Consider the following 288,358-nt stretch of genomic DNA (forward strand, 5'->3'; position numbering starts at 1 on the left):
CTACAGAAGCTTCTGACAAGTTAAACAAATACAAGAGGATGTTAATTAAAAGAATAATAATAATTGGGCAGTTGTTTTCTTTCTGCCTTTCCTCTAATGCATCTGGAAGAATGAAAAAATAAAGAATGCCTGTAATACATTCACTATCTAATTTTGCATAACTTTTTCTTTCTATCCTAAAAAAAAAAAAAAAAGAAGAAAAAGAAGAAGAAGAATAGATGTTACAGCCCAGCAGAGCATGGTTTTGTTTCAGCAATTTGTTTGATTGTGAGCAATATTTTTCAAGCTCCATTTTTCTCTGACTTCATAAAAGAAGACTGTCCCAGCTCACTTATATTAATGAGCCTTTACACAACCACCTTGCTTGTAAGGGGTGTAGCACTGGCTGAATGTGTTTCCATTATAATGGCCAGGTATAATGGGTAGTTAATCATGAAGAAAATTCATTAGCTGAATGTCACCAGAAACCTATGTCGTGTGGCAAATGAACAGGGGACAACCAGTTTGAGTTTTAATTTCTGCAATGAGCGCTTGTTGTAAAACTCCTTTCCTCCGTATGAAATTGGGCAGAGAATTAACGGCATGACAAATGGCTGGTGAAACCTGGTGAGAGGCCTTGATTACAAGAGAGTTTGTTTTTTCTGTAGAAGTTTCCACAAGTTTCTCATTAGAAGAAGAAGTTATGTTCTTACATTCCCTGAATTTTACTGTTTATGCCATGGAATAGTAAGGAAACTGAGTCAGGTATAGTCTTTGAGCAAAGGTATACCTTAGGTCTGTATCAAAAGAGTCAGAATTCTTTTGGTGACTTAAGTAAGTTCTGCTCTAAATTATTGAAAGGATATTGGATATCTCACATATTCATTCAATATTTATTCAGCAAATAGTTCTTGAGACCGTTCTCTATATAAGATACTTCTCCAGGTGCTAAGGATTCAGCAGTGGACAAATAACCTGCTCTCACGGAGTTTATCTTCAATCTATTACAGGGGAGAGTGTGGAGGATATAGATGAGGACAGAAAAAAATAAACAATGTAGCAATAAATAATTGTGTTCACATTCTGTAAAAAATGAAACATGCTAGTAGGATAGTAAATAACTCAAAAGTGATGGGAGGACGTCTTTAGGTATAGTACACAGAGAAGACCTCTCTGAGGAAGTGGCATTTGAGTTGAGACTAAATTATGGGAAGAAGCCAACCTTGATATGTTTCAAGCATCCAAAAGAGAAACATAAAGACTTCAACATTACAAACTTTACTTCCTGTCTTAAGAGAGTGGTTGACTCACTATCTCATTGCCAATGTGAAAATTCTCAGTAAGGAATATTGGCCCAGTTACTTTAAAGCAGTCAGCTCTGCCTAAGAAAACATGAGTAATGTAGACAAAGGACTTCGAATAGAGCCACATAGTTGGTGTAGGGTCTGAGGAGTTTCCATAGAAATGGAGGAACTAGAGGGCAGAGGAAACAGTAAGGGTCTACTTATCGCAAGATATAATGTGAATTTTACTACACATGCCTCACTGGTGATAGGGTGAACCTGTGCAAATCTATTTGAAAGCAATTTGAAAAGTCATTTCAAAAAGCAAAGGATGTCCACACCTTTGACCCATCAGTGTATCCAATAATGCATATTGTAAATGTTTTTAACAAAATATGTATTCATGAAGATGTTCATTAAAATGTCATTTTAATAGTGGAAACTAGGAAACTACCTGAGCACTCAACAATATTAGAGAAGTTGTAAAAGTATGGTACATTAGCATGATGAAATAATGAGTACTCATCACAGTAATAATTAAGAGGGTTATGAAACAAAAAGGACAGGAAAATATTATGTTAAAACAAAAGCCTGGTTTAAAGTTATATATGTGGTTTTATTATTTTACATTAAAGATATGCATTTTTTGCGTTAAAAAAAGCAGAATGAAACACAGATAAAAAAGTTTAGTTTATTTCATATATTTAATAACATCTTTGAAGACCTACAGTATTTTGCCAGGTTTAAGGCACAAATTTGAATAAGTTTTCCTTATTCATAATAAGGACCCCTTTGGTCCTCCTATCAAGCTCAGGTGGTCAGTATGTGCATATGAAACAGAAGGAGTTACTTTTGTGTTGTAGAAAGCTCATGGATTTCAGGGAGGAGGAGTGAAGGAAGAGAGCTATTATTTCTTGAGTATCTATTGTGTGTTCGTCTCCTTATGGAGAATTTCACCTCTATATTTTTAACCTATAATTTACATTTTATTATGCTTGATTTTATAATATATGTGCATAAACTGAAGTTCTGATAGTTAAATAATGTAATTATGTTCACTGTTGGAATAAACAGTAAGTACATCCGTAATTTAAATGTTTAGCTTTGGGTCCCCCAACTACATGCTCTACCTTCTCCTTGGAAATATTGATTCAAAATGTGGCAAGGAAAATTAGAGAAATGAGGAGGATTTCCTCACAAAGCATGGCAGAGGAGATGGCTTTTCATTGGGTGTTAAATAAAGAGTGGAAGCTTTATAGGGGTATTGTTCCAAGTATTGGAAACTGATACACAAAGAAAGGCACTGAGACCTGAAGCTGCACAACGTGTTCTATGCATTGAATATTTAAAGTGACTAGAGAGGGTCCTCCGTATGAGGGAAGAAGCAGGACAAGAGGCCAGGAAATTTGGTTGAGGTCAGAGCGGGTGAAATGTAAATGATCTACAGGCCATGGTAAGAAGCTCGAACTTAACACTTGAATGGTGAAAAGCTTATGACTCTTCATATTTGTAATGGGGGGATACTTGTTCTTTTTGTCTAGCTGTACCTTGTCCAGTTTCAGAGGCTGGAGACAGACACCAAAATGAAAAAGTGTCCACTGACACCTCAAGTGTAGTTCTACCACACAGCGTTGTAATTGCTGCTGACAGAATCACAGAAATTAATGTCAGAGCAATTTGAAATCAGTTCTTTGTGTCTCTCCGTGCAGTGTTTCTCTCTGTTCAATCCTGCCTTTAGGGTGAACGAGATTTGCTTACCTGTGTTGCTGTTTTTTATTATCATTGTGGCTTTCCTGCCCTTTTCCGATCTCTATCATCAAAGGCATTGGTGTGAAAATAGGATCTTTGCTTAGAATTTCGTAGCTATTTTGATAAACAAAATATTCTCTCATTTCTGATATTTTAAACTCAAGCCTATGAGCGTTTGGATTTCTAAAGAACTCTAATTTTGACTATGCAATGACATTCAATCAGAAGATATATATGTGTATATGTGTGTGTGTATATACACACACATGTATATATACATAAATACATATACATACAACAGTAGATTTTATATAAATTAAAGGTATAAATATATACACATATATGAATCATTAGACTTTATATACAAATTGTAGAGTGATAATGGATATACTTACATATTCATAAATAGTATATTTTTAAAAAGAAAATGTAGACTGTGCTTAAAGATACTAGAATTCCAGATCCATATAATTATACAGCACCAGAGTCTAGATCTATATAGCTTCATTCTAGATTCAATAGTGATTAAAATTAAGGTCTAGCCCAAAATAGATTTATCAGTCTCTAGCTAATATTTCTACCTTCAGTTTTTTTTTTCATTTATTGAAAGACGTATTTTCAATTCTGTGGCTATCACTGTTTGCCTTATAGTGAAACATAAGCTGCATTCCCAATATGATATAGAAAACATGCAAGAAAAAATCCAAAACAAACAAACATTTGTAACATGAACAGAACTCTGCTTTAAAGCAATATTTTTCTAGGTTGTCTATGAGCTATCACATTTCCTGAAAGGTTTATGTAGAGATATATTACAATAACAAATAACAGTGTTTCTAGCCTCAATATAACACCACAATTGCAAATCGAAATAAAATAAAATAAAGGCTATTGTCTAAAAAAAATTAAAAAAGAATGAATAGCCTTAAAGACTGATAATGGTTGAATTATATTTGTTGAAAAATTTATAACTAACGAAGTAAGAACCATGAAACATTGATGCTTCTTTTCATTTTTAAAAATAATGTAAAAACACTAAATGTTTCAATAGAAGGTCAATGGGTATATCAATGATAGATACCTAAACAGATACAACATATATAACCAGCATTTGTTAAAAGAATTTTTTAATAAATGTAGATTAGAGAAAATAGAACTCAAATAATAATTTTCATTATTCTATTATAGAATGTACATATCTGCATAAATAAGGCAAGAAGATAAGTATAAAGTTTCTATTTACTAGAGTGACTAATTTACTACATGTTTTTAATGTTATGCCTTTTTAGTTAAAAAAATGAAGTAGCTACAGCTTTGTATGGTGTTCTTTTATACCCAGGAATTTCTCCTGTGTCACTATCTCAATAGGGAGAACAAACTTATTTTATAGAGGTAAAGGTATAAAGTAAAGAAATTGGGGTAAATAGGTAGGTAAGCAGTGCATTTTTATAGAAAATATTGGATTTTTGCACTTTCTATTTTGTATCTTTAAGAGGTAATTATATTCACTGGACTACAGTGCCTTGAAACATTCTTTACAATCATTCAGACCTGAGTTCAAGTTCAGTATCTTCCATTTATGCGCTGTGTCATCTTGGGCACGTTAGTATCTCTGACCCTCAGAATGCTCATCTACAAAATGTAAATCTAATAGCATTATGTGTATTCAGCAACTCATTGTATTTCTCTACCAGCTTCAGTTTCTTTTATTAAACCACAAAAATAAAGTTCAAATTTTATGGTTTTAGAACTTTGGCAGATCAAATCTAGAATCTAACAGCTTATCTATTCTGGCAATATCAGTCAGTGTCTCTGAGCTATTTGGAGCCAGGAAGTTTATCCTGTTCATTTCAGTTTCTCTAAACTCCACAAAATGCCAAAAATATAAATGATACTAACAAAGAGAAATGTTTGTAAAATTAAATTCCATTTCCTTAGTTTATCCATATTAGGATAGGATAGGCTCTGCGGCAGTAACATACTCTTAAATCTCAACAGTTTAAATGTAAAAAGATTTATTTATTGCTCATGCAAAATTGAATGCAGATTGGGTAGCTCTCAGTAGAGGCTCTTCTGTAAACAGTTATTCAGGGTTTCTAGTCCCTTCAACATTTCAAAACTATATGTGGCTATTGTAGGGGAAATGGAATGGAGAAAGGCTTGAACGGTATTTTAATAATCTGCCCAGATTTCATTGATCAGATCTCAGTCATGTGTTTGCAAAGTTGAGAAACGTAGTATGTCTGTTTAATCCAGAAGAAGAAATAATATAGTGAATACATAGCATAATCTCTACCACAGTGTACATAAATCATAAACTTTTCTGTAAAGCATTTTCCTACCAACTGATTGAATTTATTATTTGATTCTCTCTGTCAAGAATAGCACAGAACTTTTTAGATTAAAGTAAACAATTGTTTTATATAAATAATTAAGAACTGTTTTTATATAAGTAATTAAGAACTGTTTTTTCTTTATCTATGTGATGACATACGGGGTACAAGTCTCCAAAAATAGTAAATGTTTAATTACCCTTTTCTTTATACCTGTTATTCATACAAGAATTTTGACATGAGATGTAGCTTTAGATATTTGATAGAACATCACATGGAAAAAAATGAGTGATTCCTTATGATATCAGATGGCAGAAGTATTGGTTGAGTAGATGTTGGAGCAAGGTAAATTTCTCTTCAATCTACAGAAAGACCTCCCAAGAGAGTAGGTTAATTTTGTTAATTTTGTCATAGTGACTTCTCAATCTCTAGATATGATAATAGTTTAATCATGCCTAACAGCAGGATATATTGGATATATTGGAAAGAGATAATCTTTGGAGTTAGACTTTTCTGGGATCAAATCACAGGTCTACCAGCTCCTAACAGCTATGTAATGGTAGTGTAGTCTTGGCAAGTTAATTAAATTCACTGATCTTTCAGTTTTCCATATATGTAATGGACATTTATCTGTCAGGTTTCTTACTTGCAAGCAATAGAAATCAACTCTGGTTGATTCAAGTTGAAAAGGAATTTATGGAGGATATTATGTAATTCACAGAATTAACAAAAACCTTAGGAAAAGAGCCCAACAAACAAACAAAGAGACCAGGTGAAAACCAGGGTTGCATAGGCATTAGAACCACAGCCAAAACGGCGCCATGGAAGCCATCTGGTGCTGACCCTGCTGGACACTCCCTGTCCCAGCTTGTGCTGCCACTGCTGCTGATCTTCCTATTCTGAAGACTGACGTAGCAGTTGCCACTGAAAAGAATTATTTTTCTGCTGGACTTTTTGTGCCATTCCGGCCAGATTCAAGTTCCTAGGCCAGAGCTTCTGATTGTTTGAGTGTCAGCTACATGCCCGTTTGTGCTGCCAGAGGGTGGCGAAAAGTGAGTGTCTGGCCTTATTGTTTCTGCAGAAGGAGGCAGGCTTACCTCTCCCTGAAATTCATACAGTGGGGAAATTTCCCATATGGAAGAAACTAATTATTAGACACTCAAAAGCCAGAGGCAGGCTATAACAATGCAACATCTTAGGCTTAATGTAGGCATTACTTATGATGTTTCTAAAATGGTGTAATATAATATTTCACAAGTGCTGTCTTGTTCCAGTCTGAAGTCATGGCTGAAAACCCTCAATTCCCCTTCAGGGGCAGTTTGTTAAACTCCACCCCAACTACTTCTATTAAGAGGCTCTAATACTCCTGGGTTCTAATGCACACATGCCCATGCCAGAGGCCTCCAGATACCTAACACCAAGGGAAGGTCCTTCTTCTTTTTGTGGTGTAATATTAAAAATGCCTAAGCCCCTCAAAGTCCATAAACCCCAACTAACTCCAACCCATTTGCTATGCACAAGCCATGTTCCACAATTGCATATTGCTGTTACATTGTCCTGGGGTGCAACTGGCTGAGTGGCCCTGCATGATAGCCTTTTCTTGTTTGGCAATGCCAGTAATAAAGAATTCTGTCTTTTATCTCTCCAAGTCTTTGTGTTGTGTCCCTCCATCCATAGAACTATAATTATACCTGATATCATATAATTATGAAACAAATGGTCAGTACTATCCCCAGAATATATCAACTCAATACATTTTTTGGATAAATAGCTATTGGGAATAGTTTAGAGATCATTGTTGTACTGGGTTAAGTTTTAAATATTTTATTCAACTCCATGATTCTCTGAGAAGCCACAGAATATAAATATTACAGAACATATCTATTATGGCTTTATTTTTGTAGCAACTTTACACTATCGTGGCTATTTTGACATAGAAAGCTGGCTGTGTTCTGGCCCACCTGTTAAGATTTTAAAACATTAGAAACCTGGTCTGAACTTCAAGACTACTACATAATTAACTCGCAAAGTCAGATTTAAGCACGCACATTTTTCAAAATCTCCAAGGGTGATTTTGATATATTGATAGGATTGAGAACCACTGGCTTACAGGATAAACCTTAAATGCCATTGTGTTGCACACCATGATTTTCACAGTCCAGGCCAATCTGTGTTTCTCACTTCCTTTCCCTGTCTCCTGCATCTGTTCTCTTATGCTTTGTAGCAGTATTGTAGGACTTGCCATTTTCCAGACACCAATTTTCTTTCTTTTCTTGGAAGATTCACATGCTTTTTAATTTTTATTTTATTTTTTCATTTATCAGAGTCTGACATGTTATGTCACTTCTTTTGGAACATGGCATAAAACTTGGCCCAGTAGTCTTCTCCCCTGTTTCTCTTCAGAAGGTCAACCCGGGAGATAATGTTATGTAGATTTTTTTTTAATGCAGCATCCTTCATATTTGCATCATTTCTAATGTTGCGCCTTTAGAATAAGCTGTGATTTTACAAAAATCCCTAACCTATTGCTAGCATCTCAAGTCCATTTTACAACTCATAAAGTGATTTTTGTTTATTAATTTTAAAGGTATGAAGCATACTTTGCATCCTTATTAATTGTTAGGTATTTTGCTCTGTGTTGAAGAAATAGTTTTGTATAAGAAAGGCTCTACCTAGTCTTTGGCTTTGGCTAAGATGCAGTATCAGGCACCAGATTTATCTTCCACTGAGACTTATTTCTTTCCTTCTGAAATCATGAATAAAAGAAAGATGTTTGTTCTCAACATTTCTATTTCTTGATGTACTGGAGGTTTTAGTCAGTGCAATATGGCAAGAAAAAGAAATAAAAGACATCCAGTGGGAGAAGTAAAATCATTTTTATGTGTAGGCAACATAATTGCCTATATGAAAACCCAGTGAAATCTAAAAAAATAACTTCTAGAACTAATAGGTAGATTTAAAAGTTGCAGACCACATGATCTATATAAAAAAAGTAAATGTATTTCTGTATACTAGCAATGAACAATCAAAATTTAAATTTAAAAAGAAATACTATATATAATAGTGTCAAACATATAAAGATCTTAGAAATATGACAAAAAATTTGAAAGCCCTGTACCCTAATAACTATAGTATACCACTGAGAGTAATTTAAGCAGACTTAAGTAAATGGAAAGACCCACTCAGAAGACTAAACATTTTCATTCATTTGCTCATTGATTGGAAGACTAATTTTTGTAATGCTAATTCCCCCCAGATGGCTCTATAGATTTAACACAATCCTAATTAAAATTTCAATTGAATTTTCGGTAGGAATTACAAACTTAATATGAATTCAAGGAGCCAACAATAGCCAAGTCAAAATTGAAAAAGAACAAAGTTAGAGAATTAATACTACCAGATTTCAAGACTCTTTAAAAAGTGACAGTAAATAAGACAGTTTGTATTGGCACTAAGATAGAAAAATAGATCAATGGAACAGAATAGATTTATACATACATGAGCAACTGAGATGTACACATATTTGAGCAATGGTTTTTTTTACCATGGGATATCCATTTGCAAAACAAAAATAAAAATGAAAACACTTCATTCTACACCTCATACCACATACATAAATAACTTATAGGAAGCATAGACCTAAATGTGGAACACAAAACTATTACACTTATGGAATAAAACACAGAAGAAATTCTTTGTGACCTTGTCTAATTGACTCGATGAACAAACAAAATGAGCCCCTGCCATATATGTTTTCTCTATAGCTTTCTTATGCTTTGGATTCCCAGACCAGCAGGGTTGGACTACCAGAACATTATAATTTTTCTGTTTAGCTAACCCTTTCACCTTTTGTTTCCTAGAAATGACAGACTCTTTGCAGAATAACAATGCCAAGACTCACCATCCATCACTAACTTGTCACCTCCTGCACACGTTGCTTTCAACACCACCTGCCCCAATACACATAGCCACCTTCCTGAACCCCTTGTAAAAACCTCTATCCTCAGTTGGTTGGGAAGACGGATTTGAGGCAGTTCTCCCTTCTCCCAGGTGACATCATCTATAATAAATCCCCTTTCTGCCGTGACAATCCTTGTCTCAGTAATTGGCTTTCTGTGTGGTGAGAAAATGGACCTAGGTCAGAATCCCCTTGCAGGTTTGATAACACATGGGTTAGGCAAAGTTTTCTTAGATACAAAAACAAAAGCATGATTGATAAAATGCATATCCTAAAAATTGAAAACTTATGTAAAAATAAAATAAAACATTGTTAAGAGAATAAAAAGACCAGCAACAAGACTGGTAGAAAAAATTTGCAAATCATATGTCTGATAAAAGAGTTATACCAAAATATGTTAAAAACCTTCAAAATACAGTAATAAAGCAAATAACCCAATATAAAATAAACAAAATATTTGGACACTTCACCAAAGAAAAAAGTGAAAAGCAAATAATCCCATAAAGAAATGCTTAATATAGTCATTAAGGAAAGGAAATTTTGTACTGCATTCTTATTAGAATGAATAAAATTTATATGATCGATAAGTACAAATAGATAATATAATGTGGAAAAATATCTTTAGAGAATAATTTTTAAAAAGTTAAACACACAACTACCATATGATCTAGCAATTCTACTTCTTGGTATTTTTCCAAGAGAAATGAGAACATATGTCAATATAAATATTTATATATGAATGTTCATAGCTTCTCTATCTTTAAGCCAAAAATCAAACTAACCCTAATGTCCATCAATAAGTTAATGGGTAAACAAACTAACTGCAGCACATCCATACAATGGAATACTGCTCAACAACAAAAATGAAAATAACTATTGTTCCATGCTACATAATGGAGTGAGTCTCAAAATTATTATGCTGAGTAGGATAAATCAGACCTAAAAATGTTAGGCAATTATAATTTCATTTATATAAAATTTTAGAAAATGCAAAACTCATGACAGAAAGCATATAAGTGGCTGACTAGGGATGGAAGGAGCTGACTTAGTAGGGGGTGGTATTACAAATTGGCATGAGGAAACTTTGAATATAATCTTCATTGTCTTGACTATGATGTTTCCATAGGTACATATGTGTCAAAACTTATCAAATTGTACACTTTAAATTGTACAGTTTATTATATGTCAATTACATATCACTAAACCTGTCAAAATTTTTAAAAAAAGAAAGGGAAGGAAGGAAGGAAGGAAGGAAGGAAGGAAAATTCTCTAATCATGAGCAAGTCAGTTAATGACCATAAAGAAAAAGTTATATGCTTGGTTCACAGGAAGCCCAGAATATTAGCACTTAGTTCAGCAACAGGCGTAAAGGATGGACAAAGAGAATCAAGCGGGCTTTGCTGAACTGAATCTTAAAGGACAAAATGCAGGTGAATTCATGACAGAAGTGTTCCAAGAAAAGAGTCTTCAAGTACAGAGGCATGAGAAATGAGAGAGCGTGGTCTTCTGCAAAACTGCAAGTTAGGTCCGTCCTCAGTCACTAAATGTTGTTTTTGATCCCCAGTCCAATTTTCCTGATTTCTATTAATACTACATTGGTTTTAAAACTGCACATTTTTCATTGCTTTGCTTCTTTTCTCCGTAATACCGTAGAGGTCTTTCCCTTCCATAAGTGCTATCCAATTCTAACAATTTTAAAGTCATCCCTGTGAAGACTTCCCTGATTCCTGTAGCTTGAAATGTTTCTGCCTCATATGAACCCACAATGCTTTACTGAGAAGCATTATGATGCCAGTTACGTATCATAGAGTGCTATTGGCACTTTCAGATTATTCATTTGATCTCACAACATTGCTGGGAGGCAGGCAATATCATCTCTGCTATAGGGATGAAAAGTTACAGGCTCAGAGAGCTTATATGACTTTCCAAAATCACACAGCTGGCAAAAGTCAGGACAAGGGAGATAATCCAGGGTGTTTGCCTCCAATTCTTACTTTAATTTTATTATGGCACTATCGCTACACCTCAATTTTATTGAGGTGTCCTGGCCAGCAATGTTTGTTTATAACATTGCATACGCACATTTGCTGTTCTTTCCAACAAGATCACACATTTCATTAGGGAAAGCAATATCTTTTTATCAATTTAAGTGGGGGATGTGCATATGAGGTGGTAAATACATATTTGAGAAAGAAAGTTGGGAGAGAAGAGAAAGAAAATGAAAGAAGGATGAATGAAGGACAAAAAGAACAGAAATAGAAAAGAAGGGAGGGGGCAAATGAACAGTGTAATAGTAAGAAATGCTTACTGTTAGGAGAAGGAGGGCAATACATGCCATTTTCACTCTGGATGCTAGATTTTGAGACTCCAATCAAGCTATATTTAAAGCTAGAACTGCCTGTGAAATGTTAATTATGTAAATTAACAATAATTTATTTTTGGCTTTAAATTTGTTAAGCTTGGATCTTTTTTTGTGGTTATTTTCAATCACAGTGTTCCTAATACAAAAAAAAAAAAATAGTGGCTTGTGAATATATAAAGATTTCCAAATGAATATGTTGGTACAGTGACTTGGCTTCTCTTAATAACCCAGGGATAAATTGAACCACATGGGGAGGTCTCTCTCACTTCATGAGGAGACTCTATCTGCCATTGGTGGTGCAAAACTACTAGTTATGTTGTGCTTATCATGGACCAGGTAGTCTGCTAGGCACTTTATGTATATTGTTCATTTAATCCTCATAATTAGCCTATAAGGGTAGTATTATTTTCATTTTAAACATGAAATAACTGGGGCCTGGAAAAATAAATATCTTACATTGATTACCAAACTAGATTTTCAACATCTGCCTGACTTCAAGAATTGTTCTTTCTATACTGATAAATTATAGTAGTCCCCCCTTATCCATAGAAGATGTGTTCTAAGACTCCCAGTGAATGCCTGAAACTACAAATAATACTAAACCCTATATATACTATATTATGATTTTTTCCTGTACATACATACCAATGATAGAGTTTACTATAGAAATTAGGCACAGTAAAAATATAACAACAATAAGTCATAATAAAATAGAACAAATATAACACTATGTCAGCATTACTACTCTTGAGCTTATCACCATTGTGAATTAAAACGAGGGTTACTTGAACACAAGCACTGTGATATGGCAACAATTGATTTGATCACTGAAGCAGCTACTAAGTGACTCATTGGTGGGTAGCATATGGGGTGGATATACAAGACAAATGGGGGATTCAGATCCCCAGTGGGATGGATCAGGACAGAATGAGATTTCTTCACACTACTCTGAATGGAGTACAACTTAAAACTTATGATTATTTTTATTTTTGGAATTTTTCATTTAACATTTTCAGACCTTGGTTGACCTCAGATAACTGAAACCATGGAAAGTGAAATTGTGGATAAAGGGAGACTACTGTATTCTGCTGTTTAAACAATTCCTGAAAACAATTTTCCTTTAATTTCTAAAAATATTTTCACAGCAAAGAGGGAATATTGACATTGGGAGAGAGTTTTGTTTGTTCACAATTTTAGAGAGGCTAAAGTAGATCTCTAAAAGCTCATATATTATCTTTCCCCCTGATTTTCTGTGGGCAAAAAATATTATTGGCACCTTTGCATTGCATCCTGAACACAAAAAGATATTTTGGTTGAAATAACATGACACTGTCAACCTTGAAGTAGGCATTTAAAAGCCTTTTCATTTCATAAAGCTTTCAGTGTAGCATGTGGATTTATAGTTATACTAGTCTACAACAATTAAAATCCACATAAATAACATTCTCCATGTTTAGCATTTTAACCACTCTTTGTTGGTAGTATGTGTTCAGCATAGTTCACTGAATGCAGCATAAATAAATCGTAAATTCAATAAAATGTATATAATACTATTTATACTTAATACAGGGCCAGTCTTAAAAATATTTCTTTGTGAATATATCTACATGAAGAGAAATGTTTACAAATTTAAGTTATGTGTATATTATATGCTAATTAACTCAGAATTTTATGTAGATTTGTATGGACAAAAAAGAACAGAAATAAAGTCCATTAAAATCTTGTATTTATTTTGAATGTTGAGAATGTGAATTTTTACCTTTCTGTTACATATATTATATTATTTTTAATGACATTTTTAGAAATAATGCAATAAATTTTACTTTAAAATTTTATAGAAACTTCAATAGTACAAAATCCTAAATACTATTTCCAAATATTACCCTGAAATTTGAGGCAATAACTATTGCTTGTTTAAAACTATCCATTTATTTATTAATTCAATGATTATTTTTAATTCACTACATATTTATGAATGCCTAACATATATCTGACATTGTTACAGTGATTGAGGATATAATAATGAAAAGACAGGAAAAAGCCTTGCCCTCAATAAGCAAGCATTTTAGTCAAAGAAGAAAGTGGATACACATGCAAATACATGCAGATTTTCATGCACATACATACACAAAACATGCACCAGGAACTTAAATTTCATGTGAGATAAACACTATGAAGTACAATAAGATAAGGTGGTAGATAAAAATTGAGATGTGTAGGGTCTTTCAAAAAGATATCTGTCTGAATATTTCCAAAAATAAGGAAGAAATATGTGGGCATAAAAATGATCACTGAGTCAGTCTTTACTGTCATGACAAATGAATAGGAAAAAAAATCTCTAAAAAGTGAATGGTTGGCCGGGCGCGGTGGCTCACGCCTGTAATCCTAGCACTCTGGGAGGCCGAGGTGGGCGGATCGTTTGAGCTCAGGAGTTCGAGACCAGCCTGAGCAAGAGCGAGACCCCATCTCTACTAAAAATAGAAAGAAATTATATGGACAGCTAAAAATATATATAGAAAAAATTAGCCGGGCATGGTGGCACATGCCTGTAGTCCCAGCTACTCGGGAGGCTGAGACAGGAGGATCGCTTGAGCTCAGGAGTTTGAGGTTGCTGTGAGCTAGGCTAACGCCATGGCACTCACTCTAGCCTGGGCAACAGAGTGAGACTCTGTCTCAAAAAAAAAAAAAAAAAAAAGTGAATGGTTGATTCATTAACTATAAATTGAAAAGAAAATTAAATAACATTATATGTATAATTAATCCAAATATAAGTAAATTCTTCCGATGTGAGATTAAGAATGCACAAAGCAAATTAATATATAAAGTCAAATTATAATTTGGCTATAGCATTTATATTTTGTACAAAATATAAATAACTGTCATTACATCTAAAGGAAGATGTTTGAATAGTTATGTTAGGATTAAGATATAGCATTAAGAGTGGTGCTTTAACGTTGCTTATGTTATTTATTAAATAATTAAAATTTATGTATTAAATGTCGTAGTGGTAAGTTGATTTTAATATTTAAAAAATTAAAAATCTGAAGAATTAATTATTTCTAAATACATAAATGTTTCATTATAATTTCAAAACATAAGAGTAGGATTATAGGAATCAGATTGAAATGAACACTATTTTTTATAATAATAGAATTCTTGTTTTTTAAAGAGAAGTTAAAAAAAGACTTTCTCACATGGAGTTGTGTAGTGAATTTGCTTCTTGTTTTCCGTATCGAGGAAGTGAATTTTCACTCAGTTCCCTTCTGAATGCTATGGCTCTCCTTCACTAGGACGTTTGTTTACCCTAAGCTGGGGTGTGCTCTGGTCTAGTAGCTTACCACTCCCCTCAACAGTTCAAGACACACCCACCTGCAAGGATGTTTATGATCAAAGAGTGCAGGTCAAGACAAGGGAACTTCTTAGAGTTTGATGTCAACAGGGTGACTATAGTTTACAATAATCTATTGTGTATTTCAAAATAGCTATAAGAGAATAATGAAAATTTTTCTATTAATAGCATAATGACAAATGTTTGAGATGCCATCATGGTCTACAGGTCCATCTTAAAGAATGCTACTAGTTCTGGGAAAAACCCAGTTTCCAAAGGGATCTGATTCCTTTTGTTTTGTCAAACTTCTCACTTGTTTAAGGCTGCTCTTCCCATCACCTGCTAAATGTTGGTGACTGATATGCATGAAATGGTCCACTAGTATTCTGATTTACACAGTATTAAGTGAAAACATTACTTTCTAACTGTGATTAGCCCAGTGGAATAGTAGGAAGTAAATAGGCTTTGGAGTGTCAAAGATTTAGGACTTCAACTACCAGCAACATTTTGATAAAATTAGTTAATCTGAGTGAACCTCAGTTTCATCATCTGCAAAATGGACATGATGATCCACATTGGCAGGGGTGCTGTGGAGATTGCATGTGGTAGCAGAAGCTTAATAGTGGTAGCAGTTATGTCTGTTCCTCAATGGCCTTGCCTTTTGGGCCGATGTTCCTTTCAATATGTATACATTTTAAATTTACAACTATATTTAAATAAGTTTAGGCAAATAACCGCATTTTACTTTCCTTTGAAGTTAACATCTATAACATATAAACTGATGTTTTTCTGAGCTCTAGTAAATTTTTGAGTTTTGAGTGTTAGATAGTTTAATCACTCAGTTAAAATGAATGACGTATTCTCCTCGGAAAAAGACAACCAATAATAATAATAAACCCTGGGCCAAATGTCTATGTCCAAGGGTAGAATATCCTACCCTTGGGTTATAGGGAAAGTGCATAGGATTTGGAGTTAGGCAAACCTTTTTCAAAAGTGATTAGTTATTATGTAATTACAAGTTACAAAGCCTTGTAAAGGTACCTTTCCTCTCTGAGTCTCAGTATCCTTATCCACAAAATGAGAATGATATTGTATGTAACTTATGGGTTGTATGGATTATAAGATATACACAGGAAAATAGCAGGAGCTCCATAATTGATAAAAACTATTTTGTTGTTATAATTGACACTAATAATAGTACAAAACAATTGTAATGTCTGCTTACTTCCTGCGCAGAGTCATTGCCTTCCTGGGTGGTCAGAGGATATTTTGGTTTTAGTTTGTGCCTCTCCCTCAATCCAACTAGTTTGCTCATCTGTAATAATTGTTCCACAGGCAAAAGAATTAATAAACTTATAGGTCCTTCTCAGATTTGCATTTCTCGGATATAGTGTTTTACCCACTTACCTGTTAATCATCCCCATCGAGCCTTCTGACTGCTGCCCTCCCAACCCCCGACTACCTACTTGAGACCCTGCTTCCACACATTTTGTAGTAGACAGAGACAAGAAGGCAACTTCCCTGAATAGAGACCTCCATCCATAACTACTTGCTACTGCTGTTGATTTATTCTGACTTTATCATGTTGAAATGTGAGTTATCCCAGAGAAACTGATATAAGCCACTATGAACTTTATTTGATCCTTTAGAAAACCGTGGTGTTTGGTGAAGAAAGCCACCATAGAGATTCAAACCCATCTGGCAGGCGCAGAGAAAATGAAAGTGATTTGTAAATGCTGAAACATCCTTTTGGGGAAAAAGTATCAAGGGATTCAACAAAGGTCATTTGGGGGAGCATCTCTGTTTGTCTTCATGAACATTTCAGAGAAGGACATAAATTGGGTATTTATCACGCATCCGGAACAAACTACATTGGAATGGACAACAAATAGGAGACGGTGGGGAAGGGGAACCATGAACAGTGTCATCAGGGAAAAGAAAAGACATATTAAGTTTAATTTAACTGAGAGCTCAGGGATGTTGAATATCATTACTCAGAAGCACAAGGTACAAAACATAATTTTCCCCACTGTTTTCTGTTCCTTAGTTACTTTATCTTCATTTCCTTAAAGTTATTTTCATCAAGGTATTGTCCAGGTTAGGTCAAAAGCTCCTGGTGATGAATTACTTCCTTTGGAATGTTTTGTTTTATGATTATACCCACTCAGCTTCCAACTTCCCTAGTTGGGGATAGTAATAGGCAGGTGAGTATAGTCCCTGTGCAAATATCTTTTCTTATGCTATTCCCTCTGCTCCAGATGACATTCCTTTTCCCTGTATTGCTCCAGTTCACAAAATCCATCAAAAGTAAATTCCCTCAAAAATAAATAAAACACCAGTTCTCAAGGATCTCAATGTCTAATGTCAGAGATTAAAATGAATGCTTATCTTTCAGAATGTTAGTTATTAAAATACATCTGTTCACGCTAACCCTGAGTTGGTTGGGAAAGGAGGTACAGAAGAAAACAATGATTAAAAATTTGCATATGCCTCTGAGCTCAGCTCCTCTCTGTCTATTTCATAAAGCCTTTCTTTAGATCACTTATGTTCACATTGCCTTCTTTTTCTGAATTATTTTTTCTCCTTAGATTATTTTTATCTTCCTCCATCTGATAAATTCCTTTTCTTTCCCCAACAGATCATAAACTCTTTAGAATTGATTAAAATATCTCTTTATATAAATATCAACTACCATCCCCAATTGGTTAGAGTTCTCAGAGCAATATATAAATCATAAATTTGGAGCTTCCTGTTTCTCTGACAGTTAGCTAGAAAAATGGTAATAATCCCCATTTATATATGAGAAACAGCTTTTCCAAGTGCTGTGGCTTGTATATGCAGCCCAGACAGAAACATGGCTCTTTTATGGTCTCTGCTGCACTGCCCCGCCTCCTGCTGTGCTGTGCCACTCATGTGTGTATGAGCCTCACTCTTGATGGAAACAAAACTTTTCTGTTTTTCTAAGTCTTAACATAGCTCTAAGGCCAATGCAAGTGATGTTTACTCAAAAGATCCTTTGTCAGCTTTTAGCCCATGGTTTGCTTCTATAGAGTTCTTAACCTTTAAAAAGCATAATAACTGCCTACAGAGATTACAAACAGAGTTTCCTGGGTCCCATGCCTAGAGCTTCTGATTCAGTAGGTCAGGGCAGAGCTCCTGAATTTGCATTTCTAACAATCTCCTAGGTGATGCCAATGCTTCTGGTCTGAGAACCACACATTGAGGCCCATGAGCACTTTTGAGGAGTGATATGCAGCTGTTTCAATTGTCTCTAAACACAAAAGAAACAGTCTACTCTAGAACCTTGTTACTCAAAGTGTGGTAGTGTACCAGCAGTAACATCATGAGCATTTCAGAATACAGAGTAGCAGGCCCCACCCCAGACCTGAATTCAAATCTACATCTTAACAAAATCCCTAAGTGACCCATATATACATTAAAGTTTGAGACACAGTGCTCTAGCAGAGAGTAACCTAATCATTTGGTGAGTCGCAATTATTTGGCTTCTCAGATACTTCCACATCTTCCAACCTCATCACTGTGGAGGACCTGAAACTCTTCCCTTAGTTCCAGATCAAAGAATCCTGAAATAGGATTTTGATTGGTCTGACTTGAATCTTATTTCCACTGCTGGACCCATCAACCCTGGGACAGGCCACTGTGGTCATCAGCCTTCATAGAATCATATAGATGGAAATTCAAAAAGGTGACAGGAGAAGCATGTTGAGAAAGAAGATCTATGTATATTAACATGTGCTACACAAAAACATCTCTGTGGCCTAACAGAAACTTACTTCTCCTTAACTTCACAGTCCTATTGGGTATTTGGTAAGCAGTCTTCTGTGCAGTGGAACTTTGGAGGCATCCACTTAATTCTCTGAATGAGAGAAAGCATGGAAGTTCTCTTGGAATTTTTTAGAAGCTAAGCCTAGAAATGGTAAACACTTTCAACCACATTCTGCTATCCAGTACTACACCTAAATGTAGCCTGTGGGCCCAGACAGATAAAGAAAGCAGACTGGTGGACTGATAGCATTTTCTATGTAATTTATACAAATGAGAATACAAATCGATATGAATACTGTAATTCTAATTTTAAATACAAACCGACTTGATGTTTGCTTGATTTTACCAAGTCCCCTCACATAGGTACAACTGTATTCAAACAGCTATCCAGGAAGCCATTTAATTTATCACTTACTTTCTCATTGGTTTTCCTTGATTGTCCTCCTCTACTTGGAAGATGCTTTTGAATTCCATTACTTTTGTCTTGTCCTTTCTCACCCAGGTTGGTGACCTTGAGAAGACAATAAGTTCTGCTTTTCCCGACTTCCTAACTCTGCTATTCTTACCTAAAAAATGTTAAATGTCCTCTTAGGTAGCATTTGGATGTTCAGTATTTTAAAAGTAGTTTACTATTAATAAAAACCACCACACTTTGCAATAATTTACGTTTAAATTAATTTATCATTCAATAAAGTACAAAGCGTGTACTGTGAGCCAGATTGTATTTTAGATACTACCAGGTAAGATCAGTGGGCAGGGGCTTTATGTCATGGATCCTACCATTATAGTGGTAGAATAGACAAACACTAAATACTAACTAAACAATGAATAAAAACAGAAAAACAATAATCAGACTACGATTAATACCATGGAGATAGTTAAAATAAGGTGACATGTAAAATAATGGTGTATAAGGTGATTACTTTAGATTAGGTACTTAAATAATAAACTGAAATCTAAATGACAAAATGTATCCAGATATGATAAGAGCAGGGGAAGAACATTCCAGAAAGGAACTCTCTAGCCCAAAGTTCCAAGATGAACACATTCTTCTACTCCTTTCTCTTTGTAAATGCCCCTCCCATGGTTCTCTTTCTCTTCCTATTACACTAAATTTGCAGAGGTAGCCTATAAAATTGATTAGCCCTATTCCTCTTGTTTACTCAGCTGAAGAATCAGGGTTCACATGAGTTGCAGTGTGACCCCAAATTTTCAACAATTATTTATCAATCCTTTAATAATAGCAATCAATTAATAAGACATTACTATATACCAAGGATCATGCTTGGGGCTGTAGATACAAAGATATATAAGACAGAGTTTCCTATCTTTAAAAAATTCAGTCTGTTGGGAATGAAAACATGCCACAACTATGTTACATTCCATGTGATAAGTACACAAGTGGAAGTATGTGCTCAATATATGTTTTCACTCTCCATAGACTGTGAATTCTTTGAAGACAAGGAACTCTACCTTATATATCGTATCTCTAGCACCAACCATGATCCTTAGTATATTGTAATTTCTTTGTATATACACACATATAAAGAAGGGATGTATACTCCAAGGATGATGGTGGTGCTTCAGGTTTCTAAATGAACCTGGGTTTGGTTTGGCATGGCAGAGAGATGAAGGCGATACAAGAGACGTTCCAGGGGAATGGGAATTTCTCAACTTAAAGACAGTGGCTCAGTCTCCTGTTTAATGATTAATTAGGTTTAATCCTCCATATTAAAAGTTAGAGTGCATTTTTATACATAGCAGAGACATATAAGATATGCAAGACCCTTCCTTGGCCATCAGAGTCAGAAAGTGCTGCTCACGTTCCCTAGAACATCTCAAGACTGGAGGAAGACAGAGATTGCTTGCATCAGGTTGTATACTGCATGTTCACATATGTGCAGAATTCTCAATGCACCCCAGCAGGCATTATTAAAGACCTGTTTTACATTGGCAGAGACTTACTGGCTAAAATAAAATTACACAATTATGTTCTCTTTCTTAAGAAATCCACACTTGTTTCCAGTTTATTTGCACCTCAATTTTGCTATTTTAAGGTACTGTTCAATGAAATACAAAACACCTATCTTCAAGGAGAAAGGAGGAAAAAAACAATTTATCTGTCTTGTCCCTTTTACAGACTCATTTAGTCAGTAATGTATGGCTAAAGTTTGCTTCACTCAAAATAAAAATAAAGCAACTGGTAAAGAGCAGTCTTAAAAATTCTGTGAAAGTTTGAGGCATTCACTTGAAATGTCAGAGACACCAAACACTTGCCCGTACATTTAAGAACTCAGAAGGCTCATGTTTACTCAAAGTAATTACCTGGAAACTCGGTAAAGTTCAACATTTTAGTGGAAAGCTACCAAGACTCAGAACCTCATTATGTGACAACTTATCCAAAGAATGATATTTGGTCAAAAAGACCTCATTTGAAGATATTCACTGCTATCCTTTGTGGCAGTATTGATCATATTTAAATATGATGGAAAAATTGTATTTACCTTGATATTTAGACTACTGTTATGAAAAAGTAATACTATTTTTTGCCTTCATTTATCAACTGAGAATGTAATGTTTTAAGTAATTTTTGTACATATTAATTTATCTTCAAATTTAGTGCATTTTCAGGAGCTCCAGGACACTCCTAAAGACATAGTCTCTATTCTCAGGGTGCTAACTAGCTATAAAGAAGGAAGAAATGTGTGAAAGCAAATAATACAGGTACAGTTTAAAATGAATGTAAGAGCCTTCTGTAGTTAAAATAAAACACAATCATTTATCAATTACTGCATAGACAACATTATCTTTGGGATCATTGATATTTAAATGCAGGTCTAGGTTATTCACATGTCTCAGAAATATAGTAAATGCAGCAAATTTTCTAGTAAAAACAAAGCCAATTCATGTGGAGATAGATAATTGGGAACAAAGAGTCCATGAGCTATTAACAGTTTATAATGTTTAACCGCATCTCTGCATTAAGAATTAACAGAATATAAATGTTGGTAATTAAAATGACAGATGTTACATACTTGGCATTGTTTTTATATCTTTAAACAACTTGTTTAAAATAGTGTGGAACACCTTTATTTTTGTTCTTCTTTGACCTTGTGCCTCTGAAGGAATCTAATGGATTTTAATAAAACATTTGGTGATAAAATTACTGAATTTATGGGTTCAGCTGTTGTGTCTTTCTTCTCTTTGTAGGGCATATTAACCTGTAAGTATATATTCTGCCCATTTGTTATGAGAGATACTAAATGAGTCAATATTGCATCAATAATTCAAGAGATAATTTAGCTACATAATTGTATTTTATTGCATTAATGCTTTCAGCTACTTTGTTCTAAAGCATATCTATTGCAGTGTAACAATGTGATAGGGTCAGTCTTCATACAAAGATTTATAATTATTAAATATTTCAGAATCATCAGAAATATAACAAATATGTGGACAAAAAGAGCACCATGCAGAGAATTTCCGGACCACACTGTGGATTAAAAAAAATGAGTGCTTTTCTCCCCTTTTCTATGTAACATAAATACCTTTCTGCTTTAAATACTTGGATTTCCCTTTGCCAGCCTATATTTAATTCTGAGCCTCAGCCAACAAAGTTGTAACCTCACCAGTCCAGAGAAAATTTAAAATCACTGCCATAATAATAATTAGAAATATAGTTGGGAGATTTGAGGTTTTCAAAGCACTTTTGGCATCCATTGTCTCCTTGCCTATTTGCGATAATCCTACACCTCTGATGGTATAGTTCATTCCATTTTAGAGATGAGAAATGTGAGGCTCTCAGAGATGCTGTTCTTCTTGTCCCAAATTATAAACTAGCAAATAGGAAAACCACAGTTTAACATCTTCTGGCCTCATATCTTTGGATTCTTATGTTTGTACCTTGTCCAAGTTGGTATTCTGTGTTTAAGCTGGTTGAATTTGTAGCCCATATAAGGGAGAATATCTTTCCCCAAACCTCTCTGCTAGACTGGGGTATCTGTTTGATGAAGGTGGATATGAATATTATAGAGCTTGATATTGATTTTTTTTCCATTACCTTTTACCTTTTAATTCTATGCTCTTATCTTAATTTTTCTTATTTAACTAAAGAAATCATTCAAAACACATTAATTCAATGTGAGGCACATACCAAAGGCATAGCATTTTGGTCAGTCTGACAAGTGGTGTGCCTCAACTGATTTGTTTATTGTATTTTGAAAAAATTCATAAGTATTCAAGAAGCCTTTCTCAGAGTTTAAGACATGAATATCTTATTTTTCCCTTACTATGGGTTTGCAGTAATGTTAATATTCACTCTAGAACTGTGGTCTTCAATCCCCAGCCTGCTGACTAGTACTGGTTAGGAACCAGGCCACACAGCAGGAGGTGAGCAACGGATCCAGCAAAGCTTCATCTGAATTTATAGCTGCTCACCATGGCTTGCTCACAATGGCTTGCTCACATCACCGCATAACCCCCGATAACCCCCGCATAACCCCCGCATAACCCCCGCCTCTTGTCAGATCAGTGGTGGCATTAGATTCTCACAGGAGTCTAAACCCTACTGTAAACTGTGTATGTGAGGGATCTAAGTTGCGTGCTCTTTGTGAGAATCTAATGCCTGATGATCTGAGGTGGAGCTGAGGCAGTGATGCTAGTGCTGGGGAGAGGCTGCAAATACAGATTATCAGTAGCAGAGAGGTTTGACTGCACAATAAATGTAATGTTCTTGAATCATTCCAAAACCACCCAGTGCCCCTGGTCTGTGGAAAAATTGTCTTCCATGAAACTGGTCCCTGATGCCAAAAAGGCTGAGGACTGCTGCTCTACAAGGTAACGCTGGACATGCCATATATTATATGAGGCAGGCTTGGGAGGATACAAAGGGTTAACAAAACTAGAATTTATATTAGAACATAAACTGCATGGTTCTTTTTGATTTTGATGACCATAAATCCTTTAATCATTGAAAGTATGGAGGATGCCCATTATGTGACAGTTACTATGTCTGAGTCACAGTGGTGAATAAGACAGGTTGATCCCTGCCATAATGAACTTACAGTCTAGTAGGGAATGAGTGAATGAGCACATTGGTCACTAATCAAATAGAGACCTCATGCATAAAATATAGTTACTCTACTACTTACTCTAACACCTTAAAGAATTTGATCAACAAGGAGAGTTTATACACATCATTACCATCGTGGCACAACTATACTATTGTCTACTTCTCAAGAGCTCTTCTTTGCCTTATCTTTCTAATCTTTGCAATAAACCTAGGACATGTAAGAAATAACTCATTTACACTTTATCCTATTGTTTCATTTTAATATTTCTGAGTTTAAAAAGGCACTGATTTTCTAAATTACAAATTTATTTTCTTATTTATCGAAAACAAATGGTGAGGAAATTTTGTTTTCTGAAAGAATATATTTACATTGATATACATTTACCACAGCTAACATAAGTCTTTAAGATTCAGAATAAGAATGTGATTTTTTACCGATAGCATATGGTTAATGAGGTTAGTTATATGGAAATACGTATGAAACTATAAACTCTTTCACAAAAAAGTTCAAGTCTTGGTCACCTTCATCATCCTGATCTAACAGAATGCCCAGTAGATGCTCATCATACATTGAATAAATACATTTAGAAGAACTTAGTTACAGTACAAATAAAAGGAACAAAAATGAAGTTATTTTTAATGTTTTTCTCTCCTCACTTTGGTAATCATGTTTAAAAATGTTAATTTCTTGGTGAAAATTGTTTCAACGTGTTTGTGTACCTAAAATCTAAGATTTTTCGATCATATCACATAACTTAATTTCTATCACATTGTTTCAGTTGATGCTGTAATACGCTGCCTAGATCTCCCCTTACAAATTGAGGTATTTATGATGCATTAGCTCATCTTCATTTTATCACTGTGGGCTCCAGTGGTGCTGACTGCTAAATTCTTGCACCTGAGTCCTTCTCCGGGTATTGTCATCAGCTGAAGTGAGTTGTCTCAACTGAGGTTGTCTCCTCCTTGGGGAAGCCCATATCCACTGACTAGTTGATGTGAGAAGTGCAAAGGTCTGATTTACTTGCCTTCATTCAGCATAACTTTGAAGGACTATTCCAGCTCAAGTGCTCCCTATAGGATAAGCTGAGGCCTTTGTGGCAACTACATCACAGTTGAACTTCTCCCTTTGCCCAAACCTGTTTCTGTGACTCCCATTCAGGTATTATTCTCCCAAACACTCCCCAATAAACCTTCTGCATACACATATCGTCTTAAGAATATGTTTCCTGGGAAATGAACCTTAGAATGATTAGTACTTGAAATAGTCCTAGGAATCAGAATTTAAAATGAGATTTTAGAGTTGGTCACCCTCCTGTTGACTGAAGGGATAGATGGAGTATGTATAGACCCTGGCATTGTTAAAACTTTTTAGTGATGAACTGGGATGAGATACCATGTGAGGAAATGCACTGACTGGTACCACTAGCTCAGGCATTTGGGAGGTTTGAGGGAGTAGTAATTATAAGGTCTGTGCAATTGAATAGCTTTTTCTGGGTGCTATTGATAAATTGGAAAAGATAATGAAAGACCAGAGATTTTTAATCACCAATTAAAGCAAACTGTGAAAGTCAGAGGGCCTGCTTAACAGCATGTACGGAGACTTTCATATCCTGTACCTGGAGGGCAGAGAAAATTGAGGCTCAAGTCCAGGACTTAATTATAGGGGATAGGGAGCTCCAAAAATGATTAATTTCTCAAACTCGAAGGTCTGTTTTGTGAAGGTCAGGACCTTGACTAGGAAGAAGTGAGATTCTGAAAGTTGGAATGAGAACATCTGGGTTGATACACTTGTAAACTTTGAATTTCCACATTTCACTGAAACTGCTGGGCCTGCGAGAGTGCCTCACTCCTCTCTGTTAAAGGCTGGTGCTCTTCATTGCTTCAAGATCATAGTAGAGATCTTTATCTTGCAGGACATGAAACACCCACTTCAGGATCTATTTTATCTTCCCACACCCTTACTACCAATCTAATAACTAGGATCAAATCACAATATAATCTAACTAGAGAGGTGCTGTATCTTTAGGAAGAAAGTGATTATACACCTAAGGAGCCAAAAGTCTAGACAACATATACTAGCACGAGCAAGTAGACTGTATGCATTCTGAGGATGCCATACCCAGGGAGAGGATGAAATGTTAATTTAGCTTAAAAAAAAAAAAATAAAAGCTTATATATCAATATTTATGTAGGAGCCTTTCCATGATACAAGATTTAACACTTTGACATGGACTCTGGGAGATAGTCATAGGTCTAAGAAGCTGTGAATGCCTTTGGAGACTTAGAGAAAAGCTAAATAAAGTAGAAAGGCCATACTGGCACAGAAGATGGCGTCAAAAAATAAAAATGGTCAAATGGCTTAGAGCCATGGGCAGGCTAAAGTGAATAGGGTACATGACACCAAAAGACAGCAAAGGAAGGCCTAAAGGACAATCCTTTTGCCAAAGCAATGAGGAATGTCTTAGGTAAAAGAGAACCAGCATTACTAAGAAGTTCTTTGGTGGCTTTATTCTGTAAGCCAAGGCTAATGGTAGATAATTCCATCACTGATTTGGGCTTGCTGATAGTAATGGGGATAACAGGATCTCCAAATAATAGAGGCCAGGTGATGACTCTTAATAGTCAATAGCAAGTGGGTGCATTTATCTCAGGTTACACCTATGGCTGCATGCTGGGTAGAGGGTTATCTCTTAAGATCAGCTCAGAGAGAAGCAAAATGTCTAAGTCGTTTCACAGGGCATCTCAGTTTGTGAGCACATAGCTGAAATGGACTGCTGCTTTGCACTACAGCCTCAGACAAGGGTGGCCCTGAAACATAGCAATGAGAGTCCCTGTAAGAAGAGCTGCTGGTGGTGTCCCTGGTCATTCACTTTGTTTGAAAAGACTAGTGGTCCAAGATAAGAACATGTATTGAATATTGAGAAGTAGGAAATTACTTTATTGTTTGTTCAGGATGAAAGATTAGAGGATAAAAAAAGAGAGTTCTAAGAAAAGATACCAGTAAGAATACTGGAGAAATTATTCCCAGACGGTATGAACTTACTATTAATATATAAAGAAAGTTGACCCGAGCAGAGTTGACACTGTGACCCACCACCCCCATCTCCCTTCAAGACTAAAACACTTACTTCTTAATCTTCCTGATTTGTTGGTTGCTGATGGCCAGCTATCTAGAGATTTCTCTGTGCTGAGGGGAGATGCCTTGCTCAAATTCATGCTCCCTCCAGGGGAGCAGCCTGCATCCCATGGCTGGTCAATGTGGGGTATATGAAGATCCAGCCTCCTTTCTTTGTTTCAAATTCCATATGAAGGGCCAACCCAGTTTCCAAGCTCCTGTAGGGTCAGCTGAAGCCTTTATTGCAACAGCTTCCCCGTTTAACTTCTCCCTCTGTTCAGTCCTGCTCTACCCTCTCACAAATATTATTTTCAAGAATACTGTTCAATAATCCTCAAGCACAGAAATCTCAGAGCCTCAGAGTCTGTTTCTTGGGGAATCTGACCTAAGACTGGCAATGAAGATGGAGCTATTTAAAGATTATTTCAAATCAAGTTTTATTTATAGAATATATAGTTTAGCACAGAGGAAAAATAGCAAGTCTTAGAGTCTGGTAGACATGGCAACTGGCATTACTGTTATCAAAAGACTTAATACTTACCTGAACAGAGACAAACGATTGCGCAGCACAAACAACTCTAACTCCAGGTGGCTTGTGCATGGCTTCCTTCCCATGACCATCTCCTTTGTTGGATGACAGGCCTTGCCCAGTTCTCACCATTATAAATTCTGATGCTTCTGGCTTAGGCCTCCAGATAAATCATGAAGTTACCATCCAAGAAATAAAATTCAAGAGAAATGAAGTTTTCTTGGGGGGTAGGGTTGTCTGTTTTGTTGTCATTTTGTGGTAGGGTGGATTTTTAGGAGAAATTCATGACCCGTGTTTAATGTTGGATAGTATCTCATACAGAACCTGTGATTGGTTTACAGTAGGCTCATAATTAAACTTATTTTGTGGATGACTATAAACATAGTGGGATAATGAACATTTCAATGCTTACAAAGATTCCTTAAATGTATGCATTTATATAAAGGCTAAATTTACTTCTTTCATTAGGTTAAAATAGAGGTCAAAATAGACACAAAACCAAAAGCATGATTTTAAGGAAAGACTTTATGATGTCTGTGCCCCTACTTTTATAACTGCTACTGAAACCAATTGGGGATTTCTATTCGGAGAAGTAAGCTATGGTCACGTTTCAGACCAGCCTGGCATAATATGCTAATTTTCTACTCTCTTCTATGAGTTGTAACATCATGTCCCTAGCCTGGATATTCCAGAATGGCTGTGAATTTGAGGAGGTTATTGTATTCATATGTGTCTGATCTTGTGCCTTGGCTTTGTAATAGAAAATATGATACCCACACAATCAGAAACCAAATGGGATCTCGGAAATTCTAGTTCACTTTCCTTATTGAATCAAATTGAGTTAAAAAAAATGACTTGTAATGCCTAATATCACATAGTGAATTAATGAGTTTAACCAGAAATTAATTTTCAAAAATTCATTAAAGAATATGTGAATCTTAGTAGGGGACTATAAAATAAGAACACTACATAGTCCTGGCCAAAAGGGACTCCTGTTAAATCTTACCACAGTAAAAAAAAAAATTGGTTGGTAAGACCAAACATATGCTAAGAAACAAAAGAAAGATTAAACAAATCGATGGAAGTTTGTAGAGTTTGGAAGACTGGAAAAGTTGATTGAAACTGGACTATAAATGATCTTGCATGTCAGTTAGACCAGTTCTCTAACTTTAATGTGCATTTGAATCACCTGGGGATTTTATTCAAATTGCAGCTTCTAATTCCATAGGTCTGGGATAAGGCAAGAGATTCTGCATTTCTAACATGCTTCAAGATTTTGCTGATGCTGCCAGTCTGTGGACACACTTTGAGTGGCAAAGAGTTAGATGACTTAATCTTATGAGTAATGGATATTTGTCTTATACTTTTTTGGTATGGGTTGCTCAGTGGAAAATTTGATTCCTCTTTTGGACAACATTTAAATTATCCTCATTTCATAGACTGAGAAGCTATGTTAAGAAAGTCATATACAGTGGAATTTAAAGCAGAGTGCCCACTATTCTTGACTTTCTTGTGTTTTAGCCACAAGATGAAATTACTTCTCAATTTCATGCTGTGTGAATAATAATCCAAAGCCATAAATTTTCTTCAAGTCTTTAGTTATATTTAGTTTAAAATTCCATTGTCATAGTTCATATCTTTATCTTTGTACCTTGCTCATATTCCAGCTCTTTGATATACATAAGTACATAATTATTTCTGCAAGCTCCATTTAATATTAATTAATAAGGCAACAATTAATGTTAATTTTATATGCCAGAAATTATGATGAATGTTGAGGAAGATATACTAATATTACCTATATAATTTGTCTACAAGACATTTAAAATCCAATTTAAAGAAACAGATGAAAAGGTATGAAGCAAATGATAAATAATTAAATTATATAATATAGCATAAAAAGAGCATTGGATATGGAGTTAAAATATGTAGTAAGAAAAATTCTAACCCTGGACAGTTGATAGATGTTAGATTTGAGGGTAAGTTACCTAATTTCTTTGAGTCTCGAGTTGCTTATTGATTAAAAGGAGATAGTACTAACAATATTATAAAGTTATCATAAGGATTGATTAGGAAACATATTCATAAATACCTACTCCACAAAGAGGCAATATAGAGTAATGATTAAGGGCATAGACTTTGAAAATATTATAGTGTACCTAGTTTATAATCTTGGTTCTACCAATTTACTACATGTGATCTCATGTGAGTTCCTTAACCTCTATGTCCCTCAGTCTTCTCATTTAAAAAATGGGAATAGTAATAATATTCACTCATAGGTACTGAGAGATTATGTGTTTGTATACAACATACACACACACACACCACACACACACACACACACACACACACAGATAGATGATAGTAGATTAAGGTTCTCCAGAGAAATGGAACCAATAGGATATGTATAGGTATATATAAGATGGGATTTATAGGAATTGCCTCATGAAATTCTAGAGTTCAAGAAGTCTTACAACACGCCATCTGCAAGCTGGAGAACCAGGAAGTTTAGTGGTATAATTCAGTCCAAGTCCAAAGGCTTGAGAACCAGGGTAGAGGATAGTGTGAGTCCCAGTGTGAGTTCGAAGGCTTGGGACCAGAGAACCAATGTCTGAGGACAAGAGAAGATGGATATCTCAGCTCAAAGAGAGACAGTGTGTTCACTGCTTCTCCACCTTTTTATTCTATCCAGGCCTCCTTCTGTGAATTGGATGATGCCCACTTACGTTGGTGAGGGTGATCTTCTTCACTCAGTCTACTGATTGAAATGATACTCTCTTCTGGAGACACCCTCACAGACACACCCACAAATAATGTTTTACCAGCTATCTGGGCATCCCTTAGCCAAGTCAAATTGACACATAAAATTAATCATGATATATATATATACACACACACACGTATATCTACACATACGTACATACACATATACATACATACACACATATATATGTATAGATAGATAAAAACAGTATCTGGCACATAATAAGCACCATGTGAGTGTTTGCTTTCATTTTTATCATGCTAGGAATTCAACACATATTTGTTACTAGCTACTCTTGAGTAAAAGCAGGAAAACTTTTGAGAAGAATGAGATCAAAATGGGCTCTAGCAAAAGCAAAGACTTTCAGAAATAGAAGGACTTGTTTTAATTATCGAAAATCACAATCCACAAGAATATATTTACTTAAAGCCATAAGCCATATAGAGTTCTAGGCATTGGAGGTACAAAGATAAATTAAATGCGATCTCACAGTCTAATAGTATTGAACAACCAATCTAGTTGTTCAATACTATCAATTCTGTAACAGAGGTAAATTTAAAATACAGCATGTGCCACAGAGGAGTTGTCACCCTGAGAAATCAGGAATTGCTTCACATTAATGTATTTAACAAATATTTACAAAGTGTCCAGTATGATTTAGGTCCTATGTTAAATAGGCCCCAAACAATTCAGAAATGGACAAGAAAGCTCTTTTCACATAGAAGGTATGTTAATAAAGAACATAACATTAAAGTTGAGTCTTAAAAAATGAGTAGAGTCCAGGCAACATACAGAAACTGATAGTTGCTTTATATTATCTTATCTTATATTATATTATATTATATTATAAGACTCCCGAGGGCTCCTAGTGAAGAAATATCAGGCCTGGTTCTGGATACAAGATTCACCAATAAATAGTTATATGAATTTTCTCACAACATTTCAGTGTGGTCAGAGACCACAAAGAGGAGGGAATTGAGCTATAGTTCACCTGATCACAGAGCATTTTGACATATTTACCATTTGAAATAATTTCTGCATACCATTAGAGGGAGAAAGGAGTTTTAGTGTCATCTCTTGCCTTTTGCTACACCTTTTTTACAGAAAAAAAGTTCTTCACAATGAAAATAATGTTTATTCAGCATGCAAATATTGAACATGTATTTTTAACTGAATTTGTATTGGTGTTCTGGAAATGCAAAGTAACAGAAAAAGTTAGGGAAGTTTGATCTGATCCTAGCTAGAATTTGGTTACTATCAAGGACTAAGCAGGACTAATCTTGTGCCCTCCTACAAACTTCTTTCTTCTGAAATAATGCTTGGAACTGGCTACAGCCCAGGCTTCCTGCTGGATGTTGAAGATGTTCCTGCTGTTCCTTCCCACTGAGTCATCAAGAGAGATTTTGATTGATATTACATATGCATCAAGGAAATGTGCTGCAGCAGTGAACTTAATTTATCCTCTGATTTCTGACCAAACAATGTGATTTGCCATTCTTTCTAGTGGGAAGTGATTAAAATGTTCTTTAGCTCTAGAAAGTTACTACGAGGTCTACCTGCTTTTTGGAAAAGTAAGTAGATACAGAATTTTTAAAAGAATGCTACAGAAAATATTCATCCTTGCATGGGAATCCTATCTCTGTAGTAACTGAAATTGGAGAGAAAAATGAAATTTGAAAACAGAAAATATGGTTTTAAATCCTGGTTCTACCACTTATCAGTTGTATAAAAGTCCTGTTCACTTCTCTGAGCCTCAGTTGTGTCGTAGCTAAAATGGTGCCAACTTCCTTTCAGAAAGTGAGGCTCATATGGAAAAAAATATTTAAAGGTGTAAATGTAGAGACTGGGCTAGAGTGAATAGCTGTTACATAGCACCTCCCTTCCCCTTTTCTTTGAAATGTACTATGCTTGATTTAGTTGCTTATACTTTTCTCTCCAATAAGATATATAATGTATTGAGATCCATGCATCAGGAAATGTATACATTGAAACTCTTCTCTCTCTCTCTCTTTTTTTATTCAACATAAATTTGTTGAGCACCCATTATTTTCTAGGTACTTTATAAGCCACCAGGAATAGAGAGAGGTATATCACTGCTTTCAAATTTTCCAGGATGTAGTTCTTTCTGGAATATAGTACATGAGAACAGTACAGCCTTCGAAGTGCTTTGCAAAACTCTGCGGGTTAGGAAAGGTGAGGCAGAGCCCCACATTACTGATGTGGTAAACCAAATATTAAAATGTCTTGCTCAAAATGGCCATGAAAAACTAAGAAATTTCTATATGAATTCAAGCACAGTTTCTTATATCATGAACCTAGTACACAGAATTTGCTTAGTCAATCATTTCTCTAATAATTATTGAGCCTTTACTATGTATCAGGCACTGTTCTAATTGTTAAGGGTAGAATACAGACTTAGCTTCTTTTCTTGGAGAGCCCAGTAGTCAACAAACAGATGAGTAGACATACAATAGAGTAAATAAAGTTGTTTACATACTAATTAAGGGAAATACACAATAATGAGCACCTCGGAGGAATAACTGACCAGATTTGGCGTGGTCAAGAAAGTTTTTTTGAGAGATGGATGACTCAGCTAAGACTTGAGGTATGCGAGAAAGGAAGAATTTGTTCAGGCAATGGGAAAAGCATCTAAGAAGGCATGGAAGAAAGAAAGCTCCAGGGGGAAGTCAAAAATCCAAAAGAAATTTAGTATAGTGTGAATCACTCTGAAGGTGGATGATGAGGGTAGGAAGTCTTAGTCAGATAATGCAGAATTATATTAAAGACATTAGACTTTATTTTGAGGTAAATTGGAAGGCATTGATGGGTTATAAATAGAAAAGTGGCACAATTAAAGTGTACTTAATAGGGATACTGTGTCTCCTCGCTCTGTATCTGAGCTCCTTGGAATGGATAAGAAGCTACTTTGAAAGCATCTGCAATAATTCAATCAAGAAGAAATAACATTAATGGGGTGTCAGGCAGATTGAGGCGGGAGGGGATAGGTGTATACATACATAATGAGTGCGATGCACACTGTTTAGGGGATGGACATGCTTGGAGCTCTGACTCTGGGGGGTGGGGCAAGGGCAATATACATAACCTAAACTTTTGTACCCCCATAATATGCTGAAATAAAAAAAATAAAAATAAAATAAAGCAAATGAGCTTGTACCATTAAAAAAAAAAAGTAATAATGTCCTGGTCAAGGTGAGTGGTAGTGGAGATTTCAGAGAGTGGATGGAAGAATATTCAACAAAACAGAATAATGGCAGGATATGCAGAAAAGGAGGGAGAATGCTCAGAGATGTGTCCATATTTCTGGTGTGGGCATCCATGGAGCTAGAGTTGCCACTCACCCTTGTGAAAAACCATGAGAGGAGGAGCAGGTTTGTAGGGAGGGTGATGAAGAGGAAGTAAGTAAGTTCAGTTATACAATCGTCCTTAACAATATGGTAGATCCATTCTGGGTAAAATTGAGCAAGAGCATTCACATGGCATAGTCAGCTCCTTCCCCTCTGCAGAAAATTGTCTGTCAGAGACTAGGCTGATCTTTCTCTGAGTTTTCTCTATCACCTCAGAACAATTTTCAGAAAACAACTATTCTCATTCTGCCATCTCTTCCCACCTTTCTTTCCTTCCAATTCCCAGTTTCTTTTGATAATCATTACTAACACATCTCAGCCAGATTTTCTTTCATTTTCTGACTCCACTGTAACCTTTCTTGAAATAATTCTGCTTTCTCTAGACAAGAACAAAAATATTTCTAGAAATAAAGTTTACGTGATATACCTTCAAGGACTTTTAGGGCTCTAGTGATGGTGTAGGACTCACTGTCAGTGTGATATTAGGAAAATGCCAATTAGCTACTACTGAATGAAAGTCTAAAATAGTAGATTAGCAATGTTATTAAAGGACCCAGCTCCTCTTTTTTTTAAAGTAAAGTGGTTCTATACAGAATTGATCACAGACGCATTATAATAAACAAGTTCAGGCTAAAGGATTTGAACCACTAGGATTGAAACAAAACCATTAGCACTGGGACAAAACCAAATTAAACAGATATGCCATGCCAAATGCATTGAGGGATTGGGAGATATTTAACAAGGCTTTAGAAGACCATAATTCCACTGCTATCTCTAGGTCAGAAAGAAGGTTATCTCATAGCTAAGCAGAGCACATATTTGCTCTCCTGTTTAGAACCTGGTAAAGCAAATTTGTTAGTCAGTGGGTAGTTTGGGAACGTTGTTATTGACTGAACTGAGACTTCCAAAGTTTATTTTGCTCCTGAAATACAAATCCTATTATAACTATATTGCTCAGGCATATACATAAAGAGCCTTAGCACTTTGTTTCTCAAAATTATTGTTTTATAAAAGCTATTATTTGAGCTAGGAAAAGCTTTGAGTGTTTGAATTATTCTCTAGAAGTCAGGGCCTTTAATTTGAGATCAAATATCAGCACAGTCTAATTACTTGAACTTTCTCTGAACTTTGTGGCAATTTTGCTTTCCAGTTGCTGTTTATATTTTAGAAAATATATGAATGTAGAGAGATAGAAAGGGAAATTAGAGCAATGAAGGAAGTAAAGAGAGAGAAGGTAGCATTTTGATCCTTTACATGTGCTTAAGAAGAGTGTTAGGCATTTTCTCTACATTGTCTTATTCATTCTCTTAAAAAAATGGATGTGCGGTATAAGTCCCACTTTGCTGATAAAGAACTGAGAGTCAAAGAGATTTAGTCTCTTTCATCATCACACAACTGTTGAGGAGAAGCCCTGGGATTTGTAAACAGTTCTATCTGCCTTCAGATAAAATATTATTTCTCTTGTTAATAAATATGGGAATGTTATGCCAATCAAGAACATTTTATAAAAATGTTCTAGCACCAAAAAGCAATGCTTATTTATATATTAATATTAAGATGAAAATAAACAGTGTGTTTTCTTTTTCCAATTTAAATTGATATGCCATTATGTTATACTAAAATGGAGAAAAGAGTGATATCTATAATCTTATACCTAGGTATTCTTTATTTAAGCCAACACTATTCCGCTACTGCTACTCCTCACCCTGGGATTTTTTTTTTTTTTTTTGAGACAGGCTCTAGTGCTCTGTCAACAGGGCTTGAGTGCAGTGGCGTCATCATAGCTCACTGCAACTTCAAGTTCCTGGGCTCAAGCCATCCTCCTGCCTTAGCCTCTTACATAGCTGGGACTACAGGTGCATGCCACAACACCCAGCTAACTCATCCCAGGATTTTTAGTCTACAGAAACAATTTATTGAGTAGATAGGGTGTTTTTTTTTTTTTAATAATGATGCTTAACACTTCATTTACCTAATTTTATGTAAATTTGTGAAAACTAGTTTTCATACTTGGAAAGTATTTTTATCGATAAACATCAGCGACCCTGCTGGTGTCCCACATACTCAAGGTGTCCATCAGACACAGGTGTCCCTAATATAAATGCTTCCATCTTTGTCTAATATTTCTGCTCACAAAACAAAATCTTTCAGCATGATTTCATGTGGACACTTTCATTCATTTATACAACCAATATTCAGTAAATATTTATGTGCTGTGTAAGAATAATGGCATGAAAGCATAGCCATTTTATAAAACATTCAAATTAGAGGCATTTTATATAGTAGTGGCCACGGATGTGTTTATATAATGTTGTCAACAAATGTCCACTAGATTAGATACATAAACTCTTCTTAAAAAGACACTAGTAAGAGTTTGTGCCCAAAATGGCTCTGTGGATGTCTTCATTCATTCACCTTTTTGTTCGTAGTTCAAATCTATTAAAAAACACCCCTTAATTTACCTTTGTGCTTCAATCTATTTCAGAACTCACCAAGCTCATTTTATCTTTACCATGGCGCTAAAGTGATTTTTCTAAAGCATACTATGATCATCTCTTCTCATTTTAAAGCTTCTAATATTATGACTAAAGAAGAAAAAAAAAAAAAAAAAAGGCCAGATTCCTTTGCATGTCATTCACAGTCTTTATAACCCAGATACTACTTACTTACTTTTCATTCTTAAACTGTAAGCAGCAAATTCTTCAGCTATATTCTGCCACTTTTATAAGAGATTTGTCTAGCATACCAAAAATATGTATGCCTCATTGCTTTTGCTCATGTTCTAGTCTTTGCCTAGAAAATCTGCCCCTCGTTCCCCATTATCCATTGGGGAAACTTTTTCTCAATCTTGAAGACCAAGTGCAAATGCTATTGCTTTTTTAAAGTTCTTTTTTCTCCTCAGATTCCCCCAGATAGATTAAACTGTTCTCTCCTCCGTTTCCAAAGCACTGAACGTATATTTCTATTATGACACTTATCGCATTGTTCACAAAAAGCTATAATACATGTCATTCCACCCCAGTAAACCATGAGCTCATTTGTCTTTGTCCCATTCATCTTTGTATTTTTACAGCCTAACACAATTCTCGGTCCAGAGTAAATATATAATAAATGTTTGGTAAATTGCTAAATTAAATTTTGATCCATTGCATTTTTCTTAAGGCTTCCATATGACTATGGTCTTTTATCCAGAGCATATAATATGTCTATAAAACAGCGAGATGTAGTGATTCCCACAGTAAATATTTCCATGTGTAGTTATTACTATAATCTTTTGCTGACTCTTACGACCTGACTTTCTTGTTTATTCTTCCTTATGGTATCTAAACTGTCCTGTTTTTTGTTATAATCCTTAATCTATCTGTACCCTTTTATGTGATTAGCATATTCCTGCAACATTTTGCCTTTACCACCATTGTTGCAATTCTTTGGGTAATGATTTTATGTCTTTTCTCCTTAAGCCATTTTTTCAGTGCTGATTTTTTTTCCTGCTCAAATCTCTTTTACACAACCCTTGTAGTAAGTAAGTGGAAGACTTACCCTTTTAGAAAACTATGGTTTGTAGAGAGAAGAGTTATCTTCTTCATGTTTTAACTAATTAACCAAGTATATATTCTCTTAGAGTTACTAAGGACATGACACTAAATGAGGTACCAAGGGAGATCAAAATGTGTTAATTGCAGTCCAAACCTCAAGGTCTTTATTGTTTTACTGAGGAATTAACATTTGTTTATAAATAACTCCAATAAACACTTAAGCATTAGGCCATTGATAAGAATCATTGTTTTCCGTCAATTTTCTAGTGATTCTAAGAAGTGTTTTCATAAGGCAACCTGTTCTACCAGGGCTATAACCACAAGTCGAGTGGCAGATTTGTGGTAGGGACCACGCTGTAGCTAATAGTCAACACTTCAGGCTGTAATCTGAGATGCTGAAAAAATAAAAGGACCTAAGGACTTTTGCTGAATGTTCCTCATAACTAAGTTCTATTCATTAGGTTACCAGGATTAAGTAGGAGATCCAAGGAGCATAAAAATGATGTCTTCATTTGAACAACAGCCATGGTTGTTGGGATTCTCTAAGATTTAGTGAGTACCTTCTCATGTTTACTCCTTTGTTCAAGCATGTGGGCCATGACCTCTTCCCACGATGTTGTCTAGGCTACTACTCTTCATATTGTAGGACTTATCCAAGACAAAATATCTTTATGGAAGTGTTCCATGAATCCCTAGACTGATACAAATGCCTTTTCCTTTTTCTGTATTATTTATCTTGCGCTTATCCATGGTAGAGCTGACCTCACTGAGCTTTACATATTTTATCTATTTTTCTTTTCTACTAGAATGTTCCAGATGTAATTACCCCCTTCATTCTATACTTTCTTACCTGCTGACTCCCTCCTTTTCTTGTTTTATCCTTCTTGTTTTCTTCTCTTTATTCACTACTCATTCCGTGAGCACTAATGAGGTACTCAAAGCCAGGAAGTATGGAGGTAGGAGGTGAATAGTTTTGTGCAAGACCCCAGTATAGTTATGTCAGGGTATAGTCAGGATGAGTCTACAGAAAAGGTTTTATGAGAATAAAAATAAAAGAATGCATGAAAAAACATTCAAAATGTTTGTTGACACATATTTTCTGATCAATGAATGTTGGCTGTTATTGGATTTCTAAGACTTAATTTATTCACTTGCAATATGAAGATTATCTGGACACAGAATTGTTGGAAAGATTACATAAGATATATTTAAATCATTTAGGAAGTTCCTGTTATATAATAACTGCATAACACATTATAGCACTTGATATTCTAAGTTGGTCTTTGAAAAATAGTAGAATTGAGACACAGAAATCAGAGTGCAACTTCTTGACTGATATTCTCTGGTCATTGGCCCTATTCAATGAAGCAGGAATCGTTTATTTTAGTGTCTCATCTCTGAAGTTGAGTTGAGGAGTCCCACGAAGAAGAGACTTGCTAAGAGTCAATATTAGATTCCGACTGAGCTTGAAAATCTCACTGTGTGGCAAGACTTCCTGGCAACAGTCTTAACTATTTGGTGCCAAAATGTCTGCACCTGTAGCACCTGTTTCATAGAAAATCAAACTCTTTTAGCACAAAGGGTGATAATGGCAGGAAAGTAGGAAAGTCTTAATACTGAATTCTTGATTGCAAGAAAGGTGTTAGACAGTAAGCTTGGCAGCATATAATTTTGGTATTTTATACAATCAGTTTCTTGACTATATCGTTTTTGTTTGTTTGGTTTGGTTTGTAGTTTTTGCGCTGGCTTAATTTCCCCCTCCCTTAGGATATCTGCCCTGCCATTTCTGTCCAAATCCATTTATTTTCCTTTTTTCCCTCCTTTCTACTTGCCTTTGTTTTACCATCTACTTATCTGAGCAGGCATAAAGATGCTTCCTGCACTTCATTCCTTCTACAGATTCAAGGAGAAGCTGCAGAAGAAACACTTACTTGTGATGCTATTAATAGCCTGGATGCCAGGCCCACCTTAGCAGGTCATGCAAGAGCTTCTGCAATCTGACTAACCTCATTGCTGTTGTTCTGCCCTATAACTTCTGCTGTCCTTACGCAGTCTAATCATTCTTACCTCACAACAGCCCTTATTATATTCATGACTTGGCGCTTTTTTTCTCATTTGTAATGCTTTATCCTTCACCCGTTCCTAGCTTGTTTTCTTATAGAATTTCTGATACTTAATTGTTCAGAGCATTAACCTTGAAGTCAAAGCCAATTTGTTTTAACGTTTAGTAGTATATGACCCAGTGAAATTAATATAACATATATTAATTGTAAAAGATAAATTAACAAGAAATGCTACTTAGTGGGTGCTTATTATTTTCCAAGCTCATAACTAAGAGTTTTACATTCATATATTCATTCAATATGTATTTATTGAGTTCTTAATACTCAGCTTGCATTATTACAGATGCTGAAGATACAGATCTTGTTCCTCCTCACACAAATCTCTTAACACATTCTCTTGTAATGTATGGAAAAAGCTTAGCCTAATGCCTGCTTCCTAGAAAGCACTCATTAAGTAGAAACTTCTATTATATTTTTAGTATTATTTAAGATTATTACAAAATCCAAAGTATTATTTATTTAGTAAGGCCTTTCTGTATTCTCTTAAGGTAGAATTAATTGATATCTCCATTTTACTTCTACAGAACCCTGTACCTACTACTTAAGATAGAACATTGTTCACATTTCTTCTGCCTCTCTCATGAGACCTGGAGACTGGCAAGATGATACCTCATTCCTGTCCAAGAACAGGAGTCTCAAACTCAGAACAATTGTCATTTGGGGATGGGTAATTACTTATTGTGAGGGCCTATCCTGGACATTATGTTTATCAACACTCCTAATTCTACCCATCAGATGCCCTTAGCATCTTTTCAGTTGTGACAAAATTGTTTCTATACATTGCTAAATGTCCTCTGAAGATGAAAAGTATCCTCAGCTGAGAACCACTGTGTTTCTTGACCTGTAACTGTGGCAGTCACAGATTAGTCAATGATGAAATAAGAAACAAAGAGATAAAATAATAAAAATAGGAAATAAGGGAGAAAAAAGTCAAGGGAAAGTGAAAGGAAGAAGGTAAAAAGAAAGGGAGGGAGGGTAGGAACGAGGGAAAGAAAGGAAGCTGATATTCACTAAGCTGCTAAAATGCACTGGGCTAAGTGCTTCACACACACCACTTTCTGTGATCCTCACCACACCCAAATACGATGGGAGCTCTTATTATCCAGGCCTTACAGGTGAGGAACTTGCCGTACAGAGACGCCAATAGTAACCCAAGGCCATGTGAATAGTAAGTGAGGCAACCAGTGTTTAAACTCAGGCTGTCTGATTCCAGAGGCTATGCTTGCAGCAGGGATAGTGGAACATAGAATACAGAGGCTACAATGAGAACTAGCTCTGGATCCTTGATATTTGAGGGCAAAACACAGAACCAACTTTGGACTTGGACAAGAGGAGGCCCTCATCTGGGCACCTGGCCTTCTTCCCAGAACATACCTTTTTATGTGGTGAAGCTCTCAAGGGGTCAAGGAGATATGCCTACTCAGAACTCATGAATGCCCTTTGGAGATATGTGCTCTGGGTACTTGGGACTTTAGAATCTACTATCTAAATATCTCTGAGATTTTCCCCATGGTCCCACCCAAATGTGGAGTAGCTTTGTTGGGCATGTCTTTGGTCCAAGTGGCCCTAGGATAACTTTGTATGTGAATATGGATGGATCTTGGTGTGTGGGCAGGGGATCCCCAAGGCCCTTGTCAGTTTGTGATGATCAAAAGTAGGAGAAAAGGAGTGGGTCCGCGTATTTAGAACTAGACTTTGATGATTTGGAGCAGGATTTCCTCTCAGTACCATATTTAGCTTAGAATTCTGAGAAGTGCAATAGTTCTATATTCAAGTTTGGCTCTTTCAGGTTAGCAGATAGAATACCTTTCCATGTCATAGTTTGATTTATAACTTTCACATATTTAGACATATGGTATGTGGGCTTCCATCTGTAGCTTTTCCTGGGCCCCACCCAAGGACTGAGTAAATGTTAAGGAAGAGGGGAGAGAAGACCAACACATAAAACCAATATATTTGAACATTTTTCCAGAAGCTTTAAAAAATCAATGTCCAAGTCCAGTAGGAGCTTTCACTTTTCCTAAAATGATCAGATTCTCCCTTCAACATAGGATAATGTTAGATATGACAGGCAAATATGATTCCTTACAAAACATGCTGGCCTTATGGGTTTATTTACTTTTTTCTAATTATATGTCTTCAATCAGGTGATTTCTTTCTCTGACCCTTAATTTTCTCATCTCTGAATTTTATATATATTAGCACTTGCCTTAATAGGAGCTGTGAAACTTAGAGATCATTTCCACAGAGTGTTCATCAGAGAGAATGCCACCTTGTAGGTGTTCAGGAAATGGCAGCTGGTGCCACTAGTTTCCATCCCTCTTTGCAATTAACTACAGTCACTTTGATCGTATAAGATGCCTTTTCCAAAAGCACTCAGAACACAGAGAAGACTCTGAGTTTACTATGAATATCAGTTAAGATGTATATAATTGTAGCAGATCATTTTCTGTTCAGAATCAGAAGAGGATTATACGTCAGGAAAATGTCAGCTATGTCTGAAGAGGAAGAGGACATCAGAAATGAAGACTTGTAGTATAGAAATTGTTTTACAGTTGTGACAGAGACTTCCCTTTTGGAGCATCTTAGTCTGTTTAGGCTGCTATAAGAAAAATACCATAGACAGCGTAGCTGATAAAAAGCAAAAATTAATTTCTCACAGTTCTAGAGGCTGGAAAATCCAGGATCAACATGCTGGCAGATCCGTTGTCTGGTGAGGGCACTTTTCCTGGTATGTACATGGCCATCTTATCATTGTATTCTCACATGGAAGAAAGCAGAGAGAGAGAATAAATTCTTTCTTGATTTTTCATAAGAGCACTAATCCTATTTGAGAGTTCGCCACCTTCATGACCTAATTACCTGCCAAAAGCCTTACCTCCTAATATTGGGGGTTAGGATTTCCACATATGAATTTGGGGTAAAATAAACATTCAGTCCATAGCAGTATTCATCATCTCATTTTATTCTCACAACCACCCAATAAGTAGCAAATTTAAAAAACCCAGTTGTTACATGGTAGCAAAGATCTTTATTTTAGGGCTGCTGACTTCAAAGCACATGCTTTTTTTATAATGTTATAATATTATGTTTTAGTAATAGTCACTGCATATATCTTTACAACATTTTGTTTTTGAAATTCTTGCATAAGCTGAGAAAGGGGGAAAGGGTGAGGGATAGGGAGGAAGACAAAGGAGGAGAGAGGAGAAAGGGGGGAAGATGGAGGGAGGGAGGATTGGTATAATTTATATGAATCTATAAAATAAAGTACAATTAATTCAAATCAAATAGAATTTGAACTCAAGTCCCTCTCATGGTCCTGCTACTATAAGACAGTGGTCATTCATGCAAAACTTATATTTCCCTGCAAAAGTGAATGCTGTATACTTAATTAGCATAGATTTTTACTTTATATCTTTGGCCTTTCTTCATTAAAAGCATTAGAGGAAATATTGGTCTTTACCATCCCTGATAGCTGGAGAACAAGCAAGTTAAGATAAATACCTTTGAGTTTGCATTAATAAAGTTAAAATTATACTAAGCATGAAGAAAAGACATGCAGAGCAGCTTTCTGTATTTAAATGAATTGTTTTGTGATGCAAATTAGCCCACTCCGCACTAATGAAGTGAATTCTTTAACTGCTTGAGTCATTTCTGGTTATCATTAAACCATAGAAACCCCATGAAAAGAATTTACAACTAAAGATGGTGAATAAAACAAGGTGATGAATAAAACAAACCCATTATAAGTTCACCAAATTGATTCAATTCAGCTATTGAAAAGTAAACTTGTTGTTAGGTTTTGGGAGTCCATATTGTGAAATGGAAATAAAAGAAATAGTTTTGGCCTCTGAAGAAATGACTAACAATGCTCTCAATTACACTGTAGACAATTACTAGCAAAATCCCTTTAAATTTGTATTATTCATTTAATAATTCAGTGAATGCCATTGGTGTGTAATGCATTAGGACACACACTTCAAATGCAACTTAGAAACCATGGAGATTCTACCTTCAAGAAGAACAAAGTCTAAAAGGGAATAAATATAGAAGCCAATCATTATAGTTTTTGACAATTGCTGTAGTGAAGGTGGAATCCTTTTAAGGAGTGGGTCCATGGGAGAAGGTATATCTTTTTCTACCTGGGAGTGAAGAAGGTTTCACGTTCTGGGTATCTTTTTCTATCAACCATGAAGTAAAAGCCTACCTTTTGTTGTGCTTTGCTTTATTGCATTTTTTACAAATCAAAGATTTGTGGCAACCCTGCATTGAGCAAATCTATCAGCACCATTTTTACAACAGCACATGGTCACTTTGTGTCACTTTCAGCTGGAGTAAGAGGAAGAGGACCATTTTGAAATATATGTATTAAAGAAGAAGAAAAATCTAAAATCAATAATCTAAGTTTCCACCCTTAGAAAACTTAAAAAAGAAGAGCAAATTAAATACAAAGTAAATGGAGGAAAAGAAATAATAAAAATTAGAGCAAAAATCAATTAAAATTGAAAATAAAAAATCAATAGAGAAAATCAATGAAACCAAAAGCAGTTCTTTGAAAAGATCAATAAAATTGACAAAATTCTAGCCAGAATAAGCAGGAAAAAAAGAAATAGGATACACATTAATATCTGATGGACATTAAATGGATAAAATTGATAACCCTGATGAAATGGATCAATACCTGGAGAGACACAATCTGCCAAATTTTGTACAGGAAGAAATAGATAGTCTGAGTAGACTTATATCTACTAAAGAAACTGAACCAATAATTAACAATTTTCCAAAACAATGCATTAGCCTGAGATGGGTTCGCTGGTAAATTCTACCAAATATTTAAGAAAGAAATTATTCCAATTCTCTACAATATCTTTCAGAGGATAGAAACAGAGAAAATACTTCCCAATTCAGTCTATGAGACCAGAATTACCCTGAGGGCAAAACTAGAAAAAGACATTACAAGAAAAGAAAGCTACAAACCAATATCTCTCATGCATATAGATGCAAATATTGACTATAAAATATTAGCAGCTCAAATCCTACAATATATAAAAAGAATTATATGCCATTACTAAGTGAGATTGGTCTTTCCAGGTATGCAAAGTTTATTTAACATTTGACAATCAATTTATCTAATCCATCATGTTAACAGACTAAAAAGAAAATTTACATGATCATATCAAGAGATGAAGAAAAAGCATTTGGCAAAATCCAACACCTATTCGTGATAAAAACTCAGTAAACTAGGAATAGAGGGGAACTTCTTCAACTTGTTTAAGAATTCCCAAAATAACCTACAGCTAACATCATACTTAATGGTGAGAAATTAGTGGCTTTCCCACTCAGAAACAAGAAAATGATGTCCCCTCTCACCACTCTTTTCCAACATTGTATTGGAAGTCCTAGCTAATGCAATATGATAAGTGTTAGGCTTGTTCCAGGTGGGAACCTGAAAGAAAAGTACGTATAGGACAACAGAATGCGGTTAATGGCAAACTTAGGCTTGTGAAACAATAGCACCCCCCTGATAAGGATGAAGCCAATACCCCCCTCCCCTATCTCTGCAGGTGTGGCTCACTCCCCTTGAAAAAACCCTCTCTAAAACCCAAGGCTTTCCCCTCCCTTGTGGTGGACTCTCTTTTGGCCTCCACCCCTCTGTACCCAGGTGCTCAAAATAAACAGCATTTTGCTACCCTGGGGGCTTCGTGTGTCTTTCTGTTGGCTCCAGACCTAACAATAAGTAAAGAAAATAAAAGGTATAGATTGAGAAAGAAGAAATAAAACTGGGTTTCTTCCCAGATGACATGATTCTGTAGAAAAGCCAAAAGAATTATCAAAAAAAATTCCTGGAACTAGTAAGTGATTATAGCAAGGTTTCAGGATACAAGGTTAATATACAAAAGTTAATGGCCTGGGCAACAGAGTGAGATTCTGTCTCAAACAAACAAACAAAAAAATAATAAATAAAATAGTCATTTTTTTTTAGGAGACAGTCTCACTTTGTCACCCAGGCTAGAGGGCTGTGGCATCCGCCTAGCTCACAGCAACCTCACAACCTCAAACTCCTGGGCTCAAGTGATCCTCCTGCCTCAGCCTCCCAAGTGGCTGGGACTATGGCCACACACCATGACACCCAGCCAATTTTTCTATTTTTAGTAGAGACAGGGTCTCGCTCTTGCTCAGGCTAGCCTCAAGCGATTCCCCCTCCTAAGCCTCCCAGAGTGTTAGGAGAGACACCATGCTTGGCCCTAAAATAGTCTTTAATTACAAAAAAAGGTGCCTTTCAGAAATGAAAGAAAGAATATTTCAGAAGTCACCTAAAACACATATGTTAATGGCAACCATAAGTTATCACTAGGTAAAATTGATAGACTCTTAGGTCAATAGGCTGTTAGAGCCTGTACTGTCCCTATTACTTGCATTAGTGAGGTTCTCCAGAGCAACAGATCTAATATGATAGATCATATAGATGATAGATAGATAGATAGATAGATAGGATTTTAAGAAATTGGCTCACATGATTGTGGTGGCTGGTAAGTCTGTAGGGCAAGCTGGCAGGCTGGGGATTCAGATAAGAGTTGTTGCAGTCTTGAGTGTGAAGGCAGAAAAATCAGGCAGAATTTGTATTTGTTGTCTCAAGGCAGAAGTCCTTCTTTTGCTCTTAAGGCTTTCAAATGTTTGGCTGAAGCCCACCTACATGATGGAAGGTAGTCTGCTTTACTTAAATTCAACTACTTGTACATGTTAATCACATCTTAAACATGTCTAGGCGTGTGTTTGACCAAACAACTGGTCACTACAACAGACACATAATCATCACATTATCTTTAGAACTGCAGCTTTGATTTGAAGTTTACAAAAATTTATGTGCCCTTGTGTACAAGTTTATTGTACTAAAACATTAAAATTTTATTTCACATTCACTTTTTATCACAGTTACTATAAACCAGGTAGTCTTAGTTTCATTCTGTTATTCAAAATCATCTCAGTTTCCTACATATCTAATCAAGCTTTCTTTTAAAATTACATTATTCTTCTAAAACTTTTTTTAGTTTTTCACTCATTCTCTTTTAAAATTATGTAGCTAAGAATTTCTTTCTTTTCTTTAGGCTTATTAAGCCTCACTAAATTTGTCAGATTTTTAAACTTGGCACTTACATGTACTTCAAGGTACTTACATGTACTTCAAGAAGAGTTAGTGCAAACTTACTGAATTTTGTTGAATGCCATGCATTATGCTAGGTTTGGAGAAACTGAGAAAAGACACTGCCCCTGCTCTTAAGAGGCTCTCTCCCCCTCTCTTGCTGTTAGAGAACAGTACAGTACAATGTTTCAACAACAACAACAAAAACAGAGCATTCAGGGTGTGGAAGGATTTATGATCTAGGGAAAGTCACTGTGTTCTAAACAGAATGTGGTGACCTTACTATCTTTAGAACAAAACAAAAACAGCAGTAAAAACATACAGGTTGGCTTGCCATGCTACCAAGTCAGAAATCGGAGATTACTGATTCCTTTCAATTTTCAACTTATTGCAGAAGGTAGAAAGATTATCTTTCTTCTATTTCATTTAAAAGCGAGGCTTGTTTCAAAGATTCTGATGCATGCAGACTGAAGGACAGCAAAGAATAAAAGCACCAGTCACTGAAGTTCAACGGCACCGGCAGTAATTTTAGAGGTACCTTTTGTACAGGAAAATAATGTCTTTTGGTTATATGATTACTTTCAGCACATGAGAGTTGGAACTAGCCCAGCTATGTTTTGGTGCTTCTAGAAGTTGCTATTGAATAATAATTTCTACTCATGAATCATTTATAATTGAGGGTAGAGGATGATGACAACTGTCATGTTGACTGCTCTTCAAATTCTAAGAAATTATGGTGCCTGAAAAAGACAAAAGTATCTTTTTGTTCTCAATCTTCTCCTCTCATAATAAAGATATAAATTGTTCTTGAATTTGAGAAGCTCATTTTCTCAGGTTTAAATAATAAATTGACAATGAGAACAGGGAGCTTGTGTCATGATGAAAAGTTAAAACATAGTTATCTGACTCTATATTTTTAATGGTATAGCTCTCTCACACCTGTGCACCATTGTTCACACAGAAGACATATCAATTTTATCCTAATTTGATTAGAACCTGGAAACTCCCAAGTAGCTAAATGATTTCCTCCCATTATAACAACTAATTTGACATTTATCCTTGTAAGAGTCAAGTAAAGACTCATACTATTCCTTTGGAAAGAAAATATCTTATGAAATTCTGACATGTTTGAAAATGTGTTCTTATAAGTAAAATGAATTGTTCTCATAGATTTATGGAATTACAAAGCAGAAAGGGAACTTAGTTTAATCTTGTGGTTTTGCATCAAATAAAATGCAAGCTTAGAGAAGTCCATGGTTTTGGCAAGGGTGGTCAGAGTGACAGTACAGAGCAAGACAATCACTATCATGTCCTCTCTCAGTCTCAATAACTGTACTTTTCTTGCTGCCACCCCTATTCGTTCCTTTGATGGCCTCTGCACAAAATCTTTGGTGATACTCAGTGCTACGATCCATGGGTCAGTTAAAAGTAAAACTCGGTGGTCTTGTCACTATGCTTTAGACTATCATAGCACTTAGCATGTTATATAAGTTATCTATTTATACATCTGACTCACTGTGACAGTCATGATTTAATTCAGGGAAAAAAATTCTAGATATTTTAAGCAGAAAGAGGTTTGATATAGAGAAAAAAGGTACTTACCAAATCATTGGACAAGCTGGGGCAGGAGTCAGGGAACTACCACTGGACCATGGAGCTTAAGGACATGGCATACCAGCTGTTATTCAGAGGGCAAAAAGCTATTGCAGCCCCCACCAGCTGCTTTCACAGCTGCCTCTCATGTATGCAAGCTGCTAGCTCGGTATAGGAAATCAGAGGATGGCTGCTATCACCGGCAACTTCTAAATACCCAGGTCTCATGACCTTGCTTGCTGGCAGCAATAGCAGCAGCAAAAGTTTCGGGTGCAGTTCTACTTTCTAAATCTCTTGCAAGTGCCACTAAGTGGTGAAATCTAATTTGTATCTGAAACCCAAGCTGCAAAGGAGTCTGGGGTATGTAATTGTTAGCTTTGCAACTCTCCAACTTGAGGAAGGGTGGAAGGCATCTATTACACTCACCTACTCAACTATGATCCAAGGATATAGAACACCTTGCATTTATCTTTACATCGGCAAATTAATCTAGCATAGTGTCTGGGATAGCAATCCCTCAATTCATAACATACTGAACCAAATTGAACCAATTTATCACACTTCTTCCCTTCCCATGCTCAAGTAGTCACCACACTATGATGAATCTACATATAAACATCTTTTATTTATTCATTCCTCTTCATTCCCACTGATGCTGCCCTAGTATAGTTGCCATTTCTTTCCAAGCAGCTGTCCTTATTCCTTCTATTCTAGGCAGTTTATTACCCCTCTTTACTGCAGTTATTTTTCCAAAGCACTCAGATATAAATATATCAGTCTATTCCCTGTGAAAGTTTTTACTTTCAAATTGCCTTCAACATGACTCAAACTTCATTCCATTTAAGATTTTCTATGATTGGACCTGTCTTTGTATTCTAATATGTTTTATTGTAATACATATTATTCTTTTATAGTCCACTTTGTGCCATATACTTTCCTTTTCACTTGTTTAGTTACTTTCTTTTATCTTCACAAAAAATAAGTAATATATTATTCCTATTTTATTTTTTCTCCACCGTATCTTTCTAATCCAAGTAAGTACCATCTATTCCCTGAGTTTCTGCTGGAGTCCCCTAGATGCTTTCTACTCTACTTCTGTCCACTTTAATGCATATAGAGGTCTTTTAAAAATGTAAATATGTTCACATTGCACTCATTTATCAAAACTCTTCCATGTCTTACTTTCTGTAGTCTACCCATACTGCCCCCAAAATTGTTTTGTTTCCTACTCTTCTTTTCTCACTTTCATCTAACCAACTCCTACTTAGTCTTTAGACTATAGCTAAAGTGAAATTCCATATGGAAATCTTCGTCAGCCCTCTAAGCTAGATCATCTTACAAATCTATGTATTTTATTTATATTCATAAAAGTTTATGCTGCTCTAATACAGATTTGTGTGATTATTTTAATAAATTATGTCTCTTCCATCAGACTCTTAGCTTCATATAAGTATGGATTGTATCTATTTTGCTCACAAGTATATCTCTAATACCTAGTGCTTTGTCTGGTATATAACAAGCATTCAAATGAATGTTTGTTGAAATAACGAATAAAGGAATACACACATGCCTAATTAAATTGGGAAAATTTAACTTCATATAGGTTGTGTAAAATATCCAAGACCGTATGACTATGACTTCAACTTATTCTATTGGATTCTAAACCCTGACAACCTCTCAAAATGCTTGTGCCTTTTCCATACTCATTTCTTATTGCTGTATTTGTACACACATCATATGCTATAGACAGCAGTCCCCAACCTTCTTGGCACCAGGGACTAGTTTCATGGAAGACAATTTTTCCATGGATGGCAGGGGGAGGGCAGGACAGGGGGGCAGAGGAGGAGCTCTGTGGCTGGCCTGGTCCCTAACAGGTGGCAGACCAGTACTGATCTGTGGCCTGGGGGTGGGGACCACAGCTATAAGGTACCAAATTCACACCTCATAATGATTCCTTTGTACATGATTCCCTTCTTTCTCCACCTAGAAAAATCTTGAGTGTCCTTTAAAACTGTGGTCCCCAACCCCCGGGCCACAGACTGGTACCGGTCTGTGGCCTGTTAGGAATGGGGTGCACAGCAGAAGGTGAGCAGCAGGTGAGTGAAAGAAGCTTCATCTGTATTTACATCTGCTCTCCTTTGCTCACATCACTGCCTGAGCTCTGCCTCCTGTCAGATCAGCAACAGCTTTAAATTCTGCATTATGGTGAGTTGTATAATTATTCCATTATATATTACAATATAATAATATAAATAAATTAAACAATAAATGCAGTGCCCTGAAGTCATCCTGAAACCATCCCACCCCTCCCCGGTCAGTGGAAAAATTGTCTTTCAGGAAACCAGTCCCTGGTATCAAAAAGGTTGGGGACCACTGCTTTAATGAACAGTTAAATTGCTGCCTTCTGGAAAGTCTTTCCAACGTTGCCCAAACTGTCTGCTCTATTGTAGCATAGGATTTTGAAGTATATGAAGTCATTAAGGAATCTGATAAACCTGAGGTTGAATAAATCCTGGTACTTCCATCTGATACAACAAGTCCTTAAATAAGTTAGGTTGCACTTTTATACTTTACTTTCTTCCTATTAAACACACACACACACACACACACAATGAAAATCACCTAATAGGTCATTATATTTCTGTAGAAAATTATGCATGAGTGTTGGCAAGTGATAAATGCTCACTAAATAACAACTTTCCATTAAATAGTTTTCCTTCTTTTCTTTCTCTTCTTCTCCTTCTTAATATTTTTAAGAAGAATATGACCTCCTTTAACCTTCTCTTTCCAATCTTTATTCTTATTCCATGACCTCTCTTTTCATGCCCTCTTCTGTTTTGTCAATGTCATAAATCTCTTGGCTGCCAAAAATTGCCTCATTTTTACAACTTGCAGATATTCTGTCCTTCACCATTTTATGTTCCAGAATATACTGGTGTCTGAAAATTGCTTGATATATTTCCTTTATATTTAATATTTAACAGAGAATAAGCTCCTCGTTGGTTTTAGTATCAAAGGGATATTCCCATGAAGTGAATAATTGATGTTACCATGTAAAGAGTTTTGGGCCAGATTTTTGGTAGCTGAGAATGCTCTTCCTGCCATAAGTAGCTGTCAGTATAAGAGAGTTGCCTATATTCTTGACACAGCCATAGAACCTCTAAATAATCACTGGATTTTGAAGATTTCAGGCATATTTTCCAAACTTTGCCATAGACGATGACACAGGCTTCTGTGTGTTAAGGAAGACTTGATAATTTCAAGTTATATTCATGAAGATTAGATGCATATTTAGGACACAAGTATACATTGAGCTGAAAGCTATAGTTTTTTAATAAACTCAGAGTGTCTGATTTCATGGTGGTTTATCAGAGAGAATACAGATAATGCACTTGGTTGGCCAGCCTGCTGATATTTGCAGACAACAGCAAAGATTCTAAGCATATGTTTCAGGACAGTCAATCAAGTCCAATTTTAATCTAAATTAACTCATTGTGGTTGTCTTAAAACATGGCCACACATTCTTTGTTATTCTTCCCATTAAAAGTTGGAGTCTATCCGCCCACCCCTTGGATCTGAGCAGACTGCTACAACCAAGAGTATAGTGAAACTGACACCAAGTGATTTCCAGTGCTAGGTAGCTTCTGACTTGTTCACTGAACACTTGCTTAGAGAATACCTTGTAAAAAGTCCAGTTACTCTGAGGCCACCATTATGGAGAATCTGCCATGCTGGAGTGGTCACCTGGAAGCACTACTGTGGACAGTCACTACTGAGCCCAGCCTTCCTGCCATTCCTACCCAGGAACCAGAAATGTAAATAAGTCTGTCTTGGACCATCTAGATCAGCTCAACTGCCAGTTTTGTATTACCTAAAGGTACAAGTAACAAGGAAGCTTTATGTTATAATGTGACCAAACAATTTTTTTTTATCCACTTTTGTGGATTTTTAAATATATGGAACTTACTAACTTACAAAAGGTATATGAGTTTATTATGGAAACCAAAAGAAAAAGATAAGGCAATTAAAATAATAATTTTAAAGATAAGAATAAATCAAGGGAGAGAGAGAAAACTAGGGTAAGGTTGTTACTACAATTGAGTTTTAAATTTAATTTTAAATTCCCTGGTAGGTACCTGCCTGCTGCTCGAATCTCGTTGTGTAATATAACATTCTCTCCTAGTCCAACACACTCCTGCCTCACAGGACTTTCTATTTCTCCAAATCACAAGGTACAACATGATGGTATAACTCAGTGATTAAGAGCTTAGCTTTAAAAACAGAATTCTTGTGATTTTGAGCAAGATACTTAACCTCTTTGTGGTTTCAATTTCTTTATCCATAAAATTATAGTTCCGATATTATAGGATTTATTGTGAGGATTAAATGAGTTCAAGGTAACAGTCACAGAGTAATTGTTCAATACATGCTATCTATAATTATTACTATTATTTTTTACTGTTATCATTATTATAAACCCAGGGTAAAGACCTTTTTCATTGCCTCCTAGCCTTGCCTGTGGTACACAATATCCATATCTTTATATAGCTGGCTTTGTGATGCTAAGTACAGATTAAACACCATTAAAGAGAACTTTGACTACACAACATTGGGAAGTTCCATGGGCACTCTATCATATCACATTTTTATTTTCATTTAGCACTTATTATTATTGGACATTTTTTGTTTATTTCATTAAACTGTCTAGAAAAATGTCTTAGTTCATGCCTGACATATAATAGACACTCAAGAAATGTTTGTGGCATGAGTATGCGAATGAAACTTTTCTCAACAAATTCCTAACAAGAATAATATTACTGTAAAATGGCAATAATGATAATAAACAGTACATAAATATAAGTATTCCTAGTGAAAGCTAACATGTACTGACCACTCATTGTGTACTAGGCATAGTTATATGCACTACACAATTTAATATTCACAACAGCTCTGAGAAATATGAGTTCCATTATTATAGGTATTCTAAAGAGGTAAGGACTCAGATTCAGAGATATTAAATAATTTACCTCAGATCACTAATAAGTAGTAGAGACTAGGTTGGAATTTAGATTTTCTTTGTCAAAAGCCATTTTCTCAATTGTCATGTTACTAAAAAATACAAAACAAATAAACAAAGTACACTTCACCAATGTAAAAATTAGTGCAGAGGACCAAGAACTAGAGTAAGAAATCAATGAATGGATGAAATTTAAATAGAAAAGAAAATGTACATGTATGCTTAAAACACATCAAAACCATCAAAAATAGTATACATTAGCTCAACTGATTATGTGCAGGCATTCTGATATATAAATCCTAAACATGCACTTACAAACTTTTTTGTAAATACAATGTCTAGCTGAAAGAGTAAAATAAATAAACTTTATGTCTCATTTAGACCTAAATTTTCTTGTGCTGATACGACCATATCCTGCCATGGAGTAGCTCTCTCTTCTTTTTTTCTGTTGTCATTCATCTGTAAAAAGCACATTTATACATTATTTATATTACTGCCATTTTTTTAAGGCAGATTTACTCATTTAAATTTCAGTGTGCTTCCTTATCTGCCCTGCTCTTACAGGAGAGTCTTTTTCGAGCTGTGTGTTCTATCCTCATGAAGCATTTGCTAAGCAAGCATGTATTGCTGCACAAATGTTCCCATATTTTTGAGGGATTCTTTTTTTTCACAAATATACAGAACGGTGCAGGGGATCTTTATTAAGACTGTCAGCTACTTCTAAGGGTATAAATTTCATGAGATTGTGTAGCATCATTTACAACTTAATTTACAATATTGAAAATTAGCATGCAATTAATACAGGGATACATCTGGAATTAATGTTCCTTCCCAGGTGTTAGTATCACTGGAATTACATCTTCGAACTAAAATGGTAAAATGTGCTCACTTTACCTCATTTTACTTTTGCTTCAAAGTTTTCTGAAAGCATTCAGTGATATCACATAGCAGAATGAACACTAGACTAGGATTAAAAAGACACAAACTCTAGTCTAGATCCCACCACTTACTAGGAATGCAATCTTAATTTTATCACTGAAAATTTTAGTAGCTTGGTATCCTCACATATAAATGAATATGATGCTATCCTTATCTATTCCTAAGAGGTCTCCTGTGTCTTATTAGAATTACTACAAATGAAAGAAATGTTAAAAGTATAAAAATAGGACATCAATTCTATGTGGTAGTAGCAGTAGTATTGTTAATATTTTTATAAATAGATATTTTCATTTTTCCCTTATTAGGTAAATACTGCCAGTGACCCCAAAACAAACAAAAATCCACCATAAATCTCTATTTAGTTTAGTCTTCTATTTATTTTAAAATATTTAATTGACAAAAATTGCTTATATTCAGGAGATACATCATGATTTGATATATGTATTCATTGTATAATGATTACCACACTCAAATTAATTAACACATTCATCACCACCCATAGTTATCATGTATGCATGTGTATGTGGTAAAAACACTTAAAATCTGCTCTCTTACCAAATTTTGCCAGGACCTGGGGGATGGGGAAAATGGAGAGATGTTAGCCTACTATTTTGGAAAGAAAATAAAACGAAAGCTTTGAAAAGATCTTACCTTTTCTACTCCTCACTAGATAGAAATAAAACTTGTTACAGTGATAGCACAAGTTAGATTTTTTTAAATTTCAAAATATTAAGGGAGTACAAATGTTTTTGTTACATGGATAGCTTTTATGATGCTTAAGTCAGAGCTATTGACCCGAATAGTGTTCACTGTACCCAATAGGTAGGTTTTTAGTCCTCCCCTCCCATCCTCCTTTCTTGATTTCCAATAAACTTTATATCTCTTTGTGCCCATGTGTGCCCATCCATCACTCCCCAATTATTAGAGAGTATATGTGGTGTTTGTTTTTCCATTCCTAAGTTACTTCACTTAGGATAATGGTCTCCAGTTCCATCCAAATTGCTGCAAAAGACATTATTTCATTCCTTTCTATGTCTCACTAGTGCTCCATGGTATATACTATTATTAATATATACCACATTTTGTTAATCCACATATATTTTTAATTAACAGAATCACTTTCAATGATTTATTAATATTGTGAACTACATTAAAATCCTAGGCCCCCTCACACCCTCCTGAGTGAACAGATCCCCTTTTTGCCAAAAGGAACCCTAGAAAAGCCTTAAAACTAAGTTCCTGGCCACAAAAGGAAGGGAGGTTGAGCACATCTTGGACAATAAGATACTAAATCATTAACAGGACCAAAGTCCAAGTAAGACAAAGGTTAAACAACACCTGCAGGCCATCAATTTACTTAAAATTTGTGTCTGATATATGTCTGATAGCTTGTCTCTAACAGATTTCCTTATCTTAACTTAAAATAATCCAAGCCTTTAGACAAAGCTTTATTTCTTTAACCAATTACAAATCAAAGAATCTCTGAACCCACCTATAACCTGTAAGCCGCTGCTTTGAGATGTCCTGTCTTTTAAAGCCAAACCAATATACAACTTCCATGTATTGATTTATGATTTTACTTGTAATTCCTGTCTCCATGAATGTATAAAACCAAGTTATAACCCAACTGCCTTGAGCATATTTTCTCAGGACCTTTTGAGACCATGTGCTCCTGCCTAGTAGTCACACACATTTGGCTCAGTATACAGAGTTTGGATTTTTTTCCATTAACAATACAGAAAAACTACTCCATACCTCCATTAGAGTATGTGTTTAAAAAGAAGAAAAGTAACATTCCCTCACTCATATATATATATATATATATATACACATATATACACAAATATATATATATATATATATATATATATTTTAAAGAAAGCTCTGTATATTGGCTAAGGCCCCAGCTTTAGAGCTAAAATCTTAGGTTTGGAGACTAATTCTGGCCCTTAGCCCCACTTCCCTTTACCACTAGAAGACAGCAAACAAGAATTCCTCCATTTTTGTGTAGATAGGGAGAGAGGGGAGGAGAGACAGAGGACACAAATTTGATAAAGAATTATGGACTTGGCTTGGTAGATGTCTTGGGTCAATGGTGGATTCTTGTATGATGACACTAAGGATGATCAAAAGCTCTGTTCTTCTGGAAGTTGCAGTGAAGAATATCTGGGAATGTGACCTGCTGAAAAAGGTTTAATTCATGGGCTCCAGGCACAGAACTTCAGAGAGTAGAGTTTTCCCTACAGTTTTGGCAATGAGAATGGGATATCATTGGCTGGGGTACACTGTTCACTCCAGAGACTACAGCTGAGATCTGAGGGACACCTGACAAAGCCAACAAAAGGAGTGAGCCAAGATGGCTGGCTAGAGACATAGGTTGTCAGATTATTCTGGCCAAAGGGTGGAAAGTTGAACTGAGGAGAACCGAGAACAACTGTGGCTCAGGTGTGGATTACAGGAAGAGACAGCAGAGGCAGCAGGTATCTTACTGAAAAGGGCTGCAAAGCTGAGAAAGAGGAAAATAGAGAAGAGAGTATAGCGGCGTGGACCATATCCAGAGAGGCCTGGAGCTCAGTGAAAGGGTAAGGCCTCCCCTGCCCCATGTGGTTGACTCTGGTGAGCTGTGGGATGCAAAAGTCTCACCCCCTGGGAGTCTTACCAACAAGAGACCAGAGAGCTGTCATTCATAGATGCCTGCTCCTCTACACCTCCTCCATTCTTGGCATCACAGAAAGTAATTTTGGCTCAAAGTGGCTTGTAGTTGTAGCCCCTCCCCCCTATAGCAACCACAGGAGTGCTTGGTGCTGAGAAGCCTGTTTCTCTGCAGCAGGGGGTGTGTTCCTGGCAGAGTCCACCACTGAGAGCAGAGCCACCTGGGATCGCCTGCTGGTGGCCTGGATAGGGGGGCAGGACCTGGTGCCCCCAGGACATGAGAGCAGGGCAGGGAGACCACAGCCCCTTCCCCTCTTCTCTCACATAGCAACTGTAAGAGTGCTTGGTTCTGAGAAGCCTGTTTCTTTGCAGTGGGGCCATATTCCTGGCTGAACCCAACACTGAGAGCAGAGTGTGGCAGTGGTGTAACCCAAGAGGTCCATCAAACCTGCTAAAGCACCCCAAAGGCAACTCAGGTACAGCACTCCTCTCCCTGGCCTAGTCAGGGACGAATCCTCGGGGACTAAGAGACAGGTCCATAAACCAAGCCTAGCACCCTCAGCTCTCAATGGAGAGGCCTGATGAGAAGAAACCAGCAAAATTACTCTGGAAATATGAAAAATCAGAGAAGGGACATCCCCCAAAGAAAATAATAACTCCTTACTAATAGATAAACACCTAAATGAAAACATTAAAATGATAGATGAAGAATTTTGAATACGGATTGTAAGGAAGCTCAATGAAATACAAGAGAAAATAGAAACTCAATAAAAAGAAGTCACAAAAATAATGCAAGAAATGAAGGAAAATTTCTCTAAAGAAATTGAATTATTAAAGCAAAAAACATACAGAATTTCTGGAGTGAAAAATTCATTCAAGGGTTTATAAAACACAGTGGAAAGCCTTAAGAATAGGCTACATCAGACAGAAGAAAAAAATCTCAGAGCTTGAAGGTAACACCTTTGAGCTAAACAAGTCTGCCAAAGAGAAAGAACAGACAAATAAGATAAATGAACAAAACCTACAAGAAATGTGGGATTGTGTAAAGAGGCCAAACAAGCATCATAGGCATTCCTGAGGGCAAAGAAGAAAATACACAAGGGCTAGAAAAACTATTTGAAGGGGTAATTGAGGAAAGTTTCCCTGGCCTTGCTAAAAATCTAGATATCCAGATACAAGAAGCTCAAAGGACTTTTGGGAGATTCATCTCAAAGAGGTGATCACTATGACACATAGTTGTTAGACTCACCAAAGTAAACACGAAAGAGACACCTTTACAAGCAGCAAGGTGAGAAAATCAGGTACTTACAAAGGAAAACCTGTCAAACTAACTGCAGACTTCTGACCTTACAAGCCAGAAGAGATTGGGGTTCTAACTTTTGTCTTCTCAAACAGAATTAAGAACACACATTCATTTTGTGGAAGATTGAAAAGGAATACTATAAGCTTACAAAAAGATATTAAAAAAGATAACTTTTTCATTGGCAGTGAGTATATCATTTAGTCTCAAAAAGAAGGCTAATGGTGGGGAGACAAAAATAATGCTGAATGGAAGATTTGAACTACAGTTTAGATGACTTAGCTTATATGGTAAAACTAATGGTAACAACACACATAGACATAAAGCAAATTACTAGGTTCACTAGTAATAAAATCTGAAGAGGGAAGGAGAGGACCTAAACAATGTAGAAGACTAAGAGATACTGATTTTGAAAATTTAGTTTATCTCAAGAAACATTTGTGGATGAGCTATCATGCATCAGGTATGGACAATACAGATGTTTGAAAGATGTGCAACCAAGCCTTTCCTTTCCGCTGCTGGTCACTTCCCTAGCACCTAGTTCTCCCTTTCTAAGATACATTACCCTCAAAATTATTTATTCAATGTCTGTATTTCTTGTAGAATGAAAGACCCATGTGTATCTGGGGAAAGTTATAGCGTTTTATATACTTAAAAATATGTGTGTGTGTATATATATATATATGTATGTATCAATACACCATGTTTTATATTTCTCACTTTGTTTCTTTCTTACTTTTCTGGTTGAAAGTTATGCTTTTGAACTCGTCTTGTTTCTATACTTCTGTCTAGGTCATTCTTTCTCATAAATCCCTTAAATTCATTATTTATATCATCCTGGTGAAGGCACTTAAGTTGTCTCCAAAATTTACTCCTATAGGGGTAAATTATTTACTCCTATAAACAATATGGTGAGCATTTTCACTTCTGTTTCCATGGGCTCCTTTGCTAGGGTGTCTTTAGTGGATATACCCAGAAATAGAATGGCTCAGGTAGAAGGTTCACATTTAAATTTCTTCAGTTTTTCCTGATTGTTCTTTGAATGGTTACACTACTTTTCACCTACATTAGCAAATACTTGGTTCTACTAAAGGCATTTTAATTTTTATCAACACCATGCACATAAGGAAATATTTCATTTAAAAAACATTCCTACTTACTAATGAGGTAGAAAATTTCTTAATATTCTTATTAGGCATATAGGGTTTCTCTTTAATAAATCACCTACTTGTAATCCTTTGACTATTTTTGTAATAGTTTATTGGTCTTTCCTTGCTGACTTGAAGGTATTCTTTATTCTAGATATTAATATTTTTGATTACAGAAAATAAAAGCATCAATTCCCAATAAGTAATCCATCTGTATACTTTGTATATTGCACTACATTTATTATTGTTAGATTTATATTTCATATGTAGGTTTTTAAACCATCTAGAGTTTGTGTTTATAGCAAGAGATTTAATTAGTTTTTCCCCTGGAAAAGCAACTAAGTATAATAGATAAGAAAAAAGATTCTGTTGCCAAACTTTTGGGTTTATATCCAGACTCTGCTACTTGCCTGTCACATTGTACAATTTACTTCACTCTCTATGCCTCAGTTTGCTCATCTGTAAAGTACAGATAATAGTACCTACCTTATAAAATTGTTGTGTTGAAAGGTTATTAAATTTAAAGTAGTTAGGCCATTGTCTGGCACATTTTGATCATCATATACATACTACCATTGGTAACTATTATTATGATTGTCTTTAATAAAAATTGGACCAATATTCCCAATGCTTTTTATAAAATATTAATAACTCATCATTTCTACATTGATACAATGATTTTTGAAATCACTTCCATTATAAAATAGATTTTCAAATATACATAGGTCACTTACCTGATCTAAATTCCAACCGCTTGGTATTTTTCTCTTTTGCTCTAATTGTATGGCATAGTTTAATTTACTGTGACTCTATATGTCTTAATAGCTGGTAAATGAAACCTTCCCTCAACATTGTTATTATTATTTCAAGTTGCCTTAGCTATTAGAACACAATTATTCTTTTATATATATTTTATAATTAATTTATTAATTTTTAAAATATATTAATGGTATTTGATTAAAATTGTTTTGAAATTATTGACTAATTTAGAGAGAGTTAAAATATTTATAAAATTAAGTCACAATATTGATTATGGTATAATTTTCCATATATTTGTTTTTTTCTATTATGCCCTTCTTAGTATTTCATAAATTTATCTACAAAGGTCTTGTTATATTAATTTGTGGACACATTATAGTTTTGTTGCTAGAGAAAATGATCTTATTTGATCTTATATTTTTAACTTGTCTTTTCTGTGCAAAGGAACAGTATCAATTCTTTTGAACATTAGCCTATATCCAGTAACCTTTCTGAAATTTTACATGATTTCTCTTATTGTTCTATTGTAGATAAAAATGTATCTTCAGATAATTATTGTTTTTTTTGCCTGGTTACAGTAGCCAGGACTGTTTGAACAACAGCAATGATAGCAGACGTTTTAATCTTGTCTCTGACCTTTAAGGAAACAAATACTTTACACTCTAGATTTGGGGAACATTTCTTGCATTACTGTTATAATCAGAAATAACAAATATTAATATAAAAATAATAAAAATAATTCAACAAGCCCATGTTAAAGAAAAACTGTATTTTATACTAACAGCTTCATTATTGGTATAATTTGTTATCAAAAATTAACTTTGGGGAAAGATAATTAAAATGTTAAGTAAAAAAAAAATGCCGTTTTACAAGAGCCTCTCAAAACGAGAAAAGTATTACTCCGTATGTCACTGAGAGTAGTCCTGAAGTCTTTGCCTCTCTGTCTTCGAATAGTTTATTTTTGAATTAAGTTCTATAGTATTTTTATTAAAACACTTCAGGTAATGAGTTCTTTGGATGAAAGGCCTTTGAATTTGGAATAGAAAATCTTTTCACAAACTTGACCTGGGGCATGCCATTTAACTTCTAATCTACATTTTTTTCAGTTAGGATTATTATTAACAATTAAATAAGATAATGAAAGTAAGGAACATAATGCCTAGCTTTCTTCCTTCTCTTTTCTCTCATTAATAAAACATCTACAACCTCTTATATTTACTTACACCTGTGATCATTAAGATGAATGAATATAAAACCATTACATCAATAAAAACCTGATGTAAGAAAGAATATATTTTCTTGTGTTTATTTGTTGGTTTTAAGAACATTTCATAATTTCAGCCATTAAGTCCGTAACAGCAATTTCTGAAAATTACAGGTAACATCTCTATGTTTTTATTTTTATTTCTTTGAATAAATTGAAGAAAAGCCCTTGAAATGTAACTTGTGTATGATAGTTCATTAACCCTTCTTTCCTAAACTTTTGCTTTTCCAGACCAGAAATAAACTAAAACTTAATTTACTACAAAAGGTTTCTCAATGCCAGAGCAAAGAGATGTATAAAATAGTGACAAATGGAAATCCGGAAAATAATTCCTAACAATTTTTGTTTATGTGTGTGTTATATGTATTTGTGTGGGTGCATATCTATTTGTTTCTTATCAAATTTGTGTAATTGATGACTACTTCGGTAGATATATTTTCTAATAATCTCAATTATCTAGTGCCTCACATTCCAGGAAATAGCATTTGACACATTTCAGAGGAAAAAAAGACTGAATAGATTGTGCAGCTTGATTATAACCTTTTTATTCTATCTCCTATTGTGCTTTGACATGTAACACCAACATTTTTCTGTTGCCTACAATTTGCATCCATGTAAGTCATAATAAGAAGAAGGCATCTGTGCCCCTATGCTGTGCAAAGCTGCTGAGGCATAGCTTCAGATCAAGCATATAACATAGAATCAGAATTGAATGTGCTGTGTTGCTCTACTTATTATTTTGTTAAAAGCATTACTGTTAAGCAAAGTGCTTTGCATCCATAATCTCTCTTAATGCTCACAGCAAGCCCAGATGTAGGCAAGGCAAACATCATGAGCTTCATTTGACATTGAGAAAGGCCAGATTTGCCAAAGCTACCTGTCCTGCTTGAGGTGACAGACTAAAAGTATCAGGTCTGTGATCTAAAACCAGATCTTCTGAGTTCTATTTTAATTCCCTTTCCCAAGGCCATGAAAGTAAGGCATAGACTTTGTTTCACTCTTCTTCAGTATGGCACCATTGTCTTTAGAAAAGAAACAAATTATGACACATCAAAATATATATTTTTAAACTATTCTGAAAAAAATATTTCAGTATTTATTTTAACTCACTTTTTTCCAAAATATCTCACTGATATCTACATATCCCTCGTATCAGGCATAAATTTGAATATTTGAATCATTCAGAGTTCGACAAGAGAAGACTCGGTAAGAAAATATATTAGGAGATATATTGCAAGGAATTGGCATGTGTAATTTGAGAGGCCACTAGGCAAATCTGAATTCCACAGAACCCGCTATCAGGGAGGATGAGCTGGAATTCTGGAGCATGAACTGGAACAGGTGTGCATGGGTGGAATATCTTTCTCTTCAAGGCCTGCTATACTTTTAAGCCATTTTAATTAAATCAAAACCACTCACATTATCTAGGATAATCTCCCTTATTTAAAGTCAACTGATTATGGGCTTTAATCACATATGTAGATATCCTAACAGCAACATCTACCTTAGCTTTTTTGATTGAATGCCTGGAAACTTTAGCCAGGATGGTACACCAAAAAGACTATCACAATGTTAACATGGAATCAGCACAGACTTTAGAAGCAAACTAGACTTGGGGGACAGGGAGGATCTTAGATTGGTTATGAGTTATTACAGTGACTTGCTAGTTATACTTTCTCCAGCTTTTCTCATCCACCTTCCCTTATATGAAAAATAGGCATGATACTAAACTATTTGACAACATTATTAAAATGAGATAACTTCACCTGAAAAGACTTCACCAAAATTCCAATCTATGTTAGATTTTCATGTTATATTCTCACCTAGCACATGGTATTTTTCTTTAGCTCATTTAATTCAGTGTATAACTATATATATGAGTGTGTATGTATATGTATGCACACACATAAACATTGTGTGTGTATATATGTATATATAAAATTGTTTCAGTTTTTTTAATTTGGTTCTCTTTCTAGATTATGATAATGAGAACAAATTTCTAATTTCTCACTATTGCATCTCTGTGAATTTTCTTCCAGCTATATCATTTCCTAAGAAGTCTAATAACTAGATCTCAAGATTTGAGTCAGAAAGATACATAAACAGGCCTTGAGCTTCGTTAAGTGATATGGGACTTAAGCTACCAATAAAGCAACAGATTCCTCTGACCTGAAGTTAATTTGCATGGGTGTAATCTAGTAAACATTGCAAAATACATTAAAATCTCTGCTTTAAGATTTAGTAGTGTAGAATATGCCAGTTTATCCAATTGGTACAAATGATAAATAAATGTAGAATAATTGAGCTCTGTTTCCATCTTCTTTGAACCATGAAATGGAATTTAGAATTTGCTCCTTCAAATTACACTCAGAAAATAAATAAATAAAATTAAACTAGAGGCAAACAAGGAATGGAGAAGCTGTTCTTCAGCCCTGTCATCTAAACTATGGGGCCTCACTGAGCACTCTGACAGCTGTCATTGCAAATCAAAGGCCCTGATGAGCAGAACCCTCTTCATCTTAGCAGTGCTGACATGGTTCAGAGAAGATTTTGTCTGATAATAGAAATTCAAAATAATGACAACTTTGTTGCCTCCTGTTCATCACTTCGGCTGAGTGCCAAAGGAACTGGTCCTGTCCTGGAGGAGGGATTTAGTGTGGGAACATCAATCAGAAAAATGCTTCCTGATTCAAGGTTATTTATATCAACACCTCAACTTTCTTCAGCTCTGGAAGGTTAAGAAAACCACCTTCAAAGAGGCACAAAACATGATTGAATTTGCTCAAGGTCATGTCACTAGTCAACATGAGCAATAGACATGACAACCCCACTCCCCACCAGTCTGCACTAATCAGGACTGCATTCTCCCTCTTATACTGGAGCAAAAGATCAAACTCAGGGGTGGACAGCACCTTTTCAAATTATCAAAGTTTTTTTTCTGGAAAAGAAGTAGAATTCAAAAAATATATTAGTCATGGAATAAGCATTATGTGGTTTCTGAGATGTAGAAATTTAGGAAAAGACAAAAAGTAAGAGAACATGAAAGTACAAGTGAGAGGGCAATAAAATAAGAGAAATAAAATAATCTTCTCCTGAATGGTAGCGAAAACAGCATGGAAATAACATAAATTAAAGATGCTTCTGCGTTTTAGAATGTATAAGTGACAAAGATCCTGTATTATTAAATTAAATAAGGAGTTTTTTAAAAATTTTATGATTACATTGCAGAAAGTTGTATTTTAGGTTATCTTTTAATTGTAAGATATCTCAGTAAATTTATAGTATGATTTACAAAAATTATGATTTCTGCAGAACTGTTGAGAAACATTTCTCTTGTCTAAAGTAAGATGTACCAGTGTTTTACACTGAGACATGGGATAAACGTGTCTCAGCAAAATGATTGGATTCTAAGGTCAGGGCCTCTTCTGGATAAATTTCTCATGTTTAATCTACTCAAGCTGCATTTACAGATGGTTGATTTCATAGTGGTCTACTAGTGAGCACACTCTCCTAGGACCTAGATGATTTGCACTGAATTGTAACACTAGCTGTATGATATTAGCAAATCAGTCCCTTTTTCCCAACCTGTTAAATGAAGATAATAATACAAGTTAATCTTCTGTTAACTATGTATGTCTGAAATGGTGAATATAAACATGTGTTGAGACCTATATATACTATATGATACTTTATGATATTTATAATAATAATTAATTTTGGTAAACCTTGGATTACTATTTTATATCCTCCATTGATAAAACACCCATTATTTTATTCTCTTGTTTATTAATATATGCTGCACTGCTCCTTTTCTTCATGTCAACTCACCAGTGCAGGTGTGAGTCCTTGTGGTTCCTTGCCAACCCAACTTGTTCATTTGCCTAGCAGGTTCAATTTTTCTTTTCTGTATCCTCATGATTATGCAGTTGACAATGCTCTAAATTGAATGTCGTTTGCCAAACACATTTTGCCAGAATTTGCATGGAGAAAACTGATATTATCTGCCTCTTCAAACTTAGTGTAAATTGCTTTTGTCTTTTTGATACCATGCCATGTTGTAAAGTTGCATCCCAGTTTGTTGTGTTTAGAATGCCAATGGATCTGGGGTTGGGGTTTAGAGTTCTGGATTCTAGTCCTGACTGTCACAAACTCCCTTGTGACATTGTGACTTGGGAAATTTAACTTAGTAATTAATTCATTAATTTAGACAAATGTATATTAAGTATCTACTCAGAGAATGCAAAAATGAATAAAACATAGTTCATATTCTCATTGAATTCAGTCTAATGATAAAAACCAGTGCAAATATATAAGCAAAGTATTCAATGGTGACTGAAATCTGTGCAAAACATATGTGACTACTAGATAGACTATGGTGAGTTCTACCTACCTGTATTTCAGGGTGGAAGGTATTTTTTTAAATGGATCTTAGAGGCCAGACTGTATTTCCAGGAAGAGAAAAGGGAAATAGATTTTAAGTAGGAGTGTATGGATATTTTGTGGAGCAAGAAGAAGAAAGAATGAAGGTGAGGCTGGAGAGGAGGAGGGGATCAGAGTGCAAGGGAGTAACTAAATATGAGGTTGAGGCTCATAGCTTATGACTTCATAGGCACCATCACCTGTGCTGTGGACCCATCCCTTTCATCTGAATGACTATCTCTTCAGTAAACTCTTCTCTCTCCTGTACCAACCGCTTTAGAAGCCCCTATTTTTCTTATTATCACTAACACAATTTATAATTATATATGAATTTTATGGTATTTTGTTATTTTCCTACAGTATATGTCTCTCACCAGATATACCAGGAGGTCAGAGACCATCTGTATTTTCCTCATTAATGTATAACAAGAATTTTGCACATACATTATATTTTGAAAGAATGGATAAGTGAATACATATGGAACAGAAACATACTAATACTCCATGCAGGAAATTTGCCTGATCCTACATCTGCTATTTCTGCTTTAGAATGATCACAGCAATAGCCGTATGGAATGTAAAGTGAAGGGGGAAGACCAAAGGCGTGAATAGCAAAAACAGGATAGTTATTTCACTGATGCATGAAATTAATAAACAATTATTTTAAAAATGGCTAATATAAATGCATACTGGAAACAATAACAAATATCAGACAACCAGGAGTTTTGTTCTATCTTCCTGTATAGGTGCCATGTCACTATGAACACCTTAATCTTTCTGAAAGTCACATTCCTCAGCTATTAAGTAATTAAAACTTAATAATTCCTAAATCCCTGTGTAGTTCTTCTATTCTATGTGACAAAATAGTTAACCAAGTCACAGAAAGAGTATATAAATGGAAATATTAAATAGAAATGGAAAAAGTTTCAGAAGGAATACATAGCCTTATATATAGGATGATGTATTTCTCAAATGCACAATTTATATCTATTGGTCAAGCTTAGATTGGCCAATCTTGGATCACCTTTTTTCTTCATCAGAGGTAAGGGTGAAAATGTCTTATGATTTCTCACAGGCACATCTGTAATGTCTGAGTGTCCAGGTTGTACACTATATGTAGAAGGTCCACCTAAGGGGATGCCGTTCACATTTTCGACATGGAGATTCTGGGCTTACAGGCCCAATTGTGGGGCAGCAAGAGAGAATCCCCACATAAACCTATCTTGCAGCTATTCCTGTTCAGCTGTGCCCTTGTCCCACTGTGCTCCGATGTACCCTGAGGCTGCTTTCTCTTACCTACACACTGGCCTCTGAGGCCTGACTCTTCGTCCTCATTCAGTTCTAAATCTGTCATAGCCACCTCAACTGAGTGAGAGGGCAGGAGGCACAAAGTATGTTCTGTGCTAATGGCACATGTGTCCTGGCAGTATCCAGATATGTGTGGGAGGGATAAATTTTGGGCATATGTGTTCAGATTACAGCCAGTGTGCGGCCTGATGGACACTGAAAAGTTTTCTCACCAGAACTATTAAGAAAATAGAAAAATATAGTTTCTTAAAATATGTCTTTTTCTTTTTTTTAACTAACAATTATAGTATTTATTTATTTATTTATTATTTCAGAATATTACAGGGGTATAATATAAGTGCTTTGGTTACATGTATTGCCTTTGTACCACCTGAGTGCAAAGCATTCCCAACCCCCAGACAGTGCATACCACACCCATTAGGTGTGAATTTATCCATCCCCTTCACCCTCTCCCATGTGCTCAACTTCTGATGAATGTTACTTCCATATGTACACATAAGTGTTGGTCAGTTAGTGCCAATTTAATGGTGAGAACATGTGGTGCTTGTTTTTCCATTCTTATGATACTTCACTTAGAAGAATGGACTCCAGCTCCATCCGGGATAATACAAGATATACTAGTTTACCCTTTTATGGCTGAGTAGTACTTCATGGTATACATATACCACATTTTATTAATCCACTCATGGATTGATGGGCACTTGGGTTGTTTTCACATCTTTGCAATTATGAGTTGTGCAGCTAAGATGTCTTTTTCTAATTTGCACAAAAGTATCTTTTGTCTCAGTGGCAACCCTTATATAGGATTGTCTTTCTTTAAGTAACTATTTTTAGTGTAACCACAGGCATTCAGCCCTTGTTCTCATCTGAGCTACTCTGTTTGTCTGTGACTCTGTTTTTGACCAGTTGTGTGTGATCATCACCACTAATTTTTCACAATTTTTCTAGTATAATAAAAATATGAATGGTTCAATTCTTCCCTGTCCCACTCTATACTCGTGGTAAAGTTACATGCTATTTAGTAGCATGTATTGAGAACAGCATTGGGAATAGGCAAGCAGTATTTTAACTATAGTATACCAACATTTTACAGTGATTTAAGGAAAATTGAATCTTCCAAAATAGGCATTTGGAAAAACCTGTTTCAGGCATATTTTTATTGGTAGTTAGTTAAGTCAAATCACCTTCTCTACTGATCTATGACCACACAGTCAGCGGATGGTTTGTAAAGAGAGTGAGGGAACCTCACTCATTCAGCATTAGGCACCACCCCTGCATGGCAAGCAACACTTTCAAATAGAAATTTAAACTATATATACTAGATCTAACTGTCCGACGACTCTTTCTACTCCTTAGGGCTTGCAGTTCAATTAAAGAACAAAAATGCATTTATTCATTCCCTCATGCAATTCTTGAAGGATTATACATTTAGTATTTTCAAATAGGAACAAGCTATGGTATCCTTGCTCATAAAGCTCATCATCAATAAGAGAAACATTAGTGTAAATATACCTTTCTTTTTGTATTTTCTAGGTGTGTGTCTGAATATGCAGCCAAATGTTATTGATGGTTTTTCAAAGGTTCCTAAGGGCTTGGTTTTCATTTGTTTACTATATGAATAAACACAGATGAATATAGGGATTTCTTGAAAATCACAAAATATTCTCAGGGAAACTATCCTGAATCAGTTTTTATACAGAACAAAAAGATAATATTTATCATTTGTTGAACACTAACACTATGCCAGGCATGAGCTAAATGGGTTACATACATGCATGGATTTTGTCTTTACAAAATCCCTATGAAGTCAGAAATAATAATACCCTTATATCAAAAGTGAGGCAATGGAGCATCTCAGGAGTTGAATCACTTACCTAAGGTAAATTATTGGTGAAGGTGTAGTTTACCTAAGGTAAACTATTGGTGAAGGTGTAGACTATCATGCAAGATGGACAGCTCCAAAGTTTTCATTCCATGTGTTGCATTTGACAAATATTTGGAGGCAGGAGAGTATAGTTTTTTTCGAAAATATAGTATCCCAGAGACCTCTGATCATGGGTAAGACTGTGTATCCTGTTAGAAGTTTGGGGAGGACCAGGGAGAGAAAGATGGGCAGCCTATTAACCATGCTGTATTCTGGGAAGATGGACAGTCCATGCCAGGTCAGACCACTGCCAACACCCTACCTGTGTGGCACCTGAGTTTGAAGAGAGGAGCTAGGTTGTGGTGGGAACTTAGATGCCATCTTTTTAAAAGGCAGAGTCCATAAAACCAGAGGGATGCTTCTGGCATCAGGGAACCCCAAATCTTTCAAGGAACCAGAAATCCCTCTACCCCAACCTCTGCTTCTATCCTGCCATAGAAACTTTTGGATCATTTTATCCAGGTCTGGGTGTAGAAGACATTCAAAGACACTCTGCCTACCCAGACTAACCATTCCAGATACAGTGATGACCTCAAGTGATAAAATCAATCACTTGGTATGAACAACAGTTACAATGAGCTGATCAGAACAGGGACACTGAAAGAGATAAAAAGCATAAATCAACTGCTTGGGACATACGGGTAGCTCCAGAATTCCTATTTCAAGCATATCCTTTGATCCAGGCACACTATCTATGGTAGTCCTATCTCTTCCACTAGGTTGACAGTCTAGGACCTATTTTATTCCTTGAACACAGTCACCAGCTTCAACATACCAGGAATCCCTGTCTACCCAGCCTCAATCATCTAGAAAGGGAAGGGGGTTTGACTTGCATCATATGATCATCTTCCATCTTTCCAATTTAATTACTTTTTAAAGAGTTATTCCCCTCAAGATAATGGTGAGCATAGATTTCATATGAATGAACATCCCTTTAGCCAATTAGTAAGCAAGTATGTGGTATTTGTCAAAAATAAATAAATGCTCTGTTTAACAAGAGGATATTTGATTTAATTTTCAGGAAGTAGTTAGGCTGCATGGTAGTCTGATTGGAAGGAGGAAGGAGGTTTGAAACAGTATTAGTGTAGCACTTTACAGAAGGAAGAGAAAATGTTAAGTGTCTCCAATGGAACAATAGAAAGAGATGGGGTATTGATGTTGGTAGGGGCAAGGAGGAGGGTGATCAAACACCTCCTAATGAATCATGCCAAGCTCAAAGTTTTGAGCTTAATTTATAAATGTTAAATATTTTAACTTTAAATAGCAGTTAAGCTATTTATTATAAAAGTGCATGCAGTTCTGCATATATTACATGTTCAGGATTTAACAAAAACTATTCATTTCTTTACAAAGTTTTGCTAAGTCATAGTTATATGTTACTTTGATAAATTTTTCATTTGTTGCTAAATACATAATACAATCAATAGCTCTTTTTTACCAAGACATATAGAATAAGTTTGAAATCCCATATCCACTCCAGCAACAACTCTTATTATCTCCACCTACAAAACATTTGCCAAATCAGAGCATTTGTCACCATTTTATAGTCCCAGTCCAAGCCACAATTCCATCTGCCCTGGATAATAGCAATGTTGATGCATGACTGACCTTCTTCTTCCCTTTTCTTTTCCAAAGAAGAGCCAAAGGGATCTTTTAAAATTATAAATCAAATCATGCCCCTCACTACTCAAAATGCTCCAAAATGTTATGGATGCCCATAACATTAAGATAACTGTCCCAACCTCTAAGTTTGAACCTGTCTTCTGACTTTCGTCTCTTTCTTTCTTCTCTCTAGCTCATTACCTTTGGGTCACCCAGACTTCTATGTCTGTTCTTCTCTCTGCCTGTTGTAGTCATTTCCCAGACTTAGGATTGGCCCACCTTTGCCTTTGGTTAAGTCTTTTCTCAACAGTCCCTTCAGAAGAGCAACCCTCAAGTGCTCTATCTAGAACATCTACTTTTCCTTCTTTTATTTTATTTTTTCTGCACAGCATTTGTGATTACTTGAAAGTTTTTGTTTGGTTTATTTTAATTATTTGTTATATGTGTACTTTATGAGAGAAAAAACCGTTAGAGCTGTAACTCAAGCTATTCATTTATTGTTGAATGAGTTAACAAACTAAAAAGAGAAATATTATTTTTTAAATGAAATATGTGTTAATATTTTAATAATGATTTTAAAGAATTAATTGAGTGCTACATTTTATGCTTGTTACAAATATTTAAGTTGAGTGTGATAAATGCTGCAATAATAAGTTTCACCACATAAAGAGAGTCAATCTACCTGGAGAAAGACTGGGGAGCTTCATAGAAACCACAGTGCTGATAACAGAGTTGACATTAATGTCAGTGGTTGTCATGTAGGGGACACCTTCTAAGTGCAAGGCACTGTGTTGGGTACCTTACCTACATTGTTTGACCTTAACAACAACCCTGTGTAATAAGTAATATTATAACCATTTCACATATGAGGAAACTAAAGTTTAAATGGTTATATAATTTCCCAATGAAGATTTGTAGTTATCCAGCTTGAACACTAAATTTAGGTCTATCTGGGTCCAAAGTCTGTGCTTTTTACCTTTCAACTTTATTATTTTATTTTAGAAACAGTGTCTCGCGATGTTTCCCAGGCTGGTCTCAAATTCCTGGGCTCAAATGATCCTCCCTAGTAGATGGATCTACAGACATTTGCCACCCTGCTCAGCTCAGCTATATTTTAAAGTTATATCCTTCACTGGGATGATCCTATCATAAATATAAACAGAGCAGTGTCCTGAGAATAGAGTCTTTTAAATTTAAACAAGCATAGCTTTTAAGTTTAACTCTCCAACTTTCTACTAAGTAGGCAACAGAGGCAAAACTTATTTTGTGTGAGTCTCAATTTTCTCATGCACAAAGCAGAGTAACTTGTCAATGTCTTGTGAATATTAAATTAAATAATCCATGTAAATCACTTAGCACAATGCATATAACATAACGATCACTCCCTACAGGCTCTTTCACTCCCCTCAACCCAGCCTGAAACTATGTATCCAATTATGACAAATTACTCATTGGACAATTACTACACATTTGTCAATGAAGGTAGTTTTCTTCTCAAATTCCATGCACCTGTCAACAAGAACAGTTCCTCGGTAATTCAAATATAGATAAACAAATATTTTTTAAAATATCTTAGTAAATTCAAGATCACACAAAATAAGAATATGTTTTTAATTTGGTTTAGTTCTTTAAATTTTTAAATAAAAAAAATGGTTCCCAAGACTACCTTAGCAATTATAGAGCCTTCATTATTTAAAATATATTTGGGTGTTGGGCAGGTGGGAGGGGGTAGGGGAGTGCGCATATTAACATTTAATGAGTGTGGTGCGCACCATCTAGGGGATGGACAGGCTTGAAGCTCTGACTCGGGTGGGGCAAAGTCACTATATGTAACCTAAACATTTGTATTCCTGTAATATACTGAAATAAAAAATGTGTGTGTTTGTTTATTTTATTCAATGTCAATTCTTACATTTATATTTTAATAGCCTCATGTGGCCGGTAGCTATTGTATTGGACCATATTGGCGTTTAGCTATAGTTTAAGAGTAGCAGAAACAAAGAGATTTCTTATCAGGCAATTAGAGATAGTTAGACATCTAATTTAATAGTGAACTTCTCCAATAGCTGTTTAAATTCTCCCTATTTTTACATTGCCTTACTCTGTTATTTATTTAGCACAGTTGTCTCCATGAAAATATTTGCAATAATTTTATCCAACATAAATAAAAAACAGTATATAAGTTGGCAAACTTTATTTCAAATACAAAATCACATTAATTGGGTAACACTAATAGACCATTTGTTTAATTTAGCAAAGCATCTGTTTTCTCATTTTTATAATGATAATGATAATAATAACAATCCCTTATCTTTCTCCACATTGAGTACAAAAATTGTTAGAGGAATTGGAGAAATAATTTGTATAAATGACACATCATAGCCATTTATTGTACAAATCTAAATACACTGATGTCAAAAAGGGTTATCCTTAAATTATAAGCATCTGTATTTATGGAAGTAAGTGTAGATATCATTAAATGGCAAAACAAAACAAACAAACAAGACAAACAAATAATAAGCAAATGAAACAATAACAAATATCAAGATGCAATTTGCTAGCATATAAATAAATTATGGTGCTAATATGCTGATAAATATTTCTAAGGTGTATGAATTGGATATCCTGCATATGTTAAGTGTAAAGAGCAGAAGAGAACACAAATCCTTAGAAAGTATTATAAAACCAAGTTAGGTGTAATTATGGTATATGATTATTAACTATGTTAGATCATTTCTAGATAAAGCTATTTCACTTGTGTCAACATAATTAAACATTATCTGTTTACAATCAATAATTGAGTAATAATTTAAGCAAGTCTTTACTCTGATGGGTTAATTAAAATATTCTGTATTCATTATTAGATTTCGGTCACAAACTGCTATGAAATAATTAGTACTATATGGAGGCAGTTAAAACTAGATAGTCCATTGTTATACACCATTTTTACCTGTATATTTCATACCTCTTCTCATATTCCCCTCTTCAATTTGTTCAGTTGTAATCGACAATACAAGTCTTGAATCTCTAAGAACTTGTGATCAAACACTGCCAACAAATGCCTGGGTCCTTGCCTGAGATTGGTCACCAAGGGCATGCCGTCCTGGGAAAGCCCCCAGAGGTGTCTCTTTGGAAAAATCAGCCTTGGGCCAGATGCCCTAGGGTCTTTCCTAGCTTTGAGCTTTTATGTGTTTAGTAACTGGAAAATCAGCTCCTCCTGGGGGTAAAATGAGAAACATGGGATCAAAGGACACGTGTGTGGGGACACGTTGGCCCTTATTCAAACATGTCTGCTTCTCGGGGGTCAGTTGATTCTTTTCAGCCTTACTTACAAGGCTTACTTATAAATCATTGCCTATGCTTGTGGACAGTCTTGGAAAACCTTCACTGGGTCTTATTTCCAAGATGATCATGCAGATGTTCCAGTCCAGAACACTGGACTATCACAGTTTGACAATAACAAAGTTCAGAAACTCTCAGGTCATGTAGCTCGTTAGTGGCCAGGTTTGCACCGTAGTGCAGCCCCCTCTGCCCCAGCACGGTTGGCCCCTGCCCCCACCCTCATGCTTCCTGTCCACTAAAGGGTCACTAAGAGCTAACTCTATATTTAGCACAGTGCTAGAAGTTGTGGAGGTTGCTTGTCCTCAGGGAACTGCTGATCCAAATGGAAGAAACCAACCTTAAAACCAGCCTAACAACCCATGAGCCCAGAGTAGAATCGGAGTGTCCTCCAAGATGAAGAAAATAAAACTCACTCTCCTTAATGTTGGACTGCTGCAGAACTCAGCACAAACTTGGAAAAAAGGACAGAGACAAGGGTGAAATAGTCCAGAACGGCCCTTTTCAGCACTTCAAGAGAGGGACGGTAGTAATGGGAAGATGAAGACGGAGTCTCTGTTCTATTGAAATAACAGGATTGAAACAGTAGCTGCAGTTACCGTGTCCTTTCAAATAACCTGGCTTTGTCCAATTTAACTTTCAGTTCACAAATAGTTATTCTTCTCTTGGGAGAAAATAGGCAAACCCTGATCCTAGAAGATTCGGGATTATCCTCCTTGGTTAAAAACAGGTACAGGAGGTGCACAGGATTTGCTGCAAGATTTCTAAGTGGTTTTGTTGTAGAGACCTTGCGGGATCAGCTACTGGTATTATTTCCTGTAGGTTGCGTGCTCTTTAATTAGTCAGCGGTTAAGCTATCAAATGATCAACTGCCCATGAGGATGGCTTTCTCTCATTTGTTTCACAGTAGCAACATGTTTGTTTGTTTTGTTTTAACCTCTCCTAATGTCTTTGTGGAACAAATAACATTTCAACAAGAGTAAGTAAATATTTTAAGAATCGAAAAAAAAAAAAAAAAGAATACACATATAAATGTTAAAAAGTTTTTTAGAAAAATACATTTGAAAATTATACATAGTGGCTGATGTCTGGACAGTTGTTTTCCATTGAGGAGAAGCAGATTATTTGTATACTGGACTCTTGTTTTATCTATACATTTCAATCTAAAGTGCACATTTGATAACCGCTTTGCATAAGTAGTCTGTTTACTGAACAAAGGCAACTTAAACCTCTATTATTGTATTTAATCAAGAGACAGTTCATTCCCTGACAAGTCATTTTCATACATTCATTATTCTTGGCTGAAAGTAGAATAAGTGGCTTACTATTTTCATAATTGTTTTATTTGGATGATGAATTCTCATTTGCTAGGTCTTATATGATGTTATAAAACTACCTAAACCTCTAGGGGACATACTTGGAAGGTACAAAAGGGTTTTGGTAGTAGAGTTTAGCCTTTGATTTCTCTAAGAAAATAAAAATCACAAAAGCAGTAAATAGTTCATTTGAAGGATGGAAGGAACTAAAATATTCCCTTTCTAAAAGGTATTCTCTATTTTGCCCTGTATTTTTCACTTTGTACTTCTCACTGTGAGTATAATCTTTTTTTGCTTTCCTTTTTTTCTTCACCAATTTTATATGCATGCTCCCAGGGACATAGCCAGGTTCACCGATGTAAGTAAAAGAAACCCTGATGATGGTTGGGGCTGGGTTAAAACTGCAAGGAGTGTCCAGTTCCATCCAGATTGTTGCAAAAGGTATTATAATAATTCCTCTTTTTATGGCTGAGTAGTATTCCATGGTACACAAATACCACATTTTATTAATCCACTTATGAACTAATGTGCACTTGATCTGGATAGATGAATTTTCTGCATTCATTAATGCCGCAGCCAGCATGTTAAAGAAAGGGGAGGGGCACTCTTTGACTACTAGATGATTCATCTGACTACGGGTATTGAAATGTTATACATCACATTGGATTCTTCAATAGCTGGTTTTTATCACAGGCTTAACAACAGCTAAAGCGGCACCATCTGTCTAGCATGAACTCATGGGACCAACCACTCTTTCTACATCCCTACTCACTCCCACATTTATGGATGTGCTACACAGTCCCAGATTCATGGAAAACATTGATAATTATTCATGTCATTTTTTCTCAGGCTTCTTTTCACTCAACAGAGTAGTCCAGATAGCCACTCATAAATAAGCAGGGTTGGCATGCAAAGTGAAAACCATTTGCCATCTCTGCCACCTGCTTTTTAAAATATGGAATGCATACCAAAGTATTAGAACTTTTAAATTACCAACAAATTTCCAACATATAAAACCTCAATATAGAAATCTAGAGCTGAAAGGATTCCTATTAGTCCGACTTTTCTAAATTATCATGAAACTTGAGGTCTAGAGAGGCTAATTTATCTAAAGTCTCATAAATTATTGTGAATATCCTATTAAAACTCACTGTCTTTCTTTATTCTTACTTCTTTTAGTGGCTATTTCTATAATGCACTTGAATATAAATTAACATGAAGTTTACCAATAGAATGTTTTCCTTTTTGTTCTACCTAGTAAATTTATCTTTATAGGTCAAATCACATGTCGTTACCCTAAAATCATTTTCTATCTTCTCTGAGTAAATTTAGTTATTGAATTCTACTCCTGCAGAGTGCTTTGTCCCTAACTTTATTTTGCCCACTATACCATATTATAATTACTACAATTATGTATTTACTGTTTCTGGTTCATCAGGACAGAGGTTTTGAAAATCATTAGGGCTGTTCATAAATATTCTGATCTCCTCCTTCCAAACATATGGTAGGATTGCAGTTCCCTACCCCTTTTTCAAATCAGGCATAGTATTGTGATCCGAGCCATTTATGTACTGAACCTTTAAAACCAAAGGGTGATGTGCTGTATCAACCCTTTCTCTGCCACATGGATTGTGGAAAAACAAGTAAAACACATCAACAAGATTTTTTAAGTTATTATAATGTGCATAACACAGCCCTGCTAACCCAAAATAGGTCACGTTATTTGAGAAAAAAATAAACTTTTAAGGCACAAAAATTTTGAGTCTTCTAAAAAAATAACAGTAAAACCTTGCCTATTTTAACTAATACATTGGTTATGTTTATGTATTCTTTTATCGCAGTACCTTAGGCTTTGGTCTGTAATTGTAGTTTCTGAATTGAGGTTAACTTACTGTGATGTAGTTGTTTTACATGCTGTCCAGTGAAACACATGTGCATGCTATTTAACAAGTAACAGTTCAGAAATAAAATTTCATATAAGTCAAATATCTGTACATTCAAAAAATATTTTATTATATTCAAAATATGAGAATTTTCCAAATGATTTTCATAATTGGAGGCAGATAGCTGAACTGTTACATTGAAAAGAACTCTAGCCTACATAATAAAAAACCTGGATTTTAGTTCTGTTTTGTTTGTTTGTTTAATTACTAGCTACAGTACTTTGGAAGATTTATTTAAAATAATTTTCTCTATTCTACATGATTAAAGTGTAAAATCTGCCCACATCACAGACTTATTGGGAAAGATAGAGATAGAATATGTTAAAGGATTTTTGAAAATGGAAAGAAGCAATATAAGTGTGAGGCAGTAATATTATATTTCCAGGGACTTCTAACTATCTGAACATTTTCAGCATATTATGACAGGAACTTTTAATGAATAAAAAGATTGGACTTTCTACCCAATACAATAACCTAAGAAAAGATTTAATTTGATAAATAGTAAAGTGAAATTAAATAAGTATAATTTATGTGATTTTCTTCCTGCAATGACCAAGAAATTTAACTGGGAAGTTTTAAGAAACAAAAAGAAATGACAGGGATCATGGGAGTCCAGCTCCAAATATATATGACGGATCCTCTCTGAAGCAACTCCTCCATTTGAAACAACAAAATATTTTTATTTTTCTGATCTTGATTAAAAGGGACCACAAAACATTTCAATGAAACTTCCCAAACAATTCTGATTTTTAAAAATTGTCATCAATTGAAGGATTCCAGAAAAAGTTATACATGAGTAATAGTTTTCATTTTATGTTGTAATTGGCTATTGCTTGTATCCATATAAGACAAATGCTGGCCGGGCGCGGTGGCTCACGCCTGTAATCCTAGCACTCTGGGAGGCCGAGGTGGGCGGATCGTTTGAGCTCAGGAGTTCGAGACCCCACCTCTACTAAAAATAGAAAGAAATTATATGGACAGCTAAAAATATATATAGAAAAAATTAACCGGGCATGGTGGCACCTGCCTGTAGTCCCAGCTACTCGGGAGGCTGAGACAGGAGGATCGCTTGAGCTCAGGAGTTTGAGGTTGCTGTGAGCTAGGCTGACGCCACGGCACTCACTCTAGCCTGGGCAACAGAGTGAGACTCTGTCTCAAAAAAAAAAAAAAAAGAGAAATGCTATTTATTATAAAAATTTGTAAAATAAATTATAACTAAACTTATAAAATATTTAGTGTCAATACTAAGAAAAACTATAAAATATCATTGAGAGACTTTGTAAGGAGACATATTTGATATACTTGAACTGAAAAACTCAACATTGAAAAGACTTCACATTTATATTCTAATTAAAATATAATGCTATGTAATGTTACTAACACCATTTTAGCTGTCAACATACAACTGAAAGAATTAAAAACTATATTGACAAAAAACATATACTTGACTCCAAAGGAAGCAAGATTTATGAGTATAGTTATGTAAAATATACACCTTCTACATGGATGTAAAAGAATATGCATATTAAAAGTTAAAAACAAATAAAATAGCAAGATGCATATATATGAGAAAATAACAGGTGGTTGCCTTGAATATATAAACACATTTTGCAACTCTATAAAAACAATGATGAAAAGCTCTTCATAAAACTGGGTAAAGAACAGTAACTGGGAATTCATAAAAGAAGACTTAGAAATGATCAATAAACCAATGTAAAAATGTTCATCCACAAAGGAATGTCTATTAAAATAGCTGGCAGATAAGAGTTTTATATCCATCATGCTGGAAAAGACTAAATATTAATAATTTTAAGAGCCAGGTCAGTAAAGATGAAAAGAAATGGAAACTTTCACACCTTGCTGATGTTTATGTACATTGGTAAATTTTTTGCAGAGTGTTTTCCATTATATATCAAAAGGCACAAAAATATAACATGATTAATCTAGAAGTTCCAAAGAAACCAGAGTTCACCAAAAATGTACAAAGAAATTACCTGCAAGATGGTTATGCAACATAAAAATGATGGCTAATACTGGCCTCTTGCAATTTGCTATGAATTAGTTCATATAATCCCTCACACAACCCTGTGACCAGGTACTATTATTATCCTTATTTTTTAAATGAGGAAACTGAGGGGCAGACACATAAAAAAAAACTAAATAAAACAAAACAAAAAACTGCTAAAGAGTACACAATAGTTGTAAAGCAAAAGCAAAATATTAGACAGAACCTAAATATCTAATAATAGTGCATTGGTTTATTACACTCCTGCAATACATAAAATAGTATTCCTGTATGTAGTCATTAAAATGATATCATAGAATAGTTAATTACGTGGAAAATATTCATGGTACATTGTTAAAGGAAACAAGCTAGTTTTCCTATAGAATAAACTTCATGATCCCCCAAAATAAGCAGAACAAAAGAATTACACATTTTCCTAGTACAAATACTAGAATCAAATGTCAATAGTGATTACTTCTGGGTGGTATGACTATGGGTCAGTTTTCATTTATACCTCATGACTTCTCTTTGTTTTTAAATTTTCTACAGTGAACATTAATTTTTTATAATGAAAAACTCTTTCAGTATAAGACATATTTCAATACCATAAACATAAGAATTGAGGAGTCTTTTCAATGTCACTACATGTATAGCTCAGTATGAGAGAACAGAAACAAAGGAATAAATTTCCCAAAGTCTAAATAAATGTAAGCTATATTTAGTTATCACTCCAGAATTCTTCAGTGTAAGAAAACATTCCTCTTTAATCTCTGGAATGAAGGTTTATTTGTGCTGAAAATAGATATACTGATAAACCAGGAGGAATTTTGACATAAGTTGTTCTTGGGCCTTTCTAACTCACCCCATTCTCATTCCTGAATCTTATTAATTATGCATCATTAAGATATCACACCAGCATAAGTCATCAGGATTCCAAACATGTCTCATAAACCCATTGTGAATAGAAGATTAGAGCCTGAGGAAATAATCTCAGACTAGCATCTACTAAATTCAAAGCAATGGGTTAATCCCTATGCATAAGATACCTGTTGGTTTTTAGAGATCTTAACAGGAGAGAAATGATAATTTTGCCTAAATAATAATTTTGTTTAAAAATAAATGCAAACGTAGAAAAGGTACCAAAAGTAGTAGGTGATTTACAATGACCAGCTCATCATTGATTATTTTCAGAATATAAAATGGTCTTAGTGCATTAGATTGCTGTTATAAGATTTTATGATTTAAAAGAGATCTAAACTAACTCCCAAATGTTGTACGGATTTTGAATAGGTGAAGGCAAGAATTGAAAGTAGCTACAGTGTAGTGGCAAGTTCACTAGACTTACAGACATAAAATTAGTGTGAAAATCCTTATTCTGTTGCTACCCCAAATGGGTAAATAATCAAATATATGACTTTGTCTAAGGTTGAGTTTCTTTATTTATAAAGCAGAAAAGTATCTGCACCTATCTTACAAAGTTGTTCAAAAACAGTGAGTGAGAGCAAGAGAGACAGAAAACGAAATTGCTGAAGTGGTTTGGAATCAGTTTATGTATGAATTGAGATCATGAATTACTTTTAATGAAGAAAATGACATTTTTTGGTAGAATTTTGATTGTAGTTTTCTATAGGAATGACTGTTAGAAGATGTCTCTTCACAACACATATATTTATTGAGTGCCAACTATGGGCCAAGTACTGTGTTAGGTTGATGGTGCGAAGGATCAAAATTGAATTTGACACTGTAGCCCACAGGTTAGTGGAATAAAGATAATTAAGTTCATTTTCTGTTCTCAGTGTTGTAGACATATAGCAAGATGACTATTTTCTCTGCCCTGGGACATGAAACAAGCCCTCCTCCTACATCTGTTTATTAATATATAATATGTGTAGTATTTAATCAGATGGAAAAAGTGAGGAGTGAAGTTCTCATCATTGTTGGGAGCCACAGAGAATATCAGGAATGATAAGATCCTAGATGTAGCATGTATAGCTTGAACCGACAGTGAGTTTGGTGTCAGCAGTTAGGAATGGCTTTTGGAATGACAGGTTGAAGCCAATTCTTTATATGTTATATATTGCATAGTAATTAGACTTGGACTTTATATATAATGGAAGCTTCTGAAATCTTTATAAAGATATTTCAGACAATCAGATTGTAAATGAAACATACAGTTGTCATGCACACTATAGATCAAGAGGGAAGCAAGTACAAATATTACAAAATACTAGTGGATTCACTGTTATATCCAGAAACTTGTTGAATCACATGTATATTTTCAATAATATATAGAATTCCCACTTGAATATGAAAAGCATACATCATCATTCATTCTGAGGTAGTAAAAAATATATCCAGGCTTTTAACGTATGCTGAGGCTTTGAGGATAAAGAGATTTGAGTGGATGATAAGCAGTTAAATTTACCTGATCGTACTTCAATAGTAAAGATGAAAGCATGATATAATAAAAAGAATATACGCTTAAAAGTCTGCCAAACAGAGGTGTAAATCCCAGTTTTGTGATTGATGAGCTGAGTAACTTTGGGGAAGATATTAAATGTTTTTGATCCTTTCTCTCTGCATCTACACCAGCATCCTCAGTTTACTTATCTGAAAGATAGGTATGACACTCAATGCCTAATAGGGCTGTGATGAGGATAAAATGTGATCTGGTTATGAGACACTGGACAAGTGTGCACCATGTAAATGTTAGTACTCTTCAATTAATATGGAAGCTTGGGCATCACAAAGAGTGAGACTTCATGAACTGGGCTTTTAATTCTGATGCCATACATTGCAACTTTGTTTATTTGTCTCCAGAATAATTTTATGTCCATATCCTTTTTCCTAGTGTCAGATTTGCAAAGAGTGATGCAGTTGAAAGAAGTTAGCATGTTAGGCAAAACTGATAATGAGAAGGAATCTTCCTTTTGTGTCCCTTACCCTTAGCCAGAAAGCTTATATTTTGTAATATAAATATCTTGGTCTAAGGATTGGATTTCATTTTAGGTTGCTTCAGACAGTAAGATGAAGAACAATAGGTGAAACTTGTATAGTGGCAGATGTTGGTTTAATATTTGAAATGAATGTTTAACTGTCAGAGTTACAGCACCAGGTAATATTCTGTTTTAGGAAGAGAAGTTAGCTTCCTGTTGCTGAGAGTGTATGATCACAGCCCAGATCTGAGAGAGATTGTAGGACGAATTTCTATATTCATTAAGAGATGAAGAAAAAGCACCTTAAAAACCCTCTTTTGACCCTATATTTTTCTAGATTCTTCCACATTTCTCCATCTCTTGCCCCATTTTTTCATGGCAAATTTCTTTGAAATATTTTATTACATTCAATATCTCTCACTTCTCACCTCCAATTTTATGATTAATCCACTCCAGTTTGTGTTCCATTCCTACCACTTCACTGAGATTTCTCCTGCCATGTTGCCAAATCAAATGTGCCCTTCTCCAGTGCTACCTTAGTGGACCTAGAGGACACTCCCTCATTCCTGAACCACTGTCTAAAAGCACTATATATGTATCCTGGAATTGAAGAATTAAGTAAATGGGTGGTAGATGGTGGAAGTCAGAGTTCACACTGTTGAAAGGGAAGGTTACAGATAAGCAAGGGAAGAACAGAATAACCCATGTGCATATGGATCAGTATGGACTCATGTTTTGCTTAATACAGATACAGATGGATACATATAGAAATATTTATATATTGTGCACACACACTTTGTGGTTAGAATACACAGACAGATCTCCTTGCTCTTTAAGATGAGAGAGCCTACAAGCAACAACACCCCAGTAGCAGTGATCACACATAGTATCTAAATTTTGGTTTCTGATACTATTCTCCAATAAAAGGAATGAAGACTACTTAGAAAAATGGCTGGCTCCATATTTAGAGCAGGAAATATTCAAGATGAGCCTGGAATATCTTGTAGTACTGGAAAATCATGAAGTTCTCAAAAATCACAATGATGAAGTATGTAAAGAGGATATAGGATACAAATGAAAGAGATCCTAATGACCAAACCTGGAACAATTTGAGAGGGGAAAAAAGTATTATAACCCAAAGTACTACATGAATATTCATAAGATTCTACTGATATAAATAATTGAATAAATAAAAGAGGTAAAATAGACAAATCTCCCATGCATAAAATAAGAATGCCAAATAATTTATGTAGATACCCCATCCTCAGTGAGGTGGAGCATAACCCCCCACTCCTTGAGTGATGTTTGTGCATAGTTATTTTCTCCTGAAGAGTGTAGTATGGGAAGGAAAAAATAGAATAACTTTACAGTGGAGAAACATGAGAAATACTATCCAGTCAGATGATCAAGACTAACATCATAAATCATGTTAATAATTATACCCTGGATAAGAATGGCCCTTTACCTCTGTGGTCTTCCTCCCTAAAACTCATAATTCCAATGTAATAATGAGAAATGTATCAGATAAATCCCAATTGAGAACATTCTATAAAATATCTCGTGGTGCTTCTCAAAAATGTCAAAATCATCAAAAATAAGAAAAATCTGGCCGGGCGCGGTGGCTCACGCCTGTAATCCTAGCACTCTGGGAGGCCGAGGTGGGCGGATCGTTTGAGCTCAGGAGTTCGAGACCAGCCTGAGCAAGAGCGAGACCCCATCTCTACTAAAAATAGAAAGAAATGATATGGACAGCTAAAAATATAGAAAAAAAAATTAGCCGGGCATGGTGGTGCATGCCTGTAGTCCCAGCTACTCGGGAGGCTGAGACAGGAGGATCGCTTGAGCTCAGGAGTTTGAGGTTGCTGTGAGCTAGGCTGACGCCATGGCACTCACTCTAGCCTGGGCAACAGAGTGAGACTCTGTCTCAAAAAAAAAAAAAAAAGAAAAGAAAAATCTGAGAAACTGTCACAGTCAAGAGAAGCCTAAGGAGATATAATCACTAAATATAATGTCATATCCTGGATGGGATTCTGAAACATAAAAAAGACATTCAATAAAAACTAGGAAAATCTGAATGAAGTGTGGACTGTAGTTAATAATAATGAATCCATATTGGCTCATTAATTCTGACAAGTATGCCATATTAATGTAAGATGTTAATAAGAAACTGAAGGCCGGGTGGAGTGGCTCAGGCCTGTAATCCTAGCACTCTGTGAGGCCACGGTGGGCAGATTGCTTGAGCCCAGGAGTTTGAGGTTTCTGTGAGCTAGGCTGACGCCACAGCACTCGAGCCTGGGCAACAGAGTGAGACACTGGAGACACTGTCTCAAAAAAGAAAAAAAAAAAGAAAAGAAAAGAAAATAAACTGTGACAGAAACCCTTTGTCCTATCTTTACAAATTATAAACTAAAATCAAATGCATATTAAAAACAAACAAAAATTAAGAGATCTGTTTTCTACTGACCTCCCTAATTCTATCTTCTGCTCTTCTAAATCTCCTCTTCCAAATCACCCATCCTGTCACACTGGCTTCTCTTTCCCTTCAGCATGTCAAGCTCTTTCTCAGCTTGAGACTTTTTCTCAAGCTATATTCTATGCCTGGAATAGTCTTTACCTTGATAATCAGTTGATTGGTACTTTCTTGTCACTCAGAGCTCAGTTTACATTTCATCACTTAGAAAGGACTTCTGTAGCAGAGACAGGGATGTGCTTTGGTGTTTCAGTTTATTCTCCACATTTTCTAGTCCCTTCAAGGTAACCAGAAGAAATGACAAGTTCTGGCCAATGAATGTGAGTAGGAGTGATCAATATTGCTTGTGGACTGAAGCAATGTGGTTGTTAATTTGCAGTTGGCCACTTTCTACTGCTGATACGACAGCCCACGAGGTTGACTTGTTCCAGACATTGAACATATAAAATGATGGAGATTTAGACAGCCTGGATCCCTGAGTCCCTGGGAGGGGAGGTAATGTGAGGTGGACGTAAACATTTGGTATTATATCACTGGAATTTTGTTATCATAATATAGCATAAACTAGTCAGTCTTGACAAGTGCAGCTTTCCTGACCACCCAATCTAAACTGGCCCCCATTCACTCTTGATTATACCACCTTTTAAAAAATTATCTGAATATATTTTTAAATATCTGATTTTTTTTTTTAATTTGTTTCTTCACAATCTTTGCCCTCCTTACACTACTACTTCCAAGTAAGATGTAAATTCAGTGAGGCCTATGGAGCTTGGCTGCCTGTTGACCACTCAAAGAATATTTATTTCTGGCACATAATAGACAATCCAAAATGTGCATTGAAAGAAAGATAAAAGGTTGGCTGTGGTGGCTCATGCCTATAATCCCAGCAGTTTGGGGGGCCGAGGTGGGAGGATCACTTGAGGCCAGGAGTTCTAGGCCACCATGGGCAAGAACCTACCTCTACAAAAAAACTAAAAAATGAAAATTAGCCAGTTGTGGTGGTACACACCTGTAGTCCCAGCTACTTTGGGGGCTGAGGCAGTAGGGTCACATGAGTCCAGGAGTTCAAGGTTTTGGTGAGCTGTGACCAGGCCACTGGAGAGGCCTGGGTGACAGAGTAAGACCCCATCTTAAAAAAAAAAAAAAAAATTACAAATTTTTTATGCCTGTGTTAAAACATAGAAATTAAAAAAAAAAAAAAAAAAAGATAAATACTGTATTTTTCAACCCAGGCATATCTTTGCTCCACCGTGCTAGTAGCAAAAGAGAGGCAAAGGGATTAACTTTTTCAAGGAGATTTCTGAAGGTCATAGATGATGATTCAGCAATTTGTAAGTGCAGAAGGAATTGGTTTAAATGCCATTATCAGGGAAGGTTCAAAGAATAAACAACTGTAGTCAGCCAGGAACATTAACTACACTCAACACTGTGCTGCTTAGCACGTAGCTCAAGGTGATTCACTACTGGAAACACACACATACAGAAGCTCTCCTCTGTGCCCATCAGTCTTCTAACACTACTTCCAACCTTAAACAAATCAGATCATGTTGTAAATGTTAATATGTTTCTCTGTTTCTGGTCTAGGGTGGGAATGTTCCTTGAGGTCAGAGATACCTTTATTTCTAATCCCACTATGGCACGTTGGACCATGAGAATACAGAAGTAATTTGGGAATCTCTTTCCCCCTCAATAATATATCAGTCTAGAAACTTGTTTTCTTCCTGCCCCTTGCACCTAACCCAGTGTCTGGAACATTGTAAGGGATCAGTAAATATTAAGATGAAGAAATGAATGGAAATACATGGCATCAGCATAGGTATTAAATGGCAGACATATTCACTGACTTGTCATAGTTTCTAATATAGCAGAAAAAAGCAAAATACACATGTAGTCAAAGGATACCTGAGCATAGTTTATGTTTAATATACTAATTAATTAGCTTTAGATGAATATAGTACAAGCTACACAGATAAGTGCATTAAGTGATAAAAAGGAGTGATCGATATATTAATAAAAAGTCAAAGCAAGTTTCCCGCAATCTGTACATTTGCGGCAGAGTATGTGAGAGAAAGGGCTGTTGGCTGAGGGTACAGGAATATGCCTCTGAATTTCAGAGAAAATATTAGAAACATGTGAGTCATCCTTCCTGCCAATACTATCCAAGCTGAGTGTGAACATCACTATGTCAATGTTTAATTTAACTCCTTCCATATTGGAGGCATACTTCCACCCTAGCTCCTATTTGGATCTTACCACAAGACTGAATTAAAAACAAGACATCCTTATCCCTATTACACAGAAGAGAAAACTGAGGCACCAAGAGGTTACATTGCCCTGGGTTTTGAGGCATCCAGCCCATGTTATTTCTACTATCTTGAAGCATCTTTTTATTACAAGCCTTGTATTGGCTGTCATAAGAATCTGCTCCAGGCTCATTCTCTTCCTCCTTTGTTCCTGCTTCTAGCCACTCTGCCTCACACAGAAAGTTATAGATTTCCTGAAAGGAGTCAACTACATTAAAGGTGGCCTTTCAGTTGACTTTACTATTAAAAGTGGCATTTCTCTGTTTATCCTGGTGTTCGGGAAGGCTCAAAAAGCACCCCTCCTCATTTTATTCTAAGGAAGTCTCAGAGTCAGCACTTCAGGACTCACAGTACAATATTTTAATGGAGAAGGGGCCTAGAGACCATTATCCAGAAGTTACTAAATGTCAGGACCGTGGAGGCAGGCTTTATGGATTTCTTTAAAGAGCTTCATTAAATTGACTAATTGGAAAGTGGAGATTTCCAGACTTGTCTGCTTGTAAAGGTGAGAAAACAGCGTCAATAGGATGTATGCTGGACATGTGGGACTGTGATGAGCCACTAAGCATCCATGGCAAATAGTACATTTGCATTTGGTCCACTGTAAATAGAGTGATAACTGAGGCAGCGGCTTGTAGCACAAAGAGCCACAGATTTGAAGTAACCCTGAACTGGATAAGAATCCTGACTCCACTGATTATTAACCTTGAGAATATAAAACAACTATTCAAATCCTCTGAGCTTAACTTTAACCCAATTTTAATGAACTCTGGGTAGAGAAAGTGGAGTAAAAACACTTTTACCTTTATTCTTAAAGTGAAAATGAAAGATGTCTTAAATTGTACAAACCCACTGAGGAAATGAGATAAGGAGAGCAGATAAAAGCATTAAAAGTTGGCAGTTGTAAAATTGATAGACAAGAGGTAAGAGCATATCCAAGGAAGCAGAATCCTAAACTGGTAGTAAGAAAAACTAAACAGTCATTGAATGTATAATGCATATTAAACTCTCTCTCAAAAAAAAAAAAAAAGCATAGGAATTTGGTATCAGGTACTTCTGGGAATGGGAAATAAGGTAAAAAAAAAAAAAAAAAGAGAGGCATGATTGAGAGCATATATGAGAAGCAGATACATCTGATGTAACTTCTCCCACTCTGTCTTTCAACTATCAGAAGACTCAAGAGGGAAAAGCTGGGGGCGGGGAAGAGTTAGACAGAAGACAACAGCCATAGTTATTAGAGGGGTACTATGTTAAAAATAAAGGGGTTAAGTGTGTGTTTATACACTAAATGTTGAGACAGACAGCCCTCTTTCCTCCAGTGACTTCCAGATATGTTCCAAGCAGGAGTTTGGATATTCATTGTCAGGAAAAGCTGACTAACCCAAAAGGAAAGGCATGAAGTAAAGAAATTAGACAAATAACCCTACAGTTATAATCTACAAGTCACATATATTGGCTCAAAACTTCCAAATAGCTTTTTAGTTCTTGACTCTCAAATATAAACAGATAACCAAAAGTCATAAGCAACTAAAGAATGCAAGAACAAACCAACAGAAAGCAAAAACGATCCTGAATAAACTCAAACTATAAACGGAAAACTTTTTAAAAGTTCATTTATAGCCCCAAAGGACGAAGAAAAGATATTGACTCTATTAAACAATAGGATACTATAAAAAGTTAAATTTAGAAAATGAAGAAAAACTCTTAATAATTATATGTAGACATTTTATAGTTATATAATAATAATTTTTATTTTATGTAGTAGCATACATATCTATGGCTCTAGACATAAATATATCATAATAGCAAAGATCAAAATTCAATAAAATGGTCCAAATGTACATTTGAAGAAATACTTCTGAAAGTGGAACAAATAAAATAAAAAGAAGGAAAATAAATGTGAAAATGTATAAGAATTAGAAGACAGATATAGGAGGTCCAGCATCAAATAATTGGAATTTTAGAACCACCAAACCAGAAAAATAAAAGATTAAAAAAATAGGGGACAGAAATTTTAATAAGATATTGTAAGAAAATTTTTATGTCAGGAAAATATTTGCTTCTTGATTGAAAGGGATCACTAACCAGCAAAATAGATCCACACTGTACAACAAATATCATATCATCGTTTTCTCCTGTTGGTACAAACTCCATTTCATGATGCCTAAGCCACTGAACAGCCTAACCAGTCTTTCTGTTCTTGGCCACCTTCAGTCATATCTACATAGTAACAGCCAGAACAATAATTTTTAGCCTAGTTTTTATTTTTTATATATCAGATATATATCTCTACTAAGTGTGATAATTATCCTAGTGATCCTTGTTTATTTTTCTCAAATTTTAAGCATCATTGAGGTATAGGTGATACACAAAAATTGCACGTGCTTAGCATAAATATTTTGATGAATTTAGACACATGCATATGCCCATGATACCACCACCACAATCAAGGAACTAAACATATCCACCATGTCCAAAATTTTTCTCCAGGTTTTCTTTTTGTATTTTTTTGTGTTTTCTTGATTGCTTATATGTGTGTGCGTGTGTGTGTGTGTGTGTGTGTGTGTATGTGTGTGAAGAACATTTAATATGAGATCTATCCTATTAAAATATTTTAAAGTACACAGTATTATATCATTAACAGTAGGCACTATGTTGTACAACAAATATCTAAAGTTTATAAATCTTACGTAACTTAAACTTTATACAGTTTTTAGCTCAAAACTCTCCAGTGGCTTCCCACCACACTTATGTTACATCCAAAGTTCTATCTATGACATACAGCCTCTTGTAATGGTCAAGTCTGCTACTGAACTCTCCAATTTTCTCACATTCCACTCTGGGTTCATAGCTGATGCTTGTGAATGCCAAGCTCAGGGCTTTGCCACTTGTTTTTTTTCCCCTTGACCTAGAATGATGTTTTTCTTCTGTGTGCGTGTGTGTGTGTGTGTGTGTATGTCTTTTCCCATAATTTTATTCAGGTTTCCATGCAATGCAACCTCTATAGCATTTCACTGATATTATGATCTATATTTTGCTTCCATCACTCTTTCTTCTTTTTTTTCTGCATTGTATTTCTGCAAAGCACTTATCATTACCTAAACAAGTGAATTTGCTTATTTATTATATTCTCTATAAAATATAAGCTCCATGCTAGCAGAAACATTGTTTAGTTTATTGATGCAACTGATATCTAGAACTGTGCCTGACAAAGAGTAGACACTTAATACATTTCTATTGGATTAACAAAATTATATGAATTTTGTCTGCTTTCAAGTGAAAATTTTGTGTTCCCTCAATTCTATTTTTTTTAAAACTTGGCCAAACTAGTGGGGGGGGTGTGTGTGTGTGTGTGTGTGTGTTGTTTTGTTTTGTTTTTTACTTTTAAAATAGGTTCCTGGAGGGGAGTCCAGTATATTCTAACTAGATCTACCATGACTGGTGAGAAAAACTAAAACAGACAGTACCAACAGGGGAACCCGGAGAAGCATGGCCTGAGAAGGTGTCTTTTACATGTTTCCACACACAGCTCTAGGAACTTGGTAGGATCTCACGGCGAAATGGCTTGTGATGTCCCTGGGAGACTTTGATCCTGGGGACTTGCTTTGTTAAACATTCCAGCTTCCAACATAGCTCAGAATTACTTGAGATCCCTATCTTCTGTATTTGGACAGTGAGAGTATTAGCAGTTTCCAGTGTTCTGGAATATATAGGACACTTATGACCTTCATTCAACTCTGAGGGGAGGAGAAGGGACTCCAGCAGTGCCTGAGGCTGGACTTGTTTCTAGCTTAGAGGACTAGGGATTCAAAAAAGATTTGACTTAGAGAAATTAAAATCCTGTAATTGTTTTATTCCTCAACTAGGGAGTAAAGTTCACACTTCCTATATATGGAACAGTTTACTCATTTAATGTAACAGATATCAAAATAGTCTTGGCTCCACCAGAATTTTATACCTCCACATTCAAAATGCAAAACAGCAAGTATACACTGGGTATGAATGGTTTAGATGTTGTGGGGGCTATAATAAAATACAAGGTTTATACTTTGTGGGAATAAAACCTATACACCGGAAAATATGCTATAATTTCTCTATTCTTTGAAGTTGTTGCATGTAAGACAATCAATTTAAAAACAATTTTTCATTAGGAGAAAACAACTACTATAATTACTTTCATTGGTCATACTATTAATAGTTTTAACACATATCCTATACTGAATTTTAGTTTGACTGTTTGACAAAGACTCAATACCTTCCTCAATAGCAACAAAGAAAGTAGAAAAATAAAAAAAGAAATAAAATAAAATACCGAGGCATATATTTAACCAAACAGGTGAAAGACCTCTATAAGGGAGAGCTATGAAATACTGAGAAAGGAACGCAGAGGATGTAAACAGATGGAAAAACAGATCATGCTCATGGACTGGCAGAATCAATATTATTAAAATGTCTGTACTACCCAAAGTGATTTACAGATTCAATGCAATCCCCATTGGAGTACTGATGTCATTTTTTGCAGACCTAAAAAAAATAATACTGTGTTTCCTATGGAACCAGAAAAGACCATGAATAGCCAAAGCAACCTTAAGCAAAAAGAACAAATTGGGAGGCATCACTTTACTAGACTTCAAGCTAAACTAACCAAAACAGCATGGTACTGGCTTGAGACACAGACCAATGAATCAGAACAGAAAACCCAGATATAAAACCATCCTCATATTGCCATCTGATTTTGACACAACAGACAAAAACATACACTGGGGAAAAGAATCCCTATTCACTAAATGGTGTTGAGAAAATTGGATAGCCACACGTAGGAGAATGATACAGGATCCATACTTCTCACCATTCACAAAAATTAATTCATGATGGATAACAGACTTAAACCTAAGGCATGAAACTATAAGAATTCTAGAAGAAGAGATCAGAAAAACTCTTACAGATATCTGCCTAGGCAAAGAATTTATGAAGAGGACCCCAAAGGCAATGATAGCAACAACAAAAATAAATAAATGGGACCTCATTAAATTAACCATTCTTTGTCTCATTTTCCTACTCTACAAAGTAGGATTATGAACCTACCTCAGAGGGTTACATGAAGATTAAATTATTCATTTCTCACAAGGCATTTAAAATGACCTCTGGCAAATAGTTAAGTTCTCAATGCTACTGTCATCATGATCATCATTATCCTTCATGATTTAGTAAGACTGTTGCCTTCTATACAAAACCTTTCCTGACCTGACACATCTGAACATGGTTCATCCTCTTTACCCCAACATTGTGACTAATCTCACAAATCTCTACAATCCCTGAAAGTTCTGTATTAAATATATTAATTCATTCTTCATTCCTCTATGAAATCATGGTCTCATTGATAGCAAGGTCTATGTTTTATTCATCTCTGCATTCCCAGAATCTGACACAGTACGTGTTACATAGTAAAACATACATGCTTAATGGATTTTTTCACTTATGTTAATCTAGCATTTGTTATTGAACATTACACATATTAAGGCATTAGGGTCCCTCAAGACCAAATGGCAGAGGACAAAATCCATCACTATGTACTATTATATGTGTTAATAGCAACAAATCTATTAACTCCATGTTCATCTATTATTTTTTTTTGTTTATATATATATATTTATTTCAGCATATTATGGGGGTACAAATGTTTAGGTTACATAAATTGCCTTTGCCCCACCCATGTCAGAGTTTCAAGCATGTCCATCCCACAGACAGATGCACTGCATCCATTAGGTGTGAATATACCCATCCCCTCCTCCCCGCTCCCATCTGCCCAACACCTGATGAATGTTACTACTATATGTGCACATAAGTGTTGATCAGTTAATACCAATTTGACGGTGAGTACATGTGGTGCTTGTTTTTCCATTCTTGAGATACTTCACTTAGAATAAATGTCTCAGTACCATTACTGAATATCAATCATTTCCTCTACTTGATCTGCAATACCAATATCAAGTGCCATGCATCAGGTTTCTATATATGCTCCATTATAATCTTATGGGACCACCATTGTATAAGTGATCTGTCCTTGATTGAAATGTCTCTGCAGTGCATTACTTCACATATAATGAATTTTTTTTCATCTGGTTCATTTCACTCAATAAGTTATTTGTAATTATAGAGGATATCCCAAAAGTCTCCATTCAAAAGAAGAATTTTGTAAAATTTTGTCATGAATATTTTGTAAGTAAAGGTACAGTTAGCTAGAATCTCCCATTTTCCTATGTATGGCAAATTTTGGGACACCCTGTACTTGTTCATTCTCAATGCCACTTGCTATTACATTATATAAATATGTCACACTATATTTATGCATTCTACTATTAATGTACATTTGAGCTGTATCAATTACTGGCTGCTATTTATAGTATATTTGTGATAATTGAGCCACATATAGGTGAAAATGTGCAGTGTTTTTGATGGATGTATACCCAGGAGAGGAATTTTGGCGTCATAGAATATGCATATGATTAGCTTGTAGAAATACTGCCAGTTTTAAGAAGTTAGTTTGCCAATTTACCTTCTCACCATCAATGTCTGAGGATTCCAGTTACTCCACATCTTTGTATATTTTAGACATTCTGGTCAGCATATAGTGGTTTTAAATATTATATTTCTTTTTACTAAGTAGAGCAACTTTTCTTTTTTTTTTATTTTTTTAATTATTTTTTATTTTTTTATGACCTTAAAACATCTAAATTTTAATAATTTTTTTTTTTATTTCACCTTGTTATGGGGGATACAGAATTGCAGGTTACATACGTTGCTCCTGTACTGCCTTTCCCCCCAAGTCAGAGTTCCAGGCGTGTCTGTTCCCCAGGTCGTGCGCATTGCACCCATCATGTAGGTATATATCCCTCCCTTCCCCCCCTTCCCGAGTCAGCACCTTCAAATGTTACCACTAATCACCGAGGGAGACGTAGGGCATTGCAGACAGGAGGCTTTTTCCGGAAAATAGCTTGGAACCTGGGAAGTCTCGGCTGAGACAGCCCTTGGCGAGAAGGGACGGACCTGCGCCAGGGGGGAGGGGCACGAAGGATCCTCCATCAGCGAATTGCGCTGTACCTCTGCGCTACTTTCCTCTGTGGTTCTTCAGCCCGCGCCCCCGGCGGCTTTGCCCGCCAACCCCGCCCCCGCCCCCTCCCCCTCCCCCGCCCCCTCCCCCGCAGCGGTGGTCATCTATTATTTTTATCTCCCAATGATCTTTTTTCTCAGAGAAAGAATTCAATCTGAACATTACTTTTCAAACTTTTAAAATGTTCACAGTGGATTTGATGCTGAATCATAGAAGCAAACGTGTCTTCATATTCACAGCCTGTATCAGAGTATCTGGCTTATAGAAAGTACCTTCTAAAAAGTTGTTGAAAGAATGAATAAATGTATGCATGAATGCCATTCTATAGCTGGAGATCAATTCCCTGTTAGAGGCAATGGAGGTTCATTTCTCTATTGAAGAGCCCAGGAGCAATACCACAACCCTCTCTTTCTTTCCCATAACCATATCATGGTACCTACGGGTACTGCATTCTCAGACCTGCAAGTCAAGTTGCAGTACCTACTTTACTCCATTTGGTGCTCATGCTAACCAGTGGGGTAAGGGTTAGGGGGAGGAGTAAAGAGCTTAGAAGACAGGTAAAATAACTTTTGGGAGAAGGATGGAAACGTAGTTCAAGGTGACTTTCACCCACAATGACAATTATAGCTTGAACTAGAACATAGTAATAGTTCTTACTGAATGTGAAAAGGAAGTGACTTTTCACTTCCCTAATGAAGATATCAAAAGTAGGCAAATGTGAAAAGAGGCAGAAATTAAATGGCTTTTTATACACCTAATCAGAGAGGTTTCTGTCGACTCAATGCATATTATAGGAAATGTCTTGCATTTCAAACATGCTATTAATAATGTATTCATCAATTTGATATTCAAATAAACCATGGGAAGTAGAATGGTACTAACCTAAGTTTTCAGATGTGGTCACTGGAGTTTAGAATTTTGTGTCCCAAAGGTTAATACCTACTAGAAAAGCTTCTCTGGAAAATGCATACCCATCTCAGATTAAATATGGTTGGCTTTCACCTGCTGCCCCCCATATCAATGCCAAATGTTTCATATACCATATTTATAAGGTAGAATATTCTAGATAAAAATGTCAAGGATTTGGGGCCTTCTCAATTATCTCTAATTTCTATAATCATAACTTTAAGATTTTTTGACATGTAATACAAGGTATAATTTCAGGTTCTCGTGTTCTCACTCTGCTTTTCATCTGTAAGCTGAGGATAACCTTCACAAGCAGCTCTGCCATTAACACTTACATTAACCTTCATCAGTTCCTCTTTCAAAGGCAGATCATTTTCCACTTCACCTCTGTCTGCCTTGATCTAAATAAACTTTATTGGTACTTGGTTTATAGCCTTAGGGAATTTGTTTCCTGAAGATACTAGTTTATTGCAATTTTGGAGAAAGGAGAGAATATCCCCAGCAAGGATGTCTGGCACACGGGCATGGGCAGAGAAAATCACTTCTTGTCCTTAAAGGCTGGTGGCTACTTACATTACCACAGTTGGAGCACTATTCCTGTATCCCAGTACTGTATTTCCCATGGTGTAATATTGTTAATAAATGTAGGGGCGTTATGCTTTTCCTGGTTCTGCATATGACCACACCTTTAGATATCAGCTCATCTGTCATCTCCGAGACCTCTTTCTGACCACCTTGACTGAAGTAGCCCACTTGTCCCTGGTTATTCACTGTCATAGCACTTTATTTATAAGCTCTTATCACAAGCTACAGTTATTTTTACTTGTTGACTTTTCAATCTTTTGCCTCTCCCATGAGAATACAAGATCTATAAGACCAATGCCCATATCTCCATTTTTCATCTTTGTGTCTTGAGAATAAGCATAATGGTAAGTATTTTATCAGAATTTGTTGTCTTGAATATGTACTTTTGAATTAAAAAAAACAGAATTTGTTGTCAAAGTATATTTAACTTCTCAATTTTTTTGTGAAATAGTATGTTAACAATATTGTTAATAATACCCCTTAAACCTAGTGGTCTATAAAACAAAAATTGGTTTTGATTACTGCTAAAATGTAAGTGCCCATGGAAAAGACAATTCCTTAAACTTTCATAGTTATTTATGTTCTTAAATGTGAATTACTTTGTAAAGTTTTTTCTAATGATATATATTGATAAATAATAACATTTACTATTCTGTGGCCTTTTGGTCTTCCTGAAGCAATTTGACATGCATTATTTCATTTGATCCTTAAGCCCATAGAGGTATATTACAATTACAGACCTTTTGCAGAAGAGAACAACAAAGGCTCAGAAATGGGAATGACTTATCCAAGATTACACATCTGGTAACCAATGCATCTGTGATTCTCCTTTCAAATTCCACTATTTCATGCAGAAAGATACTAAGGCCCTCTGGAAAATAGTGAATAAATACTTCACATTTGCAAAGATGGGGAAATTAATTTCACAAATACCAACATACTCAATCCATTCAATAGTTCTGTTCAAAAATAGGTTCCACCCCCATTTTATAGGTAATGATTCACAGCAGGCCCTACGGTATTATGAACTGATCATAAAAAATGTGCTTATACTATACACTTTCTGTGAGTAAAACTTTATATACTCAAGTGTATGAATCAATCTCACAGAGGGGAAGAAAATTTCTAAGAAAATTCTGCTTTAGCTATTCTGGGTTATTCTCATGTTCAGTTTTATCTGTGAGGTGATTGTGGGCTGGTCAGGCAAGCCAATAACTGTGTTTGATCTTGGGAATGCAAAGATAAGAAAACAAGAGTTCCTGTCTCTGTTAAGGTTACATCCAAAAATGAAAGAGACAAAAATATATAAATTTTGCCCTGTAAAAGATACATAGTACAGGTGTATAATCTGTAAAAGAACAGTAAGAGACATCTAATTTACTTCAGGGTGTCAGAGGTGGTCTGGCTCAAGATGCCATTAAAGTTCCTATGTGAAGAATGTATTTAAGTTAGCCAGATGAAGAGTGGAGGAAAAGTGTTCTAAACAGAGAAAATCATGTTCACTAAGACCCTGAGAGGACAGGCATGGAGGTTTCAAATAACTGAATTTCCTCTACTAGACCTAGAAGATAGTAATCATGGAAGAAGAGGAAAGACAGATGGAGAGGAACTAGGTTATGAAGGGCCCTTCCAAGTCAATGAGTTTTGAATTTTTCCTAACTATACCAGAAAATCATAGAAGAGAGTTGGACACTCAACTTTTAATAAAAGAATGTGGGTTCTGACCTTGGTCAATTTATGTAACCTTTCTAAAGCTTCATTTTTTTCATAAATTGGGATTATACTTGGACTTATTTCATTATATTGTTAAAAGCAACTAATAAAATAACACGGGATGTTTATATAATAGGATTATGCCTATCACATCATTATAATTATTTTAGCTATTTTATAATAATAGCATGTTATTTTATATTTATTGAAGAGTTTTAACCACATACTCAGCTTTCCCTTCATATTGCATAACTCTTTCAACTTTTTTCATCTTGAGGATGATGGATAAGGGGGTTAAAGAAAAAAAAAATAGCAAGAATATCACCAGCTTTCTGACATGAGAATAATCAAGGTAGATGGATGAATCAATTACTCACCCATACACTGTGTCAGATAAGCGATCTGGACCAGAAATCTAACTTTGGGAATCAGTGGAATATGAATTATATTTAAAATGTGGATGAAATTTTCGAAGGAGAGAATGAAGAATGGGAAAAAAGTAGGACCAGAACTGAGTCCTGGAGCAATACCAAAATTAGGGGTCAAATGAGTGAAGAGGAAATTGTAAGGAGGCAAACCTAAGAAATAGGAGAAAAAGACAAAGAAAATGATTGTCTGGAGCCATGGAAGCCAAGAGCCATGGAAGCCATGGAAGGCAAGCTCCAAGAAGATGGGAGTGGTCAGCTATGTAAATGATGTAGGATGAGGTTGGAAAAAGTCTGCTGGAATCAGCATAAGATGATTATTGATGACTTTAGGAAGCGGAATTTTACAAAAGTGAGGGCAGAAGCACATTGGAGAAAGCAAAGAGGGAAAGGGGCAGGGATACAAATGGAGGCAGCACATTCAGAAACGTCATTGGAGAATCTCGGTTGTGCAGAAGATTAAGAGTAGGGTAGTTCTGGAAGAGGGTTCTGAGAGGGGAAGAGAAGGCTTTATTAAGAAGGCTAATACTGGAATATTTTAAATATTTTATTATTTAATATTTTTCACAATAAAATCTTAATAGCACCTACTTGTGACAAACACAGTGACAACACACCGATGAGAAAGGCAAAGCTGGTCATCTCCCCTCTATCTGCCGTCCACCCTCAACCACCCACACAGATATACAAACCGACTTTATCAGAAGGATATACTTATTTTCCTTCAATCACACAGACACGTGTAAGCATATATACATATAAAGAAGATATTATAATGTGTTTTGTTTTTAATTTAAATGAAATCATACCACGTATATTTGGTTCCATTTTTTTGAATGACAATATATGATCTGTACAAATGAGTAGATACAAAATGTATTTTTCTAATTTGTTTCTAACAATATTTAAACATGTATTTTTATTTTATATATCAACTACCATACCTCATATTCAGATTTTTCTTTTCTAAATGCTGTTTTTGTTGTTGTTGCCTCCTTCTTTCCACACCACAGCCTTCTCTGTCCACAAAACTCCCACTGTCAAGCTTTGCAGTTTTTGTTCACAATTGGATGTGTATTCTTTCATACTCATCTCTACCCTCAAATAATCTCATGTACCTTTTGCCTATTGTAATAGGTCCATGTTTTTTCTGTATAAAAACCTGCACACCTTCCAATAATCAAGCAGGACATGATGGCCTTAGTAACACTTTTTTTTCCTTAAGAGATACCATCTTCACTTTCATCTCTAGCTGGCTAAGACCAGAATTTAAAAAAAAAAAGAAGAAGGTCCATATATCTTTAATAAATATGTAGAGTCAAAAATCATAATTCAAATTAATATTCCTAAAAAATTTCTATCTGAAGGTCTTCAAAATTCTTTAAAGTTGCTAATTAAGCCTCTCCATGCCAACCAGTTTAACTAAGGAACAAATAGTAACCTCACAGAGGGTTTGACTCAAGTGTTCTCCTCTGGAGTAGAAATAAAATAGCTATGTGATAACCTAGAGTAACACTGAACTGCATCTTAAGATGGAAAATGAATGGTTCTATTAGGGCCAAATGGACCTGCCAAGGGAGTTTATATGGAATGTGTTTTAGATTTAGAATTTGCATAGCACACTAGTTCTTATGGCTATTAATACGCTATTATGAAGCTCAATGCTTGGTGTTTTAAAGTGCCTCCTGATCATAAATTAGTCAACACATAAACTACTTTTGAAGTAATATCCCAATTTTCCAGTTGAGATCTTTGCATCCTGTGGTGATTAAATGACTCTCATCAGGTGTTTTAATTTCTGCACTTCCCTCCCCTGCCACTTTCTTTACAAGGGCACATATACTTTGGAGTATCAACTATATTCCATGAACTGCATTACACAGGTGTTTTGCTCATGTGATCCATATTTATGTCTTATGAGAGGTAAGTGTGATTTTCTTCCATTTTAGAGGCAAAGAAACTAAGGCTTAGACAATTTCTAAAAGGATATCAGAATGGCTATGTGTCAAAGCTAGCATTGCAAACCCCATCTTTGGGATGTGAACACTTAACAACCTTTCTCTTAGGCCACATTGTACTCTCAGGACCAGGCATGAGGCATGGTTCAGGAACCTGGGGTCACTACATATCAGTAATGTTTGCATATTAACAGAAACAAATTTGAAACACATTTTAAGCACTGTGCATTTGAAATTCAGCCAGAAATACTGGGACTTAGCTATGCCTTTGGAAATATGGTAGATTACACAGCTATCCATTCTCTCACCTGTAACAAGATTATAAACCATGTTTATACAACCTTGTCAAATGTTACATTTATTTTGTATTTCATTAAAGCTCTATAGAATATGGATTATTACTCCTAACTTACACACACAAAAATATGGAATATGGAACTCAAACGTGATTGTTAGCTGTAAGTAATGGTCCACTTGAGGTTACCAAACATAGATTTACAAGTGTATCTCAATTTATATATAAAATTAATATAATAATAAAGTGAGATCTTATGTGATCTTCTTTAGCCGTGTTCATTTGTATAGGGATATACACAGAATAGGCTGAGAGATGGATGGAATCAGTTTTGTGGTTATGGCAGGAAATATGATGGAACAGGAGATGGGTAAGGAAGTTGAGCAGATATCTAAGGGAGTGATAAGAATGCTCGGTCATGTAATTTAGGCTGGGAATGGAGGAGATGACAAGTGAAGAAGATGACAAACATTGAAGAAGTAAATGAGGCAAGTAACTGTCAATAAGGATGGGGCTCAAAAACACAATATCAAGTCAGAAAAGGGATTGTGAACATAGATACAATTTGATTCCATTCATGTCAATTAAAATAAAACTATATACTTACAAATATGTTATATAGATATATAATAATAGAAATATATATAATATAGATGGATATGTATGTGTATATATATTAAATATACATATATGTATATTTATACTATATATACATGTATAAAATCTATATGTGTGTATACATATTTGTGTGTATGTATATATTTGTACATCTATATACACACATATACAAAATGAGAAAGATGGAAAAATATATGTGAGCTTCAATTGCCTTTGAAGAAGGAAAAATTCTTTAACTTTGGTAATATTTGTAATTATTTATTTTTCTATAAGATGCAATAGTATAGTGCCTAATAATGTCAACTTAGGAGCTGGAGTGACTGAGTTCAAAATCCCTACCATTTTTTACCCTTAGGCAAATTACTTAACCTCTCTGTGCCTATATCCTTTTTCTTAAAGTACTCTGTGCCTCAGTTGCCTATTTCTCTAAAATAGGGATTGTTGTGGACTGAATTGTGCCCCCCCCCCAAAAAAACCTTATATGTTGAAGTCCTAACCCCCAACATGATGGTATTTGGAGATGGGGTATTTAGGAGATAATTAGGTTTATATGAGGTCATGAAGATGGGTCCTTCATGATGGGATTAGTATCCTTACAAGAACAGGCACCAGAGAGCTTTCTCTCTTTCTCTCTCTCTCTCTTTCTCTCTCTCTCTCTTTGCCATGTGAGGACACATGGGAAAGCAGCCATTTTCAAGCCAGGAAAAAGACCCTCACCAGAAGCCAAGCATACTGACACCTTGATCTCAGACTTTCTGCCTCCAGAATTGTGAGAAAATAAATTTCTGTTGTTTAAGACACCAGTCTATGGTATTTTGTTACAGCATTCTAAGCTAAGACAAGGATCATAAAAGTATAAAAGTATCTTGCCCATGAACATATTAAAACACTTTGAACACTGGCATAAAAGTGCTTCATTAGCAGTAGCTATGACTTCAAATGACCTGAAGTCATAAGGTAAAATACCTGAGTAATGAGTACATGGATGTTTGCAATAATACCTTTAGCTTCCTGTAACATTTGTGTATTTAATATTTTTATGCTAAAAGAATACAAAAAATATAAATCTGTTTGGCAGTAATATGGATTTGTGATGGACGATGTTAAGGTAGGGTAACAAGTTAGGAGTCTATTTTACTAATTCTGACAAGCTATTAATATCATTGGAATTCAGAAGACGAGGAGAAAGAAGGAAGAGAGATTCAAGGAATACTTTGCATATAAAAATGACAGGGAGAGAACAAAGGGAAGCATAATACCTGGGTTCCAGACCCCTTGCAAGAGAGTGATGTCATTACCTGAAACAGAGGTCTTTTTCACAACAGACATCATCAAGGAAGATGATATATTTTGCTTTTGAGCATTTTCATTCTGAACTCATGACTGTCAATGAGCAGAAACAATTACTACATCCTATAATTCCAGTTTTGCTATTTGACTTTGTGCCACCACAAATGCAGAATATAGAAGTACACTTGAGCAATGCATACACTAGTGGGACAGAAACACATGATTAAGAGGGATGAGAGCTCATGGTAAATTTTGGAGGATGGGAAAGTTTTACAAGGAGATGAAGCTCTAAACAACCCAGAAGGAAGTGATATTCTCAACACAGAGGCAAACCATTAAAGCCACTGTTGCAGAGATGGCTGTTAGTCTAAATTTGTCACCTAAGTTTTCCAAGATCATGGCAAAAGACAGCCCTTGAGTAGCATCTATCAAACAAATTTGATGAATACACTAGGGCAATTGTTGCCCAATTGTGTACTTTATTTAAATGAAAAAATAATTGTAGGGGAAAATAGTTTATATTTCCTTAAATGCTTTTAATTTTTCTAAGTTGTAATAGTAACTAGAACATTTTAAGTTTGCAAAAGTAATCATAAAGATTTGCTTGGTTGTCCAGAGTTTAGAATCATTAGTTGTGTAATAGAGGAGCAAGGAATTAAAAAAATTCAGACTAGAAAAGGTGTAGTGGAAGTAAAGCCATCAGAAAAGTGTTCTGTGCTTTGGCCAAAGCCATTTCTTAGTGTGTAATTTTGAGGAATTCGGCATCTGAGTTTGACAAATACTTGGGAGAAAGGAGCTAAAACCCTTAATAAAGAAGAAAATAATAATGACACCTCTATGAATTAATTTATCTTCAGAAATTTTAATATGTTCCAAATATTTAGGAATGAACATGAACACACGTGTTGTAAATTACCTAGAATCTTGAGCCTTTGACTACCAATTCTACCATCTTTCAGATTATTGTTTTATTTGAAAAAAAAAAACACCACAAAGTCATGAAAGTCTAATTTGGTCATTATTAAGTTATTATTCTGGCATAAAAATCATTGTGTGGTTATGGTTATTTTTCATTATTAAAATGACATCAAAAATAATCTTTTACATACTGGTGTTTCAGAGTTGGAAACGTAAACATTTTACTGACTTTCCCCTCTTGTTATACTACACTATATAAAAACCTAAAATGTGTACCACACATATCAGGGAATTCTTACCCAATTTCTGAGGTTTACAATTTTATTTTTGATACCTTTTCTTCAGTTAGCTAAGTTGACAATTAAAATTAAATGTATGTATGTATGCATATTTAATGGCATTGATATCCCATGAATTTTACTCCTCACTGGAAATAAGACTGACCTTGTGTTTATACCAGAAGAGACAACCATTGCCTGTTATGGCTTCAATGATGTAAGATTTGCACTACTTGCCTCCCAAGTTCCCAATTGAAATGCTCAAAATTCCTATTAGTTTTAATATACCAATAAAGTTGTGTATAGCTTTTCACTTAATAAAGCACTTATACATATATTAACTTACTTGAACCCCAAAAAGTGATACTGTAAAAGATTGTGATTTCCCTCATCAGACTCACAATAAGTAAGGAATTAAACCCAAGTCAGCTCAAAAACACATGTAATAAACCAGAGAACCAGGATTCAAATCTAACTAGTTAATACTGAAACCAGGACACAGACCTTCATCTTATCTCTTCAGATTCTGTATAATTTATACCTCATGAAACTTTTTCAGAGGAAGTCATTATGGTTAATAGCCTCATGTAACGAACCCATACAACTGTCTGAGGAAAAACAAACTTTAAGTAAGTTTGAAAAACTTAAATAAATTCTTAGCAATAAAGAGAGCATTTAGTAAACTAAATTATCTTTCTAGAAATGCATCATACTAATTAAAATAACAATAAAATAAAATTTCACAGGTTATGTCAGCAGATAATTTTAACAAAAATATTCAATGTCATTGAGATTGTAGTGAACCTAGAATGCCAGTATATTCTTGAAAGAATTGTCTACTGGTGAAACAGTTTTGAAAGGCAATTGGTAATATTTGTGTTTTTACAAAATCTTCAAATATATCCTGTAAGTGTAATGCAAAAATAGGAAAAGTCTGTGTTCATGAAGAGGCTCTGCTAGTTTCAGTGGTTAGAAATGTAAAGTAATCACAGCATTCAAAAAAGAAAAAGTAGTAAGTTAAATTATTAGTTCTAGTCTATGAAATAATATGCTTTCACTTAAATGATAATTTTAGATACATGAAGCAGCATAGAAATATTTATGACTTGATGTCAATTGGACAAAAACAAGATATGTATGTATATTAAGATTGCCACAATGTGAAATTCTACACAAGTATATTGTTAAAATGTAGAAAGAATATTAGTATCTCTGTTAAGCTGGTTGGAGAGATATATATATAGTTTTTTCTATTTTCCTAATAGTTATAACTATTAGAGGATGTTTAAAGGGTAATACAGTAGATAGGATAATAATCTACATTGCAATCAAGGTAAAACTCAAACTTCTTTTTTGACTACACTCCCTTCACTCCCAATATCAAACCATCAATAAATCTGAACATACCTGCCTATGAAATTTCCAGTTTATCTATTGTGTTCCACTCCTCCTGCCATCAACCTGGAGCAAGCCATCACCATTGCTTGCTTTGATTACTATAAAAACCTTCTTCCACTATTGTCCCTTCCCTTTCCAGGGTCAGTTCTAGCCTCTCCCCCTTGTATTCAGTTTTCCTGCCGTAGAGAAATTCTTTCTATTCTTCATCAGATCATGATTTTTCTCACCTGTATGATTTCATCCTGCTCCTCTCCTTTTCCTTCCACTGCTAACACTTGCTTCGAAACTCACTTAAATACCACCGAATGTGCCTTCCTGGACTCTTGCTGACTCCTTCCCTTCTCTCCATTTATAAATTTTAGAAAGTCCTCTGGCTTAGTCTTTGCTTCTCTTATTTTCCATTCTCTCTCTCTCTCTCTCTCCCCTTAGCTGACTTCTTCCAGGTTTATAGCTTTGAGTTTCATTCTGTGCCAATGTTTTCCAAATTTTTCCCAGCTCAAACCTCTCACACAAGCCACAGACTTGAATATATCGCTACATTCTTGCCATCTCAGTACATAATAGACATTTCTAACGTGTCCAACAATGAACTCAGGATTTCCCACCCCATGACCAACAAGGCACTTTTCTCTTGTTCTCCCATCTCTGTAGATGGCACCAGAGTTTACCCACTTTCCCGGGCCAAAAACCTAGATAGCATCCTTGTCTCCTAGCTTTTCCTAACAAACGACTTCAAATCCATCAGCAAATCCTTTTGTCTTCTGACTTCAATGTCTCAATCTAACCATTTCTCACCAGATCCAGTATTATCATTCTTTTCTAAGACATCACCTTTCCTTGTCTAATTCAATGGCCTTTTATTTCTTTGCTTCCACCGTGGCCCCCTCTACTGTCCATTCCCCATATATTACTGAGAGTGATGTTTTCTAAATGTAAATATGACCTATGACCGTGCCACTCACCAGCTTCAAACCTGCTAAGGTCTTCTCAGCACACTTGGATCAAAATCCAAATGCTTTACTGTGGTCTCCCAGGCTCTACCTTTGTTGGTCCCTATTAACCTCTGAGATCGTCCCTCATCCCACTCACTTCCATGCCACTGTGCTGTAGCAATAAGGCTCTTGCTATTCCTAGAACCCACCTAGCTCTTGTCTGTTTTAAAGCCTTTTCAGTTGCTGTTTTCTCTGCCAGAATTTTATTCTCCCAGCTCTTCATGTCTCACTCCTTCCTGTCATTCCGTTATCTGTTAAAATAGTATCTCCTTGGACTTTCTTTGTTTCCTCCACTTTAAAAAACAAATCTATTAGCCCTACCTCATTTTGCTTTCTTTTCTTCACAGAATTAATTTGCATGCTTCATGAGGGCAGAGATTTTTGTTTTTATTCACTAAAAAATGCCAAGTACCTATTAGTACTTCTGACATACAGTAAATACTCAACAAATATGGGATAAGTAAACAAAAAGATTCATCATTATAAGTTATATATTTTTTTGTTATTTACCTGCTTTCTTCATTAGAATGCAAGTTCTGTCTCATTCACATGTGTTCCCAATGCCTAGAATAATGCTTTGCCTATAGTAGACTCTCAAATACTATTTGTTAAAATAATGAATAAAGAACCTTTCCTTCATCCCTCCATTCCTTTACTACTGAAGTTAAAGATACTTTCAATTTATCTTTCTATGTTGATCTGCAATTAAATATTTTTAAACTCTTTTTGGAAAAACTGGCTCTCAGCTGTTAAAAAGCTACATTAATGATACGCTGGAAAAAATCTTTAGAGGAATAGTTTGTTGAAGTGTTTGAATGCTTTCTACTTCTCATGGAAAGACACATAGAAAGAGACCATGAACTCAAAAATAGCTGCTCCATACTGTGTCTGCCAATTGTGCTTGATTATAACAGATGCCATTCATTTTTTATTTAAACTTATCGCTGTTCCATACCAAAGAGTAGCTTACTATTTATTATAACTGGGAGACTTCAAAATGCTGAATTGTGAAATTGAGGTAATAAGAAAGTTCTACAGGTCAGACAGATGAATCTCAAAATTTTTGAGCTTCCCATTTCCAATGCGTCACTCATGTCTAAATCCAGTGACCCACTTACAATCATTAACTGTCTATATGAATAGATTCTTCATTTTTTGAAATAAAATTTTATTTTGAAAGAGATACTGTCCATGGAAGTTTTTCATATTAAGTAGCGTTCTTTTTATATAAATTATAAGTGGTTCCACTATGGCTTTTATAAAAGAAATGCTATACATATGTATTAGACAAGTTGTGCAAGTTTGGAATAATATTTTAAAAAATTAATATGTTTCAAGTTTTCAGAGTTGTGTCACTGACTACCTAACTTCCTTAATGAGCATCACTATTAAGGCTGTTTCTCACAGCTCCAGATGAACTATTAGAAAATGTGTTTACACACTTGACTGCACAGTAGACAGATAGTTAAAAAATGAATCCCACTTGATTATCATTATAGTGAGAATACCTCATTGTCAATCTAGTTATTGAGGTGTCCTCAGAAACAGAATTAGCACAGAAAATAATGTATCAGATTCTGATAAGATTTTGAGTTTAACAATTATTTTTGTATCTCAAAAATAAAAGAGTTGAATAAATGAGTGAAGAAATTCCATAGATAGCAGCACTTAGATTCTGAATTGGCTTCCAAATTTGGGCTAGGCCAAAATAACCAATCTTAGACGTATAAATGTTCTGCCTGTGGTTAGAAAGTAGCTCATGAGATCCCTCTGTCTTGGTCTTTGCTGATGAGGACCTCACTTTTTACTGCTCAGAATGTGGTACAACATGGCCATCTAATAAGATAAAATATGTATGTCCTTGAAAAACCAGGACTTTTCAAAAAATTTTTTGAATTAATGTTTGCTAGGCAGAATTTAGGGTGAATTAATTCTGTTGAAGACAGGATTTAGAAATACACTTCAGTTAATAGTGACTTTACTTGATTTTCACTAGTCACACATGGGAATCTTTAAAATATTCAATGAAATGATGTTTTTGATAGTCCTTTGGAAACTGATTTGTTTGTTGTTGGGACTTTTATTGCTGTTATATAATAATATACTGTCATTCTCTGTGATAATATAAAGGACTATTATAGTAAATAACAAAAGAAAGGTTATCAAGATTGAATGATTCTGGTTGCACATCAAATTGCTTTTACAATTAAATAAGCTATGATTTTTAAATGTATAATTTTAACTGTAGTCAATATGCACTTGGTTGTAAATATTTTATACTTTGAGATCTATAAATGCCTTTGTAGGTGATGTGATTTTTAGTTTATCCTGCATGTATAATTTGGAAGACAATCAAGGATTTTTTTTATTTGTACATTTTATTTAGTATTCATTGATTCCACAAGCACTTACTGGAAACCTAGAACTAGAGATACGAAAATGCACATTTATCGAGTTCCTAATACAAATATTTAATGTGATAGGCAAAATAAGTATGTTGTGTGTTTGCATGTATTTCTAATAGCAAATGTGTTATTTTTTTAATCAACATTTTGATAAGGACCAAAGCAGATTCAGAGGGGTTAAATATCATGTCCAAGATCACAACATGTATTAAACTGGTAGAGCTAGGATTACACACATGCACGCACACACATATTCATGTTATTAAAGAGATATAATATTTAAGGAAAGAAGCACTGAGCATAGAACCATTCTTCCTAGGTGAGAACACCAACTCTGCCAGTTAATAGGAATGAGTCCTTAGGCAAGATATTTAAATTATCTGTGTCTTGATTTCTATATTTTTATCCTATATCATAAAATTGTTGTGAAGATTAAATGAGTTAAAATGTGTGAAACACTGAGATTTACACACATCACAAATTAAGTGCTCAATAAACACTAAGTTTATTAAGTTAGCATTATTAAGTTATGATTCTTAGTGTTTTCCAATAACCAGTGGGTATAATTTGAAAGACTACCTTACATTTCTGCTTAGGACTCGACATTCATAGCTCCTTGTGTTCCCTCCAGCTCTCCATGTCTTTCTTGGACACCTCAACTGTAATAGAGACACACACATAAGCTAACAGTGGGGACACAACTGAAGCATTCTTACAAAAACAGTGACTTGTATTTTGTTTGTTCGTTCATTTTCCTTTCTAACATTCTCACTGGCATTCAAGACCAAGATATCTTCAGAATAACTAATACCTGGTATTTTTATTAGCAAGCAGATTTGACTATGGAATTTTCTATTCCAACTTTTTATTGGGAATCAAGGAGTTCGTGTAAAATGAGTGTCAATAGAGAGCTTGAGGTTAGAAAATCTAATGATGAAGAATAACTATTTTCAGATAGGAAATTCTGTAGGATTCTGGAGACTATCAGGATGAGCTCTGTGCCCATGAAGAAAGCTCATTGCTAAGGCCATATGGTCACACCCAATATATCCAAATCTAGTTGTAGGTCATACAACCACAAGCAGGTCTAAGAGAAATGCCAAAGTATCAATGCCCAGAAGCAAAGGTCCAACTGGAGTGAGAGATACACAAAATCACCTGTAGTTACAGTATAGAATATCCAACCTCAATCATACTTGAAGACAAAGAAAAGTTAGAATTTTTCAGTGCTAGTTTTTATCCCACTTTCTCATAAGGCACATCCAATTGAGCATTTATTATCATATTCATCAGACAGAAGTAGTAGCATATTGGGAGGAAGGAAGGAAGGAATGAACGAATGAAACCCATTGATCAGAAAATTTTCACATGGACTTGTTAACTGTTAGTAGTAGAAGTGGTGAGTTCAAAATGATTAATTCTTCTCTAACCTATTTTTGATAATTAACCTATCACTAAAGGGTAGGGAGGTGCAGACATCAAAGAGCCAGATCAAGTCTCTGGGGGTTTCTTATTATTTTATTTCTCAAAACGTTGATTTATCTCCTTCCATGTGCCAGACACTTTTCTACACCCTGAAGATGCAGTGGTAAATATATGGGAGAGCACTGACAAAGTCAAAGAGGTTTCAACTTTGTAAATTTATTATTACTATTTTTAATGAAGCTCTTGGGATATATTTTTTCCTGCCATTTTTATTTGACTGAAAAATGCCAGGAAATTTCAAGATAGAATACAAAAAAAAAAAAAAAATTGGTTACTATTTACAACAATGTGAGCCTGAGTTTCCTAAATACATTGTATTACCAAAAAATAAATTGGATATGAAGCTAATATTTGCATCTGTCTTTCATCGTTCTTAATTCAGATCTGTGTCCACATTAAAATACCTACCTTTTTTTTCATTTATAGTACTATATTTTTAGAAATAAATATTAGAAACTTGGACTTTGTATTAACAATGATAAAAACTTTTATAGTTTTAGTTTTACAGCTATTTATGTAGTTTTCTCTCAAAGGGTTCCACTGAGGATAAAGAGGGGAAAATAAAAAAAAGTTTTCAAGTAAAATAGCCTTGGTTACCAATATTACCTACCTTAGCACGTTCTTAATATGTATATCTCATTAGACAAGATTTTTTTTTCTATTTTACTCTTGATCTCCATATTTTTAAGTTAGCAATGTATCATATCTACCTCATATAATTAAATATTATAAAAATCTGACATTATTTAAGTTTTAATATGGTGGTTAAAGAGGAATCAATTTTGACTAAAAGTCCAGACTGTAGGTCAATAATTGGTGAAATAACTTTCGAAATGGTAAACAATCCAGAAGATAACCTAAAATTCAGATGGGCTAATGTTATGCTCCAAGCAGGAATAATTATAAGCAAATGAGATCTTTTATGCAAAGTAATCTGGTAAAATGAAAAAAGAAGTAACCTGAGAATAGAGACCTGAGTTCTAGTTCTAAATCTAGATGCCTTTAGTGTATCAGTTTTTCTCTCTGAGAAAAAATTTCTTCATCTATAAGGAAAAAGATTAGATTAGTCTACAAGGACTGATTTCCAGGCCTAAGAGTCTGTCATCTGCTATCATGTTTTCATTTCTGTTTCTTTTATTCTTTCCTCATCATGTGTGTAACTGAATAATATATCCGTACATAATATATATTGACTCTTTAATATGTCTCCTTGATTATAAAAATATATTTTCTGTACTATCATTTAATATTAAGTTGTAATTAGCTCATGTGTAGATGACAATAAAGAAAAAAGCCATAGAAAAAACTATTTTGTTGCTGTTGCTGATGTCATTATTTCAAGAAATACAAGGAAAACCATGAATAAGTGGTTGGTTTTGATTTGATTTTAGAGTTATATGAGCTATTTTAGGTAGAGATCTCAGCGCAACAATAGGTATATTGTAAGCAATCTACTTAGCTATGACTAGACTAGTGTTAATTGTATTAGATTGAGTAGTACTTTATTATTTTTGATAAAAATTAGACTATTTGTTATATTTTTAAATATCTAATTAAGTCATTATAATTATAGAAAGTTTGAAAAGATATAAATAGGTAAAAAACCAAAAATTAGACAATATTAATATTTCTACTACTCATGAGTACCATCTATTAATAATTTGATGCATGTCATTCTATATTTTTCTATCTACATATATATTCATACAGACACAGCTAAGTTGTTATAAACTATTTTGAAATACAAATTGTTTTTTTGCTTAAACTATAATGAGTAGTCTTTGTCATTAAATATTATTTTACTAGGGAATTTTTATAGCTACACATTATTGTATTGAGAAGATATATCATAATTTATTTGACTTATTATTGGATCATTAGATTGCTTTCAGTTTTTCTATTTGACTAATAACACTGTAAAAAAAATCCTTGTATGTGTGTGTTCATGTCTGTGTATTTGTATATATATGCACCTACATATATGTATATATTTCTGGTTATTTCCTTAGGGTAAAAACAAACAGAACTGCAGGGTCAATGTGTAGGCACCAACTGAAGGGAGACATTTTGAAATAAAATAATTAGAATGCTCACGCATTAGAACCAAAGTTACAGAATTTTCCCCTAATCATCATAAATTGTTTTTTTCTAACATGAGAGAACAGGATTGTACACATCATCAGCTGTATGTGCAATATGTGTACCAAAAAAACAAAAAAAAATAGACATTTTGTGAAATATCCAGAACAATGTGAAGTTTAAATAAGCAATTATAGAAGGTAAGTTTTTGAAGTCAGGACACGAAATCCAGGTATATAATAATAGAGTAAATTCAGAGGAAGCCTAATTATAAAGTTAAATAAAACCAAACAGTTAAGGAAATACACATAATTCTTAGTTTAAAAAATTTCCAAATCTCTACAAAGGATAAATAACCAAAAAAGCATTTACATTTTGTACAACACTTGGAATTAGGTACAATTCTCAATTTAAGTGTGGACTGACTATATGCCTTCAAAATTCATATACTGAAGTTCTAACCCCCAATGTGACTGTATTGCAGATAGGGCCTTTAGGAAGGGCAGGAAGATTAAATAAGGTAGTAAGAGTGGGGCCCTAACGCCCTATTTCCATAGAGCTCTTGTCCTTACCAAAAGAGGAGGAGACGCCAGAGGGCTTTGTCTTCCTCTGTGTACATCCAGGAAATGCCATGTGAGGGCACCACTAGAAGGCTGCGAGCCGGGAAGAGAGTCCTCACCAGAAACCTAATTTGCTGGCAACTTGATCTGGGACTTCCAGGCTCCAGAACTGTGAGAAAATAAGTTTCCATTGCTTAAGCCACACAGTTTTTGGTATTTTGTTATGGCATCCTGAGCAGACAAACACACTTTGTAAAGTCCTTCATTAAGCTTGTCTATAATATAACCAATAAAAACTCACCAAAAAAAAAAAAGCCCTTTTTGTTTTTGTTTTACCTAAACTGACACTATAAATTGGTTGTAAGGCATATAAATAAATGTAAGCATACTCAAATAACCACGTAGCCACTGCACCAGTTCTCAGGCAGGGAAGGCCTTTTCATGGCTGGATATCCCTACTTTTGTAAGGACATTCCGGGAGAGGAATTATACCATTTGTAACTGATGGTGGCAGCTGTGATGAGAACGTATTACCCCAGCTTTCATGTGCCATAAGGCAACAACCTTAAACTATCAGCTTTTTCAAAGATTGCCCAGGCTGCAGAGCGCTGCCTCAGCCTAGTTCAAGCCTTTCTGGCATGGCTCACTTTGAGTCTAATCCACCAGTTGTATAAAGGCCCGGGCAACAATGCCCACCTTGGGATAATTCACAGGGGTCATCTTAGCTCCAAATTTCTCCATTTGGGAGGCAAAGTCTGTAATTGGCCACATTGAAGCTTGACTTCTCTCTCTGCCAAATCTTGCTTTCCAACCATTCCTTCCACAGGTGTTGCTCCCAAGGGCACACCTAGAGAAACACCCTGCATGCTAAATTCCATCTCATAGTTTGCTTCCCTGGGAACCCCACCTGCAGTAGATAGTGAGTAGAAAAGGTTACAATAATATTTGCAGGTGCTATAATTGCATCACTACCTGATTGCTTTTGCTCAAAACAGCCCGCAGAGGGAAACTGTGCCCTTTATGCCAAGCCAATTGGCTCACAAAACCAGACAGACCTAGCAATTGTGACATAAGACCATAATAGCCTAAATTTTTCCCACTCTAGTAGTGTAAAATATATAAAAATACAAGGATACATATCTTCTTTCTTAAGTCATCTCTTTTATTATTAGCTTTACAATGGGTTATTTTTACTGAAGAAAGTAGAGTATGTTCTAAACCACAGAAACAGATGTATAACTGGATATACAAAGTTATACTTGGAGGTCTAATAATTTAGAATTGAAATTACTGCTGAGACTTTTTCAAATAGGTATGATGTTCGCAAAGTGCGTAATCCTGTTCACATACAGTTTCTGTTGTAATGGAATCCTTGTGGTCAGTTTTCTTCATTGAGCATAGTCGTCGTCTCCTCCCTTCTGGCATCAGCTCTCACTTCCCCTGCCCCGACAGACAGTTCTTCCCATCTGTACTATGTCTTCAGATCTTCAAATCTATGTTTCGACACTTTCCCTCTATGTGACATTGAGAAGGTCCCTTAACTTCTCTCAGCCTTAGTTTCCTTTCCTGTAAAACATGAAGAAGTGTTTAACCATGACAGCAGTGATATAAATTAAATGAAATAATGTATGAAAAACATAGTGCGTGGAACCTAGCACATTCTAGGGACTTAGTAATTTTTTCTCTGTCTTTTCCTGTGAGAAAAGCCATGAGAAAGTTGGCAAGATAATAAAAACCCAACAGCCTATTGCAAACAAATGCTAGGGTAAAATCATTCTCTCTCTTTTTTCATTCAGCTCTTCTTTATGGGACACTATGGTGTGCTATATATATATAATTAGGTACAAGATAAACTCTCTTGACTCAGGTAGCTCACTGTCTAGTGGGGTATTATAGACAAGAAAATAGTGATGAATGAGAGTGGAATGGTGACTGCATATATAGGAAGAATGTAATGGAACAATGCTTTCCTCTATTCATAGCCATGTTTCTTAAAAACAATAACATTCATAAGGAGAGCTAGGTTGCCACCCTATTCTGACACTAAGACAGTATTGACTGCAGGCATGAGACATGCTCCCAGAACAGAGGTGTTATTCCCAGCACTAATATAGAGGTTCAAGCAAGGAAAATTGCAAACCATCTCTAAACTTCAAGAACAGCCCCTAACTAAAACACTTGGCATTTCTAAGTCTGGTACACATTTTTGTAATGCTGATAATATTGGATTAATGATGGCAAGAAAACATGTATCTAAGTGGTGGCTTTGATGAAACAGAAATTGTTGCAAATTGAGTGCAAAATACAGCATATCTCCATGAACTATCTCCCAAGAAAAGCACTACTATGTGTGACAGAAGCAACTGTCTATACCCATTCCTGGACTCCTTACTCCTCTTGCCTTGCAAAGGTTTTTGCTTTCAATGAAACAAACAGCTCAAGTGAGCATCATTGATTCAACATAGTATTCTGGGAACCTCTTGTCTCTGAAATGGACAAAAATGTCAATTCCTGCATTATTATCTTTTTGTGCTGTAAAAAGAAATGCAATTGTACAGTATGGTATACAATATTATTTCTACAAGCAAAGAAATAAATAAATAACTTAGAAGATATTAGCCCTGGCTTATGATGGAACAGCACTTCTTGGGATTTAATACAGCTTGCAAGTAATAAAAGTAGGATCATATTTGATTTGTCACCAGGAATGAAAGGGAAAGATATCAAACCAAAAAAGAGAAAGTGTGTGTTGGGCAGCATTCTGTCAGCAGACTGGAAGCAATGCACATAGTATAAGAAGATGAAATGGCATTGGATGAATGAAGGGAAGGGAAAGGCAAGGGTGGGGCCTTGAACATGTGCTTAGCACTTTACATCCACTGTCCTATTTATTCATTACAGTATTTTGCACATAAAGAACTTTAGGCTCAGAGAATCTAAGTTGTCTTCCTAAACTGACCCAGCTTATAAAGAAAGATTTGAGTTTAAGCCTAAATCTGCCACAATTCAAAGTCCGTGCTTATTATCCTTATATGTCCCATATTTCTGAAAAATCTCCATTTGTTTATTAGGAAATTAATCACAATCCTTGTATCAGTCACCCTGAAGCAAATCCTTCACAAGTGGCAGTTTGAGTACGTGTGGCTTTAGTGTTTATGCTATCATCTCCACTATAGAGTGAGAAATATGATAGTTAAAGAAGAGAAGAAAATTGACAAGCCCGGCTTGATGCTTTCATTGAAATGATAGTCAATCTTTCCTAGACACAAAGCCTTCCAATCTCTTCAGATTTCAGGGTAAGAAAACTTCTATACGCTGTTCTCTTAAGTGAAAGGGTCTGGTATACGCTATTCTTGTCTCAGTTTCTCAAACATGAGATGGTCCCTCCTGCTCCTAGGACTTTTGCTTGTGCTATTTCCTATGTCTGGCATGCTTCTTCTAAGTCCTCCTCCTGTGCTGACACACACTCCCTCAGAGATTCCAGCTTTTCTTTTAGATCTCCATGCTTACGTCACAGCAGGATGAAAGACCCGACTACATCAGTTCTTTCCATTATGGGAAATTCAAAGTACTAGACAGCTCTTTTCTAAAAATCACATATAACACAGTTGTAATTTTTCATTTGTTCATGTAGATTTTTAAAAATCTACATGCCTGCTTCTCATAAACTCCACAAGAACAGACTATATAGTTGTATTATTTTGATACTTGCCATTGCCTCCCTAGGATGTAGCTTTACTGAAAGCTTAAATGAATGAATAGTAGAAACCCAATAATGTTTTCTTCTTTTCTTGGAAAACACACTCCCATGAGAAGGCTATGTTCCTTTCCTTTCTCTTAGTAACTGACTAATCGTGTGCTATATTGAAAAGACCATGAGCTTTAGCATACTCCCAGGTTTGAATCTTTGTTGTGTCACTTAATGTTTGACTTTGTATAATTTATTTGCTTTCTGGAGCCTGGGATTGCTTCTCTATTAAAATGGATATAAATTCTTATTTCATAGGTTTGTTCCAACTCTTAATGAGATATCAATTCATCATATGCAGTTAGCAAGTGTGAGTTCCCTAACTTCATGCCCATGCCTTCCTTCTCACAAATAAGGTTGGTGGATATGTAGGTGTTTGAGTTGGAGGTGCTCTTACTGCTACCAGAGCATGAACAAGCTTCCATATGCTCAGTGCGACATAAGTTAACCAAAATCCAAAATTCTTCCTTCTCCTTGAAGTCATCCTTAGCTAAAATTGATTGCTGGTTTAATCACTGTTCATGGTCTCTTTTGTTAGTACCACATGATTTAGTAGTTTTTTGAATTCTAGTTTTATTTTTATTCTAGTTGTTTGAAATACATATATTTTCCTTATCGTGTTCAATTAAAAAACATTTCGTATCTATTAAGCACCCAGCACTCTGCTAGACTTTGTGCAGTGATAAAAAGGTGACATTGACACAAACTCTACCACTAATCTTACGGTCTATTGGCATAGACAAAGATTAAAAAATTATTAACAGGACAAAATGAATAAGTAGTTATAGAAATCCTTTGTATGGCATGGTTACTACGTATCAGACACTGTGCAAATACCGATGGTGCGCATATCACAGGTAAAGGAAAATGCAAATGTGTAGGTGTGTTAATGTGAAAGGGGGGATGATGAGTGGTGGAGTAGCTGCCAAGTCCAAGGGACTGGAGGATTGTGGGTACAGTAAGTCCTTTATGTCGTGAACAAGTTCTTGGAAACTGCGACTTTAAATAAAATAATGTATAACAGAACCAATGTTACCATAGGCTAATTGATATGAGCAAGAATTATGTTCCTGTGGCATATTTCTGGTCACAGAACATCACCAAACGTCTAAATAAAGCCAAAACACTTCTAATATTAGACATTGAAATAAATGTAAGCTACATGTACATTTAAGAAAGATTAATCAAAACAAGTAAGATAATTATTTACTTAGTTATTCCAGTTCAGGGTTGTAGGTGGCTAGAGCTTATCCTGGCAGCTCAGGGCACAGGGAGGGAACCAGCCCTGGTCAGGATGCTTCCCCTCACAGGGTGCGCTTACACACCCACACTCGCTCAGACTGGGACCATTTAGACACTCCAATTAATCTAACATGCACGTATTTGGAATCTGGGAGGAAACCAGAGAACCCAGAGAAAACCCAGGAAGACATGAGGAGAATATGCAAACTTCATGCAGATAGTGGCACTGGGTAGGAATCGATTTTTTCCTCATCAGTGTTACAATGAAACATTGAACTAAACAATGTTACTTGAGGATCTGTTGTCTATGAAAGAGTTGAAGAAACTGAGGCTGACCAGGAATAGACGGATGAGCTGGATCATAGAGGCTTGCTATTTACTCTATAAGGCTTCCATTTTTTTCCTAAAAGCAGTATGATGATGCCATAACACTTTCACCAGGAGAATCACATGATCCCAAGCATGCCTGAGAAAGTCAAAGCTTGTCTTGAAAATAGTTTCTTCATCTGAAAATGATGTCTTCCATAAAGGCAAGGAATATGTTTTTTTTTTTTTCCTTGTGCATTTCCCTAAGCATTTAAGAATGACAGGTACAGAGTAGCCCTCAGTACCATATACACAAGTTGCATGGTATGCAAACTGACATTTGAATTTCCAATATGACTTACAAGTTGTTAGATATAAGAAAACAAGGTATTAATTACTTTAAGTGTCTATAAGTAGAGCTCTTCAGGCTTGGAGAGCTTTTATATAAATTCTGTCATCTATTCTCATGATAGTCCTCTAGATGGGATGGAAAAGGAGGGAGTCAAACATTAAACATGTACCTTGAAATCTCGATAGGGCTTATAGACATGACTAACCTTTTAAGTACCCTTAAAAGTTGGGCTTTATGGAAACCGGGGGCCTCCAGGGGATCCTCAAGTCTGGTTCTGTCCAGTCATATTTTTCTATGTTCATAACCACAAGATCTTGTCTCTAAGATGAATGTTGATGTACCAGCTTCTTGAGCTACACAGAGTACTCAAAGCCCCAAACAATTGATGCATTTTTTTATCAAGCTATATGATATCCATAAAATAAAATCAAAACAGGAGTCTGATAACAGTTTGTGTTTTTTTTTTTTTTACTAGTTCTGTTACTGATTTTCAATCATTTTACTGTTCCATTTTAAAGGGACTGAAAAATAAAAGGATGATTGGAGTCAAGATGTTTCTATCTTGAGGTGCACAACTTAAAATTTGGAAAAGACAATGTGAAAACTTGTCTTATGTAGAGCAAAAGGTTTTAGAACAAGAAACATTAAATTTTCTCTCTCTCTCTCTGTCTCCCCCACCCCCATCCTCCTACTCCCTCTCCCCTCCTTCCCTCTTTTTCTTGTTTTTGGTCTTAAACTATGTCTCTCTCCAATACATCATAAACCCAAAAATGAAAGTGGCAGCTGTTATATCCTCTAAGAAGCAATTTTTAAGCATTTATTGCTTGAAAGTTGTTGTGATCAACACTTGAAATCCAAAAGATAAATTAAACTGTGAGTTATGGAGAGAAACTGGGTATAAATTTCCTTAGTACCTAGAGGAACTGGCAGTGCTTAATTAAGTTTCATGAAATGCAAACAGTAAGTACTAAAATGGTACCAAGAATAAAGTTCACAAATTGGGTATTTTCTCTGTGCAATGGTTTTCAAAATGTGGTCCCTAGACCAGCAGTGTCAGCATCATCTAGGAATATATTTAATATTAGAAATGGGAATCCTCAGGCTTTTCAGGCTCACTACATCAGAAATTCTGGGAGCGGGGCCTTTGAATCTGTTTTATAGTTAGCCCTCAGACAACCCTATTAGACAGTAAAGTTTGATAACCACTCCTTAATGTTAAATCATTTTTATATGTCATCAGTTGATTCTTATAAACCTTATGAGTCAAATACTACTCTACCTCTATTGCTGCCTAACCAGTCACCCCAAAACTTAGTGACTTAAAACAGCAATAGTCATTTTTTCATTATCTCTCATGATTCTGGGGTTTAAATAACCTTCTGGTATGTTCTCATTCAGGGTCTCTCAGATTATCAGTCAGGTGATAGTTGAGATTGGAATGATCTTAAGGCCTGCTCACCTGTATGTCTGTGGCTATGGCTGAACAGACTTAAATAGCTGGAAGCTGGAACAGCTGCAACTATTCAGGCATCTCTCTCTCTCTCTCTCTCTCGTTTCTCTGTAGTCTCTCTATTATGGCAGCTTCAGGGTAGACACACTTCTTCTATGGCGGTTCAAACGTAGAGTCCAGGGAGAATAGATAAATAGATAGATAAGTGATAGATACATAGAAGTGGAAGCTGTATCAACTTTTATGACCTGCCTTGGAAGTCACATGCCATCACCTTTCCTATTCCTGCAATTCAGGCAGTCAAAAAGGCCTACCCAGGTTGAAAGAGAAGGGCATAGACTCCACTTCTTGATGAGAGAATTGGCAAGTCTTGAGAAGAGATATCAGACTGAAAATATCTTTGAACCCATCTTTGAAAATGCAATCTGCAACAATCTCCATTTTTCCATTGAGAAAATGGAGATGGAGGGAGGTTTAGTAATTTTCCCAGGATTTCACAGTTAGTATAAGAAATGGTAAAATAGAGATTCAAGCTTGCAATCTTTATCGGCATCCAATACCAGTTTTCATACTGTTTACTCTCAGCTAACTGTCAATGGAACATTTTACATGAATTATCCCTTTGTATTTCCTAATGACCTATTGAGAGCTATAGCATTGTTATCCCTGTTTTATAAGAAAATTGAGACTTAGATAAATTAAATAACTTACCCACATTTGTATTTCTAATAATTTGTGTTGCCAAGATTTGAATACAGGTAGTATTACTCCAAAGCATGCATTCAATCATGGAATTTTAGTGGTGATCTTTTATTATCATTATTCATATCTTATAATGTATATATTTTTGTCATGTGCTTTAGTGTTCCAGTTTTATTATCTATATTGTCTGCCTATCCCAAGTTATAAAATAATGATTGTGTATTACTCCTATAATGTAAAATAAATAAACCCTACTTAAAGAAATACACCTTTGCTTTGAATTTGAGGTAGTATCATCTATACTAGAAACTACTGAAAGTTAATGTGATGTCTTGGGAAGCAGGGCAGAAAGGTGGCAAAGACAATAAGGGATAGTTGAGGAAATTGAGCATATTTTTGATGAAAAAAGAAGAAATTAATGGGGGATAAAATTCTCTTCAAATATTTGAAGGTTGGTCATGGGAAAAACCTAAACTTGTTCTGCGTAGCTCTCAAGACAGGATAGGGAAAAAAAAAAAATCAAACTAATGGTTAAATATTTCAGACAGGCATATTCCTGCCCAGAACACATTCCTGCATAATGATGAGGACTGCCTGGCCATGCACTGGACTCCTAAGGGGGAAATCTGTTTTCTGTGCTGAAAGTATTGGAGAGGAGTCCAGCTGGCCAGTTATTGCAAATATTGTCGAACTTCACACACTGGGAAAATTGTCAAAGGTGATGGCATGTATGATTGCTTCTAGTCCTAAGATTCCAAGATCACTGGGTAATTTATTGAGGATACAAAACAGAAGTACCTTGCCAATGGACAGTGTGGGAACACCCACCAGGTGTCTTCTCAGGCTTAAGTGAGCATTAGACCCTTGAGACCACCATAGGCCACACTAAAAGTCAATTAAGAAGAGAGGCAAGGAGCTAAGCTTGCTGGCAGGGCAGTTTCAAGCCTTCCTTTCTGTGGTAGTCCAGGCAGCACTTCACATAACCATCCAGAACTGCCTTCCTCCCAGAGGACTTCAGGTCCAAAGAAGCAAACTCCACATTGGTGCATATAGGGCTGACCTGGCTTAGAAGCTCCATATCCCAGAAAGGCCAGTATCTCTTTTAACATTCCATAGGAATAGCATCCACAGTCACCACAGGGGATGGGATACATGTGACACAATACTCAGAGGATCCCAAAGCATGGTGTACCCATCACGTGTTTATAGTTCTTCCCAGTCCAGATGTACCGTGCCACTCAGGGATAGTTTTTATCATTAGCTGTGTTGTCTAGAAATATGTTAACATTTTTAGCCTTATCAGATTTTTCAGGGAAAGAGAGCTAGAGATAATTAACTCAAGGTCAGGTTCTCATGTAGCAGGGATGGTATTTTGTTAACACTTTGCCTACAGAAGCATTCCGAAATATAATATGAACTAACATTTTAAAACATTTTCTACAATGTCATGCTGTCTGCTAAGCAGTTTAAGTACACAATTTCATTTAATATTCAAAGCATACCTGTATCTCAGGTACTATTTTTACCCCCATTTTGTAGACAAGGAAATTAAGTTTTGAGGGAATGTGTAACTTTGCCAAGTTACACATTAGTTAGCTAATACATGACAGAGTCAGAATTTAAACCTGGTTTTGTCTGTTTCCAGAGTCTGAGATCTTAACCAATGTTTATTCACCAACTGTTTATTGACCTCCAATGCTCTGCCAAGAATTTTGCCAGGAGTTAGGAATAAAGAATTGAACAAGGTACATGTAGAACCTACATATTTCATGTAGCAATAACCTATGATGGATATTTACAGATTGAAAGTATACAACTACCTACTAAATTATATCAAAGAACATGTCATTGATGCCAGAGCTGTGAGTAATAAACCCAGCAGCTAGTTAGCTACCCAAGTGAAATGGCTTGGAGTGAGCAGAACTGGCCCACAGACTCTGCTTCTTCCCTAGAACAGATCAAATAACAGGGGCAAGTGGCAAGTCAAGGCTGGAGTTACCACTGCCTTGGAGCTAGTGTACTGTCACACCTGTAATTCTGGAAGTTTTTATCCAACTCTTTACTACTGTCTCAATAGAAAGAAATGGACACCATGGTCCTCCTCCATATATTCTAAAGATGAGGGTCAATTTAATAGTAGTGGTCATTCAAAATAAATGAGTTTACTTACACCTAGATCTAGTAGATAAATAATACAGTGTTGTATTCAACTTATGTGTATCATGACTTTGACTTGGTGCCACATACATGGACTTGATTCCCTATTCTCAACCTTGGCATGGTAATAGAAAGGCTTATTCACTGGCTTCAGGGGAGGGTTGCCAAATATGATGTAGGGCATCCAGTTACATTTGAATTTCAGATAAACAACAAATAAACTTTTAGTATGAGTGTATCCTGAATATTGAGTGGGATATACTTTTACTGAAAATAGTTTGTTTTTCATGTGAGGTTCAAATTTAAGTGAGTCTCCTGTATTTTTATTTGCCAACTCTACCAACTCTACTTCAGGTATCCCAGTGCTTGGCATTGCCAACCAAGCTTTGAAGAGCCAGGACAGTATCTGCCCTCAGAAAGCTCATTTATTCATTCCTTCATACAATGCATGTTTACTAAGAACCTAGAGATGGACATGTGTATACTGATATATTTATAGATGGTTATAAATCCTTTATAATCATCTGTAATATCTGTGAGATGGTTAATATAATGAAAGTCTAGAAGTGAGGCAAACAACTAAAAGGACCACTAAATGGCTAATATTTATAAAGTTCTATTCTCTATGCAGAAACCCTGTTATGCACTTAGATGTATTCTCTCACCAGATCTTTACTTCAACCCTAAGACTTGGAGATGTTAAGTAACTTGCCCTAGAGCATGTGGCTGATAAATGGCAGAAGCAGGATGGAGGCCTGTTTTGCTTAATGCCAGAGGCTGAGCTATCACTCAAACACATCCACTAAAGTGAGGCTGGGATAAATACCGTTGGCCACGAATGGCTCACCTGAGAAGTGACTTGAACTATATTTTGTAGTGCAATAGGGAGTGACCAGTTGGACAAAATGGATGGTGGAAATGAGAAAAGGTAATTTTGAGGAAACACCATGCCTGAAGAGTACGGCACATGTGGATAAGGGCAGGATATGGAGACAGAATAATGGATAGGAAACCAGACATTATTAGGTTTGGCATTCATCTATTAAAGAAATTTTTCCTGATTTTTCCGTCATGACAAATTACCAGTAATTTCTATCTATAGAGAACCATAAGTTAGGGTCACTGTAATTGTAATTATAGTACTATAGTACAATTAAATACTTACAAAATTTAATAGGCTCACCCTGATGTGAAATTTATGGTAAATAAAAATGATAATAACCACAACAATAATACATGAATGTTACTATGGGCCAGAAATCATTCCAAGTACCTTATAAAATATTAACTTACATAGTTCTTAAAGTAACTCTATGAATCAAGTACAATTTTTAACTCATTTTAAAGAACAAGAAACTCAGGAATAGTAAATAGAAATAACTTTCCCAAGAGTAGCACTTCCAAAAGTAGGTGTTTGAAGTGACAAGACACTTTCTCATGTTCTAAAACTCTTTATATGTCAGCTGATTCATGGCCGTCTGATTATGGTATAGGAAAGGCTGTGGTGTCAATGTGCAATGTACAGTAATCCTGGGAGTCTGAAAGCTGAATGCATACACATAACTTCATAGAATTATTTTAATTTAATTCAACATGTTTTAACTGAATACTGACTTAGGAAAAGAAGTCCCTATGGGAAGCCCTGCCACCAGAATAGCTTGCCCTCAGGGATTTCTTATGCAGATGGCACTAGGGGAGGAGAAGAGCAGAGGCAGCTGCAAATGCAGTTCTGGGCACACTCAGAGGGTTGGAAGACTGGTGAGTCTGCTCACAGGAGGCAGGCATTGAACAATAAACAAGATGCCAACAAGCCCATGAGGCCCTCAGTAAAATATTTCACACATAGAATTGTGTGAAAAGACAGCCATACGTGGGTATGTCTTCAAGGAAACAAGGGAGGGGGAAGAGCAGTAGAAAGAGTGAAAGTCATGGGCTGTTTTCTACATGCATTGAACTATTTAATTATCACAATCAATGAGGTGGTACCTTTATTATGCCCATTTTACAGGTACAGACTGAGGAATAAAGAAGTAATATGTGATGGCCAAACTCACAGAATTAATAAGTAGAAAACAGTGGCCAAATTGTCACTTGTCCTACGCAAAAACATATCTACTTTCCATTTATTCACTTATTTTATAAATATTTCATTTATTCCCATGTAATCACTTGTATGTTGCAGTGAACAAAACAGTCATAATTCCTGACATCAAGGGGCTATTAATCTCTGATCTACACTGTACTGGACATCTGGTCTTAATTTTTTTTTTATTTCATCTTATTGTTATGGGGGATACAGAATTGCAGGTTACATACGTTGCCCCTGTACCGCCTTTCCCCCCAAGTCAGAGCTCCAGGCGTGTCTGTTCCCCAGGTAGTGCACGTTGCACCCATCATGTAGGTATATATCCCTCCCTTCCCCACCCCCCCCTTCCCGAATCAGCACCTTCAAGCCTTACCATTCCCCAAACGGTGCGCAATGCATTCATTGTGTAGGAATACCCCCATCCCCTCCCCCACCCCCCACCTCAGTCTGATATCCGATTGGTGTCGTTCCCAGATGTGTATTTAGGTGATGTTCAGGGAAACCAATTTTCTGGTGAGTATATGTGATGCTTGTTTTTCCATTCTTGGGATACTTCACTTAATATAATGGGTTCCAACTCTCTCCAGGAGAACCATAGAGATGTGGTATCTTCATTATTCCTTATAGCTGAGTAATATTCCATGGTATACATATACCACAGCTTACTAATCCAATCATGTATTGATGGGCATTTGGTTTGTTTCCACCTCTTTGCTATTGTGAATTGTGCTGCCATAAACATTTGGGTACATGTGTCTTTGTTACAGAATGACCTTTTTTCCTTTGGGTATATGCCCAGTAATGGGATTGCTGGGTCAAATGGCAGGTCTACTTGAATCTGTTTAAGATACCTCCATAATGCTTTCCACAGGGGTTGCACTAGTTTGCAGTTCCACCAGCAGTGTATTAGTGTTCCTGTCTCTCCACACCCACGCCAACATGTGTTGTTTTGGGTTTTCTTGATAAAGGCCATTCTCATTGGGGTTAAGTGATATCTCATTGGGTTTTGATTTGCATTTCTCTGCTGATTAGGGATGTTGAGCATTTTTTCATATGTTTGTTAGCCATTCTTATATCTTCTTTTGAGAAGTTTCTATTCATGTCGTTTGCCCACTTTTTGATAGGGTTGCTTGATTTTTTCTTGCTGATTTTCCTGAGTTCTAAATAGATTCTTGTTATCAGTCCTTTATCTGATGTGTAGTATGCAAAAATTTTTTCCCATTCTGTAGGTGGTCTGTTTATTCTCGGCTTGGTCTTAATTTATTATTTTATTTTTTTTACTTTTGTGCTTGGGAATACCTTGTTTCATCTAGCATAGGTCATATATGTTCTGGATTGAGGAAAGGTGGAAGGATTCGCTGAGATTCTAGTTAGGTAGGATCCATGGGAGAAAGTTAAGGGGAAAAAACAAAAAGACTCAAGTTTGTGTAGCTGTCAATCTGGTACATTTTATAAATGCTAAACTGAAAAGCAAATCAATAAGTTGTCTGCAGTGGAACTACTGGAAACAAGCCATTGTTCATGCTTAATTAAAAGGCCATATTGATGTCTGGTACCACTTTAGAAGTGTATGACAGTTTTGGATGATTACATTACAGGAGGAGCCGCAACCCTGGGGACACCAAGAGAAAAGAAGGCAAAACGGTACCAAGAACCCTCAGCAACATTCAGGGTCAAAGCCAGCCTGTTCTCTAAACACATTGGTATTTTTGTTACAACTATAGTCTTAGATTTGTGGATCTACAGATCTTCATATTTTTTCTACCTCTAAGGGGCTCAAGGGAAAAGATAGAAGCCCAGACAACAGTGGTGGATTGTGACAGAGCATGAACTTTCTTGAATTATTAATTTTAAAAAAATTAAATTAAAATTAAAAAAAATTGTAAAAAGATAGTTTTACTATTTAAATCCAAAGGAGGAAGGCTTGGGCCAAAATATGTTCAGGAAAGATTTTAATTTTCAAAATGTTTATGGATCACAAGTTTTCATTACTTACAAGGGGTCTTACCACCTCCCCTCATACTCTCTGATCTCATTGCCCATAGCTTTCTGCACCGCTCAGTTCTCCTAGAGCACTGCTCTCCTATCTAGTTCCCAAAATGACCCCCACTCCAGGGCTTTTAGACTTTCTTTTCCCTCTGCCCAGGATTCTCTTTCTTCAGATATCTGTCTCCTCAATGCTCAATGCTAATGCTCAATGCTTCTCTGACTGCTTTATTTTATAATAGAATCACAGTTAGGAATACTAATCCCCCTTTCCTTACCATGTTTAATTTATCCATGGCACATAACACCTTTCAAAATACCTCATAATGTATGCATTCTGTTCATTACTTATTGTTCAGTTTCCCTAATAAAACATTAACTCTACATGGGCAGGGATTTGTTTTTTTCTTTTTTTGGTCTATTTACACTAATAAATTCTGAGTATCTAGAAACATACCTCACACATTGTAGGTTCTCAATAAATGTTTGTTAAAAGAATGATGAAATTGCCTTATATATAATATTCCACAAATGAATGTGTATCCTTACATCTACTGCCCAGATTTTAGGTAAATTTTCATTCATTGCTCTACTCAAAATGAAATAGAAAGTTGCTTGTAATCCAGTAGGGAAAATGTAAATCAGGGTAAAGATCTATTCTATAAATGCCTACAGAATTAATTAGATCTTAGTGAAGTGAACATTATTTATCTTCAGCAGAGTTTTGGTTTCTTTTTGGAAGGGCTAGGGTTCACAAATTGGAAGTCTCTGCCTATTTGGCCTAAGAAATCTTTCTTGTAAAAAATTAGAAATTAACACATAGACTAATGGAACATAATAGAGATCCCAGAAATAAACTCATGCATATACAGTCAACTGAACTTTGATAAGGGCACCAAGAATACACAATGGGGAAAGGATAGTGTCTTGAATAAATGGTGTGGTGCTGGGAAAACTGGATATTCACATGTAAATGATTCATACTGGATCCTTATATTATAAGATAGACAAAAATTAACTTGAAATGGGTTGAAAATTTAAATGCAGGACCTAAAACTCTACAACTTCCAGAAGAAAACATAGAAAAAAAGTTTCTTGACATTGGTCTTGGCAATGATGACACTAGAAGCATAGGCAACAAAAAGAAAAAACAGTGGGACTATATCAAACTAAAAAGCTTCTACACAGCAAAGAAAACAATCAACAAAATAACAGGACAACCTACAGAATGGGAAAAAATATTTACAAATGTTATATTTGACAAAGGGTTAATATCCTAAATACATAAGGAATTCACACAATTCAATAACAAATATCCAAATAATCTGATTTTAAAATGGGCAAAAGACTTGTACAGACATTTTTCCAAAGAAGATGTAACAAATGGCCAACAGGCATATGAAAAGGTGCTCAACATCACTAATAATCAGGGAAATACAAATCAAAAATCACAGTGATACATGACCTCACATGTGCTAGGGTTAACTATTATGAAAAAGATAGGAGGTAAAAAACATTAGCAAGGATATGGAGAAAAGAGAAACCTATGCACTCTTGATGGGAATATCAATGGGTATAGCCATTATGGAAAATAGTACAGAGGCTCCTCAAATGAAAAATAGATCTATTATATGATTTAGCAATACTTCTGGGTATATATCCAAAGGAAATAAAGTTACTATCTCGAAGACATATCTGCACCTCCATGGTCACTGCAGCATTATTCACAATAGCCAAGATATGGAAAGAACCCAAGTGTTCATCAATGGATAGATAGATAAATATAATGTGATATGTATACATATAAATATATAATATATGCATACATATACATGTACAGTGGAATATTATTGTCGTATAATAGAAGGAAATCCTATGATTTGTGACAATATTAATGAATCTGGAGGACATTATCCTAAGTGAAATAAGTGAAAACAAATACTGTATGATCTCACTTACATGTGAATCTAAAAAAAAGTCAAACTCACAAGCAGAGAGTAGAATGGTGGTTGCCAGGGGCCAGAGAGTGGAGCAATGGAGAGATATAGTCAAAGGGTATCAACTTTCAGTGACAAGATGAATAAGTTCTGGGGGTCTAACACACAGCATACATAGTTACTATGGTTAATAATACTATATAGTTTACTAGAAATTTGCTAAGAAATAGGTCCTAAGTGTCCTCATCTCTCTCACAAGCACACAGACACACTGATGAACACACAAACACACAGAGTAACTATATGTGATAATGAATGTGTTAATTAATTTGATTGTGGTAATCATTTCTCTATGTGTATGTATATCAAATCTTCACATTATATACTTTGAAAATATAAAATTTTTGTTGGTCAATTATACTTTAATAAAGCTGGAAAAATTAGACATTGAGCAAAAGAGGCCAACCACCCCCCACCCCCATTCATCAAATTTACTTCTGCTTCTCAGTTCCATCACAATGACTGGGTTCAAAAAAAAATTTCAAAGAAAGTCAGCTGTATAGAAATGAAAGCAATCAGCTCACTGTAGGTTCTTGGAAAATAATTAAATAAAAATATAGACTTAAATAAAATTATTAGAAAGGAAAAAGAGTAAATGATATCTAAACACCAAGCACAAAGTATTAGAAAAAATGACAAACACAAGAAAATAGAAGTAAGCAGATTTAATTAATAAAATATACTTTTAAAAAAATAGTGTGTTAAAATAAATAATATAATAGAGAATTTTTGGTAAGTCTAATTATTGGGAAGGATAAAGAGGGAGGGGGATACAGACACAGAGAGAGAGAGAATTAAAAGTAAAACCAGTGGTAAAAAAGGAGACATAACTACACATATGGAAGAAATTTAACCATTAATTGTTTAATGTAAATAAAAATAGATGTGCAAAGGTTCTTGTTACAATAGTTTGTAATACTGAATAATTAAAAACAAATTTAGTATCCATCAGTAAGAGACTGATTAAATATCTTATGGTCTTCCATATTATGAAATATATGAATTAAAAATATTGATATATATCACCTTCCAAAATATATAACGCACACACATTATTAACTAGAAAAAGAAAATGGCAAAATAACATGACCCCTTATTTGTAAAAACATTAAGAAATATTAAGCACCAGAAAGTCAAAGCTATACATTTGTATTATATATATTTATTTACATTTTTTTAAAATATAAAAAAGAGGTAAGTAAACTCATGTTATTTCTTCAAGAAAAGCGGGATGTTTGGCAAAACTATAAAGGAACCTTCCATTCTTAGCTATATATACTTTTATATTGCTTGCATTTTTAATAATGAGAATGTATTTAAATATAACAAAAATATATAGAATATCCTTTATGTAGTTAAAGAATATATAAAGTGTACATGACTATTTAAATGATGTGCAATTATCAGAAGTTTAGCTCTGGGGGTAATATACTTTTCAGGTTAACAAGTACAGATTCAGATTCTCTTTTTTTTTTTTTTTTTGTTGAGACAGAGTCTCACTCTGTTGCCCAGGCTAGAGTGCGTGCCGTGGCATCAGCCTAGCTCACAGCAACCTCAAACTCCTGGGCTTAAGCGATCCTCCTGCCTCAGCCTCCCGGGTAGCTGGGACTACAGGCATGCGCCACCATGCCCGGCTAATTTTTTCTATATATATTTTAGTTGGCAAGATAATTTCTTTCTATTTTTAGTAGAGACGGGGGTCTCACTCTTGCTCAGGCTGGTCTCGAACTTCTGACCTTGAGCGATCCACCCACCTCGGCCTCCCAGAGTGCTAGGATTACAGGAATGAGCCACCGAGTCCGGCCATCAAATACTCTTTCTATATAATTTGTTGCTGTGTGAATTTCAGGTTACCTAATCACTGCTCAATCTACTTTCATTTACTGCTCTGCTTTGCTATTTAAACAAATAAACAACAACAACAACAAAAATAAAATAAAACACATACCTGTCTGTTAGGTGTTCTCTTATAATTTACTATTATAATAATTATTATAATTTACTATTATAATAATTATAATTTATTATTATCTATAATTAACTATGATGATGAAGAATCATCAGAGCTATGCAGAATGACATTCCAAATGGTTTTGAATTGATTTTATATGGAATAAAATATAGCATTTGAACAGAGAAATAGTGTGATTAGATTGAAGTTGATAAGCTGATCTGTCGTCAGTTTGGAGGTTGGACAGAGATGGCCGATAGACAGATTAGAGGCAGATAGGCCAGTGAGGACAGTGAATCTCCCTTGAATGCCTCAGAAGCAACAGAAGTGGAGGTAAAATACTCATTACTGAGTGCCATCCCAGGTATTCTTTTTAGGAAAGACCAGGAATGATCTGTTTCTCTCTGTGTGTATATATACACGTGTACATGTAATATGTATTTTTAAGATTTCCAGGAGAGTCTGATGATCTGCCAAGTGTGGAAATCTCTGAGCAAGAAGAAATTTGTAGCAATCCAAATACTATTTGGAAAGCTCAGGAATGGGGGGGAAAAGCAGTAGAACGGGAGACGTATAATACAGAGAAATTCTGTTAGAAGAGTCTGTTTAGAAAAAGGACCTATTTTCAGTTTTTTGAAAATCATACATGTTTGAATGGTACCTTTACTAAATCTCACTGTTTCCCTATTTACATTTCCAGTCATTATTTGTCATTATTTCTGGAAAAGGCATTTTTATTTTCACAGATCAGGATTATTTAGAAAGCCAGGTGTCTTTTTCTCTCTCTCCTAAACAAATACAATTCTAAGAAGAGAATGGAAAGACTGGTTAGGCTAAAGAAAAAAATGCAATAATTAAGGATTTTTGGCAAAATAGAGCATCATGTGAATAATTAGAAAGCATGTTACTTGACTTCCACTTTGTGTTTGTCTGCTTATTGTCCTGTGTATATTATTCCAACCACTTACTGTCTAAAAGATCTAAGGCCATCTGGCCCTGGACTTGGTCCAGCCTCGTCTTTTGCCAATCTTCCCTTCCTTGCTCAGATGCCCCCATACAGATTTTCTTCCAGCTTCTGGCCTGTGAGCTTTTTCCCTGGTTCTCTAGTGTGAAACAATTCCCCCTACCTCCTGTGCACTCTTCAAATGATTGGCTTCTCAACATATAGATTAAAATTTAGGTGTAACATCCTCAGAAAATCTTCCTACATAACCTTCCTACATAAAGGAATTTCCACCTTTTTCATTCATCTCCCTGCCCATTTCCTTAATAGCTCTTATCATGGTTTGTGATTTATTATCTACCCTTTGTGCTAGGTTTTAAGGCCAAAATGGCAAGGGCTATGATTAATGCCCATCAAAGTGCCTGACAGACACTTGATATTCAAATAGCAGTTGTTAAGTAAATGACTAAGGAAATTTTAAGGGAAAAAAATCCCACAAAATACAAACAGAGAATATCAGGAACTCAGAATTCAAATCCTTATGTTATCATGTACGTTATACCTTCAGAGGAAGGCAAAATACACATAGTCACATATGTGCTAATCATAAGACTAAGATTCTACGAGCTCCAATCTTCATCATCTGAGATGGTCCATTCCTGTTTTGACAATGCCAGAGTTTGCAGCAAGATGGTTTGCCAAGACCTGTCCTTCTTTTTATTTATTTATTTATTTATTTTATTATTATTATTTTTTTTTTATTTCAGCATATTACAGGGGTAAAATGTTTAGGTTACATATGTTGCCTTTGCTGCACCTGAGTCAGAGCTTCAAGCATGTCCATCCCCTAGACAGTATTAGGTATGAATACAGCCATCCCCTCCCCCCCCACCTGCCCCACACCTGATGAATGTTACTACTGTATGTGCACTTAAGTGTTGGTCAGTTAATACCAATTTGATGGTGAGTACATATGGTGCTTATTTTTCTATTCTTGTGATACTTCACTTAGTAGAATGGGCTCCTTGTCCTTCTTTTTAAAAACAATGCCTTTCCTATCCCTAGGAGGGGCCTGAGGTCATGTGTGGAGATATACAGAGGTTTCCATTGGCAGCCACTTGCTAAACTGAATATATTTAGCTTCCTTGTCAAGTCCTAGAATTGTTTGATTTCCTGCAGGAAATGTTTGCCTTTGAAAACTCCAGTGGGGAAATAGCTTTTTCACCTCTGCTCAAGAGAATGAGTTTAACATTGTCTGAAGATGAGATTCATCCCCTGGAGGAGGTGCCGAGCATCTAATGAGCTTAGGAACAAATCAGAAAAACAGCAGGGAGTGGATTCCAATACCCACCCCACCTTGGTTTCATAGAAAAAGTCTGTTTTAGTTGTCTGCATGAGTGAACTACCCATTTTCACTGATTTTTGGCTGTGTGCTATATTAAATGTGTATAACTCTGATGTGGAACCACATCTAACCACATTATACATTTTAATAGGTGTGCATTCTATTTAAATGCTCATTAATGCATTAACAACCAGGCATGCAGTTTTATCTGTTTAATCTCTAATATGAGCATTGCTTCTGACACTTTAAGCCAGAGCAACTTGTATCCATGCAGTCTCTCTCTCTCTCTCTCTCTCACACACACACACACACACACACACACATGTCCCCCCCTCCCCCCACAAAGCATACTTACATCCACTGAAGCAATCGTTGGCCAAAGGTCATTCTTAGCAACAATTCTATGGCCTCATATTGAATTTGTTTACTAGTCACTGCCTCCTCTTACTCCTATTATGATGCCCTCCAACTGTTCTCTGAAATTATTAATGGATATTGGACCTCTGGGTGTTGCTTTTGTATTTGTTCCTCATGGCATTTGATCCTCAATTCTCCTTAATGGATTTCCTCTTCTCTCATTCCCTGGTTTCTCTGAATTCCTTACTGCCTATTGTAGAAGTCCCTGCCCTAGTTCTATTCCCTTAGAACCCAGGTCCCCAAGGTGACCCTTTGGCTGGTGATTTAACTATACAAAGGATCTAAATAGACATTTCTCAAAAGAAGATATACAAATGGCTAATAGGTATATGAAAAAATGCTCAACATCATTACTCATCAAAGAAATGCAAATTAAAACTGCAATGAGATATCACTTCACCTCAGTTAAAATGGATTTTATCAAAAAGGCAGACAATAACAAATGCTGGTGATGATGTAGAGAAAGAGGAACCCTCATACACTGTTGGTGGGAATGTAAATTATTGCAGCCACTATGGAGGTTCCTCTAAAAGCTAAAAATAGAACTAACATCGGATCCAGCAATCCCTCTGCTAGGCATATATCCAAAAGAAAGGAAATCAGTATATCAAAAACGTATCTGCACCCCCATATTTATTGTAGTGCTATTCACAGTAGCCAAGATTTGGAATTAACCTAATTGTCCATCAATGGATGAATATATAAAGAAAATGTGGTACATACATACAATGGAATATTATTCAGCCATAAAAAGAATAAAATCCTATCATTTGCAACAACATTAGTGAAACTGGAGAACGTTATGTTAAATGAAATAAGACAAATATCAAATGTTCTCACTTATATGTGGGAGCTAAATATTAAAACAATTGATCTCATGGAAACAGAGTACAATGATGGTTATCAGAGGCTGGGAAGGGCAGTGGGGAGGGAGGATAAAGTGGGGATGGTTAATGGGTGTGAAAATATAGCTAGATAGTTTGATAGAATGAACAATATTGATGGTACAACAAAATGACTATAATAAACAATAAATTATAGTATACTTTAAAATATCTAAGAGTGGAATCAGAATGTTCCTAACATAAAGAAAATGATAAATGCTTGAGGTGATGGATACTCTAATTACTTTTATTTAATTATTATACTTTGTATACTTGTATCAAAACATCACATGTACCCTAAGAATAAATACAACTATCATGTGCCCATAATAACTAAAAATGAAATATTTAAAAAATGAATAGAAACTAAGAAATAGGCTGAGTGTGGTGGTTTACACCTGTAATCTTAGCACTCTTGGAGGCCGAGGCAGGAGGATTGCTTGAGGTCAGGAGTTCAAGACCACCCTGAGCAAGAGTGAAACCCCGTCTCTCCTCAAAATAGAAAAAATTAGCTGGGTGTGGTGGCACACACCTGTAGTCCCTGCCACGTGGGAGGCTGAGGCAGGTGGATTGCTTTAGCCCAGGAGTTTGAGGTTGTGATGAGCTATGATGATGCTCTCTAGCCTGGGTGACAGAGCAAGACTCTGTCTCAAAAAAGACCCAAAACAAAGCACTAAGAAATAAAATAAAATAAAATAAAATAAAGTCAGATCACGGTCATTCCTCTGCTCAAAACCCTCCAAAGTTTTCTCATGTCACTCGAAGTAAAAGCCAAAGTCTTTATAGTAACCGACAAATTCCTATATGATTGGGTTCCATTTCAATCTCTGATCTCAACTCTTGCTCTTCTCTCACTTTTTCTGCTCTATTCACATTACCTTTCTCTTTGTTTCTTAATTCTACTAGGCACACAAATGTCTTAAGTCTTTTATACTGGTTGGTATAACTGTTATTAGAAAGCTCCTTCTCCAGATACCTGTAATATTTAGCTCCTTCATTTCAAGTCTTTACTCAAAAGTCAACTTCTTTAGACTTTTGCTTTAGGTAACTGTAGAGTGTATGGGACCAGACTTACTATCCCAGAATTAAAAATACAAAACTAGGCTGTATGTATTTTTAAAATTGTTTTCGGATATAATCAACAAGCTTTAATCCCAGATAGAAAAGAAACAGAAAAAGCAAGTGGTACAATTTTCTCAGCTTTCTTCCTGAGGTACTTTCTATACCAGTGTGGAAGGAGGGGAATCCCAAGCAAAACACAGTGATCTAGATAAGTTGAGGAGATAGAGATCAGACATTGAAGAGACTGAGGTAACTGCAATTTGAGGGGAAGAATGCCAGAAAGAAGGGAGTTGTCCAAAAAAATAACACCAGAAATCTACTTAGGGGCTCCTTGACTCTGGCTGAATACCATACTGTGCATACTAGAAGCACAACATATCCATATAGGAAGAAATACATTTTTACCTTTAGGTTACATCATATAAAAATTAAATCTCATGGGATTATAGAGCTACATGTAAATGTTAATGTGCTGTAAAATGTCTAAAAATATAGGAGAAAATCTTTATGACCTAGATATAAGGAAAGATTTCTTAAATAGGGCACAAAAAGCATGGACTATGCAAGAAAAAGTGATAATTGTGCTCTTTAAAGGTCATCATTAAGGTCATGAAAAGGCACACTACCAATTAGGAGAAAATAATTTTAGGAAATATTTTAAAAGCAGCTTAAGTCCAAAATATATAAAGAATTCATACATATCACTAATTGGATACCATATATTCCAATAGAAATGAACAGATTATCCACACATACACAAACATACACATATATATGTGAATGAATAAACAATAAGCACCTAAAAACATGCTCAACATTATTTATCTTCAGAGAAAGGCAAATTAAAAACACCACCACAAGACGGATGACACCATGTATTGGTGAGAATGTGAAGCAACTGAATTTCACATGCATTGATAGGTGGGAGAGTAAATCATTATAGCCACTTTGAAAAACATTTTGGTAGTTTTCTTTATAATGTTAAATAAGCATCTACTATATACCCTAATGATTCTTCTTATAGCTATTTACTAAAAAAAAAAAAATAAATAAATAGCTATTTACTCAAGAAAAATACAATATATGCCCACTTATAGAGGTATACACAGTTTTCATAACAGTAACAAATAGTACACAAATTTTATGATAATAAAAACCTAGGAATAACGCATATGTGCATCAAAGATGAATGGACAAAAAGCCTACACTATATCCCCAAAATGGAAATAAATAAAAATAAAAAATATTTATTATACATACACACAGAGAAAGATGAACTAATACACAGCAATATGGATAAATTCTCAAAACAATATGCTGAGCTAAAGAAGCCAGATATGAAAGAGTACATGCTATGAGATTCTTTGTATACAAAATTTCAGAAGAGGAAAATCTCATGTATAGATATGTAGATATGTGTAGTGTCAGAAAGCAGATTAGTGGTTCATAGAGCCCCAGGGAGGGGATCACCTGGAAAGGCACACAAGGAAACCTTTTAGGTGATGGAGATGTTCTATATCTTGACTATAGTATTGCTAATGGGATTATATGCATTTGTCAAAATTTACTGAATAGTGCACTTTAAATTGTTGTACTTTATTGTATGTATAACTTAATATAATTAATTGTTAATAGACAACTTCAATGTGCAGATTTCCCAGGCAGTCTTATCAAAAATTTCCAATATCTGCCTTCCTCCAGGTGATATCCCCCTTGCCTCTTAATTTATGCCTTTAAAAAATAATACTAGCTAATTTGTTCTACATGTTAGTTATTTCTTACTTATTGGCATAACATATTAGAAGTTCTATGAAGGCAATAAGCTTGGTATTACTTGAGTAAAAGAAAATTTGAAAACTAATTCAATGTGGAAAATTAGGTAATAAAGTATCAAAAAAGTTATTTAATGCTAGATAATTGCATTTAGGATACTTGCATTACATGTTCTGAGATCTTACTTGTACTGAGAGCATAAGTCCTGAAATCCTACACAGGAACTCATTTATTTTAGTGATTGTAAGACATTTCCTTTGCACACACAGAAGTTAATTCCAAAGCCATTGGCCTTTTCACAAATTGTTATATGTTAGCCTCCTTGCATCTTAAACACATGGTTCTTGAGATAGAAGAGGGAGACTGGTATATACAGTCCTACTCTGTCCTGGAAGAGAAAATGATGAGTTGCACATATACAGTTGTCTCCAGTATGGCACAATTTTCAAGGGATTGATACATTCTCAGTATCTCCTGAATATTTGGAGACTCCTGAAATTTATTCAAAAGGCTTCATGATTTGGTTTCAAAATACATATACAATTATATCCATTTTATGAATTCTAAGATTTTCTTATATCTATAGTTTACTCAAAAGGACAACAGCCCTTTCATGGTACATTCAAGCATAATGTGGTAGAAAAGTCTTGCTTTGGAGTCAGAGACATTTCAGTTAGATTATTAGTTCTACCACCTCCCTTGGTAAATGTTAACAGTAGCCTTATACATTGGTTCTTCAATTTATTCATCTGAGAAATGAAGATGATATGAATCATGCCCTGCATCTTATATGTGATATAGAGAGAAGATGCCTGAGGAAGGCTGAAAGGACTCTCTGTCAGGTAGTTCTCATGTGGCTCCAGGTGACACATAACTCCACCTAAAATAAACAATCAGAAATTTATTAGCTCATGTAAGAAGGGGTTGATGTTAGGGCTGTTAGAGGGATTGTTCATTAAGTAAGTTTTCCCTGTCTTTCTGTACAGCATTTCTCAAGTTTTCATTGTCCTTTCATTGTGGCTCCCCTCATGGTACTAAGGCAGTACCCAAGTTCATAATGTAGTTCCCAAGATCATAAGCACATGGCCTTAACTAGAGGCAGAAAATAAAAGTCTGTACCTTTTTTAGGAAAGCAGGCAGAACTTCCAAGAAGCCACCCACCAGAATTTTCACAGTATATTGGCCAGATTTGCATCATCCTACCAGGTCTCAGGAAATCATTGGACGAGGAGAATGGAGTTACTGTGATTGGTTTCCACAGAGATTCACTATGTAAGACTGGGGAAGACCCCATCAGCCCACCATCCCATCCCCTTCCAGACACACTTATTCATACCAAAAAAAAAAAAAAAATCAGGATCCTGTGATGAAGCAGGATGTTTGGTAGGAAACCAAGGAAATACTTACCTCTGGAGAATACATCATCATCTGAGGTCTGGTGACAATGTAATTGCTGACCGAGAATTCAAATTGTCTGGCACATTGATAGTATCTCCATCTCTCTAGGGGACAGAGATCTGCAGAGTGTCTGTGTGTGTGTGTGTGTGTGTGAGAGAGAGAGAGAGAGAACGAGCCTGCTCTGTAGACAGAAATGCTGTTCCTATTGGCCATTCTTGTGACCCGGACCCCAGAATTTTATTAACAGAATGATGTCTGGCAAGCCAGAATTCAGGACTCAAAGTTGTTATTTAATCTTAAGGAAGTTTCTTGTTTTCTCCACCTAAGGTGGCTTAAGAATACCCTTGAGGATACCCAAGCCTTTAAAGAGTAGACTTGTCATCGAAGTAGAAATGTTTGTGTTCATATCCCTTGAATAGTGAAAGCCCTTGGCACCTTTTCTGTCTTTCTTTTTTTTTTGTTTTTCTTTTCTAAATCTCAAGTTCATTGATTTTCACATCTGCCCTGGGAAACTTACTGTCTACTGAGATACATGTCAGAATTTTCTAACACCTAGAATATTCTGCCAAACTTTGCTCTCAGTTAACTGATTTGTGATTGTTTATTTAGGTGTTATCTACACAGGTTATAATGTAATTGACTTGGTTTCTACTTGCTGAATTAAAGCTTTCACTTACCTAGGTCTTAGCAATTATTCTTAAGTTATTTTCTATTACATAGAAAGTTAATTATAAAAAAGTATATGAATTTTACTAGCTAATTCAAACTGGTCAGTTTATTTCATTTACCTACATATTCTTCAGGGACATTTCTCTGTTCCCACAAACTCTCAACAAATTGGATTGTTATGAGGATTATATGTGGTTATGTATGCAGGGAATCTAGGATATTGACTGGCATGACTGATCTGTGCATAGTAGGCACTTCATAAATGTGAGATGCTACTATTATTTTATTATAGATAATAAAAATTATGACACCTAACTCTCAGAGTTATTACAGAAATTCAATTAAATATCATTCACATAGATGTCATGTACAGTACTCAGCTTCTATAAAGAACTCGATAAATGTTAATTTGATTCCTTTCCCTGACTACTAAACAAAACATCCAAAGGGGTAATAATACTGTCTTCATGATCTTACATCACCCTAGCAAAATAATTTCCTCTTCTTGGAAGAGAGAAACCAATAAAATCCAGTTTCAATTTATTTAGAATATTCTCTCTTTTTGACAGCATAAAATAAATCCCTGCTATTAAATAACCTTTTTGGTAATCTATGTATGATAGTAACTCAGTGCCACCTAGTCCTTTTTGAATAAATAAATTAAAAATACTGTGTTTCAAGAATGCAACAAGCATACCAGTCCTCTGAAGAAACTACCCATTACAGACAGGGTGGAGTTACTGTGGGTAGCAGCAGGTGCTGGAGAGTGCAGGCTCTAGGCATTTATAAATCTGAGTGTTAGTGACTGCTTGAAAGAATTTGCTATTTACTTCCAACTGAGGACAATTAGACACATCAGGTAAGTGAAAGAGAAGAGCAGAGGAGCACTGACTCTGAGTAATTTAGGTAGCAGGATTCTTACCTTTTGTGGTTAGTCAGGTGAAGTACAAAAAATCAATAATAATGCTCTTTAATGCTGGATAATTGCATTTGGGAGCTTGCCTTACCTGTTCTAACGTCTCTCTGAGAGTGTAAGTTCTGTAATGATGCTTAGAAGCACATTTCTACTGATGATTTTAAGAGGACATTTCCTTTATACAACCAGAGGTAAAAACTTCAAAGCAGTGTTCACAAATGGCAATGTTCTAAGATAGATGATATTTGAACTATAATTTCTATGCAATTTAAGATTTCTTTGTTGGTTGGAAAATTTTAAACTTCTGATTTAGATGGGCATTGATTTCTTCCAAAAAGGTGAACCAGAAAATTATTCATTCCCTTGTATATTCTTTTATTTCTAGGGAGCATGTTAATTGTTGCATTAATGTCACTAAGTCATTTACCCCAGATGAATGATAGTTTTTATATGTCCTGTGTCAGTGTATATATTAATAAAAATGCTTAGTTCTGGTTTGGCAATTATATAATTAGTGGCTTGGGGAAAACATGAGTGATTGCAGTTTGTGTTCACAAATTATAAATTGATTAATGTATTCATTTCTGTATACATACAAAAGTTTGTAAATGTCCAGGACCTTATTGAATATTTTCTAGAGATTAAACTGTCCACTGTTCACAACAGTAGTAGGGATGTGTGGCCAAAGTATTGGCTAGGATTTTCAACTCTCATAATAAATGTTGACTCTTCCACTTGCATTTTTGTAATCAAAGCATGTGGTTACATACCTAGTACAATGCCCAGAATATAGTAAGTATTCACTAAGTATTTGTTGAATGAATCATAGTAACATAGAATAATGACCCTTCATAGTAAAATTAAATGAGATATAAGCACTTAGTGTACTTATTGTTCATCATATTGAATTTGAGTTTGTATGTTAACACTCCATGACCTCGTCCGAGTATAAGAGTAATACAAACTGTCTGCATGTCCAGCTGCTCAGCAAGCAAGGAAAAATTGTAGTCTAGTGAACAGTATCCATCTACTCCTTTGGGTATCTAAGTTTTATTCTTGTATCAACTTAAACCGCAGAAAGAAAATAAAAATATTTTTTGTAGGGGACTTAGCTAATCTGTTTTTTTTTTTTATTTTTTATTTATTTATTTTTTTATTTCATCTTATTGTTATGGGGGATACAGAATTGCAGGTTACATACGTTGCCCATGTACCGCCTTTCCCCCCAAGTCAGAGCTCCAGGCGTGTCTGTTCCCCAGATAGTGCGCGTTGCACCCATCATGTAGGTATATATCCCTCCCTTCCCCACCCCCCCTTCCCGAGTCAGCACCTTCAAGCATTACCATTCCCCAAACGGTGCGCAATGCACTCATTGTGTAGGCATACACCCATCCCCTCCCCCACCCCCTACCTCAGTCTGATATCCGATTGGTGTCGGTCCCAGATGTATATTTAGGTGATCAAAAAGCTTCTGCACAGCCAAAGAAACAGTCATGAGAATAAACAGACCACCTACAGAATGGGAAAAAATTTTTGCATACTACACATCAGATAAAGGACTGATAACAAGAATCTATTTAGAACTCAGGAAAATCAGCAAGAAAAAATCAAACAACCCTATCAAAAAGTGGGCAAATGACATGAATAGAAACTTCTCAAAAGAAGATATAAGAATGGCTAACAAACATATGAAAAAATGCTCAACATCCCTAATCATCAGAGAAATGCTAATCTGTTTAAAAATATATGACTTTTGCTTTAATCTTATAATCTAAAACATTTCTACATTTATTATAGAGATATTATGGTGGGAAATACGTGAGTCTTAGAGTCAGAAAATGTTGAAAGTGTCATTAATTGTGTCTCCTTGAACTCTTTTCTCATTTATGAAGTGCTGATCTTAAAAGATTATAGGGAAATCAGGCTGATAATTTCTAAAAAGTCCCTAAAATACAGCCTAGCATATGCTAGGCATCCCATGAATACCCTAGAATCTACGTCCTTGCTGCCATTGGTATTATCATTATTGCTGTTACTCTTCTTAGTATTTTCCTTCATGGATTTTAAGAACAATATCCATTAGGTCACATGATCTCCCTTATATCAACTTCTGTAGGTGACAGACTTACTTTAGAATTAATGTTAGGAAAACCTTTTCCTGAAGCGAGCATCCTCTTTTCTGATAGAGATATGTATATTATTGTTTTTCTATTTTTGTCATTCTAACAGGAAACCCAAGCCAAATTTTAATTTTAGTTCACAGCTCCACTAATAATTCCAAGATTACTAAAAGTGTTTCTTTTTAAGAAAAAATCTATAATTTGAACTTTTTAAATTCTATTTATCTCTTATTTTCCTTTTTTTAGTATGACTTTTATAAATCACCTTAAACTCTTTTTCTAGAGTGACATTTGATTTAATTAAATGAAAATGTTTACAACAAAACTAAAATTGGTGTTACCATAATTTATGCTTTGCTGGTTTTTTTTGTGCAAAATTGACTTCATCTTTGCCCATAAATATCTTAAATTTTTAAAGATTATATTACAAACTAGTTATGCCATAAATTTTGGCCCATTTGTGTAATCTGGGTTTGAACTGCATATTTTTATGACCCATTTAAAAGATTTAGATAGAGATTTATATGGCTTTAACTACATCAGATATAGACAGTTGTGACAGGATACTACATTTTATTCCATAATATCTAATTTTATCTTTAGGATAAATTGTAATTTTCCTAAAGCAATTCAGCTTATTTATTAAGTAATTAAGAAGACAGTACCCATTCTAAGATGAAATATAAGTTCAATTTTTACAGCTCTGTTCTATCAAGCCCACCTCTGTGTCTTAGTTCTATTCAGAGTCAGTGTACTCCAGATACAAAGACAGGGAGTCTTTTGTTTTCAAAAGGATGTACCTGTTCAAACTTCAGATTCTGGGTCTAGACTCATGATCACATCCGCACATTTGTTACAACGCTATCACAACATATGAGATGATGAATAGCAGAGGAACTGTTCCTCTGTTAACTCATTTACTAGGCACCAAGCACCTAGTATGCATGAACCATTAGGTGTATAAAGAGTATTAACACATTTTTGGTGTTCTCAGAGAATTCCCAGGTTGGAAGGGAAAGAAATGTCTGTAGAAGAGTAATTGCAACATGGCATGACATAAACCAAATCTGAGGTTTGCAGGAATTCTAGTGGTGGAATTCAGCAGGTGATTCAGAAAACCAACTTTATAGCAGGTGATGTTTAAGTTTGTTCTTAAGTGATACTTGGACTTTTCCAAGTGGACAAGGTAGGAAAATGTATTTGAAACATGTACCAAGGTAGTGAGGTAGAATCAACAGAGCACATTTAGGAAACTATAAATATATTTCTCAATATAGACAATAGTCCTCAGCACTTCATGTAGTAGCAGAACCCAAAGATTCTGAGGAGACTGTGAACTTAAGTCACTGATACATTAGGGTGCCCTCCTTGTCTAGATAATGATTGCCAGCACCAGTTTGAATGTGTACTATGATCTGAGAGAAGAGTTAGTGTTTTATCTATCTCTGAGCCTTCAGTCAAGACAATGTCATTTATCCCTTCATTAAACAGGGGCAGTTGCAGTACTGGGTCCTGGAGAAACAGGGATGAGCGAGACAGATAAGATTCATTCTCTTGCACTCTGGTGGTGGAGAGACATATTACTATAAACAAATAGAAAAAGAGTCCCATGAAGAAAGCAATGCAAGCTAATGTGATGGAGAGTGACTAATGGTCAACTCTAGATTGAGAGGTCATCAAAAGCCTCTCTGAAGAGATAACTTTTAAGCTGACATTTGAATGACAAGAAAGGGCCAACACTGCAAGGATAAATGGGGAGACCTTCTAAGTTGAGGGAAGAGCAAGAGGAAATGCCCTAGGGAAGGCACAAGCTCAGCTTCTTCACATAACCATGAGAAGATCACTTTGTATGGCTAAAGAATTAGGTCGGATTTTCAACTCTCATAATAAATGTTGACTCTTCCACTTGCATTTTTGTAATCAAGGCATGTGGTTACATACCTAGTGCAATGCCCAGAATATAGTAAGTATTCTTACTTACTGGAGCTGAGGGAGGTGGGGACCAGACCACATAGGGCTTTGTAGACTTGGAGAAGAAATTTGATTTTTACTATTAATGCAATGGGAGCTACTGGATGTTTTAAGCCTAAAAGTAACATGATTTGATTTATTTTTTTAAAAGAACACTGCATAGAGAACAGATTGTAGTAGAATAAGAAAGGAGACAATGAGAAAACTTGGGAGGCTTTGGAGTAACACAGGACACTTTAGATTAGGCTAGAGACAATGGAGAAGTTGGGAAAAGAACAGACTAGGGCCATGGTTTGGACATGGAGTGACAAGGCTTTCTGTTGCAGTAGCTCTATAGGAGTGAGGCAAAAGGAGGAAGCAGGGATGACGCTGCAGATTTTTTGAAAGGGAGGAGGAAGCAGCCAAAACCCAATTTAACAACAGCAATAATAATAACAATAATAATAGCAATTTAACCAACTCCCATTTATTAATATTTATTTTTGTTGTTGCTGTAATTGTCTTTGGGGTCTCAGTCATAAATTCTTCACCTAGGCCAATATCTAAAATAGTTTTTCCAACATTTTCTTCTAGAATTCTTATGGTTTCATGTCTTACATTTAATTATTTTATCCATCTTGAATTAATTTTATTATTCCCATTTAACTGATGAGGAAATTGAAGCAGACAGAAGTAAATTTGCCCAAGGTCATACAGCATGGCATAGTTTCAACTTTACACCTTTGCATAACTAATTCCATCACCTCCTTCCTAGTCTTTGCTCAATGTAACCTTCTCATTGATGTCTACCCTAAACACTCTACTTAAAATTGTAACACCAGGCTGCCCCCAGCCCACTGAACTCCAGGTTATATCCTGCTATAAAGTACAATATAATGTGCTTATTTATTTTGTTTCTCTATCTCTACTAGATTATAAGCTCCATGACAACAGGGGTTTGATCAGTTTTATTCACCACTGTATCTCAAGTGTTTGAACAATCCTGGAACATAGTGAACGCTCAATAGATGATTGCTGATTAAATAATGAACAAGTGAAGCAATGACTCAAGTAATGGAGCTGAGTTTCAAACCCTGTTAGCCTGACTCCAGAGTCCACGTGTCTACTCTCCATACCATATCCCTCCTAGCATCAGGCAGAAAAACAGCTCTGTCCTCCATCACCAGGAGGCCTAAGGACTGAACTGATCTAGATCCAAAGTCACAAAATGGAAGAGATGGTAGGATATTTAGCAGGTCCTTACTTTTCCAGCCTTATCTCTTTTCCCTCAACTCCTCTTTTGTCTGAAACACTTTTCCTCTTTACTTCTTTGCATGACTAACCATAATGTGTCTTTATAATTTCAGTGTACATATCAGGTCTCCTAGAAAGACTGCCTTTATTCATCCAAGACTGTGGTAGTTGCTCCTTGCATGTTGCTCATTGACCTCTGTGCTGTTGCCCTTGTAGTTTGCCAGACTGTGTTGTAAATATCTAACTAAACTGCACTATGCTTTTCTCAGAGAGCTCCCCCATTACCTGGCAATGACTGACATCTAGTAGATGCTTGAAAAATTTATTAAACTGATTTTAATAACTAAGTTATCCTCAAAATATAAACACTGCATAAGCAGATTGGGTTCTGGTCTATAAAGAGTTCATACTGCTTCGGGGCTTTCTGAATCATTGCTACAAACAGTTCAGCTTGAATTATGTTATAATCAAGGCAAGCCCCTGTTCTTACCCATCCCCATAGCTCTTAAAAAGCTAACCAGAGAAGTAGAGTTCAAATTCTAAAATCCTCTGAACCACTGAAAATGTATAGTTTAGATTAAAAATCCCTTTTCAATTGGCTGAAGCCACCATAATTGAAGCCAATTGAATCTGAATGTAAACACATCTGAGTTGTGATAAAACAGCCAAGATTGTGTTTACCACATACAAAAATTTAAGCAATATGGATTATTTGGTAATGTAAAGAGAGTTTTAGAAGGCAATTTATATTCTTTAAATTGCTGGAAATAAGACCTTGAAAGAAGATCTAATTACATTTTTGTATTGATATTTTAGGAAAATTTGTAGTAGCAATATACTAGCATATAAACACCACCAATGAACTAATCTGAAGTTTAAATCGAAATAACTTGTATTGGTCTATTCTAGTTTCTGATGATTCATTTTTTTTCTGAGATGTGGAAGAACAGCAATATAATGTTTTTTATGTAACTAGTTTAATTTTTCATAAGTAGCCCTAAGGTTAAAGAAAAAACTTGAGAATATAATATGTAATTGAATCATCTTAGAACAAGAATGGCAGAAGGTAAATGAAGATTTAAGCAGGGGATGGATTTCACACTGTTCCTCCTACTTTCCTTTGCAGTCACATCAGTGAAGCTGAGAATTCTGGTTAGAAAAATCAATAGGAATTTACAGCACCTTGGAGGAGGGCATTCTGATGTGACTAAGGAACTCCGAAGGCAATTATTACTCAATGCTGAAGCAACTCCTTTCTATTGCTGAGAGAGGGGATAAGTGGATGGGAAAAAAATTGAGTGATGTGAAAACCTTGGCAGAATAGTAATAGAGAAAGTCTCAGGAATTCCTTTTTATTTTTCTACTTCTTTCTTTCTTTTTTTGACAGTTGTTTATTCATCCACTTATTTATTCATCCAAATGTTTGTTGCATGCCTACCATGGACCAGCCTCTCTAAGGGAATGTGTAATCAAGAAATAAATAGGGTACAAGACCTAGCCCCAAGGATCTCACAGTGTAGAGAGAGTCAGACTAGAAAAGTAATCTTAAAATGTGCAGTGATAATTGCCATGGTAGAGGTGATGTACCTGCTGAGACATGCCTGGCCTATGGAATCCTAGAAGGAATCCACAGGAGGCAATACTTGGGCTACATTTTCATGGAAAGTGCTAGCAAACCTCCTATGAAATAACATTCTAGGCAGAGACATAAGCATATGTTAAGAGCCTGGCACTCTATCAAGTAGGGTTAGCTTTGGCTGCAAGTAGCAGGAAAACACCAAATAATAGTGATTTAGGCAAGAGAGACATTTATAAAGTTCCAGGGCTAGTACAGTCCTCAGGACTTTTTCTAATTCACTTCTCTACTATCTCTGGGCATGACCCTCATTCTCTTGGTCCAAGTTGTCATCTGTCTCTAGGTAGCAGCTTAAAGAAAAGGACGAAAAAGAGGAGTAAAGTTTGTACCCCTAGTTCTCTTTTAAAGACAATTCTTTGAAGTCACCCTATGACACTCTCTCTTATATCTCATATCCCAAAAACTCATGGCATGCAACTGCAAAGGAGGCTGATATTTGTAGTATATATTTCCAGGGGCCATGAGTCAAATGAAAATTCTATTATTGTGGGGGATGAGGAGATGGGATTTGAGATGAAAACAATAGCCTTAGCTATAAACAGGAATACCTTTGGCTGTAAGCAGGGAATAGTAGGATGCTCAAAAAATGGCAAATGTTTCCACATAATATAGACTGAGGGTTCAGGAGGTGGGGGAGGGATGGGGAGGGAGAAGGGTATGACCTAAAGTTGGAGGCATAACTGTGGGCTACACCTGAAGAATCTTTAATGAATCAACAATAAATATTTATTTCACCTTTAAAAATATACCAGGATGATTTATGTATATGGTCTTCATCAAGCTTCCAGATAACCCTCCTCTTTAGATATAAGGTAACTGAGAGTTAGAGGTTCAGTAATTTGCCTACAATTATTTTGGAGTATGTATAGAGTTGAGAGTTGAGTTTAGGTTTGTCTGACTCCAGAGTCAAGAGTCCTAAAGAGCTTCTTGTGTCCAAGAGCTTGAACTTCATCCTTTCTCCTGTGACTCTATACCTCTGGAGATTTTCCTGTACTTTTTGAGTATGCTACCTGGATGCACTGAGCAGATCTTGTTCTGGTTAGAATCAAAGTGTCTGAAGGAAAGAGAGCAATAAACTATGCCTTAGTAGCTTATGACATGAAATAGGAAAGGATTCTGCAAATTAAGTCTTGGCATTTCACCTCACGTTTTCATTAAGCTTTAACTCTGTATATAAAAAAGTTAATTATACGGTACTTTAATCCTATATAAAAGGTCAACCAAGTCCTGTATTATGTAAGGCGTTAAAGCAATTCTTGAAGTAGAAACACATTTGAACGGTTGATCAAGGTAAATCATAGGCATTTCATGAAGCACTCTTGAAATAAGATTCAATTATTTCCAATGAGAATTTTAAGCCTGGTGAGTGGGCTGCCTTGCCTACTGTAAGCAAAACGAATCTTACCAAAGTCAAGCTATGATACTCACCTTTATATTTTATAGGTTTATTTTTAGCAATGTGTGTTTTCTGTGTGTGACTGGAAACATATATGCTCATTCTATAAAAATTGGTGAACACAAAAGCCTATGAAGAAATAAATTAAAAAAATCACTCAGAGAACTACCACCCAGAGAGACTTAATGTTGCAATTTTAGTATATTCCCTTCTAATTTTTCAAGCAATTTGTTTATGCCTGTTTTTCATAGGTTGGAATCACATTATTTAAAATTTTATTACTATATTTTTAAAAGATTATATTGTAAATATTATTGTCATTAAAATGTTTATAAATGTCACTTAAATTATCACATGATATCCCATCTTGGGAGGATACTGTCATTTAACCATTTTTTACATGGAATCATTGTAGTCTGTGTGTGTGGATGTGTGTGTGTGCACATATCTGTGTATGACTAAGATGTCTGTGGAACAAAACAATACTGGTTACAGTGGTAACAGATTTGGATAGATAAATGAGGCCTAGTTTCATAGAATTTCAGAATGTTTTGCTCTTTATTTATCTTTTCCTTCTAAGGTTGATTTTGTCCTTTCCTCAAGTCCAAAAATTCTGCCCAAGTTTAAAATCCATCCATTATGGTGGTGCTTTTAGTTAGAATGGTAGAATAGGCAGGATTCAAACAATAGAAACATGGGGTGACAGACCATGCTCTTGATCATTCATCATAATGAATTATGTCATACTTCTATTTGATCTAGAGATAAGTCATCCTTTGCTCCCAAATACACTATGCATTTTATATTTCCATGCCTTTGCACATGCTGTGTCTTTTCTCACATCCGTGTGGTACTATTTTTTTTTTTTTTATTTCAGCTCATTATGGTGGTACAAAAGTTCAGGTTATATATATTGCCCATGCCTCCCCATTCCCCCAAGTCTGAGCTTCAAGTGTATCCATTCCCTAGACAGTGCACATCGCACTCATCATGTAGGTATGCACCCATCCCCTCCCTCCGTCCCCATCCCCCCCCAGTCAGAACTTCAAGCATGTCCATTCCCCAGGCATTGCGCATCGCACTCATCAAGTAGGTATACACCCATCCATCCCTTCCCCCCAGCCCCCACCTCTGTCCGATACCCAATTGGTGTTATTCCCAAATGTGCACTCAGGGAAACCAGTTTGCTGGTGAGTACATGTGGTGCTTATTTTTCCATTCTTGGGATACTTCACTTAATAGAATGAGTTCCAGCTCTCTCCAGGAGAACCAAAGAGATGCCATATCTCTATTATTTCTAATAGCTGAGTAATATTCCATGGTATGCATATACCACATTTTGCTAATCCATTCATGAATTGATGGGCATTTGGGTTGTTTCCACATATTTGCAATTGTGAATTGTGCTGCTATAAACATTCGGGTGCAGGTATCTTTTTTATAGAATGACTTTTGTTCTTCTGGGTAGTTGCCCAATAATGGGATTGCTGGATCAAATGGTAGGTCTACTTGAATCTGTTTAAGATATCTCCACATTGCTTTCCACAGGGGCTGCACTAGTTTACAGTCCCACAAGCAGTGTATGAGTGTTCCTGTCTCTCCGCTTCCACGCCAACATGTATTGTTTTGGGACTTTTTGATAAAGGCCATTCTCATTGGAGTTAAGTGATATCTCATTGTGGTTTTGATTTGCATTTCCCTGATGATTAGAGATCATCAGAGATCATCATACTGAATGGGGAAAAACTGAAAGCATTCCCACTTCGAACTGGAACCAGACAAGGCTGCCCACTGTCCCCATTATTTTTCAACATAGTATTGGAAGTCCTTGGGAGAGCTATCAGGCAAGAGAGCAGAATCAAGGGAGTCCAAATAGGGACAGAAGAGATCAAACTCTCACTCTTTGCTGATGATATGATGTTATATCTAGAAAACCCCAAGGATTCAACCAAGAGACTTCTGGAATTGATCAATGAATTCAGTAAAGTCTCAGGATACAAAATCAATACACACAAATCAGAGGCATTCATATATGCCAATAACAGTCAAATGGAGAACCAAATTAAGGACTCAATACCCTTCAAAATAACAACAAAGAAAATAAAATACCTAGGAATATACTTAACTAAGGAGATAAAGGACCCCTATAGGAAGAACTATGAAACACTGAGGAAGGAAATCGTGTGGTACTATTATTCATCTTTCAAAACCCGTTCCAATTCACCTTCCTTCAGATTTACTTCATCCACTCTTCTCCCTTTTCCACCCCAACTGCAGGCACAACAGCTTGCTCTCTCTGATCTGCCCCCCTACCACTTGGTTCATACCATTTGTTATTACGCTGGGCAAAATAATTGTTTTCTTCCTCCATGAGGCACTCTCCTCACTAGTCTCAAAGTTTCTGAGGGCAGAGATTCAAGCTCAGTGTCATTCTCATAATCTCCTGTGTCTGGCTCCTAATATGTCCTCTTGCATACCTTGCTTGTCATGTTGGGCACCCAGAGAAGGAAAACTGGGTCTCATATTTTTCATTTCTGAAGTGGACATTATAATGCTAGGCTTTCACAGAGCCATTTAGGGAGGTGTAGTAGTGGCAGTCTTATTTTAAGACAGGGTTTCTCAATGGATGTTCAAAAGTAGTCTTTGCCTTCAGGGTTCCTACAAACCTGTGACTTGGAAAATTCTTATCTTCCCCCCTAAATATATGACTAATTTAACTCTGGAGAGTTGCTCAATTGTATAGGTTTCAGGAGGATATTATAAGAGTGAGAGTATTTCATTGAACTAAAATATCAGAACTAGAAAAGGTTAGAACATTTCAGCTACCTTCTGACACATTAATTTGATTTTCAAATGAGACAACTCTCTTTAAAAGATTTCTGTCAATAAAACGCCTGTTAATACTTGCCCAGTGGGACTTAGGGAGAGCTAATGAAATATGTTTGTAAATCATGTTAAAGATGATTAATAACTGCTACTTCAGTGCTTCACTGAATGATTTCAAAGCACTTTCTGCTATAAAAAATACTGTTCCTGAGAGAGAAAGACTGAGACTTAAAATGAGTATGAATCTCCACAGACCACAAAATGGGACCCCTTTATTTCAAACATGTAGTGTGTGTTTTAATTTCTCTCATTTTAAAATAAATGAAGGAAATGTCAACTAACATTTCTTGACTATCTCCATTGTACTAGGCATTGGCAAAAATGGAGAAGTAAATATGATCCCAAACCTGCCCTCAGGAAGTTAAAACACTATACTTTCGATATCTTGTGCTAAGTGTATTAATAGAAGAAAACACAGAGGCAGAAAGAACATAGGGGATGGACTGTTTGTCTCTATCAGGATCAAGTGGTACAGAATCAACTACCTGAAGAATGAATGATTTGAGTTGGATTTTTCAGAAAAAAATGGGAATCTTCTAGGATTACAGAAAGTAAAGTATATACATGGAAGCATGTTGCAGCATAAAACTTCCCGAGAGCTAGTAGCAGTCTGAAATTGCTGGATGCTGTAGTGTGAGAGTGAGGGAGTCACAGGCAGTTGGGCTAGGCAGGGGTTGGCAGGGATCAGGGTAGGAGAATTTTAAAATGTCATATTGTGGAATTTGGACATATATCATAGAGAACAGTGAAGTGTTTTAAGGAGGGAGTGGGATGAAGAGTTTTGTATTCTATCACTATAAAGTTGTTTCAGTCAGCTTAGGCTAAGTTATGCTGTGATAACAAATAACCGCAGATTCTGAATGACTTAACATTTCAAAATCCATTTGTTGCTAATGTCACGTGCTCATTTTGAGTCATGTGTAACCCTATTCTAAGTCATTTTTTCTCTGGGATGCAAGCAGCCTCTATCTGGGCATTGTTTTTTTGGAGGAACAAGGAAAAAAAAGAGACATTGAAAACCATGAGCTTGTACTCAAATCTTCTTCTAGAAATGACATATCTTGGTTTCACCCACATTTTATCGGCCAGAGCAAATTCTATTGCAACTCTTATGTCCATGAGAACATAGATGTATAATCCTTGCTCAGGGACAATAATGCTATGGAGGGACAGCACGTATTATGGACAATAATTCAGCCTACCACAGAAGATCATATTGGAGCATATTCCAGATATAGGAAGACCTCCTTAATAATTAGGAAATAGGCTAGCATAAATTAGAGACAACTCTGAATTAAGTATTATGTTGTAAATTATAGGTTTGATATTTTCAAATATATCCAGAAGCATAACACAAACAGAAATATATGGCATGGCTAGATTTGCTCATTGAGAGTTAATAATTTGTAATCATTATCATGTTATCACTGCTGATAATTGTAACTTATCCTGTGCTGAGACTGAGTGTCTTTTCATTGACAATGCAGACACATTCTCCCATTTGTTTCACAGCCATTCTGTGAGACACACAAAGACCATTATCCCCCTTTTACAGAGGACTAAGCTGATGCTCAGTAAAGGTCACTAAGTCAGTTACTGAGTGACATACCTGAACTCAAACATAAGCAGCTCTGCCTTCAAAATTATTAATAAAACTAAGTGGACAAAGAAAGTTTAACTTAAAGGATTTGATTACTGCTCTGACAATAGTATTCATATGGAAATTTGCTAAACAGTTCTTTTATGCTATAATTTAAAGGTAAATATCTGCTTTTCACTGTTGTACTTATCACAAATCCTGAATCAGTGGGATGTAAGTTAATGATTTATATTTGGTACTATGAAAATGGAAGCTCATACTATTTCAATTGCATAAATATTTTACTATCACCTGTAAAATTATTTTTTAGCAATTAATGAAGATTACTAATATGTATTTATTGTAAAATAATCCGTCCAAGTCCAAAATACACTGTAATTTTCTCTATGCATTTATAGGTTTTATTAGAAAACACTAGCCTCTCTTGTTCTTTAATCAGCATTTTGTCAGATATCTGGTTCATGTGCTTTGTCAGAAAATACTCTGTTAAAATGAATTCAAACACTCCCAGAACACACTTCACATAGAAAAAGTTATCTGCAAAGATTGAAATTGCTTTATAAAGGTTTACTCTAAAAAGGTAAAAAGAGAAAAATCAGTCATACCAGCTTTTTTAAAAAAACCACACAGACCCTCATTTCTCATTTTCTGACATCTGAATAAAAAAGACACATAATGAAGGGAAGCAGTGTGATGTAGCAGGAAAAGGACAGTGTTCAGGTTACTGGAGACAGGCATTCTAATTCTGAATCTACCTCCAAGTTAGTGTGTGATCAGATGAACCATCTCCCTGGGTTGCAGCAATCCTATGTGTAAAAGAAACATCAAATAGATGAGCCCAGATCTCTCTTATAGTTTGAATTTTCTATTGTTTTAATAAAACAGGGCATATCCATTCACAACATGCTTATTACATCAATCAAGGTAATTTTTGTTAAGTGGCTACTCAGTCAGGCCTTATGCAAATTCCATGAAGAGAAAGCAAACTAAGGCATGTTCAGTCATGGTCACTGCCCTCAAAGATCTCCCAGTCTGTTGGAAAGAGGCAAACAAAGAAAGTAATGCTGTCAGCACAGTGAAAGTGCAGTGCTGGAGGATGCAAGGACAGGACAGAGAGGGGCACAGAGGAGGCTTTGTATCAAGTCCAAAATTAGTTACCGCGCAAGTTCATCTAAAATAATTTTTCTTCTATGTGCCATGTTTGTCTTTAGTCTGTTCCCCTTTATGCTAAACATTCCCCACTTCTTCGAACTGCTCCTGTGTGCTTTGTATATAATAGCATGTTCTATTATTATATATTCACTTAGATATGAGGAAACCGAAGCTCAGAGACTGAGTTGCCCAAAGCATCATGAACGTGAAATAGGGAAGTAGCCTTTGAGGCCCCATTACTTGATTTCAAAGCCAATGTTTTTAACCCCATGCAAGCTTTATGAGTGTGTACATTTTGAATTCTTTTATGAATTATTTTTTCTCTGCATCATTGATTTCCTTGTCTAATTTGTAAAGAATTCAACTGCAGTTGCTCTAGTGACGGATGAGATCAGATACACATATTTTTCTTTGCAAGATTCAGTCTCCTGCTTGTTAAGGACTTGCCTGCCTTCAGCTTTGATGATGGCCCTGATTGGGAGAAGGAGGCAATGATAATCTTGCAAAGAGTTACAGGGAGGCTCGCAGGAGGTACTTTGCTTTCACATTCAGATCACTGAAGGAAGTGTTCAGAATAGAAACAACTGGTTCCCTTCTGGCATTTTCACTCCTGGATTAATTTTGCCGAGATGGATGCGCAGCAATCTCGCTTCCAAGCCACTTAACAAAAGCCTCTTCAAGTGCAAAAGAAAATGATTCCTCGAGAGGCCAAAGAAAAAGAGTGTGAAAAAAAAAAAAGCAGTTGAGTGTTAAAAGATGCCTATCCCAGGAGCCTTCTTCAAATTCACTAGCTGAACTACTTGGAGCATGAAGCAGCATCTGTAGGGGCTGTGGTCAGATGGAAATGCAATAAAATATAAAGACAAATATAAATTTAGCCCTCCAAAACCCATTTCAGTGACTCACAAAAATCCTCGAAGGCCCTTGTACTTAGTTACTTCAGACAGGCATGGGCAGTCTTTTCCATTTCTTTTTAATGCTTCTGGGTGTCTATGTCAAGGACTTTCAATGGTGATGAGGTTAAAAGGTTTTGCTGGAAGTTTCTCAGCTATCAGGTCCCTGCCTTCCATATACATATATATATGTGTGTGTGTGTGTGTGTGTGTGTATATATATATATATATATATATATGAAAATTGGAACTGTGAAAGGTCACCCTCCCACTATGTTCAGTCATTGCCATGTCAGCTCCTTGAACCATGCTTACAAGCCTCTCTGGAATAGAGGAAGTTCAAAGTATGAAGTGCCTACCACATGCCCAGAGCTTGATTTTACTGATATGAAGCAAAAGTTTCACTTGGTACTTTTCTATTCAACTAAATCCATCTCCCCTCATTAAAAGATATAAGGATCAGTAATAGTATTGCAAAGTATAGATAAAAAAAATCAGAGCTATTTTTCAGTGCTTACTATATGTGTTATACAATTTACAGATATAGTTACCCCCAAACCCTGAGTGTTACTGGCATATTTCTCATTTGTTGTTTGTTTTTCAGATAAGATAACTGAACCACAAAAAAAAAAAATTAAGTAATTTTTCCAAAGTCAAAGAGAAAAAGCCATGGTTTGAACTTGACTTTCCAACTCTAAGCCATTCATTGCATTATCTGTTTATCTTGGCCCTGATAGTGAATATCACATGACTCAGAACCCATTCAAAGAGAGATAGGTCTTTGGATTTAAAGATGAACCCATTCATTTCATGGGTAAGAAAACAGAATCCGCAAAATAATGAGTCCTGGTTGGAAGAGCACTGAGTACGCCATCAGCCATTTGGGCCTCCAGTCCTAGATCTAACACTTAGTCCCTTGTGACTTTGGGAATGCTACTTAGTGAACCTCAGTTTTCTTGTTTGTGAGACAGGAGTCTTAGGGTGCTACTTTACCTCAAAATGGCTTCATCCTCCCTAGTTTCAAGCCAATCCGTTTTATTCCTCTTTACTACTCGACTCATGTGTAATTTAATGCCCAGTAGGTTATTTCATCACAAAAACGTCCTCTTTAGGACGCTAATGCTTTTCTTTTGCAGAGAGAAATTGATTGTCACCACTCAAATCCATTTGAGATGAAGGCTATACTTACTTATATAGCTTTAAAAGTTTCCTCAGGGTTCAAATGCGTCTTTATTTTTTTTTTTCTCAGTGGAAAGTGAGCTAGTATTTATGATAGGTGAATACATATGTGCCTTCAACTCTGTTAGATTTGTTAAATATACAATTTCAGTCAGTCCTCTTAGTTATTACACAACAAGGTAACATCATACCCTATTTAAAGATAAGAAAGCTGAAATTCAGCATGTTGTAAAGGTCTTAAATTTGTACAATTTTGAAGTGACAAAAGTGAAATTCAAACTCAGGTGTGTTTTGATTTTCAAGGTTATGCCTTTCTGCGCTGTCACATAGCTCTAGGCCCAAAGCTTGCCATGGTGCAGTTGGATAGAAAACATGGAAAGCTGGTAGTGACCACAAGGTGGGGCCCAGTGGACCATGACTGGTCTTCATTTGACAACCATTAAATCAGAGATATCTTTTGTACAACAATTGTTCCAGAATTAAAGTACCTCAGGTGCTCTCAAATAATGTCACTATTTTTCCCTCCTCCTCCTATACCCATAGGGCTCAGAAAGGCAGAGTGTAGTAACTTGCTGCTTGACATGAGATTAATTCCATGTTTTCTTGGCAAGTGAGGTCAATGTCCCCTTGTCTCATGTTCTTTTAATGGACATTAAAATTTAACTTATCTTAAATATTGCAATTCAAATGATGCAAGCTCTCCTTTAAAAAAAGCACAGTCCTAAAACATGTAAGAATAGTTCTTGGATATCCATAAATTAGTTGCCTCTTTTTCTTACTATAAAATGGGAATAATGCTAATGTGGACCTCACTGTGGGCTTGAATCATCCATCCATTCTTGTGATAAGAACTTGTATGCATCATGTGGCATAGTCTGTTGAACAAGACTGTTACATTCTGACTGGAGAAGCACCTTGCCAAAGTAAACAACGATATATGTTGGCTTGTTGAATCTCCATCACTGTTTATTATCAAGTTCCTTTTGTAGTAGAGCTCAGTGATATTTGAACTACAAACCCAAGCACACAATGTCTGCTATTTTGATATTTTCATTAAAAATGGTAGGCGTTTATTTAATTAAGAAGTTAATACCTAAAAACTTTAACAGCAACTTCAAAGTAACCTCACTTAGTGCTGATAGAGAACACAAGTGGTTGTTTAAATTGCATGGGTGGGCCGGGCGCGGTGGCTCACGCCTGTAATCCTAGCACTCTGGGAGGCCGAGGTGGGTGGATCGTTTGAGCTCAGGAGTTCGAGACCAGCCTGAGAAAGAGCGAGACCCCATCTCTACTAAAAATAGAAAGAAATTATATGGACAACTAAAATATATATATACAAAAAAATTAGCCGGGCATGGTGGCTCATGCCTGTAGTCCCAGCTACTCGGGAGGCTGAGGCAGTAGGATCGCTTAAGCCCAGGAGTTTGAGGTTGCTGTGAGCTAGGCTGACGCCACGGCACTCACTCTAGCCCGGGCAACAGAGTGAGACTCTGTCTCAAAAAAAAAAAAATAAATAAATTGCATGGGTGTAATATGTGAAAATAAACTCTCAATAGTCTTATGGCACATATATAGACTTACCACACAATTAGCACATACATACACACATGCATACGTACGTAAATACATATAAATACACACACACATCAATTTCACCAGAATTTCATGCCAACATAAGAAAGACTTCAGCATGGTAAACATAGTCACCTTTCAAGTAGAAAAAAAGGCTTTTGCTGTCATATTAATAGAGCTTTCCACAAGAGCTCTTAAAAAGGGATTAATGATAATTAAGCTACATAAATATCTGTTCATATTGGCTACAAATAATTTCATTTTCTTAACAAGATTTTTAAAATTTTTATAGTAAATCTAATATATATTCACAGTTTTACAAGCTTATTAAAACTCTGTATGCCAGGGTTGGTTATTATGGGCTAGGAGTCTTGACAATTTGATTGAGGCATCTCCAATCGTCAGCAACTATGTGAGTTTACCCAAGGAAAATCCTCCACTCCCTTTCCTGGGAGGATTGAGTCATGGTTGCCAGGTGTCTGTGAGTTGGGATGTGGGTAGGGCTGAAGGCAGGCTCAGTACTTGAGTCCCACAGCTTTTCTATGTGAGATCTCACTCCTGTCTTAGCTGAAACTCAGCTCCCATGCCCAGACTGTAGCCTTCAGCTCTCAAAGATCCCAGTGAATAGGCCATAATAACGAAATGATTATTTAACCGTATATTTAGCAATGATGATTTCAGGTACTTTGCTAGACACTTCACATAGAGTATTGAATACAACCCCAGCAGCACCCTTGCCATGTCCATGTTATTACGCTTATCTCTTAGAGGAGGAAACAGAGGTTAGTGAGGTTAACTAATTTATCCCAAATTATGCATATTATAAACAGTGGAGCTAGCAATTGCTTTTAAGCTTGTCTAACTCTGGAATCTATGCTGTTTCTACTTGTAAGATAAGAATAAAAAATTAAAAATAAAAGAATTTTTATTATGCATGGTGACCCTTGGCCCAGATTATAATTTGTGGTTTTCTGATCAAAAGTGTCTGGATACTCATTACCTGTGAACTTATTTCATGCACTAAATTTACCACCATAGCCCTGCTGAATATCCAACATCTTTGAAAATGCATAGCCATCCTAGTGGGTGTGAAGTGATATCTTGTGGTTTTGATCTGCATTTCCCTAATGACTAATGATGGTGAGCGCCTTTTCATGTGCTTATTATTCATTTGTATATCTTATTTGGAGAAATGTCTATTCAAGTCCTTTGCCCATTTTTAATTGGGTTTTTGTCTTTTTATTATTGAATTGTAAGAGTTCTTTATACAGGCATGCCTCATTTTATTGCACTCAACTTTATTGTGCTTCACAGATATAGCATTTTCTTTTTTTTTTCTTTCTTTTTTTTTTTTTTTTTTTTTTTTTACAAATTGGAGGTTTGTAGAAACTCTGTATCTAGCAAGCCGATTAGAGCCATGTTTTGGAAAGCATATGCTCACTTTGTGTCTCTGGTCACATTTTGGTAATTCTCACAAAATTTCAATTTTTTCCTTATTATTATATTTGTTACAATAATCTATAATCAGTGATCTTCAATGTTACTGCTGTAATTTTTCTGGAGTATCATGAACTGTACCTATATAAGACAGTGAACTAATAAGTATTGTGTATATTCAGATTCCTCCACTGACTTGCCATTCCTCCTTTCTCTCCCCCTCTCCTGGGATATCCCTACTCCCTGAGACATGACAATATTAAAATTAAACCAATTAATAACCCAAAAATGACCACTAAGTGTTCAAATGAAAGGAAGAATTGCATGTCTCTCACTTTAAATCAAAAACTAGAAATGACAAAGCTTAGTGAGGAAGGTATGTCAAAAGCCAAGATAGGCTGAAAGCTAGGCCTCTTGCACTAAACACTTAGCCAGGTTGTGATTACAAAGGACAAATTCTTGAAAGAAATTAAAAGTTCTACTCCAGAGAACACATGAATGGTAAGAAAGCAAAACAACCTTATTGTTGAGATGGAGAAAGTTTTAGCAGTCTGGATAGAGATCAAACAAGCCACGACATTCCTTTAAACTAAAGCCTAATCCAAAGGGAGTTCCTAACTCTCTTCAATTGTATGAAGGCTAAGAGAAGTGAAAAGCTGCAGAAGAAAAGTTTAAAGCCAGCAGAGGTTTAAGGAAAGGAGCCATCTCCATAAGATAAAAGTGCAAGGTGAAGCTAATGTAGAATCTATAGCGAGTTACCCAGAAGACCTAGCTAAGATAATTGATGGATATGGCTGTACTAAACAACTGATTTTAAATGTAGATGAAATACCTTTCTATTGGAAGAAGATACCATCTAGGACTTTCATAGCTAGAGAGGAGAAGTCAATAATTGGCTTTAAAGCTTCAAAGAACAGGCTGACTTTCTTGTTAGGGGCTAATGCAACTGGTAAATTTAAATTGAAGCCTTTGCTCATTTACCACTCTAAAAATTTCAGGGTCCTGAAGAGTTATATTAAATCTACTCCGTGCTCTAAAAATGTAACAACAAAGCATAGACGACAGCATGTCTATTATTTATGACATGGATTACTGAATATTTAAAGTCTACTGTTAAGAGCTACTTCTCAGCAAAAAGATTCCTCTCAAAATATTCTTGCTCATTGACAATGCACCTGGTCACCCAAGAGCTCTGATGGAAATGTACAAAGACATTAGTGTTGCTTTCATGCCTACTAACACAGCATTCATTCTGTAGTCCATGGATCAAGTAATAATTTAAACTTTCAAGTCTTATTAAGAAATACGTTTTTTGAGGCTATAGCTATTATATATAGTCTGTCCTCTGATATATCTAGGCAAAGTAAATTGAAAACCTTCTAAAAATAATTTATCACTTAGATACCATTGAGAACATTTGTGATGCATGCAAGGTCAAAATATCAACATTAACAGGAATTTAGAAGAAGTTGATTTTAATCCTCATGGATGATTTTAAGGAGTTCAAGACTTCAGTGGAGGAAGTAAATACAGATGTGGTAGGAACACAAAGAGAACTAGAATTAGAAGTGAAGTGTAAAGATGTGGCTAAATTGATGCAATCCAATGATAAAACTTGAACGGATGAGGAGTTGCTTCTTGAGGAAAGAGCAAAGAAAGTGGTTTTTAGATATGGAATCTACTCCTGATAGAGATGCTGTGAACTTTGTTGAAATGATAACAAAGATTTGGAATATCACATAAACTTAGTTGATAAAGTAGTGATAGAGTTTGAGAGGATTGATCACAATTTTGAAAGAAGTTCTACTGTGGGTAGAATGCTATCAAAGAGCATTGCATGCTAAAGAGAAATCTTTCATCAAAGGAAGAGTCAGTCGACAAGGTGAACTTCATTGTTGCCTTATTTTAATAAATTGCCACAACCACCCCAATCTTCAGCAGCTACTATACTGATTGGTCAGCAGCCATCAACATAGAAGCAGACTCTCAACCAGCAAAAAGATTATGACTTGCTGAAGGTTTAGATAATTGTTGGCATTTTTAAAAATAAAGTATTTTACTGTAAGATACATATTTTTAGACATGATGTCTTGCATGCTTAATAAACTACAGTATAGTCTAAACAAATTTTATATGCACTAGGAAACCAACAATTTTGTGAATTGCTTTATTGTGATATTCACCTTATCGCAGTGGTCTGGAACCAAACTTGTAATTTTTCTGAGGTATGCCTGTATATTCTGAATACAAGATTCTTATCAGATATATAATATTTTGATAATGTCTCATTATTTTTAAATGTTCATCCATATTATCTTTAAAATATAACTTCTAACATTTTAATGTATTCAGAACATTAACAATAAAGTGTGGAAAAGCTTTATAGGCAAAGATAAAAATGACTAAATATCCAACCATAGAAGGATGGTTAAATTGAATAGAGTGAATCCATATTCAATGTGATACACTAGTCTGGTACCCCATTAGATTGCCCAAATAAATTATTACCTTAAATAAAATGAGTCCTGGATTTTTAAATAAAGTTTTATTTTTTATTTTATGACAAGAAATGGAAAACTCCCTTTTATGTCTGGTCAAAAACCCACCCTCATTCTTACCCTACCTCACCTGCATCAGTTAGTATTAAAAATAACTTACTGGTAATAATGCTAGTACTTTTCATTCAATGAATATTTGTGGAATGGTTATTAACATGTGCTAATAAAAGCATTCCTTAATACTACAGCATTTCCCTTTTTTATACACCAATGTAGGGACTGATAAACATCTAAAAACTCCTCCCAACTCCTTCTTCATTGACATTTTACAATTAATGATTTTAATGTAATTGTGGTCTTCAGTCTTCAAATTAGGAATGGCCTTCTTAATATTATTACTTTACTTTAAAATAATTGTATTCAAACTTTTTAAATATACATTTTATACTGTCAAACGTTTAACTTTCACCTAAAAGGAAGAGGTAATTTGCTATGATTAGGTTTCTTTTATGATTAGGTTAATATTTATTTGTAGCAAAAGCAAGGGTAAGAAAATCTTGCTGCTAATGAATTCACAATTCATTAACTTAACAAACATTTATTGAGCCCCCAAAGTATGCCAGGAACTGTGCTATGCTCTAAGAATTCAAAAATAACATAACCATTCTATGCCCTCAAGGAACTTACATAAATGCACAATCAATTACAGTGTCATCATGCCATTTTTACACATTCCAGTGGAAACAAAAGGAACAAAATCCCTAAACTGGCTTGTGTAAGTCGGGAGCTACTTCATAGACGAATTAGATTAAACTGAACTTCAAAGAATAAATTGCAGGTTTGCCAGGTAGATAAGCTTACAATAGAGGTGGAAGATATTCCTGACAAAAGTAACAGCATGGACAGAGATGCATGGAAGTATGAGAGAGGATTTATGAGAGATAATTTAGTGTTGCTAAAACATGAAATGAAAGAGGTAGGAGCAACAGATGAAGCTGGGCAAGGAGAATAGGTCACGATAACTTTTTAAGGTAAAGGATCAGCATAAATTCAGGCTCAGAAGCAAAGTTTGATTTAGGAACAGTAATTATATTTGCTAAAGAGTTCATGTTCTTTTCCATCCTGATCCAATGACCTGGAAAAGACATAATCATTCTGACTTGCCAACTTAGACCTGTGTTTCCTAAGTAGAGAATTCATATATACTCATTATGGAGAAAAACAACTTTATTTGACCTTTGCTTCTGAATGTGTTTCTGGAACTCTTGATTCAGTTCTGTCCAATGCAGCAAACATTTGTTTAATACTTGCATGTGGCAGATGTGATGTTAACTCAAGAGGAAAGTCCCTATTTTCAATAAAATTCTTATATTTCAAGGAAATGAAATTGCAAATTAGTATTTGTAACAAGAAGTCTATATAAGGTATTATGGTGAGAAAAAATGAAAGAAGTTATCATCTTTACTGGGTTTCAGAGAAGTTAATGCTTAATTTGAATGCAGAAGAATATGTCCAAATTCTAGCAAAGAGGAAAGACAACTCACAAAGTAAGATCAAAGAGGCATATAAAAATAAATATATGAAACAATATACTCATTAAAAGGTCTATAAATTGTTCACCTGTAATAGGAACTTAGGTACCAAGGGGAGAGTAATGAAACTTGAGAATAAAAAGGCAAGTTGATGCCAGATAAAAAAATTGGTTTAGAAAGCCAAATTACTTCTCCTAGGTTCCATAACTAGAAAAGAATAAAAGCAAGATTTAAACCAAGATTAATCTGGCTTGAAAGCTGGCATTTAGACCATGTCACTTTTTTCATGATATAATTATAAAAATGATGTAATGTTTCCATATGAGTTCCAACATACAGACATGGTTTTGAAATCTAAGTCACAGCCATGCATAAACACCATTCCCTCTGGCCATCTCTGTTGTAGATTAGATATGATAAACTCTCTAAAACAGAATAGTATCCGTGAGAATAGAATTTCTGGATAAGTGCGTTGAGAAGAATACTGAGGCTATATTCAGGCTCAAGAAGAAAGCTTGGAATACTGAGTTAACAATGTCTGGTATGGCTGCCAAAACAACAAGTGAAATCCTTTCCAATGCTACAAGAAGTTTTTGTAACCACAGTGCCTAGAATAAAAGAATTTAAATGATGACTGTTTTTAATGCTTCTGAGTTTTTAGAACCACCATTTAGAGCTCAGTAGCTACTAGAGCTCAGTGGCTACTAAAGAAAATAATGTTGTAGTGAAGTAAACATTGTTTCAAGGAGCAAATATAAAGGCTTGAATGTAAGTTATTTAGCATAATATCTGGTACGGCACACTGAATAAATATTATCCTTGTCCCCAAACCTTGAAGAGTAAAAATTCCTAGGGTTACATCATTTCCACTACTAATGCCCATGAGGTACATATGAGCTGATTCTCTTAAAAGAAATCTCTTAAGAGAGGAAAGACATCCAGAATGGAGAAGTAAGGAGCCTGGTAAATCTTCTTTCCAGGAAAATAACAATTTTAACTGATGTAAATTATTCTGAAAACAATCATTTAAAGCCACTGGAATGTGTACTAAATGTATACATCCAATAGAAGAGCATTCATTCAATAAAATCTACTAAATCTTGTTGAGAACAGTGAGAGTATTTGGCACGACCCACTCCATGACCATTGCCCCCCCCATCTCCATGTTACAGAAGCTTTACTTTATATAGGTATAGCCAAGAAGGTGGAGCTTCTTCTCCTCCAAGATCCCAGTCTGGGGTATGGGATCACCCCAAGAGGGGCATGCTGCTTGCATTTCTCATTCACGCTAGCCTCACAATGCAGAATCACTATCTGAGATGGAGTAGATGCAGCTGAGAGGACTATGTCATCCCTCCCCCCAGGCCACCCCTTATCACCACTGACAACAAAGGCTTTAGTCATAAAGTGGAATCTCTACTCCAGGTGTGGAAAGCCAAGAATTCTTTTGCCCTGAATACAATCTCCCCAACTTGTTCATAAGGCAGAGGTTCCACACCAGCACAGGCCAGCCAAGAAGACCAGAGACACTTCCGAGTACTCATCCTCTTAAAGCCATCTGATCTTTCACACAACAGACAAAAACATACTCTGGGGAAAAGAATCCCTATTCAATAAATGGTGCCAGGAAAATTGGACAGACATATGTAGAAGACTGAAACAGGATCCACACCTCTCAATTCTCAAAACATCAACTCACTTTAGATAAAGGACTTTAACCTAAGGCATGAAACCATAAGAATTCTAGAAGAAAATGCTGGAAAAACTCTAGGCAAAGAATTTATGAAGACCTCAAAAGTAATCACTGCAACAACAAAAAATAAATAAATGGGACCTGATCAAATTAAAAAGCTTCTGCACAGCCAAGGAAACAATCATTAGAGCTAATACACAACTTACAGAATGGGAAAAAATATTTGCATGCTATACATCCGATCAAGGGCTGATAACTAGAATCTATATAGAACTCAGGAAAATCAGTAAGAAAAAGTCAAACAATCTCACTCAATATTGGGCAAAGGAAATGAACATAGACCTTTCAAAAGAAAAGAGACTAATGGCCAAGAAACATGAAAAAATGTTCCACATCTCTAATCATCAGGGAAATGCAAATCAAAACCACAATGAGATATCACTTAACTCAAGTGAGAATGGCCTTTATCAAAAAGTCCCCAAAACAACAAATGTTTGCGTGTATGTGGAGAGATAGGAACACTCATACACTGCTGGTGGGACTGCAAACTAGTACAACCTCTATAGAAAGTAGTATGAAGATACCTCTAAAAACTAAGACTAGAACTACTATTTGATCCAGCAATCCCACTACTGGGTATCTATCCAAAGGAAAAGAAAAATACTTTTTATAAAGAAGACATCTATACTCAGATGTTTATAGCATCACAATTCACAGTTGCAAAGATATGGAAACAACCCAATGCCCATCGATACAACAGTGGATTAACAAAATGTGGTATATATATACCATGAAGTACTACTCAGCCATAAAAAGATGGTGAAGTCCCTATTGTATTATCCTGGATGGGGCTGGAGCCCATTCTTCTAAGTGAGGTATCACAAGAATGAAAAAACAAATACCACGTATACTCACCATTATATTGGTACTAATTGATTGATACTAATGTGTACATATGAAGTAACATTCATAGGGTGTCATGCATGTTGGAAGGGGATGGAGGGGATGGATAAATTCATACATAATGGATATGGTGTGCACTGTCTGGGACATGAGCATGCATGTAACTCTGATTTGAGCGAAGCATTTGTATGCCCATAATGCTTTGAAATAAAATAAATAAATAAAATTATAATTAATTTAAAACACATTCCCTGATGAACAAAAACTGAGAGAAAGCGTTGTCAATAAACCAAAATTTCAAGAAATAATAGAGAATTTGTTTAGGCTGAATGCATTTGACTCCAGACAGTAATTTGAATACACTTCAAAAAACAAAAAGCATCAGTATACCTATTTATGTAATTATAAAAATAGCATAAATATTTATTTCTTCTCCCTTCTTCTCTTCACAATTGTATGAAAAAATACATACCTAATTGTAAATTTGGACTTATAACATATAGAATGTAATATATTTCACAATAACACCACAAAGGAGGTAGGTGGGAGCAAAGTTTCTTTGAGTAAGAAAAAAAAAAAGATACTAAATTTTCATTCACAACTCCAGCAAGGAATTGATAGAATTAAATGGAGAAATAGGCAATGTCACAATAATAGTTGGAAACATCAATATCTCATTTTTAATACTTGGTAGAAAAACTAGGCACAATATCCATAAGGAAAATGAAACTTGAAAAATGCTATATAACAACTAGAGCTAATAAATACCTATAGAACCTTCCATCTAAGAGCAAACTACACATTGTTTTTAAGTGCAAATAGAACATTCTCCAAGATAGACTGTTTGTTAGGACATAGAACAAATGTCAATATACTCAAAAGGATTAAAATTATTCAAAGTATGTTTTCCAGCCACAACTATATAAAATTAAAAATTAATAACAGAAAAATGTGTGAAATCCTCAAATATATGAAAATTAAACAATATATTCTTAAATAACTGGAGTCAAAAAAAGAAATCACAAGGAGAGTTACAAAATACTTTAAGGTGAATAAAAGTGATGACACAAAATAACAAACTTGTGACATACGTGTCTCTCATAGAGGGAGATTATAGCTGTTAATGCCTAAAAAAAATCTCAAATCAATAATGTAAACTTCTCCATTATGACACTTAAACACAGGGAACACTAAACTGAAAGTAAACCAAAGTGAGAAAATAATAAAGATTAGAGTAGAAATAAATGATAGAGAGAAAAAAACAATAGTACAGAAAATAAAACAAGATTTTTGTTCTCTGAAGAGATCAACAAAAATAGTAAACTTTCGCTACACTACTTAAGCAGAAAGGAGAAAAGCCTCAAATTATTAAGGTCAGGAATGAAACAGGAGATATAACTACCTACTATAGATAATTATTTTTTTTATTTTATAAAGAAACAATATTAGCAACTTTATGCCAACACATTAGATAACAGGTAAAATGAAAAAATTCCTATAAAGAAACAAACTATTGAAATTATATCAACAAAAAATAAAAAATCAGAATAGAACTATAAAAAGTCATGATATCAATTTCTTAAGCAAAAATTCTCCCATACAGAAAATCACAGACACAGATACCTTCACTGGTGAAATTTACAAAACATTACAGCAAGATTAATATCATTTCCTCACAAACCCTTTCAAAATGTATAAGAGGAGGAAACATCTTCCAAGTTATTCTGTGAAGCCAGCGTTACCCTGATACCAAAACCAGACAAAGATATCACAAAAAAGGAAGAAGAAAAAGACTAAGCTTCTTGATGAAAACATATGCAAGAAATTACTAAGAAAATACAAAAAAGCAGTTCCAGCAATATATTATTATAAAAGAATTATACATCATGACTAAATTGGATTTATTTCAGGAATGTAAGGGTAGTATATCATCTTAAAATCAATTAATGTAATATATTAATAGAATAAATGAAAAAAGTCACATGATTATCTCAACGGACACAGAAAACGTATTTGACAAAATTCACCCTCATTGTATTATAAAAATACTCAAAAACTCAGAATAGCAGGGAACTTCTGCAACTTTATAAAAGGCATCTAAAAAAACCCACAGCTAACATCTTAGTTAGTGGTAAAAGACTGAATGCTTTCCCTCCTGGTATTAGGAATAAAATAAGCATGTCTACTGTTCTTGCATTGGTCATTTTAATGATGGTTCTAACAAAAGCAATTAAGTAAGTTTTAAGAAAAGGATTCTAGATTGGAAATGAAAAAGTAACACTATATTTATTTGAGTTTTACATAATTGTGGACAGAGAAAATCCTAAATAATTGACTAACAGATTATTAGAACTAACATGCAATTTTAGCAAGGTTACAGGATACAAGCTCGAAATACAAAAATCTATTGTATTTCTATGCATTAGCACTAAATATTCTGAAAATGAAATTAAGAAAACAATTCCATTTATATAGCAGCAAAGTAATAAAAATATGTATAAATTTAACAAAATAAGTACAAGACTCTTACACTGAAAACTCCAAAACATTGTTGGAAGAAAGTAAAGAAGATTGAAATAAATGGAAAGATAGCCCATGTTCATGGATTGGAGATTTAATCTTATAAGGAGTCAATATTCTCTAAATTGAGCTATGCTGGTTCAACACAATCCTTAATGGAATCCCAGTTGGCTTTTTGGCAAAAAATGACAAAATAATTCTAAAATTTGTATATAAATGCAAGGAATCAAGAATAGTGAAAACAACTTGGACAAAGCAGAACAAAGTTAGAGTGCTCACATTTTCTGAATGCGAAACTTATAAAGCTACAGTAATAAAGATGGTATGATACTGATATAAGGATAGATATATAGATCAATAGATTAGAATTGAAAGTCGAGAAATAAACCCATATATCTATGATCAATTGTTTTCTGACAAAGTACCAAGATTATTGAATGGATAAAGATTTCTCTTTTTAACAACTAGTACTTAGAAAGCTGGATAAACACATGCAAAAGAATGACGTTGGACCCAAATACAGGCTTTACAAAAATTTACCATTTTTTTTTTTTTACATTTCTGCATTTATAAAGATGTATAATCTCCAAAAAGTAAATTAGTGGTTGCTTAGGGTTGACTGAGGGATGAGAAGAATGGGAGTGACTCCTTAAGGTCATGGAGTTTTCTTTCAGGGGAACAAATATATTCTAAAATTAGATTTTGGTGATGGTTGGACAACACTGTGAATGTGCAAAAAAAGCATTGCAATGTACTTTAAGTGGTGAATTGCAGGGTATGTAGATTAGATATCAATACACTTGTGGGAAAATATTAAACACATATATACACAATCACCATCACCTGAGAACTTTATCCTGTGACCTCTTAAGATTGATGCTGTTAAATACTGAAATGGTCTCTCTTCCTACACGTCCTACTCTCCCAAAACTATCCTTTGCTTTGAGGTAAAATTATTATTTGACACCACTTAATCTTCCCAATGCACATTTTTAAATCCTATTAAAATAATGTGTATTTATTTTCCTTCTGTTGATATTCCCAAGGGAAATTTAAGAATCTGTATGTGAACAAATAATAACTTCATTATGCAAAAGCAAATAAAATTGCTGCTATTGGCAACAGAATTTAAAACAGCAAATTGTGATTGACTTCTTCCCAAAGGTTAGTTTTTTTTTTTTCCAGATGAGTTACTGAGTGATTTTTAATGTCAGAACAATTATACACCTGTCAGAAATGATGATTCGATTTCTTCTAATTGATCTCCAGTGAATTCAAAGCACTATTACACAATTCTGCCTATACTATAAGCTGTTAAGAAAATACCAATGGAAAAACAAGCAAACTACCAAAAACAGCAAAGGAAGCAATACAACTTTAGAACTTGTTATCTGGGACTATGTGGTCATCAGCTTCGGAAAAGGAAAAGTTTGCTGTCATTTTGAGATCCCCCACAATTGACTCATTATCTTGTAATAACTATTCTATTAAAAGCATTATTTGTCATTCATATGGCATCACTTAAAGTGAAAATTATTTGCTAGAAAACCAACCTAACCTTCATAGCATCTTCACCTTAAACATAATGATTCTTAATATTTTATTTTTGCATTGAGAAACACATTGATACATAACAGAAAAAAGCATTACCATAAAATGGAGATATCAAGGTGTAGAGAACCAATCCAAGGCTTCTTCTCTATTTTTTTCTGGAATTTATCCAGTCTCTAATGTTTCAGAATCCTTCATCTTTGAACTTTGCTTAGCATGAAGCACTGGGGAAATGAATAACACAAACCTTCAAATATGCCAAGCAATGTCTTACTTCTCTGCCTTTACGGACGTAGTTCCCTTTGCCTGAAATAAACTTTCTCCTCTTCTCCTCTTTCCTGCCTGATAAACTGTGTTTGTGCTTCAAAATCCTGGACATATATAATTATGAAGATCTCTATAACCCCACTGAACTACCTAACAAACCCCATTGGTAATCAATGTATTAATATATTCATTTTCACTGTGACATTTCTCAAAATTGGTTATGTGTTGTAGTCAGTGTTATATTTCAAGTACATTTCAGTGTTATATTTCAAGTTACCACAATACTTGGTCAATGGTATTTTAAGCAATGGAATCATATTTCTTTTCCTGAAAATCAATTTAACATTTTTTTCTTATTCTGTCTATACTATGTATTCATTCTCACTTTTATTTTCTTGATTTTATTAATATATACTTTGCTTCTCTGTCTAAATTCTAAGTTTCATGAAAATACTAAATGTATTTTCTACCACCATGATTTTTCTATAATGAAAAATAATCCTTTAATTTCTATAGCATTTTAGAGTTTAAATACTATGTTCATTTTTATTTGATTTTAAGTTTTTATAATAATTCTGTGATGTGGTATTGTTATTCCCATTTTGCTCATGAAAAATCAAAGCTTGGTCATATGTCCAGAGGAACATTTTGGCCAAGTGCTAAATCGATTGCAGAATTGGTAACATGCAATTAAATTTTCTGAATCCAGCACAGGGACTACCTCTTGTGAACAAATAATTATTTTTTTAATAAGATATTTATTGAAAAGGCCAGCAAGTCCTACTGACCAAATGGCTTTATGTCTTTACATATGTATATGATTGTCTTACAATACTTAAAAGTTACATAGCTCAAGACCAGAATCTAAACAAAAAGTTTTCAATGTACTCAGTCTGCCAAATATCTTGTTTAGTTTTTGTATGTCCATGGCTAAAATATTAAACTATCTTCGTCCTGTGTGTAAAACATTTTGAAATTGACTGAATTATCTTCCATCTTATCTAAGAGAGGACCTCATTGTTCTTCTAGATATGAAAATAGTGTTAATTTTAATTCTGCAGATATCAAGGGTATGTTTAAATCTTTGGTCAAAGGTTCAGGACATACTACTGACATGTATGTATATATTTACATGGATGAAAACATTTTGATGGTTTCACTTACCATTATACTAATTTTTCTTTCTCATGTGATTAAAATTATTCACTTACTGTTTTGAATGTCTACATACATTTTTACCCATTACTCATTTACAGTCAGATTTTTCTTGATTTTCAAAATGGTAAATAATATCCTGATGACATAAAGTTTATGGATCCAATGATATGGACATCTTTAAAGATTTTTATGCTTATTAACAAATTGCCTTTCAAAACCCTAAATTACTGTTGTTCATTTTTTCCAAATCCTTCCCCTAGGCGTATACTAAATTACTATTGTTTATTTTTTCCAAATCATTTTTTAGACCTATGCTTTCCATTAAAATTGGATTCATAATCAGATATGCTGTTTCTAAATTGAACACTTAATATTGAGAATTGCATCATCATTAATGCTCTTGAACAACAGGATTTTGATGGCTGCATACTTTTCTATCACAGGTTACATCATAATTTGTTTAGCCTTTCAACTCTTATGTTTACATTTGTCTCTACTATAAATGATGTTTTCATGTACAACCATGTAAATAAATAAGTGATTTTTAAAATTTGTTTTTAATGAAAGATTTAATTTCAATGGAAAGACAATTCTACTTCTAGGGAGAATGCTATCTATATCATAGTCTTAAGACTCAACATACATAAAGTTTTATAAATGCTAGATTTATCATTTATTTTTTATTAATATCATCAACCCAATGCTTGCCATATAGCAAACAGTTAAATTTTTGTCATGTGAATTAATAAATAAATTGATGTAACTGCTATAGCCTGGTTCGCAGCTAGTATAATCAAACTTGCTGATAATTTAATACATGAGAATTTTTAAATGAATGTGAGGTGTTTTGGTTTGATTTGATTTGGTATTTCTGCCTTCTGTTTAATTCAAAAGCAATAAGACTTTGAGCATATTTTTCAAGAATGAATGGTCAATGAGGGCTAATAACTAGCAACTTCTTCTTGTACACTCAATTCCCTTCTTCTGATCATTATTCCTGCAGGGATTCTTAATGCCTTGATCATTATAGTATAATGAAAGGAGCCTATGTTATAGGAGGAAGCATAAAAAAAATGAAAGATCACCAGACTCAACATCTGAGAGCCAAACCTTCACAAGACTCCATATTAATCAACTCTGGAGAGTGATATCTAAACCCAATGATGAGCAAAGAAGGAGTATTTGATTGATTCCTTGAAACAATTCTGTTTTGATAACCCCCTGATATTGGTTTGACTCATGCTTCTGTCATCATAAAGCCCCCTATAGTGTGAACTAATTGGAACCTCACAAAATGATGTCACTTGAATAGCATTACTCCTGCCTGATTGCAGGCAACTCTAATTCCCAATGTCAAGATCACATTTCACTTTACAGTTATATGAGTCACAACATGAAAAGGATTAATTTCTGGTTGATTACCCTCTGCTGCTATAACATGAAATGCACTTCATAGCAAGTGGGCTCTTTGCATGTTTGCTAATCTGCCACATTGGCAATTGTTTTGAGGATCCTCTGAAGAATTCTAATGAGCATTTAAAAGGAAGTATACTCATACCATATTAACCGATGATGCAAATGATGTTAAAAGCTGTGTTTTGTGAGATTAGGTATATTTGTATGTGCATGTATGTATTTACAGGATTAATTAAATCAATTCTCTTGCAGGTTGCTCAACACAATGCTCAGTGTACAATGCATTCAGAGAAATCATTTAGGGAATGTAAGCATTTAAGAAAGAAAATTGTGAAAAACTGATATCCTAGTGTAAGTAACAGGATGTTGCATAACAAAATTCTTTAAAATATCTAAGAATCCTTACAGTAAGACATTGTAGTATAGTTGGTGCAATCTCTAGAACCTAGTTTAGAAAGTTGGAACATGCAGAGGATATTGTAACAGTACAATAATTTATCAAATTTGGATATTTGAAAGAACTTGCAAGACTCCAGAAAACATATACACATAAAGCTTTTATTTAAAGACAAAGAATATTTATAGTAATAGAAAGATAGTGCAGGAAGGTATCATTGGTAGAGAAACATCCAAGCTTAAGATCCTTAGGATCCTTATTCATGCATGGAAACCCTCTGTGTACGGACTGAACCTCCAAGAACTGTGCTGTGAATCTTGGCTTCAAAAGAACTTAAAGTAGAAATTTCCAGTGGCTTTTCTACCTCTCTTGTCACATAGCCAAGCCAGGCTGATTAATCTGTTGTTCCATATTAATCTATCAGAAATAAACTGACCCGGCAGTCCCTAGTGGAATTTCTTTTTTTTTTTTTTTAATTTTTTAAATTTTATTTCAGAATACAGGGGTATAAATGTTTTGGTCACATAAATTCTTTTGCATCATTTTAGTCAAAGTTATAAGTGTTTTAAGAAGAACATGACCAATGTCACTACCCTTTCATGGCCAGAAGTCAAAACCAGATACCAGCCAATTCCAGAGATAAGCATAGAGCTTAACTGGTTCAGCTATAAAATGACTTTGTTCTCTATAAATAGTAGCAGTAATGATGACAGTAAGTAGCCATATTTCTTTCCTATTGTTGCTCTAATAAATTGCCACAAACTAAGTTGCTTAAAACAATATAGATTCATAGTTCTGGAGATCAGAAATCCAAAATTGTACCTAAACAACATATAAAAATCTAGCAGAGCGTTTGCTCTATTTTATATACTAAACAAATGAGAACTTTTCATATCATTTTTGGGATCCTTAAAATATAATATTCAACTATTTAAATCAATATTGTTTCATGTTACAATGTAAGTAGGTATAGTGTTTTTCAATACATAAATCTCTCTAAAGATTTTTTAGGATGTGCTTAATACGGCTTCCTTTAGTCCCCCTGTATGTTTAACTATAGCATTTGAAAAATGAACTAGCATTATATTCATTTGAACTCATATATGGGATATTCCCCTACACAGACAAGAATGCAAACGCATGCAAAATGTATCTTTCTTCTCAATCTACTTTTATACAACAGCAACACAACTGCCTTAACAAAGAATAATTCCAAAAAACAACTAGATTAATTTGGGACCAGAAAACATACACAAGCCATATGACTTAAAGAACTGTGTTAATATTTGCTGACCCTTTCTTAAGAAAATTAAGTGCTACTTGGTAGTTCCAAGTAATTCCCAGAAAAGTAGTCTTCTGTTTCTCACTGAATAGGATTTTTTTTTTTTGAGACAAAAAGCAGTGAATCAATGTTTTAGAAAACCTATAGAAATTCTTATAATTTTATAAATGAGTTGGAATATATTCTCTTTTTAGAGGTCCACTGTTAATTTCTTGTTGCCCTAATGTATTTATGGTCCTTGAGACATTATAATTCACATGTTTATGCATGTACTTCATCAGCTTTTTGTGCATATGCCAATTTTTGCTTCTAATAAAACTATACAGTGAGTATTTATCCAACTATCTACCACTGTGTTGTGTCAATCACCATATTCTTTACATTTTTTAAATTCAAAAGAAATTTTGTTTATCATTTGCTTCAAAAATTTTAAGGGCTCAGCAGGCAATTTGCATATGTCACTAGTTTAACTGAGCAAGGATTAGCAAATTAAATCTTAATTAGCTAATTTTTGCATAATTTTAGGGAAATTATATGCTTTGTGCAGATGACAGGTGGGAGGCAAGACATTTAGCTTGTATTGAATTGAAGTTTTCCTTGGCTTTATGAATTTTAATAGAAAAATAACATTTAACAGTTAAAATGTGTGTCAAAGTGAATAGATCCTATCTGGAGCCACTAAAATAAGAAATTATTTTATGAAAGAAAATCAGTGATAAGCGTCTAAGTATTCCTAATAATAAATACATAAGAATTATTTTGAAATTAAAAGGTAATTTTTTTCAAACAGGTTTTATTGTTCATAGTATATGTTCTGGTTTGTAATATGATGATAAATTAATGGAATGTGAATGATAAATCACAGTTTACACATATATTTACAATAAGGTAACAGTTGGTATTAATTCAGTGTGTCTTAATATGGGAGACATCATAGTGCTATGCCACAGTAATTATAACTGTATTAACTCACACAGGGGCAGGGCTAGCGTTTGTGTGGCAGGCAGCAGCCTTCAGATCCTTTGGCCTGATGTTAATAAGGCTATTCTCACCTTTGTGCTTCTTGTTACTGGAATGTTTTCCAACTACTCTTCACGCTTCATCTTGATATCAAATCATCTCTTAAACCTTCAGTTAAGCATCTGTGTGCAGCAGCGCTTTTCTCATCCTGCCCTATCTTGCCAATGATGTAACTCCCTATTCTTTTTGTTTCCATAGTTCCATGTGCCTCCTTTTTATCATCATTGCATTAATCACACTGTACTACAATTGTTAATTCACTCCTTCACTCTCCTCACTGTTCCCTTGAAAACAAGGACTATATTTGATCCACCTTTGTATCCTTTCCTTAGAAGTTCATTGAATAAAGAAAGGGACCCTTACTGTCATATTTCAGCCACCTAAATTCAGTTCATTTCAGTTGTGTTCAATTCAAATCCATTCTCAAAATCATTTTTGAATGAAAGCTATGGGTTTAATATTTTATTATAAGGACAAGTTCCTGCTACTCAATATTGCGTTTGTTCCCACTAGGCTCGGTCATGGAAGTCATGACTTGCTCCATCTACTCATATAGCATAGGTAACCATAATATTAGAGATTAACACCTCATTTTCTTCAGAGCACATGAGACCTTCAAATATAAGAGAAAGCATAATTTTGATCAGAGACAAGCTGGAAAATTCTTACTGACTGTAAATGGTTATGAATAGTCAGATCAGTTTTAGAAGGCAGCAGTTTTGCAAATGATTCTTTGAAGAACAGCTGTCATGTTTGAGTATGCCAATGGTAAATTCTATATACACACATAATGTATATGTATATGTACACACACACACACACACACACACACACACACATGAAAGGGACTATTGCCATCCACTTTGCCAGTCACTTCATTTTTCTTTAATTCTTTTAATGCTGGAAATTAGAGTTTTCTCCATATTTTCCTGACAGGGAACTAAGACTCAACCATATTAAACAATTAGTTACAGAAAGATATCAAAGGAGGACAATAGTGCATTCCCAGTAGTATGTGTGTTTTTGTTTTTGTTTTCCTTTTCACTGATCTAGGAAAGTAAGCTCTGCAGTCATACTGACTGGGCTCCAGCAGTGCTATTCCTCTTACTAATTATGAATACGTGAACTTGGATAAGTTATTTAATTTCCTCTGCCACACGTTCTTCATTTGTAAATGGTATAATAATATCTAGCTAAAATAATTATGCTAGAGATTGAATGGCTTCATACATTTAATATTCTTGGACAGATGCTGGCATTTGGTTAATTTTCAGTAAGTATAAGCTACTATGGTAGGCTGGGTAATGGTCCCCTAAACAAGCCCACACCCTAATCCCCCGACCCTGTGAATAAATCACCTCATGTGGTGAAGGGGACTTTGCGTATGTGCTTAAGTTAAGGATATTGACCAAGGAGATGATCTTAGTATCACTACAATGTGGGCCCAGTGTTGTCACAGTGTTCTTATGATAGCAACATAAGAAGAATAGAGTTAGTATTGGGAGATGTAATGATGCAAGCAAGAGTTGGGAGTGATATGAGGAAAGGACCATGGGCCAAGAAATGCCTGTAACCTCTAGAATCTGTGAAACACAAGGAAATGGATCATCCCCTCAGAACCTCCAAAAGGAAACAGCTCTGCTTGTTCTAGAAACACAACATTTTGACTTTAGCCCAGTAACACTGATTTTGGATGTTTGCTCTCCAAAACTTTAAGGTAATAAATTTGGTCCTTTGGGTAACTACATTTGTTATAATGTGATACAGCAGCAATAGAAAACTAATATAGCTACTTATTTAATTACTACTATTATTTTTAGAGAACTGAGTCCAGTTTATTCTGTTCTCCATCCAGTTGAAAGGGTAAACAGACCATGCCCTCTCAGGTGGACTCCTCAGCTTGTGCACTGAATCTAATTTTCTCTCAGCTATTCTCAGACTTCCCGTCAGCAAGTATCCCACTCTCTTCTGTGTCATTAATGTTTCTCTCTTCATTTAACCATTTCTATCATATACAAATATTTTATTTATTTTCCATCTTGAAATCTAAAAAATAAAAGAAACACATTCTCCTCAAATCCACATTCCCTCTGCTATGACATCACTTCTCTGCTCCACCCTATAACTCCCCGAAAAAGCTGACTCCTCCTGGTTCCCATTCGTCTCCTCCAAGTTCCTCCTGAGCCCATTCCCATGAGGCTTTCACACCCATGACTCTACTGACATACTTGTTATGAAGGTCATCAGTGATCTCTGTGTTGCTAAATATAGTCACCAATTTTTCTCTTCATCTTAGTTTTTGTTTAGTAGAGTTTCACATAATTGACCAACCTCTCATTAAATTCTTTCTGAACTTGGCTTTGGAGGCACTATACTATATTGTCTCACTTCCTGTCTCACTTGCAGCTCCTTCATAGTGTTCTTTGCTGGTTTTTCCTCATTGATACCACATGTAAATTTTGGAAAAGCCCATGGTTTAGTCCTTAGTCATGTCATTTTTTCCACATATATCATTCATCAGGTCTCCTCTAGCATTTGTTAATAGTTTCAAATATCATTATATGGGAACAGTTGGTAACATTATATAGTGACAATTATATCTACAGCTCCACTACTCCCTACTTCCAGAGTCTTATGTCTAATGGCCTACGTAACATGTCTATTTGTATATCTATTAGGGATCTATGACTAAAACTGTCCAAAGCTCATTCCTTGATCACCAAACATAAACCTCAACTTCCCACAGTATTTTCCATTCAGAAAATGGCAATACTATCACTCTAACTGTTTAGGCCAAAAGCTTGCACTCATTTTTCAATTTTCTCTTTCTTTCCTAAGTGAGACCCCATATGCCAGCTTATCCTATTAGTGCTACTATAAAAATATATTTAAAAATTGACTACTTTTTTGGCTACTACCCTGACCAAAGCCATTTCTTCATTAGTGGAGTGCCTTTTTTCTGCCATTTCTCAACCTCCAGCTGTTCCCACCTCTAGGCCATCTCAAAATCTTCTCTTAACAAAGAAAAGAGAAGAATCTCTTAAAAATTGTAAAATTCTATTATAATAGTCTTCTAGTCAATAATTTCCAAGTATTTCCTATTCACTTCCTTCCTTGAATCCCTCTGTAAATAAATATTCCTTTCTCCCAAACCAATTCTTCTTTGCTTTTTCTTCTCCATAGTCCTGATCACCATGAGACATGTTAGGTTAAACCATATATAATTGCTGATATCCAATAAATTTTTACCCACAAAAATGAATTTCATCTGTTTCAAATAACATTTACTTATTTAATTGCTTCTGTATCCCACTGTAAGCTCAATGACAGCAGAGACTTTGTGTATTTTAGTAACTGCTCTATCCTCAAAACCAAGAATATAATCTAGTACATAGCTGGTAGGTAATCTGCAAATAATTATTAAATGAATAAAGTAATTATTGAATGAACTATAAAAGACAAGAAGGAAGGAAGGAAGGATAACCTTATCACACTTATTGAGGGCAAATAATTGCTTCATTTATTACTTAACAGTATTCTCAAGCATGGTAGGCATCTATTAAATATTTTTTGTTTAGCAAATGAATGAATAATATTGATTGCTGTTTAGCCATTTGAAATGGTTATTATGGATGGGGTTTTAGACATCAATTTTATAAATTTCAGCTTTAAATACTTAAATTTTTATAGTAAGATCTAATTCTCAACCTTGGGTCATCATTTCCTGACTATTAATATCATACTTTCTCTTTAGTTTTTTAATTTATGTTTATGATTGTTTTTCTAATAGCTAATTCTGTAAATGAATACATTCCATTTCTGTAATCAATATTTGTACTGTGTATGTTATTCAGACACTTTATTTTTGTTAAACATTTCTTGCTACTGTCATGTTTGGTAGGTTTGCAATTATATCCATGTGCTTCCCTTTAACTGGGCATGAATCATTTTATATATTTTTCCCCTTGATAGAAGCAAACAAATCTTATTGCTTCTGGTATAGAATGTGAATCTAATTTAAGTTAAATGAGAAAATATCCCCAATATGTTGGTTTTAAAAATGCATGCTAACATTTGGCATTTGGATATTCTATGTAAATGTAAGCTTTTAGCAGAATTCCAATTGAACAAATTACAGCTTTTGAATATAATTTATGGGAACTATGTAAACATCTACAACTTTATAGCTAGTGTTTCCTAAATTACTCATGAATTACTAATTGCCTTTTTTCAGCTACAGGATATGCAAATGTATTTTCACAAAGGAGAAATACTAAAAACTCCAAGGGCCATTTGGTTAAAAATAAATAATGATGTTGTATGCTTTACTAACAGGAGAAGGCGCTATTTTTCTTTGACCTGGTAATTTAGTTTGCATTAAAACTATCCTAGTTTAATGAAAACTGGAAATTCCAAGAAAATACCCTAGAATGCAAAAATGGCCTTAGATGTGAACAGAGTATATGGCCACCATCATGTAAAGCAGCTTGGCACAAAGAACTTGAGTTTGAAGCCAAGGAGATCTGGATTCAACTCCTGCTTCTGCCCTGCCCCTGATCAATCCTAGGACCTTGAGGAAGTTTCTTCACCTGTAAAAATAATATAATAATATCTGCTTCCAGCCAATGTTCATAAGTTTAATAAAATTATATGTTAGAATACTGATTTACTCTTTGATACATAATGCTTTGTTTTTATGATGATAATAATCTTCATGATGATGATCTGTTTTGGACTTAGAAAGATGATCTAATGCCAAACATAATGGATACCATAGTATAATAACTAAAATTCCATCATATAGATATGTCTTTATTTAGATTTCACATTGTTGCAAAATTAGTTGTGATAATGCTAATTTACCTGGAGGAAGAAAGATATAAAAATGCAAAACCATAGTAATTTTGCATGTTACTTTTCTGTGAAATATCACAAGATATGGAAGAATGCAGAATTGTAAATAAGAATATCTACACTTGAGAACATGCTCCACTTAATAACTTGGTAGTTTTAAGATTATTGAAGTCATTTTTCTTTGCTTAATCTGACGAGTTGGTGAATAATAACAAAATGTAGCTCATAGTTTTTTCATCATTCCAACAAAAACATATTGAGCCCCTTACAATGAAATTGATGACTCCTTCCCTCATGGAGTCCATAAAGGAGATAATCATAAAAAGGAATAATTTTATCATAACATGATACTTACAATGATAAAAACAAATTATAAGATATACCTGAGATCAAAAAATGGAGAAATTATTTTATCTTGAATTCAGTTATAGATTTACAGAGGAGGCAACTAATGCTTGATCGAGGACTTGAAAAATAAATAAAACAAATGAAAATATATATCAGATTTTTAAATATAATGATTCAACATTAGTATAGAAACTCTCCCAAAGCTTATTTTTAAATTCATTGTGAAACCCTCCCAAAATCACTTTATCAATCAATTTGTCTATCTCTATAAATTTATCTATCTTTGGCCACCAAAACTAGACTAATTCTGAAATTGATATGAAACTTAATACTGAATACTGAGAAACATTATAAAAAGGAAAAAGAAGCAATAAATGATTAACTGCATTAGATATTAAAAAGTATTATATTAAATCAAAAGAATATCTTATTGGCACAAAAAAAATCAATGGAAAAAAAATAAGCTACAGAAAGAGATGCAAATATATATGGTGAGGGTAGCATCTCAAGTCAAATGGAAAAAGAAACTTTTAAATAGATAATGTTGGACAGCTGAGTAACCTTTCAAAAACATTTAAATTTAGACCTACCCCAACAGAAAACCAGTAAAAACTCCAAGTGAAAGAAAAAGTTAAATATAAAAACTTAGAAAATCCTAGAAGAAAAAAAGAATCTAACTCCTAGTAAGGAACATTTTTCTATTACTCAAAGTGAGGCATCCATGAAATAAAAGACTGATAAAAATAAAAACACCAATGTCAAATTTAAATAAAAAAACCGGAAACGATATGTTACTCTGAGCCTTGATTAAGTACTAATTTTCCTTATGTGTGAAAAATAATTCTAGAAATTAATTTAAACATTGAAAAAATATAAAAGGTATGAATAGACATTAAACAGAAAAATATATAAATAACCTATAGTCATATAAAATGATAATCAACATCATTCATTATCTGAGAAATTAAAATTAAAACCATACTGATTTGAAATTTACCTATCAAATTGGCAAAAACACAAAAGTTGGGCAACACAATCTGTTGAGATTGTGAGAAAACTAGCACTCTGGAAATATGGCTGGTAGGAATGCCAAAGGGTATAGGACCTATGGAGGGCAGTTGGAAATACTTATCAAGAATAGGAACATGTTTATCTTTTGACATTGTAATCTCACCTCTGTGAATTTATCTGAATGACATACTTGTACAAAAATGAAATAACGTATGTACAAGTTATTAATTACAGCATTTGTTTTTACCAAAGACTGGTTAAATAAGTAATGGTATAATTATGATATATTTTGCCATAGAACAGTACAAGAAAGCTCCCCTGGAACAGATATGAAAATTTTATCCACAATTTATCATTAAACTGAGAGAAGGGAAGAGAGAAAGAGGCAGACAGGGAGAAGGAAAGGGAGAGGAAGGAGGGAGGCAAGAACAAACTACCGTGTGTGACATTGTCTTAGTGTGTTTCATGTTGCTATAGCAGAGTACCATGAACTGGGTAATTTATAATGAACAGAAGTTTATTTTCTCACAGTCCTGGAGCCTGGGAAATCCAAAATCAAGGCGCAGGCATCTGGCTAGGGCCTTCTTGCCATGTCATCACATGACAGAAGGCAGAGAGCAAAGAAGCAAAAGGGAGACAAACTTACCCTTTTAAAATGGTGGTAAGCCCACTCACAAAGGTGGCATTTTCATGACCTAAACACTTCTCAAATGCCACACTTCTTAATACTGTTAAAATAGTAATTAAATTTCAACATGAGTTTTGGAAGGGACAAAAAATGTGCTTGTATCTACATAATTTTTTTTAAAAATGAAAGGATACATAAGGAACTATGTTCACCATATCACAGTCGTATCTCACACAGGAATTTAGGCTTCTACAAGTTTTCCCACTGCCAGTTATTTCTAGAAGAATTTAGTAGACTTCTCATTAGATCCTGGTAGTTGTTGTCTTTTTATTTTCCACTTCCGTCAGGCATTTGCCACTTTCAATCTTTCCTTCTTTCTTGTGGAGGGTGGCTCCTAGGACATGCTCCATTCCCCTTGTCCTTATTTCTAAGTACATAGATAGGTAGATAGACAGATAGATTAGATAGTGAGTGGCCTTCTATACACTACTGAGTAAACATTTTAAGTTCTCAGTGCCTTGAGTCTGCTTTGTGTTCTTTCACCTCTCTGGGGAACATATTTCATTCATCTGGCTGGGATGGACATCCAGATGCCATGCTTTCCCCTCCATCCTTTCTCTTGCAAGTTTCTTAGAGGTGCCAGGTCTCAAAAACCCCCTTCATATAGATTTCCCCTGTCTGGGACATCCCCACCATGTTTGACAAGTTTTGCCAATAATTACCTTTGGATTTCAGGCAGGCTTAGAACCATAACTTAAGTTTGGTAGGGTTCACATCCTGCCTTTCATTAATTTAGTGTACTCAACAATTATTTTTAGGGTGTCTACTATGTGCCAGACACTGGGATACTCTAGTAAACAAAATCATGAAATCATGCCAAAAATTTTCTCTTGTGGGGCCTGTGTTCTAGTAAAGGGAGATAGATAGTAGATAGTTACAGACTATAGCTAATAGATTGGAAAAATATATAACATATAAAATGTCAATAAGGTATTTTGGTTAAAACAAATCCAAAAAGAGGAATATAGCATATGGGAGTGAGAGTAAGTAGGGACATTCTTTAATAAGGTGACATTTCAGTGAAGACCTAAGGAGGTGAGGATGGGAGTCATGAGGATATCTGGAAGGAGAGCTGACTAATCAGAGACACGTGGGCAAAGGCCTGAACGTACTCAAAATAATCTAACCAGATGTGGTTCATTATCAATCAGACTATTTGATGTCCTGGAGCAGCCACTGCCCAGTTGTAGCTGGCTATATATCTTCATTTCTTAAATCTTAGTGTCACAGACTCTCAGTTAAATTATGAAAGCTCTCAACATGCTAACTAATACTTAACTCTTAGTTTAATCAATGGGATTCATTTTCATATGACTAAACTTGAAATAAATCTTAATATAAAGAAAGGTCTCAGTTCAAATTATAGGATCAAAATCTTCCATGTCTACTTGGATATAGAATAAGAATAACAATATGAAAATAAATTTTGGACAGAGTTTTATATTCTCATTTTGTTGAAAAATTTTATAAGTAATAAAAGACAAAACGTTTTCTTAATAGTATGTGATAATTCTTTAAAAATAAGTCACAAAGAATCTTGGAAGAATACAATCTATATGTAAGCATAAATAAAATTAAATCATTAAACACGCACAGTCTAACCAGAAAGGTGGACATCAACAGATTAAAAAATAAGGTTTATACACAAGAAATTTAAAATCTTCTTAGAAAGATTAAACATACATATATATATATATATATATATATATATAAATAATGTTTCCATTTTGATAAAAGACTACATGCAAAATGATACTTTTTGGATTGCTAATTTACCCTATAAATAACTCTAAAATCTGTCCTGTCATCTCAAGGCCCATCCTCTCCCAATACTGTCATTGTTTTTCACCTTCTTTAATGGTGGTCTCCTCATTACTCTTCCTGTCTTTGTTCCTTCACGTTCCAACCATGCCTCTGTGGGCATGTTCTGAATTCTCGGTACTCTGGAAGGACGACACAGAGATACAGAGGCTAGGGCAGCTGTAGCCTGAGGTAAGTGTGCCAGGGCAGCCTCAACTGGAAGTCAGTCTCCAAAAAGTGGAGAAGTCCAGTCACGCAAACACTCCCTCAAGACTAAATTGGGACAAAATCAGGATTCAAAGGAGAAAAATCTTTCAAAAATGCAAATATAATCACATTATGCCTCAAGGTAAGATATTCAATGTTCCCACATCACACACGAGATTAAAAGTAAACTTCTTGTCTCACCGTCATTTTCTGCCACCCTACTACATTAGGCATACACAACTGCCTCCTTTGAAAACATTCTGTACCTCAGCAAACAACATATGACCCATCAAAATTAGCAATTAAATAAATAAATAGCAAAAACCAAACCAAAACCTTTTTGTGAGATTATACAAGTCAATTTTGCCGTCAGAAAGTATCTATTTAAAGGCTCCTACTGCTTTAAATACTTTAAACATTTTGGGGGCAAAAACTCTACAAATTATTTTATTTACATAAACTCCAAGGGGATTTATTTGTATATGTGCACATTTTCATGCACATACATACGTACACATGTATAACGAATTTTGTAACTTACAAAACATTTATTCTACTGCAGAAAAATTTTTAATTAAGACAATAATACAAAATAATTTAGAAAATTTTAAAAAATGGTGGAAAAGAAATGTGCATATATCATCATCATGGTGCAGCCAATATTGTCTCTTAGATTCTGTGGTATTAATTGTAATGTCTCCTTATTCACTTTTGATTATATTTATTTGAGTTTTTTCTCCTTTGTTGATTTCTGCTCTTATCTTTATTATTTCTTTCCTTTTACTAATTTGGTGTGTTCCTGCTTTTCTGTTTGTTTTCTTGAGATGCATTGTTTGGCTGTTCATTTGAAATCTTTCTACAAATGATGTTTTTTTCTATTTAATACTATTTTTGCCTGATCCCATAGGTTTTAGTATGTTGTGTTTCCATTTTCATTTGTTTCAAGAAAATTTTTACTTTCCTTCTTAATTTGTTCATTAATCCATTGGTCATTGGTCATTAGGAACATGTTTAATTTCCAGGTATTTGTGCAGTGTCAAAGGTTCCTTTTCTGGTTGATTTCTAGCTTTATTCCATTGGACTCAGGAAAGGTATTTCATATGATTTCAATTCATTGAAATTTGTTGAGACTTATTTTGTGGCTTAATCTGGTCTATCTTGATGAATGTTTCATGTATTGATAAAAAGAATGTAAATACCTATTGGATGAAAAGGTCTGTAAGTACCTATTAAGTCCATTTGGCTTAAAGTACATTTTAAATATAATGTTTCTTTGTTGACTTTCTATCTAGATGATCCATCTAATGCTGACAGTGGAGATCTAGAAGTCCCCGCCTCTTGTATCAGAGTCTAGCTCTTTATTTAGATCTAATAATTTTTGCCTTACATATCTGAGTTCCCAGTGTTGAATGCATATGTATTCACAATTGGTTTATCCTCTTGATGAATTGATCCCTCTTTCATTATATAATGACCTTCTTTTTCTCCTCTTTTTACAATTTTTGACTTAAAATCTGTTGGTTTTTTTTTTCTGATGTAAGTATTGCTATTTTTCCTCACTTTTGTTTTCTATTTTTATGAAGTATCTTTTTTTTATCATATCACTTTCAGTCTATGTGTGTCTTTACAGACAAAGTGAATTCTTGTAGGCAGCATGTAGTTGGGTCATTTTTTTAATCCATTCAGGTAATGTATACCTTTTAAGCAAAAAATTATTATTATTTTTTTTTTGCCTTTGAAGGTATTACTGATAGATGAAGAGTTACTCCTATAATTTTATTAATTGTTTTCTGGCTGTTTTTTATATTATTTGCTCCTTTCTTCATCTCCTATTGTTTGTTATTGCAGTTTAATGGTTTTTCTGTAGTGATATGGATTGATTCCTTTTTCTTTTTCATTTGTATATCTTCTCAGTGATTTTTATACTTTTGCATGTTTTCAAAATAGTGATTATCATCTTTTTGCTTCTAAATGTAGAACCCTTTTGAGCATTTCTTATAATGCTGGTCTAATAGAGATAAATTCACTCATTTTTTTGTTGACTGTAAAAGATTTATTTTTTCCTCATTTCTGAATGATAGCTTTGCTGGGTATGGTATTCATGACTAGCATTTTTTTTCTTTCATCACTTTGAATATATCATCCCATTTTCTTCTGATCTGTAAGATTTCTGCTAAAAATCTGCTGTTAGACTAATGAGGATTTTCTTATATGTGATTTGACATTTTTCTCTTGCTGTTTTTAGAATTCCTCCTTTGCTTTTGACTTTTGACATTTTGACCATAATATGCCTTGGAGAGGGCCTTTGTGGGTTAAATCTATTTGGGAACTTTTGAGCTTCCTTGGTCTGGATGTTCATATCTCTCCCAAGACTTGGAAACTTTTTAAGTATTAATTTATTAGATAGGTTTTCTATGCCTTTTTCCATCTCTTCTTCTGGAAATACCCATTATATGAGTATTTATTTGCTCAGTGGTGTTCCATGAGTTTTGTAGGATTTCTTCTGCTTGATCAAAGCTGCTGTTTGAACTCTCACTTGTATTTTATATTTCATTAATTTAATTCTTCAGCTATAAGATTTCTGTTTTTAATACAATATATTTTTATTAAATTTCTTTTTCATTGAAATTATTTTTGTGATTTTATTGAATTGTCTATCTATATTTTCCTTTATCTTTTTGAGTTTCCTTAAGACCATTATTTTGAATTCCCTTTTGGGAAATATGCAGGTAACCTTTTCATTGGGATCTGTTACTAGAGAGTTATTGTGTACCTTTGATAGTGTCATATTTTCTTCTTCTTCTTATTATTTTTTTAATGGTTCTTGTGTGCCTGCATTGATATCTGTCCATCTGGTGTAACAATTTCTTCTTCTAAACTTTCTAGAGTGCCTTTCATGGAGAAAGACTTTTAGCTGCATTGGGGTCGTATTGTGCCATCTGGAAAGATGGTGGTGACTTGACTCTGTTTCTGGGGAAATCTTCTAGATTCTTATCCTACAATCTGTGTTTGATGCATATTTCATATAGGTGTAATCAGAGTTTATATAGTGTGTACATTCTAAATTTCTTAACTTTATATCATAACTATTTTTATGAAGCATCCCAGAATTTATGATAAATATTTAATGTATTCATTTTATTCCATAATGTAGATAAATTAATAACTACTGCCATATTTTTGAGCATTTAGGAAACATTAACATAATGTTAAACATGATAAATTAGCTTGTGGTAAGCATATATATTCATATACATATATTCATATATTTTTCATATTATGATTTCTTGGGATATCTGTATTAAATCTTTCAAAAAACTATATGGCTTACAATAAATAAATACAAATTACTTCTCCCAAATAATGTACAATGTCCTTTACCACTAATAGTATGTGAAAATTTTAGTCCTTCCACCCTGGGTGACATTTAAATTAATGATTGTATTTTTTAATTTAAATTATTTAAATACATGATTTCTGAAGCAAAGGATATTATATGTAATGTAACATTTTCATAATTACCTTCATCATAATTTGGAATTTTCAGTATATTATAGCAAGCTATAATAAAACAATGCCTTTCAAAGTTGTATATGGATGTTTGATAATAAATGCTCACCTATGTTGCATATTTAGCATTTTTATCAGTTTTGCATAATTATTCTGTCATTTCTCAACTATCTACTCTTACTTTTATACTGCTGCCAGCTCTATTTTCACCTTCTATTTCCCAGTGTCCCGTAGAGCAAACCAAATCACTAAACTCCTTAGAATATCCCACATGTGCAATGTATATCAACTACATGCCAGGCACTCTGCTAGTTTTGCTCTAATTTTTTAAAAATTTGATCTTTATATAAAGTATTTTTATGCCTACTTTAAAAATGGTTTCTATGAGAAATTATAATATTATATGTGGGAATGGTGAAGTATAGGATATGATTTTTAATAAATTGTATGATCTATAATACTTCTATGCACATTTTTTATCCCTTACTTTCTTTATCTCTCTCTCTCTCTCTCTCCTACTTCAATCTTTCCTTCCTTCCCTTTTCTTCTTTTTATTTGTTTCCTATTACTTTCCTTGTTAATGCAAATTGCCTGGTTCTTAGCTGGCCCCCAAAGTAGATGCACTTTCTGGGGGATTCATTACATGGATATAAGTCATTATTTTGTCTGCTTGCTAAGTGACCAATGCTGTGAGAAATCCTAGGGTTCACAGCTCTGACCTCTGACTCCCAAGAAAATTTTTTATTATTTTTAAAGAATTTTATACTAAAATTTTATAGTTATTACTTTATTTTCTTGACTTACTTGACTTAAAAATAACAATGTTATTATGAAAGGAATTAGTATTTATTGTAGAAAGAAACAAAATTAAGATAAGCTAAAAGACTAAAAGAATAACTTCCCATAACTTCATCCAAGTTATCACCTAAAAACCCATTGTTAACCCTTTGGTTTTTCCAGATATATTTTTAAAGGGATGATGCTGCAGCTAGCTTTCTAATCTTCTTCCTATTACTTCACAATATATATTATTTTCTTTTTTAAATTTCAAAACATTAAAGGGGTACAAATACTTTTGTTACATGGATACCTTTTACAATAATGATTTGTAGTCCCACCGATAGTGTATAAGCATGTTTGTTTATCTCTGCATCTAATCCAACATCTATTGTATTTTGACTTTTTAATAATGTCCATTCTGCCACACGTAAGGCATTATATCATTGTGGTTTTAATTTACATTTCCCTGATAATTAGTGATATGGAGCATTTCTTCATTTGTTTGTTGATTATTTGTCTATCTTCTTTTAAAAAACTTCTGTTCATGTAATTTGCCCACTTTTCAACGGGATTGTTTGTTTTTTTCTTGCTGATTTGTTTGAATTCTTTGCAGATTATGGATATTATCCCTTTATCAGATGTAGAGTTTGCCAGTATTTTCTCCCATGCTGTAGGTTGCCTATTTACTCTGCTGATTATTTCCTTTGCTGTGCATCTTTCTCATTTAATTAAGTCTCATTTATGATTTTTGTTGTTGCTATATTTGCCTTTGGGGTCTTAGTCATAAATTCTTTGCCTAAGCTGATGTCTAAGAGTTTTCCTACATTTTAATCTAGACTTTTTATGCTTTCATGCCTTACATTTAAGTCTTTATCCATCTTGAATAATTTTTCTATGTGGTGAGAGATGAGCCTTGTTTCATTCTTCTGCATGTGGCTATTCAGGTTTCCCATCACCATTTATTGAACAGGTTTCCCTTCCCCAGGGTATATTGTTGTCTGCTTTGTAGAAGATTAATTAGTTGTATGTAGATGGTTTTATATCTCTGTTCTCTATTCTGTCCCAATAGTCTATATCTCTACTTTTATGCTAGTACCATGCTATTTTGGTTACTATAGCATTTCAGTATACTTTAAAGTCTAGTAATGTGATGCCTCTAGATTTGTTCTTTTTGCTTAAGATCACTTTGGCTATTCAGGCTCTTTTTTGATTTCAAATGAAGGATAAAGTTATTTTTTCTAGATCTATAAAATATGACATTGGTATTTTGATGGGGATTGTGTTGAATCTGTAAATCATTTGGGGCAGTACAGACGTTTTGACAATGTTGATTGTACCCATCCATGAGCATGTGTTGTTTTTCCATTCGTTTATGTCATCTATAATTTCTTTCATCGGTGTTTCGTAGTTCTTCTTGTAGACATCTTTCACCTTCTTGGTTAAGTATATTCCTAAGTATTTTAGTTTCTTTGTAGCTAATGTGAATGGTATTGAGTCTTTGATTTGACTCTCAGCTTGACTGTTTTGAAATTCCTAACTATGCTGTGATTCATAAAACCAATTATTGCAGTGTATATATGTGTGTTTGTCTGTGTGTGTAGGTATGTGCATATGCATGATTTTCCTTGAACTGATAACAGCAAACTGGATTTGGAGAAATACTTGTGATGTAGTTCTTTCATACCCAGCCCTATTGTAGATGTTATGTCAAGAAGCCCAGTCAGTTCTTTTCTCTTTATCCACTTTATATTTCTGGGCACTGATCTTTTCAAATTTTTAAAAAATGATTTGAAGCCTGATTCTTAAGCATGTTAATTTATCAAGTCTTTAAGCTGGGACAAATATTTTAGTTCCACTCAGTACATAGCTTTCTCATTTCTCTTTCAGGTCAGTAGATAAATCCTTCTCTTAATATTTCATAAATGCCAGGAGTTAGTCAAAAGTGCCTAGATAGCATTAAACTAATCTCTTTGGTTCTTGACACAGTCTTTATTTTATTCTTTGCCCTAGAAGATGTCACATTTGCAGATCATATTTATATTTCATTGGAAACACTGTGAACTGTGATTTCTTCAAAAATACAGTGTTCTATAATGAAGTCTTAGCAGTTTCTATGGGAAATTTTGCAACCTTCCGAAAGTCGAATTTCAAAGCTCATAAAATTCTTGTCTGATAAATAGAGACCAGTGCTAGGAAAGAAGCCAGTAAGTTAAACTATGTACTTCACTGGCATTTAGGTCTATTTTTTTTTTTTTTCTTCTTGAAGGTCAATATTATGATCTCCTCCCTAAATTAGACAGCTGACAGAAATAAAACCACCTGTTGGTATTTTTATTTAATGTGCCAATTTTAAATGATGCATGAAGTCATCTTATTTTTAATGTGGTTGTATTTTTGTTTCTTATTTCTCTTTGTATTCAACAGTTTCTTTGATTTGGATTCTATAAACCTAGCCATGGCTTTGAGGATCCTCCCCTTCCTCATCTTCCTCTTCTTCTTTTCCATGTTTGCTATGCTTTGTTTTTTTTCATTCCATACTCTTTTTAAAATACCATATGAGGCATCCTTGTCTTAATATTATCATTATTTTTAGAACGACCAGGCTGATGCAACTGAGTTTACATAGAAACATTGAAGTAAAATGGTCCTAGTCAGGATTATTATTATTATTATTTTGCTCACTGTATGACCAAATTTCTGATTCAGAGTCTATGACTACATTCTATAATGGAAATTTACATTTCTATAAAGGAAAATGGCTCCTAGTTTTGCTTTACTGCCGAGTGCCAAGCTTTCAGTAACACTTCTGTGGAATAATTTCTATCAGAGGACTGGATGCATTTGAAATCTTTATATTTTATTCATAGAAAAGAGTCCCATTAGCTTAACTTGCTCCTGTTTATAAATAATGATAAGAAAGCATAGTCCATCCTGTAGGATCATTCTAGACTTTGAATAAGTAAACAAACTAGCAAACTTCAAATGAGATAAATTCATTAATTCCCACATCTAGAAATGTATATAATGAAGGAAGGTTTTGTTCTATTATATGGAGGCCAATTTTCAGCCATATATATATATATATATATATATCTGTGTGTAATTATAATATAGATGTATTCATATATATGAGATTTTTTTTCAGTGATTTTGCTTCATACCTCTGAAAGGGTAGGCCAAACAGAAAGACAAGTTGGAATCAACACTTCCAATTGAGGAACTGGAAGTGTTGTAAAATTCAGTGGGAGTTGTGGGAAAAAATCTCTAAAGCCCTTTCTCAATTAAACTAATGGACCAGAGTGTTTGTGATGTCCCTAGTATATCACAAGTAGCCAAGAAATACTGATGTTTTTGTTTCCCTTCTGTTTCCCATCATTTCAAATGCTTTTCATTTCCCCACCATCAGAAACATACAAGTTATGTGAATGTTCAAATGAATGTTAGTAAGTCATCCTTAATTTTGAAAGTTTACCAAAGAATACTTATGTACTCTATCTCTTTTTGACATTTTATTATGGCCATCTTGGTGCTATGCTCAATATAGCTTTGTTAGCTGAAAATTCTGGTATAAAGCCTGATAAAGGAGTCCTGAATTTATAGATTCTACAAAAGTACATGACAAAGCAGTTTTTAATATTTAGATGAAAATCTATTGAAACTATTTTGTATTGTTCATTGCTGCAATATTATTGTGCCATTTACTCAACTCTCTTTTAAAAATTGCTTATGAAGACCAATGTGAATTCATGCCTTAAAGGCAATATAAAATTAGGTAATGTGGAAGAATATTATCTTGGGTGGCATCTCTTAAATTAATATGTTTAAAAAAACAATTAAAAAGATAATATTCTTCAAGTTAATTGTCCCTAACACCCATTAATGATAAGAACCTACATTATTGCTATACACATTCATTAACTATCAGGATTTTGTGGTACTTAAATATCAAAACTGAATCCTACTGTGACAATAAATTAAAGTTAAATTAATATTAAATCTACACCTGCCTTCCATAAAACTAAAATTGATTACTTTGCTTTTTTCATCAAAACGAAATCTCTAAAGATGGTGATTTATTAAAAAAAGGCCCAAACCAGGAGTCATGAACCTTGGGTTTTAGTCTCAGCTGCACCACTCACTGACTAAGTGGCTTTAAACAAGTCACTAACCTCCATAGATCTCCAACTGGTTTATTTGGAAAAGAGAAGTTTGGAATAGATTAATGTTTATGCTTATTTTTAGCTTGAAAATCCTGTAATATATAAATATACTATCTTGATTTTAAATTTTAAACACAAGGTGGCACTATTAGTAGTGATTTTAATTTAATTCACAGATAAAACTAGGGGAATTTCAAGATCTGTATATTCAAAGAAAGCACCTAAATACATAAGGACACAGGATAGCATGTGCAAACACATGCAAACACACACACACACACGCACGCACACACACACACACACACACACACACAGAGCCTTGGTTGATTGCTATTAACATCTGGATGAATACTCAACAGTTCAAACAACTGTTTGCATGACAGCAAGATGATTGATTGATTTTTTTTTATTTTCATGAGAATATTTCAGTGTTAGGTAAGCAATCAAGAGATATTTTCAAAAATGTAAGATAAAGATTAGTAATGACATGATTTCAACATAAATAGGAATTCCTGAACAAAATATATCAATTTTATAGGAAGTAAGGAAACGTGTTGTAATATGGGCAAATTTCATAACTGAATATGCTATTAAATTAAAAATAATGCTTCCTAGTAGGCAAACAATTTTTAAATAACAGTAGAGACATAAATTTTAAAAACTTGAAAAGGTATAGGTCACACAGATAATTTAAATTCTAATCTCTAAAACACTTTTGCTGAGATCTTCCAATCTATTGCTGCCGCTTCCCAAAACATGGTCCACAGATACTGAGGATCAAGGAATGTTTTGTAGCTAAACCAATGATTATTCAGTAGAATATTACTCTGGTAATAAATACATTTTTCCTTAAATCTGACTTTTTTCCCTTTGAGTGTTATAATGATTCTCAAACCTTTCATGATCGAGTCCAAATGCAATTTCTCCTCTTTAACATTTATCCTGATCCAGCAAGAATTGGTTTCTCCTAACTAATTTTTAAAATTCATGTACTTAAATATGTTGTAGGTTTTAGCAATCCCTTACACCACTCCTTTCATTTTATTGATGATAAAACTGAGCTCCAAAGAGGGAATATGAGGGCAAAAAGCTTCACATCTGATCAGTTATAAGGGCAGAAATCCAGTCCTAGTGTTCCTTCTGCACGTGCTATTATATATTTCAGATGATAGACAGTCCTTTCTATCTGAAGTACAAATCAAATATACCTGACTAAACTGTAAAATTTTTTTTTACAAAAGAGTTCATGCTTTTCCTTATACTGTCTAGCATAGTATTGGGTAATATGGAGGTGCTCAAGGCACACATTTGAATGATTAAATCTAATGAACAATTTTAATGAAACTAATACTCACTTCTTCCATATTTATTTGTGCCCACTGTAGTGCTTCCCTCCAGATAATTACATTTTAGATTATTTTTCATACCTCTAAGAATCTATCTATGGTGAGAGTGAATTTTTTAAAAAGGTTTTATTGTATGCTATACTGAAATGGATAGTAATTACAATTTTTTTCTTATTACTCAGTGGTTATCACTCACCAGACCCCAATTTAAATTGTTGCCACTGAATGAATAGTAAAGCTGTGGCTTACAACATCCTTGGTTCAGTAGACATTGGCTGAACACATACTATTTCCTGGAAAAGAGTCTACCCTACATTAGTTACATGACTTTAGTCAGTGATTCAATCTCCTTCAGCCTCAATTTTCTCCCTGTTAGTGAGAATGATGATCATTACTGCAAAGAGTTGTTTTACTGAATAAATATTAATAATATGCAATGTACACAGTCCCAGGAACACAGAAGTCTGGCACATATGTTATTTGGGTGAAGGTGAAATCCTGCCCTTATATTGTAGAAGACACAAGGTAAATTAGTATACAACAATAACAAAAGTAAAGTCATTTTCCTTTACCAATTGTTGGTCTATTGTCAGTAATAAGCAAATATATATGCAATGTCCTCACCAGTCTTTGGAAACAATTAAGGGACACATAAGTTATAATAATCCACATAATTCTAGGTTTTATTCTAATGTATGAAGGTAGAACTTTTGCAAATGCCACCCAAACATCACCCAAGTGTTTATAGGGGTTCTGCCAAGAAGTTGTATGTGTGCTCATATAACATTCTTTATGATATCTGTCCCCTTTTTGGCGGTCTTCTGCTTCTTAGGCCCCTTGGCAGGAGAGTGCTTCCCACATCTCCATGCTAACCTCCCAATGCCTCCTGCTACCAACATGCAGACAATTCAGACTTTGATGCAGTCAACACTGTTCCTCACTGCTTCTTCAGGGCCAAGCACAATGCTTGGCATGAAGCAGGTGCTTAAAAAAGACAACAAGAACCTAGCAAGCCTAACTCAGAAAATTTTAGAAGTAAAAAAAAATATATACTAGAAACGGAAAGTGTGAGATACATCTATAGATATAAGTGATAATAAAAAATAAGGAAATTTTATTTGTATAAATATGCAAATAAATTTGAAGTACATTGTATTATTTTCTGGTAAAACATACATTACTGAAATTATTCTGATTACACAAAAATAAATATCAAGAACATTATATTCAAAAATTCAGTGCTGTGAAAATATTGGAGGCAATTTTTAAATTTTTAAAACTTTAACCTGCTTTAACATGAAAAAACATAGTGGTCATAAGCAAAATAGCGATATATTTAACTGAAAATCTATTAATAAGCAAATTTTAATATAAAACATTCCTGATGGGGCTAAACACCACACATAAAGTTTGAAGACAATGGCATGCTAAGGGGAAAGTAGAGCACATAGAAGAGATGTAGGCTTTATCACATATTTTTTTCTATAAATGAACTTTTAAAAAGGTAAGCATTCAAATAGAAAAATAGGCAATACATTTGAACAAGCAATTCAGAAAATAGATCATGAAATACACATGACATGAAAAGATGCTTAAACTCACTGTAAAACTCAGAGAAATAGGGAGTCGGGAAATGGGCACTCTGAGATGATATGATGAAAGTATAAACTGGTCAAAATATTTTAGAGGGCAATTTGGAGTCTCAATTAAAAATTGAAATACCAATTTTCATTTTTAGGAATCTACTATAATAATATCTTGGGCTTGTAAATACACACACACACACACACACACATATATATATATAGGTAGGTAGGAGAGTCATCACAGTATTGTGGTAACTTTGAAAATAGTAGGAAACTTAAATGCCAATCAATTGACAAATAGCTAGATAATGTGTAAAATGTTCATCCAATAGAAGAGTACCAAAGTCACTTCAAAACATCCAGTACAGGTATAGGAAATGAACTCAAAAATACGTAATATGTTTTGTTGTGAAAAAATCAAGTTGCAGCTATATATACTATAAAATTCCATTTAAAATTATGTACATATATATAATTATGGCTCTCTATGCAATACACATACTCTAATATATGCTTGAATAATGAAAGCTTCATGTTTATGAATCAAATCGTTAACATTATTTCTGAAGGTTGTGGTTGGAGGGAGGGATGAAGGCAAGGGGAATTTTGACTTTGGACTTTTTATGTTTCAAAAAAAAAAGGTGACAGAATAGCATATTTTTTACAAACTTTTATCGCTTTGCTTTTCTACAGTTTTCAAATTAAAATAAAACCTTAAAAAAGTAAGTCGTGGTGCTAAGGTGCTATTAAAGAGACGGGACCCAAGGAGTGAGGGTCAGTTAGGGGAGGTGCAATGAATGCAGTATGTGCAAGGGAGAAGTAAGTCTTCAAGTGAACTTTGGATATTTTGACTTTTTTTTTTTTTTTTTTTTTTTTGAGACAGAGTCTCACTTTGTTGCCCGGGCTAGAGTGAGTGCCGTGGCGTCAGCCTAGCTCACAGCAACCTCAAACTCCTGGGCTTAAGCGATCCTACCGCCTCAGCTTCCCGAGTAGCTGGGACTACAGGCATGTGCCACCATGCCCAGCTAATTTTTTCTATATATATTTTAGTTGGCCAGATAATTTTTTTAGTAGAGACGGGGTCTTGCTCTTGCTCAGGCTGGTCTCAAACTCCTGACCTTGAGTGATCCACCCTCCTCAGCCTCCCAGAGTGCTAGGATTACAGGAGTGAGCCACCGCTCCCAGCCTATATTTTGACTATTATGAGGAAAAAAAAGTATTGTCCTTTCAATATTGTCCTAGTTGTCTTTAGATTTCATATGGTGGATGTAGTGCATCCCTTTTAAGTTGGTTTTCATACTGTCCAGTTCATGTCTTTGTCATGCATTTGCATGAAATATGACAGAGACATTGTCTCATGCATTGTCTTTCAAAATTATGAGCTGTGACATTTTCATGGATTGCAGAATCAGTTTAGTGGGTCCTGATCAACATATTTTAGAAAATAAAATTAGGATGATATAGAACAGAGTATATTATATGTAATAAGATACTCTATTATTTCATGAAACTTTGGCTTTAGGTGTGTGGGTGTGTATACTAGCCTGAAATGTAAAATGCATTTCTTATTTTGCTTCAATGACAAATTGAAAGTCATTGTCAACCCAGATCTAGAAATAACCAAGAGTGTCATCTTGTGGATGCCTCTGCATCTCATGTGATCTGTAAATTTGTTTGAGAGTGGTTCAAGACAGGACTTTGTATTTCATATTAGCAAATAACAATTTTTATTGTTTGGATTTCTACTGTTATAGCTATATACTTTCAGGTATTGGAGAATCTGTTTTTGAGTTTTTTTTTTCCCATCTTGTGATGACTACTTTAAAACTGCATGCATTTTTTAAAGGGCTTATACTTTAATGTTGTGGGTTTTAAAATAAGGTACATGGAGATGTATTAGTCCTCAGAACCATGGAATAAACATTTTTATAGTAAAACTAGAATGGTAATATTATGAAAAAATTCAAGAGTCATATGAATTTTTAAGATAAGATAGAAGACTTCAAAATATTTCTCCCTTGTAGCAGTAACTTCAGGTGCTGGCCCCAAACTCCCAAAGGCACACATTCTCTCTCATGCCCCAGGTGCACTTCAAAACCAGAACCATAATTAATAAGTAACATCTTTGCAGAAATTCATTGGCACCTAATGAATTCCCACCTAATGGTAAGAGGTTTATGAATAGAAGAAAATGAGAAGGTAATAACTTCTAGCTATACTGGGCAATTTTGTTTTCAAGGAACAGAGTTCAATCAGATCACCTCAAGCACTGGAGATTTATTATCAGCACAGGAATAAGAACAAGAAGAAGACGAGAAAGAAGAAGAAGAAAAAAAAAAGGCGTATTATGAGAACTCAGAAATAGTCCCATAGCTTAAAATGGAGCCTCCTTCAATCTTAAATTGTCATTTAAAATCCAAGGAAGCAAATGTTACGGCTTCTTAAGCAGAGGTGATGATGTTCTGCATCTCTGCTTCTGCAAGATACCAATCAACTACTTGGTCTTCTGGTTATATTTTTTGGTTTTTGCATGGTTGTGTATTCCGTACACAATGTCTTTTGTAGTTTCTACTGGTTCATATCTCAACTACCTATCAATTTTTCAAAAAATGATTAACTCCCTGCCTCCTCAGTGCATATTCCCAGAGAGCATTTCCAACTGGTCTGGCTACTAAATATACTTCCTGCCTCCTGCTGATCATCGTGCTTAGGAGTGCAGACTCTGGCACCTATGGCATGGTCCAAAACCCAGCTCTACCAAGTAGTAGGTATGTGACCTTCGGCAACTTATTTAAAATTGTATGCCTCAGTTTCTTCATCTATAAAATAGTATCAATATCATAGAATTGTTGAATAGTTAATATATGTTAAATTCCTAGAAAAATGTGTCTGACTCATGTAAGCCATGAATAAGTAGTAAGTAGTCAATTAGAGCTTTTGTAACAGTTCATCTCAGTTTACTAGATAAGCTATGAGTATGATCAGTGTGCTGGGGCCACAATATACACGACATTACTTCCTAAGTGCATATGAATGAATATCTATTGTGCACCAAGCACAGCAATGAACCTTTCATATTGGTAGGAGAATACAAAATACAAGCAAGTATATTCATAAATGAGCAAAGTGATATGGGAGAGTGATAAGTACAATGAAGAAAAGAGGGAGGAAGATCAGTGCTTGAGTGATTAGAGTAGTAGAATCCCACTGAGGATGTAACATTTGAGTTGAGACCTAAATGACAAGAGGAACTTGTCATTAGACAGTTGCAGTGGAAGGGCAGCATTTTAAGCAGAAAAAAGACAGTCATGCATCACTTAATGACAAAGGTACATTCTGAGAGATGCAATATTAGGCAATTTCATCACTGTGTGAACATTGCAGTATGTACTTACACAAACTTAGAGGGTATAGCCTTCTACACACCTGGGCTATATGGTATGGCCCATTGTTCGAGGCTGCAAACCTATACAGCATATTACTGTGCTGAATGCTATAGCAATTGCAACACAATCATGTTTACATATCTAAACCTATCTAAACATAGAAGAGTTACAGTAAAAATACTGTATAAAAGATTTTTAAAAAGTTACTAATGTACCCTAAATATAGGGTACTTACCACAAATGGAGATTGCTGGGCTGGCAGTTGCTGTAGGTGAGTCAGTAAGTGAGTGGTGAGTGAATGTGAAAGCCCAGGACACTACTGTAGACATTATAAACACTTAGGCTATACTATTTATAAAAACAGTATTTCTCTTTCTTCAATAATAAATTAAACCTAGCTTACTGTAACCTTTTACATTATAAACTTTTAATTTTTTTTAACTTTTTGATTCTTTTTAAATTACACATGGCTTAAACACATTATATGGCTGTACAAAAATACTTTATTTATATCATTATATAATATATAATGATATATAATAATAATTTTTAAAGCTTTTTTGTTAAAAATTAAGACCCAAATGCACACATTAGCCTAGGTCTACACAGGTTCAAGATTATCACTTTCACTGTTTTCTACCTTCACATCTTACCCCACTAGAAGATCTTCAGGGGCAATAACATTCATGCAGCTGTCCTTTCCTATAACAGTCCTTCTGGAATGCCTCCTGAAGGGCCTGCTTGAGTCTGTTGTACAGCTAATTTTTTTGTAAATAAAAGGAATATGCTCTAAAATAACAATAAATAGTATTATAATTTATAGTACATATATCAACAAGAGTCATTTATTATCATTATCAAGTATTATGTACTATACAGAATTACAAATACTAGACTTTTATAAGACTGGCAGCACAGTAGATTTGTTTACACCAGCATTGCCACAAATTCATAAGTAATATGTTGTGCTATGTTGTTATGATGGCAACAATGTCACTGGGCCATAGGAATTTTTCATGTCCAATATAACCTTATAGGACCATCTGATCAGTGCACCAGTGATCAAAAGTTGCTAAAACACAAATGAAAAGAAAGTCATGTGTCCTGAGCATATTGACCTGGGAAGAGAGTGATGGTTGATGAAGTGAGAAGTAAGTATAAGACCCAATAATGTGGGATTTCATAAACATTTAAGAAATTTGCTTTTGTTACAAATACAAATTATATCCTATACAACTTCCAATAAGTTACAATTTGTATTTGTAACAAAAGGTCCCAGGTGAGGAGATTGATTTGAGTTATATTTTTAAAAATTTAGTTGCTCAATTATAGGTGGGTAGGAATGGAGCTAAGAAACTGTTGCATAGACATTATAGGAGTCTGAGAGAGAGGTGATGATTTCTTTGAGTAGGGTGAATGGATAAAAGTGAAAATAAAGAGAAATGGATGAATTTTCAATGCATTTTGGACTGGGCAGGATTTGCTACTGGATTTGCTAATGGAATAATGGAAAGAGTGGAAAAGAGGAATAAAAGGTGACTCATAGGTATTTCATTTAATCAGCTAAGTATATAGTTGTGCCATTTAATGAAATGGAAATACTAAATGGGGAGAAATGTGGAGTGAGGGTATCAGGAGGAAGGTACTCCAAGGTAACATTGATCTGTGTTAAATTCAAAATGGCTGTTAGATACCCAAATAAGGATGACAGAGAGGCTATGAAACTTATAGGACTGGAGTAGGACTGCAGTTTAGTTGTGAGATCAGAATTGTAGTGTGTGTGTATGTGTGTGTGTGTATAATCATCCAGTGCCTTTAGGGATGACACTGGTAGTCACTGGAAGAGATAACCTAGTGAGTGGATGTAATTTGATTAAGAATTATGCCCAGTCCCAGGGGAAGAGATCTTTCAATATCCAGAAATCAAGCAGAGGAGAAGAAACAAATAATAGAGACTAACACTAGGTCAATGGGGTAGAATAAAAAGAAAGGAATGTGATCACGAATGCTTAAAAAAGGACTTCTGCCCCTGTGTCACTAAAAGAACCCTTTCAATGACATTGAGAGTGTAACAATATTCTGAGGACAGCTATCCTGCGCACTCCACCCTGCAGGCCAAGCACTCACATCCTTTTTTCTTCTACAGTGCTGCTCACACGTCTTCAAATTTCATGAGGCAGCATCAAAAGCACACATCCACTTTTTAATGGTGATGTGGCAGGGGCAACTCCTGTAGAAATAATATTGATTGCATCCAGAGATAATATCACTGAGGTACTTCAAAAGGTACTTGTTGTTCTCTAAGCCTATAATATCTTGTGATATCCTTTTTTTTTTTTTAATTTCTGCAAGAACTTGTTCAGGTATTGTTGTCACCATCTTTCAACCTAGGAACTAATTAATCAATGTATCCTCTACCATTGCAACCTATTCCAAATGTTGGAGTTAAATAGGAAGCTAGTCAATAACTTCAACAGAAGTTCCTTGTTGTCAACAAATGCAATAAGAACACTCGGGCTCCAAAGCTGAGCCCACATCACCCAGTTTATATACCCCCAGGACTGGGAAGGACCACAGGCAGTGGCCCCTGCACCTAGGCAGGTAAATGTCCCTGAGAACAGGTGGATGGCTGTATTCTCTCTTCACCACCACCCACCAAGAAAGAAGAGGACCCCACACTTCCCCCAACAGAAAATTGTATTATCACCACAGGGTTTAGCCTGACACCTCAAACCCTTACTGAGCATCATCTAGTGATTCTGAATCAGCATTTTCCAAAGATGTTAGAAAAATAAAAGTTTCCAGAGATAAAAAAACAAAACAGCAACAAAAAAAAAAACCAAAACAAACAAACAAACAAAAAAAAAACACTTATTTAGGTAAGATGCAGAGTGGCACTTTGTATTCCTTAACCCATACATTGACTAATAGAAACAGAACAGCATTGTACATCGGTGGTGGGGAGGATCGCAGAATGCCCCTTTTTAAATTTGATCTTGCTTCCTTCACTAATGTGAGATTATAAGGACTCCTTATAAAAGGAGTTTGTGGATTAAAAAAAAAAGTACTGTGAGGCCCAGTGCATCAATGACTCTAGGACTGCACAAGGATTGGAAAAAGATCAAAGCAGTGACATAGAAAAGCAGCTGAAAAGAAGGCAAGAGAGTTAAATGTAAAATAGAAATTTTCTGCATTTTCCCTAATGTTTCCCATGAGAGCATGCAAAATTATGCAAATTTATGTTCCTATATTTGTAAAAACAAACTCCTTCCTGCCTTCCTGCCATCTCTTCTTTCCTTCCTATTTATTGATTACTTGTGATGTGCCAAGTATTGACAGGGCTGATAGGTAGCTGATACTCACTCATACATGCTAAAGCTCGTGCAATAATGAAAATTCTACTGAATTCAGCATTGTGGTCTCTTTTTCCAGACTGCATTAGACAGGAAGACTATAGGGGTGGGAAGAAATGGATGGACGAATGGTTGGCTGCCAATCTCTCTGCTGAGGTTTCTTCATCCCTCCAGATGGCCCTCTTGGACAAGTCCTAAGATCATCTGCTCTAGCTCTCTCTTGTGTACCTAGAGCTGCTCCACAGGAACCCACACATCCTTTGCTCTGGGATCACAGGGCAGCCCCAGGGCAGCAACAGCTCTCCTTTGCTTTACTGTCAAAGCTGCTAGCCAGACCATCCCCTACCCCTCTATGATTTAGACAGAAGTCAGACACTTTTTTTGTTTAAAAATATACTCCCAAGGGCCTATATGGTTGTTATTTTGTTTATTTTGGTTTTGTTGTTGTTGTTTTTCATGTGTCATAATAAGGGCAAGATTGATTGCTGGTTTTTCACAGTACTTGCCAGTTAAGTAGTGACTTCACCTTTTCTTCCCCATTGATAGAGCTATTGATAACCATTGTTTTAAATAACACAGTAAGCCTAACTATCAAATTTATAAGTACTTCTGTTTCTAATCTCTACAATTATGATCCACAAAACTGACTTGGCAAGGAAGAGAGGACTCTGTTTCACTACCTAATCTTTTTAGTTTCAAGCTGGTACAAACCAACTCTTTGCATTATTTATTACCTCTGAAGGTGAAAGATAGTAGGTACAGAAAATAAGAAGAGGGGAACAGAGAGAGGAGGCTAGTATTGAGCGCCCACCCCATAAATCTGTTTGTATAAGTTCTAATTTTCAAAACTGCCCAAAGAATTATGTATTACTACCTCCACTTGTACAGAGGAGGATAGAGGTATATATAAATGGAGGCATAAAACTACAAGATAGTTAATTGTCTTTTCCTCTCCAGGCAGAAGTAGGGACAGCCTTGCTGTTTGGATAACTGATCACATTATAACTCCTTTCAAGGCAAACAAGAATCTATTCTTGATAGTGTGAAGGGGAGGCACATTCCTTTGTATATTTGTACTTTCCCTTTCATCTTTTAATTTTTTAAACCAAGGCTTCAACTGGGAAAGCAGAAAAGTTCCCTTCCTGTTGAAATAAATAACAAACTAGGGGTTTAGCCACCTGATGTTCTTTGAAATGTCAATTTCAAGGAAGAAAATTAGTATTGGAGAGCGGAGGACTAAATTTCAACTGTGCCTTTCTAAATTGTGCATGCAAATGGGCAATTAGACCTGCGATGGGTAATTGCATGCCTAAGTGAACCCTTCTCTGAGTAGCTTAGAAGCTGATTTTAAAGGTTGAATTTGTAGAAGTCCTTATACATTTGTTCTTCTGCTTAGACAGTCTATGAAAGCTCATCCCTAACTATCTCTCCATTCCAGCCATTTTCCAGCAAAGCAAAAGTCACTTGAAGTGACAACAGAGCATATGAGGAAATAAAAAGTGATAAATATTCATAAGACTTAATGTTTCACATATGATGCAATAACATTTGATCATTTCAGAAAAATTTAAAATTATGAAAGTTAAAATAAATGTAAAATAGAATAATTAGTAAGCCATTTATCCATCAAAAATGCTAATATTTTTGTCCTTATCTTTCCAATCTTATCAACATATTCATAAAATCTTTATGTATACATAACACTATAACAATGTTTTACATTTAATAATGTATAATGAATATCCTTCCATAATCATTTTATCATCTCTATGCTTTTCTATTTTAATATATCTCAGAGCATGAAATTGGCATCTAAATGTTTAATGCTTAATTTTTTTTCTTAATTTTCACTATTATGAAATATGTTATTATGCAATTGCATGGTAAACATCAATGCCTGGTTTTTGCTTGGTTCACTATTTCTTGAAATCACTTCCCCCTCATGAAATTCTGATTATTCTTTTTAATTTTTGCCATATATGTGAAAGCTAACTCTGTTTTATTGTTTTCATTCATGTTTCAGGTGTGGTCAGTGTCTTGTAAAGGCCAAACTTTCCTCTCCAACTCAGCATTGCTCTGAGTGATCTTCTGGCCCTTTCAAGAGCCCTCTCTCCCTTTCTTCAAGCAAAATCTATTAACTTCCTTTGAAATTAGTATGCTGTGGAAAATACAATTAAAAAAAACTAATCTTACTGGTCCTATACCCCCTTTGCTCCTACTCTGCCAAATAAAGCAATATGTTATAAAATATATTCAAAAATTAATTTAATTATATATTCTTTCATGTATTCTGTTAGTGAGGGGGAAACTTCTTTCCTTCAAAAGTTCACTGAAAGATCAACTCACAATTAAGGCAGATTAATGAGAGAAAGAGGTTTATTTACTGTGTGCACAGGGGAGAATCACAGAGTGATGACCCAATATCCCAGTGGGGTCCAGAAATTTATATACCTTCATTTTAGAGGGGAGGAGGGGATGAGGAGTATAGGTAATTCTGTTTAGGGACAATAAATGGTTGCTAGGGAGGATGAATAGATGGGGGAGACAGATTTGACTTGTAAATTAATCTGAGACAGCTATTATGTTTTAAATGATTTGGGCCAGGTCTGATTGCCTTCTCGATCTTCTTTCCTGCAATATATTGAGATAACAGGGAGGGGAAGGGAAGTCAATAGTTCTTTTTTGATGGGTCCCTCTGGTTTATGCAAATAGAAGGAAGCCCCTTCCAAAGTATGTTGATCTCTAAGGGCCTTTAATTCAAAGTACTCTTTATACCAAGAAGGCATATTTTAAGGTGAAATTTTCTGAACTCCTTGAATTCCTATTCACTTAAATCATAAAACGTGAATTATACTTCTTTGGAGATTCAGGAAAAATCAAGAGCTAATAGTCTTGGAATAAAATTAATTCCTTCCTTCCTTCCTTCCTTCCTCCCTTCCTTCCTTTTTGCTTTTCCATATATATCCCCTGATTATAGATATCCATATATCCCCTCAATTAGGATGAATGCTTCAATATTCTCAATGTAGTAACTCTAAATATTTAATAATAGCAGGTTTAATATTGTTACCAAAAGCTCGGCACTTGTCCTTAAGGCCATATCGGAAGAATAAGAGCAAGTAGTTTGAGGAGAAGGAAAGAGAAGTTTATTACTTTGCCAGCAAAAGGGGAAAATGGCAAACTATCATCTCAAAATACAAAATTCCCATACATAAGCAGAAACACAGAGCTTTTAAAGGGAAGGCCCTCAGTTCTAGGCTACCGTGATTAATGATTCTAATTGTCCCATCTCTGCTGAATGGGGTGGAGCCACAGTTCAGCTGAGCTAACTCCTGTAAAACAAGGAACAAAAGGCATCCCCCCACCCAGACTACCTCCCGGGGCAGGGATGAGGGATGATGCAGTCCTCAATTCCCAAAAACAGTGGGAGAAGTTTTAAAAAGACAGAAAACATCTTTTGCCGTTTTTTCCCCAGGCCATTTCCTCTGTTACATATTTCCCACTCTAAATTTTATGCTTCCATATGTATGGGAGGAGGGGTGGCTACTCTGGTACAATATCAATGATGAAAATTATAATGATAATTTAATTTCCCAAAGAGTTATGGTTATAGGCTCAGTGACCCAAGTGTCAACAGAAAGGTCCCTTGCTAAAAATATGCTTATCAAAGTATGGAAATAAATAATTAACATCCCATATGTTTAGAAACAAGACTGACATATCTACTTTGTGAGATATTTAGACTGACTAAAAGTCATTGGCACACAAATAAAAATAACATTTTTAAAACAAATTTAAAATTTAAATCCACACTATTAACATTGAAAATAACAGGATTAAAAAGTTTTCATTTTTGTGATAATTCCAGGGAAAGGACTAGCCTATTGTGATCATTTTTGTAGAAGCATCAGGAATCAAAATTCATCAATTCTGGAATTTTAAATAACAATGATTGTTTCATGATATGATGAACCTACCCACGTTTACTAACATTTTATAAACCACTCAAGGATTATGTACTTTGAAAAGCTATATGAATAGTGAAATTGTTGCCACCCAACCAGGTTTATTTGCCCGCTACCCAAGAGGAAGCCAATGCCCTGAGACAGCAGGGTTTGCACCAGAGAAAGAGTTTAATAATTCTGCATAGCACTAAGCAGGCAGATGGGAGAAATTTCTCAAATCTGCCTCTCTGAGAATTTGGGAGACAGGGTTTTTGAAGACGGTTTGGCAGTTGAGTCTGCTAATTGGCTGGGTTCAGGGTGGAACCATAGGGTTGTAGAAATTATCTTCTTTGCTGACCAGGTTCTTGGGTGGGGGTCACAAAAACAGTTGAGTCAGTTCCTCAGTATGGGCCACTGGTCTGGGTGTATCAGCTTTTCCATTCCACTGGAATGCAGCACTTGGAAGATCCCTCAGAAACTATGCTTAGATCTCAAAAAGGTGATGTTGTCTATGCAGAAAGCTAAGAATTTTTATGACTACCAGCTATGTGGCTCCAGAGTAACAACTTTAAAGAAGCAAACAGGGGGACAGTGTCTAATTATTATCATTATTTTTAGCTAGGTCTGTGCCTTATTTTTAGCTAGGCCCTTCCACAGTTCTCACCTTGCACCCTTTATTAGTTTGTAAAGGTGGTTTCAAAACCATTTATCTCATTGATGGAAAATTAATGAATATAGGCCAGACACACTTTAAACTGAGTAATTCTATTACATAAAATGCCTTATAAATGTTTTATCAGGTTGCTGGATTGCTTATTTTTGAGTTTTATTTGGATTTTTAAACTTTCAGGAGTTTTAAGTTTACCATTTGAACATCTAATTTAACCAATAGAATATAAACATATACCTTAGAAAGCAAGTTGAACTAATTTTTAACAAATGCATTTGAAAATAATATTTCTTGGGTTATTTATATAAGATTCAGTTTATCCATTTAGCCATAATTTATTATGTTCAGCATTTTTGACAGTCACTTTTAATGAACTTTAATGAATACTTTCTTTTTTTTTTAATTTCAGCATATTTTCTATGCAGAGAAACAGCATGTTACAAAAGTATGCTATGTCCTTTCAATATCTCTAGCTTTACCCTATTTCATTCTCTCTCTCTGAATTACTACCCTCCAGCTCTACTAGAATTCCTTCCACTCTTTACTGATGCCAAGCTCTCTAATCCTTCAGGGCATTTTACCTTCACTCCTTCTATCACTGTCCTTCACAAGCTTATTTTCTTTTTATTTGTCCAGAAGACCAACTCTGATGGTTTGGGTTACTCAGAGTGTGAACTATATGAACTTTAATAAATGTTCTATCTTCTATGCTGTCGTACTTACCATTCTATTATTATTCACTTCTGGACTATGATATTTCTGAGAATAAAAATAATGTCTCTCTTGCTTGCCTTAGTACCTTCAGTGCCAAGCAGTGTCTGGCATAGACAAAGGAATCAATAAGTATCTAATGGACAGTCAGATGGATGAATAGGTGGAGAGATGAAGCAATGATACCAAAAAACAGGCCACATTTGGGAATTATTAGGAAGCAGTGGAAAATATACGAAGTCCAGTTTATTCTTGTTATTTGCAGTAGTTATGTTCTATAAAGTTGCCACAAATGCTAAATTAGCAAATACTGAATCATTGTTCCTAGGGAAAATACAGGTTTGGTTCCTTTGAGCACCTGTCACAATATTTTTGTCAATAGATCAACCTGTAATATTATGATGTGTGTGTGTCTGTTTAAAGACAGCTTATTTAGTATATATTGTTGATTCATTCACATTAAACTCATGGCAACAACACTACAACTTATGCCTGAGTGAAGATTATCTAACACGTGTGTACGCTCTGTAAAGCAACTCACAGCCTTCTTGTGTGTAGGTATGTTAGATAGCACAATGTTTGGGGTCCATTTTCAACAGCAAAATCACCATTGAAAAACATAAAATGCAAAACACATGCACTGAATAGACTGAGAAAAGGAAACTTGCTTCCCATTAGAAAGCTGAAATAAGAAGAGGATTGCCATATTCCACCCCAGCTAGGAATGTACATGTCAGGCAACTCAATTTTTTTGCCACTTTGCACATGTGCATGTCCATGAATGATTGTAAAAGTTCCACGAGTGTTAATTTTTTAAGTTACAAATAAATTTCAGCAATCAACAAATTTGCGAATAATGAGATTTGATTGTATTTGGTCCTAGTGAACAAACATGGACCCTGTTATCAAAGAACTTAAAGTGCAATTGCAGATGAGAAACAATAAACAAATACAATAAATACAGAACAAGGCAAAAAGCACCTAAGGATGTACAAAGCAAATATTAAAGGAGTTTGGAATAAGTGGTCACAACTGTAACTAAATGAGGCTTCATGGTAAAAGTGACCTGTGAGCAATGCTTAAAAGAATAACTAGGATTTTAAAAGAGGGATATAAAAAGAAAGAAAAATTTTCATGGAAAGATATATCCTTGGGAAATGATTGAATGTTTTATAAAACTTAATGCTATGATCTAAATATCTGTGTGTCCCCCAAATGCATATATCGAAATCTCCACCCTCCAAGGTAATAATGGTAGGAGGTCACGAGGGCAGAGTTCTCATGAATTGGATTAGTGCCTTTATAAAATAGACTCCAGAGAGATCCTTCCCCTCTACCATGTGAGGACAAAGAGAACAGATAGCTATGAGCCAGAAAGCAGGCCTTCACCAGCCACTAAATCTGCTGTAGTCCTGGTCTTGAATTTCCCAGCCTATAGAAATGTGAGAAATAAATTTCTGTTGTATATAGGACACCCAGTTTATGGTATTTTGGAAATGGACTAAGACACTTTAAAAAACCAGTTACAAAATAATCGCAGGCTGCGCATGGTGGCTCATGCCTATCACTCTGGGAAGGTGAGGCGGGAGAATCACTTGAAGTCAGGAGTTCAAGAACAGCCTGAGCAAGAGTGAAACCCTGTCTCTACTAAAAATAGGAAAAAATAGCCAAGTGCATGGTGGTGCACTTCTGTAGTCCTAACTACTCAGGAGGCTGAGGCAGGAGGATCACTTGAGCCCAGGAGTTTGAGGTTGCTGTGAGCTAGGCTGACACCATGTTTCTTTCTATCATTTATCTATCTATTTATCTATCTATCTGTCTATCTACCTATCATCTATCTCCTCTTCTCCCTGCCCTGGAACCTCTTTTTTGGGCTTTCTTTTCCTTTCTTATATGTGTCTAAATCTGATTATGATACTTCCTCCAGCTAAGACCATCTAGTGTTCTCTTATACACATGAAATAAAATCCAAACTCCTCCCTTGGCTTAAAAATTTCACATTATGACATGTGATATTTGCCTACCTCTATGATTTTGTCTGTCCACCCTCCCTCTGTCCAGCCACTCTGCTTCAACTCCCTTGAGCTCTGTATGTTTCCTGAACATGTGAAGCTCATCTCTGTTCTATGGCTTTCACGCTAGTTGCCTCTACGTGTCTGGCTTCTTCATTTAGTTCAGATCACAGATTAAATGTTATCTCCCCAGAGAGGCCTTCCTTGATAACCCAATCGAACACTGCCACCTGGTTACTTTCTATCAAAGCACCCTATTTTAATTCTCTATCTAGCATTTATCACTGTCTGATATATTTCTTGTTTATTTGTTTATTTTCTGTCATCTGCCCTCCCACTCCTTTCCCTGGACAGGCTATGGCTATTCAAGGTCAGGCAGTTTGTCTCTACTGATTACCAGTCTATTGCCAGTAATTAGAATAGTGGCTGACACATAGCAGATGCTTTACAATTACTTGTTAATAAATAAATTCATAAGAGAACAGGATGTATTGGGGGATATCTGCCAATGTTTAACAGCTCATCAGAGAATTAATCAGGAAAAGTTTGGGAGCCAGTTGACAAATAGTGGCACAAAGAGGCAACTTGTTGAAGAGAAAGGAGCACTGGTCCTGCCCTTGTGATGATACTGGAGTTTTCATCTTGTCTCTGCCACTACCTTGCTGTGTGACCTTGGGCAAGGGCAAGGAATGTCTTTCAGAGCTTAGAGTGAAAAAGCAAGAATACCTATGGATGTTTCTATATACCAAATCTGTTGCATATTATTATCCCAGTTTTATGGATGAGGAAACCAAGGTTCAGTCAGATTAAGTAATCTATGATTCCTGTGCAGTAGAGTTGGGATTTGAAACACCTGTGTTTGGTTTAAAGTTCTCTTCCAGCTCTGACATTCAGCAATCTTGAAATGCTATTGTCTTCTACACCCTTCTATAGAACAGATTTTGCCCTAATCAGACATCTATAATTTTTTATCCTGAATATCTTTTCTCTTTGTAGAAAGGAGAAAAGTGTGCACATTGAATGGAAATTCTAAATATAAGGTCTTTGAGACTGAGTAGCTTTATTTTTCTTGTTTTTGTTTTTTTAAAGAAAAAAAGAAATGAAAGAAAGAGTAATAAGTAGAAGTAATATCTACAGAATTGTCTTTGCCATTATTCCTGAGGATTTATATTCTCTAAAACAGCCTAGTTTGTCTTTAAGCATTTTATTGTTTCAATCTCCTACTGTTTTGTGTGTTAAATGCTTTCTAGATGATTTGTAAGGTTGATATTTAAACAGCTCTTACGCTGCCTAATCATATAGTTCACTCCTTTGAAACATCACCTTTTTTTCCAATTTCAATATCTTTATTTAGATGTCAAATTATGCTAACGCTGCCACTGTTAATTCAACAGCAAGCAGCAAATATATCACATATACCTATTTTATTCTTTTGCAATTCTGATTCAGTGAAAAACTCCCTCTCACTTATTTCACTTGCTTTTTTTTTTTTTTATTGTTCTTTTAAGTTCCAGGCATGAGTTTTATTAATTCGAAATTTCAAAAGCAAAGATGTTTCCTAAATGCATAAGAGTCACTGTGACATTAATAAAAGCTATTTGGGGCTATGGGTGAGTAATTGCCTAGTAACATCCTACTTGACTAAAAGAGCATTATCCTTTAAAGCAAATGATATTCCCCGGGAGAACATGAGAGACAGATTGTTATCACTCCGGGAACTTTTGAAGAATATTCATGCCTTTTCCAATGGCTTCATATAGCCACAAATGCCCTTCCTAATGATAATAAGAAGAAGAAGAACACAATAGCAGTAGCTATACCTATAAATTCTATTGTTATCCTCAGTTTACATATGTGGAAATTAAGTTCAGAGAGGTCAAGTAACCTCAGCTAGTAAGGGGTTGAAGTGGAGCTCTAACAACAAAATGTGAGCTTCTGACTAAAACAATCGGAGATTTTAACCACTATGCTTTACATGTCCTGGACTGCCCTGCCCTAACTGCACTTTCTTGTCTGGCCCCAGTCTTGTCTGCCCAATATTTTTCTTCCCTTCATTCAAGAAACATTTATTAGGCGTTTAGAGTAAGGCAGCAGTGATAGAGCAATGAATAAGGCTACCTTTAAGCCGTTAAAAAGTCACCAGGGTGGTAGGGGGAGGCATACATGTAAACAAGACTTAGACCAGAGAGCTGTCACTACAGTTTGGCAGTTTGAGATATTGTTTCCACAGTCTCTCCAGGTTTTAGACCATGTATTGGATCAATGTGTTGGCTTATGGTAAAGGAGAACAATTATGGGATGCTTACTATGTGCTAAGCATTGTGCTAAAATTTGTATTAATTAAGGTAATGCAAGCTTAATACAAAAGATACCTGTTTCTTGCTCATGTAGTGGGTGTTCTTGGTTAGGCAGCTCTCTTCCAAGAAGTGTTCAGTGATCCAGACTGTTAGGACCTTGTTCTTCTGCCATCTTCAATTTGTAATTCCCAAGATTTCCCTAGAGGCTTTTTTTATTTCAGCCAGCAGTAATGAAAAAAGTGCAGGAAGCATTACAGAAGAGAAACTTTTATGGACCAGGCTTGAGAGGGGACTGTGGCTATAACTTAGTGGTATAAAAACATCTAATTGAAAAGGAAGCTGAAAATGTAGTCTGTCAAGGAACCCAGCTAAATTTACAAATAAACAAATGAATCAGAAGTATGGATGCTATGATGCTACCTATTTAATATCAATCAAATCACCTTTTCCAGAAGATAGTCCTAAAATGTAAAACTTGGTAATTTTGTGATGACCTATCATCTACTAGGCTACTTTTACAGAGCCTGTGGAACAGAAACAGAGAAAAGAGAGGAAGCTTGCAAAATATTTTCAAGATAGTAATCAACTTGTCTCCATAAACTGCTGAGCTAAAAATCTAGGTGGGGGGCAGGCATCCGTATGTGCACGTGTGTATACAAGGGACAAACAATAGTAAAAGGAAAAGCTTTTATTGAATACTTATTCCCTGGGTGCTTTATATAGGTAATTTTTTTGATAATGAAAAACAATCTATTATTATTCTCATTTTACTGATGAGGCTCAAGGAAGTTAAGCAAATTGCTCAAAATCACAGAGATGGTAATTAATAAAGCCTGGATTCAAATCCAGATAATTCTGTGCAAAGTTTATGGCCTTTCTCTTATACCAAACAGACTCTATGAGAGGCACTAATGGAAATAAAATAATTTTATTTATGACATTTACTTTATTGCCAAAGAAGCATTACCAGGGTGCTTTGCTATGTGGAAATAGAACAATCGTTTGACCCTTACATCTTAAACCCTTGCACTAGACCTTCAAACAATATATAAACAAAAACTCTCATTTATTAAAAGTACAAAAGCACATGGACCTATAATGTAACTGTCCTCAAAGAATCAATTTAAAATGAAAACTCTAAATCTTCTTTGATCGGGTCCAACAAAACTTCATGTTGGCATCATACTCTCCTTCCTCCTGCATCTCCATCACCATATTGGCTAAGCCTCTTCATTTGAAAAACTAGAAAAGTTAAAGAAAACCTACATGAAGTATATTTAAAAATACTATATATTAAAGGAAAGAGAATATCAACGTGAATATTCAGAGATATCTTAAACCTCCGTAAGCTGTGTATTTATGTTTTCAAAGACTTACAGAGTGTACAAGGCAGAGTAAGGACTGATAATCATTACCAATTCTGAATAATAATGCTTTTCAAGTAAAGCATTCAGAAAAGCATATCTAGAATAGACCATTTGCTATAAATCTGTGATGCAGTGATAAAACTCAGGAAGAGATAATCATAGGCTATTAAACTTTCTGTTTTGAGTTTCCATTTGATAACAGAAGAACATAGTGTAGTGTTTTATTTGGCTTTGTTCATTATACACATTTGAAAGCTGACTGAACAGCCCTCTGCACTGAGAGGTAACTTGATATGCACAGCTAGCCCAATTTCTTGGGTCGAATAGGCCCTCCTCGAGTGCAGCTACTATTCTGAGACAGGATTGTCTCCTACTCTTATTGCTGAGTTTCTTGAGATTCAGGGGGAAAAAAAGAAGTACAAGAATAAATAACTCCTGTTGTCAGAATGTATTTACACCAGCACCAGTCTTATTTCCACCCCTATCTGGATCTCTTTTAAGGAACTATATATGAAAAATGCACCTCTTGTGATCCAATGGAGTACTATCATTTTCCTCCAAACTGCCACTCTCACCTCCTCACATTGTCATTCCCCTCACTTTTTAGCCATTATTTATGAGATGGTTTTTCCAAAAGAATATAGTTTTTGTTTGTTTGTTTGTTTGTTTTAAAGCTGGGGCATCTTACTCCAGGTATCAAATAAAATAAAAGAGACAAATATCTTTCTATCTGCTTTCTGCTCCCTGAGGGCAAGTCTTTGTAGGTCACCACTATATTTCTTAATGTATATCACTCATGTGCCTGGAAATTAATGGAAATCCCTCTTAGATTTTTGTCTTATGGTTTTAGTTTTCTAGGTTGTTTTTTTTTTTCTGAAAATTCATACATATTGTATAGTTTGATAGAGAGGGTATTGTACGGGCTGTTTCTTAGACATCATTTAAAGATGTATTGTTAGTCGTCAGCAAATGAGTAAGTGAATGAATGAATGAAAAAATGAATGAATAAAGTAGCGAGAGTCACCAAAAAACTATAAGACCTTCCCTCAGCTAGTGATGACACTGAGGAGAAGGCCAATTCTGTGTGCAATCACTGAGAAAATTACTGCAATTCTCCAATAGGCTTAGAAAGACAGGCTCATTCCTGAGCAGAATAATAATATAAATGTCAACATCTTCCAAAACAAAAGACACCACTACAGTTCCTATTGTAAACACATTGTTTATTTCAAAACACTCCTGTTGATAGCTTGGCATTGAGAATAATCATTGCATAACAATGCTCTCAAACTGCAAGGCAATGAGTATGAAAATGAATGTTTCATAGATGATAAACATAAATGCAGGCAGCACTTAATATTTTAATTAAAAAAAAAACTTTCTTTTGAATTCAGACCTCCAGAAGATTGCTCAGAGATACTCTCTTCACTGGAAATGCAAGACAAAAAAAAAAAATCACCAAATAGCACTGCTCTTTCAGTAACAGATAAAAAAGGAGCAGATAAACAGATAAAAAATGTAATGAGAGATTCCAGCTAGCTACACAGGGACTGGGCCCATCTTAAAAACTAATAGAAGACAAAGGCAGTTCAAAGCAGATAAATGTAGCCTAATGATGGCTTTGATGAGCCTCTGTCTCTCATCTCTTTGTGCACAGTAAAATATGAGGAATTAAAAAGAACAAAATAGTCAGACTTATCTCTATGTGTCACTAATGAGTGATGAGAACTGGAAAGACAAAGGATGAATTTCAGCAGTTTTGATGGGCCTTTATCAGGTATGTCTGTGTGAATTACAAAATATGAGACATGACAAAGAGTAGGAGTGGAAAAAAAAGGAAGAGATAAGTTTGATGTGTGAAGAGTAATACATTAAACTTTTTGTTGTTGGGATGTGGATTGAAAAAGAGATGACTATTCTGTGGTTTCCATACAAATAATTAGGCAACTGATTATTAGACATGAATGTCCCAGTAGAATCCGTGCATTGCCAGACATACATTAGAACCCAAAGTCTTCTACAGAGAAGAATTCTGAGTATGACTCCGCATGGAAATACTCAAGTGATTTATTGAAGAAGAGTAAGTCACAGACTGTGTGCGCTTCCATTTCAGTTAGTTTGACTAGGTTGGATGGAGCCATCAGTCAAATTGGTCTTCAATTCAGATAAGTTTTCTTTTCAATATGATTGATTTTTAAACTAAAATGACAGTTCCTTTCAGTGAAGCTACATATGTGTGTGGACATGACCAAAATATAAGTTGTGTGATTTTGTCTATGAGAATATCAAGCTGGGGTGGAATTCTGGCTGTCCCATTTCCTGGCTGTGTGTTCTTAAGTCACTTAACATTTTGGGTCTTATTTTATTTAACTGTCCACTGAATATGATGATACCTATAGCATAAGATTGTCTAAAAACGGAAGGAAAAATGTATATAATTGCCAATTACTATCCTATGACCTGTAGTAGACTCGGGTAGTATTGAATTGGTTTGCATAATGATGGGATAAAAAGTTGACATTGCAAGGTGGAAAAGGGGAGGATCTTGGTTTGGGGGAAGGATAAAAGAAAATAAGCTTTCTGGTGTTTCCAAGAAAGGACTTGGGAAAGAATGCTTCAATAATGGAAATTTAAAGTTTTTGCTGGAACAAAGGAACTAGTAATGATGTACAGTGTTCGTGACTCACTGTATTAGTTTGCTAAGGCTACTGTAACAAAGTACCACAAACTGGGTGAGCACCAGAGATTGATTGCCTCACAGTTCTGGAGACTAGGAGTCTGAAATCAAGGTGTCCGCAGGGCCATGCATTCTCTGAAAGTGCAAGGGAAGGATCCGTTCTAGGCCTCTCTCCAGGCTTCTGCTAATTCCTCGGCTTGATGCAGCACAATTCCAATCTTCACATGGCCTTTTCTTTGTGTCTTTGTCCAAATTTCTCCTTTTAATAAGGCACTAGTCATTTTGCCTAGTGAGAGCCTGCCCTACTCCAGTGTGACCTCGTCGTAACTAGTTTCATTTGTAATGGCCCTATTTCCAAATAAAGGCATATATTGAGGTACCAGGATGATGAATTCAGCATGAATTTGAAGGGGACACAATTCAACCCTTAACACTCACTGATGACTTTTTCTAGAAGAACTAAAAAGGTGCTCTGTTCTCTAAACATGTTGACGAAGGGGAAAGTTAGAGACTACATTGATGTGAAAGAATAGGACTGGAGGGAGAGCTGATACTCAGGTTGTAAGTATGATACTCCTTCAATGTGTTGATTATAGCAATGAACAGTTACTGAGGAGCTAGTTTATGCAGGCATTAACAACTGCAGTAAGATAGGACCTGGCACTTTGAGGATCTCAAGGTATAGTGATGGTTATACACCAAGAGATAAGGATAGTGCACTGTTAGTTACAGGCCAGAATACAGTGGGATCTCAGCAATGTCATTCACATATTTATTTTCTTTATTCCTAATGCTGTTGTTACATGTCTTTTTATTTCTTAGAAGTTTATAAAATAATAAGTAATTACCAGAGATACTACATGCTGAGGATATCTTCCTAAAATATTTTTTTTCTATTAAAAATCAAGAAACATGGCATAAATGCCTTTACCTGAATGGTCACTGAGTAGTGTAACTGGGTATAGGTCTAGGTCACTTTCTATTGTACCCTATTATTAAAACTCCTCTACTCACAATAATATAAACACTGAAATTTATGGAAAATATAAGTAAAGTTCAGGTCAGTTCCTCAAGATAACCTTTAATTTTGATGTTAGATTACTATTTGATTGGAATGTGTTACAGTGAATATCATATCTAATGATTTTGATATACTCGTGTAAAGTTATATACACACACACACACACACACACAGATAGACTTTTTTTCTTAAATGGACTGAAATTAGACTTTTCTTTTAAGTGGACTGAAAACAAGATATTTCAGGCAAATTTCTGTGGTGCTTGAAATATAAATAAAGGCAACCTGAGAGAGAAAAGGGCCTTGTAGTGTTTTATATTTATGCCTCATTTCAAATCCCTAGATTCTTCACGTTCAAACCACATGTGATTTGTGGAAATTTAATTAATACTTCCTAAATCTCAGGGTTTTTTGTTAGAATAATGAAGAAAATAATGCACACCTCACATTTTTATTGTGAGGTTAAATGGACCATTTAAGTCCCAGGATAAAAAAGTCAGTGAAGTCTCTTTCAGTGTTTCACATAGAACACACACTAGTGTTTTGCTACTTTCCTCCCACCTTTTGCCTGCAAACTACAACTCTTCCCCATACAAATATAGCTCCCCCAATAGATACTCCTACAACTTTCTTTGCCTAGTAAATTTAGGAAGTTTCAACTATAATTTTGTGTTATATTAAAATGTTTTAGTCAACCATAAAAATATTTGGGAAGCAAGATGTAATTACCCAGGCTGCCCTTTGGGCTAGTGGAGCTGAAAGGCTAGCACTGAACCACCATATGGGCTGCACATGGTGGGGCCTATTGGAACCAAACATTTAAATCCATTTCTTCCTGAGAACAATTAGATGAAACCGTCCAATTCTTCCAGGAGCTCTGAAAATGATCACCTGTTGGACCCAGACTCTGGGTAAATTGCTTTCATTTGAATACGATTTGGAATTTGTTCAACTAATCACAGTCTGTTAATTGCATTTTGGAGGAAGAAAGAAATTGAATGAAGCAACTGGTTCTTGTTAGATCCGAGCCAGCCATGGGATTCAGCATGTGGCTACAGCATTCTACCTTGTTAATCTCAATAAAAGGCAGACTTTGCAAGCTATAATAATTAAATCGCCCTTTACAAAACAAAATAAATTCTGCATAGGAACATGTTATGCTACACTGTATCAGATGTTATATGTGTTATATATCCTTATTTACATTAATAATCTTTATCCCAAAATGCCAGATACCGATAATCTAATCTATCTTGATTATCCAGGGCTAACTATCTATAGTGTTTTCTTTAATAAATTTTGTTTTTTAGAACAGTTTTAAGTTCACAGCAAAATTTAGTAGAGTACAGAGACTTCTCATTTACCGGCTGCCTTCCCAATACCATGGTGATTTTATACTTTGGCAAAAGAGGGAATTTTGCATACAATAGTAACATTATGTTTCATAGTATTAATAAAAATATTTTGTAGTCTGGGGCAATGGAAAGAACATGATCTTCTAGTTATGTCAAGCAGAGTTTGAATACTGGTTGTGCCATCTTCTTGTCCAGTGAAGATATACCATTTCTCTAACCCTCAATCTAAAATGACTCGTTCTTACTTTCAGCATTATCATGGAACAAAACCTGAAAACTTCATATATTCCATTAGCATAGTGTTTATCCCGCAGTGAGAGCAGTAGTGCATGTTATTAAGCAGAAGAAGTAGGTAGTAAAAGTATAGTTATATCACATTATTATTTGGGTGAATGAAATCCCATCCCAAGTCCAATCTCCTTCTTCTTCTCTATGATCTATATTGATTAATCTATATCTACCTCTCTTGACCTTTATTGAAATAGTGATTTTATTCAGCACCCATGATTTGAATAAAAAGTAGAAATCATCATTGCCGTCAACTAGGTTATAATGTACTTTAGGTGATGTGAATAGTACACAATGGTACCAACAGAATAGAATTACTTAATATTTTTTGTTTTGTTCTCATAAATATAAGACCAGATGACTGTAGAAAATTTGTAGGGTACAATATAAAAAAGAGAACAGAAATTATCTGCAATTCCAAAATTAAAAGACCTTAAGAAGGCATTTTTTTTCTCATCTCAGATTTTTTAAAAATGTCCCAAAGTTATGTGGGCACTATCACTTTAGGTGATAAGTGCCCACATAGTCTAAGTAAAGGAGCTGGATTCATCACCACAGCTCAGAATGATAGGTGGTAAAAGTTCACATATTCTGAGAAGTACTTGGTATATCACCTCTGAACTTGCCAAGAGGTGACCAAAATGATCCAGAATCCCTAGCTAACCCATTCATCACACATTTACAAGCTACAAACAAAACAGCTAACGTTTTATCATAATGAAAAAAAAGAAGAGGGTTTCTTAAATAGATTTTGTAGAAACAGAAAGCATTATAATGTTTTTCCCAACCCTGCCATTATGAATTGGACTTCTCGATACCTGAAAATAAGAATTGCTGAAGAGCTATGTGACGTGCCAAACACATTGTTCAGTTGGTGTGGAAGGGAAAACTGAGACAGCAGATTGTGTGAAATATTGACAAAAAGTAAAGCTCTTTCTGATTGAGCCTTAAGGAGGAGTCCAACTCATTAATAAAATGGTTATGTAATCAATCACACATACATACATACAAAATTGAACTCAAATTGCTGTTTTCACATAACATTGTAATATAAGCATTTTCTCTCACTAAAAATTATTTATTTTTAAATCAATTCCCCTGTTGTGGCACATTGAGATCTTTTTTTACTATAAAAATTAAGGTATGCATGAACAACTTTATGCATAACAATTATTCAGCACCTCTGGTTAATTTCCTTTGCATGAATTACCAGGCTGAAAGCTCTGGCCATTCTAAAAAATCTGGATACTTATTGCCAATCTGCTCTCTGTACAAGTTACAATAATTGGAAGCCTTATCAGATTACATTAACCAGAGGTCTCATCAGCACTGTATGAGAAAGCAACCATACCATGGAAAGTACTATGTAATAAGTGACAACAACAACAACAAAAACCCTTATGTTTTTCTCATTATATAATGAGATAGACTTTTTTAAACACATTTATTCTCCATTTTCTCTTCTGACAATTACCTTCTTTGCTTCTTTGTCCATTTTACTATAGGAATCTTAGTGGAATTTTTAGTTAATTTCTTAGAGTTCTTTGTATATGAACAAGTATAAACCTGTCTACTATATTTGTAGCACAGCTTTTCTGCACTTTGCCACTTGCTTTTTAGGTGTGGTTATTTTATATTGCCTCATTAATTCGAAGACATATTTTAAACACTGAATTTATTGCATGTTTAAATTTATTGTTTAAATATGACATGTTTACTTTTTGGCCCTTGTAGTGGGCCAATCAGGGCCAAGAGTATGCTAATTCCCATTAATTATTCAGTTTAATATTTATCCGTAACCTCCTTGGTAAGTATTTCAACATTAAAAAAAAAAAAGAAAAAAAAAACAAAACGCTGAGATGCTGGTAAATTTAGTGATTTATGCAGTGTAGAATCTTAAAAATTGAAATTACCTGCAACTTCTCATTAGGTAATATTCAGTGATTTCTCCATAATACTATAAAGTAGTAGCAAATAAGTATTAAAATGCCCTGCTATTTTAAATAAACTAATTATGTGATTTTTTCACAACTCTAGTGGGTAGGTGGTACAAAATATGCTCACTTTAAAGATCAAAATCTGCAGCTTAATGAAGTTAGATTTTTTTTTTTCCCCCAAAGTAAGTACTAAAAGTAGAATTTTGACCCAGGATCTCTGGCTGAAGAGACTATTTGGTGTTAACATCTGTGCTATATGTAAACAAACTAAAAACCAGATAATGATCACAAACGTGAAAATAATACTGCAAACTCACAGTAATCCAGCATTTACTAGGTTTGTAAATTACGATTATTTGATCAAAAATGTCTGACACATCAAGATGTCTCTAACACTTCAAAGCCACTGTTAAAGAGAAAAAAAATGTGTCTTTATATACAATTTGTTTTTTCATTTACTGTGAACAAAGTCCATACACACCCTAAATATTTTATTCAGAAAAAAATGTTTACAAATAGCACTGTGAAGCCAATTTTCTTTTACCATTTAGAAACAAAACAAGAGAATGGTCAAAATTACATTTGATTTTTTAAATTACAAATTTCAAAGACTTCAAACTCTTCATGGTCAAAGCAGTTTATTTATTTTGAAACACAAAATGATAAAATAGATCGTCTTAAAAACTTATTGGCAAACCATTATTTTATTTACCTTTCATTTAAATTTAATTAAAATGTTTATAATTAAGTGGACAAAAGTCAGATTTTAAAAACATTTCTATCTAATACTTACTCCTAAAAAACATATTATAATGAGCTTTGTTTAAGGCGGTATTATGGTCTTTCCAGTACTTTTGTATTGCCTGACACATAATAGATAAATACACATCACAAGATGCAGAAGGTTACTACACATTTGTTTAACAAGTATACAAGTTCCTGATGCCCAGGGAAGATAGGAACTGTGGACTCCATGATGTGATTTGCAGTTGCATCAGATAATATGGACATAGGGGACCTAAAATGTAAAGAACTGGACCCGTGTGTTTAATAGTGTCATTTTTTTCTGACTTTTTCCTGTTCTTATACTATCTTTTCTATTTTTTTCTGAACTATTAAAATGCTTTTGGAAATTGAAATATTTGTCTTTTCTCCTCTCTCCTACTTACTACCTGCCAATTTTTAAAGGCTTTAATTTTAATGTTAAGTTCCTTTCAAAATAAAATTGAAAATATCTCTCTTTGTTGAGTGTATGTATATTTAAGAACAAAAGCTTAAAATAGCTTTCAGTACTACTACTTTTAAAAAGATAAGTGACTTTAAAAATAATCTTCCTCATTGTATCTCCAATAGCCATTAACAAAAAACTAGCAAAAAATACAAAAAATAAATTAAGAAGCTGAATGATCTTGACAGCTGTATTGAACAGTGTTACTGTGTTGCAGAGAAAGCCATGAATAATGAAGGACTCTCTGACACAATTAGAGAGGTGAAGGTCTGAGCCCTGGAAAATTATTCTAGTGTTTTTATCTGTCCCAAATGTCTCTTTATTATTTACTGCTTCTTTTACTACAATCAAAATAATGTTAATGATGACATAATGACTTTAAAGGAATGGGATAACTTGGAATTTGGGGGTATGAGACTTTCCTTAGACATTATCCCCTTTATCATGACTGAGCAGTCTAAGTCTCACAACTTCTAGGAACAGAAGGACATCCTATTTGGATGAATCAATGTTTTTCTGTTATCTTCATATTGCTGACCAGAGTGAGACCAAAGCAGAGTGATTGGAGCCAGTCCTGAACACATGAGGAACCAGGGAGCAAATCCTAAGATCACATTCCCAGATAGAGCATTTCAAGGGGTGACAGGGAAGAGAATGAGTGTTTTTATTTTTCAATTTTATCATTTGCTAATTATATGTGTGTGTGTGTGTGTGTGCGCTATTTAATGCTCACTTCTGTCCTTTGAAATATATTATTATTATCCCATTCTTATAAATGGGGAAACAAAACTCAGAAAGCTTAAGTAATTTTGCCAAGAAATGTTAAATAATTCAGAAAAAAATGCTTTTATTTTATTAATTCTCTCATTTACTTATCGATTATATTTACTGAGCATGCATTGCAAATAAGTATTGTTTTGGACCAGAAGTTGGTAAACTTTTTTGCTGTAAAATGCCAGATAGTAAATATTTTAGGTTTGTGGGCCATATGATCTCTGTCATATTGATTAAACTCTGCCACAACACTCAGAGGCACTATGAACATGGCATGGCTGTATCGCAATAAGACTTTACTTACAATAACAAGAGGTGGACTGTATTTGGCCAACTCCTGTTCTAGACACTGACAATGCAGTAGTAATGGATAAAATGCTTCTTTTTATGAGTTTATATTCTACTGTGAGGAGGCAGAGAATCAATACATATGTAATATATCAGGTGATGATAAATACATTTAAGCAAAATGCCAGAATAAGAGGTAGACAGTGAGTCTTCTTTCATGATATCAATTGTACTCCATAGCTGGCATTTCCTTTACTGACATGCTTAAATGAAACATTCTCTCAACTCAAATGTCCCTTAACTATTCTGACGTAACCATAAAACTTCAAAATATCCAAATGGTTGATAAATCAGAATTCCTAGTTGATACATCCAGTGGGTATATTTTGGTTCTTAACTCACTTCATTCCAGCTTCTTCTTTCTTAAAACTCTTTCTTCTCTTATCTTCTAATGTATGTATGTCTTGGTTCCTCTCCTCTCTAGATGGCCCTTCTTAAAATCTTTCTTTTGTAATTTTTTTTCCTATTCTCATTCCATAAAGGGTAACCTTCAGCACTCTTCTTGGCCTATATTTTCAACTTCAGGGAACTCATTGACTCCCATGGCTTTAGCTACCACCTTTATACTCCATTCCCAAACTTTCATATCTGGTACAACTTTATCTCCTTAATTTCAAACTCATATTTTCAGCTCCTATTGAAAATCTCCTTTTGCATGCCCCACAACTGCCTAAAACTCAAACATATTATCCCCAAAACAAACATATCATCCTACCCTATACCTAAATGTTGTTTCTTTTTCTATATTCTCTTTCTCAATTGATAGTTCACCAATCGTCCAGCCATAAGTTATCTGTTAATTCATCAGCAAAGTTGGAAGTATGTAATCATAATTATGTAAGACCATTGGTGGTAAAAATTTGCATCTTCAACATTATATTATAGAAAAAACATAGGGTAAGCACTTGGCTTAGTCTTGTGGAGTAAGCACTGGACAAAAGTGGATTCCCATCCGGTTTCTACCAAACACTACATGACCTTCTATAATTATGCACGTTCTCTAAACCTTTGTTCTCTTATCTCTATAAGTGAGATAATCCTACCTTCTTCAAAATGACAGTGAAAGTGAGATGATACATAGACCTGTAATTCTGCTAGCACTGTGTAAGTCCTCAAAGAAATATATCTCTTTTTCTCTCCTTTCTCTTTTATAATTGTTTTAGCATGATCTCATTTGAGCTTGCAATAGACAGAAAAATACAAACATACAGAGATGAATATAAGTAGATCCTTGGTTTAGCAACCAGATACTAAGTGTGCAAGTATGTGTGTGTGTGGGGGGGAGCAGCATGTAAATCAACAACTCCATACAATTTGATACAAAATTATATGTGGAACTCCTTTCCCTTCAGTCTCTTGAGCCTTGTAATTAAGTCAGAGTAGTAAAAAGCAGCTTTTCACCAAGTGCTAAAACTTTGAGGAAATGCACCTGATTGTTTTCTTTAAAACTATTACACATCTGCTTACCAAAATTGGCCACACCAAGGGTAATTAAATGAATAACTGACATCAGACTTGTTTTGAACTTATGAAGAATAACCACTGAGTCTTTTGTGATCTTAGGCCAATTAACTAAATTCTCTAATTCTTATATAAAAATAATAGCACCTACTACAAATAACTATTTTAAGAGATTAAATAAGATTTTATAGGTTATTTCTTAGTATGGTGAATGGCAGACAGCAAATACTTAATAACTGAGTATAGACATTATTATTGTTGATGTGATTATTAGATTGGCAAAATGCATTTCAGTTATTCTCAGTTGGTGATGGAATATCCCTATAGTTTTTACTTCTTTATTTACATATTTATTATAATTGATTTGGCATTTCTTGGTTTCTCCCCTGGGATGAAACTAATTTACTCTTCTACCTCTCAATGAAGTATTTGCATCCAAAATTTCCCACAGGAGCAGTGAGGGGAACTTAGAAGTACTGAAAGGAAACTGTCTGTGGGTTGTGAGGATGCGAACACTTCAGTTTGTTGCTATTACTGTGTTGTGACCAGGTCTTCTTTTTTACCCATTGTCATGTAGATATTAATGAAATAACAATGAAAATGACACCATGGGAGAGGAAAATATATACCTCTCTAGTTCTTCTTTTCTTTATCCCAGTTAGCCTCTCATTTATTTGACTAGTAAGGACACTTATACTTCCCTTAGCTTGTGTTACTTATTTATTATTTTAATTGGCAGTGAATCCTGGGGACAAAGCATGTCTCAGGCAATCAGGCATTGCTATATACAGCTATATATAGTATATGCTATATACACTCAGAAGGCATACGATTTTATGCCAAATGGTGAGCTGTTTTCATTAATAACAATACAAGCTATTCCTGCAAATCCTTATATCTAAATATTTCCCTCAAATGTTTTGCAATCATTGTGTTAACAGACCACTCCTCAAGCAGTGTGGGCCAACAAACTAGCCATAAGGATGGTAGAGAAGCCCTTAAGGGAAATACCTAAAATGTCTTCATTTTCAGTTTCACAAACCAATGGGATCTCCCAGAGGAAAATGTGAAACTCTCCAGCTGTTACTGCTATATTAGAATCCATCATTGTGTCCTGGACAGCAGAAATAGCTGGGAGGCATGAACAAATCTGGAAGATTTTTAAAAAGAGAAACAAAAATGAACAGCCCAGAGGAAGAAGGGATTAGTTAAACCAAAAGCAAACTGTGAATCCATTTCCCTAGGATAAGGCAACTTGGGAAAATGCCTTTCTGCTTCATTCCTTGATGCAAGTGTAGAATAAATCACTGTGTCTGTGCATGAGGAGCAAGGCCTGGAAGAGACAATGTATCTTCCAGACATCTTCCAGAAATGGCTGTCATCACTAGAGTCATGCTTCTCAAACTGCAACAGGCCTACTCCTGGGAACTGAAGGGAGAGAGCTGGAAGTATATGACATGCAAAAAAAGAAAATATTATCTTAAAAAATTGACACACATTGCGACATTATATGCAATAACTCAGTCCTTACAATAAACCCATGATTTTTTTTCTCATCTTTTGTAGATAAAGTGGTTTAACTAACTTTCCTAGAATCACACAGCTAGTACAAAGCCTGATTTCTTACCTCCCCTGCAGAATCGATTTTACTCAGCAATAAGTAACTTAAAATATAATTTATTAAAACAAAGTGGATATGTCTTCCAGTTGCACAGTTATCATGGCTTTTGTTGCTGCTTTGTTTTGTAGAACTTTATAGAACTTTAGACAATCTTCTGCTCCAGTTATACGTTGCTTTGCCCTATACTTTAAGGCATAGGGTATGTGTTTATCATCCCTATCAGCAGAAATATTTCTGAGAGTATTGAAAAATACTATGCTGAAGAATAGACAAAGGAGACTCTAGGCCCATAGAAAATAAATATATGAAGAAGATACAGAGTCTTTGGTAATTTGGAGTATCAGTGGCATTTAACTAGGACTGAGTAATACTGCCCTGCCAATAAGCCTCCATGAAAAAAGTTCTTAAAAGGAGCTAGGCATACATGGAAAAATAGCTAAATGGAAAACATGGTTCCATGTGATAATATTAGGCTCCTTCCCAATTCTTTCATATAAAACTATGGTGAAGGTGGGTTGGAGCATGTGACTTAGGAACCTAAGATCTAAATGGGATCCCTTATCTCCCCCTAAAGAAAAAGTGACTGAGTCTTATCATCTTTGAGCTTCTTTGTGGTTCAGGACTGTGATGCAATGACCAGCATGATTAGGGACACCTACAAAGGAAAGAGAGGCCTTGGGTCAGCTTATCAACTCAGGTACATAACAAGCACAGGAAACAAAAGAGAGCTAAAGACAGAGCCACAGGTGGGTGCATGACCTTTTAAGGCATATATGACTCCCAGTGAATGTATTGGACTCATGTTTCAGGTTAGCAACTTTTCCTTTCTTCTCTTGGGAACTAAAGGAGCAGAGAGGCAGCACACATATTGAAGACAAGCTCTACTACCCTTATTGCCCCAACATGGTTTAGTCCAGTGGTCCCCAACCTTTTTGACACCAGGGACTGGTTTCATGGAAGGCAATTTTTCCAGGGGATGGTGGCAGGGGGATGGTTTCAAGATGATTCAAGGGCATTACCTTTATTGTGCACTTTATTTCTATTATCATTATTATGTTATATAATGAGATAATTATACAACTCACCATAATGCAGACTCAGTGAGAGCCCTGAGCTTGTTTTCCTGCAACTAGAAGGTCCCATCTAGGTGTGATGGGAGACGGTGACTGATCTGACAGGAGGCGGAGCTCAGGCAGTGATGTGAGCAATGTAGAGCAGCTGTAAATACAGAAGAAGCTTCATTCTCTTGTCCACTGCTCACATCCCTCTGTGCAGCCCAGTTCCTAACAGGCCACAGGCTGGTACTGGTCCCTGGCCCAGGGGTTGGGCACTGTAGGTTTAGTCTGTTAACTCAGATCAGTTTAGCAGCCACACCAATGATCAATCATTCAGAGATGTAGATATTCTTGTCATATGTAGATACTCCTGGAGTTTTAAGAAAACCTTGCTTCTACTTCCAGGTGGTTACATTTCAGTTCTCATCATTGTTCTATATCTTCCTTTGAGTAGCAAGATGGAGTGTTTAGCTAAAGATCCCAGAAGCTCCTTATGTGTGTCAGGACAATAATTAACTTCAAAGCCACCCTATAAAATAAGCCAAAATATTACATCCTCTAATTCTAAATCTACTTCTTAAATTGTATCTTGCTATATTCTCTATGCTAGGTCATCTCAATGGTCCAAATATTACACTAAGAAATTATCTAATATGAATTATCCCCTACCTCCTTTAATAAATTCCCAAAAGAAAAAAATAAAAATCTACATATAAAATAAACCTTCCCCCACCCATGTGGTAGTAGGAGCCCCAATTTCTCTCTTTGATTATTCCTCTAGAAGCACTTATTTCCTCCAGAAGCAATTTCATTTCTGGGCAGCCTGGGCTACATTTTTAGCAGCTGCATGATGGTTTTTTTTTCACCTTGAACAGGTCTGTCTCCTTAATACCTCGAAGTTGAATGACTAACTCCCCTATTTTCTCATGTGTTCATTTTTCCAGAGTTCAGTGATTTAACAATCACATGCCATAGAGAGCCTCAGTCCCACACCAACAAAATTTAGTATGATATGTAATTACTGCAGCAAAAAACAGCCCAAAGCAAAGGTAATGTTTCTCTCTTGTTTCTATCTAAATATACTGTTATCTATCAAAATCAAAATAGAAAATGTGGGAGATAAGAAATACTTTTAGTTTCATTTTACCAAGATGTCATCAAATACATGCTAGTTTTCTCAGGCCAAAATGTTGTATGATATTCAGAACAGTCATTGTGATGACATGGGCTTTTCTCAGATGGTTCAAAATGCCTCTTAGCCCTGTAGTATTTCTGCAAGTGTTCCCAAGTCTGTGCATTCAGAGGTCAAATGACAAATACATTATTTACTATATGTTCCTCCCCAAACCCCTGCATCCCATTAGTTTATGGTAGTTAATTCCCCAGGCTTTGGTTAAACTTTATACTTTAGTGGTGCCACAAATATTCCACCATTTCTGTTAAACTGGGACCCTACTTGTCCTAGACACTTCCCTTAGATCCATTTGACAAACAAGATGGAAAGGAGGATTGGCTGAGAGAAATCTAGAAATAAAAGCAAAACAAACAAACAGAATAAGCAATCTGTGGAATCTCCTCTTATCTAACATAAACAACCCAAGAGCCATAAATCTCACACACTAGTGATTCTCCGCTTTAAATAAATGAATGCCCAACCCACATGAGTAGATCGGGAATGGGAGAGTGGAGAGTGGAATGACAAGCTAGGATAATAGAGCTCTTCTACAAATCAGTGTTTGAATATCTTGTGACCAATCCTTCTGTGTGAAGTGTGAATTCTATCCCCAGGCATCTAGTTTCCCTTCACAAGAATAACTGCCCTTGTCCAAAGTCTATAAATGAACCTTCCCTCTTTTCCTCTCATTGCTGTAATACCAATTCTGTTCAGGTTTGCTAAGTAGATGAACCTAGTTTCTCAGTGTCATAGCTTTTCTAAATGCCTCTGAAAGCTGTGCTTACATTTTATATATATTTGCAAATTTCTGTCTACTTCAGCTTCCCACACATCAAGGCCATTGTAGTGTGAGAAAAGACCTGTTCAGAGAATCCCTACAATTGCTCTAAGTGATGAAAGAGAAGAATAGTGAGCAAAAGTATGTTTGACCTTCATATTTAGTGCCAAACTGGCTTAGGATATCATCTGACACCAGGCCAATGGCCTAAGATAAGCCTACTAGTGATAAAAGAGAGAAGAAAAGTAAGCCGGAAAAATGTCTGACTTGCCCTGAGGTGCAAGCTCTTATTTAATTTGCATATCCATCCACCTGACCAGCGAGGAAGAGAGAACTAGAAAAGACATATGACAAGGTGCTCTAAAGTGAGGGTTTGCTGGGGTCTGTTGACTCTATGGAGATAGGAAGGAAGAGAGGAGGGATTTTGCATGGGTGCCTGAAGGCACTCAATAGTGTAGGTTTCCACATTAACTCTATGGACTCTTGGACATTGAAAATCTACTTTATGTTTAAGGAAGAAAGAAAGGTTGTTGGTGGAGAGAAAGGCAGAGAAGCTGATGCTTTTTCTCTCTCAACTGGTAAACCAATGGGAGGCAAAGGATGTGAGAGCTCCACTGAGTTTTATTGAATGAGACTTGGAGACTGATACACAGAGATAACAGCCCTTACCAATGGAAAGAATGAACTACCCAATAGCCTACAGGATTCCTCTGTTAAAATATCAGATTCATTGAAGTTATGGTCATTTGAATCAACTCACTGGATAGCCAGAGTAGTACATGTATTTAAAGTTGACTACAGAAACCCATAGCTGATTTCAATAATAATAAATTGGTAATTTATTGACTGAATACTTACCATGTGTCAGATAACATAGGATATCCTTTCTATATTACCTAATTAGTTAACTTGAGAGTCACAATCATTCTAGATATTACATTCCTTTTACAGAGAAGTACATTAAGGATTGGAGATGTTGAAAAACTTGCCTGATAACACTGAGTTTGTAAATGACAACACAAATGTCCATTCGTGCACACCCTCATCTGACTGACAACAAAGCCTCTTTGGGGTCTGTGTTTCTAGATTTTCTGACTTTTAAGATCAATTGGAAATTAGGATTATAGTCCCTTGTTCATTAAATATTGGCTCCATTTTCTCCCAAGCATGGAGAATACCAAAACAAACATTTTTGTGGGTAACATTCAGCCTCCAATCTGGCTGCTTGCAACTTCTGCTGAGTCTAATAGCTTACAGTTTACATAAAGAGCATAAGAATATAAGTTCAGCAAGCAGGTTAAGAATATAGAGATAGAGCCTAGTTTCATGTTTTATGTAATCCCATATGGCATTCTCTTGTAGCTCATTATAAATATTCATTGCATGCATTTTATGTGACTGGCACTATGCTAGATATGGAGGATATAATAATAAATAGGAGATAAGTATCTCTTCTCATTGGAAAGAGACAAGATAAGAAGCAAATAAAATTCAGTACAATATGCATTCTATAATAAAAAGAGGTCAAGGTTGTGAGAGAGGGCAAAGGAGTAACCAACTCTTGAAGGGTCATTATTATTAGAATAATTGAAATATAACTTGATATGTAAAAAGATTTCAGCTCATAAAACTTGCCAACACATGATAAACCATCTTTGTTTCTGGAAACTGGAGGTTGTGAACAACATGGTTCACTAGAATAAAGGCATAAATGACAAGAGCTATGATTAGAGAGGTGGGAAGACACCAATTCATGAGGAGCTTTGAAAACCATACTCAGTCCATATGGAGTATGAATTATATCCTGAAGCCAATGAGGAACCAAGAGATTTTTGGGAGAAACACCACAGTTAAATTTGTATGTTGCAGTCATGTGTCTAGTTACACTGTTGGAAAATTGATTGGAAAGATAAGACTAAAGTCATCAGAGAAAATAGAAGGTTATCTCTAGAATCAGGGCAGAAGGTAATTTGCCTGTGATAGCTTCATTAATGGTAAATGCAAGTAGGCACAGAAGTTCTTAGGAAAGAGAATCAACAAGTTTCCTTGGGTAGAAGAGGTTAAGGGAGATTTCTACTTTAAGGTGTCAAGTGATTGATGGAGACAGGTACAGGGAATGGAAATACTGAGAGAGAGACAAGTGCCTCAGGTCTTGAAAGCCTTGCAATTTTCTTCAAAATTCTTAGTAGTCCAGAGACAAAGAAGTCAAAGAGGGGGACTGATTGAGAATTGGAGTTTCATTATGCAGGTGAGTGACTGGAATGACATTGTATATAGTCTAAGTTGGATAGAGAAGAAAGAGAAAACAGAAAAGAGATGAGGAATAAGAAACAAGCATAGGGACCTCTAGAGATTGGATTAATACTTCCAGTTTCTGGTTCTGCACATAAGGTGTTTGGAGCTTGGAAGTCGTTAATCTCATTGTCCACAAAAGGAAAAAGTGTGAACAAACTGGATTTCAACAACTCTTCTTAAGTTTGTCAGAGAACTGAGATCACAAGGCACAGTGCTGCTCCCAAAATTGAAGAAACAGACAAGTGGATACAGAGAATCACAGCTTACCAGAGCAGAAGCCCAGGATCAGAAATCTCAGCAGGAACCAGTGCTGGGGTAGGAAAACCTGAACCATAATGGATGAATTGCTGAAGACTCAGTGTGGATAAGTTGGAGAGTTAAAAATCCTGGGAGTAGGGGGCAGTCACTGGGGACCCCCTGCATTCTAGTGAGTTTTACCTCCAGGAGCTGGACCAGGTTTTCACAGTGAAGAACGACAACAATCCCCTTGGCTAAGGCAAGCAGGGAGAGGGGAGTGGCTATTTTGAAATATGCCCACAGCATCTTGTTCTTAACAAGGATTACCCTCAAGAGAAATCACTTTCCTAGAGTCTAACACACCGGGGAAAGGGAAATACCCAGCCCCAGCCAGCTCTAGTCTTCCTGTCTTACCTAAACAAAACAGAAAAGCACAGTGCACTGAGACCTAACCATGAGAAGATGATGATGGGACATCTAAATAAGTTTGAAGGTCCAAAGACATGGAATAACTTTGTGAGAAAACTGAACTCTTATAAGGTTGTGGTCCCAGGGAAGGATGCTTGAATTTAAGATTTCAGAGGCAGGCCAGCCATGGGGGTGCTGACCAATCCAAAATGTATAATCTGTTCAAAAATGTCTAAAAGAGCATTTAGGAAAGGGGTGAAAGAGCTGACCTGTAAAGAGTGCAAAGCATTTAGAAAGGCTGGATGGCTGGACAAATAAAATACACAAGTATTTAAATGTAACACCACAAAATAATGACGCTTACCAAATGTCTATTAGTCTGGTCGTGGTAGACATTCAGAAACTTTCTCATGATTATCATATTCATAAAGGTCATGCCATATATTTAGACACCAGCATAGCAAAAATCAGAGATAAAATTGTTTTATAGGTGGTATAAGTTTATGGAAATCTCTAAGCTTTTATTATCTTGCGGATCAGAATTAATCGGGTGATGCTGTTATTTTTATTTTATCTCAGGGTACAATGTGTTATTTTGCCTACCTGTTGTTGCTGTTTTTCCCCCAACTATGGTGTGTGAAATACTTAGTTCTGTTGAAAAGAGGACAAAGTCTTGTTTTGTTTTGTTTTTTAATTCCACAAGTCTTACTTCTACTACAAAACTGACTAAAAATCATGACAATCATCAATTGTTTGCTCAATCTAGTTGATCCTAATGAGCCCACAATTATCTGCACACTACCTTATCCCTTTCAAATAAACAATGAGAAGTGATTGCACATGATGGTGGCTCTCTCCTGAAAAATCATAAAGGTCGGCTGGGCGCGGTGGCTCACGCCTGTAATCCTAGCACTCTGGGAGGCCGAGGCAGGTGGATGGCTCAAGGTCAGGAGTTCGAGACCAGCCTGAGCAAGAGCAAGACCCCGTCTCTACTAAAAATAGAAAGAAATTATATGGACAACTAAAAATTTATATAGAAAAAATTAGCCGGACATGGTGGCACATGCCTGTAGTCCCAGCTACTCGGGAGGCTGAGGCTTTAGGATCGCTTAAGCCAAGGAGTCTGAGGTTGCTGTGAGCTAAGCTGATGCCACAGCACTCACTGTAGCCTGGGCAACAAAGTGAGACTCTGTCTCAAAAAAAAAAAAAAAATCATAAAGGTCTAGAAATTGGCATTACTTTTTTTTGTTTAGTAGATAGCATCCTAAAAATCATCCATTCTAATACTCTGAAAATAAACTGTTTTGTAGTGTTACCCTAAAGCATTTTTTCAACATTTGCTGTAGAAAATAACACCAGATTACCAAACAAAAAATTAGAAAATCACAGATCTACAGTTTTCTAGTACCTTTCATATTCACTTATGTGAATGAAGACCATTCCCTTTTATGAAAGAATGTGTGTAAATTTTGTGAGAGTTAGCTGCCACTTTTAAGTTAAGCTTTTCTTGTTGCCAAAATAATGACCTCATAGTTAAGGTTGACAGATAGATAGATAAACAGATAAAGCAAGAGAGAGAGAGAAAGAAACAAAATGAGCACTTGATAAATATTAGTCATTACAATACTTACAATCAAGTATGATATCTACAAAACAGAGTGTTCTTAGCATATTTTCACTGTCTTGTATTGCTGTGAAGAAATACCTGAGGCTGGATAATTTATAAAGAAAAGAGGTTTATTTGGCTCACAGTCCTGCAGGCTGTACAAGAAGCATGACGGCAGCACCTGCTTGGCTTCTGCTGAGGTCCTCAGGCTGCTTCCACTCATGGCAGAAGGCAAAGGAGTGAGAAGATATAGTGATCACATGGTGAGAGAGAGGAAGGGAGAGAGGTAGAAAAGGTGTCAGGTTCTTTTTAACAACCAGCTCTCAGGGACACTCCTGTGGGAACAAATAGAGCAAGAACTCACTCATTACCGAGAAGACCTCACCAAACCATTCTTCAGGGATCCACCCCCATGCCCCAAACACTTCCCATTAGGCCCCACCTTCAACATTGGGGATCAAATTTCACCATGGGCTTTAGAGGGTCAAATATCCAAACTACAGTACTTAACTATGCTAATGGTTACTGTAATGGATGGAAAAGGGATTTTATATAATGTTAGCTGAATTCAATTTATATTTGTTATGGAAATGAAACCTAAATGATCATATAAACAAGAGCTAAGGATCAAATATGACACAAATTATGAGCCCTGGAAATGGAGAAGTAGTCACTGAGAGACAGAGACAGAGTAAGAAGAATGAAAGTTAAGAGTAAAAAAATAAATAAATAAGAGGTGACTATTTTTCATTATGTTCAGTTAAAGCTAGAAGTGGCTCAGAGAGGAAAAGATAGTGAAGACAGCTGGAGATAAGCAAGTGCAGAGGAGGGAGGGCTCAGGTGGAGAGTCCCACTGGTGGGTTATTGATGGAGATGGGGAAGAATGCGAATGCAGAAATTAGATTTCTCAGGTAGGACCAAGAAGAGAGAAAGTAAAGACAGGAAAATTAAAAAGAAATTCTTAAAAAGACTGAGTCATAACAGAAGGAGCAGTACTACTCATTAAAACAAAGTTGGAGGATCAGATGAAAGATCAGATATGTAAACGGGTTCGAATTAGTCAATTCTTAAAAGAGGAGAAAGGGAATATGAATATGCAAGTTAGCAAAGGAAAGGAGAATTCAGCCCCTGCCCCTCACTGTTTTGTAGGAACCATAAATGTTTACCATGAGCTTACCATCTTTCACCAATAGTAGCTTATGTAATTTTTTTCTACTTGCAAAGTGCTTTCTCTGTCTGTGCTACCATCATCACCCCTGGAGATAAGCTCAAAACCTATTTCCCTCATGCCAACTTCTTTAGAATTCACTCCCCTTCCCATACTGCCATTATGCTGGTTCTTTAATCAAAATTACCATCTATTTTGCATTATAAATATTCTGTTTACATATGTAGCGATTATTATTTAGCACCCACGATGAGCCTGACATTTTGTTGAGTTCTAGGGGTACAGCAATGCCCTCAAGTATCTTACAATCTACTGGTAACAGACTGAAATATTACAAAATAAATATAACAAAGGATTGACTGGCTCAGGTGCAGTGGCTGATGCCTGTAGTTCTAGCATTCTGGGAGGCCAAGATGGGAGAGTATCTTGAGCTCAGGAGTTCAAGACCAGCCTGAGCAAGAGAGAGACCCCATCTCTACTAATGAAAAAAAAAAAAAGAAATATTAGCCGCATGTGGTAGCACATGCCTGTAGCCCCAGCTACTCCAGAGGCTGAGGCAGGAAGAGTGCTTTAGCCCAGGAGTTTGGAGTTTGAGGTTGCAGTGAGCTATGATGATGCCACTGCACTCTAGCTGGGGTGATGGAGTGAGACTCTTTCCTCCCCCCCAAAAAAAAAAGAAAGAAAGAAAGAAAAAGGATTGACTGTATGATAACAAAAAGTCCCTATTTAATAAATAGGCATAAAGGAAAAGATGATAAATTCTACCTGAAGGTTGTCAAGAAAAGGCATCAGAAGGGAAGCTCTCTATGTTGTTGAAAAAATAGAGATTCAACTAACAGAGTGAGTGAAGTAAAAAAAAAACCACAGCAGAGGAGCCATCAAGATTACAATTTTGGAAGTCTGCTGTGTTTATCTGTCATTAACATTTTAAAAATCATTTGAGGACAAAATATAAAACACACACACACACACACACACACACATCTAAAAATTCTTTCAACTAACTCCTCTAATCCACTCCCAATCCTTAGTTCAATGCCTTGCACATGGTAGGTTCCTCCTCACTGTCTACTGGAAGATGTACAGATGATAATGCAGCTTTGTCAGCTGCTGCATATTGTAAAAATAAGAAATGAGCTTTTTTCTAAGTGAACAGTAGCTGCCAAATTCTGTCCTTGCTGTATGTTTAAGCTGCAATAATAACTAGGAACTCCTGCCGGCACCAGGATATCATATAAATCAATGCTCAAAAGCAATATTATTATACACCATCTTGGTTTTTGGCTTTTATTTCAGGACTCCTGAAGTCTGGTTACAAATAGATCATTTATATTTGCACATTTGTTTTTTATAGTTTTCATAATGAAAACTAGATTCCTACCATTGCTGTATATGTACTCAGCTTTTATAAGCAAGACTATGTAGAAGATGAGTTGCTCCAAGTTTGTAATGCAAATTGCTTAGTGCACTAAAAAGGCATTGCTTTCCCCCATGTAAATGTTTTATTTGCATTTTAAGTCTCTTGTAAAACTCTATTAACCATCATTCTCTTATTTTAGTAATTTCCTCATCTTAGAGTTTTGGAGGCACAAAAGAGAAACATTTATATCTTAAGTATTATTAATATTTACAATAACTTTTAAGAAAAAAACCTAATAAACAATATTGTTGCAAGTGTAACAGAAAGCATAAAAGCAAAAATACAAAACATGAAAAATGGAAGCAGTGGAGTTGGGAAAAATTCAGAATCTCACTCCTCTAATAAACCAACTGTTTTCATTTACAATGGTTATTTTAAGACTTCAAATGCATTCATTGGTAAAGAACAACTGTGGAATTAATTTTATGTGAGTGTAACAATCACTTTTATCTTTTCTGTAATAAAACTATCTTATTGGGGATGAGAGCTCGGATGATTCCCAAGGTTCATCTTCTGTTCATTTTCTCCCTCACAACTCTCCCTCTGCTCTCGGAGGCCTAGTCTAGGGCACAATATCGTGAATGACTAGACTACATCAGCCAACCACCTTGGACACCTTAGCAACGTGTCGTCTTTGGAGGGCAGCCACGTTTTGTTAGAGACAAAGAAAGAGGAGTGAAAATTTCAAGGAAAGGTAATGGTTGGGAGATGGCACTGCAGTGTCCCTGGCTGGGTTGATTCTAGGCCCCACCACCTACATATTGTGAGTCTTGGACAACTTGCTTAATTTTGCTGAGCCTTTTTTATTTTATCTGTAAAACAGATACAATCATAGTACTTGCCTTAAAGGGTAGAAGAGTAGTAGATGATGTAACATGTGTAATATGCTGAGCACATAATGTACATAAATGTCCATGTTATTTTCAAAATCTGAACCATATTCTCCCTCTCCTACCTACCACTGGGTATGCTGTCTTATATGTGAAGAGAAATGTCAGCCAAACACAGAATGTTATATGAACAATTAAATATAGAATGTGGGGCGGGTGGAAGTTGGCCATTTAATGGAAAGAGTAGATTTCTTCTATTTTGCAATCTGATGGCACGTAGCCATATAGAGTTCCATTTAGTTTGAGCTATGCTGGAATCTGGTTGAAACTATTCTTATATATGTCTCAAAATATTATGAAATTCTCTCTTCATACTATCAGGAAAGTAAACCTGGCTTAGCAGAATAAGTACCTGGGTTCAAGTCCCAACCCTGTATCTTTCCAGCTCTGTGATTGAAAAGCTGTTTTCCTTCTCTGAAACTTATTTCAATAAAATAATGTGAGTTATCTTAGATAATCTGTCAGAGCTCTGCCTAATTTTTTATATGGCTTCACCCATGCCATTAATTCCAGGAACAAGAACTGAGTAAAAAAAAAAAAAAAAAAAAAAGCCAAGTGGAAGGCAAATACAAATGCTGCTGTGTTTTCTTCGTATCTTTAATATGTCATTACCATTTACCAAGAAAGTAAGGAAAACAAAAGTCAGATTTTGGTAAATAACAATATTTTCTGATTCTGAAATTTTCTTATTTTTATACTAATTCATTCATTCAACAATAACTTATTAAATCTCTTCTATAAGCCAAACACTGTACTGGATTCTGGGAATTCAGACATGAAGTTAGGTCTACAGCCCTACCACCGTGAACGCACCTGATCTCATCTGATCTCGGGGGCTAAGCAGGGTCAGGCCTGGTTAGTACTTGGGTGGCAGAAATACACAGTATACCAAGAGTCACCATACATAGGGAAAATGGGAAATTGTAGCTAAATGTACCTTTATTTACAAAATACTCATTACAAAATTTTGTCTTTGTATAGAGACTACAATTTCCCATTTTCCCTATGGATAGCAATTTTGGGGACACCCTGTAAAGTTAGGATTTCTAACCTCTAGAATATGGGATTCCAATAGGTGACAAATATATATAAGCAGATTATCACAATATGATGACAGCTATGTTTAATGTGTACAAAAGCATCATGGAAACATAGAAGTAGATGTTTTTAATGGAATGGTGAAATAGGAAACAATGGGCTTTGAAGTCAGGCAGAATTCCCACTCAGCAATTTATAAATTGCAACTTTGGGCAATTTGCATAATCCTTCAGCTTTATCATTTGAAATATTGTTTGATAGTGTTTTTATGGTAGGAGCTCACTAAGTATCAGTTCTCTTCCTGTCTGCCTTCTATGAAAGGGTGACACTGGATCCAGGCCTTGAAAGGAAGAATAAGAGTTTCCTGGGTAGATACAATGAAATGGGTATGGGAAAAGGGTGGGATGTGGATGGAATAATACCTAAGAAGACATGGTTTTCACCTTAGAGAGTGGTTTCCTATTATTGGAGGAGAATTTAATGGGAAAAATATGGTAGACAAGTTTGTAAAGAGAATTTGTTCTCAGAAAAGAATTTTGACTCTCATGCTATCTGGTAGGCAGGAAGGAGGAGTTGAAATATGATTAGTATATTCTTAATGCATGTTTCTAAGATAATCTTGGTGTTAATGTGGTGACTGAGTTGGAGGCTGGGACAAGGAGGAGGGTGGTAGAAGTTGTTACTAACTCTTTTAGTGTTGAGGGGGGAAATAAAATACAGACATAATATGGATGGATATCTTCATAAGGGTTAAATTTGAGATGTGAGGGCAAGTGGTGGGGTTCAGAAGCCTATTGTAATATATAGTAGAAGTTTAATGATGTAAATTTAATGTAATCAAAATTAATAGCTCTTTGCCTTTACTTACATTGACAGATAGTATTTTGAGATAAGAGAGGGAAATCAAACAATATGCTTTAAAGCATAAGACATGGTTTAGTGAATTAAGATCCAAAAAGGACTAAATAATCATTTTCAATGATGCTTCTCATTTCCAAATGCATTTTTACATTTTAAAAGTAAGCATTATAAGTAGGAAAATTCCAGTCTCATGACAGTTCCTCCTCTTTGAGGAGATTTTTCTTAAGAGGTGTTTCTGAAACTGGGTTTTGAAGAACAGTTGTTACTTAAGTTGAAAATGGGTATTTTATTTAAAGGAACAAAAGGGTTCCTTGCTCAAAGAAGTTTGGAAATCACTAGAATGTTTTCATGCAGTCTTCTGTGAGATTTACCATACTACTCTACATTCTGAATTTTCAAATAGGAAATATTTCTCAAGCTCACTTTTTTCAACTTTATTGCAGTATGATTGACAAATCAAATTGTATAAATTTAAGTTATACAATATGATTTTATATATTTTGTATATATTATATATAGTGAAATGATTATCACAAACAAGTTAGTTAGCATATCTATTACCTCACCTAGTTATCATTTTTGTTTGTACTGAGAACATTTAAGATCTACTCTCTTAACAAATTTCAAGTGTATAGTGCAATATTGTTAACTATAATCACCGTGGCATACATTAGATCCCCAGAACTTATTCATCTTATAACTGAAAGAATTGAAACTTCCTTTGACCAAGATTGTTTATCAAAGGAATCTATCCTCATTTCACTTACCTCAACATTATAGGTACACTATTATAAGCTACAGACTTTAGGAAATGCTATATTTTTGAGGTTTTGTTTGCTTGCTTGCTTTTGGTTTTGTTTTTTAAGTTGTATATATGGTGATAAAACATTAACAAAAAGAGTTTATGATAAAAAGCATTTTTCTCCCCAGCTCTAGACCCAAAGGCAGCCTCTCTTAATTGTATCTGTTTTTAATTCTTTTAGTGACATTTTCTGTAACTCTAGGCAATACATCTTATTAACTTAATTTATCAACTTTAGATAATATCTATTGACTACCTAATACGAAGATAAGCATTCAGTTCACATGCCTGGTTGCTATCCTTCCCCTTGATTAATACCAATGTTTGATATTTATATTAACGTTTTAGTTTTTCTATTGATTGCCATTACAATCTCATATAATAAGTTTATATCCTATTCTAGGCCATCAATTTTTGATATTATCTCTTAATACTATTTTTCCTTCTGCTTTCTGAGACTTATCATCTGACAGCTCCATTTTTATTTTTGCATGATCAAAATTTTTAATATTTCTCTCCTACAGCCACAGTAAATTCTTTGTGACTTTGTGCGTCATTTGAATGCACGAAGTCACACAGCTGAAAATCAATCAAGAACATTTACATTGATATGACTGAATAAATACTCTTCAGTGTTGGACCAAAAGAAAATTTTCTTTTGTGGAAATCCAATGTCAAGACACCTTGGGCCACTAAAAGGAAAATGTTCCTAGAAACACATTTAAATTAATTCTTTAATTCTTGCACTCTAATAGTGGATTACAATCCATTGATATTTCAAATAGCTTCATATTTGGACCATGACCGTCCTGCATTGTAATTGCAGTGGGTTTCTTTTTCAGAGTTTCTAATTACTTATCATTTTATTGCATTATTTGTTTTTAAAATATCCTAATTTTCCCCAAGATATGAATCTTTTTCTACTCTGCCAACCACCCCCGCCCCCCCCATCTCCATTGCACTCTTCTTTCTTTCAGGCTCCATCTGTCGGAGCCTTTTGTACTCCTGCACCGATATCGACTAGTGTTTTTTATTCTTACTGCCCAGAATTAATTCTAGGACTTTCCTTCACTGTTTTATTAGGCTGAATCCAGATCCTGTGTTTTATTTACCTTTTCTTGATTTGGCACATTTACTAGAGTATTCTCTTACAGGAACTTTGTAAGGAAGAGTAAGGTGGAACATAAACTTTCTGAATACTTTCGTTTTGAAAATAATCTTGGTTTCTCATCATACTTTATTGATATTTTAGCCGTATTTCAAACACTAGGTGAAAATCATTTTCCCAAACTATTAAAGACACCATTGCCATTGTTTTCTAGCATCTAGTGTCACTAATTAGAAGCTGGTAATAGTCTCATTCTCATTTCTTTATATGTCACTATTTTCTCTTTCTGGAAGAATTTAGTATCTGTGCTTTGAAATTCACAATGATTCAATGAGGTTTGGGATTTTTTTTCATTATTTTTATTATTTTCATATACAAGTTACTTAGTGGTTCTGTCAGTCTTAAGACTTATATCTTTCTTCAGCTATAAGTAAATTCTCTTCCTTTACTTGTTTGATCCTTTTCTCTCCATTTTCACTGTTACCTCTTCCAAGGAATCCTAATGATATTGTGTTGGGCATCTTGGATTGAACCTCACTGTTTCTTACATGTTCCTTTTATTTTGTTTCTATTTTTATTGTTATCATTATATATGCTGAGATATTTTCTCACCTTTAGATTTTAGATCTTGTACTGATATTTCCTTTTAAATGTCTATAATCATATCTTTTATCTCTATTAATAGTGATTTCTTATACTTTTTTTTCCCCTCATTACATCAGTTCTCATTTTATGGGTATTATAACCTCTCAGATTCCTCTGGATATAATAATTAAAGAACTCTTTTAAATGCTCTTGTGTTCCTTAAATCATTTCTGGGCTTTTTTTAGGGTAAATATTTCTGTTTTGGATTTTTTGGTAATTCTCTATGGTACGAAATTGTCTCATAAATATACTGATTCTTGGTACTCTGTTGACATTTAAATGTCTGGTTTCCATTGCTATTAGATAATTAAGGCTGTTTACCAGTTAGGTTGATCCCCTTAGGCTAAGGTTTTATTTGATTCCCAGAGATGCATTTTTCAAAAGAATAGTTCGTTATTCATGGAAATAGGAAAGGAACTGGAAGTCCTGGTTTTCCAGCTTCAAGGACTCTGTCTTTTGAAAGAATATTGTCATGATTGACATACTTGAAAGTGTTCTATACGTTTAAAGCTCTGATGACTAATCTAGAAAAACTATATTAAAGAACAGATAAAAATATTTGAAAATATTGACTAAGAACGACATGAAATTAAGTCTGTAATGCATGGCACATCTGCACTGGTGCAGGAAACACCTGCGCCAATGATCTGCTTATGAAAAATCACACTGAAAAAAGTTGAGATAACTGGATTGCCCTCTTAGATTCATAATATTTTTTTGTTTTTCTATTTTTTATTGTGTTTAAAAAACACAACTTGAGGCCTAACCTCTTAACAAAATTTTAAGTGTGTTGTACAGTATTATTAACTATAAGTACAATTGTGCACAGCAGATCTCTAGAACTTTTCATCTTGAGTAATTGAAATTTTATACCATTGGAAAACAACTTCTTATTTCTGCCTACCACCAGCCCCTTACAGCCATCAGTCTACTCTATACATCTATATGTTTAACTGCTTTATATATGTCATATGAGTAGAATCATGCAGTATTTGTCTTTCTGTGACTTATGGCACTTAGCAAAATGTCCTCAAGGTTCATTCATGTTGTCATATGACAGGATTTCTTTCTTTTTAAGGCTGAATAATATTTCATTTTATCTATGTATGTACATATTATATTTTCTTTCTCCATTTATTCATTGATGAGCATTTACATTGCTTTTGCATCTCTGCTCTGAACATTAAGAATGCAAATATCTCTTCAAGATCCTGATTTCAATTCCTTTGGATAAATACTCAGAAGTACATTGCTGGATCATAAAGTAGTTCAATTTTTAATTTTTTGAGGAACTTCCATACTATTTTTCATAGTGGCTGCACCATTTTACTTTCCTACCAAAAGCAGGCAAGAATTCCCATTTTTCTAATACCTTGGCCAACATCACTTATTCATTCATTCATTTATTCTACTGGCCATTCTAACAGGTGTGAGATGATATCTCATTGGGATTTGGATTTGTAATTCCCTGATAATTAGTAATGTTGGTAATCTTTTCCTGTTTGTACTTTTTGTGTCTTCTATGGATAAATGTCTCTTCAAGCCATTTGCCCATTTTTTAATCAAGTTATTTATTTCTTGTTGGTTTTGGTGTTGCTTTTTTAGTTGTTTTACTATTGGGTTATATGAGTTGAATTCCCTATATTTTATATATTAATCCTTTATCAGATATGTAATTTGCAAAACTATTTTTTCCTGTTCCATAGGCTGTATTTTCACTCTATTTTTTCCTTTGTGATGCAGAAACTTTTTAGTTTGATATAATCCACTTTTTTTTTTGCTTTTTTTGTTGTTATTGCCTATGTTTTTGGTGTCATAGCTGAGAAATCATTGCTAAGACCAAAATCAAGAAGTTTTTCACTTATGTTGCATTCTCAGAATTTTACAATTTTAGGACTTACATTTAAGTTTTTAATCCATTTTTAATTTATTTTTGTATATGGTATGTGATAAGGGTTCGATTTTATCATTTTGTGTATGGATATATCTTTTTCCCAGCACCACTTATTGAAGAGACTGTCCTTTACCCATTGTATATTATTATCACTCTTGTTGAAGATCAGTTGACTGTATATGCATGGGTTTATTCTGAGCTCTCTGTTCAATTCCATTGATTTATATGTTTCTCTTTATGCCAGTACCATACTGTTTTGTTTTCTATAGCTTTGCAATATATTTTGAAATAAGGAATGTAATGCCTCTAGTTTTGTTGTTCTTTCTCAAGATGATTTTGGCTACCTGGGGTCCTTTGTGGTTCCATATGAATTTTAAGATTTTTTTCTATCTCTTTTAAAAATGACATTGTAATTTTGGTAGGGATTGTATTAAATCTGTAGATTGCTTTGGGTGGTATGGACATTTTAACAATATTGTCTTCCAGTCTATGACCACTAGATATCTTACTACTCATTTGTGTCTTCTTTAATGTCTTGCACTAATATTTTGTAGTCCTCTGACTCTCGTTCATTTCTAAAAGATAGTTTTACCAGATATATTACTTTTGGTTGGATACTTTTTTTCTTTCAGAACTTTGAATATATTATTCCACTCCCTTCTGGCCTATAACGTTTCTGCTATGAAATCCACTCTAAGTGCTAAAGAAGTTCCCTTGTAAGTAACAAGTCACTTTTTTCCTTGCTGCTTTCAAAATTCTGTCTTCAACTTTTTAAAATTTAATTACAGTAGTCCCCCATTATCTACAGAGGATACATTCCAAAACACCCAGTGGATTCCTGAAACCGAGAATAGTACTAAACCCCATTCCATCGACTGGCACACATTTATGTTCATGTCTTCTACCCATAAATTTAATGCCTTTTCTATCTTAACAAGCACTTACTATACCTTGTGGCCATAACTTTTGCAGTTTGAAGTAAGACAACAAAACTAGCCATTTTTTTTTTCTTTTCGCAAATTCATGGATAGAAGATTTGTTCTTACCATAGATCTTAGCAACCTTAGCATGGAATTTTTCTTTCTTTCCTTAAGTTGAGAACTTTCACCTTTTCACTTAAAGGAAGCACTTTATGACTTCTCTTTGGCATATCTGAATTGCCATCATCACTATTCTTGCACTTTTGGGCCACTATTAAGTAAAATAAGGATTGCTTGGACATAAGCATTGGAATACCATAACAATGGATCTGATAACCAAGCCAGCTACTAAGTGACTTACACACAGGTAGCATACACAGTATGAATATATTGAGCAAAGGGATAATTCACATTCCATGTGGGAAGGAGCAGGATTGCATGAGATTTTACCACACTACTCGGAACTGCACACAATTTACAACTCACGAATTATTTATTTCTGGAATTTTCTATTTAATATTTTTGGGCCACAGTTGACCACAGGTAACTGAAACTATGGAAAGTGAAATCACAAATAAGGAGGGACTACTGTATAGTGTGTCTCTGTATGGACTTTTCTGGGTTTTTATTTTATATGAAACTCTGGGTATTCTTGAATTTGGATCTCCAATTCCTTCCCCAGATGTGAAAAGTTTTTGCCCATTGTTCCTTTAAATACACATTTGACCCTTTCTCTTTTCCTCTGGAACTTCTATAATGAGTATATGGGTCTGCTTGATGGTATCCCATCAGTCCCTCAAGCTTTATTCACTCTTTTCATTCTCTTTTTTCCCTTAACATTGTAATTTTAATGATTTGTTTTTGAATACACTGATTTTTTTCTTCTGCCTCATCAAGTCTGCTATTGGACTCTCTATTGAATTTTTGTGTTCAATTATTGTATTCTTCAGCTTGAACATTTTTGTTTGTTTGTTTTACATTTTCTATCTTGTTTCAAAATTTTTTTATGAATCATTTTCCTAAGCTTGTCGAGCATCTTTATGATGGTTATATTGAATTCTTTGTCAAGAAATTTATAAGCCTCTGTTTTTTTAGGGTAAGTTTCTGGAGATTTATTTTTGCTCCTTTATTTGGAGGGGTGATTCTCTACTACTTGGTTTACCTTGACAATTTCTGTTGGTATCTGTGCATATTAAAAAACAGCCACTTCTCCCAGTCTTTATGGACTGGCTTCATACAAGGAAAGACCATCACCAATTAGCCCAGCTGGAGATCTTAGTGGCCTCTCAAAACTATTCTATGGTTGTATCTTCTCTGTCTTATATGTATAAATTCCTAAATAGAGGGATTTGCTTATTTATTTTTTTTAGGAGTTCACAATCTCTTATTCTCTGTGGCATCTGTCTACTGTATCATGGGTCTTCAAGAGCAGCAGCACACTACCCAGCTGTTTTTATTCTTGTTCTTGTTCTCAGCGGCACCCAGGCATCTAGAGTGTTCTATGTCTGGTCAGCACTCCAAGGCAGGCCAGTTCCTTATGCATACATTGGAAATATGTTTCTGTCTTCTGTTTCTCTCGTGAGGGAGAACCTGTGGGTTAGGAGTTTCCCAATTGTGACATGCTAAGCTGGGGTGAGGGGTTCTTCAGGTGAGTACATACTAGACCAAACCTTGGCCATTGTTCTCAGTGGCCTCCAGGCATCTAGAGTGTGTTGGATCCTGTCAGTGCTCCATGACAGGTAAGAAAAAAGCCACTCCCTTTTGCAGCCCCTTGAAAAGATGGAATATTGGAAACATGTTCCACTCCTCTTCATCCTTCCTATGGGAAAAGCCTCAAGTTGCACCTTCTCCTAATCATACAAAGCCATGCAGGCCACAACAAACCTACAACTTTGCTTTGTTTGTAGAAGCCCTGAGACATCCAAACTATGCGTTTTCCATTTGTACTCTGAGTGAGTTGAGATAGAACCAGTTCTGGCTTCAAAAAGCTACAACATTGGATACATGCTCCGTTTGATCTCTTTCTCCCTGAGGGAGAAGTCATGAGCTGGGTGTTCTCTCTCTGCTAACTAAGCTGGTTTGGGGGAAGAGATAATGCAAGTAAAGTGGAATTTGTCTTCTCACCCATTTTAGTGTAGCTGTTCTGGGCTTTGTACTTGCCTGGGTTCCTGAAACATCTTAAGTGAATTCTGGAATTCTCATAAAGGTATGTTTATCCATATATCATTGTTAAATAAGTGTTTCTTTGGAGGAATGAGAGCTGGGACTTCCTACTTCATTGTCTTGCTGAAATCACCACCCCCCATAATATCATATAAATATTTCTATTATTGTCCTCATACTTCTATGTTATAATTTATGATTTAATTAGTCATATCCCTACTTCTTAAGGTATGAACATCTTTATCACCTGTGTCATATTTATTTTTGAATCACTTGTTTTTGAACCATTTTTGAATTACTAGTGTCCTGCATGCTGAAGAGTATGTAGTAGATAGTCAGTGTTTGTTTATTGAATAACTAAATGAATGAGCTAATGAATGAGTGAAGACTCTTGAGCTTCAATATTTAATTGCTCTTTGACCTCAGTCAAGGCATTTCACTTGTCTGATCATCATTTTTCTCATCATAATGTGAGGATAATATGTATCTTTTTTATTTATTATCAGAAATTTTATAAAACACAAATACTATAAGATATACTAGTTCTTTTAAAAATCTTCTATGCTTTATATACATAACTATTGTTATTATTTCCATTGTTATCATTATAATCTCATCATCATCATCATCTTCATTATCATCATTTTATGTCAAACAAGGATCAATTTCTGTCTGTTCAAATCTACCTATTTGATTATAATTTCCAAGTTTACCAGATTGATGCAGGTGTTTTATATTTTCTAACCTTCAATCACTTATCATGCAGAAAATGCTTGTTAGGATTTCTGAAAAAAATATAAATTTACTAGAGTATAATATTGGCCTTACGTCCTCACAGAAACTCTACATGGCTTTAATGTGTTAATAAATACTACATTCAGAAGATTTGACAAACAGTGTTTAACATGAAAAGTAAAAATTTCTATAGTTGTTAAAATACCATTCAAAATACTTTCATACAAACTTACACAATTTAATGGTAACTAACCTATAATAGAGCTAAGATATGTTATTATTCCAACGTGAATGATGAGGAAATTGAAAATGTGAAAGGTTAAGTCATTAGTCCAAGGTTCAAAGTTAATGAATAACAGAAGTGATAACAGAACCATCTACAATTTCCTAATTTAGTGCTATTTTACTAAATGATATTAATGAATGCATCCAAATTCCAACTTCCCAACTGCTCTTGCTAATATCATTTACAACAGCAAAATTTCATCTTTAAAAAAATAATGGGAGAGGTGAAATGTAGAGGAAATCAAATACACTTGGCATTTTTCAACTTATGCACCAGCTGTTCTTACTTTAATTTATAAAATGGTTTAACTGGACCCCCAAATAACAAGGCTTTAATGACAGAGATAATTGCTAATTCTTTTCCTTAGCCAATTTTTATTCCTTGGCCAATGAGCTAATTATTGAAAGGAGCTTAGTTATATTTTTCCCAGCTCACTTTGAGACAATAATCAAAGAAGCAGGAAGAAACATGATAGTGTCTAGGGACAGTTATTGCAACTATTTTGCTTGCAGCTTAAAGGATATACAAAAAGGCAATGTGGTGGGAAATGAGTGTTACTTTCCACAGATTATTGCTTGACTCATGTGGCCAAAGAGCAAAGTCATTTATATGGAATCATTGTCTCCAGCAAGATCATTAAAGGAAAAAACTGTTTCCAGACCAGATGGAAATGTTAGAGTGTCAGACCTAAATTAGGGAAGCCATTGGCTACATGTGAATCACAACCTATATGCATAAGCCTGATCTGATTAACTGTTCTGGAAATTGCTTTTGCAGTGAAATTTAGAACACTCAAGATAAAAGATAACTTTCATAGGATAACGAGAGCTTGGCTTTAAGGGTGGAAACTTGAGAATTGTATTAGACCACCCAACTTAACCAGCTTGCTCCCTTCATTTAAAGAATAACTACCTTTGTTGAGGTATTTTTATGTTTTAGGAAGTGCTGAGTGCTCTGGATATATTAGATCAAATCCTAGGAACAATCTTAGTGGTGGGATGAGGAAGCTCTGAGTCCAAAGACTAATAACAATGTTGATATGAAAAGAATTGTTATTTACTTTAAACTTATTAAGTGGTAGCCACCATTTTTTAACCCTCAAAACATCGCTTTGTTGTATATGCTATTATTTTTATCTCCACTTACAGATGAGAAAATTGAAGCCAAAGAGATTAAGTAACTTGCTCAAGGTTACATTTGCCAAGAAGCCAGAATTAGAACACAGGCAATCTAGTTCTAAATCCTGCACTACCAGTCATAATGCTAGACTCATAAGAACTGAGGAGTATAGACTGTCTTACCACATAATAGCGACTTGTTAATAACTTGTATAAATAAAGAAACTGAGGCTCACTGAAGAGAAAGGGAAGGGAAAGGAAGGGGAGGAAAAGGAAGAGGAGGGAAGGGGAAGAAAGGAAGGAAGGGGGAGGGAGGGAGGGAAAACTTGCTGAAAGTCACTCTATCTCTCCAACTACAAACTGATGTCAGAGTTTCTCCAACATATATTATGTCACAAAGTTGGAATTAGGTCTGGCCGTATTGATGAGCCTATGAACATTCTAAATGGTGATATTAAAGATGCTCTGTATAGAATGGAGGCAAATAGTGCTCGGAAGGCAAGAATTCAGGCCAATTCTTCATGGGGTGCCATGCATACAGAAAGGGCTGGGAGAACGCAGGAAGGCAAGCCACATCTTCACGGCTGGCAAACATGGACACATACACACCTCTCTTCATTTTCTTTTACTTTTTTTTTCTTTTTTATTCCAAAGCTTTTGGTAAATCAATTTATTTATGTTTTATTTGGAAATAATTTCAAATATACAGAAAATTTGCAAGAATAGCACTAGTACAAAGAACACCCAATACCTACAGTAACATATTATTAATGTTTTACTTAATTTGTTTTACCATGTGCACTTCAGTGTGTATCTCCTAAGAACCAGGATAATCTCTAATGTAACCAGAAATAGTTATCAATTATATTAAATATAATAATGCTTTAATCTTCCAACATGTTTGTATTTTTTTGATTAACCAATAAATGTTTTTATAATATTTTTTCCTCTAGTACAGGATCAAGTCTAGGATGATATTTTATTTAATATTTAATTATCATGGCTTTTTAGTCTTCTTTAATTATGAACATTTTCCCAGCACTTTTTGGGCTTTTATGACATTGACATTTTTTAATAATAACACATCCCACCCTTTTAAAAGTAAAATATTTTTAATTTTTAGATATGTTTTATCTTTCCTCATGAATAGATTCAGGTTATACATTCCAAGCTTTAACACTACATTGGTAATATCATGGGCCTGTCAGGATATCACTTCTGGGGGCACACAATATCCCTCTACCCTTCATTGATCAGTCAGTCAGGTAGTTGTCTAATTTCTCCCTGGTGCAGTTCCTATTTTTTTCCCTTTATACCTATAAGCACCCTGAGGAGAAATACTTTAAAATAGTATAAATAGCCTACTTCTCAGCCAAACTTCCCTCTAAATTTAACATCAATTAATGATTACTTTCTAGTCTAACATTTACAATGATGACTGGAAAGTAATGATTTTCCAAGTCTATCACTTTGCCTATATTTACCAGTTTACACTTAGCATTCTACTCCAAGCAAGATTCATACCTTCTTCTCTGTTATGTGCATGGATGTGTGTGTACATACATATGTACACATGTGCATTCATACACATACATACACACATATATATACACATATATATTTAATCAGTTTGTACTCATGGATTTCTATTTTTTCCCAAAGGTTTATAACTGATTACTGTACTTAATTATATTGGTGCCCAAATAGTCCCAGATTTGGCCAATGGGAAATCCTTCAGGATGGATTCTATATCCTTGGGATATGCTCCCATCATCTGAAACAATTTTTTTTTAGCTCTTTCTTTCTTTCTAGTGTTATTTTGTCATATAGAAGTTGCTTAATAAACCAAATGCATTGTGCAATAGTATCATCTTTTCAGACTGTTCTCTAGCAACAGACTGGGCCAGGAGTCATGATGCCTGGGATCTAGTTTGTGTTGCATATAGTGAACCAAGCTGTTAGTCAGACTCCTCCAAAAAACAGATGCCATGACAGGATTAAACATACAGTGACCAGCTTAGGGAAAGGATTATGTGATTAGAAGGATGAGGGAGCTAGAGAAGGCTGCGAAAGCATCAGATTGAAGTACAAGTCTGAGCTTGAGTGAATAAGAGCAGGAGTGAAATTTGGCTGAAAGTGTCTTAGACTCCTGTGCAGGCTAAGGTTAGTTCAGCAAATCCTTTGGGGAGTCCTTGAGCCACAGTAGGTCATCAGATAGGATATATGTTTCCCAGAAATAGTAGTCCTACTGTACTTAGTCATTGGCTAGGAACAGCCCATGGGATGCATAATCTCAGCACAAAAACAGAGACTGCAAAGCACAACAGCTGGAAGCCTTGGTCTGTTATGCTCCTTCCTCCTTGTAGTAGGAAGTCTCAGCACATTCTAACTGCTGTCTCAGCAGCACCTTGACTTTTCAGAATATATGTTCCCACTATCGGACAAGTCTAATCACATTATCCTTCTCTTCCATAAATATGTTTGAAAAATAAAATCATGTGGATGAAAGCACTTTGTAAAAGTCAAAACTCTATACCAATCTAGAATTTTTATTCCCATTATTATTAGATGCATCATAAAAACTCATTTGATATCAGGAACTACAGGAAAAAAAAAGCAATCTCTACCATGCAGTATCTACATTTGACCATTTGCTGGTGCATAAGTTTAACAAGAAGCCTTACTGAGGAAAAGATATTTAAGAAAAACCTAAGTATAAGTAAAATTCAATCAGCCAAGGAGGAAAGTAAGAACAGAGGAGAGTTTTCTGCAGAAGAATCTGCATATGCAAAGGCTTGGAGGCAAGAGCAAGTATAGGATGTTCAGGAAACTAGCAAAAAAAATCATGGTGGGGATTGGAGACGGGGGAAATAAAGTCTGTGAGGTGAAGGGCTTTGAAATCGGGGTGAAAGTCTTTGTAATAGTAGCCAATATTCAAGTATTAACACATAGCAGATATTAAGTAATTGTTGAAGAAAGGGTGTTATTTTTGTCGTGCTTTTTTTTCTTTTTTTCTTTTTTGCTTTTTATTTTTTATTTTTTTATTTTTTTCCTGAGGTTCCCACTATCTTTCTTCCAATGTCTTCTTTGGAAAGAGAAGTGTGTATATTACATAGAAACATTTCTTAGTTCTCCCTGAAAGAGAATATTACATATGACATTCTCCAAAATGATGTAACTGTCACAAGATCTTTAAAGTTAGAATCATAACTTGAAATTAGTATTTACTTCCAATAAATTGAGTGGATTTTCTAAATTAGCAAGTTCTAATTTTCTTGTGGTGCTGTCAACCTCAGTTCCCCGTTAATTAAGAGTCTATGAAAAGAGTCCAAGATACTGTTTAATTGAGCCTGCATGATCAGAGATTGGAGCACACAGACACACACATGAACTCTTTCCAAAGCATTTGTTTGAAGTGGTCCAAAAAGATCCATAAGCCACAACTTAGATCAAAGAAAAATTAGAGGTAATTCTCAAGTCAAGCTGAATTCTCCATGGGTATTTGTGGCAATTTGTATGTTTGAGGTTTGAGAAGACATGAATAATCGAGCAAGAAGGAAATTGTGAAGTCCAGAGATGTTTATTGACAGAGCTTATTTCACTTTTCCCATGCCAGAGAGATGAAAAGATTTCCTCTAATTTTCTATAAACTTGATTCACTCCCAAGAGGACAGCCGATAATCCCCACAGACAGGAGGAATTACTCCCTAGACATACATAGACATCGGGACAAGGTTCTTCTTGCTAGCTCTGTGAATGGTTGGTATATCTGGCTATTGTCCATTTTTAAATTTTGCCATTTGATTTACATTAATTAATTCCCGATATTCCATCTTCCCTGATCCACCTCTGTTCTAATGAAGGGACAATATAGAGTACTAAGACTTTTCCTCTATTAGATTTGTGCCATATGCTAAGCATCAAATGAGCATTTTAAAGACCAGTCAATTGCCTGTATGTTGAGCCATTTTATTTCAAGTACATGTTTTCAATCAACTAAACAGAGACAAATCTGAACATAGGTTATAGTGGGAGTGGCAGCTCTAACAGTAAAAGTGTTGCATAGCAATAAAAAAAAGCGCCACATAGAAAGAGATACAAGAACAGTCCAATATGGGGCAACTCAGCAGAGTGAGATAAGCCACTAGGAATAAGCCCTGATCAGGACTGATTCTGACAGTACTGGGCTTGGGAGGCAGAAAGACAGATCTGAGTACAGACCTCAGCTTTGTCACTTCCCAGTTCTGTGGCTTTGTGCAAGACGTTTACTTAGTATTTTTAAGCTATGGTGGCCTCATCTTTAAAATGTAGAGAATGATACTTAACTTCAGGTTTATTTGAGGGTTCGATAAGATAACAAATATACAATATAGTAAACTAGACCTCTATTATAGGGAAAGTATTATAATTTATTATTGTTACTATTATTGTTACAATTATTAATAATACTATTAGTTATAGAATCATCACCATTTTATATATCTTAGTGAATAGCTAATAGTTGGCCTCACTTAGTTCATTTCATTTGCCTTAAAATTATCTGAATGTGTAACCCAAACCATGATGTAAACAGTTGCAGTTTATCATTAGGAAATTTATATATATAAAAATATATATATATACACACACACATACACACGCATATATTTGTAGGATATATATAGATGTTTGTAGTATATATATTTTTGTAGGATATGCATTTTACATACTATATATATTTGTAGGATATATATTTATGTATATTGTGGTAGGATATTATATATATATTTATAGGATATAATTATCAAGAGAGGTGAATAAGTAAAATACATTACAATGAAATTTTGAAATGTGAACAACACTTAGGAAATCATAGATAATGGAGTAATTAACTTTGCCTGGTATAATAAAAAAGAAACCCAAACTATAGAGATGACATTCAAATTCAAGGTATCAGTGACCTTTTAATGTTACATATAGTTAAAAAATAATTTTTTCTGTGTAATTTCAAACACAGCCAAACATGAAAAGTCTTATAGTTGAGTTGTAAATTTAAATAAGATCTTTCTTTAATGGTGTAAAGAAAAAGACAAAAAAACAAACTTTTAGATGGTTTTCCTCTTGGATTTTCCTTTTTGAGAATTCTCACTACACTAAGTAGATATCTGAAGAGTGAATTTGGGAAGAACATTTATTTTTTCCATATGTTGACACTAGGTCTAAATTTTCTTTATTAATCAATTTTGTTCATTACACCAAACCACATATAGTAATTAGAGGTTTTAAAAACAGTATAATAATGTGGAAAAAGATTATCTAATAGTAGCATTCTATAGTAAAGTGATCAAATTAAATACTTAGGAATCTGAAAATTTTCAATGGTAAGGCTGCTACATTAAAAATGCATGGTTTATTTCTCATTGCGTGAGGACATTTCCCTAAATTATAATGTTAATTTAATTCTGTAATATAGTTATTCAATGCTATAAATACATTATTAGTTTAACCAACTTGATTTCTTTGCTTATCTTTGTTTAGTTGTATTTCACTTTCATGGAAAACTTTTTCCATGGGATAATGAGAATAATAATGCAAAAATACCCAAGGTACATGAGAAATGTGGAGTACTAATTTCCTGTAAAGGACTACCAATACAACTTAAATATTTGTGGAATTTCTGCAACATTAGTAATAGAAAGACTCCTTTGTCACTGCACTTTGTAACTAGAAAGACCTAGTAAAACTTCCTGCATCCAATTATCTAAACCGAATCATATTATCCAATATTTATTGAATGTCTAATTTGTGCTAATCAATTTTCTGAAACTGTGAAGAGTATGAATGCAGAGGAGAGTTTATTTCTCTTCTTCCACATGTTTTAGATTTAGATAAAATGGAATGTCTTTTCTCTAGGCGTTAGTAGACAACAAACACACAACGTTAGAACTTTATGCTGTTAGAACTTTATATAAAAGGTAATATTGTAGATGGGGTTGACTTCAGAGAGGACTTTAGAGATGGTATAAGATGTAGGTGAGCATATTTAAGAGAGAAGGGCCCGGCCCTCCAGACAGTGGCATAGGACGAACACAAGCAAGGAACCAAGAAGTAACATGATATGTACTGATGTTATAAGAGGATTCTTGCTATCTAGCACAAGTTTTGGGGAATGTTGAATGAGGCTTAAATTTATTAATTCAATCACTTATTGCCTACTTTTATTTTCTTTTTTAATTTTTCCAAATTTTATTTAGACTATAAACCTTTAGATTGAAAAAGCTCAATGAATCTCAAACAATATAAAGTTCAAAACCATACAAAACCAATCACTATATTATTTAAGAATAGAAACATATATGATAAAAACAAAAAATAACAAAGGCAAGATTAACCAAAATTCAGAATAGCAGTTACCTCTGGCAAGAAGGATGGAGCACTCAAAAGGCTTTAAGTGTATTAGTAAATTATTTTTCTCAAATGACAAAAGGGGTAAATTAGTATTTATTTTTATTATTCTTCAAACTGAATATATACAAAATATTTTTTGCATGCATGACATATATCACAATAAATAGAAAATAAATTAATGAAGTTCATCTATTCTTCTGTGTTACTTATAATAACAAAAGCCAAAAATCTGGGCATCACCCTTGACCACTCCCTCACCAACCAAATCCAATTAATTATCATTTTCTAATTCTGCCTACCTCCATTGTCACACCCTAGCCCAAGCCACCTTGACTTACCTGAAACACTGAAATCCCTTCCTCTCCCGGAAACCCCTGCTGTAATCCGATCTCCACACAGTGGCCCAAGAAAACATCTTAAAATGTGATTAACCCTGCCCCTCTTCAACTTGAATCAATCTCACCACCCTCCTTGCTATCAGAAGCAACAGAGAGACAAGAAAGTTGCCCAAGGCCACACAGCCAGCAAATGGCAGAGGCAGGATTCAAAATCTGCTAATCTTACTTAAGAGTCCACATGTCTTATTCACCTACTGTTCTACCTTGGGTGATACTGGGAAAGGCTTAGCACTGCCTAGCCTAGGGTAATCTCTGGATGAAGACAGCCTTATTTTCCCTCAAACCATCCACCAGACCTCTTTTATCTGTCTAACTCCTAGTTATCCTTGACTTTGAGCTCAAGCCATGCTTTCAAAGAAAGTCTCCTTAATGCCCATTTCCTATGGCAGCCTCCCTAATATCTGTACTCCTAGTACTTTGTACATTACTATTTAGATCCCCCTTCCACTAGACAGTGACCTCCATAAGGGCAAGCTCCTGTTTTACCTACCATCATAGTGCACAGTGTACCCTTACCCACTCTGGTTTCTCTCCATGTCCATTACTCAGCAAAAATAATAAGTCACCAGCCAGACTTCTCATCTTGCATTCCAACAACAGGCAATCTGGTCTGCTGACCCCACCCTCAGGGCTGTGTGTGAGCCAGGTGATGTGGGGAACAGAGACAAGGCCTGGTCCATTGAACCCCAGATAACCTCCTTCATGAAAGGGACCTGGTGGGAATGAAAGAGCCTTTGGTACCTCCCTGGGGCCAGTGAATGGGTCACAAAGGAGCCCCTTCTACCTCTGTTTTTTAAAATCATGTCCACTTCCCTAACTCAGAGCTTGGGTAGAAGGCGCCTGGTTATCCACCTTCAGTATGCTGGGGCTACTAGCAACATAGACCAAGATGGCCAAGAAGGACAGGGTCAGGGTAGGGGTGGAGGCAGAAGCAGGCACAGCCAAGGCAATGGGGTTTCCCCAGAGGCCCTGAATAAACTTGAGCCTGCAGAGGTCCAGCTCCTTTTCTTTGTAGCATGTTCAGAAATTTTGTACATGATCTTTCTGCTCTGCAACAGAGGCAAGGTGCCTTCATAAATCTCTGAATCTTTACTGTCCCACAAAGGGCATGACAAAATGTATATGTTCAAGACATGCGAAGTATAGCTAACCCTCATGAGTCCTCCAGGTCTGACTGAGGCAACTTCTTGACAAGTCTGTCATCCCTGAAACACCCTTTTGTTGTCTCTGTGCTCCTCACCATAGGTCTTCACAGCCTTGGTGCTCCCTGTATTGTGGGCTTAAAAAACATTTCTTGATTGAATGGGAACTTGCAGGCTGACTGTCCTGTGAGCAGTTGCTTCAGTGTTCTCTGCCTGGAATCCTCTTCCCTCTTCATTCACCTGCTCAGTTTATTTCAACATTTGAGGGATAATTAGATGTTACACTTTCTTACTGGGCTCAGAGATCACCTCCCCTAGAAAGCCTTTCTAACTCTCTGCTTTGGGGCCTTCTCTTCCTTATGGCTGCTGCACCTAGGGGGACCTCTCAGCCCCTTGACCACAATGGTCCCATGAGCATAAAATCCAGACCTGATTCATCTCTCTGTGGCCATTACCTGGCTGTGCTTGGCACTGGACTGGTTGAGGAAACACCTAGAGAAGGCACCCTCTCTTAGGTGAGTGACCACCTCTGGAGCAGACAGATCATGGTTGGAATCCCAGCTCTGCACTTGATAGCTTAGCCAAGTTTTTTTCTCACTATTAATTTGCTGGCTAGTAAAATTGCTTGCCAAGTCTAAAAACTAGGTTCTAAACTACCTAGCTGAGCTGCCAGGATAGTCATTATCCCCTTGACACCATGGGAGAGCAGGGTAGGGTAATCCCCTTAATACCTGTTGCTTGGTCATCCACGTATCTGTGGTAGGTATTAATAGAAGGAGGGGGCTCATCTTTATCTGCCCTAGTCTAATGTCTTCCTCAAGTCACTTAGAAAACAGAGTCTGAAAACAAGAACTAAGTACTGATAGTTTATTTGGTAGATGCAAGCCGAAAGCATTAGTAGTGAGAAATGGAAGTGAGGCAGGAATGGGAGGTAATGCAAGGTGATATATTTCCAGGTGGGACACTGTTTTATGACAAGACAAGACTGGATGAGGCATAGCAGGTGTATCCACCATCTACTTGGGAAGTCTCCCATAGGCTGTTCTCTTTTGGAGAAATAGTGCCTTGCAGCAATTCATGGGAGGAAAAAAGGGGGAATTTATGTGCCTCGCTCTCTCGTATCTCCCATTTCCCATTAGTCTAATTTTACCCCACGAATATTAACTCCTCCACACTTCTAGGTTGCTAGTGGCAACTTGGGATGCCAGATCCCATGCCCTGTGTTAGGGAATTCCATCCAAGTCTGGAAAGAGTGGGAAGAGACAGAAACTCTGAGCATGTGGTCAGTGAGTGCCAGAATCTTATGTGGTACATATGCCATGTCAAAAACAGTGCAATACTGGTTTTCTCATTTTCCAGAAGAAAAAACAAGGCATAGTGAGATTAAGACCTTATCTAAGGTCACATGGCTAGTAAATAGTAAATTTAGGATTTAAACAAAGTCTGACTTTGGAAACTGTGGAAGGTCAAGATAAAGAACTTGGATTTTGTGTAGCAGACAAAGCTGCCCATTTCTACTGTGCTTCATCTTCCCATCTGGCTAAACTCCAGCAGAAGTAGGTGGCTCTAGAAAGATTAGGGTGTCACGACAGTTTTTAAGGGTTTTGGGGAGTCTCTGACTAGGTCCAGAGCTTCATTTTGGCTTTAGCACTGCCTTGTAATCTTCCTCTGTCTTCATCTAAGTCTCCACCTACTAAAGAGATGAGCTGGTCACAGGTAGACAGGATCTGGGTAGAGAAGCCAAAATTAGGGAAAGAGGGGGTTGATCTAAAGACCAGGAGTAAGAGGCCATCCCTATCTTCATTGTTGATCTGTGGGTCAGAGGATCCTGGCATCTGCTGATGAATCTTTTGGTGTTGCCTGTAATTGTCAGAGCTCATGAATTTTCAGCCACACTGATCACATCTGTGTGGTTTATATCTTTTGTGTATCCATGTGTGTCATCCAAACTCATCAAAATGGAAGACCATCTACAGCCTTCCCACACTCATGTGTAGGACCTCTCATCTGTGTGTTTGTGTTGATGACTCACAAGGTGAAAGTGGTTGGTATGAGCTTTTCTGCAGTTCTCATACTGGCAGCTATAAGGCCTTGAAACTAAGTATCCCCCTCTGTGTGCCCTTTCCTGGGCCCTGGAATTTGGCTCTGCTCTCTTTGGAGCAGAAATGGGCTGCTCAGGGGGTGAGAAGCCTTCTTGGGAGTCTGGCTGACTCACAAGAAAGTCCTGGGATTCCAAAACCAACAATGACTGGGACTCAGCTGGGGACATCCCAAGGTCATGGAGATCTCTGGGAGTAATATTGGTCCAGAGAGGGGAGCATAGCCTGGGCCTCAGTGGCACGCATGGTGGAGGCCAATAACATTTGAGTGTTAGAGAGGCTCTGTTGGAAAGTACTGTTGAGGGGCCAGAATAAGGCATTGTTGGGGCGCTGATGTGGCACATCATAGGAATTCTATTGGAAGCTGATACTGGCAGCCCAATGGGGGACATCCTTAGATTCCCATTGGGTCATGGCCATCTCTGTAATATTGGGCTTTCCTAAGGATATCATCTGGGGCCCCTTGAAAATCATCATCTTTTACTGGGAAGGAGATACTCTCCAACAGTAAAGCATCTGGGAAGGAGTGAGAGTCACCTGGGGATAGTAGCTCACACATGCTTAGGCAGTGATATATTGACCTGTGGCCCCACTTCATCCACATTCTCCCTGGATGTCTCAGCAGACACCAAGAGGGTCCTCAACATCTCTATGCCCTGAGCAAAATGTTGAATGCCTGGTAGGCCATGGTTCTAAGGGGTGTGCACTCCATGCTTCCAGAAAATGGAGACATGTCCAAGATGGGCATTGACTTCTCATTACCCTGTGCCATCCGGTGCTCCGCCTAACTCAGCTCCTTAGCTTCTTGCTCCATCTCAAGCTGGGATTCATTGCACATCAGTTGTGTGGGGTCCAGACCAACTTCAGACCAGACAGGAAACCAGCTACCACCTTGGTGTCACAGGCAGGTATCTCAGCAAGCCACAGTCACTAAACTCAGCCTTTAATTAATGCTGTGCCAGAGCATTGCCTATTTAAACTTCACATGAAGGCTTTGTCTAGAAAAGGAAATTCATACCAATTAGCCCATGAGATTCATAGCTCCTTGAGATCTGGATCTGTAGAGATATTTTTCTTTTTTTCTCTCCCATAACCCCAAATATATTATGGTCACATAATAGGCATTCAACAGAAATTCATTCAACAAAATTGAAATGACACTGCTTACTTACAGGTTGTCTAGGAAGTTAAGTGTGTAAAATTTTATTAAACTAAATAGTTTATTTGTCTCAAAATATATGCTATATCTGGAGGAACAGAAGCTTTTGGTAGGGTTTTGACTGTTGGTGGTTTTATATTTTACTGAAAGAATTTAACTATATTTCAGCAAGGTAAACATGAAAGAAGGTTAAAAGGAGTAGTTTTTTAGATAGCTAGGTACCTAGTATTTGACAGTATAAATTGAATCTGTCCCTTATCTTATAAAGGCAGAAGACACTGAGAATGAGTGAAGAAAATTGGACTTCTAAAATGATAAAATATTCAATAACTCTACTGGAACGAAAATCTTGTTTTTCATAACTTGATTTCTAACCAAATTTATGTTATATGAAAAAAACTGCATAGAAAACATTTCAGTCTCCTATTTCTTTTTGAAGCATATTGATAATAACAAAAACAATGGAAACACCACAACCAGAACGATTATTTGAATTTCTCCAATGTGTTCACTTTATCTAAGTGTTTTACATGTTACCTTGTTAAACTTTACAATGACCTATTTTATAGATAATGAAAGTGAGGCTGAGAAAGGTTAACAAATGCCAGAGGTTCTTAGGAAGTATGCAGCAATATCTATTTCAAATCCAAGGTCTGCCTGATCCCAAAATTCATGCTCCTTTCCTATCAGTATTTCTCAACCTTTAATTATCATCTTAATTATTTTTGCTATATATGAATATCACTTGGACTATTTTTCATTTTAAAATTTACATAACACAAAAAATATTATTTTAGCCTTTTTCATTTATTTATTTATTTATTTATTTTGAGACAAAGTCTTGCTCTGTCACCAGGGCTAGAATCCCATCGTGTCAGCCCAGCTCACAGCAACATCAGACTCCTGGGCTCAAGTGATCCTCCCTGCCTCAGCCTCCCGAGTAGCTGGAACTACAGGCATGGGACACCACACCCAGCTAATTTTTTCTATTTTTAGTAGAGATGGGGGTCTCACTCTTGCTGAGGCTGGTGTCGAACTCCTGAGCTCAAGCAATCCTCCCACCTTGGCCTCCCAGAGTGCTAGGATTACAAGCCTGAGCCACTGCGCCTGGCCTATTTTAGCCTTTTTAAAGTATTTAATTTAATGGCATTAAAGTATACTCACATTGTTGTGCAACCATCATGACTATCCATCTCCCAGACTTTTTCATCTACCTAAACTGAAACTCTATACCTATTAAACACTAACTCCTTCCTTCCAGGCTCTAGTAACTACTAATGGACTTTCTGTCTCTTTTAATTTGATTATCCTAGGTACCTCATATAAGTAGAATCATATAATATGATTTGTCCTTTTATGTCTGGCTTATTTCATTTAGCATAACGTTTTCAAGATTCATCCATCATGTAGTATGTATTCCATTTCTTTTAAAAGAATTCCATTCCTTTTAAAGTCTGAATACTATTCCATTATGAGTATATACCGTATTTATAATGCTGCTATGAACATGGTTGTACAAGTATCTGTTCACGTCCCTGATTTAAGGTCTTTGGGTTATATGCCCCAAAGTGGAATTGCTGGAACATATGGTAAACCAAACTATTATGTTATTTACTTAATGTATTTCTAAAAGTCACCTCATGTAAATTAAATAAATATTTTAAGGGACACTTTATTATTGATATAATCAATAATTTATTATTATTGATATAGTCAGGATACACTTGATTAAACTTAAATGATAAATAATTCCCAACAGAAAATGTTATATATCATGCTTATTCTCAATATCCCATGGGGAGCCATGGGAGAAGAGGGAATTGTACTCTTATATAGTCAGTCAGGGACCCAGGAGGGCAAAGGCTCCAACATTCCTAGAACTTTTCAGTTGCTGTGGCAGCAAAAAAAAAAAAAAAAAAAAAAAAGAAGAAGAAGAAGAAGAAAAAAAGACTTCTAGAAGGTCTCACAAAGGCAATCACATGTTTAGCCCAAGAATGACTCACATAATATCCCTCTCAGCTTATTGGTGAGAAACAGTCACATAATCCTGACCAACTATAAAGTGTGGTGGGTTGGAGGTGAGGGATAAAGACCTCCTGTGTATCCAGAAGAGGAGAAAGGCATGCAGAGTATGCACTGTAAGTCTCTACCAAAATGAGGAACCAAGCTCACTTTCTTTACAGATTATAACCAAAAAATACATAAATAACCATTAAAAATAAGCTTTTACTGTCTAAATTCATTTAAACCATCACCAGAGGTTTGTATGCTGCCTTAGTGAAATATTACCTTATGCTTGAGAAATGAAATCCACTCAATGAGAATAGCCTTTTATTATTTATCTCCAACTAAAACAGAGACTATTCTAACAAGTAATAAAAGAATGAAGAAAATTTGAATAAAGAGGAAATATTGTTCAGAAGAAGAAAATAGTTCATTTGCTTCTTAATTTATACAAATTTATTGTCTAAGTACTATTCTAAGCACTGAGGGTATAATAGTAAAAAGATAGAAATAGGCCATACGTTCAGAGAACTTGACCACTTAGCAAGAAACACAGACATTAAAATGAGAAATAGCAAGTGCATTGATTATGATAAAGGAGATTTTGGAGCATATAACCAGACATACCTAAAGTAGCATGGGCGGAGTTCAAGAAAGTTTTTTGTGTGAACATAAATAATAAATTTATGTGTAGGAATCAAGAAGATGAGGGGAAGATTATTTTAGGCAGAGGAAATATCATTGCAAAATTCTTGAGAGTGGGGAAGAGTAAGGCAAATTCAAAAAATATTAAACACATTCAAAATTTCTGGAGTATAGAAAACAAGAAAGCTTAAGTCATTAAAAAGAGATGGCACTGAACAATACATGCTCTCAGGGCAGTGGGAAGAAATGATTCCTGTTATGTAAAGTGGAGTTTCTTGTCTCCATTTTGTAAGAGACTCCACGGAGTCTAAGAAAGGAAGAGGTTAAATCATAACCCCACAGCCTGTACCTATCAGACCCCACATTTGAACCCAATTTTTGTGATTTCATTGGCAGTGCTTTTTACAACTCCAAAATTGTCATCTAAATTAAATATCATATCAGAGTCTGTTTTCTTTTGAGAAACATGGTAGGAAAATAAAACCTAGGTTATATAAATTTGTAATTGCAATAGGTTTGGGAAAAAACATTCAAAAGATCTCACACAAAAAAGTATGAATTAAAATATGGCTAATCAATTATAAGAATTTAAAATTATTCCACCTTGGTAATTGTGAAAAATATAAATTAAAACAATAAAATATTTTATCCTTTTCAGTTGGCAGGTTTTGTTGTTGGTAGTGGTGTTTTTTGCTTTTATGACCTCTTAAACACTAACATTTTAAACACTATGGAGACTATGAATTGACAAAGACTTTTTGGATTGTTATTTGTGTCAAGAGCCATATAGTTTATCTCATCTCATTTTTTCATCATGTAATTCTGTTCCCACAAATTTGATCTAAATAATTAGACATATACACAAAAATTTAGAATATATCTATATCTATATCTAAATATCCATCTTTCTAATATATATCCCAACATTGCTAATAGTGACAAATTAGAATAACTGAATGTTTTTTGTTCAGAAATTTATGAAATTGCATATAGTCATTATAAAACATACCATAAAGGAAATTTAAATGTAAAATAGAAAATGTTTAAAAATTGTAAATGTGCAAAATGCACTTTAGTATATAGGGTATAAATCAACTATATGAATGAGTTTGTGTGTAGAGCTAAATTCAAAGGTTATATATCAAAACGTTAACATTTGTTGTTCCAGGATGAATTTTGACTTGCTTTCTTAGACTTTTTCCCCTAATTTTCTGTAAGTAACATTCATTACTTTTACCAAACAGTATTTGGTTAAGAATCATGCTTAACACAGAGGATCTAGAGAGCAAATGATAAAATAATTGTATGGTATATAGAACAAGAAATTCTTTAAATAAATTTGAATAGAGATACTGATATTCTGGAGCACTATAATGCCTTTTAAAACAATTTCCATATTGTCTACATATGCATATGCTACTATGCATATGTATAACAAACTGAGTTCGTTTCCTCCACAAATCTTTCCCCTTTTTTGCTCTACTCTTTTTTTTTTTTCTCTACTCCTAATAGGATGTGTTCATAACTCCATCTTAGACAATTTGTTTCCATTGTCCTCTGGATTGCAATTCAGTGAAACCACCTCCCAGTAGACAGCTGGGCTAGAGAAAACACCTGAAATGAAGTAAGCCTGTCAGATTCTCTTTTCTGCTAATTGGGACTCCAATTTGTGTCTAAGGGATTGAGTATCAAGACTGTATGAAGCCAGAGCTATAGTGGATGTTTATATGCCAAAGTGGAGAAAGGGTCTGCAGAGAGAATGGATAACATGATTGGAGAAAAGCAGAGATAATGGACAGCAGGAGTAACCTGAGCTCCTGTTTTCCAGTTCCTGATTCTAGGCTCTGTGACTCTTACCCCATAAAATACCCTTCCAATCAATTCTCTTATATTAAATTATTTAGCATGAGTTCTACTATTTTCAATGCATTCAGAAGATCCCAGGTTAAGATGATATATAGTAGTCATTAATCTATGTTTAATTTATATATGACTTAAATGTGGCTTCAGAATTACAGAGAAAGATTGAATTTGAGAGTTCAGAGGGTATTTTAGGAAACCTAGTCTAGGTCAATTTCCTCTTATAAAAGACTTACTGTAGCAACATGACTAATTTTTATTCATCTTCCTTTTGCTTACCTACAGCAAATAAAAGCTATCTCATATGATAGCTCTTTACATATCGCTTGGTATTCTCTTTGATCTTTATATCAGACCTTCAATAAATGAATACATTTGCAACATTCTTTTTAAGTCTTCCAGATAACATTGGAGCTAATGATAATTAGTCAATAATTTCAGAACTTATTTTCATTTTTTTTTCTAGCCCTCTCATCTTATATATCCATCTGCAGTTAGGCATTGCCCTCTTTAAGATGTATTTTCCTTCACACTTCAGGATTTTTTTTTTATTATTGTCAAATAATACACATGCATCATGACTTCTGTGTGATGAGGCGATGAGGCCATGGTATGTCACATAATGTATTGTAATAGAATATGGACTTTGGGACCACACAGAATTAATTTGCAAATAACATGATCATAAGATAATTTTGTAAGTGCTCTGAACTGTAGTTCCAACACTGGTAAAATAGTTACAACCTCTAATCAACAGAGCTGTTACCACTATGCATTGAAGGATCAAGGCTAACTGATAATAGAAAACAATGAAAAATTTAAAGTCGAATAATAGACATTAGAGACTCAGAACAGCAGGAAGGTTGGCGGGGGCGGGGGGGGACTGAGATGAGAAATTTTCTAATAGGTACTACATACATTAATCAGATGGTTACACAAAAAACCCAGACTTCACCGCACAATATATCCATGTCACAAAACTACATTGTACCCCTACATCTATAAAATTAATAAAAAATTTAAAAATAGTTGGTTGAAGAAAACTGGTTTTTAAATATCTCTTGTTAAAAACAGCTCTTAAATATCTCTTCTATACCTACGTAATATAGGAAACATAGAATCATTAATGATTTTGGATCAGCATTTATAGTCCTTTTTTGTTTTCTTTTGAAACCAAATTTAGCAGTGGGGGGGGGCTGTATAGCAAGTACAGTGGCACTACTCTTAATAGTTCTGATAAACCACTACCATCAGACCAGCCAACATTTATGTAGTCTTAATATTATTAAACATGCTGAAAGATGTTTTTTACCTGATTTAATACTATGTGTCATGCATAGTACTAGGTAGATGTAACTAACTTCATTTTTGCAGGTGAGGAAATTAAGATTTGGAAAGATTAAATAATTTACCCAAGGCCCCATAAAAAGTAGATTAATCATAGTACTTGGTGCAAGGCAAATTCAAGTTTTATTTTTTGGAATTCTGTAAATTTTTTTCCAAATATTTTCAGGCAGAATTTGGTTGAATCCACAGATGTGGAACCCATAGTTATGGAGGAAGAAATGAATATGGGAAGATGTGCATCAGTTACATGCAAATGCTACATCATTTTATTCAAAGGACTTGAACATCTGCAGATACCAAATATACAAATATTAATTGGTCTTGGAATCAATCCTTTGTGGATACTGAAGGACAACTGTACTTAACACACTAAATGTAGCTGAAAGAACAGATAAATTTTAAAAAAAGAGTAAAATGATATACTCACTTTATTCTTTTCTTAGTTGACATACAATGTACATATTTATGGGGTACGTAGTGATGTGTCAATACATACAATGTTCAGTAATCAAATTAGGATAATTAGCATATCCATCATCTCAATCATTCATCATTGCTTTGGGTTAGGAACATTCAATATCTTCTCTGCTAGCTATTTGAAAATATATGTTATTGTTAACTATAACCATCCTACACTGCTATAGAAGAGTAGAAATTATTCCTCCTATCTGGCTATAATTTTGGCTTTAACAACCCTCTCTCTATTCTCCCCTTTTCAACTTCTTCCCAGCCTCTAGTATCCTCTGTTCTACTCTTTACTTCTCTGAGATCAAATTTTTTAGCTTCCACATATGGGTGAGAACATTCAGTGTTTAACTTTCTGTTCTTGACTTATTTCAGTTAACATAGTGCCATCCATGTTGCCACAAATGACAGGATGTTTTTCTGTTTTATGGCTGAATAGTATTACATTGTGTCTGTATACCACACTTTCCTTATCCATTCATCTAGTGATAGACATTTAGGTTGATTCCATATCTTGGATATTGTACCACTTGGAATAGTGGTACAATAAACACAAGACCTCATATATCTCTTCATTATACTGATTTCCTTTTCTTTGGACAAATTCCCAAAAGTGGGATTGCTGGATCATATAGTAGTTCTATTTGTAGTTTTTTGAGGAACCCCTATAATGTTCTCCATAGTGGCTTTACTAGTTTATATTTCTACCAACAGTGTATAAGAGTTCCCTATTCTCTGCCTCCTGACTAGCATTTGCTATTTTTGTCCTTTTGATAATAGCCATCCTAACTGGGGTGTCTCATTGTGATTTTGAATTTCATTTCCTTGAGAATTAGTGATGTTGAACATTTTTTCATAGATTTACTATTTGTACGTCTTATTTTGAGAAATGTCTGTTGAGATTATGTGCACATTTTAAAATCAGATTTTTTGTTGGTTGTTGTTGAGATGTTTAAGTTCCTTGTGTAATCTGGATATTAATCCTCTGTGACATGAATAGTTTGCAAATATTTTCTCTCATTCTGTAGGTTGGTTCACTTTGATTGTTTCCTTTGCTGTGAAAAACCTTTTTAGTGTGATATAATATTATTTGAATACTTTTGCTTTTGTTGCCTGTGCTTTTGAGGTCTTATTCATAAAATCTTTTCCTAGATCAATGCCCTGAAATACTTTTTATTATTTGTTTATATATTCTTCTAGTAGTTTTATAGTTTGTGGTCTCACATTTAGACCTTTAATCCATTTTTGAGTTGATTTTTGTATAGGGTAAGAGATGAGGGTCTAGTTTCATTCTTCTGCATATGGATATCCAGTTTTCCCAGTACCATTTATTGAAGAGACTGTCCTTTCCCCAGTGAGTGTTCTTTATGCCTTTGTCAAAAATCACTTGGCTGTAGATATGTGGGTTAATTTTTGGCTTCTCTATTCTGTTCCATTGGTCTATGTGTCTGTTTTATGCCAGTACCATGCTGCTTTGGTTACTACAACTTTGTAGTATATTTTGAAATATGGTAGTGTGGTGCCTCCAGCTTTGCTCTTTTTGCTCAGGACTGCTTTGGTTATTCAAATTATTTCCCAATAATTTATTCATTCAGCCATTCCATAACTATTCTTAAATAGAATACTGCCTTCCTGGTAGTATACAAACATGGCAAATATAGCTGTGAATAGAACAAAGTTTGGAAAGAGATATTTGTTCCTGAGGAAAGTAGATTACTGTAGCTGCTTTCTGATGTCACTAAAATCATATAAAAACCAGTGACATGGCCAGAATTTCCTAATTTTATGATTTGCTTTTTTTATGTTTGCAAAACTCTTTTGATGGGGAGTTTGTTACTTCACAAGACAATCCATTTCATATTGAAACTGCTTTTTGTCCCTTCTATTTTGTCCAAAAGATCTTCTCTATAGCTTAGAATTACTTGATTCTGAAATTTTCAATAATTAAATAGATAATTTTGGCTAATGGTTTATATAAAATTTGTTGACCTGCAGAATCCTTTGTTTAAATAAAATTGTTCTGAAAATACAAACAACAAGCATATTGCTGCTCTGGATGAAGCTGGTGGTGAGATCTGAGCCCCATAATTGAGACCCCTTAATGGAGTCCATGGAATACAGTTTAAAAATTATCTTATCTCATCCCATCACTTTAAGAATCATAAAATGGAAATATAGAGAGACAAAGAAAAATCTAAGAACATATACCTGGTCAGATGAAAAGCAAGAATCAAAACACAGGTCATTCAATCCCAAATGAGTGCTTTTCTCTTTCTAACACACAGCCACCCAACTCATGTTGCGAGTTGCATGTTCTGGGGCACCATGGAATGGGGTGGGTAACTTTCAGACATTCTATCCTTCACTATACTGACCTTTGTCTGTTCCCTAAACACACCAAGCTCATTTTCACCATTGAGCTTTTGCACTTCTCTTACCTCTGTCTTGAGTGCTTTGGCCTAAGACAGATTTTCATTTTGTTAATGTGTTTGATTTCTTGATTATTATCTATCTTCTGCCAGAATGGAAGTTCCATGAGTCTTTTTTATGGACAGCTGAATCTGTAGTACTAGAAAAGTACCCAATACATATAGGGCAGGAACTTGATAAATATTTTTTATATGAATGCACAACAGGTAGAGCTATTGAGGGTGGGAGCTTCCTGCCGCCTGTGGTGGTAGTGAGTTGCTTATTGGAAAAGCAGAAGTCAAGTGACCAGTCATCTAGAATGCTTAATAAAGGACTGAAGAAGCCTAGGTCAGACCCTCTGAGTTCCCTTATAACCCCAGTTTTCTATGATCCAAAGAGATTGTGATTGTTTCTGCATGCAGAAAATGCCCTTGCTTTCCTGTCTGGAGGAAAGTTTAATTCTGATGCAGTCTAGTATGTAGTATTGTAGCAATTGTCCCATTCGCAAAGTTTGAAAGATACGAATGTTAGATGTTCTTTTTTTTAATCACCACAAGACTATAAAACTCTGTATTTACTCCCATTTACATTTTGTAAAATTTTCTTTCCTATCTAAATCACTAATTATAGCTAGGGATACTTTACAAGTGAGTTTTCATTCCCTTCTCACCATTCCCAATGCTGTCAAATTTTGTGACTGGTTGATGACTCACCCACATTAATGCCATTATCTACCAATTGGCTTCTACCAACTACTCCTGCATTTCCCTCCCCAGGTTTCCTTCCTCACTAATGCCAGCTTTTTCTTGTTCAAATAAATGACTGTCTACCTCTCCCCTATTGTTAATATTTTCCTGTGGCTGCTGTAACAAATTACCACAAACATGGTGGCTTAAAACAACAGAAATTTATTCTTACATAGGAGATCAGAAATCCTAAATTAGTGTCACTGGCCCAAAAGGAAGCTATTAGCAGGGCCACACTTCCTCCTGAAGCTCTGTGGAAAAATATGTTTTTAGTATCTTCCAACTTCTGGTGGCTGCTGGCGTTCCTTGGCTTGTGGCCTCATCACTCTAATTTTCAAGACCAATATTTTTAAATCATTCTCTATTCCATCTTCACATCAAGTTATCCTCTTTTTTATCTGTATCCAATCTCTCCCGGCTTCCCTTTGGTGAGGATCCATGTGATTACATGTAGGGCCTACCTGGATAATCCAGAATAATCTCTCATGTCAAAATCCTAATGAGTCTTAAGTAATAAATTAGCCAGATAAGGGCTGAGTAATGGTGATGAATGGTAGAGGCTGATGTGGAGGCCTTAAAGGTTATGGAGTTCTGTTTGTTATCTTAAGGGGCCTAGATTTATTTCCTTTAAACACATTATTTACCAACAGTAAAACCCTCCTATAAACGGGTTTTATATTTTGAACAAAACCTCGTAAGAAATCCCAACATAAAAAACATTTTAAAGAACATTTTACTTAGTGATAGACATTTTTCAGATCTCAACTAAGCAGTATTTTTTCAGGGAGACTTTCCAAACTTCATGGGATATATATTCTATCATATGATCCTATGACATGTAATACTTCTTCTGTTATAACTCGCAACACTTTTGACTATAATTAATTGTTTAATAAATCTTGCCTGGAGTTTCTAAAGAGGTAAGAACATGAAGGCTTTGTTTATTGCTTTATATCTGAGACCCAGTACAGCACCTGACACATAATAGGTTGCTAGCAAATGTTTGTAATATGAATTAATATAAAAGTCAAACAATAAGAACTTAAAACTTATATTAAGTTCCATAAATGCCAGTACTCTTACATCTCACACTGTAATGTTTTAAGAATTTACTTGCTCCTCATCTGATGAGATTTACTTAAGCCTCATATAGACTTAATTAAGCATGACATACCTGATGTACTGGTTTATAGAAATTTTGTTTGTTTTGGTTTGGTTTTAGCAGAAATACATAGGCCTGAATTTGAAAATAGATCAGGGAAGCATTACATCCTTCCTAATCAAAAGCATATTCCCAGAGGCTCAATTTTGTGTCTAGATATGGAAGGAAAAACTATGCTGTGATAGCTTTACACAAATCATTTTGGTTGGCAGCAAATCTTAATGTAGGAATGATCTTTAATATGTTAAAAATTTATTTGACGTGTTTAAGTAGATATGCTGTTTTTAATTAAAGATTTTAACCAGCAAAATATATTTTAAATTAATCACGTTCAGTCCTTCTGAATCACTTCTGTGGAGCCATAGTGTGCTTCAGAAGTGTTTGGAAACCACAGCTATAGACAATCCAGTATAACTAAAGAGTTCTGATTATAAAAACGTATAAGTTATTAGGTGAAAAGAATATATAGGTGAATTATTCCGTAAACATAGGTATAAGAAAAATCTTTTCAACTGAGTAAAAGTCCATATACAACTAAATATATATTACATAAAAATAAAAAAGCCTTAATGTCAAAAATTTAAAAGAAAACAAATTAGTAATAAATATTTACAATACACATCCAAGAGAAAATACTAATATCTCTAATTCATAAAGGGCTCTTAAATATAAAAAAGAAAGAGAAAAAAATTCTATAGAAAAATAAGCAAAAGCCATTAATAGACAATTAACAAAAAGAGAAATAAAAGTGGTCCTTAAACATATTAGAAGATGTTCAACTTCACTCTATCTGCATGATAAGAGAAATGCAAAATACTGAAAGCTATGGAAGTCTCTAATCATAGGGGATTGATTAAATTAACTGTGATATACAAACAGTTGAGTACTATGCTGTTATACAAAAGAATACAGAAAATCTCTAAACTGATAGGAAGTGATTTCCAGGAGATACCATTAGTGAACAAAAGTCCAAAAAAACATATATGGCATGCTACATTTTATTTAAGAAAGAGGTAAAAATTAGAAAACATAAATATATCTGATTATGTGTGTAAAAAGAAATAAGAACTATAAGACAGCAAACACTTGGAATTGCTTATTTATATGGGATGAACTAGGCAGAAAGTGGTGTGAAGGGATAGAGGAGGAAGTAATAATTTTCTGAGTGAACATTTTTGTATAGTTTTGACCTTTCAAAATGTGTTAATGTTCTATATATTCAAAAATAAATTTGATAAAAATAGAAAAGAAAAAAAAAAAAACCCTAAGACTAAACTGAAGAAAAAGGAAGGAAGGAAAAAAGTAGCATTAATTTTTCTTTCATTTTTGTACTATTTGACTATATACCCTCAGTTATGGGCAATGGGGCATGAGAAAGAAATGTCAATAAACACATAACTCTTTTTAGTAAATTTGGTGTTTTGTTTGATTTTGTTTAGTTTTTTAGTAGTGGTATAGGTAAAGCAATTCTTATACTATTTTAGGTGTTTATTATGATTGGGCCAATGAATAAATATGCTGTTATTAATGGGAATCAGAGTTTTGACTGTGATAGACATGTAATGCAGATACAGAATGATAGGAAAAACACAAAAACAACTTATTTGGGGAATGAATTGGAATTTGAGGTATCAGTGTGAATTCATGATTTCTAAAATATTACATGTATATATGTGTGTGTATACACAAACAAACACACACACACACACACATATGGTTCCTAGCTCCGTTTGCTGATAGAGCCAGAAATCAAAGATACACCAACAGCAATGAGTAAACCTTGCTCCCAGACCTTCATGCCTAACACTATTCCATACTATCATGAAGCAGAGACCCTTAAAGAAATGGCTGATTTCAGAACTAAGACAGGGTGGGTAGAAGATGAGCCTGGAATATTTTGTTATGCTAGAAAGTAAGAAAGTTCTCCAAAAAAATGATGGGAGCATGTCACAAGAGCAAAGGAGGTAACTTTTTTTTTTTTTTTTTTTTTTTTTTTTTTGAGACAGAGTCTCACTCTGTTGCCCAGGCTAGAGTGAGTGCCATGGCGTCAGCCTAGCTCACAGCAACCTCAAACTCCTGGGCTCAAGCGATCCTCCTGTCTCAGCCTCCCAAGTAGCTGGGACTACAGGCATGCGCCACCATGCCCGGCTAATTTTTTTTCTATATATATTTTTAGCTGTCCATATAATTTCTTTCTATTTTTAGTAGAGGTGGGGTCTCGTTCTTGCTCAGGCTGGTCTCGAACTCCTGAGCTCAAACGATCCGCCCACCTCGGCCTCCCAGAGTGCTAGGATTACAGGCGTGAGCCACCGCGCCCGGCCAAAGGAGGTAACTTGATAGGATTTCTACTCACTAAATCTGGAACAATTTGAACACCAAAATAATTAAGTACAATAAAAAATTATAAACCATTGAAAAAATAGTAATTAATTTGGCCATATCAAATAATAAATAAATCATTATATCAATTAATAAGGAAGAAGGGAGGACTCATGCTTTTAATAAAATGCCAAGAGCCCACTGATTAATGTGGAAGGAGTATATGAGTGGGAAAATTAATGCTTTGCATTGTCACAATAAAGACTGGATTAGGAAAGAATCATCAATGGATGTTAATACAGGGAGAAATTTGGACATTTGAATAGTCTCTCTCTCTCTCTCTCTCTACATATATATATATATATATATACACACACACATGCACACCTACATACACACCTACACTCATATATGATGGACAGACACATGTCTGCACCTGTATATGTATGTGTGGATATATACGTGTGTGTATACCCTCCCCCGCACACACATGTGCCTGTACACACATTATCCTAATGTTTTATATAGCCTCTGACTATTCTATCATAACTCTTCCAAATCTTTGGATTTTTAAATCCAACCCAAGTTGGATTAGATTTCACTATCCAACCCTTCTATTTACAAGCTGTTTATCCTTGAGCAAGTTATTTAGCCTTTCTGCTCCTCAGTTTCATTTGTTAAGTGCCTCATAGAAATGTGGTAAATATTAAAATGAGTACACATATGCACATAGAGGCCCAGAAAGGCCTAGGACAGGTAGATGCTATTTGAGTGGTTGCTTTTATTGCATTTCTACTATTATGATTTATGTTGGCATTATAATGGTGTCCCTTTGGACCTGGCCATCTGGACTGCTTTCTTGTTGGCCTAGATCAGTTTCTCCAGGGTTTCTCTAACTAGTCTAGTGTCCACTTGCTCCCACTCTCCGACAACAGCTACCAGCAAGTATCTGAGCTAAGGTCATAGTGGTTTTAACAGCTACCACTAAAGTTGTAAGTGCTGGGATTTAAGGAAGCTGAATCTAGCCACATTTTCTGGCAGTGAAACTCTCTTAGTAAATGCATCTGAAAGAAAAAAAAAAAAAATGTTTGATTTGTGTACCAAGAGGTAGAACATAATATTAAAGCACCTCGGTCTTGTTTGTAATGACTCAGAAGCGGGCCTTCCCCACACACTCAATGCTACATAAATCAATTTCTCAGTTCCAACTTGCTCTTGACAGTGCCTTTAATCTGTGAACTATGAAATGCAAAGAAATCTCATGTGCACTCCTCTCCCTCCATCTGCGTGTGGCTGTCAGGCAAGCAGTCAACGGCACTTGGTAACAGAAGTTAATTGGAAGGAGTCAGTGTCTCCAGCGCCTTTGGTAATTATCGAAGTCACTCGCCTGGCATGGAAGAGAGCCTCTCGCCTCCACACTGTTGATAAGGAGACTCTTTTCTCTCCTTCTCACAGAAGCAAAACAACGCCAAACAAAACCAAGCACTTCCTGTTTGTTTGGTAAACCCCAGAATTGCTTTAAGGTTGAATAAACTAAGCTTAGGTCCAATTCAATTCAAACACATTTTAAAGCCTTTGAGAGGAAGGTGTATCTAATTCACCTGTGTCCCTGGAGCTCAGCCCCATCCCTGACTCAAAATAGGCACTCTGTAAATGTTAGGGATTTTCATTATTAATACCAGTCTAGTTCCTGTTACATATGAGACTTTGAAATGGGCACTTGTAGATGAAATAGTTCAATTCACGAGTTGCACAAACTTGGGTTGAAATCTTGGCTCTAGAAATACCAGCAATGATACTGTGGGCAAAGGGCAAACTGCTTCATCTCACTGAGTATCATCTTTTGCCAATGCCATGAGAATTATACGTAACTCCCAAGGATGTGTAGATTAAATGAGTTTAAACTACTAAAGTGCCCAGTATGCCGGCCGGTATATACTAAGTGCTTAATATATGATGGTTTCCATCCCTAGCTTCTTAATGTGAGACACTCTAGAACCATTTGTTCCACTCATGACTAGTATCTTGTTTCTGGTCTTTGACTTTAACATTAGTAGTTTAGGATGGGGCACCAAGCCCTTGTTTCTTTCTCTTTGTCCTTTGTCACTTCCAATTCTGACATCTCTTCCATTTGTTTCATTTTGGCTAAAAGTCATCTTTTAAATTAAAATTCAAAGAAACAATAGTTTTATTGTGTAATACTTAAGTGGTGAACACAGTGACACACCTTGGAAATCAGTATATAATGGTTCCTTCCCTCAGGGAATTTGTAGTTTTTTCAGGGAGACAGGAACATACATATCCAACTCAAATACAGCATGAGGCATTTTGGATGATAAATATTCTTAAAATCAAAGGGCTATATGAACAAAAAGGATGGAACAGCAAACTACTCATGTTAGGAAGCAGGAGAGTTGCATTAAGGAAGGATTCCTATGGAAAGTGTCCTTTCAAGTGAGCTGTGAATTATGAGCAGATTTTTGAGACTAGGGCAAAAGCAGAGAGGACAGCTTGTGAAAAACTATCACAAAACAATGTATATGACAGGAAATGAAAACATGTATTTGCTTCCATATAGTTATATGCTACATTATACAGCAGAAGAGCATCAGCATTGTTAATGAGCTATGCAAGAATCAAATCTATTTAAAAAGGTAAATGGTAGTGGTATAGAAGGGGACTGTAGATAATCCATGCTGCTCCTGAGGATGGGGAAAGACTGTAGCTGCCCCATTTGGGGTGATGCTTCAGAAGTTGGAGCTTCATCAGACTCAATGGTCCTCTGCAAAGCAGCAGTACCTTGAGGCTTAGGACCAGTCTGTATCCAGGGGCCACAGAAAGGCCAACCTGGATTCTATCAACTATTCAAGAGGCAAATGCCCAGGGTAGGTTTTTATGAATCACTGGTCATGTGATTTATGCAAAGTCAGGAGGGAAATAGGCTGAAAACAGATGGGAGGCTGAGTAACAGCCTAAGATAACTGTCCAGATGCTGAGGCTCTTCCGTAGGATCCTCACAGAAGTAATGGATGAGTAGGAAACATTGGAATGCCAGGAAGCCAGTGGACATTGAATACAGGAAGTGAGTGAAGCAGATAATTTGTGTACTTTAGAGACAGATGGCATGGTAATTTGAAATCAGAAAGAACTAAGGAACTGCTATTTGAGTTTCCTAGCCCTAACTTGTTCAATAAAAACAAGATTTTGTATTTAAACAAATGATTAGACTTGTCAGTAGAAACGTAAACAGAAGCATAACTTATAAAGCTGTATTTTCTATTCTCTATATTTCAGTCCTACTTTTAAAAAATGCATTTGGAACTACAAACTAATAATTTTATAAATTCAGAAAGTCAGTAATTGTCAATAATGATTTTCATATGTAGCCTGATAAAAGATGACAGCTGCCTTCTAAATCACATTTTCACTGAAGTGAAAAACCCTGCAAAAGTCACAAAAACATGATTTATAATGCTGATCAAACCCAAATTTTCCATAAAATTAATTTGGTGTTACTTTATTATAAATGTTCATAAACTCAAATAGTAATGATTATTGAATCTCCATTGTAATTTCAGCTGTTGCCTAACTAAACAAATTGACCATAATAGTCCATCCACATAACCTTATGCAGGAGAAAGTGTTTGGCTGAATAGAGTTAATGAACAAAGTATTGGACCTAGGGCTTCAGGGTGGTGAAAGAGAAATACATTTCTAGGCAGAAGCCAGATATGTAATAGACTTTCAGCTTTAAAAATCCAAATCTATGTACATACTTATTATTCTGTTTGCAAAGTGTTTTATTAAACCCATCAACAAATATCTATTGAGTACTTGCTACTGACAGGAATTTTTGATAACCTCAAATGCACACTTCTGTAGTGAGATTTTCACCTACAGTACAAAGCCATCTCTTTATAGCACTTATGCCATTTATATTATATGAAAAAGCCTCTTTATCACAAAAAAATATGAGTTTATCAAGAATCCTTGTATTATTTCTATTCCCATTTTACAGATGAGAAAAAAAAAATAAGTCTCTGAGAGGTTAACTCATTCAACTGACCAAGATAACCCAGGATTTGAACTTAGGTTGATAGACACCAAATTTCCTTCTCTTTCCACAATCTTACACTGTCTCTCATCCTATGCTTTTTACTAATGCAAGAATTTATTTTTTCAAAAGAGAGATGTTTGATACAGCCTGTATTTTTCTAATTCCTAATTCTTTTTTGCTTAACTAGTTTTATCCTAGAATGTTGTTTTCAACATTAAAGAATAAAGAAGTACAATAGATTCAAAGTCATAGTGTTGCAGGGTTTTTAATATGGAATTGCATAATAATAATTGGCTTAAGCATTATTGAGTACACATTGTAAGAAAAGAGTTTTTTGTTTTTAATGGGTCTGTGCTCATAGCTTTCCTGCTTTGTTCTCATGGGTATATGTGTCCTTCTGAGGGCTACATTCTTTGTATAAGGCCAACTACAGCTTTTTGTAGCATCAAGAGGGAAGTCATTGTACATATTTTGTGTTCTGTTCATATTGGGTCTGATTATGGTCCCTTTATGATTATGGTGCTACAGATAAGCAAAGATAGGAAAAGATGTATTCAAGAAAGTTAAATTTTACTAAAGATGTGATTTTGTGCAAATTACTTAACTTCTCTGAGCTTCAGTTTCTTCTTTCATGAAATGGAGATAATAGCCAAATATCATAGAGTTATGGTGAAGATTAAATGAGACAATAATTTAGATAAGTGGATAGATGGATGGCTCAATAGATGGATAGATAGGTAGGTATAGATAGACAGCTAGATAATAAATAAATCTGAGAATAGTATATAGCAAGTGAAATGTAAGTCTTAGGAAAATACAAGATGTGTATTTAATAATGTTAATATTTATTCAATACTTTTTATATGCAAAGCCTATTCCAACTGCTTTATCTACATTATCATATATTAATATCCATAACCCTAAGAGAAATGTATCTTACTATCTCTATTTTACTGAGGATTAAACTATAATTTAGATTAAATAGGTATTTTGCTGAAGTATTCACATCTATCAGTGAGTGGGAACAAGATTTAAATCCATGTCTTTCTGACTTTAAAACTCTTACTTTATAATGTTTCCTTGTATTTTTAAATTTACCTTTATTTGTTAAGAGGGATGTATATGAACTGGTATCTGATGTATGGATGCTTGTTTATCAAGAAAGCACACATGGACTTAAAGTGTTCTAATTATCAAAATGTCAGAAGCCTAGAAAGAGCTAAAAATTGTACATTCTAGTAGATAGTGTTATAATTAATCATATCTCATAAAATAAAATGCCAAGAGCCATATTTTGCCTCTTTTGAAAATTCCTTTGGTTATTATGGGATGCAGTTGCTAGTTTCTCCATAAAAGCAAGTTGAGAATGGAAAATATATGAGAAATTCTCTAACTTAAATAAGATTTAGATCAATTTTCAAAGTGTTTTGAGTCAACCTCATCTCTATCTTTTCTTTGCTATCTCTTGACCTACAGTGGCCACAGCTGGTTAGTACCAACACTTCGTAAATCATGGCTAGCAGGAAGGGGATGGCTGTCAATTTTGTGACATTAAAATGATTGTTTTAGTCAGTGTAGGCTACTTTAACAAATCACCATAGACTGGGATTAAACAATACACATTTATTATTGTAGTTCCGGAACTGGGAAGTCTAAGATCATGATGCCAGCAGATCTGATGTCTGGTGAGGGCCTGTTCCCTGGTTTACAGATGGCCATCTTGTTGTAGCCACCCATCATGGAGAGCAGGAAGAGGGAAAGATAAAGCTCTGTGTCTCTTCTTATAAAGGCCCTAGCCCCATTCACGAGGACTCCACTTTTATGACCTAATTACCTCTGAAGGTTCTCACCTCCTAAGACCATCACATACAATATTCAGTTCATAACAATGATGGAATGTATTCATAGAATTAAAATGAGGTAGTAGAAAGAGCAGTGTACTTAATCTGCCTGCTTTGACTTAGTAGATGTATGACTCTAGACAAGTTATTGTCTTACTTTCCATGGGATTTAAGATCAGAAAACACCAGATTCAAATCTTGGCTCTGTTCCTTAATAATTTTTTGATTGTAGGCAATACATGGTTATATCTTCTATATTTCAACTATACTTTTGATAAAGCAAAGTTATTATGAATACTTGCTTCATAGGATTATAAAGATTAAGCTAGGATAATAGATGTAGAGCATTTGAATATGTGTATTGAACATAATGTGTTTAATAAATGCTAGTATTACTAAATACATGTTGTATTTTTCCTATCACTTATATTTTGCCAAGTCTATATCAGGCACTTGTTCTAGTGGTGAAAATAAGATTTATGTAATTGAAGGCCATGGTAAAAATTAAACTGAATAATGTATATATACCAACTAATAAGGACCAGGCATTTAGTAAATATTTAATAAACTTTAGAATATGAGACAAATGATATATAAGTAAGTAAGCACAGGCATAATTTGGCTTAGCGATGAAGAGTGAAAAAATAATTTATTTATTCATTTATACTTTAATTCTTTTATTCTATTCAACAATCTTTGTCACCAATTCTGTGCCTGGAAGAGATACTATGCACCAAATGGGAAGCAACGGTTAATGAGACTGGATTCCTTGCTTGTAAGTTAAAAATCCTTATTCTGAGATCCAGGCATCTATGGATGAGTTTCAGAGAGTCCTTGAATTCTCTAAAAAAAATATGACAATATGAGTATCTTTATTTTTCCAGGGACAACATCTATCACTTTCATCACCCTCTCCAGGCCCCTCTAAGAGATCTTGATACAGAGAAAAGGGAAAACTGTGCTCCTTAATTATAGCTTTGGGAGCATTATTATCCTTAGCTGCCTGCACTTTGAATTTGGACATAACTGGATTCAAATCCCAAATGCATTTCCTGGTTTCTCTATAACTTAAATTGAACTTCAGTTTCCACATTTGTAAAACTGGGATAGCAATCCCGACCTCTTGGGCTTATCTCAATAATGTATGTCAAGAAGCTTCTCACAACATCTGTGACTTAGAAAGTATTCAGAAGTAGTAATTCCTTTCTCATTTGTGCTTCTTTCCACAGTAGTGCCTGGCTCAGAGACCAGCAGGAGCTCATTCCCAGCTTATTGATTAAGTCACCGATGAGAATCCTGAACTTTCAGAGACCAGTCACATACAGGAGTGATACAAAGGGTCAGACATGAACACAATTAGTGCTAATCACAGCCAAAGACTTTGGCTCCTGCTGCTGGTCTCCATATCATAATCCATATGTATCAGTTCACACGTCTCATATTGTACCTGTCACTTCCAATGCAATCCTTGCCACAATTTAATTATGAGGCATTGTGATTCAAATCTCCCCAGGCATTACAGAAACTAGCGTGAGGTGGATAAGTGACAAGGGCAGGTTGATCCCTCAGATGTTTCCCAAAATAGAGGAGACAGAGAAGCTTAGAGTTACACAGCAGCACACACTAACAGCACCTCATAGGAAGAAAAGAGGCTGGCAAGAGCCACAGAAAGATATACAAATGCTGAGAAGAAAACTGTAAAATGGCAGTGATGGTAGAAGGGTGTTTAATAGAATGATTAAATAAGTCACTGTGAGAAAATAGAGTAATACCTAGAAAAATATTGAGTCATATATTATTATATAGGAAAATGCATGTTATAGACTTGCTAATAGTGTTGCAGATTATTCTAATCATGACGCACATCTTGTCTCCTTTTAGTGAAAAACCATAACAGCTTCTAGCACTCCTACCATAGAGCAAGTGTCATGAAATCCTACAGCATTAGCTCAGCTATAAACCCAGTGTGGTCCGTGAAGGGTTAAACTGCATGTCTGAGTTCTCTAGATGACAAAAACCTGGCCTCTCAAGTGCTAGATCTGGGATAAATATACCATAAGGGTATTAAATGGAAGGTATTTTTATGAAGAGAATTTTTCTTTTCTTTAAAAACAAAGTATTTTAAAGAGAATTTAACATTTTCCAGTTTGTTAGAAGATATTAGTGATAATATATTTTAATGTATTTCCATGACTCAACAGTGTTCCCATTTATCACTGGATAAAATCGAAATCCCTTACCACTAAACATATGCATATGCATATATAAATATATTTATATTAGGGACCAAAAAATATATGGAGACATAATGATGAACAAGCATGTGATAGACTCTGCCTTCAGGGAGCTTCCGTTCCACTGGAAGCAGTCAAACAGTAAAACGTTACAACTGGGGTGGTGATGGGGACGGTAAATGTTACAATGAGAAAATCAACAATAATATGAGATCATGTAACAGGGACACCAAATCCAGGTTCAGAGACTCAGGAGAGATTTTGCAAAAGAAGTGACACCTAGACTGACCTTAAGAAAGAGTAAAATCTAACCAGCTAAAGAGTGGGAGGTTAAGGAAAAGACAATTCTAGACAGATGGACTGAACTACCAGACATAAGTGATGCATGGGATGTGTTCTGGGAAGTAGAAGAGATTCAGTGTGAATGGGGGAAAAATTAGCAAATAAACAGAACATTGCAAAAGGATAGATTTAGAGAAACAGATTCAGGAGTAACTGCATAAGAAAAAGAAAAAAATTTCCCCGTGGCTGCTCTGTGAAAACTTCCAACTTTTGTGATAAATAATCACTTTTTTTTTTTGATCCCCTTGGGTCCAGAACGCTGTGAGACAACCTGGATTGATGCACCTAGAGAAAAACAATTACAGTCTGATGTTCACATATTAGGCACGGATGGTCTCTGGTTTCTGCTCACAAACCACTAATGTGAAGAAATTTTCAAAAATCTTTGTATAAAAAGGCTGAGAGAGACAAAAATCATTGTCACCATGAAACTTCCATTGTAATGGAGAAGACAAATAATCAACAAATAGAAAAAATAAGTATATTATGTAGTGTTCATATTCAATAAAATATAAAGAAAATTAATGCTTGCTGACAAATTAAATGCAAATGGTATAAAATGGGCCCCCAGAATAGCAGTTATCTAAAATTACTGACTCATTTTAAACCAGGGAGATTGTTACGCAGAATATTAAGAAATCATTCTAATTGGATCCATTAAATCCTAGACCTTTACCTGCTAAGGATATATATATATATATTTTTTTTTTCTGTTTTGCTATATACTGTTCTAATGCACATTGCAGAATAGATCATTTCCCACCTGTCTGACACCATGCAGATTACAAATTACTTGGATTTAAGTTTGATAGTTTAAACTGTTCTTTCTGTCATTTGTGTTATTCTAACAAAAGAAAAAATTCTTATTTTTATTCACTTTATTATAATGTTAATTATTTAAATGTATAAAACCTATGTCATACTACAACCTGAAGTGGCATGCTGCTATTTTTTGGTTTCTAAGAGAAACTTACAAAATAAGAAATATGACAAATAGAAAGCATATTACCAAAACTAACAATTAACTTCATTCCTTTATTCTTTTTCTTTTTAAATTTTTTCTTCTAGAGCCAAATTAAATAAAAAGGAATAAGTCTGATCAAAATAAAACTCCACAATTTATCCATTTGTTTACTAAGAGATTTCTATTTTTCTCAAATCTACAGTTGTTTCCACTGTTTTAAACGTTACTAAACAATAATTTAATTCATGTCTCAGGTTTCAAAATACTTTATCTTCTCTAGTATTGTTTTAAGGTTTAGAAGCATGCTTTCTCATCCATGTTGTACTTGCACATTAAAATTTAATGACAGAATTATTGCTTATGATCCTTCACATTTCACTCTAGCTACCATAGAAAATGATGCATATATATTTAGAAAGCTTTGCAATATAATTCAATTATAGGATCTAAACACAGATTATATTTTCCCCTGATCATTTATTCTAACTTGAGCCTTGGCCACAGACTTTTTAATTTTATATTTGTTCTTCAATAGTGTGTAGAAAAAATGCACTAAAAGCTGCCGCTTTCTCTACAACATCATGGTCACAGTTAGTTAAATATTAATGCCACCAAGCACAAGGCAGGGCATGCAATGAGCGTGAACTGGACTATAAAACCACTATAATGGCTTTAGATCCCTTGGGTCTCTAGTGGGCTCTGTACTGATACAGTAAATGAGGGAAAAGTTTCATCAAGATGCAAATTTAAATAGGAATCTGTCCTGCCACATCCACTGACAAGATTAATTATACATCTCTGAACATGATGTGTGTTTTTTTTAATTTCTTGCATAACTTTACCAGTCTGCAGCCAAGCTGAAATATTAGGCATGGCTTTGTATAATTCTCTTTTCCAGAGTGACACTTCCCTATATATTTTAACTTTTGATAACTTACTGAGTCTGTGATAAAAGCTTTCATTACTGATTTGCCATTAGTCCGTGCATCTGTCCATTGAGATTGGGACAATGTTTTTGCAGTACTAGCAATATGTTGAAGGAAGGCAAGGGCTCTCTCCATGAGAAAATTTAGCTATTTTCTCTGAGGCATATGTCCTCAAATGAAAGGAAAAGGCAATAAATATAGTACAAATTATCACCAAGATAGTTTACCCTGTGAATAACATGCCTTAAAAAAATCTAAATGATCTTTTTTTAAAGTAGAAATTATGACTTTTTTACAGCCAACACACCAATTGAGCCTTAAAGCTCAAAACATTTAACAACGTAATCACAACTACCATTTGTGACCACTTACTGTGTACCGGACACTGTGCTAAACTCTGTGTATACATTAACTTATTTTTGTTCATATACTTATAAGAAAAATTAGATTCAGAAGGGTTTAGTAATTTGTCTACAGTCACACACTATCTGTAAATTTGCTCTTGGCCATTAGCCTATATCACTCTCTACTTACCAGACTGAATGACAATTTTCTTATGGACTGTCTGGCTCCCTTACTGGACAGGGAACTCCAAAAAATTAGCAATTTTACATATTTCTGTATCACCAGTGCTAAGGTCAGAGCCTAGCAAAGAGGACGTATTCAGTGATTGCTTCTGGACTGAATAATTGATCTCGGAGAGCCCCTCCTCAGGATGAGGATCAGTGCAGAGGTTGCAGAGATTAACAGAGCTGTGCCCAGTCAAAACATTGAAGCCAAGTGACTTATGACACTTGAGTAATGCCCAACTCTTAGGCTCTTTTTCCAGTAGATAATGTTAGGTACTGAAAAAGTTTTAGTTGCGGATCAGCTACACCTGCAATTTTGATATTGAGTTATAATACAAACAAGTCTCAAAACAAATTTCACCATATGCACAGAAATTTATTAAACACAGGTATTCATTAGCAATCATACACTTAACAGTTCATGCCACATAGATTGTAATCTTAAAAGTCATGTGGTGATTTTAGGTGTTCTGACCACCACCTAGTATGATAAATTCACTTGTGGTGGATGTGAACAGAGGCAGGTTTCAGTAACTGAATTTGAATTTGAACTGAATTGTTGTGCAATACAAATTCTCCTATGCTAAAGGCTAAACATAGATTGTTTTAGAATCAAGCTGTGACCACCCTACCTGAGGGTATAGTTTATAGGCCTCACTCACTACTTATATCATGATTATGAAAGGAGAGTGGAGTCTTACTAAAGTCTGTGAACAAATTCACATACCTTAAACACCTCCAATTTCACCAAGAACTTATATCTAATAGTCATGATGCTATTAACAAGCCACTAATTTCACCAAGGCAAATTCATTTTTAACATTTATTAGGTTTCTCTTCAAGGCCTCAGGTGTGGATGGAGAGATGATGTAGATAACAATAGTACTTGTAATTGACTCTGAAAGCAAGTCTTTCTGATACAATGCCAGGTGAACACTACTGGAATGTGGTTCTTGATTAGGGTAACTGACTGAGATTTGTTTCTTTAACTAATTAACATACAAATAATATCACATTGTTCATGGTAAATTTTACATATATATAATTTATATATGTGTATACATCTGTATATGTGTGTGTACATCTGTGTTTGCATGTATAATCGACTCTACTGTATTCTTTTGCATAGACCATCTGCTCTAGAATTAGAGTTTTGGATTTGTGACTTAGGTGGTTTCCGGTAGATTCTCCAGAAGTATAACCTTCTGGGAAGACTTCTTTCTAACCCCATTCAAATTGTACATTTTAGTTTATCTCAGTTAGACAATTATTTTTAGAAATTTAATATAAGCTAATTCAAATGTATGTATTTGATATATTATAATTAATAGATCTTATTCATGTGATTTTTCCCCTGCCCAAGTAATTTATTAATACAAATTACTCATCCAGAAAAATGATCATTTTTTTCTATTTTCATTTTCATCCATTTATTTCACAAATATTTATCAGCTTTAAACTAGGTTCTTTCTTCTCTTTTTTGCATATCCAAGACCACATAACACTGGGCTCAGTACACAGTGGATACACAGCAAATGTTGTTGATTGACTGAAAAACATCTTATTATGAGGCCATCATTACTGAAGTTTGCAGGTTTCTTTTCCTAATTTTAAAATGCCTTTTTCATTTTAGATCACCCCAGGTAGCTGTCTTGCAACATCAATCTATTGATTCTCCCTGCACGGGGCAAAGAAGAAACCACCAGATCAGGTATGACTTCCAGTATCAAAAATCATCCACTCAAAATTAAATATATATAATGTACTTCAGACTGGAACTTTAAAAATATTCTTACAATAGAACTTGAGGCAATTGATTTTGGAAATTACTAGAAGTAAGAGAGCTTTTTTTTTCCTAATACAAGATCTCTTTTGTAGAAAAGAAACTATTTATACAAGTACTTGTAAAGGCTTCTACATTGCAATTTACTCCACCTAATAATTACCCTATCAACACATATTCTGTCTAAATGTCTTCAGTCACAGTCCTTCTAATGTAATCTGGGTGTTCATTGTTCTCTTTGATATGCACTGGAAACCCACAGCATCTTCTTATTCTAATCAGTATTTGAATGCATTGTCTCTTGAAATGAAAGTAACAATGATTAGTAAGACATATGTTTCTCTTAAATGTGAAAATGTAGGGGCTAAAACCACAAATTAAACTGAATAGTCATAGTCTTTGCATGCATTTCCTGAGAAGGTAAGATAAAAATTATTGTCAAGTGAAAATCAGGTACTAGCCAAAGTTGTAAAGATCAGAGATCTACAAAATAGATGACATTTGGAAATAGCTCAACTGTCCTCTCTGGAAAATGGACACACAACTATAGTACATTGGTAAAATGACATATTATTTGCCTTCATGGATGGTGATTTTGATAAAGAGACTGGGAGAAACATGGGAAGAAAACAGAATAATCAGAATTTCATGCCAGATGCATTAGCATGTAACAAAAGATTAGAAGAGCCTATGAATAGATTATCATTACTTATTTGTATATTACTATTCTTATTAATATTAGATGTTTTCTCTGCTTATTGGCTGAAAATGGCTTAAAAATCATTTGTTTAGGATATTTTAGTTGCAAAAAATATAAAGATTTAATAATATCTGATTTGTCATATTGGTCATATTGGTCATAATTATCTCCTGTTTCTACATTTATTTCTTAGTATTTTTCATTAAGATTTCTAATTATAGGAGGTCATGAGAAAAAAAATTAAAATATAATTTATGTGTCAGTGATTCACAGTTAAGGAAAGAGTCTAGAGCAAGACCAAGGTGATTCCCTTTCCTTCCTTCGTCCCTTCCTTCCTTTCTTCCGAAAACAGTGAATTGTAACTCATACTTTTTATTTAAATAAATTTTATGTTAATACCTTCTTTTCAAACTTCGCAAACAATTGCTGAGAATATGTAATGAACAAAGGAGCAGAATAAAGATGAGGAGCTCAAAGCAGTCAACATGAAGCACCTTTGGAGTTAATATCTATGATTAAGAGGTCATTAGTCTTCCTGATGGAGGAGGTGGCATTACAATGGGATTTCTGTGTTTCATGATACCTTCCCTACTTCCCATCATAACCCCCACACATACATGCACAGTTCTTTCTGCTTTTGACCATAGCAGTTTTCTTAACATGTGCTTTTGGCTAAAGGCTTTAAACCAAGCTCACATCACTTGAAAAATCAAATAAACAATGAAATAAAGTCATAGTATTTTATAATGCTGCTATTACCTTCATGAAGCTGAGAAACCTCTTAAACTTTCCTCCTTCCTACTCTCTGGTTGAAAGGCCCCTCTAGAGAAAGACTAGCTTCTCTTACATAAAAAGCTAAAGTTTTTGCTCTTTCCTTTTAAATTCTTTGGGGGCATCATACAAAGGGATCTATTTAAATATAGTTTGATTGTCTCACTTGATAACTACTTGATCATTTGAATCTTTATAGGATAAATAGAGCATAAACTTATAAACAAGTAGACTTAGGTCCAAGTCCCTCACTGTTTATTAGCTGTGGCTTATGAGCAAGCTAGTTCAATTCTCTTTGCTACAGTTTCTGCATTTGCATGTTGGGAATAATGACATTACCTAAAAGGGTTTTTTCCAAGGATTAATCTAGGAAATACATTTCAAGCTCTTAGTATACTGAGTAATACAGAGCAAACACTCAAAAATGGTAGCTGTATCATGAAATTGCTTAGGTTGTTAATCAGAGTGATATATCTATATCTATCTATCTATCTATCTATGTATATATATATATGTGTGTATATATATATATATATATATAGAGAGAGAGAGAGAGTTATTACAGGTAATAAGAATGGCTTATCTGGTTTTCAAATAATCAGAATAGGAAGAAATGTCAATAGTAAAAGTGCATTGAATATAGCTCAAAGTTTGAAGATTTGCAATGCCTTAGGTCTTTATTGCTATTGATTATCACCATAATCACAGAAAGCTAGTAGTACAGAATGTTCCTTACATGGACTTCAGTATCTGAGAAAGCCGTGGTTTCACCGCGGATATCATCTAGCCTAAGGATTTTTTCAGATTGGATTTTTTGGTTTGATTTGGTTTGCTTTCTTATGTAGAACTCTACTATATATAAAAGTTATATAAAGAGAGCTCATCTGGTTAGGGATGGGAAAAGCTCAGATTCTTGTCTGTTCAACTCTCCCACCAGCATCATGTTTGCTCTGAAGACCCCTCGATTCTTGGAGAACCCAGTTTTTAATATACTGACCTATTTCAGTTTCTAAATTTTTAGGATGGAGAAACTGATATAAGGAATAATGAAGTGGTATGCCCAAGGTCACACACTGAAAGAGGGATAAGTCTGAGTATGCTAATTCTCATCTATAGGATTGTGCTGACTCTTCTGTAGATTACATTTAAAGTTGAAGACAGCAAATATGACTTTGGGAAATGTCGCCTTCTCTCCCATTTTTGCCAATTTGTTTTGGTGGTTGCACATGTATTACAGCAGCATTGTGGTCCTCAACCAGCAGTATTAGCATCACTTTTTAGAACCACAAATGTTTAAGCCTACACCAGACCTACTGAATGAAAAACTAATGGTAGAGCCTAGCAATTTTTGCTTTAATAACATTTCAGGTGTTTCTGATATTTGCCAATGTTTGAAATCTGCTGCATTAAAAAAATTCCTTGGAAATTAACTCCACATGTAAAATAATTGTAATTACTTGACTTGCCTACCAATGGGGGAAAAAAACACTATAAAGATACATAAAATTCTGTAAAGAAAAGAATTGATAGAAAGGAATAAAAATAAAATTTGCTGATCATCTACCTTATACTAAGAACTCTTTAATTTCTATTAGTTATCTCATTTAAACTGATAGCAATGCTCTGAAGTATGTATTATTATCCCATCTTTACTGATGGGAAAATTCAACTCAGAGAAACTGAATAACTTGTACAAAATCATTGTTGGGAGTTTCATCTCTAGGGTTTAAACCCAGATATCATTGACTCCAAAGCCTTAATGCATTAAAGCCCACTGGGTTTCACACTTACCTGGGGTGGAATATCTACAACTCTAGGGGAAAATGCTTGCATTTTATTTTTATTGTCATTATGGAGTGCTTTGACTTGGATTATACTTGGCATGTAACATATACCTTTCTTGATGCTACATGGAAATAATGATTTGTCACTTTGACATGAGTATGCCTTTTCTATTCTTTTTTGTTCTACTTACACTTATTTGAATATCAATCTCAAATTTCTATAGACTGGCCTAACTGTAACAGGCCAATATACATTCATATACTTTTCTTCATTTCATATAAAAATAAATATAGCTCCAGTGTGTTCTGTTTGGGGGCATCTAGAAAGTTTCTGAAAAATTAATCATCACCTTTGATACAATGTAGATAAAACTGTGTAAGTATTATGTAAATGTAATTATATACAGAAATAATTACAGGGACATGCACTGCAAACTTTGGAGCTGTGATTTAAGGACTTATAGGAGGAGAGGGTAATTATATACTATGTTTCCTAAAGCTTCAGCATCTAGAAAGAAGTTCATCAATTTTTAT

Source organism: Eulemur rufifrons, chromosome 6 (genome assembly GCF_041146395.1).
Source record: "Eulemur rufifrons isolate Redbay chromosome 6, OSU_ERuf_1, whole genome shotgun sequence".
Classification (NCBI taxonomy): Eukaryota; Metazoa; Chordata; class Mammalia; order Primates; family Lemuridae; genus Eulemur; species Eulemur rufifrons.